This window comes from Crotalus tigris, unplaced genomic scaffold, assembly GCF_016545835.1.
Source record: "Crotalus tigris isolate CLP2741 ecotype Arizona unplaced genomic scaffold, ASM1654583v1 scf7180000024341.3516292, whole genome shotgun sequence".
Lineage (NCBI taxonomy): Eukaryota > Metazoa > Chordata > Lepidosauria > Squamata > Viperidae > Crotalus > Crotalus tigris.
This window is the reverse complement of record NW_024100511.1, coordinates 1-205,102: the sequence shown is the minus strand read 5'-3', so window position 1 is coordinate 205,102 and position 205,102 is coordinate 1. Positions and strand designations below refer to the sequence as shown.

Below are 205,102 nucleotides of genomic sequence, written 5' to 3'. Positions count from 1 at the left end.
CTAAGTCCGAGCACAGAGGCAGAGGTGGGGGGAGGCAGGGAATCTGGACACACTGTGCAGTCACCTGGCTCCTGGGAGGCAGAAGCAGAGGCACAGGGAAGAGGCAGACAATCCCGATGTACTGCCCACTGAGTCCCACCATCTTTCGGTTTGCCCGCAGCTGTGCTGGGGCAGATGATCCCAATGCACCGCCCACTCTATCCCACAGTCTCTCGGCTTGCCCGCAGCCACATGGCACATCAGAATCATCTGCCCAGGCATGGCTGTGGGCAAGTTGAGAGACAGTGGCATGAAGTGGGCAGCATATCGGGATTGCCTGCCTCCCCCCTGTGCCTCTGCTTCCACCTGCTGCCAGTGCCACCACATGAGCCTCCCGCGAGGAAGGCAGCCACACAGTATGTCTGGATTGCCTGCCTCTCCCAGCCTCTGCCTCTGTGCTTAGACTTATCTGTGCTGCACCAAGGCACCAGCGGGCTGTGGCTGCTGCTGTACAAGAGGTGGTGAACACCTGAGCGCTCACCACCTCTTGTGTGCATGCTGGTGGATGGGGCGCTCAGCTGTGCTAATCACCTCATACCATGTTTCCCCCAAAATAAGCCCTAATGCATCTTTTGGTGCAAAAAAATTTATAAGAACGGGTCTTATTTTTGGAGAAACACGATATTTGTCAGGACCCACCTCAACACCTCATCCCAAGAAAGCAGAACTCATGGAAGCAAGCTCTTCCAAAAGGAACTTTTACTAGGAGAAGCTGATGGCAGGCATACTAGACAGGATCTGAGGGATTCCTTTATAGATCGATAATTTAAAGTATCCCCAGGCAAACCCCACCCCATAGTTCATCTGGATAGTTCAAACTGGCCAATCCCCAGGTGTTAGGTCCTTGTGGGAAAGGGAAGATAACATTGGTCCAGCTCTCGCCATAGCAGCAATGTTTAAACAGCTCTTCGCACCTTCTCTTTGGGAGCAGAGAAATAAACCAGGCTCTGGAGGTTGTAATTCTTCCTTCTCCTCCCTTTGCTAGCTGACAGGATAGGGAGATGAAAGTTCAGAGAGAGACATAGTGCAGGAACGTGAAGTGTTACATTATAGCAATACAGGAAGCTAAGGTGAAATGTTACATTGTAGCGTGAGGGAAAGAAGGCGGGAAGCAAAGTGCTACATTATAGCAAAAAAGGAAGCTAAGTCAATAAACCCGTGCTCCATCCCCCCTCCCCTCTAGGAGTATGGCAGAACCCAGGGAGAGGAGAGAATGGAATCAGGAAGCAAGAGAAAGAGAGGCAGGGAAGTATGAATTATGATGATGGGGCGCCCAGCTGATACCGTGTTTTCCCCAAAATAAGCCCTAATGCATCTTTTGGTGCAAAAAAAGTATAAGACCATGTCTTATTTTTGGAGAAACATGAAATTTCTATAATAACAAAATCATTCTAATCACCAAAACCTAAAATCATAGTTTCATATTTTTCAGTTTATAGCAAAAAGTCCAGAAGCAGTTCCTAAGAAGAAACAAAACTAAACAATTTTTTCTCTTCAATTAAAATAGTCAATTTTGCCATCCCTGCTAAGTCCATGACCTTTATTATCCATTCTTCCATTATGTTTTCCATCTTTGTGCATACAAGTTTCTCAGTGATGTCATGATATATAATAATAAAGTTCCATTTTTCAAGTTCTTTTGTCCAGCAAACCTAAAAGAAAAGCATCTGATTTCAATTTTATGTGTATTTTAAGAATCTTCTCAATTAAAGTAAAGTTTCAATAACAATTTATAAGACTTAGCAATAATGTGTTTATCACTGGTGCACAATGCAATTTCATACTTAAAATCATAGTTTTTCTAAATCCTTATTTTCTCAAGCAGTTGATCCTTAGGACAAAACATTTCTCAAGACATCAAGGAAGCTCTCCAAAGAAAGATATATCTCAAAGCTAAACATGCAATATATTTATATTCTCTAGAGAGCTGCTTGCACTGTGTCTCTTGTATTGGCAGGTCCCAATCCAGAACAATCCATCTTCTATAAGGTTTATTTTTTTCTTGCTTTTCCTCTAAACACTGAAAGTCTTTCCCACAACAGCAATCTTATGAAGTAGATAGGGCCAAGAGAAAGGGCGCTGGCCCAGTGACTCTCATGGCTAAGGGTAGACTTGAACTGCGCAGGGTGCAATTTGTTTTCATAATTTCCTAAGAACATATAACTGAGAGACTTGGTCACCACCAAATGTTGAGAAAACAAGATGGGGAGAAGATATTCTAGAAGACTCCTCCAAGTCTTTGTCTTGAGATGATTTCCTGGATGAAAAAAGGATTGGGAAGTTCACTGTGATTTCATTTCTTTTCCCAGTAGTTTCATACTTCATATTTCTCAATAATTTATTAAGTTGTGACATCTTCACTCATAAGTCAGGGCAGGTTTTCTAGAAGCTATAAGACATAGACCGAATGGAAATCCTATCATTACATGTACAGTATGATTGTTCTTGCCTCCAGTTTTTTTTTCTTAGCTTGCTGTTCCCTTCACTACAGGAAGAATGATATAAAAAGGGCTGTGGAAGGCAATATCAAGAAGGAAAATACAGTATGTGGATATAGGAATATTACAAATTCTTACTAAACATGATAATATTCTTACATGAACTTTAGCATGATACAATAGCATATTTGTAATGGTGTGAGAGAAAAGACTGAACCAAGAGATAATGCCAAGGGAATGGTCAGATAAGAAGCAGCATAGCTGACAGCTAAATAATGGGTGGGGCAAGAGACTCACCACTATCAGCACAAGACACATTTATTATGGAATTAGCTGGAGCCTCAAAGATTTTGGCCAGTGGAGAACTTGGAGCAGAAGCCATAGGTGCCATAGGGAAGCTGTTGCTTGTTTGCAAAATGGCTGCCAAGATGGCTTAGCCAGACAAGACCAGCAGTGGGCACATCACCAGTGTGCCCATAGACATGACACAGAAACAGACAAAAGATTTTGTGAGTTGTGGTCTACTAAAGTTCATGGTAAGCCAGTTAATGTATTCACCAAAGCCTTTAAGCTTTTTCCTTTGGACTGGTGCGTAGCTTTTTTGTGGCAATTTACCCAGATTAAAGACCACATTACTGAAGGCAAAATCTATTTCTGTGTCCAATAAGTGTTGCTAGAAGGTGAATGGCAGCAGAAAGCAAACTCCGGTGCAATGAATGGGACTTCTGTTCATTATACTTAGGTAATACATAGAAAAGCTGCACTCCGTGGCACTTCATGCCATCACTTTTTCCTTCTATCCATTGACAAACACTTCCCTGGTCAGATCTTGCCATGATCCATCGGAAGTTTCTACTCTCAGCCTCAAGCAGGACATGTGAGAGCTTATTGTACATCTTCCCTTTCTCAAATCTACACCTTTCACTGCATTGTACTCACCTTTTTTTTTCTACTGTTGCAAATTTAATTTGGCCTATTCCAGAAGGTGTGTCTTGATAAGTGAGTAAACCATACAAATCTGCTATCATGAAGCTATAGGATTCTGGAGGCCTGTAGGTGTGTCTCTGAGTATATAAATAAGCAGAAATGTGCCATATTTCAGAGGTGTGCCAGCGTGATTTTTATAAGACAGCAAAAGGTATGTATTCTTGCTCTTTTTAATCAGCAATGGAAATCTGCTCAGAACTGCAAGATAGATTTCCTGCTTGCCTTCTGAAGACCAAACTACATATTACATGTAGTTGTTTATTTCTGTACTATTCTGACAGTTATTCCCAACCAGAGGTTGCTTCAACCATTACTCACCACCTATCTGTAAAACTTACTAAATCAATTTCCCCCTGCCCCCCCCAAACAAAAAAGTATAGTATCTTTTCCCCAACAAGTAGGAAACTGTAGGAATTTCTATGGGTGGATAATTAGCAGGAAAGTATTAAAAGTATTGAATCTCCATCATGCCAGCTCCTGATTGCAACTTCCAAGACTTCTTATCAGTAATTAGTGGTAACCAACACAAGTATATCAAGATGAACTTTGGCTCTTCATAATAAATCTGTGGGACTGTACCATAGCATAAAATACCTGAATTCCAATGCCTTTGCGCATTGCATGTCTCTTGAGAATTCATTGTGCTATTTAATCTGAGGTCTGTGTAAGATTGCAGTCTTAATATAACTGCAGATTCAACTCTTTGAAGTCTGTGGGCCGAGGATTATGGTATTAGATTTCCATCTTCAGCAAGGCAGGGAAGTTGAGGTGCAGAAAGTCAATCTGCTATCTCCCTTTGGAGAGAAAAGTCAGACTTTGGATGACCGATCTTCTGATGAAATAGTTTTCTCATTAAGTAGACTTTGCTTTTTGTGATGTGAATGAATTGGTTTATTGTATTCAGTAAAAAGTAGCTTGAAATTGACTGAGTTCACTTAACATGTGAATAGTTCTAATGAAGAAAACATGGAACAGATTTGTAAAGGAAATAGAATTGCTTTTCATGTATATCAACAAAATGGCAGGTGAACCACAGAAGATTTTGTTCCATGATCTGAATTGTCAGAACCAGAAAGGAGTAAGGAGATGTGACTCGTGATTGAGATGGTTACTTTAAAATAAGAAAAGTTCAGGATTATAGGGTTTTTTTTAATAGACCTTTTCCACTGCTATGGCATCATAACTCTATTTAAATGTTCAATATTGCTGTTTTATCAGTTTTTCCTCTCTGGAACTCAGAATAACCCAGCAATGTGAGGTTTATTCTGCAATGAGAGTTTCACATTAGTTGACACCAATTATACTTCAAATTCTACAGCAAAACTGGTTTCTCTAGTTGTTGGTTATATTTTTTGTCACAGTCTCTTTCTTACATTGTTAATATTTTTCCATTTCTCTAGGGGATATCAGACTCAAATGTCATCCACCTTTTGCAGCAGTTTAATAGTAGAGGTCACCAAATTCATATAAATTAATCATTCAGATTGCGCCTTGTATTTCTACTTAGGAACATTGAGATCATGCTGTGACTTCCTTGCAAGGAGGAAAAGGAATAGTTTCTCCATTTATCTTACGCAGTCTTAAAAGTTCATGCTCAAAATATCATTAGGAGAAGCATTGATGTTGTCCTATTTTACAATATTTGCTGATAATGGATAATTGATTATATTAGGGCATGTCTAGCATACATAAAAATAGATAATATTTTTTTACAAAGGACTTTTGTTTTCAAAACAGGTTTTAAAAAGCACCAGGAAACATGAAGACCAAACATTTTGCTCTGCTGTGTATCCTTATGATGTTCTGTCAGCTGTTGCAAGTTGACAGTGAAATAGTGAAAGAGAGAAAAAGAGAGAGACCAAATAATGGCAGAGAGGGAAGAGTCCAAGCTGGACATAATAAAAATGCCAAGGGCCAGAGAAACAGAGGACAAAAAGGTTTTCCCACAAAAGGGAAGTTTACAACTAAAGAGAAGGCTGAATGTTCCTGGACTATAAATGAGAAAGAGACCACTCTGCTAAAGGTAGACTGCAAAAAAGGGGAAGATGCCCTCTCCTGTGCTTTTTCAGGCAGTCCATCTACCTGCCCGCAGTATACAGAAAACCAGAAGGTCTTCTGGAAGGAAATCACTCGATCTCTAAAGAAGCAGAAGAATCTCTGTAAGGACCCCAAGGCTGTTTTAAAATCTAAAGTCTGTAAGATTGGGCCACCTACTGCCCATCTTAGACTGGTTATGGATACCAAGCCAGAGATCCCAACACCCAAGCAGCCAGAGAAAGAATCCAGTGATTGTGTGGAAGATATTGATTACGTGGATCAGAGAAAGGTGGCTGAAGAGAACTGCTCTGAAATGTGGCAAAATCTTTGTTACTTCATCATTTCAATGATACAAAATAAAAAGTGCAGTTAGAAAGGCAAGGGAGGTAGGCCAAAGGTCTCGAGTTACTACGGGCACAACTGTCTTGCAAATAGTATCAAGAGCAAACAATCTGAATTGTTCTCTAGTGCATCCAGTCAACCTCCACTTGTGGAAGTAAATGCAATGTATTTTGTTCTTTTGCTAAAAAAAATGACTGTAACTATTAATCTTCTCCACCAGTCATCCATCCCTTTCTTCCTCTGTGTAACTTGGGAGAAAAGTGTCAGATGAAAGAGATAAATCTGATGGAAGGATTGCCAGCAATTGTCTTCTATGTCATAATATCCAATATGAATACAAAGGGACATTTTTATTAGGCCAATTTGATTTTACATGTCAGTGCATAAGATGTCTAAGACAGTGGTGGGATTCAGATGGTTTGCACCACTTCGACAGAACCGGTAACTAATTTTTTGTGCCCAGGTGCAGAATGGACTTCCAGAAGCAGCATCCACACAGAGAACTGGTTGTTCACATATCTGAATCCCACCACTGGTCTAAAAACACTATATCAAGCAAGATCAGGCAAAAAGGAAGTCTGGGTGGTGAGTGTGATATATTGTATTTAGGAAAGGAAGAGTCAAAATGAGCCTTTTCATTAAAGATACAATAAAACTATTTCTCAATGGATCTCAGGGGTGTCTGGTGCAGATAAAATATCAAAAAAGTCAAGATGGAGGCCACAGCTATGCAATCAAAGTCTCATTCCCATTGTGGTGCATGTAAAAGAGGGTGAGGCTAAAAATGGATTTATATAGTGAGTTATGCAAATGTTATAAAGATGTGAAAAGTTCCAAGTATTGCTTCATTCTTTCCTGTATATTTCTAACCAAAGTGATTATTTCAATGCTATGCACTTTTTAATTATTTTTGAATGTACACTGCTAAAAATAAAGCCTTTTAAAATTGTTCTCTGTGGTTCTGTCTCCTGCTTGTCCCAATTGTCTTTCTATATGTGCATAATTTGCATGCAGTCCTAAATACACTAACTCAGAAGTGAGTCTGATGGCCACCATCTACTCACTAGCATTTCAGTCTAGCACAGTGGTGGTGAACCTATGGCATGCATGCCAGAGGTGGCACTCAGAGCCCTCTCTGTTGGCACGTGTGCCACCGCCAGCAGCAGGTCCATCAGGCTGCCACCACCGCCCGGAACAGGAGCCCCGCCCAGCACAAAGGAGGTGAAGCGGCCGACTAGCAAGCTCGAGTAGAGGTGGTAGAGCAGAGGTCATCAACCATTGTCGATTGGCGGACTGGAAGAAAAGGGAGGGGGAAGTATTTTACATGTGCGTGTGCATGCACAGGGCCGCGAGTATGCACGTGCTGCAAATGAGGTGGGGCTGGTGCCTGCATGATACTCACTAGCCCTGTCCCATTCTTGCTTGATGCAGCACCTTGTATCTGCACCCCATGGCACAGCAGTGGCTGTTTTTGCACCTTGCAGCACAGTGGCCCATTTTTGTGCCCCTGGTTTTTGCATGCCCCCTCGAGGGCACCACAATGCTGATGGGTCCCTGGCACTTTGTGAGTTTCGGGTTGCGGTTTGGGCACTTGGTCTCTAAAAGGTTCACCATCACTGGTCTAGCAAACGGAATTGAATGGCACAGAGAATTGGGGGACAGAATTGGCAATATTCATGTAGAAATGAACTGCTTTAACTGCTGTGCAAAATTTATCCTTCATCCAAATGAGGCAAGGGATATCCTTGTGTTAAATTGGACCACTATTTTAATGGGGAGGGCAGAATGGAGATTCAGAGAGGCCCCATAATCTTGGATATATCCAAGACTGGGGGTGGAGGAAACAGAACAGAACAAAATAACAGAGTTGGAAAGACCTTGGAGCTTTTCTAGTCCAACCCCGTCCTCAAGCAGGAGACTGCATACCAAGCCTTCAGAAAAAAGTTACTTTTATATTTTCTTTTTAAATACATATTTGACAACAAAGACATCATTACAAATAGCAGACTTTGTTTATTTAAGTAACAGGATTTGCTTTTGATCTGAGTACTCTAAATTTATCTCATTTAATCATTTGTTTTTTTAATGTCATTTTTAAAGTCAACATTTAGCACCCACAAGCAGTCAGAAGTTTAAGCTCTTTTGAGGATTTAAAACTCTATAGTCATTCTTTTACTCCAACAATCAAGAGCCATGTAGATTTGATACAACAGCATGTGGTCCCAAATAAAGTGCAGTAAAATTAATTTTAGAACACCTTTAGCTACCGATTCAGATTTCCAGTCTCTGCAAGGTGGAGCTTTTATATCAGCCTGTTTCCCCAAACTCAAAGACCCATAGCTTTTAATGCATGAATATCATTTCTTTGGCCCTGTTACAGGTATAGAGATAAGAGGAAAAGGCTCCATAAATATATGGGGGAGTTATAATCCTGGTCCTATAACATTTTGTCATGGGTTATCATTTCTTGGGACACAGAGCATTTCCACAAAATGACTGGCCTCATCTCTCTTCCCTTGTCCTCCATTTTGCATTCAAGACATCTTCAGGGAAGTTCAAAATAGTCCATATGGCAACTTCCACCTGTGGTCAAGGCAGCACTCTAGACATTTTTCATCCTTTCTGGCTGGGCAGCAAGTAGAAAACCCATCCAATACTTGTCCATCCAATGGCTGAGCAGCTGGCTGCTCAGACTGACACCAAATGCTAATTGCATATATAGAACATATTAAGGGATAAATTAGATGTAACTCAGACATCATGTTTTGGATTTCTTCTAATCATAAACCCAGCAGCAGGTATTATAGATGACTGGTATACACTTCAGTGCTATCCTTTGCATTGATAACATCAAGCAAATGGAGCAAATAATGTTTGTTGTAACTGAAGTAGATGATATAGGTTTGTTTTTTGGTTGCAACCATAATAAATAAAATTCTTATAAGCTATCACATCTTTTGCACAATGACAGCATGACACACAGGCTATTTTAATATTATGACTTGAAATGGATGCCAATATCCCCACCTCTCAGCATCATCTCAATTGCATGCCACACAGGTTCTTTCCCCCTCTGTCTCTGGCACTTGTAGACACTTATTGCCTGTTGAGAGTCCTGGTCTTCCAGGTTCAATTGCAGACCACCCTACCTTGTTTTCACCCAAGGTTTCTCATCAAGACCCAACTCTCCTCCAGGCATGAAGCTTTAGATCCTAGCACAGACCTTGTTTTTTCTTTTCCTTTAGCTCATGCTGAGCAACAGGTTCTCTGCCTCCTCCTGCAGGGTTGTGTGGGTATGTGTGTATGCATGTATGGGTGGATGGATAAGTATATATGCCTTTGACCCCTTGTTGAATCATGGTAACTTCCTGAGCATGTCACTGCATTTTTCTTGGCAAGATTTTGAAAATGGTTTGCCTTTGCCTTCTTCTTAGGGCTGAAACAGAGTGACTGGCCCCAGGTCACCCAGTTGGCTTCATGCCCAAGATCAGTTTTTAGCCTGCTGTCTTAATCACTGCACCAAACTGCCTTCCTCCATTTCTCTCTCTCTCTCTCTCTCTCTCTCTCTCTCCTTCCCTCCCTCCTTCCTTCCTTCCTTCCTTCCTTCCTTCCTTCCTTCAACAACTCAAAGAAAGAACCGCTGTCTACCCATACTGTCGACATGAAATCAGACATGCAGAGGAATAAAGATCACCAATATTAGAAGACAAAACTTCATCCTACAGTATCCTCAGCTGTCCAACATTTAATTCCAACTTTATTAGAATGATTTTATTTTTAGTATCATAGGGCAAAGCTCTTTGGGGAACAGGAGGTTATGTTTGTGGGCACCATAATGCAGTTCCTTCTAATATTTGCTTCCTTGAAGCTTTATTTTGTCCCATTTTCTACACATCTATGTGGTTGCTGGGAAAGGCCATTCTGGGACTGAATCACGTCAAAATGCTAACAATAGAAAGGTTCTTCTCTCTGTTTCAATCTTGTAAATGAACCAACTAAAGCTCAGTCCTGAGAAGATGAGGACCTCTAGGCAACCTAACCTGAACTAATTTGAAATATTCTGGGCTCAGGAGTTGTTTTCAGTTGATAGTAGTGGTTTCAAATGCCTTTGAGAGGTGCACTGTGTCTTTGTGGTGAAGAACATCTTGCTGCTGATTCAAGACTTTATCACCTCTCATTGAGAAGTGCTGGTGACCTTGTGTTTGGAAACAGCTTCTGCCAAATGTAGCAACTAGTTTTGTAATGCATATTAAATCTCTTGTACTAACTTCCCTGCCTCCCCACTTCTCACTGGAATTCAAGATTTTAGATTCCATTTTGATATAGAAGCTGCAGGACATCTGAGAAGCTATGTCCTTCTCTTCAAGCATTCCAATGTATCACTGGGTACATCAGGAGTGTCTACAGGAGATGATAAAAATGTCAAGATGGTGGCTGCAATAGAGTGAGACTCAATACATATCAAACAGGCGTACTTTTGATTGCATAGCCACAACCACTTTTTTATATAACCCAAGGACACCCTTGAATATGCAGAGGATCTGCCCCATAGGTCTCTGAAACAGACTATGTTGATTTGCAATACTGCCTTCCTTTCTTTTCATGGTAGGAAAGACTCTTCTACACTACTGGACTATTCACTCTATGGCTATGTTTAATGCCAATGAAAGAGAATATGTATAGTTGAAATAAGGGGTCCTTGGTGCTCTCTGAGCTTGCTTTTTTTTTTTGCAGACATTTCATTACCCTAACTAGGTAACATCATCAGTGATAGTAAGGAGTGTTGTTTGCTATCAGTTTATATTCTGGTGTCTTGCCTGTCTAGGTGGGTGGGGGAAGTCTTAGGGATTCTTTGGTTGGGCTGTTTACTAATGGCTCTTTGGCAGTTTCTTGATTGATTTTGCTTACTTGATTGTTGGTCTGAAGTTGACCTTGGAGTTAATCTATGTTGATCTGAGTGCCGATTGCTGGTGGAGAGGTGCTGGAGTCCTTTTCTCTTTTGGGCTGGTTGATTGCCTCTTTTGCATAGTCTATAGATGTTAACATCTATGTGTCTATTGATGTCTGATTTGTCAGAGTGCCAGGCTTCTAGAAATTCCCTGGCATTTTTGGATTTGGTCTGGTCTAGGATTGTCACATTTCCCCAATTGAAACTATGGTTAAATCTATCTATATGTTGTGAAATTAAAGAATTTTTGACATGTCTTTTGACTGCCAGTTGGCGTTCATGGATGCATTTTGCCAGTCTTCTGCCTGTTTGTCCTGTTTATTGCAGTTCTTATATTGTATGTTACAGATGACTCCTGTTTTTTCTTCTGGGATTTCTGGGTCTTTTGGTTTGCTTAGGACTCTACTTGGCTTGTGTGCTATGCTTATTCCATGTGGTTGTAATAGTCTATTTGTTGTTTCTGAGATATTCTTGATGTATGGCAGTGTAATTCTTTTTAGGGTTTGTGTTGGTTGTGTTGTATTGGGTTGAGTGGTCAAGGACTTTTTGATGAAGTGTTGTATAGATGCTCCATTTCCTTTTTTCTGCTGTTCTAGGTTGCTGCTGTGTGTTTGGGCTCATTTAAATAAAGTCCTTACACAACTTCTCTGTGGGAGGTTGGGTTGTTGCTTTGGTAGTGAAGCACCTGGTTAGTATGGGTGATTTTTCTGTTTTTCTGTTCTGTTTTGTTTTTTGTATGTTTAATGCTAACATTTTAGGGGTTGATTCCTCAATTGATTCTTTAGAATTCTTTGCTGGCTTTAGACTTATTCCACAGCAGCCATTAAGTAGAGGCTGTAAGTTAGGGAGCTGGATAGACTTTGTTTTCTTCAACAAAGCCCCACAATTATTTAATGCACTTCCTTTGTTTTCCAAAAAGGGGCCTTATTCATGATATGTAATACGTAGCAGTTTGCATAATGCCAAATGACATATTACTTACACTTTGGGCTCCTAGTTTCCAAGATGAGGTTGCTGCTGCCTTGATTCTCTGTGAGTGTTTATGGCAGCCAAACTGCAAGCCTTGTGGTCCTTGGCAAGCTGTGACAAATCCACATAAAGTACACCTTTTCCTCTTCTTCTTCTCCCATGGAAACTCAGTGTGTACATTTCCATGGCTTTCCTGCTCAACTTTACTCACTTACCTGCTTGGCTCCAGTTCAAACTCCACACCTATCTGATTGCATAAGAGCCTCCTGGGGATACAGGGTGAGTCAACTCCTCTTTCTCAGGCAGGGCCAATGAACAGCAACCATCCGATATCTCCTCACAGTTTTTGGCCAACCACAGGGCTCGTGAGTGATGAGTTGCTGCATATGTTTTACGCATTCTGTTCATTCATAGGGATGATGAATGTGTTCAGATCACAAGCTCCACACCCACAACTGGATTCAGGGTTGGCTGTTGCTGCCAAAGGCATAACAGCTCTGTACTTTCTGTTCTCTTTCAGTTTGGCTTTGTGTGGGTAACAGAGTTGTTGGCTTCCTCCAGGCTTCCTTCAAGTGTGGTTCTTGATTTTGCAATAATAAGGAAGTCTTGGCTTACTCTGCACTGGGGAAGCTCTTAAAATGACAGGAAATACATTCATTTCTCCAGACACATTAATGATGCACGATTCAACTATGTTTTCACTATGACTTCTGCACTGTACAGGAGAATGGGAAGGCCTCCATGACCCAACAGCATTTCCAAATGTCTTTGCTTGACTGATGATGGCCAAATCTGGCTCTAGGTTCTGCCTCAGCTTTACATTTTCCAATAAGCAACTGAGTTGGAAGATTGTTTAAAAGCAATTTATTAGAGCAATGTGATAAAGTGCAATCTTCCTATGAAAAGGGGGAACCAAGATAAATGGCTTACAATTACTTTTATAGCTAGCATAAGAAATAATAACTTCAAAGAAAAACTTGATTGTTTTAGAAATAGCCATCTGTCCAGTTACCATATTTTCCGGCGTATAAGACGACTTTCTAAAGCATGCAAATTGGCTCCGAAGTCGGGGGTCGTCTTATACGCCGAGTCGTCTTATACATTGGAAATTATGGTAGTTTCTGGCATATAAGACGACTTTCTAGGCATGCAAATCAGCTCCAAAGTCGGGGGTCGTCTTATACGTCGAGTCGTCTTATACGCCAGAAATTATGGAACATCACATGAATTAAAGCATCCAATAATATGTGAGCATAGCTATAGAAAAAAGAATTGTATTCTAAGTAAATGTAAAAGAAACATTTGCAAAGAAAAACATCAAAATGGATATGGGTAAGATATATTCTCAGTGCTTTTCAAGGTTGAGTTTGAATATTTGCTTTGTTCATGGAGTCTTGAGAATAGAATAGAATAGAATAGAATAGAATAGAATAGAATAGAATAGAATAGAATAGAACTTGGAGGTCTTCTAGTCCAGCCCCCTGCTCAAGCAGGAGAACCTATACTATTTCAGAAAAGTGACTGTCAAGTCTCTTCTTAAAAACCTCCAATGATGGAGCACTCATGATTTCTGAAAGCAAGTTGTTCCACTGGTTAATTGTTTTCACTGTTAAGAAGTTTCTCCTTAGTTCCAGGTTGCTTCTCTCTTTGGTCGGTTTCCAACCATTGTTTCTTGTCCTGCCCTCTGGTGCTTTGGAGAATAGTTTGATGCCCTCTTCTTTGTGGCAGCCCCTCAAATACTGGAATACTGCTATCATGTCACCTGTGTTTCTTCTTTTCTTTAGACTAGCCAAACTCAAGTCCTGCAGCTGTTCTTCATATGTTTTAGTCTCCAGGCCTTTGATCATTTTAGTTGCTCTTCTCTGAACATCTTTTTTATAGTATGGTGACCAAAATTGTTTGCAGTATTCCAGGTATGGTCTTATTAGGGTTTTATAAAGCGGTACTAATACTTTGTGTGATCTTGATTCTATGCCTCTGTTTAGACAACCCAGGATTGTATTAGTTTTTTTGGCTGCTGCTGCACACTGCTGGCTCATAGTCAAGTGATCGTCCACTAGGACTCCAAGGTCCATTTCACAGTTGCTGTTTTTGAGCCAGGTCTCACCTAATCTGTACTTGAACCTTTGATTTTTCCTGCCTAAATGTAAAACTTTGCTTTTCTCCACATCAAAACTCATTTTGTTGGATAGGGCCCATTGTTCAAGTTTGTCAAAATCTTTTTGGATCCTGAGCTTGTCTTCTGGGGTGTTGGCTTTCCTGCCAGTTTAGTGTCATCTGCAAATTTGATGAGTTCCTCTTCTATTCCCTCATCTAAGTCATTAATGAAGATATTGAAGAGTACTGGGCCTAAGATGGAGCCTTGTGGTACCCCACTGCTTACTTGTCTCCATGTGGATGTAGTGCCATTGTGGACTAATCGCTGAGTATGATTTGTCAGCCAGCTACAGATACATCTGATGGTGATTGTCAGAACCCTCATTTTTATTTATTTTTTTATTAATAAAATTTATATGCCGCCCAATCCCTAGGGACTCAGGGCAGCGTACAAAATTAAAACAATAAATATAACAATAAAAATGAGTGCATTCATACAGCATGTCCCAATCGTATCCCGGCCCCCCCGGGGACATCAACCCCAGGCCTACCGGAACAGGAGAGTTTTAACAGCTTTCTTGAAGGCCGGCAAGGTGGGAGTAATTCGAATCTCGGGGGGAAGTTGATTCCACCACGTCGGAGCCATCACAGAAAAGGCCCTTCCCCGAGGACCCGCCAGCCGACATTGTCTGGCCGATGGGACCTGAAGGAGGCCCAATCTGTGGGACCTCACCAGTCTCTTGGAACTATGCGGCAGTATGCGGTCCTGTAAGTAACCTGGTCCTAAGCCATGAAGGGCTTTAAAGGTTTTTCATTCCCTCAATTCTATTATTCTCTATATTCTCTGTGCTTAAATTGTTTGGTTCTGCCATTCTCCAAGGGGGGAGGAGGGGGGAAAGGGACTTGTAGTATTTGTATGGGGCCATCTGCTCTATCTCGGTGTGGAGGGAGGAACCTGTGAAAACCTCAGAACCTTGAGAGAGGCGCCTTATTGGTTTGTTTCCCATGGCTCATTGTCACCTATGGATTGGCCTGTTTGAACCGACTGGATGGACAGTTGGGGTAGGGTTACAATTATGTGGTTTTGCCTATTGATTTCGGTGGGAAGCCCTTAGATCCTGCCTAGATTTCCTGCTGTCTGTACCTGCCAACAAAAGTTCCTTTTGAAATGATGCAAGTTTCAAGAGTTCTGCTTTCTTGGTAGGGAAACGGAGGCAGAGCCTTACATTAGGCAGGGTCTGCAAAGTGGTCAACCCAAGGACAATTCCTATCATGGGGACCATGCAAGATATCACAATGGTGAGAAGAGGGAAAGCAACCACTTCAAGGAGGAGGCCCCCTGAAGGCTTGCCTGAGCAGCAGCAGCTCGGACTCCACGAGTTCATCCGATGAGGCAGACACCCATGAGAAACTGAAATGGTCGATTAGAGTGGGGAAGAAAGACGATTGGGACATGAAAGCCAGAAAACTAACCCTCAAACGTGGCAGCCATCAACCCGGATGGAAGTGGGAGTTGGAGAGATCGCTCAATATCAGTGAGGAAGGTGAGAGGCCAGCGCGCTCTGACCGCTTTCTTACACAAGCTATCAGCATGCTGGTGGAAGTGTTCAAAAACCTCCAGAAGGAAAAAGCCAATCCCTGACGTGGTTTGGTAACCATGAGATGGGACGAGGAAGAAGAGATTGGGGAGACCAAGCTTGTGAACCCTCGCCCTTCTACTAGCACTTCAGAAACCACTGGAGCAGCAACTGAGGCCACCACCCCAGCTTGTGTCACCCCAGCCAGAAAAGACAGATGCCAGGCCAGAAGGAAGTGAACTCATCAACCTGACTGCAAAGTCCCAGCCCTGGGGGTAAAGTACAATGGATTGCTTCAGCAGTTGGACTTCTTCCTAGCCCACATCCTGAGCTATATGCACGAATACACGTGGGACATCAGGATCATAACCATGGCCCTGGAAGGTGCAGCGGCTATGTCAGTGTTTCTCAACCTTGGCAACTTTATGATGTGTGGACTTCAATTCCCAGAATTCTCCAGCTAGTGTTGCTAGCTGGAGAATTCTGGGAGTTGAAGTCCACACATCGTAAAGTTGCCAAGGTTGAGAAACACTGGGCTAGGTGAATGGTGACCCTGCATAACACTGATGCACCTGAACTCCAGAATTTTAACCTATTCATGGCAGCCCTAAGATGGAGGTTCAAGGACCCCCTAGCAGACCAGAAAGCTAGGGAATGCATCAAGATGATAAAGCAGGGCATGCGACCAGTGGCCGAGTACACCAAGGAATTCCAAGACCTGGCAAGCCGCCTCAACTGGCCAGAAGAAATTCTGGTTGGCCTTTTTAAAGACGGGCCTCTACCAGGCCAGTATTGTCCAGGGGGATCCATCACGCTTTCATGGTTGGTACATCATGGTGGAAGAGGCAGAAATTGACCTGGCACTTAGTCAACGATAACTGGGTCGAAATTGGAGGCACTCCTCCCAGAAGAGAAGAGAGAGACGGCTAAGACCCTGACTGTGAACATATGCTCGACCGCCTGTTTGAGATATACTAAAGAGGGCCATTGAGCAGCTGAATGCAATTCGAAGGCACCAATCCTGACCGAGTTGGAGGGGGAAAACCCAGGAAAACCCCATTTTATCCCCAGGAGACTGCTATGAAAGTTGCTGAGGTCGTAGAAGTCCAACCCTCCAAAACCCAGGGAGGGGGAACTCTGACCCCACTGGAGAAACCACTGGAAACCTCCGACAACGACTTAGATGATGACCCCTTGGTAAGCATGTTAGGCAGCTGTATTACCTTTTGAGCCACAGGTTCTCCCTTGCTCTTGTCAGCAGAAACCAGAGAGGATATATATCTTATCTGTTGGGTGAAGCACCCTGTATACTAAATATAAATCAGTCTGTTCTGCGTTTCGCTCCAATCTAGGAGCATGTTTTGCAAGCAGACCTCACATACTGCGAACACTATAAATTCAAAATTTTGTGGCTGACAAAGAGTTAGTGGGAGACTAGTATAGCTATTCCAGGCTCATTTGCCCTCATCAGCTAGTCACACCCTTCAGGGATTTGAACCTGGGCAGTCCCATTCATCATCTTCAGGCTGGTGTTTTCAGCTTCGTGCTTTGAGCAGCAATGTGTGGTCTTAGTTGCTTCTTCCTTTTAACTGCTAGTGGGGGTATGAACTGATTGGGTGGGAGCTTGGCTGTATTTTGATTGGGTGGAGGTGTGTTCTGAATGGTTAGGGGCTTGGCTGTGCTCTGATTGGCTGGGGGAGTGTTCTGTTTGGTTGTGCTCAGGTTAGTCTGAGTTGCAGAGGGGTTTAAGATTTTGAGCTGCCTTGCTATTTTTTGGCTTCGCGTTCGTGGTTGTGCCTCCTCTTCATGGAGGGTGTCAGTTTACTTCATGTATGGACTGGAGGGGTTTAAAGTGGCTAATGATGCAGCTGTGGTCTGGCTTCTGGTTTCTGGTCGTGCCTCGTCATCGGTGTGGCTTTGGGTTTGTTTTTTGCATGGATGTGTGGTGGTGACATCCTGTGTGGTTTTTGTGAGTGTGGGTCTGGTATCATTTGTTGTGTTAGGGAGTCATTTGTCAATAAGGGTGGGTTTCCAAATGGCTGGTAAGCGGGAGGTATCATCTCGCTTGTTCATGCTGTGTGGGCGTTTTTCTATCTCAATGGCTTCTCTGATTATTCTGTTATTAAAATGTTCACTTTTGGCAATGGTTCTGGTATTTTTAAAGTCAATTTCATGTCCTGTGGCTTTAAGATGTTGGACCAGGGAAGATGTTGGTTCCTCTTTTTTGACTGAGTTCTTATGTTCTTCAATGCGTGCACTTATTCTTCTGTTGGTTTGTCCGATGTATGTGGTGGGACAAGTGGTGCATTTCAATTTTACGCAGGAGAAAACCCGAACAACCAAAGACCTACATATATATATATATATATATATATATATATATATATATATATATATATATATATATAAATGGAATGAATAAAGCGCGTTCACCAGGAGAGTTTAAAGTTAAAATACTTTAATTAAAGTATTTTACTATATTAAAAGGTTGCCAAGCTTTCGTTGGGAAAACTCCCCAACATCTTCAGGGCTGAGAGACCGTTTCTAACAAGGTGGTTCAAACGGGTTCCATAGACGTCTGCGCTTGGTTCCTAGACTGTGCCAGCATTCCCTGCTGAACAGCTGATAGGTGGGAGGGGGAATCGGAGTAAAGATTTCTTCTGTCGTTCTCTCGAGCACTTGTGTTCACATCTCCGTCGATCTCAGGGGGTATTGTTAGAGCTATGTTCCGCCCTCTCTCGGCAGCACTGGCTCTCGTTGCAGCGGGGGGATTTAGTTCGATGTCATTGTGTATCCTACCATGGAGGCGGGGCTTCATGGGCTGCAATTTAACATCTTTCCTCTGCTGCATGTTCCCGTATTTATTTTCGCTCTACACCTACTACACCTCCTCCCTACCAGAAACAATCTGATATAGACTACCCAGAAACCTCCCAACAACATCAAGGGGAAACCACACCCCCTTTAATTGGAGAAAACAACAATAATGACATTGGAGCGCTTAAGAAATTTGAGGATAGAACCACTAAATTTAGCACTACCCATAATAATAATAAAAGTGAATATCCCATACAGAGAGGGGAGAAAAAACATGTGATGACGACCCGTTCGCTTGATAAAAGGGAAAGTAACATGAGCGGGGAATCTGCCCAAATACCAACAGACTTTTGCTCACAGAAATGGGGGGGATTTAACTTGAATATTGACCTACGAGGGAAGATGAGCATGGGGGACACCATGATGGAGGAGGATGATTCAAACATTGAAAAATACCACATCCAGTTGATGCTTGTACATGCGAGCGAAGATAAATATATTCTCCCATTCAAGGTTTTAAGGGGTTCCCCAGTAGCCCCATCCAATCACCCCCCTCTTCCAGCGACAGTCTCAGGTGTTACACTCCCACCCCCTTTTCCTTACTGCCAGCTGGATGGAGACTTCAAAGAAAACTACATGAAAGGCAATAGCCCCATTCTTATGGTTAGCTCTTTTAGCAATACACACATCCAGTTCCTTTGAAGTGTACCGAAGGAAGTGAGGGCCATAAAACTCCTTTGTTCACCCCCTTCCCTTCATCGTATGGCAGAATCCATAGAAGGCAGAAATGGGGTTTTTATAATTGATAACTAGAGATGAAATATAATTGGATTCTGACACGTGTCCTAAATACACCATCTACGTCAATGTGCAGTTCTTTCCCATCCCTTCTCCGTACTCTACTATAAGTATTTTCTTCGTTGGCCCTGGGGCTAAGTGGGGTTCTTTTCGCTTCACTAACAGATGGTGATTGTCTTCCTCCCCCCCTTTCTGCGTACAGTGTCCTTCGTTAGGGGGGGTGCAGTTCTCTCCTAATCTCACCATATGCCTCAACCTTCGCCCTTTGTGATCGTAACTGGGATACTCTGCCCCCTTCCCTACAATCCGCTCTCCTATCTTCCTCCACGGGTGCCACCCCCATCTGATTGACATCTAACTCAACGGCTCCCTCCTCATGTCTATCTAAATCTTTCTTCACTGCACGGGTGGTAACATGTTGCTGCTCAATCTGCCGCTGATCAACCTCCTGTCCATTTCCACTCGCCGAGGAATCTCCTCGTTTCCATTGGCCAAGCACCGACTGGGAATCTGCAACTCGCCAGAGGCTGTTAGAGATTGTACCAACACCACTACGTGGGGGAGCAGCTGTCACACCTTTCTGTTGATCCTGTCGCTCATGCTCCAATTCGCTCAGGCAGTCGGGGGGCCGATTTGGGTGCCATATTCCTGATACTGGGTATACCGGGCGCGTGTTCGTATAGCAGTCTGCAAAATCCTTGTCGCCCTCCTGTCTCTTATTGTAGGAATCCTCGTTCGTTTATCAACTATGGCCTCTCTCTCCATCTGAGCACGGGGGATGTCCCCATTCGTCCTGCAAGCGTTGGCCACTCGCTGTTTAAATCGCTGTTGGTCGCCACCCTGTCCATCCCCCATAGGAGGGTTCCTCCATAGCGGTGATGGGCGCTCACCGCTCCTAGTCTCATGTTCTCCCATTGAGCGAGTCAACCGGGAATCCCTCTCCCCCTTCCGGCGTGATTGGGTCATCATAGCATGTCCGCTCGTTCTGCCCTCTGGGGGGGTTTCTCGTGGTCGCCGATCTGACATTAGACAAATCGATGTAGTCCGTGGGCAGGTGTTTGGGATCGCGCTGGCCTGTTCGTATGGTAAAGTAGGCACAGTGCTCCCCTCCCGACCTGGGTGCGACTCATGCCCCAATTTTCTCCAGCAGTTGAGGGACTGATTCATGTGCCATGTCCTTAATGACTGTTGTGCTGGGCACATATCTATATGTCAGTTAACGGAATCCTTTCCCGAGAACCAGGCTTCTTTTAATAGGCGGCCCCCTTTTGTGGCATGACTCGCTAAAATTTGAGCATGGTCAAAATCAAAGCGGTGTCCATTTTCGGCCATGTGTGACCAGACTTGTGAATATTGTTCACCCCTCCTAATTGCCAATTTGTGCTCGTGTAAGCAAGTCTTCAATCTTTTTGATGTTTCACCCACATAGTTGCCCCGGCAGTCCATGCAATTAATTCTGTACACCACTGGGAAGTGGGTCTTTGGGGTGCATGATCTTTGATCGCAAAGTTTGGTCAGGCCTATGAGCCACCTTTATGTTGTAGGGGACCAACAGTCTAGCTGTGGCCTCGGAAACGTTGCTAATGTATGGTAAGGTGATGCATGTGGCTTGTGCTTTGAGCCTTCTCAATGTGTAATGAGACTATCAGTTAAAAAAAAGTTCCATGAGATTTTCTAACTCAAGAGATCTCGCAAGAAGTTAGAAAGTCTCATGGAACTTTTTTTTGTCCTACAAATATGGCGAAGGCTGAGAAGCAAATGGAGAAATGGAAATGCAGCTGCCCGCGCCCAGTCCAGCCCAATCCCACCCCAGCATGGAAAGTGATCTGCTGATTCCCTGCCCAGCAGGTGCCAAGGGCAGGGAAACCATTGTCCCCGGCTTCGGCTCCACTTTCTTTTGCTTCTTGTAGCATTTTCAGTCTAATTCTAGCTTTTTTTCCTTGCCAGATAAATTTCAGTTTTGTTGTATTCAGTTCATCAAAAAAGGCTTTTCCTAGTCTTATAGGAATCAGAAATAGAAAGAGTATTTTTGGTAAAATATTAGTTTTCACTGTTGCTATTCTCCCCAGCATTAAAAGTTGTAAATTTTTCCACTTTTCCAGATCCAATTTTATTTGTTTTAGCAATCTTAGATAATTATCTTTTTATTGTTATGCATCTTGCTGTTAGATAAATTCCCAAGTATTTAACTTTTTTAACTATTTGAAGATTTGTTTTTTTGCTAGTTGTTTTTTTTTGTTTTTCTGTTAGATTTTTTGTTAGCACTTCCGTCTTTTCTCTGTTTATTTTCAACCCTGACAGTTCTCCACATTTTTCTATTTTCTCCATAAGTTTAGTGCTTGTTTCAAGTGGATCTTCCAATATAAAAACCAAGTCATTTGCAAATGCTTATAGTTTGTATTTTTAATCTTTTATTTCCAGTCCTTTAATTTCTATATCTTGTTTAATGTTTCTATTCAATACTTCCAGTGTTAGTATAAATCATAATGGAGATAGTTGGCATCCCTATCTTGTGTCTTTTTTAATGTTAAAGTTTTCTGTAAAATCTCCATTTACAATTATTTTGGCTGTTTGTTTACAATAAATTGTTTTAATTGTATTTATAAAGTTTTCTCCAAAATCCATTTCTGTTAGTTGCTGAAACATAAATTGCCAGTTTACACTGTCCAATGCTTTCTGTGCATCAAGAAATATTAAAGCCATCTGTTTCCCTAGATGAATTTCATAGTACTCTAACACATCAATAATCATTCTTAAATTATTTTTTATCTGTCTTTTAGGTAAAAAACCTCATTTTGATCTGTATGTATCAATCCAGTCAAAAATTTCTTTACTCTTTCTGCTATTATTGAGGTGAACTATTGGTCTATAGTTTTTTTATTTGCATTAAATTAAAGTCTTCTTTGGGTTTTAAGATAATATTGGTTTCAATCCATGAATTTGGTATTTTAGCTTCCAAAGTATTTCATTACACAATTCTTTCAAAATAGGACTTACTGTAGTATGTCTTGTAATTATTTATAAAGCTCTGCAGGTAATCTATCTGGACCTTATCAATTTTTTGCCTTTTTATAGCCTCTATAATCTCCATCACTGATATTTTTCATTTAATATATTGTTAATATTCTCTGGAATTTTTAATAAATCTGCTTTTTTTAAGTACTGCTGTATTTTTTTTCTTTTGGAATTTCCTCTGCATTGTAAAGTATCTCGTAATAGTCTTTGATATTTTTTTTAATTGTATCATTTTGAAACTGTAATTTGCCTTTTGAATCTTGCAGCTTGTTTATCAGTTTTTTCTCTTTTTCTTTTTTCAATCTATGTGCTAACCATCTCCCCGGTTTGTTGGCATTTTCAAAAAAGTTCTGTTTAGCCCTTTTAATCTGTCTCATTTAGATTTAATTTGTGTTTTATTATCTCCATTTGTTTCTTAAGTATTTTCTTCTGTGGGTCTATTTGTAATTCTGATTCTAACTTTCTGAATTCTTTCTTCAACTTTAAATGTTGTTGTTTCTTTTCTTTATTCTTTTTAGCAGTATAGGTTATAGCCAACCTTCTGAAATATGCTTTGGAAAAATATTGGAAAAATATTGTATGGTCTACTGGGGACATCTTGTGGCTAAGCCTGGTATAGCAATTGAATTTCTTTGACTTTGTGGCCTGCTGACTCTCTTGATTTGTCCTTCATATTATCTAAGGAAAAATAAGAAGTGGAAACAGCTGGGTGGTGAAAATAGCTTTTAGAAATTGTGGAGGTGGACATTGGCTGACTCTTACTAAACATAGCCTCCACTAAAAGACTATCTCTAATCACTATGGAAATGGAGGAATCTTACCCACAACTCAACTATAAACTCTTACTTGAAAAAATTCTTGAAGCCACTGAGCTAATGAATGCCAGAGTGAAAGCCAAAGATGCTACCCAGAAACTACAAACTGAACCCTAGACTTCAACTGATCAACTTATAAACCTAAAAACAACAGAAGAAGAACAAGTTAACAGCAAAGAGGATGCTGCACAACAATATCTACAACCTACTGAGAATTTTGAGAATCAAACACTGACTTTAACCAAAATACCTGTAACTTTAACACCAGCAGGAACTGATCAACAAACACAATGTATTGAGAACCTAGACAACTCAGACAAGCTAACAATAATCACAACACCGGACATGATCTTTTATTCTAGTCAGATGGAACTGGAACAAGAAGAAGGCCAGAATGAACTGATGATTAAATCCCAAATCAAACATGGAGAATTGAATTATTAGGGCAACAACCTAATAACTACAAAGGGGCCAGTTCCTTTGAAAAATTGACATCTGGATGTTCTCCCTTGACTCAAACAACATGTGTAGGAATGAAGGGAGATGCATCTGAGGATTTAAAGGTTCCGGCAGGGAAGCCTACTTGACACACAAAAAAAAGCCAGAGTTAGATTTAAAAATGGGACTTAAAAAATTTACTTGATGGGCTAAGGAGAGTTTTAGAGACATTGATTGATGTAATATTTAGGATTTAGATTTATAATGGAAAAGAAAATTAATTGTTAGATTATAGTTTGGGACGGTAATATGGAAATGGGTTGGTGACAATGAAAGATATTTTACTAGTAAAAAAGGAGCAATCAGGTTGAAAAATAGAATATATTTGTGAAATAAAGTAAGAATAATTACAGGATATGATAATTATTTTGTATTGAAATGAGGGAAATTACGGTTACTCGAAGTCTAAATATTACAGTTATTAAAAGCTAAATTGGAACATGATAATTGGAATTAAGTAAAACTTAAAAACAGGATTTGGATATGTATAAGTAAAATGTTATTGACAAATGTAATGATTGATTGAGCTTTACGTAGAAATGTATTAATTTGAATATGATATAATAATTAAGGGAAATAGAGAGGGAATTTTAACGATGTAACCTGACAGATATATGAATGATTTTGTTATTGGATTATTGATTACCCTATCACCATGCTGCTTCCTAATTACCTGGATGTAAAAACTGAAAAAATTAATAAAACTTGTTTTTTAAAAAAGATGTCCATATCAATTCTAGACTATGATTTATGTCTATTTGAGTAAAATGTGTATTGTAATTTCTTTGGATTTTTTCCCTCCATAGATCTTGGATACAGAGTCCTGTCATTTTTAAAAATGCTTTAGGTAATATATTTCCTCATTTCCTCCCTTGTTTAGCACTTTTATAGTCCAAAATTCCATCTGTTATTGCATTAAAATCTCCCATTATACAGAGATTTTGATAGTTCAATTCTAATATTTTTTATATAATTTTTGGTAAAATTGTTCTTGTTTATCACTTAGTGCATACATTGCTACCATCAGTATCTGTTTTTGATCCATCATTATTTCCACCATTAATATTCTCCCCTCTTCATCCACATAAATTTGTTTAGGGTTCATCGTTTCTTTAATGTATAGAACTATTCCTCTTTTCTTTTGAAGTGCTAATGCAAAGTGAAGTTAGCCAATTTTTGGTTGTTCTAACAACTTATAATGTTGTCTCTTGATATGTGTTGCTTGGAGGCAAATTATATCCATTTTTAATTTTTGTAGTTGTGTAAAGAATTTTTTCCTTTTTGAGGGAGAATTTAGTCCACTTATGTTCATTAACAAAATCCCACTCTCCTTCTCCATCTCTTTCAATTATATCTAGGTCTTCATCTTCTAATTGATCTTATCTGTCTCTGATCTCTCGGTCTTGCTCCTTCTTCTCTGTATGTGTTTTTAACTTCTTCCTCCTCTCTTGGTTTAACTGCTCCTTCTACTGCCATTTCTTCCTGTTTCTTTGTTTCTCTGTTTGTACCAGCTTCAAAATCACCTCCTTCGAGAAATGCTCTATGGTTGTCGAAGAATTCCATTGCTTTAAGTGGCGTATCCAATCTATATCTTTTTTTATCCCAATAGTTTAAAATCCCTTCTGGAATCAGCCATCCGAAATTCACTCCTTTTTCTATTAATTTCCTAGTTAAAAACTGGTATTCTCTTCAAGATTCTCTTATCTCCTAGGGATTTGTTTGAAAACTACAATTTTTTTTCTTTGTATTTCAAAGGTTCATCTCTTACTCTTCTCAGAATCTCATCTCTTATAGATCTTTTGAGAAATCTAACATGTACTTTCCTGGGGACTTTATTTCTCCTGGCATAGTTTGAGTTGACTCGATAGATCTGATCTAATTCTCCTTCCATTTCCTGTTTCCTAATTCCTAATGCATCTGCCAATAATTCTGTTATCAGGTCTAGAAGATCCTCTTTCTTATCTTCCATTATATTTTGAAATCTTAAAAAGTATGAGGCTCTTTCCATCTCCATCACAACTATCGAATCTTCTAGTTCTCCATTTATTTACATCAATTTCTGGTTTTCATCTTTTAAGACTTCTAATTTCTGATCAACCTCAGTTGATTTATCTTCTATTTTTTTTTATTCTTTGTTGGTTATCTGTAACCATCTGTTTAAAATTTTCAGATTGAGAATCCATGTTATTAATTTTTTGATTCATTTTATCAAGATCACTTTTCATCTCCTCATGGTTTCTCATTGTAGCCGCCATGTGGATAGTGATTGCCTCTTGAATTGCTTGTAATGTCACTTGAGTTTCCTTCTGGAACTTATTAGCCTTTTCTTGTTGGAGCATTATATCAATTGATCTCTGATAAACTGGACTTGCAGAGACAGAAGAGGGAGGTTTCCTGAGGTTTTCTGAGGTTTTCGCGGGTGTTTGTATGTAGGTCTTTGGTTATTCGGGTTTTCTCCCGTGTAAAATTGGAAGTGTCTTGGCGGCGTTTCGACGAAGTCCCATTCGTCATCTTCAGGCTGGTATTTTCAGCTTCGTGCTTTGAGGAACAATGTGTGGTCTTAGCTGTTTCTTCCTTTTAACTGCCAGTGGGGGTAGGAACTGATTGGGTGGGAGCTTGGCTGTATTCTGATTGGGTGGAGGTGTGTTCTGATTGGTTAGGGGCTTGGCTGTGCTCTGATTGGCTGGGGGGTTGGCTGTGCTCTGATTGGCTGGGGGGTTGGCCATGCTCTGATTGGCTGGGGGAGTGTTCTGTTTGGGTGGGGGGCGTTTTGTTCATCAGCTAAGCATTTTGTTCTCCAGAACAAAACGCTTAGCTGACGAACAACACCTAAAAACTGAACTACACACTCTCACCAATGTACTAACATCCAATGGATTCCAAAGAAATAAGATTACAAACCTAATCCAAAAAGAAACCCCCACTAAAATCCAAGACAGAGAGCAAGAAAACAGCAAAGCCCTCCTCCCATATATAAAAGGCACCACAGACAGAATCAGTAAGATCCTGCATAAACACAACATCAAAACAGCATTCTGCACAAACAGAAAAATATCCACTATCCTAAGAAACCCCAAAGATAAAATTGAGTTAGAAAATCAAGGAGTATATGAAATCCTATGCACTGCTTGTCCCAACACATACATCGGACAAACCAACAGAAGAATAAGTGCACGCATTGAAGAACATAAGAACTCAGTCAAAAAAGAGGAACCAACTTCTTCCCTGGTCCAACACCTTAAAATCACAGGACATGAAATTGACTTTAAAAAGACCAGAACCATTGCCAAAAGTGAACACTTTAATAACAGAATAATCAGAGAAGCCATCGAGATAGAAAAACGCCCACACAGCATGAACAAGCGAGATGATACCTCCCGCCTACCAGCCATTTGGAAACCCGCCCTTATTGACAAACGACTCCCTAACACAAAAAATGATACCAGACCCACACTCACAAAAACACACAGGATGTCACCACCACACATCCACGCAAAAAGCAAACCCAAAGCCACACCGATGATGAGGCACGACCACAAACCAGAAGCCAGACCACAGCTGCATCATTAGCCACTTTAAACCTCTCCAATCCATACATGAAGCAAACTGACACCCTCCATGAAGATGAGGCACGACCACGACCACGAACGCGAAACCAAAAAATAGCAATACAGTTCACCATTTTAAACCTCCCTGCAACTCAGACTAACCTGAGCACAACAAAGCCCCCACCCAAACAGAACATTCCCCCATCCAATCAGAGCACAGCCAACCCCCATCCAATCAGAGCACAGCCAACCCCCCATCCAATCAGAGCACAGCCAAGCTCCTAACCAATCAGAACACACCTCCATCCAATCAGAACACAACCAAGCTCTCATCCAATCAGTTCATACCCCCACTGGCAGTTAAAAGGAGGAAACAGCTACAATCACACATTGCTCCTAGAAACACAAAGCCGAAAGCACCAGCCTGAAGATGACGAATGAGACTTCGTCGAAACGTCGCCAAGACACTTCCAATTTTACGTGGGAGAAAACCCGAATAACCAAAGATCTACATACAAACACCCACGAAAACCTCAGAATATATATATATCCAAATTTGTAATCCAAAGTATTCTGTTAGAAGAAATTTCTTGTTATTCACTCTATCAAAACAGCTTGTAAAAATTCCAGATCAAGATGTTTTTGTAATCCAGGGAAGTTAGATGACTTCAAAAACAATTTTTAATTGTAATTGTAATCCATCCTGTAGAAAAGGGCAATCCAAAAAGAGTATTCACTTTTCCACCCACAATCTTCAGGACTATAAATTCCAAGGACACCAAAGAGTTTAAAGTATAAGCTGTGTCTGGGCATCTGGCCAAGTTTTAGAACTCCAGTCAAAACAATTTAGTAAGATAAAAAAAAGCAAGGTTGAATGTAGTTCTCGGTTTTGCCACTAGATGTCATTAGATGTCCAAGTTAAAAAGTTAAAATCTGATAGTTTCCAAACAAGGATTTATAAATGCAAAAGTTTCCCAAATTTTTCTTCTTTTATCCCTCAATTATCTTCACAATATTGTTATAAGTCAGTTTTAATTTCCCAAAAGCTTAAACCGCCACTTATAGTTCAGGAGGGAGGGGTGAAGGAAAAAAATCCCCCCTCCCTAAAGCTTGGGGATTTCTTGCTTTTGAGTGCTTTTTTTCCAAAACCAGTATTTTCTGCTTGTAGAGAGATAAGGAAAGTAGTCTCACCCGGATCAGCTGTTTTGCTTTCCGCTTGTTAGTATTTGTTGTCTCCAATGATCAGCTGCTTTCTTCCTGATGGTCCCGAGGGCTACTTTGGATCAAGCGAGTCAGGTACTGCTGGCCTGCGATCTACAAAGTTTTACCCTTTGGCCAGTTGCCTCTATGGAATGACTTTCAATCCTATTGGACCCCCCCCCCAGCTGGTAGAAATTGGGCTTGGGGAACAGAGCTTCATTCTCCAGTGCCCATGTTGCAGCAATGCCCTACCCCTTGCCATTAATGAAGGATATGCTAGCCCATCTTTTCAAGGGGAAAATATTCTCCAAATTGGATCTAAGAGAGGCGTATTATCAAGTTAGGATAAAAAAAGGAGTTGAGTGGAAAACAGCGTTCAATTGCTCCTTGGGGCATTTCCAGTTCTGAGTGCTGCATTTTGGGCTGCAAGGGGTGCCCACAGTGTTCATGCAGCTGATAAATGAGGTCCTCCAGAAGCACCTGTATAAGGGAGTTTTGGTGTACTTGGATACATCCTAATATTCACAAGAATGAAAGAGGAGCATGTCAAACTGGTCAGGGGGGGGGGTCCTAAACAAGATTCATGCAGCCAACATCTATGCCAAACTTTCAAAGTGCAAATTCCACAAAGAAAAAAATTGATTACGTGGGCTATAGGATTTCCTACCAGGGAATAGAGATGGACCTGGAGAAGGTACAGGCGATGTTAGAATGGGCACCACCCCACATGAGGAAGCAGTTGCTAAGCTTCCTTGGACTTGCAAACTTCTACAGACAGTTTATTCCCTCTTTCACCCAGATCACCCTCCCCATCACTAATCTACTAAAAGCGAAGGGGGTGAGCAAGGCAAAAATCTAGTCAACCATTGAAATGGACTATGAAGTGCCAAGCAGCTTTTGAGAAACTAAAGAGGCTTTTCTCTGCCAAGCCGGTGTTAAAACACCTGGATCTGGAGAAGCCATTTGTCATTCAGGCTGATGCTAGTGATGTGGCAGTGGGGGGGGGATACTGCTCCAAGAGACTCAGGAAGGGCAATTGCAACCTTGTGCATACACCTCAAAAAGGTTCACTGAAACTGAACAAAATTGGAGAAGGAAGCATACGCAGTGCTCTGGGCCCATCTCACTTGGAGGCATTTTCTGGAAGAGAGCAAAATCTCCTTTCAGATGTGGATTGATCACAAAAACCTCAAGGAACTAATGATCCCAAGGAAGTTATCCCCAAAACAAGCTTGGTGGTCCCAACATTTCCACTGATTTGATTTTTCTGTTAAGTACACGCCCTATCAAGAATGCCGCAGTACAATAGCATAAAATCCGAGGTGATCAAACTCTTGATGAGTCTGAAACAATTAGCAGCTCCAGTCACCATGAGAGCTCAGACAAAGAAACCAAGCCAGCGGACAGTAAAATGGAGGCCCCGACCAACACAAAGGAAAAACCCAAAGAGAAGTCCTCTTTGGACAGCAAAGCAAAGACTGAGTTTAGACAAGTGTTAGAGAAGGATGAATGGTTCCTTAGCCATAAATACCTTTGATCTATGAGAGATGAGTTGCCCTGGATAGGAGAAAAATTATACGTGCCAAAAAACCAGAGAGTAAAATTCATGCAACTTTGCCATGACTCGAAAGTGGCTGGGCACTTTTGGTTCGTGAAAACCCTCCATCTGACCAAGAGAGAATTCTTCTATAAAAAGGATATTGAAAGCTATGTGGCTAGCTATTCCGTCTGTGCAGCAGCCAATGGAGACAGGGAAAAACGCTGGGATTATTACAAGCAGTTGCTAGCCCTTCAGCACTCTGGAGAGTGATCTTTATGAATTTTATAGTAGAGTTGCCACAAAGCACGGGAAACACTGTCATTTGGGTAGTAATGGACTTATTCTCCAAACAGGTCCATTTCATATCCTTCTAGAAAATTCCTACCACCAAAGCCTTGACCAAATTGTTCATGCAGCATATTTACCAACTGCATGGGCCCCCTCAATGCATTGTTTCAGATAGAGGGGTCCAATTCACTTCAAAGTTCTGGAGAGCTTTTTTGGATCTACTTGGTACCAGTCAGGGCCTGTCATCTAGTCATCATCTGCAAATGAATGGTGGGACAGAACATTCAAACTACATACCTGAGGTACTTCATAAATTACCAACAAGATAATTAGACTGAGCTATTACCCTTCGGGGAAGTAGCTTACAACAACACAGTGCATTTGAGTGCTGGTTACACCCTGTTTCAGGTGGTGACAGGAAAAAGCTTCAACCTGATGCCTGAGTTAACTATCACCGAACCCACCATCCCCTCCCTGAAGGAGTGGATTAAACAACTATAAAACATGTGGCCTGTGGTTAGAAAAGCTTTGGATGAGGTGAGAGAGGCTTATAAGGCACAGACAGATAAAAAAACGAATGGAACCAAAACCATTCAAAGTGGGGGGGAAAGTATATCTCTCAGCCAAGTTCTTAAAGTCTTTGCAGCCCTTGAAAAAGCTGGGGCCAAAATTCGTAGGACCATTCCCCATAAAATGCATAATTAACCCAATAACAATGGAATTGGAACTCCCAAAAACATTAAGACAAGTTCACCCCGTATTTCCTTGGAGCCTGCTTAAACAAGAGCTGACATCTCCCTTAAGGCCAGCAGAAGCCCCTCTCCTACAACCCATTATGGTAGAAGGGGAACAACATTTTGAAATTAAAGAGATATTAGACTCCATGAAACATCATGGGTCAACCCAGTACTTGGGAGGGTCGAAAGATCTCTCACTGTCCCAAAATGAGTGGGTACACAAGAACCATATCAGAGCCCCTAGATTGCTAAAGAGGCTCCACACCTGTTATTCAGATAAGCCTGATTAATATTGTTGTTTCAACTCTCTCCCCTTTACTATTTTCTCTATCTCCAGGTGGATCTCTCATTTTTCTAGAGGGGCAACACGTCAGAGCCCTCATTTTTTAAATTCCCTCAATTATATTATTCTCTATATTCTCTGTGCTTAAGTTGTTGGGTTCTGCCATTCTCCCAGGGGAGAGGAGGGGGGAAAGGGGGCTTGTAGTGTTTGTATCTGCTTTGATGTATCCACTCCAGGGTGTGAATGGAATGTCCCGGTAAGGTGGAATAATGAACAATTAATGAACAATCACTAAAATGATGTGTTTGCATAATTACTGGAATAATGTGGTGTTAGTAATATGTGACTAACCTAATGTGCATTGCACTTGGATACAATGTATGTAGCAAACTGTCTCCATTGTATACCCATGAGAAATGGACCTAATGTATCACAATGTGTATTAGAATGTGTAGTCTTTTGTTCCTGAGAAAAAGAAAGTATAAAACTGAAGACTGAACCTGCCCTCGGGGTTCAGAATTGCTGGTTGCTTCTGCTTCTGAACCTGCACAATAAATCTCTCTGCTAAAACCTCTGGAATTCGTAAGAGTCCTTGCGTTTTCCACAAGATTTATGGCGACTCCGCCGGGACTTTTAAGAAGAGGCCGTTGACCTTCCAGATGGACTGCCCTGGTTGGTAGCCCCTCTCCTAACGATGACTCCTCCAAGCCAGCTCCATGGCATTTGTCTAAGGGGAGACCTTGACGGGAAGGGAGAGGAACTCACCCACCAATGAAGCACTCCAGTCAAGGATCCACTGAGGGTAGCAGACGGGTCTTTAATCTGCGGAAGGGTCTGGAATGCCTGCAGGCAAGGATTGTAAAAGGGGATACCTGATCCCGTTTGGATCGGAAGAGGGGACTGGTCACCCCCTAGAAGACAAGGCAGCGTCCTTAAATCTTCAATAGGTAGGACTGTGTGGTTAAACCATCACATTTCCTGAAGAGTGACCATTGGAATGTCCAGCACTCCAGATCGGTGGTAGTGTGTTAGGGAGAAATGGGAGGGAACCAGACTAAGAAGGGCGTTGGTCAGACGCCGCTTCAGTGTATGTTAGGAAATTTCAAAAAGGGTTTTTCTAGAGATTATGGGGACCCAAGACCAAATCCAGCCATGTTAAAAAGATTCTGTGAATCTGAATGGACCACCTTTGGCGTAGGGTGGCCCAAAGAGGGATCAGCGAATCCCAAACTCGTGGCATGGGTTCATCAAATTGTGACTGGAAGTGGTCATTGGGACCAATATCCCTATATAGACCAATGGCAGATCAATATTGAAGAAAAGCCTTGATGGTTAGCAAAGTGTCAGATAGAATGTGCTAAAATATATTTGGCAAACCAAAAAGCCAAACCTCAGACAAAAGCTAAGATTTTGAGCCAGGAAGAAAGGGAGGAAGTTGCCAGGCCCCCACCCTATGTTCCTGTGTTCTTTCCCTCCGGTTGAAAGAAATGAAGTCCACCTTCAACCAGAAGCCAGTGTGAAAAGAAAGATAAAAAAAGATAAAACTGTACAGAAGAAAGATCAGGACTTGGATAGTGATGACAGCAAAACATCAGTTTCTAGTTGAATTAGAAGTAAAACGAGGGTCAAAACAGAAGAAATGATAGCCCCTCTAAGAGAAGTTTTGGTCCCTGGACCAAACAACACCAATATTCCGATGCTCCAGTATGTTTCCTTTACAACCACTGATCTACTCAATTGGCATCAGCAATATGGACCATTTTCAGAAAAACCTCAAGAAATAATAGACCTATTTTCCACCCTTATTCAGATGCATAACCCCACATGGGATGATATGCAACAGCTTATTTCTACTTTACTGGATATGGAGGGGAGAGAGAAATATAGGTTAGGGAAATTAAAAGTACTTGCCCGCCGACACCCCGAGGTGGGAGCGAATTATCAGGCAAGCAGAAATACCGAAGCAGTAGAAGAAAGACCAGACTGGAATGCTAACGATGCACAACACCAAACTTTGTTGCAGAATTATCAGCTTTTGTGTTTAGAAGCCCTGAGAGAAGCCGCAATTTGTCCAGTTAATTATGCGGCAGTAACTGGTATTTGGCAAGATAAAAATGAGTCACCAACCGCTTTTCTCAGCCAACTGATAGAAGCTTATAAAGTAAACACAGGTCTTGATATGGAGGTGGAACAAAATCGCCCACTCCTAATTGAAAGATTTATCACCCAAAGTGCCCCAGACATAAAGAAAAAAATTACAACGCACAGAAGGGGCATTAGGTAAAAATGTAGCAGAGATTATGGAAATAGCTCAGAAGGTGTTCCGTAACCATGAAAAGGAAGAAGAACGTAAGTCAGATCAGAAAGAGAAAAGGGTTGAAATATTAGCAGTGGCCTTGGGGGAGATGCGTATTGGACCCAACCAATATGCCATCTGTAGACAGGAAGGACACTGGCAAGGGAGTGCCCACAGAGGAATGGCCAACCTAGAGGACAATCTCGCCAGCATGGAAGAGGATTTAGAGGGACTTTCCAGAAAAGTTGCAAGGGAAGCTTCAGGGGAAGAGGGCGTCCAGCCTATCCCAGTCAGACGGAAGAAAGAGAAGAAAACATGATCAGCTTAGCCGACATGGAATGGGGAGACTGAAGAGGACAGGGTTCTATGGTCCCACCCCCAGAGCCCATTGTTAAAATACGGGTGGGAGGACAGATCGTCCCAATGTTAGTTGACACGGGAGCTACCAGATCAGTCCTAAATAAATCTATTGGCAAGCCATCAAACCAGACCATCCAAATTCAGGGAGTATCCAGAGAAACTCAATTTTGACCACTCCTGGAACCCCTAACATGCCAAGTGGGACAAGGAATCATTAAACATCAATTTTTATATGTCCCAGACTGTCCGGTCCCATTATTGGGAAGAGATTTGCCTAATAAGTTAAAAGCAACCATTTCCTTTGACAATGGGAAGCAATTAATGCAAGTGCACCACCCAGTGGAAGAAATATGGCATGATGATAGTGACAGAAAAAGAAGTAGGAGGTACTAAGTGGCAGCAATTTAATGTCCCACTCCTGTGGGCAGAGGTTAACCACCCCTGGATTTGCAAAATATGCCATGCCCATTATGGTGGAACTAAAACCACAAGTATATCCTGTTAGAGTGCCTCAATGATATTGTACTCCAGGGGCCGCTACTGCCATTCAAGAATTAATCCAAAAATACTTGATAGCAAAAATCATTAGAAAAATTCAGTCACCCTGGAATACTGCAATTCTACCTGTTCATAAGCCCGATGGACAGTGGAGACCAGTGCAAGATCTCCGCCCTGTTAATAAATTGACCTTAACCCTACATGCAACTGTTCCTAATCCATATATTCTTTTAAGTACATTACCTGCATCCGCTAAATGGTTTTCAGTTGTGGACTTAAAGGATGCATTTTTCACCATACCTTTAACTGAGAATTGTCAGCCGATCTTTGCATTTGAATGCGCTAATCCAAAGACACAAGTTAAGACTCAATATACCTGGACTAGACTACCACAAGGCTTTAAGAATTCACCTACATGTTTTGGTCAAGCTTTAGCCCAAGATCTTGCATATTTGAAGTTAGTCAGACAAGAGGATTGTTGTCTTCAATATGTGGATGATGTTCTGATAACTGGACAAAACAAGGAGGATTGCTTTGAAAACACATCCAGACTGCTCCGAATGTTACAAGACTGTGGCTACAGAGTGTCCAAAAGGAAAGCACAATTAGTTCAAATGACTATAATGTATTTAGGCTATGAGCTATCACAAGGACAAAGAACTCTGGGCCCCCAGAGAAAGCAAGCTGTTTTACAGATTCCCATCCCCCAAACAAAACAGGAAGTTAGAGCCTTTTTGGGAATTACAGGCTTCTGTAGAATTTGGATTCCTAACTGCGCTCTCACAGCTAAACCATTGTACCAAGTTTTAAGAGGACCAGAAAAGGAACCCCTTTTGTGGCAACAAGAACAGACCCAAGCAATGAAACACCTTCAACAGGCTCTTACTACAGCACCGGCTCTAGGACTACCTGATATATCTAGGTCGTTTTCACTTTATGTCACTGTGAGACAGAATGTGGCTTTAGGAGTCCTTATCCAAAAGCAGGGAAATTGGAATCGCCCAGTCGCTTATCTGTCAAAACAGTTGGATATGACAGCGCAAGGTTGGCCACAATGTTTAAAAATTCTAGCAGCAGTTATGCTGTTACTACAGGAGGCAAATAAGTTAACCTTTTCTGCTCCAGTGGCTGTTTGTACTAGTCATGCCCTGCAGACAATTATTGACAATAAGGGACATTTATGAATTAGCAATCAAAGGATGCATAAGATATAGGCCCTTTTATTAGAAAATCCACAAGTTACACTGCAACAGTGCTCTACTCTCAATCCGGCCACTCTTATGCCAATACCAGATTCAACTATGCCCGTGCATAACTGCATGCAAACAATAGAACTACAATATTCTTGCAGACCTGACCTTACAGACCAACCATTGCATAATCCAGACTTTCAGTGGTTTACTGATGGATCCAGCTTTATGGATCAAGGAATTAGATACTCTGGTTATGCAATTGTTTCTCAAACTGCAACTGTAGAATCAGCACAATTACCTAGCCAAGCAAGTGCACAATTTGCAGAATTATATGCCCTAACCCGAGCATTAGAAATAGCTGCAGGAATGATTTTAAATGTATATACGGACAGTAAGTATGCATTTTTGACAATTCATGCACATGCAGCAATCTACAAAGAAAGAGGATATTTGGACTCCACAGGCAAGATCATCCAATATGCAACTTTGATTAAAAGACTTATTAAGGCACTTCCGGTGGATCTGCGCGTGCAATGGCGGCTACTTTTTAGCCGTCCTCCTGGGTAAGTGTAAGAATCGCTATGAACAGCGGACATCAGCTGTTCAGCGGTTCAAAACCCCCTCCCGGGCAAAGGGGGGGGTAGAGAGTTGTCTGAATAGTGGTAGAGCCTCTTATGCACCCCCCAAGTTTTTTTGGGGGGGGGGTGAAAAGAGTGCTCCCACGGAGTTCAGACTGTCTCCGCTTCCCAGCTGCTTTTGTCCTTAGGGACAAAACGAGCCGCTACAACCACCTCCGTGATTAAAGCGAACTGGTGAGTTTTTTTTATAAACGGACAGAGCTGAGTAGAGGATTTAGTTTTTGCTTTCTTTGATTTATTTGGATTTTAAGTTTCAAGACTTGTTTTTACTTTTATACTCCCTCTTTTTATTTTTTTTCCTTTGTTGAAAGGAAAAGTAAAATGGCGATCGACAAGCCTCTCGGTGTTTTTTTTTTTTTTTTTTCAGAAGCTAGAATGCTGACCGGCAGACCTTTTGGTGTCTCTTTTTTCCCCTTTCCTTTTTTCTTTTTTGTTTTTTTTTATGATTGGAATGGAGTGTTAGTATTATTATTTTTGTTTAATTTTCGTGTTTTGTTTTTTGTACTTTTTGGCACGTTTAAAAAATGGAACGGATTTTTTCTATCTAATTATTTTTTTTCTTCTCCTCCTTTTTCTTTTTTTGAACTCCTTTCTTTTTATTATAATGATCCCCTCTTGAAGGATTTTTTTTTTTTGAATTTATGGAGTTAATTTCTTTTTTTTTTTTTTTTTTGCTTAATTCTTGCAATTTTTAAGAAGGAGTAAAGTTTTTTTAAGATGGCTCCAAAGCGTTCAGTAATCTCTACAGCTTCCAAGGTGGCTTCTTCTTCGGTGTTATCATCAGGGCAACAACCTAAATTAATAGCTTCACCTTCTTCCTTGCCACAGTCAACAATGGTGAAGGACTTGCAAGATATGATGGGAGATGTTATACTTCAAATTAGGGGAGAAATGAAAGAGATTTTAGAGGAAAATAATAAGACTTTGAGGCAAGAGATAGTTTTGACTTTAAAAGGAGTTGCCTTTGTTCTTGAAAAGTTGAATTCTCGTGTAGAAGAGGTAATAGAAAAAGTGGAATTGATGGAGGAAAAATTTGAAAGTATGGAAAAAGAGATGAAAAATTTTCAAGATGAGATTCTTATGCTTCAATATAAACAAATGGAATATGCCTTAAGAATCAGAGGTTTACATGAGTCTGTGCAAGGAGATTTGAGAGAGATGGTGGCAAAGGACTTTGCTGTGATTCTGAATAGAGAAGAAGAGGAAATACTTAGTGGAATTGATCAGACATTTAGAGTTAACTCTGTGGTGGCAGAGCAAAAGAATTTGCCAAGAGATGTGGTAATTTACTTTGGGAAAAGATCCCTGCGCAATGAAATTATACAAGCCTTTTATAAGAAGAGGTTTCAAATTGCTTCACAAGATGTTATAATTTTAAAGGAGATCCCACCCAAAATTTTAAGAAGAAGAAAGGAGTTTGCTTTTTTAGCAGATGAACTTAAAAAGAGACAAATTTTATTTAGATGGGATGTTCCGACTGAAATGGTGGTGAGCTACCTGGGGATACGTTATAGTCTTAATACTGTTTCTAAAGCAAAAGATTTTTATACTTCGGTCCTGGGGGTATGCTCATCGTCACCTATTATGTTTAAAGCTTTGGAAGAAAAAAAGGCAGAACTGCAGTCTGAAGTGCTTAGAATTATGAAAATTGGGAAACTTCAGTTTGAGGGGCCTCAACAAGTAGAGATGGAGGAGCAGAAGACAACCTGTGCAACATATAATTGTAAAGAAAAGGATCAACAGAAGAAGTTTAAGGAAGTTCCACAAGTATTGGTTCCTGAACCTGCGGGAGAAGTAGGATTTATAAATTCTTTGGAGCAACCTTTAAGGCCAGAACTGCAGTCTGAAAAGTCTATATTAATTAAAAATGGGAGGCCTCAACAAGTAGAGATGGAGGAGCAGAAGATAACCTGTGCAACATATAATTGTAAAGAAAATGATCAACAGAAGAAGTTCAAGGAGGTTCCACAAGTATTGGCTTCTGAATTTGTGGGAGAAGTAGGATTTATAAACTCTTTGGAGCAAACTTTAAGGGCAGAATTGCAGTCTGAAGAGCTTATATTAATTAAAAATGGGAAATTTCAGTTTGAGGGGCCTCAACAAGTCGAGATGAAAGACCGGAGGACAACTTGTGCAACATATAAACGTAAAGAAAAAGTAACATATAAACGTAAAGAGAAAGACCAACAGAAGAAGGAGGTTGAGGAAGCTTCACAGGTATTGGTTCCTGAGTTTGTGGGAGAACCAGGACTCACAAATTTTTTGGAGCGACCTTCAAGGGCAGATTTTAATGCATTTTTTTCGATGTTTATGGACAAGAGAGACTGATAAGGATTGTGTTTATAGTGGATGCAACTGGCTATTGGACAGAAGATTATGGAGACTGAATGAAAATTTTAGAATGGAAATACCTTTAAGAGGTGTATGGATAAGAGAAGGAATGTGTTTACTGTGGAGGAATTTGTTATTGATAAAGATTTAAACAGGTATAAGGGAATTTTAATGTCTTAAGTAATGTTTAAATATGTTTTTTGGGATAATAATATAAGTATCATATGAAAAGGTTTAGAGTATATTATAAAATGATGGGTAATAATATAAATGATATGAAAAGGTTCTAGAGTATACTATAGTTTGTTTAAAGATTGGTTTCTTTTCTTTTTTTCTATTATTATTATTATTTTTAAGAGAAGTTAATTTGTTTAATTAAATTTTAGATAAGAAGTTTAAATATAAGTATTTAGTTTAACTAATTAAATGAGTATCCAGTCTTAATGGTATAATGAATGTTTATATGCTTATTTTTGTGTTCTAGAGTAAAGAAAGAGGGAGATTAGATTAGATTTTATATTGTATGTATAGATATTTAAAGAAAGTAATGTTTAAATTTGTGTTTTGGCGATTCTTTATAGAATGGTGGATAATAATATAAGTACAATATTAGAAAAGGTTTAGAGTATATTATAATATGTGTTTAAATTTAAGGTATTTAGATTTGTTTAGGATTTATATGTGTTTTAAGTTTCTTTTAATTTCTTATTTCTTTTGAAAAATTTTAATTAAGCCTGTACTCAGCTCTGGGAAGGTTGAGGGAGGGTATGGGAGGTTTGGGGAGAGGGGGGAGGGTATGGGAGGGTGGGGGGTTTGGGGAAGGGATTTGTTTTGTAAAATTCAAAAATTTTCAATTAAAAAAAAAAGACTTATTAAGGCAGCTCAATTGCCGTCCAAAGTTGCAATTATCCATTATCCATTGTCCTGGACATCAAAAAGACTCAAGCCTTATTACCCAGAGCAATAGGAAGGCAGACAAAGAAGCCAAAAGAGCTGCGCCAGAAGGCCCCCCTCCAGTTGGATGTCACCAGGTTCATGTATTTAAACACTTACTTAGAACAACTTGATCCTACATATACGAAAGAGGAAAGCCAAAAGTTGAAGCAGGATGTACAAGCCGAACTGGTTAAAGGCTGGTACACCTTTCCTGATGGACACATTGCTGTTCCTCTTGCGCTTGCCCTCCCCCTTATTTTTCAGGCCCATAAGCAACATCATTTGGGAAAAACTGCATTATTACAGCAGCTTGAACGATTTTTCTCTCTTCCCTTTGCTTCTTCGCTAACGGCACAAGTATATTCTCAATGTTCCATTTGTGCCCAAACCAATGCATGCCAAGGAACAGTAGTACCACCTGGTCGACAACCAATCGCTTATTTTCCAATGGACTATGTCGTTATTTATTTTACTGATATGCCTAGGAGTAAGAAATATGTAGCCCTGTTAGTTATAATCGATACCTATTCAGAGTGGATTGAGGCTTTCCGACTGTAAATAAGAAAGCTATACAGGTTGCCAGAATCTTTCTTAAAGAAATTATTCCTAGATTTGGTTGCCCTTCTAGGATTTCATCAGATAATGGCCCTGAGTTTGTACACCAAATTAATAAGGCTTTAGCCCAGGCATTAGGAATTAAGTGGAGATTTCATTGTGCTTTCCACCCCCAATCGGCTGGTAGGGTGGAATGTGCTCATCGCACGATTAAAACCCTTATTACCAAATTTTGTTTGGAAACTCATCTCCATTGGCCAGACGTTTTGCCTATGGTTTTGTATGCAATCAGACTGGCCCCCGCACTAAATTACAACTTAGCCCTTATAAGCTCATGTTTGGCCATCCCCCTTGTCTATTTAAACCTGACAGTCAGGGCTGGCCAGACTTGGCTCATAAGGAGGGAATAGACCAACAGAAATTGTTACATCAGTTACAGCTTCATAATTTAGCTGTTTCAAATTTACGCCATTATATGATGGAACAACAACCCCCTCCAGTGGTCACGGCAACACATGGGTTCAAACCAGGAGATAGAGTATGGGTAAAACACTGGAAATCAGATCCCTTGAGCCCAAGATGGAAAGGACCATATACTGCTGTCATGTGTTCTCCTTTGGCAGTGAAAACCTTGGAGGGAAAGTCCTGGATCCACTGGAGTAGATTGAAAGCAGCTGCACCTGCTGATCCAGTAACTTACAAGGTGGATAAAACTGACAAACCTTTAGTGTTAAAATTTACAAGAAATACACCCTGTTGAACCCTACCGGCAACGGGTTCTCAACACATGGTGTGAACAACAAACCTTGCTGAGACACTCTGGAAGCTGTCTCTCTATGCACGGTGGAAGATATGAGGATTCTACAGCTCATAATATCTGTTAGTTATTTAATATAGGGAATACACACACACATTCCTACACAAATCAGTGCAATGGCTACACGAGAGGTCATAACGTAGAAACCTTCTAATAGAAAACTATTGAGTAGTACACACAAAGAAAGAACAAAAATACAGGGAAACCAGGATTGTCAAAACTGCATTAAAATTACAAAATAAGGAAGCCAGATAACTAAGACTTTGGTTTATCATACAACAAAACCAGAAGGATGCCAAGATAGCTCCCCTAGCTCCTGCACATACAATAGAACTACATACAAAGTTTGTAGAAAAGGGGTCCAAGATCAGTGTTATAACCCAAAATCTGATCCTGATAGTTGGGCCTTACAAATCCGAACACATAGAACAGCCAGGAGCTCTAGGGACCAGGCACTATTAGGAATCTCCCAATGGAAATCCAACCCACACTCCAGTTTTAGCGTCACCTTTGATGTTTGCAAAGCAGCTAATTATTGGGCTGCAATAGATGGTTGCGGAGGGATCAGTCAAATCCAGAGCTACATACCAAACCATAAGTCAGTGGTTCTCAACCTTTTTAATGCCACGACCCCAACCAGTCGTAAGTCGAGGACTACCCAACTGGTCGAAAGTCGAGGACTATCCAACCAGTTGTAAGTTGAGGACTACCCAACTGGTCGTAAGTCAAGGACTTTCCCTGCCCGGGAGTGCCGCACATGCGTGGTGCCGCCCACTGTGCCAGCCGAGGCATAGCTGACAAGGGGCAGTGATGGTGCAGGGTGACCACCAGCTGGGCCACCAGGTGGCCCAGCCCAAGGGAGGTAAGGCACCCGCCGGGCCCCACACGCGCCAGCAACCCTCCCTGCACCCGCCGGCCCCACACCTCCCACCCCTGGCCCTCTTTTACTTACATTTTTAGTAGTTGCTCAGCAGGGTGGGGTGGAAGCTTCCAGACAGCTCGCCTTCGCTGCAGACAACTTGCAGCACCGTTTGCAGAATAGGATTTTTGGCAGGCTCAGCAGGGCAGAGACAGCCTGGACAATTCCTATTGGCTTTTGAAAGCCAATAGAATTAGACGCTATTCAAGAGAGTCTATTCTATTGGCTTTCAAAAGCCAATAGAATAAAAGAGAGTAGCACAGCTAAGAAAAAGGGGGAAAAAATGGCGGACTGCATTGTTTGGCGACCCCCATGAAATGGTCGTTCGACCCCAAATGGGGTCGCGACCCATAGGTTGAGAACCACTGCCATAAATACTTGTGCCCATCGGATGGATGTGCAGTCTCCACGGTCAGATGTAAGTGGTGGTCATGTATTAAGTGGCATACCCAAGACCCAAAGGAGATGGAGCACATCTTGTTTGAAAAGAATAATACCAAAGCAGACTCCTGTGGAACGGATAACTGTAATTTGGTGACTCTCACAGTCATGAATGGCAGTTGGTTCCTGGAACAAAATAGATGGGAAAGACGAAATTGGATGTTTGGGATAGGAATAGATGCCAACGGCTACGACCCAATATCAGAGGTAGAAATCAAAATTATAGCTGCAACCAAAAGATGAGAACAAAAATCATTATTTTGGTCATATTATGAGGAAATGGAGAAACTAAATATTCCTGAAATACCTAGACATGTAACCAATACCTTTGTTAAGTTAGCTGAAGATATTGCCCATACTTTAGACGTGTCCAACTGTTTTGTGTGTGGTGGAACAAATATGGGAGAAAAATGGCCATGGGAGGCACAAGAGTTAAATTATACCAAGGTACTAGAAATGTCTGAGAATAGTAGTTTAACTTATACAAGTGAGAAAGATGGTGATTGGACTATTACTTCCAACCTGGTAGGACATATATGTTACTCAAGGAACAAAACAGAATCTTGCATAGCACCTCCTATGCATAGGGACTTGGGAAAACGGTAAATGGTGGTCTGGAAACAATGAAACCACTACTATGGATCATTATGCCCTTACTAACATATCTGGGATGCCATATCTAAAAGACCCCACAAATACCAGTCTCCTTTGGCTAGCCCCAGATGGAATGTACTGGATTTGCGGAAAAATGGCATACTGACAACTACCTAAGAACTGGTGTGGATCTTATGTATTGGGAGTAATTTGACCAGGATTTTTCCTGTTACCATTAAAAACTAAGCAAATCCTTGGAGTTCCCATCTATAATGAAGTTGGCAACATAAGACAAAGAAGGGAACTAAGTACACACACCCAATGCACAAGAGTCACTTGGCAAGAACATGAATGGCCACCTTGCTGCATCATCCTAGTTTATGGTCCGGCTACTTGGGCTGAGGATGGAATATATGGATACTGTACCCCTATTTATATGCTCAACAGGCTCATTAGGTTACAAGCAGTGGTAGAGTTAATCACTAATGAGACTGTGAGGGGATTAACTGAATTGGCCAAAGAAAATGTGAAATCCAGGACATATATTATGCAAAATAAGTTAGTCCTGGACTATCTGTTGGCCAAAGAAGGAGGGGTATGTGGAAAATTCAACCTAACAAACTGTTGCATCAAAATAGATGAAAGTGGGAAAGTGTTGAAGGACATAACAAACAAAATGGTCAAACTAGCTCATGTTCCAGTGCAAACCTGGAAAGGATTTAATTTGGAAGACATATTTTCAGGATGGTGGCCAAAGTTACCAGGCCTACAAACCATCATAGTTATAGCAGTCTTGTTAATTCTAGGATGTATTTTGATTCCCTGCTTACTCCCCTGTGTTGTAGCAATGATTCGAAGGATCTCAGAAAGTACAGCCCAATTAACTGCAAAACATGAAACAATGTTAGCTTTATGGGAATATAAAATTTTGCCCTCTAAAGATCCTGAATTGGAGGTAGAATGATGGAAGTTTAAGCAGGAAAACTTCCAAAGGGGGGAATAAGGTGAAATAATGAACAATTAATAAGCAATCACTAAAATGATGTGTCTGCATAATTACTGGAATAATGCTGTGTTAGTAATATGTGACTAACCTAATGTGCATTGCACTTGAATACAATGTATGTAGCAAACTCTCTCCATTGTATACCCGTGAGAAACGGACCTAATGTATCACAATGTGTATTAGAATGTATAGTCTTTTGTTCCTGAGAAAAAGAAAGTATAAAACTGAAGCCTGAACCTGCCCTCGGGGTTCAAAATTGCTGGTTGCTTTTGCTGCTGAACCTGCGCAATAAATCTCTCTGCTAAACCCTCTGGAATTCATAAGAGTCCTTGCGTTTGCCACAAGATCGGGGCTATCTACCTTATCTCGGTGTGGAGGGAGGAACCTGTGAAGACCTCAGAACCTTGAGAGAGGCGCCTTATCGGTTTGTTTCCCACAGCTCATTGTCATCTTGGATTGGCCTGTTTGAACTAACTGGAAGGACAATTGGGGTGGGGTTACAATTACACAGTTTTACCTATTGATTTGGGTGGGAAGCCCTCAGATCCTGCCTAGATTTCCTGCTGTCTGCACCTGCCAATAAATGTTCCTTTTGAAATGATGCATGTTTCAAGAGTTCTATTTTCTTGGTAGGGAAACAGAGGCAGGTCTGTGCAGTGATGTTGTCTATCCCATCTTTTTCTAGCTTACTAAGCAGCAGGTTGTGGTCTACTTTATCAAATGCCTTACTGAAATATAAGTAAAATTTCAGTAATGTCCACAGTGCTAATTTAGTCACTTTATCAAATAATGAAATAAGATTGGTTTGGCATGATCTGTTTTTAACAAACCTGTGCTGGCTACTAGTTATAACTTTGTTTGCTTCTAGTTGTGCGCAGATTTGTTTTTTGATTATCTTTTCCAGGATCTTCCCAGATATTGATGTTAGACTGATTGATTTGTAGTTTCCTGGGTCTGTTTTTTTCCCCCCTTTCTTGAAGATGAGAACCACATCAGCCCTTTTCCAATCCTCAGGTACTTCCCCGGTGCTCCTGTATTTTTGAAAGATATGGTGCAATGGTTCTGAGATAACATCTGCCAGCTCCTTCAGAACTCTGGGATATAATCTGTTGGGGCCCAGTGATTTATATTTGTCAAGGTCGGATAGGTGTTCTCTTACCATTTTCTTGCTTATTTTGATTTTTGTTTCTAATTTGTCCTTTGCAGTAGTTTTTTTTTGTGTGCTGGATTATAATTTCTTTTTGTGTGAAGACTGATGCAAAGAATAAGCAGCTCTGCTTTCTCCCTACTGCCTGTTACCTTCTTGGCATCTTCTCTCTTTAGTGGACCTACAATTTCCTTGACTTTTTTCTTATTATTAATATGTTGAAAAAAACTTTTTTTATTGTCCTTGATTTCTATTGCAAGTCTTTGTTCAGTCTGAGCCTTTGCTTTCCTGACTTCGTCTTTGCATGTTCTGACTGGCTATTATGTTATGATATGTTATATTATGTTATGTTATGTCTCCCTCTTTCCATTTTTTTGTACTTGTCCTTTTAGTCTTGCAGTTTATCAGAGAGAGCTTTGTGTAGCCATGCTGGTTTCTTCTTGAATTTCTTGTTTTTCTTTTTCAGTGGTATTGTGGTGGACTGGGCTTTTATGATCATATTTTTCAGTTTCCCAAGCTTCTTGAGTTGTTTTCCCCTTTAGGATTTTCATCCATGGAGTCTTTCCTAAATTCTCTCTGAGCTTATTAAAATCAGCTATTTTGAAGTTTAAGAACTCGTTGGATTATTTTCTATTGTTTATGTTTGCATTTTATTGAATTTCAGTATGATGTAGTCACTTTCACCCAAGGTTCAACTCCCTCTGTCACTTCTTTATTAGTAAGAATTAGGTCCAGTATAGGTTTACTTCTAGTTCCCTCCTCTACCTTTTATAATAATAATAAAATTGTAAGGGGCCTTGGAGGTCATCTAGTCCAACCCACTGCTCAGGCAAGAAACCCTATACCATTTCAGACAAATGGCTGTCCAGTATCTTCTTAAAAACTTCCAGTGTTGGACCATTCACAACTTCTGGAGGCAGGTTGTTCCACTGATTAATTGTTCTAAATGTCAGGAAATTTCTCCTAGGTTGCTTCTCTCTTTGGTTAGTTTCCATCCATTGCTTCTTGTCCTGCCTTCAGGTGCTTTGGAGAATAGCTTGACTCCCTCTTCTTTGTAGCAGCCTCTGAGATATTGAAACACTGCTATCATGTCAACCCTCATCCTTCTCTTCATTAAACTAGACATTCCCAATTCCAGCAACCGTTCCTTATTATATTTTATCCTCCAATCCCCTGATCATCTTTGTTGCTCTTCTCTGTACTCTTTCTAGACTCTCAACATCTTTTTTACATCGTGGTGATCAAAACTGGATGCAGTATTCCAAATGTGGCCTTACCAAGGCATTGTAAAGTGGTATTAACACTTCAGGTGATCTTGATTCTATCCCTCTGTTAATGCAGCCTAGCACTGTGTTGGCTTTTTTTGGCAGCTGCAGCACACTGCTGGCTCATATTTAAGTGATTGTCCACTAGGACTCCAAAATCCCTCTCACAGTTGCTACTATTGAGCAAGGTACCACTTATACTATACCTGTGCATTTGGTTTTTCTTGCCTAAATGTAGAACCTTTTTTCACCACTGAATTTCATTTTATTAGATAGCACCCAATATTCAAGCCTATCTTCTGGAGTGTTAGCTATTCCTGCCAGCTTAGTGTTGTCTGCAAATTTGATGAGTTCCCCATCTATCCCTTCATCCAAATTGTTGATGAAGATGTTGAAGAGCACTGGGCCCTGAATAGAGCCCTGGGGCACCCCACTACACACTTCCCTCCATGTAGATATAGTTCCATTGAGGACCACATGCTGAGTACAGCTGGTCAGCCAGCTACCAATCCATCTGGTGTCAAGATTCCGACTAATGAAACACTTCAAAGAACTTCCAGGCATTTTTTATCCTAAAAAGTCTTTTATTCATATAACAAAATGTCGGCACGGCATGAAGAGGGATGCTAAGATCTAATTTCTCCTTCCCTGAACACATATTTTGCCAGCATGTTCCCTCCCTTGATTTGCTGTCATAAATCATGTTCTCCTATCAGGTTGAAGGGCAAAGGTTCTCTTCCATTTGCAACTCATACATTCTTTCTCCTCCCCTCCCAGTGTCTTCTGAGTTAACTCTAAAAATACCACACAGCTCTGCATATTTTGTCAGAGCAAGAACATCCAATGTTAGCAGCTTTGACATCTGGTGGTGATATTGTCTAACCCACAGTTTTCTATCTTATCAAGTAGTAGGTTGTGGTCTACTTTATCAAATGCCTTACTGAAATCCAAGTAAATTATATCCACAGCATTCCTCTGTTCCACACTTTTGTCACTTGGGCAAAGAATGCAATAAGATTTGTCTGGCATGATCTGTTTTAGATATAACCATGTTGGCTTTTGGTAATGACTTTGCCTCTAGGTGTTCGCTGATTCATTGCTTGATTATCTTTTCCAAGATCTTCCCAGGTATTGAGGTCAGGCTGATAGGTCTGTAGTTTCCTGGATCCATTTTTCCCCGTTTTTTGAAGATGGGAACTACATCAGCTCTTTTCCAGTCTTCTGGTAGTTCCCCAGTGCTCCAGGATCTTTGAAAGATATAGACCAGTGGTTCTGAGATCACATTTGCCAGTTCCTTCAGAACCTTGGGGTGTAGCCCATCTGGTCCCAGTGATTTGAACTCATCTAGGGTGGACAGGTGCTCACCATTTTCTTGCCTATCTTAACTTGTGTTTCTAATCTGTTTTACAGTACTGTTTTTGATAGGTTGGACTGTTTTTTCCCTTTGTGTAAATATGGATGCAAAACACGAGTTGAGTAGTTCTGCTTTCTCCCTGTTGCTTGTCAATTTCTTGCCACTTTCTCCCATTAGTGGACCAATCATTTCCTTAAGTTTTTATTGTTTTTTACATGTTGAAAGAAGCTTTTTTTCTAATTTTTGACTTTTGTTGCAAGCCTTTTCAATGATTAAGTTGTCAGCTAGATTGGTTAAGAATCTGTTTGATCTCCCACTTGCTGCAGAGTTTGTCTCTGAGTTAATATCTGGATAAATGAAGTCTCCCATTATTACTGTGATATGCTTCCTGCATACATTTGTTAACTGGTTGGGAAAGAGTTTATCTACTTCTTCGGATTGCTTGGGTGGCCTGTAGTATACACCTATGGCAATGTCACTTTTCCCCCCTTTTATATTGACTCATATACATTCTAGAGGGATTTTATCTTTGGTCATGTGCATTTCTGTAGATATGTAGTGTTCTCTTACATATAGGGCCATTCCCCCACCTCTTTTTGTAGATCTATTTCTTTTGAACAATTTGTGTCCATTCATCAGTATATTCCAGTCATGGATTTCATCCCACCAGGTTTCTGTAATGCCAACTATGTCATACCCACCCTCGTGTACTATTGCTTCTAGTTTGCCCTGTTTGTTCCCCAAGCTTTGAGCATTTGTATATAGGCATTTAAGACTTTTATGCCTGTCTGTGGGTGTGTTTCCTGCATCTCCTGATTGTTGTTTGAGTTTTTCTTTTTTTCATCACTGCCTACCTCATTGTTGGTTTTCTTGGGATTTGTGATTGGTTTGGGGTTCTAGAGGTTCTAGAGATTGGTCACCCTCCCCCCTCAGTTTTCATTTAAAGCCCTCCTGATGAGTTGGGCCAGTCTTTTTCCACGTACATTTTTCCTTGTTTTTGTGAGGTGCAGTGCATTGCTTGTCAAGAGTCCTTCATGTAGGAAATGTAGCCCATGGTCCAGGAAACCAAAGTTTTCTTAGCAACACCAACCCTTTAGCCAGTGATTTATTTCTAGAATTCTTTTTTCCTTTAATGGGTGTTGGCCTTTCATTGGGAGTACTGATGAGAACACTACTTGTGCTCCTAGCTCCTTAACTTTATTGCCTAGTTGCTTATAATATTTCAATATTGTACTTGGGTTCTTTGTTGTGTCATTTGTCCCAATGTGAAGGAGGAGGAAAGGGTAGTAATCTGTGGGCCTAATTATTCTGGTTAGGTTCTCGACCACATCTTTGATTTTTGCTCCAGGGAGACAACATACCTCCCTAGAATGTATGTCCAGTCTGCAGATGCTGATTCTGTTCCTTTGAGGGTAGAATTTCCTATTACTAACACTCACCTTCCTTTTCTGGGGGGTGCAATCTGAGGTGCTTTTCTGTGTGTTTGTTGATGTGACTTTTTAAGGGATATTTGGTGTTATTTCTTTGCTAGGTTTCATGTTTTTTTTTTGAGGGGGAGGTTGTGGGTCTGTGTATTTCCATGTAGGGAGAGAAATCGATTGCTCAGTTTTAATGGGGCTGCTTCTGGTTGGGTTATATTGGGCAGTAGTGCTTTGTTAGATGTATGCTGCTTCTTCCTTTGATTGTTGTGTTTCCTTCTATGTGTGACATACCTCCATTGTCTTCCTTCAGTAGCGTCAAATCCTCTGGGACTAATTTGTCCATTGTTTCATTCAGTTTGGGTATAGCTTTCAGTTTGGGTATAGGTTGGAGTATGGCTAGAGTTGCCTCTAGATCCCTTACTTTTTCCTCCAGTAGTTCACATAGTTTACATTTAATGAATGTATAATTTGGATGTTCTTTGGGCATAAGCTCATACAAGGAACATATTGCATACCACGATTGTATCAGTCACTTGTTCCATAAGTTTGTTGTTTGAAAATCCCTCTTTTTGATTGGTGGATGTGCTTTGCTGTTAGTCTTGTTTCTACCTTCTCTGTTCGGTGCTCTAGGTAAGAGATTCAGAGAGACCTGGACTCCGACTGGGCAGTGCCAGCCGAGTTGCTGGGGGCTGGTCTTAGTCATGTTATCTGGAGCGAGTTTGAGCCTGTGACCCCTGATGAAGTGGACAAGGCCGTGAGGGCAATGAATGCCGCCACCTGTTTATTGGACCCGTGCCCCTCCTTGGCTGGTTTCTGCCAGTAGGGAGGTGACACGAGGCTGGCTCCAGGCGATAATCAACACCTCCTTGATGGAGGGGTCTTTCCCGCAACCTGTAAAGGAAGCGGTGGTGAGGCCCCTCCTCCAGAAGCCTTCCCTGGACCCAGCTGTTTTGAAGAACTTTCGTCCCTTCTCCAACCTCCCCTTTGTAGGGAAGGTTGTAGAGAAGGTGGTGGCGTCCCAACTCTTGCAATCCTTGGATGAAACTAATTATCTGGACCCTTTTCAATCTGGTTTCAAGTCTGGCTACAGCACTGAGACTGCTTTGGTCGCACTGACCGATGACCTCTGGAGAGCCCGGGATAGGGATCATTCCTCTATCCTGGTGCTTCTTGACCTCTCAGCGGCTTTTGATACCATCGACCATGGTATCCTTCTGTGTCGTCTCGGAGAGGTGGGGGTGGGCGGCACCATATTGCGGTGGTTCTCCTCCTACCTCCCTGACAGGTCGCAGTCGGTGTTTGCGGGCGGACAGAGATCGACCCCTAGGCGCCTCGATCATGGGGTGCCTCAGGGCTCGGTCCTGTCCCCCCTCCTTTTTAACATCTACATGAAACCGCTGGGTGAGATCATTCGGTGACACGGAGTGAGGTATCATCAGTACGCGGATGATACCCAATTATATATCTCCACCCCGTGTCCTTTCAGTGAAGCAGTCGACGTGATGTGCCGGTGCCTGGAAGATGTGAGGGTCTGGATGGGGGTGAACAGGCTTAGACTCAACCCTGACAAGACCGAGTGGCTCTGGGTCTTGCCTCCCAAAGGTCAACTGGATGGTCCATCATTAGTCTTGGGGGGGGGCAAATTTACCTCCCTCAGTGCAGGCATGCAACTTGGGTGTTCTCCTGGACTCACAGCTAAATTTGGAACAACATCTATCGGCTGTGGCCAGGGGGACCTTTGTCCAGGTTCGTCTGGTGCACCAGTTGCAGCCTTATTTGGACCGGGAGGCTTCACTCACGGTCACTCATGCCCTTGTCACCTCAAGACTGGATTACTACCCTTGAAGAGCGTTCGGAGGCTGCAGTTGGTTCAGAATGCAGCTGCGAGAGCGATTGTGGGCACGCCAAGGTACGCCCACGTGTCACCTATCCTCCATGAGCTGCACTGGCTTCCTGTGGGTCTCCGGACGCAATTCAAGGTGTTGGTTATCACCTTTAAAGCCCTTCATGGCATAGGACCAGGTTACTTACAGGACCACATACTGCCGCACAGCTCCCAGAGACCGGTGAGATCCCATAGATTGGGCCTCCTTCAGGTCCCGTCGGCCAGACAATGTTGGCTGGCGGGCCCTCGGGGAAGGGCCTTTTCTGTGGTGGCTCCGACATGGTGGAATCAACTTCCCCCCGAGGTTCGAACTACTCCCACCCTGCCGGCCTTTAAGAAAGCCATTAAAACTCTCCTGTTCCGGCAGGCCTGGGGCTGATGTCCCCGGGGGGGGGCGCGGGGGGGCGGGATACGATCGGACATGCTGTATGATTGTATTATTTTATTGTTTTATTGTTGATGATTGTTTTAATTTTGTACGCCACCCTGAGTCCTTTGGGATTGGGCGGCATATAAATAAAATTAAATAAATAAATAAATTATGCCTATTTTTTCTCTGTCCTTTTCTCTGCCTCTTTGTGCTTGTTTTTCTACTTTGTTATTTATATAACCTTCTTATTATTATGTTAGTTTTATTTATCCTTATCTTCCCTCTATATTTTTAAAGTTTTTGAGCTCCAATTCCTCCCTACCTTATTATTTAAGATTTGTCTTGTTAAGATTTGCCTCTTTATTAGTCCTCTTCTTCCTTGATTTCTAATGTTCCACTCTTGTCCTTATTATTTGCCTATTTATCTTTTATTTTCTGTCCTGTATTTATTTTTATTCTTTACTGGAGTCTTTCCTCCCTTCCTATTGGGATCTCAAATTTGATTGTTGCCTTCACTTCTCTTGTTTGCTGCTCCAGCCTCTTGTTGTTTTCTCTGCCAGCTCCATTCTGACTTTCAGTGCTTGGGTCTTTTTGGCCTCTTTTCTGCTCTGCCATTCAGCTTTCCAGTCGGCTCAGCTCCACTGTCTGGTCTGGTCTTCTCAGTTGACCATTCAGCGAGCTAAAAATGAAACTGTTATCTACCATTGTATTTAATGCTCTATTGCCAATCCTGTTTTTTTGAAAGAGAAGCTTTTCTGAAGGTTAAGGGTTATGACAAATTATTAGGAATACATTTGAAAAAGTAAATTTAAAGTACAAGAAAACCCATGTTAGTTAGCTTGTGAACTAGTACTAAAAAAATTACTTCAAGTATTACAAAGTCAATCCTGTGTGGCCCTCACTGAGCCAATTAACACCAGAATTAATCAGCTCAGCTGCTGTCTCAGGGGACACCGCATGAGGCTAATCTGCCACATTGGCAATGTGGCTCTGGAATAGGAGGCTCTTAATGGAACAAACTGCCATAACCAAGAGGGAGTGGAAGACTGCTGGAGGTATGAAAGAATTTGGGAGAATGTGGACACTATCAGGAACCAGAGATGTCAAACCGAGCCAGCTTCCTGCTTTTGTGGATGCTGGCCCTGGGAAAAAATTTACAGCAGCACCAGGTTCCCAAAACATCAAAACAGAGCCCGATTGGACTACTCTCATGGGGGGGAAGGGTTTTGGACATTGGGGATTGCTTTTAATATATGCTTTTCACAAGGTTTTTCTTTAGACCTTGCCTAGCTCGTGCTGCACTCAGCATCTCTAGTAAAAGTACCTTTTGTCTAACAAGTATGGAGTCAAGGGTCATTCTTTGGAGGGAGCAGGCTGTGGCCAATCTGACAGTTATACTCTTTAGTAACTGAATGTGGCTGACACTTGTCAGAATATTTTGCTTAGAAACTCAAGACCAACAACCAGATTCTGTGGATTTCAGCAGAGTGTGCTCTCCACAACTATTCTGTAGTGGGTTTCAGTAGGCAAGAAACAAACCAGCATAGTTACAACATCATTTATTGACTCAAACTAGAACTAGAGAACTGCAGGCAATTGCCTTTATAGTCTGAGCCCACAGGGCTTTAACCAATCACAATACTTGAAAAAGCCCACCCAAATATAAATATTCAAAATGTCCCTCCAAAACAGTTGGAGTTAACAGTCAGGGTCATCTAAAGGTTAGTTTCATTTTAGCTTTACAAGCAGTTGGAATTAAGTTAGTTTCACTTTAGCAGGGATTAACACAACTTTATATATTTCCAGAGAGAAATCATCCAGATGATGTGGGAACAGCATGTAGGACAGCAGGTCAGAGGAGGAGAAATGTTAGAAAAGAGAGGATGGACAGAAATGGATGAACAACAGGTAAGTCAGCAGATCATGGGGAGGACATTGGAGAGGGGAAGATGGACAGTGGGGGAGGAGGGTAAACAGGAACAGCAGGTAGAGCAGCGGATCAGGAAGGAAAAGACATTGAGGAAGAGAACATCAATAGGAATGGTTGATGAAAGGCAGGAGCAATATGTTAATCAACAGGTGGGAGGGTTGAAGGAAGGGGGGGAAGGATGACAGGAATGGACAACAAAGGGTGTATGAATCGGCAGGCTAGGGAGTTGGAGGAGGGAGATGAGATAAGAACTGGCAATGGAATGCAAAAACGGCAGGCGGACCAGCAGCCCAACAGGACTCGTGTATTGCTGAATCGGAGGAGGCACATTGCATTGGGCAGAGAGGAGGGATTGAGGAGTGTGTTAATGATAACAGTGCAGGGAGGGGGAGACAGCACAAGGATGATGGAGCAGAAAAATACAATGTTAGAGTGGAAAAAAGAGAGGGCGGAACAGTTAAGACAGTCACAGGCAATCAGGAAGAGTGGCCCTGTCACGAGGGCAATGAGTAGGCAATTGGATCAGCAAGGGAATAAAAAGAACTTCCCACCCCCTAAGCCCCACTCTGAGGACGCTGGCAGAGGACCAGCGAACCATTTTCTAAGACTTATCAGCCCAGGGTAAGATTAAGGTCAACTGATGACCAAAGCTCAATCCAACACTGATGTCCCTCAACAAAAGCAAAATTCTCATGTCATAAAACATAAATAAATGTGAAATCTAATGACATCTTCAAATAAAACTTTTTATACTTTAGTCAATCATCATTCCACAAAACAACAATAACACATTTTAACAATCAGAGTAAAGTCAAACATGATTGATACAGACAATTATTAAAAAATCAATAAAGTCAGGTGTGGTAGTGAAAGAATCAAGAGCATGACAATTAGGAGAGAAAGCATATGGGCACCCCTTCTCTTGGTGCCCTAACCACAGGCTTATTTTCAGTGGTAGGATTCAAATAATTTAACAACCGTAATGATCGCTTTAAGTATAAAAAAATGATATACCAAAAGGTAGTTTATTATTTATTATTTCATACTTAAATAAAAACAATAAAAGAGGTACACAAAAGTAGATTATGTTATAAGAAAGAGTTTTAAAATATTAATACAAATATTAAATAATACCGTCCTAACCACCAAAGTCCCGCCACAATGAGACAGGTGGTACTAAGCTTCTCTGCCCACAGAGAGGCTTCTGCAGGCTCCACTTCTCCACAGGGAGAAATTTGCAGGTGCAGGGGGCACTTTAGAAGGCTACCACATCCCTCACCATTATGCTCTACACATTGTCACCTTGCCTGCAGTTCATTTTGGGCTCCTCAGCACCTTTGGCCAGTGGAGGCTGGAGGATGAAGCTAGAGACCGGTCCTGCAGGATTCAGGCCAAGCTTGGAAAGGGCCCTTCTTGCCACTGGAACTGCCACTCAGCTTCTTCCTCTGCCAACTTCGCCTTCTTGCTAGGCACCAAGCCAGCTTTGGCAGTGCCAATCTTGCCTAGGCTGCCCTGCTGACTGGCAGAGGCCATGAGGTGTCCTGGCTCCAAGCCGTCTGGGTCAAGGAATGTGTGGGCAAACTGCTGCCAGGGTCCTCCTGGGTTTCTGTCATGATTCCGTGCCAGCCTGTGTTCCCAACAGCTGAGTCCGAGGAATCTGAGGAGGAGGTGGAGGAGGCATTTGGAGAGCCATCAGAGTCAGAGGGAGGCTCTGATGAATTACAAGACTCACAATCTGATGAAGAGCCTGGCCCCTCCAATCATGTTCCGGATGAAACTCAGCTGTGTGGGGAGGATGAGTCAGACTTGGAGGATTCACAGCTGATAGATATGATCGATGCTCATAGACGCAAGCAATTATCTAGAGCAGGTCAGCAGCAGTCAATACAACAACTCCAGGGGAGGAGGAGAAGGCATTGAGAAGCCACACTTTAGAACTGCTTTATAAAAAGGGAAGGTGTGGGCAGTACTGGTTGCTGAAGGCAACTGTTTGTAGAGAACTTCCAGGGATCATGATCTGTTTGTTTTACCAGGGAATTTCTTGTTTAACTCTTGCTCTGTTTGCTTTTGTAACCAATTATCTCTTGGAAAAGTATTCTGTTATCTTTGTTTTGGAGAACATCTTATCAGGACTGTTTTGGAAATAAAAAGAGGTTGTTTTCCCAGCCTACTATTAAAGAGGGGTTTGTTCTTGTGACACAACAAGGACGGACGTAGGCTGGGACAGAACAGTTTCCATAGGTTCTGGATCCAGGCTGCTGTGGCGTGAGTGGAGATGCCTCTTGCTGGGCTGGAGGGAAAAGGATTGCCAGAGGACCCTCCAGATGCTGCAGGCTGGGCACCATTACTTGTAGCTGTGGCCCAGGAACATTTCCCACACTTCCTCCATCCACCTCATCCTCTTCCTCCAGCAGCAGGCCTCGAGGCTCATCACATTGATTGCACCACTGCTGCCACTTAGGGATGCAGGCATCAAGGCTCATCGCACTGATTCGTGCTGCTACCACTGCTCATGGCAAGACACCACATGCCTCTTGTGCTACGCAACAAGCCTCATGGCCTCCTGCAGCAAGCGGTGGCACCAGCATAAGTGGTGCAAATAGCCATGCAGCTTCTTGCCCCAAGCAGTTGCAGCAGTGCGATCAGTGCAATGAGCCTTGAGGCCTGCAGTGGAGGAAGAGGATGAGATGGGTGGAGGAAATGTGGAAAATTTTCCTGGGCCACAGCCGCACCTAGATCTACAAGGAACGGCGCCCAGCCCACAGCCCACAGTATGAACTGGCTGAATCCCATCACTGCTTATTTTGCTTCATGGTTAATCTAAGTTGAATGACATATCCTATCAGGAGTGAAACAGAAGTATTAAGTCTATACTTTGACAGCTATTTACAGCTCTCTGATTATGGCAAAGAACACCCATTAAGACTGCTTGATTTAAGATCCGGCAAACCAGACCTCCTCTATCTTTAGAATCTTGTAGCAGCTTATATTTAATTCTTATTTTTTATTTTGACAAATAAATTTAGATATATCTTTCTGCCATTGTTTGAAAGTGGCATCTCTAATCAATATTGGTTTCTGAAATAAAAATAACATTCTAGGTAGTACATTCATTTTAATTACTGAAATTTTTCCCATTAATGACAAATCTAATTTTTGCCATCCATTTAAATCCAATTTTATGTCCTTCCATATTTTACTGTAATTATTTTTGTAAAGCTTAGAATTTTCCTCAATGAGAGTCACCCACAAATACTGTATCTTTTTCACAACTTTACAACCAGTTTTAAATTCTAATTTCCTTTGTTCTTCCTTCTTTATATCCTTAGTATTATCATCTTTCTTTATTTTTAAACCCGTCATTTCTCCAAACATTTTAATCTTCCTCATAACATGTTCAATATTCTCTAGTGTTGGTACTCCTTTTGCTCTGTTAACCTGTCTAATATCTCTGTTTAACAGGTCCAACACTAGAATAAATAATAAAGGGGATAAGGGACACCCCTGTCTTGTTCCCTTCTAGATTTCACTATGATTTGATCTTTCTGGAGTATATAGCGTGTATAAAGCCCAATCTAAAATCCATCTTTTCCATGACTTTAAACATAAAGGCCCAGTTCAAGTTGTCAAAAGCTTTTTTCTGCATCCAGAAAGACTTACAACCTGTTTCTCACTGTTTGTCACAATTATATTCAAAATTACTCTTACATTATTGTTTAGTAGTCTTTTAGGTAAAAAACCACACTGGATTTCATGTATATAATTCTGTAAAACTTTTTTGAGTCTTTCAGCTAAAATAACTATAAAGAATTTGTAGTCATTATTAAGTCGAGAAATTGGCCTGTAGTTCTTCACAGAAGTTAAATCCAGTCTATCTTTGGGTATTAAAGAAATGTAGGCATCCTTCCAAGAGTCTGGTATAGGGTTCCCCTGTAAATAGAATTCATTAAGTCCTTCATTGGAAGAAGTAGTTGATCTTCAAAAATTTTATAGAATCTGCTCAGTAGGAACTTTGCCTGTTTTAGCTCTTTTAATTGCTTCCAATATTTCAAAAGTTATTATTGGATTATTCAAAATTTGCTTGTAGTTTTGTGATAGTTCAGAAAGATTTCTAGTTGTTATATACTCCTCCATAGAGTCAAAAGATATTTCTTGTTCTTTATATAAATTGGTATAATAATTCCAAAAATGTCTTTGAATGTTTTTGTTATCCATAATTCCCCTCTTGAACCTTGGTTATCATCTTCTTTTCTGTCTGTTTTCTTGGTTTGTAAGCCAACCATCTCCCTGGTTTATTTGCATGTTCAAAAAAATGTTATTCTGTATATTTAAGTTTATTTTCAATATCTGAAACAATCAATGAAGAAATTTGTTGTTGCAATAATTTTAGTTGATTAAGTATGTTAAGATTGTCTGGTGAATTCTGGAGTTCCCTTTCTTTCAATTTAATTTCTTGTAGCACATTTTGGATTTTTTCATCCATCTTCCTCTTAATTGCTGTATTGTATTGTATAAAATATCCTCCTATTACAGCCTTACAAGAAAGAAAAATTTTCAGTCCAGCTCCAAACTGGGAGTAAATAAAATGGAGGCTGCTTGGGAAAGAAAGTTCTTGTTTATTTAGTTGCCAGAAACTTCAGTGACACAGCATGTTTCTAAGGTGGTTGACAAAATGGAGTGGGAGTGGGTGGATTTTTATACCTTCTTGGGCTTTGTATTTGAGGTTGTTCCTGTGCAATGTACTTTAATCTAAGCTTGAGTCTTCCCTTTTGGTGGTGGGTTAATCCTATTATGTCCTAAAGGTCATGTTCCTGTCCTTGGAGTCTTGTTTTTCTAATCCCTTCAGCTCCAGCCTTCTCTGGGGCTGGGGCTGAAGGCATTTTGCTTATGAATAGGTGGCCCAGTCTTTCTGAATAGGATTATCAAATCTGCATTTCTACAGAGCTGGTCTGCTGAGTTTCTGCTTGGGGGAGACTGGGCCTAGGTTTCTGCCTCCCCTAAGATTTTTCTATTATTCCTTTGGGGAAAATATAATATTCTGTCTTTATTTTTAATATCCCCCAAAATATTTCCTTCTGTGTGTGTGTGTGTGTGTGTGTGTGCTGACTTCCAATACATGTGGGACAATTGAAGGCAATTGAAAACAAGGGTATTGTATACTTCGTTCGCGTGCAAATGATGAAGACACATGGTGATGCTGAACAAACACTTTATTTCCTCTTCTCTACAACTGAGCAAAAACAAAAGGCACGCAGGCCTCTTTATATGGCCAGGAACTCGGACAATGTCAGCCAATGCGAACAGAGCGTTTTCATGCCTTGCACATGCACACAAGGCTGGCGCCGCTCTGTCTGGTCCCAGGCAGCTTTTGGAATGCCTGGGACAATGCAACGTCCCGAGCCTGCTTTTGCAGGCTCAAGACACAACACCTCTCCCCCCTAGATGGAACATACTTGTGCTCACACATGTACGTCATACAGTGGGAAGAGTGTCATTAATCAGATGCAAGGATGTGGAATACTTGAGTCTGCCCTCAGGCAAAATCCCTTCAATGTTCTTAATGTAATAAATGTATCCGAAATCAAAATTAATACAGAATAATCTACCACGGGTTACTCCCGTTATTCAGGAGCCTCATGAACAGGACCCTCATGATTTGACAGCAACTTCACAAAGTCTCTCAGATATTTGGGTGGGCACTTGGCCCACTGCAACCTCCTAAGGGCCGGAGAGATTGCCTGGCCCACCTGCTCACCTACCAGGCTAGGCAGGCCAAGACTTTGTTGGCCCACATACCTGGTTGACCTGCCCCGCTGCTGGCTGGCTGGACCCTCTAAGTCCAAGCCCACATACCATGGAGGGTGGAATTCCCTGAGTCCACAATGGACCCCTCTTGGGAACACTGTCCCTTGAGCCCAAGGCCAGCGGATGGAGAGGACTGGGTAGCGGAAGTGCCCCAATACTTGGTTGCCCCCAAGCACGTGCCCGAGGTGCCAGAGTCAGGAGTCGCCTCCATGGCAACCCCCTTTGCTGGTGACCTCCTTTTAGGAGCAATTGCAGAATTTGGCAAGCACCCCTGATGGAATTCTTTTTCTCTTGCTGCTTGTGATTTGTGTGGATACCCCCAGTCAGTCTCCCTGTCTGGAGCACTATCTGACATAGGTGAATACTGTGGATACCCCCAGTGTGACTCCCTGTCTGGAGTGATTATGGATGTGTGGGATGACCCCCTATCCCATGAATTCCTGTTAGGAGCACTTGTGGAATCTTGGGATGAATCCCAAATAGCCTCAGTAGCAGCTAGTGATGGCCTGTTAGACCTGGGAAACTGTGACCCCGAATGCATGTTATGGTCCTCCTCCCTCCCAAGAGCAGAGCCAGGAGCGGAAGTGTGAGAGTCCAGTCTCCAACGCAGTTGGTCTATGTGTCTGCGAAGAACGCAGCCGTCTCCCAAGGCAACTTCATATGACAACAGCCCAGAGACCTTGCAGACCTCAGCTGTGACCCAGAGATGACCAGGCCCATAGTTTCTTCTCCAGACAGGATCGCCCACCTGGAGTCTCCTAGGTGCCCGCAGTTGTGACACCTGTGAAGCCACCTGGTCGGGATGCAGCCTGTCCAGTTTAGTGATGAGGCAGCGACCCCATCAGAGTAAAGCAGGACTCTTCCCTGTGGCTGTGCATGGTGTGGTGTGGTGTGCAAGAAGGAAATCTGCTAAGCTGTGATGCCAGTTACCGTAAGTCAGTTTCTTGAGGGCATCTTTGGTGGTGCGCACCATTCTCTCTGCCAACCCATTGGAGGATGGATGGAAGGGAGCCGAAGTTGCATGGTGGATCAGGTTGGCCTGAAGAAAAGCCTGGAACTCAGAAGAGGTAAATTGAGGACCATTATCTGAAACCAGAATATCTGGAAGGCCATATGATGCAAAAATTCCTCTCAACACCTGGATGGTCCTGGCAGTAGTAGTGGAGGAAATAGGAACAACCTCTAGCCACTTGGAATGGCTATCAACAACAACCAGGAAGAATTGCCCCTGAAAGGGCCCAGCATAATCTGTATGTACTCTAGACCATGGGGTTTGAGTTTTCTCCCACCTATGTACTGGGGCCTGAGGCATCTCAGGCCGGGACTGTTGGCACAATTGGCATACCAGGATGTCCCTCATGCGGAGAGATCAAGATTCTAGACCTCAATGAGGCTGGGATCACTACCCTGCTTCCCCATAACAGGCAACCCTTGAAAATGGAAAACTTGTGCTTCTTGTGCCAGAAGCTTTGGAACTCAGTATCTGGGCACTTGTCAGGCCATCCTGACAACACCTATGTCAGCACGCATGTAAGCATGTGATCAGTGGCAGTTTCTGCAGCCACGTCTCTAGTATTGAGGGGAGACTCAGGTAACTCCTGAATGGACAGAATATTAATGGCTGGAGCTGGATCTGGCTCTAATTGGTTCAAAGGTAATCTGCTCAGGCCATCTGCATGACCCATTTCTTTTCCTGGTTTGTGGACTAATGTATAGTCATATGCTGATACGAAAATGGACCATCTCAGCATACAAGGAGAAATGATATGTGGGGTCTGTTTGTTAGTGGTAAACAAACCCAGCAGAGGCTTATGGTCATTATAGACCATGAAATGGTGGCCATATAAGAAATCATGAAATTTCTTAATGCCAGCCACTATGGCCAAGGCTGGAAGCTGGATTTGCTTAACAGCCACATTACTCATTAACAACTACAGTGGTTCACTTAGCAACCGTGGCAAAAAGGGTCATAAAATCAAGCAGGGCTCACTTAACAACTGCATTGCTTATTGACAGAAATTCTGGTCCCAATTGTGGTCATAGGTTGAGGACTACCTGAACCTCATCCAAGTGTCACCCGGGCCTCAGCTCAAGCCTTTAAGTAATAATGATCCCTGACCTCATGTAGAAAGGTATAATTTACTAAAGGTCAAGCAGAATAGAGTAAAGCAAAGACAAAACTGAGGTTCGTGCACCGAAATCCCTAAGTTTAACTTCTCTCTATGGCCAAGGCTTCTCTGTCAATTTGAGTGTAATTTCGCTCTGCAGAAGACAGAGTCCTTGAATAATAGGCCACAGGGACCTGTGTCTCATCAGCCTTCAGATGGCTAAGTACGGCTCCCACCCCATAAGGAGATGCAAACAGGCAGTAGCTCATTGAAATGCGCTAAAACAGCATTAGAAGTGAGCAAGGCTTTAACCTCATTGAAGCTCTTGTCATGGACTTTAGTCCATTGCCAAGGAGCTTGCTTGTCTAAGAGCCTGTGTAATGGCTCAGCTACTGCAGCTTTATGTGGGAGAAATGCATGGTAAAAATTTAATAGCCCCAAGAAGGCTTGCAGCTTACTCTTAGACTTAGGGCTTGGGGCCTGCTGGATAGCTTGCAATTTAGTTTCAGCAGGGTGAATACCTTGAGCATCAATCCTGAATCCTAAGAAGTTAGTAGAAATGACTCCTATCTTACATTTCTCCTTCTTTAGTTTAAGGCCTGCTTTTTGAAAATGAAGCAAGACAGCCCTTAGTCTTTCTGCTAAATTTTGAGATGACTCCCCAGCAATGAGGACATCATCAAAATAGGGACAGACCCCCGGAATATCTCGAAGTGTGCTCTCCATGACACTCTGAAATATGCCAGGGGCTACATTTACCCCAAATTGCAGTCTCTTGACCTTGAAGGCCCCCCTGTGAGTTACAATAGTCTGGGCCTCTGCAGCTGCCTCATCAACAGGTAGCTGTTGATAGGCCTGTGCCAGGTCACGCTTCGCAAAAATGCCCCCCCCCCTTGAGGGAAGCCAGAATGTGACTTACCACAGGCACTGGATAAGCATGCTGTTGCAATGCCTTATTCAGTATGCACTTGTAGTCTGCACAAATACGTATGTCCCCATTAGCCTTTAGAGGCGTTACTATGCGGGTTTCCCATGGACTTGAATCCACAGATTCTAGAATGCCCTGCTGGAGCAATTTGTCCAGCTCAGCATCAATCTTACCTTTGAGGGCAAAAGGTACCCTCCTGGGTTTAACCCTGATGGGCCTGATGGTTGGGTCTAACCATAGCGAAATGGGAGGCCCCTTGTAGGATTCTAGCTCTGAACTAAACACATCTGCAAACTCCTTGCAGACTTCTGCAAGGCTCAACGTTTGCAAATGGTGCAGCCCAGTTACCTGGATTCCCAGAGCCTCGAACTAATCAAGTCCAATAAGACTCGTACGTTCACCCCCAACAACCTCCACATCTAGGGGATCTTCAAAATCCTTATGCTGTACTCTACGGGTGGCCTCCCCCTTAACACACACCATGGAATTCTGAAAATCTGTAAGTATTAGATTCGATGGCCTGAGCTTAACTCGAAGGGCACTGCTGCTGCATATCCTTTTGAATGTGTTAATAGAAATAATGGATAGAGCGGACCCAGTGTCCAACTCCATTGATAAGGGTACCCTTTGCAGCCTTACGTTAAGGGAAAGCTTCTTTTTAAGGGGCTTATGTGTCCCTGTCCTCAAAATACTCCTGCGCAATGCGTAGAAACCCACCCTATGTTGACTGGGGACCCTGGTACCTTTCAGATGCAATTCTTCACAAGGTTGGACCTTCTGGCGATCCAAACAGACAGATGCGATGTGGCCTTGCCTGCCACACGCTCAGTAAATGGCGGAGCGGAACCTGCATTCAGCTCGCTTGTGGCGTCCTCCGCACCCGAAGCATTGAAGAGATGCTGGGGCCTTGTCTGGACGTTCCTTCTGCCTCCTTTCAGCTGGCTGGTGAAGTCTATCCACCTCTTCTTCAAGATCCGCTTCCGATCCTTCTCGAGTGTCCTCTTGATGGACGGTAGCTGTCTCTGGAGGGCTCCTGGTGGGCCGTAAGGCCTTCACAGCCCCGCCAGCTGCTTCCTCAGCTGTCACCTCTCATAGTGCATCTTGGAAAGAGACATCTTCTTTAGCAAAAATCTTCTGCTGTAAGTCTCTTCCAGCAGCCTCTCTTCCAGATCCTTGAACTCACAAGGTCTGGCTGCTCGCCTTAAGGCTGCAATAAAATCCGTAGCAGATTCACCCGGCCTCTGGTCTCTCTGCTCAAACGCGTGCCTGCAAGCAATAACATAACTTTGGCTGGAAATGTTCCTTCAGCAGTTTCTTCAAGTCAGTATATGTTACTGACTCCAGAGATGCAGGGACCACCAGATTCTCTGCGATTTCAAAAGCTTCCTGTCCACAGACACACAAAAGAGTTGCAGCCTTCTCTGACCTGATTTATTCTGAAGTAATTCTCAACCCTTGCTACGTAAGAATTCCATCTCTCTGGGTGTGAGACATCAAAATCAGACAAATGGCCAATCTTCACCATCATACTATTACGACCTTCACCACTCGCTCCTCTGCAACTGCTGTTGGGGAAAGGGTCCTTTAGCCGAGCTGACCCTCCAGCGATGCTATATTGGCAGGCTGGGACTCTGATTCAGACGCCGTCTTCCCTCTTCAGGACTTCCTGGGTCAGTCTTTAAAACTTTCTCTTCAGCTTGCAAAGGATCCCACCTTCGTCGCCAGTGTTGTATACTTCATTCACATGCGAATGATGAAGACACATGGCGATGCTGAACAAACATTTTATTTCCTTTTCTCTACAACCGATCAAAAACAAAAGGCACGCAGGCCTTTTTATATGGCCAGAAACCCGGACAATGTCAGCCAATGTAAACAGAACATTTTCATGCCTTGCGCATGTGCGCAAGGCTGGTGCCACTCTGTCTGGTCCCGGGCAGCTTTTGGAATGCCCAGGGCAATGCAACATCCCGAGCCTTCTTTTGCAAGCTCAGGACACAACAAAGGGTTCATGAACATCAACTAGCAGTTAAACGGCACGACCAAAAATCCCTGATCATAAACCACATTGATTCATGTTATTAGGCAATTGATTGCACGTTTATGGTGGAAGTATAAAAGAAGAATAGCTGATAAAGTGCCACTTTGGTTATTACCTCATAAAGCACTATATAGAACAGAGATGATTTCAGAATGTAAATGGATGACATATCAAGACCTATTGATATTTGAAAAAGAGGGATTTAACTGAAAGGTGCTTTTTCAAGAGGCAGTTGAACTTGTTTTTCTTTGAAGATGTTTCATTTCTCATCCAAGAACTTCTTGGTTCTGAATTACTGGATTACTGAGAATCTCCATAGACAAGAAGGATTTAAGATAAAGGCAAGAGAACAACTAGTAAGTGAAGGATTTGCTCGTAATTGGTTTAATTATTATAGAATTTTTGAAAGATTTAAATTTGATAAAAAAAGTTTTGTTTTCACAGGAACTAAATATGAATTGGACTTTAATTTATGTTCTGGAGATGACCACTTGATTTTGAAAGTATATAAAATGCTACTTAAGTTGAACCTAGAAGATGAATACATTAAAGAGTGTATGGTAAAATGGACAAAAAATATAATATAATGCTAGATAAATGGGAGAATGTATGGACAAATAAACTAAAATGCACATTAAATTATAGTTTGAAAGAAAACTTTTACAAAATGATGTATCATTGGTACTTGACCACAGATAGACTAGGAAAAATGTATAAAGGGATATCTAATAAGTGCTGGAAATATAGTCAAAATCCAGGTTCATTTTATCATATGTGGTGGTCTTGCAAATATGTGAAAACATTCTGGATAAACATAACAATGAAAATACAAAAAAAAATAAGATACAAATATTAATGAAACCTGAAGCTTTTCTTTTAGGCATGATGGACAAGCCAATTGAAAAACAATTTGGGGTGCTATTCCTTCACATGGTGATGGCCACAAGGACTGTACTTTCCAAGCACTGGAAAGAAAAAGAGTTGTTGACTGTTGAACAATGGATTTTGAAATTGACTGAATTAGCAGAGATGGCAAAATTAAGTGCTTTGATTAAAGATAGATAATTGACTGGACAGCTTTATAAGAGACAGAAAACTGTAGATTTTCTACATGCTAAATACTGTATAATAACATATAGTTAACAAAAAGATTTGAAGATTAGTGCAATGTTTAGCTCAACACACACGCACACACACAAACACACACACACACACATACATATATATATATAAATAAAATATAGAAAAAACAAACACCAGGATAAAAGTAAAACAAACCTATTTAATACAAACAAGTTTGTAAATAAAAGAGTTACCAAGCTTTCATTGGCCTGACTGCCGACATCATCAGGGTTGATTAGGGAGCTTGCCTATATAGCTACCTGTCTCTGTGCCTGGCTTCTTGAACGCGTAATCGGCCCATTAGTTGTATTAATCTGCAACGTGCTAAGTTGATTCACATGCGGCAGCCTACTGGTGGACCTGGTAGTTATGCCCAGATCCTCCATTACTTTTCTAGTGCACATGCGAGAGCCTGGGGGATGGCTGTCAAGCTTTCTCTGCCCCCTATCTCTCCCCCCCTCTCATTTTGGAGTGATCTCTCAATCTGCATTTCAAATGCCCTGTAGGGCTGTCATCTTCCCCTACGGCCGCCGTTGTCTCGCCTGTAGCTCTCTCTCCCCAACCCTGCAAGGAGCAGCTGTTAAGATCTTCCTGCTCACTATTCTCCCCCCTTTTTTTGTCTCTCCTTCCGAGCTGCTTCCGTGCGTCCGTTTTCCATACCCGATCTTGACACATTGTTAGTTTCTTGTCCCCTCCCATAGCAGCTGTTACTGCCTCCACCATAGCCCTGTCACTCCAGTCCTGCCTGTTGCTATCTTGTTGTAATGCTCCCTGCCCCCCCTCTCCTATTTCCGGTTCGCTGTCTTCCCTAGAGATCGCAGTTTCCCCATTTGTAAAATCATGATCTTGCTTTTGCACCGTGAGGGGTGGCCATCTACTCTGTGGATTGCAACATTGACTCTCCCACTTTCTAAGGATCTGGTATGCCAGTAGGAGATCTATGTGCCGGTTGATGGAGTTTGATGGAAAATGGACACATGGAAGCAGCTTGGAAAGAGAGACAAAAAAGGGGGGGAAGAATAGTGAGCACTTGTTCAGAATGATTTAGAGCAGTGGTGGAGAACCTATGGCATGGGTGCCAGAGGCGGCACTCAGAGCCCTCTCTGTGGGCACAAATGCCATTGCCCCAGCCTCGCCTCCCTCCTTGACCCCCTTCTCTCCAGCAGACCCCTGAAGGAGAGTCACCCCTGAGTATGGCCAATATGGAGCAGCGCAGCCAAGGATATGGCAGCTAGGCAGCGTAAACAAGACTCTGCCCTCACACCCCATCATGCACAGTTGATGCTGTAGGGCATGGGCAGAAGGCGTGACCACCATAGTGCTGCTCGGCTGCCTGGGTGATCTGCACAGGCCCTGAAGGCCATGAGTGGTCCTGCAGGCAGGCAGGGTGGGGATGGGGGTGGGGCAGGGGCGGGGCAGGGGGTGGAGTGGGGGCGAAGCCAGTTTTTGGGCACTCGGTCTCTAAAAAATTCGCCATCACTGGTTTAGAGCTTTCTGCTCAAGAAGGGGTTGGAATAGAAGATCTCCAAGGTCCCTTCCAACTCTGTTATTCTGTTAATGTGTAGAAAACCAATAAAACATCTTGGAGAGCTTCTTCTAAAAACACCCAGAGATGGAGAATGCACAACTTTCGCAGGTCAGCTATTCCATTGATGTACAGATGTTACTGTCAGGTAATTTTCTAAATGACTTCAGTGTAGATCCATTGTTTCTGCTCCTCATTTCTATGACAATGGAAAATACTTCTCTGGCACCTGAACCCTGATATCTCATTTACTCCATTGGCCTTCTTTTCTCCAGGCTGAAATCTGAAATTCCTTCAGCCTTCCATCATAGAGATTTCCACACATCCCTGTATCTTCTTTGTTGCCTTCCTCTGAAGTTTTCTAAGCTGCCAAAACTGTATTACTTCCATCTCATATTATGTCTGAGGTCCAGAAAGGAACAGGTAAAAGCAGACCAAGATAATTGCACCAAGAATCTCTATCATTGGGTCCAGAAGAGCTGCTAGACAACCAGTGAAGCAACCAGGCCTACAGAGAACTTGAAATAAATGCTTTGGATGTTATGAAAACTGGCATTTTTCTGCTAATCATTAAAAAGACTTCTATTGGAAAAGTAGTAGCTTTAAGGCAGGGATCCCCATCCCCCGGTCCATGGCATGCCAGAAACCAGGTGAAGCCCCATCTACGGGATGCAGGCAGCACATGAAACCACATCCCCTCCAGTCTGTGGAAAAACCTTTCTCCATAGAACCAGTTTCTGGTGCCCAAAAGGTTGGGGGCCACTGCTTTAAGGAATCCACTCATTAAATTTAAAACAGCAATGGTTTTTCTTTTCAGGCTAATGCTGAAGCTTGTCCAAAGAAGGCCTGATTTAATAAATAGTAGCAGGGGCATCTGTAACAGGGATCAAAAAGGTCAAGATGGTAGTTAGAACCACATAAACTGCTGCAGGTTAAACAGGGTGAGACTTAAGTGACATGGGCATGGATGCTTGACATTTTTAATCCTTCTTGATGATCCCTGTGAACAGCAGAAATATGCTGTTCTTATGCGAAATCCAAATCAATTTTGAGGATGAACAATTTTAATCACTACTGATATGAAAGCTGGAGAGACAGAACCAGGATGATCTTTTATTTTTAATATATATACATATTCTATTAATTTTCTAATTTTACACTCATGAGTACTTAATAAACAATGTGTTGTCTTGGTCCATTGGTAATTTAGTGGTAGATATTTTTTTTAATTGAAAAGTTTTGTACAAGTTTTTAACAATATCCCCCCCTAAAATAACCCCCTCCCTCCCTCCCCCCTCACTTCCCAGAGCTGGTTACAGGGTTACAAATAAACAAACAAATTCTAAATAAACTTATCCAACTATACAAATAATAAAATCAATGATGTACTTTAACTCGAATACAAACCAAATTTAAGCAAATAAAATATATATATATAAAAAAACAAAAAAAAAACAAAAATAACAATATAAGCAATTCCAAATTAAAAAACTAAAAATTATTCATAATCTAAATAATACATTTTAATCCCATATCAACTCTATTTACTCTACATGTAATTTATCCATCTTCTCCACGCTGAGGTGTATATTTCTTTTAAGTAACCATTTATCCATAATAAACACAAAATTTTCCTTCCAATATAACCCAACCAACAAACTTACATTCGATAAACTTAGCTATTTGCTTTTTTTCCCCACCCCTAAGTAAATCTATTAATACCCTCCTGCTTAAGAAGTTTCAACAAACCATTCATCTTAATCACTAAAATTCTCATCAACAGAGATCATTACAATTTCTTTTACACATTTACCCATAATATCTCATAATTATTTTTATACACTTTAAATTAAAAATTTTATAACATATATACTCCCAAATATTTAAACTTTTCCACTAAATCGTCACCTTCTATTATTCTTTTTCTTTACATCTACATACTACACAAATCATTCACTATTCCTTTAAAACATACTATTTATTGTTCTTTTTCTTTACTTCTACATATTACACAAATCATTCAGTATTCCTTTAAAACATCTTCTATCTCAAAAAACTACTATAAAAGTTCATCATTTCCTTTTCTTTATTCCAACATCCGCCTTCTGCTGTTCTTTTACTTTACGTCTATAGGCTGCACAAGTCATTCTCGGTTTCTATAAAAAATCTTCTGTAACAAGAGACTGCTGCAGAGGTTCAGCCTGTATGTCTCCTACATCCAATAACATAGCACCTTCAACCGGCTGCCCTTCCGATTTTTCTTCTGTAATCTCAGGTCGTAAAGATGATGGAGAGCCTGCCTTCAAAACAGAAGTGTAAAAATCTTTCGCCTTTGAAATTGTGTTAAGTCTATGATATATCCCCGCATAATTCACCGCTATTCCAGCCGGTATCTCCCATCTGAACCAGACCTGTCGTTTTTTGAGCTCATCAGCCAAAAAAGCAAAATCGTTTCTTTTTCTAAGAATTTTTGAAGGTATTTCTTTTAAAATTATAACATCTCGAGTTGCAATTTGAAATCTCTGCTTATAAAAAGCCTATAAAATTTCATTACGAAGTGATCTCCTAGAAAAATAAATAACCACGTCTCGTGACAAATTCCTCTGCCTCGCAACCCTTGAATTAACCCTAAAAACTTTTTCCATCTCTCTCAGTATTTTTTCAGGCTCAGTCCCCAAAATGAAAGCTATATCTTTTACCACCACTTGTCTCAAATCCTCTTGCGTATTTTCCTTCATTCCCCTTATTCTTAAAGCAAATTCCATGTCTCTCTATTGTAACATTGTAATTTCATCCAGTATTATTTCCGCCTTATTTTCTACTTTACCAATTCGATCTTCCAGTTTTTCAGAATTTTCCACAACATCATCAATACGATCATCCAGTTGATCTATATCAGTGGTTCTTAACCTGGGCAATATCACCCCCCAGGGGGCGATTTCATTTTCCAGGGGGGCGATGGAATGAAAAGGGGTGACATGGGGGTGAAGGAACGAAAAGGGGCGATATGGGGGCGATGGAGCAAGAAGTTTTGGGGACATTTTTGAGCCTGCCCCTGCGGCTCCGAGCCTCCTCCACCATTTGGAGAGAGAAATAGAGAGAGGGGCACTTGTGCTTCTCTCTCTCTCTCTCTCTCTCTCTGATGCGGATTTGCCCCCTCACAGGGCTCCTGGTTGGCCCTGAGCCCAGGTGCCCCACCTCCTGGGACAAGCGCAGCCAGGAAGTCCATGTCCCTGGCTGGCCCTGTACCAAGTGCACATGGCCGGGGAACTGCGCAGGGGATCCCCAGGATCCCTGCTGGGAGCAGCCCACCAGAGCCTCAGCCTAGCAGGCCAGCCTTCCTGCAAGCCGCGGCCCTGAGAGAGAGCTGCCCCTGCGATCCCCAGCCATGGGACTGTTGGCCCAGCTGTCCGGGAAGGTCCTGGCTGCTTTGAGAGATGAGTAGAAGATGGGGGGAGAGAAAGGGAGGGGGAGGCATTTTCCAACCAGACCCGCGGGAGCGCCTCCTCCTGGGGTCCGGCACTGGCTTCCTTGCCCTCCTCCTCCTCCCCTTCTTCCTCCTGTTGCCCCCCGGGTGGCAGTCCTGGCTGGGGTGGTGGGCGGCGGGGACATCGCTCCCTGGGTGATGCTGGTGGGTCGCGGATGGCCAGGAGCGTCGTGCGTTGCGGAGCGGCCCCAGTTCCTCCAGCAGTTGATGGGGGTGTTCTGCAGATGCCCTGTGAGTTAACCCGGGGATGCTGGTGGCGCGAGGGGAGGCTTGACGATGCAGCCGACGGGCGGGGCATTCTGCAGATGCCCCGTGGCCCCGACTTGAGCTCAGGAATGCCAGCAGCACATGGGACTGCCTGCCAACGTGACCGTGAGCCGGGGCGTCCCTGCAGGCCCGGCGGGCAGCGAAGCTGGGTGCCTACAGCAGCAACAGGGTCTTCTGCTGCCTCCTGCCCCCCCTCCCCGCCCCTTCGGTGCCCTCTGCCTTTCATTTTCTCTCTCTCTCTCTCTCTCTCTTTTTCTCCTCACCTGGAGAAAAAAGGGGGAGGGAGGGAGAAAGAGAGAAAGAGAGAGGGAGAGGGGAAAGAGAAAAAGAGAGAAAGAGAGGAAAGAGAGATAGTAAGCGCAAGTGCCTCTCTCTCCCCCCCCTCTCCTCACCTGAAGGGGGGAGGGAGGGAGAGGAAAGAGAGAAAGGGAGAGGGAAGAGATTCAAGCCACAGGACAGCTGATTGTAAAAGTCCTGCTGCTTTTACACAACCCAGGAATGGACTGCTTTGTGAAAAGCAGCCATCGTAGCTGCTTAATCACACTGGAAGAGCCTCAGTTATCTATTTTCTTAACCATATTTAAACATTTGTTTAATAGTATAATATCCCATCTAATAAGTCAAACCCTCTATTTTTTGCAGTCTTACTCTAGCTTTCTTCCTTTGCCAAATAATTTTCCAAGTCAGTGCATTTGAATCATCAAGTAATTCTTCCTCTGTTTTTGTATATATTATTTGGAATGAGGAAGAAAATTTGATTGAAGAACGCTCAACCCATTTACATTCATCCTTCTCCTTCAGTTTTTCTTTTCTTTTCTTGTTTGTCAATATTCAGCATTTCTCCTAACAGCTTTACCATCTGTTCGATCAGCTCTTCTTCCTTATTTTCAAATGTGTTCTGAAATCTTGATAAGTACTATGTCTTTTCCATTTCTGGTGTTATCACTGCATCTTCTAATTTTTCATTTGTCTGTATCTGTCTGATAATTCCTTCCTTTAGGTCCTCCATCTTTGGATCTCTTTCTTCTAATTTTCCTTCTGTTTTCCTATTTACTAGTTCCCTCTTTGTAGTCATTGTCTGAATTTGTAAGTTTATGTTAGGAAATTGTTCTTTTATCTCATTTGCATTATTTTTAGTCTCATCATGAATTAAAATAATTCATTGTCTCTTGGATCGATGTCAACACAGAAGGAATTTCTTTCTAAGATTCATTAATATTTTCTTGTTGGTATATCAAGTTGGGGGCTTCGGAAACATGTTTTAAAGATGTTTTTTACCATTTGAGGCTAAGTATGAAACACTCATTTTGTTTTTGTTTGTAGTCTTTATAGTCCAATAGAGTTCCCAACATAGATAAGCAGCCCAAAAGTTTTTTTCCCTTTTCCCAGTCTGCAGTCTGCAAAAGTGAAAGTTTCCAAGAACAACAAAGAATCTTATCTAAGTCCAGGCTTCAAACCAAGTTTCCTTTAAGCATAATAAATTGTAGTGCCATGATTCACCACTATATGTCATTGACATAGTCTTCCAGCTTTCCAAATCGAAGCCTATTTTACAGACTTTCAAATATCTTTTCTTAAAAAAAGTCTCAAAGGTACTTTTAGTCCCCAAATTTCAAAGCTATATATCTGTATTAATTCCAAATTGATCTTGTAGTTTTCTCTATTTTCCCCCAAAGCAATTAATTCATCACTTTTCTTTTCCTGAGGGAGTGGGGCAAAAACTTCCCTTCCCTTTCTCATTGTGGAGGATTCTTTACTTTAGGCATTCTTTTTTCCAGGAGAGTAGTATTAAGATCATAAAAAGAGGATAATGTCTCCATCCACACCTCAAAAATTTGGAGTCTTTGAAAGCCCCCTAGAGGTTATTCCCCAAACAGGTCCGTTGCGGTCAATATTTCAACCAATTCAATTTCACATTAATATACCTCCCAAGTGGAAAAAAAATGAGCTAATGCCTTTTCCAGACTGCCACAGTATAATAGCTCTAAACCTGAAATCATTAAACCACTCATCCCATCTTAACAACTGGCAGCCCCTGTCACCTCTTCACCTTGTGAAATGCCAGTTCTGGTGCCCCTTACTAAACTAAAGAAGGACAAAGAGAGCTATGTAGCCAGCTGCCCCATTTGTACCTCCACAAATAGGCATCAAAGGAAAACCATGGGATTCCTCCAATCAGTGGCAGAGTCTAAAGCACCATGGAAAGAAATTTCAATGGATTTTATAGTGGAGCTATCAGAATGTGCAAGAAACATTATAATTTGGGTGATAACCGACCTCTTCTCTAAATAGGTACACTTTGTACCATGCCCCAAAAAATCCCTTCAGCCTATACAATAGACATGTCAAACACAAGTACCACGGGCCAAAAATGGCCCACCATATGATTGGATGTGGCCTGGACACCTGTCCTGGAAATGACAATGGTCTGGCCCCCGCCACCTTGGCACCAGCCCAACCCAGGCGAGCAGTCACCCTGGGCGCATGAACAGGAGGAGGCAAGCGCATGTGGGCTGGTGGAGTCCAGCAACAGTTGCAGCTCATTGGCCCCTCGACCACTGATTGGCCTGCAGTGATGGCCAGGGACATCCAATAAGCTGCGCTTGACCCTTGCAGTGCATTCTCACACCTCGGGACCCAGCAGTTGGGCTACTCTGCCGCTTAGCAGCAGCAGCAGCAACAACAACAGGAGCTTCACCGCCCTCCGCCAACCCCGGAAGGTCATGAGTCCAGAAGTGAAGTTGCCATCACAGCCCGCCAGGCATATGGTAAGCCTGTCCCACCTGTAGTGCATTTGCACATGGGGGGCCTGCAGCCAAGCCACCCCTGCCACGTGCCACCTCTGGCAACAATCCTGTTGCCCCTATGCTCTCCTCTAGCCCAGGAAGGCCGCCAAACCGGAGGAAGCTGCCATCGCAGCCTGCCGGGCATCCCATTAGCTGTGCTTAGCCCACCCCACCTGCAGCGCATTTGTGCACAGGAGACCTGCAGCCCCATGGCAGCACTGGCAGCAGCCTCAAGGAAGAGGTAAGCATGGCCATGCACCTCTTTGGTTGGGGAAGCGGAGCTGGGTTGGGCTGGATGGGGCAGGATTCCAGGCAGACGCACTGCTGTCTGAGGGTCCTTCGCATGGCCTGAGAGGGATAGCAAGGATCCCTCTGGTAGTTAAGGCTTTGGCATTCACCGCTGGGAAGGGAAAGTCTCAGCTGTTCCCTGCTGGCTCCAAAAGGACATGAGTCGATGAGTTCATAGGTGGTTGGATTTAATCAAGGAACTTCTGGCATGCGTTTAGTTACATAAACAACAAACAAAGTAAGTGCTGGGAGCAATCGCCTCCCAGCACCTTACATATACATTCCCTAGCTGGACCCCCCCCCCACCTAACCAGCATCTGGTACACAAGGTGATAAGAGCAGCTAGGCAGGATGTGCTGCAGTCTCCCAGCTCCATGACCTTCCCTTCTTCAATCGGGCCAAGCTGCAAGCAGCCAGTGTCCTCCTGCTTCCCTGCACTGAACAGCTGTTTGGCTGCCTGGCCCCACAACCGGTCAGCTGTTTGGTGGAGCTCTGCCCGTCGACAAGCCAGGTATAAAGAGGGAAAGGCTGTCGGCGCAGGTCTCCTCCACCACCCCAGATGCTGTTCTCACCCCCTCCCCCCTGCTCGTTAGTGTTGACTCCACAGAGGCTTCACACCATGCTCTGGAGACAGTGAGCCTCACCAAATGGCCAGTCTGGCACAGTCTTCTGGCCCCTTAACCCCTTGCGTGTTGTCAGCTAGGAAGGGAGGGAAGGATATGCAGGCAGGAGAGACTGAGGAACTCCTGTTCCTCTGGTGCTCCAAGACCATCTCATTCTGGGGAAGCATCCCCACAAACTGAAAACCCAGCAAACATACAACAATTGAGCCCCATCTCTCTCAATCTTTGTAACTTTAAGACAGCTGGACTTCAACTCCCAGAATTCCCCACTAGCAAAAATCTGGACTAAAAGTACAAAGGGGAAGTCATTGCTCCATGATCCAGTACCACAAAGCCCAAAACCCTTCATTGGCACACCACACATGTTAAACAACTGGCACTCAACACCTGATAGGCATCCTCCTCTGTGAGCCCCATCCCCTTGTCCCCTGGGTTCCCAAACCTCATTATGCTCTGAGACTTTGTGGAAAATGTGTGGAAGTCAATGGAGGGGTGCTTTGGGTCTCCTCCAAAGGACAGACTGACAGACCCTGAGAGATCTAACCAGCATTGCTTGCGAAAGCTAAATTTTGGGTGGATATTTCAGGGATTTTGAGCTCTATTTCTGGGCTTCATGGATATAGGAGAGTTGTTGGAAAAAGATGGAGCAAGTGGTTCCTTGTTTCCTATTTGGGAAAGCTGGATGTGTCTTGATTCCCCCCCCCCCCCACAATCAGAGACTGGAAGGCAGCTCTAAAAATATCAGAATCTGATGAGAAATGGAGGTAGCTTAACTAGAGAGGCTGAGAAGTCCTTGTGGCTGCTAGAACAGCTTTGGAGTGATGGTGGATTGCTGATTTTTTCCTCCATCCATACAGGATCTCTCTTGTATATAATATATAATTTCAATTGTATCAAAGAGGGCTGCAGTCACTTGCTTTCTCTCCATAGATGCTGTGATATTGCTAAACCTGCTCAAAACATCTGGGCTTGCAGCATCCTACTGAACCACCAGAGTGGATGCCTAGCGTGCTCACAACTGCTTGCTTCACACAGCACCTGGGATTTTGAGCTTTCTGTCCAGTCTCATCCATATATACATATGCAGGAAAGAAGACCTGCGTGCCAATATTTAAACCCCCCAAAATGGCCAAACAGAAAGTGGACTCTGAAAAAAGATGCTTTCAAAAGAGGTGGGAGGCAGAGTACCTGTTTGTTGACATTGAAGATAAGGTTGTGTGCCTTGTTTGTGAAGCTACTGTGCTGTATTTAAAGAATATAACTTGAGACGGCACTATGAGATGAAACATCAGGACCAGTACAAAAACTTGAACATGGAGCAGAAGGTAGACTTGAAAAAGAGCCTGATGTCACAGCAGCATATGTTCACAAAAGCAAAATCACAAAGTGAAGCTGCTGGGAAAGTTAGTTTTATAATGGCAGAAGAGAAAGTTAAATCAGCCTGGCCATTTATAGAGGGGGAGTTTTTGAAGCGCTGCATGATTAAAGTGTGTGAAGTCTTGTGTCCAGACCAAAAGCAAGCTTTTTTGAATGTAAGCGTAAGCAGAAATACTGTTGCTGATCGGATATGTGAGCTTGCCACTGATTTACAAGGACAATTAGTTGAAAAGGGAAAAGAATTTATTGCTTATTCCCTTGCTGTGGATGAGAGCACTGATGTCTCTGACACAACACAGCTGACAATCTTCATCCATGGAGTGGACTCATGTTTATGCATTACAGAGGAACTTCTGGCTGTAAAATCAATGTATGGCACTACCACCGGAAAGGACATATTTGAAGCAGTATCCAAAAGTATAAATGATATGAAACTGCCCTGGGACAAACGTATAGGACTCACAACAGATGGAGCACCTTCAATGTGCGGAGAAAAGAGTGGATTAGTAGGAAGGATGTGGGGAAAAATGAAGAGCGAGAATTACACAGGTGAGCTGACACCATATCACTGCATCATACATCAAGAAACACTATGCGGCAAAGCCCTGAAAATGGAACATGTAATACACACTGTAACACAGTTAACTTTATAAGAGCCAGAGGTTTAAATCACCATCAATTTAAGTCTTTTCTTGAAGACATAAATTCTGAACTTGGTGATCTCCCTTATCACATAGAGGTGCGATGGCTAAGTCGAGGGAAAGTGCTCAATAGATTTTTGTATTGCGTATGGAAATCTGTCAGTTTATTGAAAGAAAAGGAAAAGACTCCACAGCATTGTGGTATGAAAAGTGGCTGTGTGAATTAGCTTTTCTATGTGACATTACTAATTATTTCAGTGCACTAAACCTTCAGCTTCAGGGATGGGACCGTGTGATCACAGACATGTGCGATACTGTGAAAGCTTTTCAAGTAAAGCTGCGGCTGTGGGAGACTCAGAGGCAGCAAGGAAACTTGAATCACTTTCCCAGTTGCCAAACAATAAAAAACCAAGTCTCCACCACTGTGTTCTCAAGTGCTCAGTTTGCTGATAAACTGAGCACACTTCAGATGGAGTTTACACGTTGCTTTGTTGATTTTGAATACAGAAATTCAGTTTTGAACTGCTCAGCAATCCATTTTCAGTCAAAATGGAGAGCGCAGCTGTAAATATCCAGATGGAGCTGATAGAACTCCAATGTAACAGCACACTTAAGGCAAAGTATGATTCTGTAGGACCCGCACAGTTCACCAGGTTCATCCCTGAAACAATGCCCCAACTCCGCCTACAAGCTGCTCGAATGCTCTGCATGTTTGGGTGTACACACCTCTGTGAGCAACTTTTCTCTGTCACAAGGATGAACAAAAGTGCACACAGAAGTCTACTCATGGATGCATATTGTTGAGTCCTCGAGTCAACGGCGAATGAATACAGCACATTCTGTAATTCCAACAGCCCTTTATTTGAAGTAGTTCTCTCTCCATCACAGCTCTGAGGCTCACAGGCCTCTCTGACTCCTTTAATAGCATCCCCGGGCAAAAAGATAACATTTAGGCGCGCTCCACGCCTCGCGCATGCATGCGAAGCTGGCGCCACTCAGTCTGGTCCCGGGCAGCTTGCAACTGCCCAGGACCATTGCAATGTCCCAAGCCTGCCTTTGCAGGCTCAGGACACAACACCCCTTCCCCCCCCCCAGATGAGACTTATTAACTATATAGGTAGTTATATGCGACCTCAACACAAACGTGGTGTGCCAACCCCAAACCTGCACATCTATTGCAGCTGTGCAATAGCCACACCACAAATGGTACTGGCTATTGTTTTGGAATTAACTACCCAATGCTCACACTCCCATTTTCCACAACAGCAGGCACCCTCTCACTTTCCCTGCTTTGACAGCAGGGTTACAAGTCCTCAAGATACTTGGAAGATCTTTTTACTCTCTGTGACCTCCTTAGGTTCTGAGAACCCCCTACTTCCTCTTGTGCAGAGGATGAAGTGGAGTTGCCCCCTCTTTCAAACCCTGGTGGTCCCCATGAACTGTGTCCCGTTGCCTGGTCTGCTTGCTTGCCCACCGAGCTCGTCAGACCAGGACTTTGCTCCCCCATGAACCTGGTTGACTTGCCTAACTGTAGGCTCTCAGGCCCCTCTGTATGCCTGCCAATGTTTGGCATTTCTGTAGAGTCCTCCAAGTCCACAATGGACCTATCAAGGGAACGCATCCCTTCACTCCCAAGCCCCGTAACGGGATTGTCTGGGGTTTTTGCAGTGCCCCAAATCTATGCTGGAGGTGCCAGAATTGGGATTTGCCTCTCTGACCACCTCCCTGTGTGAAGACTTCCTTTTGGAAGCAGTAGCAGTACTGGGCCAACTTGACTGTTTGTGTGCCAGTTCTCTTGCAATGTTTGGGTTATTAGGATGCTCCCGGTTATTCTCCCTGACTTGAGTACTGAATGGTAGTTGTGAATGATGAGTATGCCCCCTGGGTGACTCCCTGGCTGGAGTAGGCACTGGTGCCTGTATGATTTCTTGTTCCCTTGAATTCCTGTTTGGAACACTTGCGGAACCTTGGAACAAGCCGTCTTCAGCCTCTCCGTTTGGCCCCGGCTGCTGCCAACACCCTTCCTTTGCCCATAGTGGTCCCCCTCCCCCCCTGGACAAAGCCCAGGAGTTGCAGAGGGTAAGTCCAGTCTCGTACGCAGCTGATCGATATGCCGCCGAAGGACATGACCGTCGTCCAAGGAGACCTTCTATGACAATGGACCAGTAACCTTGCATACTATGGCAGGAACCCACAAGTGACCGGGCCCATAGTTCTGGGTCCATACTGGGGCACCCACTTGCAGACACCACGGTGCCCTGGATTGAGTGACCTTAGGAGGCAGTCTGTCCAGATGCAACCTGTCAAGTTTGGTGATCAGTTTGCGCCCCCAACGGAGATCAGCTGGGCTCTTTCCGGTGGAAGTTGAAGGTGTGGTACGATAAGCAAGAAGAAAGTCTGCCAACCTGTGATGCCAGTCCCCGCAGGTCAGTTTCTTTAAAGCATCCTTGGTGATGCGGACAATCCATTCAGCCATACCGTTGGTGGAAGGGTGGAATGGTGCAGAGGTGGCATGACGAATCATGTTGGCCTATAAGAAAGCTTGAAACTCGGGGAGCTTCCGGTACGGGCGACGGCGATGGCGGCTACTTATTAGCCGTCCAGCTGGGAAGGTGTCAGAACCGCGGAACGCAGTGCGTATCAGCTGGCCCGCGGTTCGGAATCCCCTTCCCGGGCAAAGGGAAGGGGTAGAGAACGCAGGAGTAGAGGTAGAACCCCTGAACCCCCTCTGGATTTATTCCTAGAGGGGGGGGAAGGAGTGTTCCCTCGGAGCTCCTGCTGATCTCCGCTTCCCAGCTGTTTTTGCTTCCTTGGAAGCAAAAGAAACCGCCGCCTCTATCTCCGCGATTACAGTGTCTTGGTGAGTAACTTTTGAAGCGGACAGAGTGGTTTAAAGGATTTTTTTTTTAGTTTAGTGCTTTATTTCCTTTTTTAGTTAGTTTTGGCTATCTTTCCTTTGTTCTTTTTTGCTGGCTTGGAGAGAGAAAATAAGATGGCGTTTTGAAAGTGTCGGAGTTTTTTTTTTTTTTTCCTTTGTCTCTTTGCTCTTAAAGTACTGGATTTAAATGACTGTTGCTGATCTCTTTGTTCCTGGTTTTGGATTTGTCTTTTGATTTTTTCCTTTTTCCTTTTTGGACTTTTAAGGACTATAGTATTTTTGCCTTTTTTAAAATTTTGTTCCCTTCCTCCCCTTTTTTTAGGGGGGGGGGAAGGGAAGAGAGAACTGTATTTTATAAAATGGCTTCAAAGAGACAGCCGCCTTTTACAACATCTAAGGTGGTTTCCTCTCCTATAACTCTAACTGCACAACAACCACAACAACAACCTAAACATGTACCACCGACCCAGTCACCACCCTCTCCTCCTTTGCCAGGCCTGTCAGCACAAGAGATTAAAGGTATAGTGGTAGATGCTGTATCCCAAATTAGAGATGAAATGAAGCAACTTGTTACACAGATTAAATCTGAAATCAAAGAAGAGTTAAGTGGGATGAAGGTCTCATTAGAAGATAATAATACCATTTTGCGGCAAGATATAGTTGCAGCTGTATCAGGCTTGGCTACGGTGGTGGTGAAGCTGGATTCGAGAGTGGAAGAAGTGGCAGATAAAGTTGACTCCTTTGAGGATAAATTTCAAGATATGGAAAGGAAGATGGAGATTTCACAAGAAGATATCCTTATGTCTCAGTACAGAGAAATGGAATATGCCCTGAGGATCAGGGGTCTTAAGGAAGACATGAATCAAGACCTGATGGAGATGGTGCTTACTGATCTAGCTGTTGCTATGAATATGGATAAAGGAGAATTACGCAGAGAAGTCGAAAAAATTTATAGAGTTAATTCTTGGATCGCGAAGCAGAAGAATTTGCCTAGAGATGTTGTGATTTATTTTACAAAGAAGTCTCTGCGCAATGAAATTATACAAGCTTTTTATAATAAGAGGTTCCAGATTGCTGCCCAAGATATCATCATTTTAAAGGAAATCCCATCCAAAATTTTAAGAAATAGGAAAGATTTTGCTTTCCTAGCCAATGAGCTTAAAGCTAGATTGATGCCATTTAGATGGGAGATCCCGACGGGTATTGTTCTGAGCCATGCGGGGATGCGTTACAGGTTGAACACGGTTGATAAAGCTAAAGAGTTCTACAATACGGTCCTGGGTGCAGGCTCAGCTTCATCTATTCAGAAACCTTTGAGTGGCAAAGAGCTGGAACAGCAATCTGAGGCATTAGGTCTGGTCTCTGCTGGGATGTTGCAAGCTGAATGGCAACGTCAAACAGAGGTTAAAGAGCAGAGGATGACCCGTGCAGCATATAGACGTAAGGAGAAGGAGCAACGCAAGAGAGAGACTAAAGAATCTTCTTCCGAAAGTGTTTCATTGCCGGTGGGAGGAGCAAGACCCAAGAGTTCTGTAACAGATGCAGCAATGGCAGATCTCCAGGGAGTCTTCTCCAGGCTCCTGGCCAAGGGAGATGGCAAAGTTCCTGACCTGGAATGCAGGTAAAGCATTTATGCGTGGGATCTTGATAAAAATGAATAACCTTCATAAGCAAAAGCAGATTCAGAAACGTAAAGAATTGGAAGATGAAATTAAATTAAAAGAAAACTCTTTGATTTTAAATCCTTCAGATGAAGGTATTAAAGAATCTATAAAGTTGTTAAGAACACAATTTAATATGTTGCTGGTGGATCAAGCTGCAACTAACTTATTGTTTATGAAACAAAATACATTTTGTAATGCCAATAAACCAGGGAGATGGTTGGCTTATCAATTAAGAAAGAAACAGAGACAGAGAATAATAGATAAAATAAATTATAAGGGTAAATTAGTTTTTCAGAAGGAATTGATCAAGAAATCTTTTTTAGATTATTATCAAAAATTATATAAATCTACTAATGTGCAAATCTTAGATATAAACAAATACTTAAGTGAGGCTAGTTTCCCTAAATTGACAGAGGATCAGAAACATGAAATTAATGGCTTAATTACTAAAGAAGAAATTGCGACAGCAATTAAACAATTGAAGTCAGGGAAAGCACCGGGTACGGATGGGCTGACAGCTGTTTACTATAAAGTTTTAATGGAGGAGATGATTCAACCATTAGGTGATCTTTTCAATGATATCTTACAGGGCTCAGAGATTCCTCCCTCATGGCGTAGTGCTTTTATATCTCTGATTCCAAAAGAGGATCAAGATCTTACCTTACCAAAGAATTATAGACCTATATCTCTTTTAAATGTTGATTATAAGATATTTGTTAAAATTCTAGTAAATAGGCTTATGAGGGTTGTGCCTCATCTTGTGCATAAAGACCAATCTGGGTTTATAATTGGCAGGTATATGAAAAATAATGTCAGACAAATTACCATTCAGGAGAAGCAGACTCTGGCTAACTTGACGGGTTTTGAAATTGTCAATAAGGTAAAATATCTGGGGGTGATGTTATCTGTTTCCAATGCAAAATTATTTAAAAATAACTATGAAAGGTTGTGGGTTAGTGTACAGAAGGACTTGAAGAATTGGGAGAAGCTGCAATTATCTCTCATGGGAAGAATTGCAGTGATAAAAATGAATATTCTACTCAAGTTTCTTTTTTTGTTCCAAATGTTACCGATTTTGAAGAATGAAATTAATTTAAGTGAATGGCAGAAAGGTGTTAATAAATTCATCTGGGCAGGGAAAAAGCCAAGGGTTAAGTTTAAAATCATGCAAGACTTCCGTGAGAGAGGTGGATTAAAGGTACCGAATTTGAAATTATATTATGATTTTTATAAAATGTTTTATAGATGGCACTTGATCCACAAAAAATGTCTTTCATGTACCCTGACCTACAGCCTAAATGTTGGAGATGTGGTTGTTTGGATGCCACCTATTATCATATTTGGTGGTCGTGTAGAGAGATAAAAGCCTTCTGGATTAAGGTATGGTGGAATATTCAGAGAATTTTTAGAAGGAGGGTAAAATTTACTCCACAACTATTCTTGTTAGGTATAGTTACTGATTGTGACACAAAGGAAGTTACATTGATGTTAAATTTGATTACAGCCGCAAGGCTGTTAGTAGGACAATACTGGAAGAAGGAATCTTTGCCTACAATGCAGGAATGGTTTCTTAAAGTGTCTTATTTGGCGGAAATGGCAAAGATTTCGGCTTTTTTAAAGGAACAAACGCAAGAGAATTTTCTTGCTGTTTGGGATAAATGGATAAAATTTATACAATTTAGATTGGATATTAAAAAATACTACATAGCTTTTCTATAACTTTTATTTTATATATATATATACATATATCTCAGTGTTATATTTTTCTTTTTTATATATATATAATTTTTTTAAAATTCTTTCTTAATAAAGCCTATATTCTGCTCTGGGAAGCTCAGGGGGGGAAGGGGGTGGGTTTTTTGGGGGGGGTTGGGGAAGGGGAGTTTTGTTATGTCATGTTTAGTTTTTTTTGTATATGTTGTTTTTTGTATTGTTATCTTGTTTTTCTGTAAAAATTTATAAAAATTTTCAATAAAAAAAAAAAAAAGAAAGCTTGAAACTCGAAAGAAGTGAATTGAGGACCATTGTCAGACACCAGGACATCTGGGAGCCCATGTGCAGCAAAAATCCCTCTCAGTTCTTGAATGGTCTTGGCAGCAGTGTTGGAAGAGACAGGTACAACCTCAAGCCACTTTGAATAGCTGTCAACAAGGACCAAGAAGAATTGACCCTGAAAGGGCCCAGCATAATCTACGTGCACCCTAGACCAAGGTGACTGTGTTTCCTCCCATCTATGTACAGGAGCCTGAGGCATTTCTGGGCATGAGTGCTGACACAAATGGCATCCGTGCACTTGAGCCTCTATCTCCCTGTCTAACCCTGGCCACCATAAATGACTGCGCGCAAGCGCCTTCATCCTGACAATGCCAGGATGGCCCTCATGAAGGGAAGCCAAGACCCTAGGTCTCATTGAGGTAGGAATAACAACTCTGCTGCCTCGCCACAGACAACCCTGAAAAGTGGATAACTCATGCTTCTTAAGCCAGAAACTCTGAAACTCAGTACCTGGACAATTCTCTGGCCATCCAGACAAAACCCAGGACAACCAGCCACATCCCTGGCATTTAAGGGTGACTCAGGCAATGCCTGAATAGAAAGAATGTTGATGGTAGGGGCAGGGTCAGCCTCTACCATTTGTAAGGGCAATCTACTAAGGCCATCAGCGTGGCCCATTTCCTTGCCAGGTTTGTGAACCAAAGAAAAGTCATAGGCTGACAGAAAGATGGACCATCTCAGCATTCTGGAGGAGATGATATGGGGAGTTTGTTTGTTTGTACTAAACAACCCCAACAGAGGCTTATGGTCAGTGTAGACCGTGAAGTGTCTGCCATATAGAAAATCATGGAATTTTTTAATTCCAGCAACAATGGCCAAGGCTTCTCTATCTATATGAGCGTAGTTTCGCTCAGCAGAAGACAAGGTTCTGGAGTAATATGCAACAGGAACCTGAATTCCATCAGGTCTTAAATGGCTGAGTACAGCTCCCACCCCATAAGGGGAAGCATCACAAGCGATGCACACAGGAAGAGTTTCATTAAAATGTGCAAGCACATCATTTGATGTAAGTAAGGCCTTGACCTCATTGAAGCTTTCTTCATGTGCTTGTGACCACTGCCACACTGCCTGTTTGTCTAAGAGTTGATGAAGTGGCTCAACTACATTAGCTTTGTTAGGTATGAATGCATTGTAAAAGTTCAAGAGTCCCAGAAAAGCTTGCAATTCAGCTTTAGATTTAGGCCTAGGAGACTGCAGGATAGCCTTTAATTTAGACTCAGCAGGGTGAATGCCCTTGGCATCTATTCTGAATCCCAGGAAATCTGTAGAAGACACTCCAATTTTGCATTTGTCTTTTTTAAGCTTGAGGCCTGTTTTCCTGAAACGCAGCAGAACAGCCCTCAATCCCTTAGCTAAATTTTGAGTGGATTCTCCTGCTATTAGGACATCATCAAAATAGGGGCAGACCCCTGGTATACCTCTCAGGGTGTTTTCCATTACACTTTGGAAAATTCCAGGAGCTACATTTACTCCAAATTGTAGTCTTTTGACTTTGAATGCCCCCCCTATGAATTACAATAATCTGTGCTTCAGCAGCAGCTTCATCAACAGATAACTGTTGATAAGCCTGTGCTAAATCCAGCTTTGCAAAAAAACACACCCCTTTGAGGGAGGCCAAAATGTGGCTGACTACAGGTACAGGATATGCATGCTGTTGCAATGCCTTGTTTAGAGTGCATTTGTAATCTGCACAGATGCGAATGTCCCCATTAGCCTTGAGAGAACTGACTATGGGAGTTTCCCATGGACTTGAGTCAACAGGTTCTAAGACACCTTGCTGAGTCAATTTGTCCAATTCAGCATCAATTTTCCCTTTCAAAGCAAAGGGTACTCTCCTTGCTTTTACTCTGATAGGAGTGACAGTGGGGTCCAGTTTCAAGGAAACTGGGGGGCCTTTGTATGCTCCCAGCTGGGGGCTGAAGACATCTGCAAATTCTTTGCAGACTTCCTGTAGACCTAATGTTTGCAAATTGTGAAGCCCTGTAACTTGTATTCCTAAGGCCTCAAACCAATCGAGTCCAATGAGACTCGTGGGTTCACCCCCAACTACCAATACATCTAATGGACCTTCAAAATCCTTGTTTTGTACATTAAGGGTGGCCTCCCCCTTAACACACACCTTGGAATTTTGGAAGTCCATTAAGACTATATTGGATGGCCTAAGCTTGGCCTGGAACCCACTGCTAGAGCAAATCTTTCTGAAAGTGTGAATGGAAATAATTGAAAGAGCAGACCCAGTGTCCAGTTCCATAACCAATGGAACTCCTTGCAACTTCACCTTAAGTGGCAGTTTCTTTTTAAGTGGCTTGTGTGTGCCTATCCTATAAATGCTTCTACGTGATGCACAGAAACCAACCCTATTTTGGCTGGGGACCCTGGTACCTTTCAGGCGCAATTCTTCTCGGGGTTGTACTTTCTGACAGCCCAGACACACAGCTACTATGTGGCCTTGCTTTCCACATGCTCTACAGATTGCAGAATGGAATCTGCAGTCGGTCCTCTTGTGGCGACCTCCACACCTGAAGCACTTGAGTACAGTTGAAGACTTTTCTTTGCCTTCCTTCTGTTTTCTTTCTTTGGCTGGGTAAAGATGATCCACCTCATCTTCAGGATCTTCTTCCGAGCTCTCCTGGACTCTCTCATGGTGCATGGAGATGGCTTCTGGGTTGTTCCTGATAGGCCTCATGTTCTTGACTGCCCCACCTGCTGCCTCTTCTGCAATGACCTCTCTCAAGGCATCTTGGAATGAAATGTCCTCCTTTGCAAAGAGTCTCTGTTGCAAGTCTCTGTTCCTAAGCCCACATACAAATCGGTCTCTCAAACTTTCTTCTAAGTCTTTAAAATCACAAGGCTTAGCTGCTCTTCTTAAGGCTGCAATGTATTCTTTAGCTGATTCACCAGCTCTTTGATCCCTCAGTTCAAAAGTATGTCTCCATGCAATAACAGACAACTTGGGCTGAAAATGTTCCTTCAATATTTTTTTTAAATCTGTATAAGTGACAGATTCAAGAGGAGCAGGGGCTGCCAAATTTTCAGCAATTTCAAATGCATCTTGACCACAGACACACAGCAAAGTAGCGGCCTTCAAGCCATCTTCTCTTACTTGATTTACTCTAAGGTAATTTTCTACCCTGGCAACATAAGACTCCCATCTTTCTGGGTGCGTGACATCGAATTCAGACAGTCTCCCTATCTTTGCCATTCTTGCTTCTCTGTTAGGAAGGGGTCTATCAGCCAGCTTACCTCCAGCGACGCTGTACTGGCAGGCCAGGTGCTGAGTTTAACGCCGTCTTCCTCTCTTCAGGACTCTTGGGTAAGTTTACAATTCTTCTTTTTGTTTTTTGTAAACCATCCCACCTTCGTCGCCAGTGTTGAGTCCTCGAGTCAACGGCAAATGAATACAGCACATTCTGTAATTCCAACAGCCCTTTATTTGAAGTAGTTCTCTCTCCATCACAGCTCTGAGGCTCGCAAGCTTCTCTGACTCCTTTAATAGCATCCCCGGGCAAAAAGGTAACATTTAGGCGCGCTCCGTGCCTCGCACATGCGCGCGAAGCTGGCGTCACTCAGTCTGGTCCCAGGCAGCTTGCAACTGCACGGGACCATTGCAACGTCCCGAGCCTGCCTTTGCAGGCTCAGGACACAACACATACCTCCACTGTATCCTGAGAGTATCCACAGCTCAAAACCTAATGTCAAGCAGAAGAATTTGCCTAGAGATGTGGTGATTTATTTTACAAAGAAGTCCCTGCGGAATGAGATTATACAAGCCTTTTACAATAAAAGATTTCAGATTGCTGCCCAAGATGTTATCATTCTAAAGGAAATCCCATCCAAAATTTTAAGAAGCAGGAAAGACTTCGCTTTTTTAACCAATGAGCTCAAAGCTAGATTGATGCCATTTAGATGGGAAATTCCGATGGGTATTGTTTTGAGCCATGCGGGGACACGCTACAGATTGAATACAGTTGACAAAGCTAGAGAGTTTTATACTTCGGTCCTGGGTGCAGGCTCAACTCCATCTGGTCAGAAATCTCCGAGTGGCAAGGAAGTCGAGCAGCAATCTGAGGCATTAGGTTTGGTTTCCGCTGGGATGATACAAGCTGAAAGGCAACGCCAGATGGAGGTTAAAGAGCAGAGGATGACTCGTGCAGCTTATAAGCGTAAAGAGAAGGAGCAACGTAAAAAAGAGCCTAAAGAGAATTCTTCTGGAAGTGCATCATCGCCGGTGGGAGGAGCAAGACCCAAGAGTTATGCAACACATGCAGCTCTTTCAGATCTTGATGGTGTCTTCTCCAGGCTGCGTGCCAAGGGAGATGGCAAAGTTTTTGACCTGGAATGTTAATGGATTGAATTCTCCTCAGAAACGGAAAAAAATCTTTTATTATTTGAAGCAACATACCAATGATGTTATTTGCTTACAGGAAACTCATATTTTACTTAAAGATCAGAAATATTTAGTTAATGCTCGTTTGGGATCTCATTTTATATCTTCTGCTCCTGGGAAGAAAGGGGGAGTTGTTATATATGTTAAACAAAACCTACCAGCTTGTCTGGTAGAATCAGATCCCCAGGGGAGATATGTGATGATTGAACTTGGTATATATGGTAAGAAAGTACTTATAGTGGGACTTTATGCTCCAAATCAACAACAGGAACAATTTTATAAGCAGTTACATCAAAAAATAACATTGCTTGACTATAGATCAGTGGTATTAATGGGTGATTGGAATGGTGTCTTAGATATACAAAGGGACAAGAAAGGTTCCTCTCCTTTTCTTAAACAAGCAAGGTTACCTAAAGCTTTTTTTGATATGAAGGAAGACTGGGAATTAAGGGATTATTGGCGGGAATGTAATCAAGAGGAGAGAGATTTCACTTTTTTTTCTGATAGACACCAATCTTTTTCAAGAATTGACTTTTTTTTGATTACTACGGATTTGTATAATAAAGTAAAGAATGTAAAGATTTTTCCTAGATCACTGACGGATCATAGCCCAGTTTGGATGGAGCTGACTCAAGAGAAAGAGGAAAGGAGATCCTGGAGAGTTAATGAAAATTTGTTCAGACAAGAGAAGAATGTTCAAAAGTTAAAGGAGTGTTTAAAGGACTATTTTGCTTTGAACATGTATAAGGGGACTTCAATGTCAATGGTATGGGATGCAGGTAAAGCATTTATGCGTGGTGTTTTGATAAAAATGAATAATTGTCATAAGCGGAAGCAGATGCAGAAACGTAGAGAACTTGAAGATGAAATTAAATCAAAAGAAATGGCCTTGAGTTTAAATCCTTCTGATGAAAGTATTAAAGAATCTGTAAAGTTACTAAGGTCACAATTTAATATGTTGATAGCAGATCAAGCGGCAACCAATTTATTGTTTATGAAACAAAATACATTTTGTAATGCTAATAAGCCTGGGAGATGGTTGGCTTATCAATTAAGAAAGAAACAGAGACAGAGAATAATAGAGAAAATAAATTACAAGGGTAAATTAGTTTCTCAGAAGGAATTGATTAAAAAATCTTTTTTGGATTATTATCAAAAGTTATACAAATCTACTAATGTGCAACTGCTAGATATAAATAAATATCTAGCTGAGGCAAGTTTTCCTAAACTGACTGAGGATCAGAAACATGAAATTAATGGCTTAATTACTAAGGAGGAAATTGCCTCAGCAATTCAACAATTGAAACTAGGGAAAGCACCGGGTACGGATGGGTTAACAGCTGTTTATTATAAAGCTTTAATGGAGGAGATGATCCAACCATTAAATGATCTTTTTAATGGTATCTTACAGGGTTTAGAGATTCCTCCTTCATGGCGTAGTGCTTTTATATCATTGATTCCAAAGGAGGATCAAGATCTTACTTTACCAAAAAATTATAGGCCTATATCTCTTTTAAATGTGGATTATAAGATATTTGTAAAAATTTTGGTAAATAGGCTTATGAGGGTGGCGCATCATCTTGTGCATAAAGATCAATCAGGGTTTATAACAGGAAGGTATATGAAAAATAATGTTAGACAAATTATTAATCTATTAGAATATTTAGACAAGAACAACCAAGTTCCTGCAGGGCTCATATTTTTAGATGCTGAAAAAGCATTTGATCAATTGAATTGGCATTTTATGCTAAGAGTAATGGAAGAAATGAATTTTGGCGAAAAGATATTACAAGCTCTTACGGTAATATATCAAAAACAAATGGCACAACTTATTGTTAATGGAGGTTTGTCGGAGGTTTTTACAATAGAGAAAGGTACTAGACAGGGGTGTCCTTTATCGCCATTGTTGTTTGTTTTAACACTGGAAATATTATTGATCAAAATTCGAGAGTCTCAGGAAATTAAAGGAATAGAAGTTAACAAAAAAGAATATAAGTTGAGAGCTTTTGCGGATGACTTGGTTGTTACTTTGTCGCAACCTGATTATTCTGCAGTAAACTTATTACAGTTGATTCATCATTATGGTTTGGTTTCGGGTTTCAAGATTAATGTAAATAAGACTAAAATCTTACCTAAAAATATGTCTAGTCAGGAGAAGCAGATTTTGGCTAACTTGACGGGTTTTGAGATTGTTAATAAGGTAAAATATTTGGGGGTGATGTTGTCTGTTTCTAATGTAAAATTATTTAAAAATAATTATGAAAGGTTGTGGGTCAGGGTACAGAAGGACTTGAAGAATTGGGAGAAGTTGCAATTATCCCTCATGGGAAGAATTGCAGTGATAAAAATGAATATTCTACCCAAGTTTCTTTTTTTGTTTCAAATGTTACCGATTTTGAAAAATGAGATTAATTTAAGTGAGTGGCAGAAGGGTCTTAATAAATTTATTTGGGCAGGGAAAAAGCCAAGGGTTAAGTTTAAAATTATGCAAGACTTCCGTGAGAGGGGTGGACTTAAGGTACCAAATTTGAAATTATATTACGATGCGGTGGTTTTAACACTAATCAGTGATTGGGTAAATTTGACAAATCCTGAGATACTTCATTTAGAGGGATGGGATTTACTTTATGGGTGGCATGCCTATTTAATATTTAATAAAAAAATGGACTGGGTCTTTAAATCTCATATTTTAAGAATTTCTTTACTTAGGATTTGGAGAAAATATTATAAAAGTGATTTTAAAGTTCCATTATGGGCTATACCTTGGCATGCGATAGAAGGAATAAAAAGAGGAGTAAAAATGGACATGGTGTCTTATAGTCAGTTACTTAGATGGGATGGGCAAAACTGGCAGTTAAGAATACGGGAAGATTTAGCGCAAGAAAATATTATTTATTCCTGGTTTCAATATAGGCAACTAGTAGATAAATGGAAGGTGGATTGTAAATTGGGTTTTCTTAGAGAAGATGGAAATCTTATTAAGCAAGTTAAGGATCAAAGACAAACCCATATCAAGAGAATTTATGGGGTATTAGTTGAAATGGACTCAGAAACGGAATTAATTAAAGATTGTATGATTAGATGGGCGCAGAATTTTGGTGTCCCAGTCTCATTGGACATTTGGGAAACCATTTGGGTGAGAAATGTCAAATTTACACAAGCACAGAACCTTAGGGAGAATTTTTATAAAATGTTTTATAGATGGCACCTTGATCCACAAAAAATGTCTCTTATGTACCCTGACGTGCAACCCAAATGTTGGAGATGTGGTTATAAGGATGCTTCCTATTATCATATTTGGTGGTCATGCAGAGAGATAAAAGCATTTTGGATCAAAATATGGTGGAATATCCAGAGAATTTTTAGAAGGAGGGTAAAATTTACTCCGCAATTATTTTTGTTAGGCATTGTTACAGATTGTGATACAAAGGAGGTTGTATTGATGTTAAATTTGATTACAGCCGCTAGGCTGTTAGTAGGACAATATTGGAAGAAGGAATCTTTGCCTACATTGCAGGAATGGTTTCTTAAAGTAGCTTATCTGGCGGAAATGGCAAAGATTTCGGCTTTCTTAAAGCAACAAACGCAAGAGAAGTTCCTTGCTGTTTGGGACAAATGGATAAAATTTATACAATTTAGATTGGGTATACAAAAATATCACATAGCTTTTTTATAAGTTTTATTTTTATATATATATATAGATATTTTTTATATATATATATATAAATATAAATTTTTTAATTTAACTTTTTATTTTTATTTCTTAATTTTTAATTAAGCCTATATTCTGCTCTGGGAAGCTCAGGGGGGGGAAGGGAGGGTTTTTGTGAGGGGTGGGGGATGGGGTTTTTTTTTTTCCTATATATGTAATGTTTAGTTTCTTTTTTGTATATGTTGTCTTTTGTTTTGTATTGTTTTTGTTTTTTTGTAAAATTTATAAAACTTTCAATTAAAAAAAAAAAAAAAAACCTAATGTCAAACATGGATGAACTTACAGCCAAGAAAAGATGCCAAACATCCAGTTCGGATAAAATGGCATGAGAACTAAAAAGCTTGTGTTTTTCTTTGTTTAAAATTTGTTTTTGCATATTTATTTGAAATAAATAATTTATTTGTTCATATTTGAAATTTTAATCCTTTTTGCCCCACTTCTTAGATATAATACACTTTTTTTATTGAAAGTTTTTAAAATTTTACAATAAAATACTCCCCCCTCCCACCCCCCCGTCACCCTGCCCCCTACTTCCCAGAGCTGAATACAGGGTTAAAAACAACAAAAAACATACAACTTAAATGAACATCAAACAATTATACATACATCCAAAAAACAAAATTTTAAATACTTTAACCCCAATACATTAAAAGCAAAGATTCTAACCATTACCCTTAAACATAGATTATTCAAAAGCTAAATAATACTTTCTAATCTCATATTTATTCTGTATAAAATTCACCCATCTTTTCCACACCAAAATATATTTCTCTTCCGATTGATCTTTCAGATAAGCCGAAATTTTTGCCATTTCGGATAAATAAGAAACTTTAAGAAACCATTCTTCTAAAGTAGGCAAAGAGTCCTTCTTCCAATATTGCCCAATCAGCAACCTTGCCACTGTAATTAAATTCAACATTAGAATAATTTCTTTATCATCACAATCAACAATAATACCTAACAAAAACAATTGCGGTGTAAATTTTATCTTTCTATTAAAAATCTTCTGAATGTTCCACCAAATCTTAATCCAAAAAGCCTTTATATTTCTACATGACCACCAAATATGATAATATGTTGCGTCCAAACAACCGCATCTCCAACATTTAGGCTGCACATTTGAATACATACGAGACATCTTTTGTGGATCAAGGTGCCACCTATAAAACATTTTATAAAAATTTTCTTGTAGATTTTGAGCTTGAGTAAATTTGACATTCCTCACCCAGATTATCTCCCATGTATCTAATAAAATCGGCTCATCAAAATTTTGAGCCCATTTAACCATACAATCTTTAACTAATTCTGTTTCTGAATCAAGTTCCACTAAAACACTATAAACTCTTTTTATATGAGTTCGACTTTGATCTTTAATTTGTTTCATCAAATTCACATCCTCCCTAATAAAACCCACTTTTTGATCTATTCTCCACCTTTCTAATAATTGCCTATACTGAAACCAAGAATAATTAATATTTTCTTGCGCTAATTCGTCCATAGATTTTAATTGCCAATTATTCCCATCCCAATTAAGCAATTGTTTATAAGAAATATTCTCCATTTTCACTCCTTTCCTTATCCCTTCTATTGCATGCCCTGGAATTCCCCACAACGGTATTCTAAAATCTGATCTATAATATTTCTTCCAAACTCGCAATAAAGAAATTCTTAAGATATGGGACTTAAAAACCCTATCCACCTTTTTATTATAAATTAAATATGCATGCCATCCATATAATAAATCCCATCCCTCCAAAAAAAGTATATTTAAATTTGTTAAATTAATCCAATCACTAATCAATGTTAAAACCACCGCATCATAATACAATTTCAAATTCGGCACCTTGAGTCCACCTCTCTCTCGAACATCTTGTATAATTTTAAGCTTTACTCTTGGTTTTTTCCCCGCCCAAATGAATTTATTGATGCCCTTCTGCCATTCTTCTAAATTTGCCTCTTTCTTTAAAATAAGTATCATTTGAAACAAAAAAAGAAATTTTGGCAGAACATCCATTTTAACTGCAGCAATTCTCCCTAACAAAGATAGTTGCAATTTTTTCCAATCATTCAAATCCTTCTGTATTTTAGACCATAACATTTCATAATTATTTTTATACAATTTTACATTAGAAGCAGTTATATAAACCCCCAGATATTTGACCTTTTTTACAACTTCAAAGCCCGTCAATTTAACCAATGTCTCCTTATCCAAATTAGTCATATTTTTAGGTAGTATTTTAGTTTTATTATTATTGACTTTAAAACCAGAAACTTGTCCAAATTGATTTATCAACTGTAACAACTCCAATACAGAATAAGTTGGTTGAGACAAAGTAACAACCAAATCATCTGCAAAAGCTCTTAATTTATAATCATTCTTATCAATCATTATTCCCTTTATTTTAGATGATTCACGAATTTTAATCAACAAAATTTCCAACGTTAAAACAAACAACAAAGGAGACAGTGGACAACCCTGTCTTGTACCCTTTCCAATTTGAAAAAACTCAGATAAACCTCCATTAATTATAAGTTGTGCCGATTGTCTTTGGTAAATACCTCAAAGAGCTTGCAAAATTTTATCTCCAAAATTCATCTCTTCAACCAACCTTAACATAAATTGCCAATTTAGCTGGTCAAAGGCTTTCTCAGCATCTAAAAAAATCAATCCTGCAGAAATCTGATTATTTTTATCCAAATATTCTATTAAATTAATAATTTGTCTAACATTATTCTTCATATATCTCCCAGTTATAAAACCTGTTTGATCAGTATATATCACTTGATTCAATACAGTCATAAGTCTATTAGCTAAAATTTTTGAAAAAATTTTATAATCTACATTCAAAAGAGATATGGGTCTGTAATTTTTTGGTAAAGTAAGATCTTGATCCTCTTTTGGAATCAGAGATATAAAAGCCCTTCCCCAAGACGGGGGAGTCTCTAAACCCAATAATATATTATTAAAAAGTTCCTTTAAGGGCTCTATCATCTCATCACTTAAAATCTTATAATAAATTGATGTCAATCCATCGGTACCAGGTGCTTTACCAGCTTTTAATTGTTTAATTGCCATAATAATTTCCTGTGAAGTAATAAATCCATTAATCTCATCTCTTTGATCATCTGATAACTTAGGAAAATGAGCATCTTGTAAATATTTATCTATATCTGAACTCTGTACCTTCTTACCCATATATAATTTTGTATAAAAATCTAAAAAAGATTTTTTAATCAATTCTTTCTGAAAAACCACTTTTCCATTATAATTTATTTTATCTATAATTCTCGACTTCTGTTTCTTCTTTAATTGATAAGCCAACCACCTCCCTGGCTTATTTGCATTACAAAATGTATTATGTTTCATATAAAGTAGATTAGTTGCAGCCTGATCAGCCATTAACATATTAAACTGTGTTTTAAGCAAATTTGTAGAAGCCTTTACATTCTTATGCAAAGGATTCAAAATTAATGCTTTTTCTTTTATTTTAATCTCATCTTCCAATTCCTTATGCTTTTGCGTCTGTTTTTGCCTATAAGCCTTGTTCATTTGAATCAGAACCCCATGCATATAAGCCTTACTAGCATCCCAAACCATTGCCATTGAGGTTCCCTTATACATATTTAAAATAAAATATTCTTTTAAATACTCTTTAAGTTTCTGAACATTCACCTCTTGTCTAAATAAATTTTCATTCAATCTCCAAGATCTTCTCTCCTCTTTCTCAGTAACCAATTCCATCCATACAGGACTATGATCTGTCAATGTCCTTGGAAAAATCTTTACATTTTTTTACCCTGAAATATAAATCCGTTGTAATAAAAAAAAAGTCAATTCTTGAAAACGATTGATGTCTGTGAGAAAAAAAAGTGAAGTCTCTCTCTTCCATATTACGTTCCTGCCAGAAATCTCTCAGTTCCAAATCCTCTTTCAAGTCAAAAAAAGCCTTAGGTAGTTTGGCTTGCTTAAAAGAAGTAGAAAGTCCTTTCTTATCTCTATGTGTATCCAAAACTCCATTCCAATCCCCCATCAGAATAACAGATCTATAATCCAATGAAATCAATTTTTGGTGTAAAAACCTATAGAACTGTTCTTGTTGTTGATTAGGAGCATACAAACCCACTATAAGCAATTTCTTACCATACATTCCCACTTCAATCATAACATATCTCCCTTGAGGATCAGAATCTATTAATGCAGCTGATAAATTTTTCTTAACATAAATAACAACACCCCCTTTTTTCCCAGGAGCAGATGATACAAAATGAGAACCCAATCGAGCATTAATCAAATATTTTTGATCCTTTGAAATAATATGGGTTTCCTGCAAACAAACAATGTCATTATTATATTGCTTCAAATATTGAAATATTTTCTTCCTTTTCTGTGGAGAATTAAGGCCATTAAAATTCCAGATCAGGAGCTTTGCCATCTCCTCCATCTATTAGCCTAGAGAAGACTGCTTGAAGATCTACCATCGAAGATTGAACCAACGAAGATCTCTTAGGTCTTGCTCCTCCCACAGGCTCAGAAGCAAATTCTTGTGTAACTTGTTTAGTTTCCTTCTTCTGTTGCTCCTTTTCTTTTCGTCTATGCACTGCTCGGGTCATTCTCTGTTCTTTCATCTCAGACTGCTGTAACAACTCAGCCTGTAATTTTTCAACTTTCATTGATACAGCATCTTCAGCCAACTGCTCTCCCTCCTTCACTTCCAAAGCTTTAAACATTATAGATGGTGATGAGCGCGCTCCCAGGACCGAGATATAAAACTCTCTTGCCTTAGAAACAGTATTAAGTCTATAACATGTCCCTGCATGACTCACCACAATTCCAATTGGAATATCCCATCTGAATGGCAGCTGTCACTTTTTAAGTTCATCTGATAAAAAAGCAAAATCCTTTCTTCTTCTTAAAATTTTAGATGGAATCTCCTTTAAAATTATAACATCCTGAGCAGCAATCTAGAATCTCTTATCGTAAAATGCTTGTATAATTTCATTGCGTAAAGATCTTTTTCCAAAATAAATCACCACATCTCTTGGCAAGCTTCTCTGCTTTGCAATCCAGGAATTGACTCTAAATATTTTTTCAATTTCTCTGAGTATCTCCTCTGGATCCCTCTCCAAAATCACAGCAATATCATTTGCCACCACCTCTCTCAGATTTTCTTGCATATTTTCCCTCAAACCCCTGATTCTTAAAGCGAACTCCATCTCTCTGTACTGAGACATAACAATTTCATCCTTTGAAGTTTCCACCGTTTTTTCCACATTTTCAACCCTATCCTCCAATGAATCCACTTTGTCTGCAACATCCTCAATACGAGAGTCCAGCTTTTCAACAACAGAAGCAAGTCCTTTTAAAGCCAAAACTATATCCTCCCTCAAGATGTTATTTCTCTCTACTAAAAGCTCCTTCATTTCTCCTCTAATTTGACGTACAACATTTCCCATAACATCTTGAAGGTCTTTTACTGTAAGTGGTGGTACAGGTGGAGAGGGTGCTGGTGATCTGGATTTAGGTTGTTGCGCTGGTAATATTGCCAGAGAAGAAGCCACCTTAGGCACAGCAGAGGTCGCTTGACGCTTAGAAGCCATTTTAAAAAGTTTTCCTCCTTCTTAAAAAAAATCCAAAAGACCAAAAAAAGGAAACAAAAAGAAAAAAGAAACCCCTTTTCTGTCTGTAAGAAGAAGAAATATTCCTCCTCTTACAAACACCCAAAGTCCCCAAAAAATTCTGAAACTATTATAACAAAAAAAGGAATAAAAAAGTAATAAAGTAAGAAAATTCCTTTCACTTTCCTTCCGTGCGCTTAAAAAAAAGAGAAAAGCCTCTCGTCGCCATTTTACTTTCCCTCACTATAGAAAAAATATATATAATTCTTTAGAGTTAAAGTCCAAATAAAACATAAAAATACAATCCACTGATCAGCTCTGTCCGCTTCTAAATCACCTCACCAGTTTACTTTAATTGCGGATGTGGGAGCGGCATCTTGCTTTGTCCCAAAAACAACAAGGGACAAAGGCATCTGAAAAGCGGAGATGCCCTGAACTCCGTGGGAGCTCACCCTTCGCCCCCCAAAAAACACTTTAGGGTTTCAGAGGCTCTACCACTATTCAGGGTAAAAAAAAACCCACCTCTTTCCTTTTGCCCAGGAAAGAAGTTTCAAACCGTGGAACAGCTGATGTCTGCTGTCCTCGGCGATTTTAACGCTGTCTCAGACGGACGGCTACAAAGTAGCCGCCATCGGCAATGCAGCACCACTGGAAGCCCAGACATAATACACTTTTGAACTAATACGATACAATAGTCTTACAAGCAACTGGCCCTTTGAAGACAACCATGATGCTGATGTGGCAAAAGTTTCCAGGAAGCAGTTTCCTCCAAGTCCAACTTCTTCTGCCTTGAAAGATCTCTGGAGAGGAGCAAGAGGTGGCAGGGAAGCTACATGAGGGAAGGCTGTTCCAACAAGCCAGCATCCTTACCATGCATGATTGGAAATGGGGATTCCCTTTCAAGAAGGGCCAGCCTCCCTCATGCAAGACTGGGAAGTGCTGCTCCCCTGCCTCCTCCTCTTGCTTTGCAGAGATCTGTCAAGACAGAAGAAGGAAACTACATACACACACACATATACACACACAAACACACACATTCCAAGCTTGGAGACTAGGAGGCTATCCACAACTGAGCTAGCAACCTACCAATCATGCCTGGGCTTGGGAAGAAGGCCCTTTCCATCTTCTGTGGATAAAAGTCCCCAAACTTGGAATGCAGTGTGTGTGCACGTACATGCAGACATGCTTGGCTGCCAGAAGTTTGGGGAGGTGACGAGTTGTCCCTACATCAAGTTAGCCAGTGCAACTTGTTCTCAGGTATCCTGAGTCAGCTGCGCTGAGTGAGCAGCATTGACCTGGCCGCACCCACCCACCCCTTTGAGGGCAACCATAATACTGATGCAGCCCTCAATGAAATTGAGTTTGACACCCCTGCCCTAGTGACTTCAAGCTCTCTCAATGAAGCAGCACATCCCACCTTCATCGCCACTGTTATATCTTCAGTTCTTTAGGCATTGAATGAGGCAGTGTTGAAACAGCAAACAAGTTTATTAACTCAGAACAGAAGCAGCCCTAAAGGCTGCTGCACAGCTGTTTATACAGTTAGCGTCTGGGTGGCAACCAATAGGTTGAAAGTAACAGTTTCCCGCCCCAAACTTCATTATCAGCTTGGAGACAGCCAGTCTGGCTTTCAGTAACAGCAACTGTTAAATAATACAGCAATGTACGTCAGACATTAAGCAAGTGATTTAAAACAGTTGTGGCCAATACATTACAGTACTAATACTTCACATGATCTTGATATTATGCCTCTGTTTATATATTAGGACTGTATTAGCTTTTTTGGCTGTTGCTGCACACTACGGGCTCATATTCAAGTGATCATCCACTAAGACTCCAAGGTCCTTCTCACAGTTACTGTTTTTGAGCCAGGTCTTGCCTAATCTGTACTTATACCTTTGGTTTTTCCTGTCTAAATGTAAAACTTTACTTTTCTCCACATTAAAATTCATTTTAATGACTTGTTCAAGTCTGTCAAGATTTTTTGGGATTCTGAGCTTGTCTTCTGGGGTGTCGGCTATTCCTGCCTGGTTAATGTTGTCTGCAATTTGATGAGCTCCCCTTCTATTCCCTCATCTAAGTCATTTATGAAGATATTGAAGAGTACTGGGCCTAAGATGGAACCTTGTGGTACCCCACTGCTTACTTCTCTCCATGTGGATGTAGTGCTGTTGAGGATTACTCGTTGAGTGCAGTTTGTCAGCCAGTTACAGATCCATCTGGTGGTGATGTTGTCTATTCCACCTTTTTCTAGCTTATCAAGGAGTAGGTTGTGGTCTACTTTGTCAAATGTCCCACTGGTTTATTGTTCTCACTGTTAGGAAGTTTCTCTTTAATTCCAGGTTGCTTCTCTCCTTGATTAGTTTCCATCCATTGTTTCTTGTTCTGCCTTCTAGTGCTTTAAAGAATAGAATAGAATAGAATAGAATAGAATAGAATAGAATAGAATAGAATAGAATAGAATAGAATATGGTTTGTCAGCCAGCTACAAATCCATCTGGGGGTGATGTTGTCTATTCTACCTTTTTATAGCTTATGAAGAAGTGCTCTACTTTATCAAATGCCTTTCTGAAAAACTAAGTATACTATGTCCACAACATTTCACTGGTCTACTTAGTCACCTTATCAAAGAATTAAATAAAATTGGTTTGGCTTGATCTATTTTTAACAAATCCATGCTGATTAGTTATAATTTTATTTGTCTCTAGATGTTTGCACATTTGTTTTTTGATTATCTTTTCCAGGATCTTCCCAGGTATTGATGTTAAGCTGATTGGTCTGTAATTTCCTGGATCTGTTATTTTTCCTTTCTTGAAGATGAGAACCAAATCAGCCCTTTTTCAATCCTCAGGTAATTCCTTGGTACGACAGATTTTTTAAAGATATGATACAATGGTTCTGAGATAGCATCTGCCAGCTCTTTCAGAACTATGTAATGTAATCTGTCAAGTCCCGGTGATTTATATTCAACAAGATTAGATACCATTTTCTTGTTTATTTGAATTTTTATTTCTAATCTGTCTTTTACAGTAGTTTTTTGGTAGGTTGGGCTATAGTTGCTTTTTCCATGCAGACTGATGCAAAGAATGAGTTAAGCAGCTCTGCTTTCTCCCTATAGCCTGCTACTTCCTTGCATCTTCTCTCTTTAGTGGACCAACTGTTTCCTTAACTTTTTTCTAGTTATTCATATGTTGAAAAAACTTTTTTTTTTTTTACTTTTGTTGCAAGTCTTTGTTCATTCTGAGCCTTTGTTTCCTGACTTCATCTTTGCAGATTTGGGGTGTCTGCTGATATTCTGCCTTAGTTATGTGTCCCTCTTTCCATTTTTTTTTACTTATCATTTTTGTCTTTCAGTTTATCAAAGAGATCTTTGTGCAGCCATGCTGATTTCTTCTTGAATTTCTTGTTTTTCTTTTTCAATGGTATTGTGTTGGACTGGGCTTTTATGATCACATTTTTCAGAGTTTCCCACACTTCTTGAGTTGTTTTCCCCTTTAGGATTTTCATGCATGGAATCTTTCCTAGGATCTCTCTGAGTTTGTTAAAATCAGCTTTTAAAAAATCTAAGACCCTGGTTGGATCATGTTCTATTGCTTGTGTTTGCATTATATTAAATTCTAGTATGACGTGGTCACTTTCACCCAAGTTCCAGCAACTTCAACTCCCTGTATCACTTCTTCTCTCTTAGTAAGAATTAGGTCCAATATGGTTTTACTTCTAGTTCCTTCCTCTACTTTTTGGATGACCAAGTTGTTGGCTAGGTTGGTTAGGAAACTGTTTGATCTCCCACTTGCTGCAGAGGTTGTCTTCCAGTGATATCTGGGTAGTTAAAGTCTCCCATTAGTACCGTGATATACTTCCTACATACATTTGTTAACTGATTGGCAAAAAGTTCATCTATTTGTTCTGATTGGTTGGGTGGCCTGTAATATACACCTGCGACAATGTCACTCTTTTTTCCCCTTTTATATCAACCCATACACATTCTAGATATAATAGTAGTAAAGTTGGAAGGGACCTTGGAGGTCATCTAGTCCAACCCCCAGCTCAGGCAGGAAACCCTACACCATTTCGGACAAATGGCTGTCCAGTCTCTTCTTAAAAACTTCCAGTGTTGGAGCATTTACTGCTTCTGGAGGCAGGCTGTTCCACTGATTAATTGTTCTCACTGTCAGGAAGTTTCTCCTTAGTTCTAGGTTGCTTCTCTCCTTGATTAGTTTCCACCCGTTGCTTCTTGTCCTGCCTTCAGGTGCTTTGGAAAATAGCTTAATTCCCTCTTCTTTATGGCAGCCCCTGAGATATTGGAATACTGCTATCATGTCCCCCCTTGTCCTTCTCTTCGTTAAACTAGACATACCCAATTCTAGCAACCGTTCCTTATATGTTTTAGCCTCCAGTCCCCTAATCATCTTTGTTGCTCTTCTCTGTACTCTTTCTAGAGTCTCAACATCTTTTTTTACATCTTGGTGACCAAAACTGGATGCAGTATTCCAAGTGTGGACTTACCAAGGCATTGAAGAGTGGTATTAATATTTCACGTGATCTTGATTCTATCCCTCTGTTAATGCAGCCTAGCACTGTGTTGGCCTTTTTGGCAGCTGCAGCACACTGCTGGCTCATATTTAGGTGATTGTCTACTAGGACTCCGAGGTCCCTCTCACAGTTACTACTATTGAGCATGGTGCCACCTATGCTGTACTTGTGCATTTGGTTTTTCTTGCCTAAATGTAGAATTTTGCTTTTTTTCACCACTGAATTTCATTTTGTTAGTTAGTGCCCAGTGTTCAAGTCTGTCCAGATCCTTCTGTATCTTAAGCCTGCTTCTGGAGTGTTAGCTATTCCTGCCAGCTTGGTGTTGTCTGTAAATTTGATGAGTTCCCCATCTATCCCTTCATCCAAATCTTTGATGAAGTTGTTGAAGAGTACTGGGCCCAGAACAGAGCCCTGGGGCACCCCACTACACACTTACCTCCATATAGATGCAGTTCCATTGAGGACCACTCGCTGAGTACGGCCGGCCAGCCAGCTACGGATCCATCTGGTGGTGATTCTGTCTACCCCACGTTTTTCTATCTTATCAAGTAGTAGGTTGTGATCTACTTTATCAAATGTCTTACTGAAGTCCAAGTAAATTATGTCCACAGCATTCCTCTGATCCACTAATTTTGTCACTTGGTCAAAGAATGAAATAAGATTTGTCTGGCATGATCTATTTTTGACAAACCCATGTTGGCTTTTAGTAATGACTTTGTTTGCCTCTAGAGATGTTTTATCTTTGATCATGTGCATTTCTGTAAATATGTAGTAATCTCTTACATATAATACAACTCCCCCTCCTCTTTTTGTAGATCTGTAGATCTACTTGTTGTTTGAGTTTTTCTTTTTTTTCCTCATCACTCCCTACCTCATTGTTTGATTTGTTTTCTTGGGATTTATGATTGGCTTTGTGTTCTAGAGATTCTAAAGATTGATCACCCTTGTTTTCGTGAGGTTCAGCCCATCCTTTGCCAAGAGTCCTTCGTCTAGATAATGCAGAGTTGCCTCTAGCTCCTTTACTTTTTCTTCTAGTAGTTTATATAGTTTATATTTAATACATATATGATTTGGGTGTTCTATGGGCATAAGCATATACATGGAACATATATTGCATACCACAATAGTATTAGTCACCTGTTCCATTTATTTTTTTCTGCTGGTTCTTTGAAAGATTAAAAAAATACGTAAAAATAGGAGATCTTATCTCAATATATATTTGAAGAAAGAGAAAAAATAGTTTAAAAATATTTCATTCTAGTAGTTCATTTAAGGATGTGGAAGATTTTGCCACAGTTTTTCAGAAGACAAATTTAAATTAAAAATTTAAAAATGTACTAGTTCATTTAAAGTTTTCAACATTTAAAAGTTTTAAAGTTTAAAAATTTAAAATTTGAAAATCCCTCTTTTTTGTTGATGGAGGTATAGTGTTTTGCTCTGAGTCTTGTTTCTATCTTCTCTGTTCTAGATAATTATCTCTAATTTTTATCCTTTTTTCTGCCTTTTTGTGCTTGTTTTTCTACCTTGTTATTTATTTAATGTGCTTACCATCAACATACTGTATATAACATCAAAGTCTTTTTCCATTAAATCCAGAAGAAATGTTTCTGGTTTTATCATTATATTCATTTTGAGAATCTTCTTTGTTAAGATGTGAATCCTACTCCAATATTTCTTTGCTTTATTTCATGTCCACCATAAATGACAAAAGATCCCTTCTTTACATTTGCATTTCCAACATTCATTTGAAATACCCTTATACATTCTTGACAACTTATCTGTTAAATACGAATGATACATCATCTTATAAAAATATCTTTTAAATTATAATTTAGTATAAATTTTAGACCTTTTGTCCACCTATTCTCCCATTGTTCAAGCTTTATATTATATCCAAAATTTCTTGCCCACTGAGCCATGCAATGCTTTACATATTCATTCTCCAAATTCAAATTCAATAACAAATTATAGATCATAGCAATAATATATTCATCACTACCATGCAGTAGGATTTCCAATTCATTTTTCATGAACTCAAAACCATAACTTTTATCTTATTTAAATCTTTCTTTCAATTGTAAGTATGTAAACCAATGGCAGACATGTCCTCTGATTCTAACTCCTCTTTAGATTTGAGGATAGGATCACCAAAATTAAAAGATATTATTTGACTGTAAGTCCTCCAGTCTGGCTTCACCACTATTTCTTTTCTAAAAAATCTTCCTGGGGGGATACCCAGAGAGGCATCTTCATAGAAAACCTTGATTTATACTTATTCCAAACTTTTAGATGGTTATTGAAATCAACATTTACTTTAACCCTGTGATGCCATTGTTGGAGGTTAAATCTGGTCTGTGTTTTATTCCAAGCTGAAAGAGAAATGCAGGCAATGGAAAAACAAGTTTGAGGCAGGTTGCAATTGGAAAGGAGGTTTATTGGTCCAGTAACAGCAGTGACAACAGCAATCCTTCCTGGGGGCAGCTAGCAAATTGGTCTGGTGAGTAGATGAGTTTTTATATTTTGGGGGGACTTTGTAATTGAGATGTCTGGGTCAGTGCATCCTTTATTATTTAATTGTGTTAGAGTTCTATTATGGTCTGTCTGGCCCTAAAGGTAAAGAGGAAATGCAAATTCTAGGATTAGTCTAAAGAAAAGAAGAAGCAGGGGGCACATAATAGCAGTATTTCAGTATTTGAGGGGCTGCCACAAAGAAGAAGCTATCAAACTATTCTCCAAAGCACCAGAGGGCAGGACAAGAAACAATGGTTGGAAACTGACCAAAGAGAGAAGCAACCTGGAATTAAGGAGAAACTTCCTAACAGTGATTAACCAGTGGAACAGCTTGCCTTCATGAACCGTGGGCGCTCCATCACTGGAGGTTTTTAAGAAGAGACTAGACAATCACTTCTCTGAAATGGTATAGGTTTTCCTGCTTGAGCAGAGGGCTGGACTAGAAGACCTCTAAGGTCCCTTCCAGCTCTATTTTATTCTATTCTATCACTAAGAAAGGCAAGGGCTTTTTCAGACCTTCAGTTTTAATTTAGAGTTGAAACAGAGATGACAATGGCTTGCCAAGAGCTAGAAAGACCTATGTTCAAATTCCCACTTAGCCTGTCACACATACTTAACCATTCTTGATTGTCTTGCTTGGCACTTAATGGGAGTCAGAGAAAATGAAGAAAATATAAATGGATATTTTATTAAACTATTTTGTTACCTTTATTAGCAGGAGCAAACAAGGACACACACAATGAAATAGAACAAAAATTGACACTTAGAAAAGCAGAAATGTTTAACTTATTGAGTGATATAAAATTATGTGATAGAAAGAAGCTCTCTAAATTAAACAATGATATTATCTGTTGAATTTCTCTGAATCTGATGACATTCACTCTTCTGTCGTCCCCTGTCGGAAAACCAAAAAAAAAAAAAAAAAAAAATAGAAAGGGGAAAAAAAAGAAAGATTGTGATTAAATGGTAGAAAATGTGCATTCCAATCTCTGGTTTGCCATCACGGCCACCGCGGATGCTGGAAGGTGAGCTCCGTCTTTTGTGTTCAGTTTTGGTCCACTGGGGGACCCTGGAAAGGGTCAAGAGTCGCCCTGTAGGGGCGACAAGCAAGGAAAGAACCCCCACTTGATTGCGGAAGGGTGGTAGCCCTTATGCTCGATCCGGGGCAGCCCTCCAAACTGGCAGCCAAAACACTGGTCATAGAAATATGGCTCGTCACTAGGCTGTAGACAGCCAAAGTCAAACTTACCACCAGGCACTTCTAAAGCAGCACGGATGAGACTGGGTGAGATCTGAACCTCTCTTCAATCCCAAGTATTTTCTTTTCATGTAAAACCTGCCCAAAGCAACTTTCCCCCTGTGAGGAGAAAGGGAAGGGAACTTCTATCCCACCCTCTAAGAATAGAGGCAACTGACTATCCAGGGGAGTTAAAACACTGAAAGAGTAACCTTAATCTAACTGGATTTATATGCTTCTAAAATTTGGGAACCAAAAGATTTCTTATCTTTACAGAAGACTTTGGTTTTTATTTACAAAAAAGAAATAAAATTGAAAAAAGGATTATAAAAATTTTGGACTTAAAAAACCTTAAATGGCATTGGTGACATCTTGTGGCCATGTTTGATATTACAACTTGTTATTGTCTAAAGGAGACTTGGCTTGAATCCCAGACTACAGATAAGACTTTTTTCCCATAAATATTTTATTAGGTTTTACAAGGGTCAGGAAAGGATGGGATCAGTATGGGTATTGGGTAGGGTTCAGGGGTGGGGTTGGGGTAAGGGTTGGTACAAAAATGGGGTTGCCCTCAATGATAATTCCATGCTTTGGCAAGCAGACTGTCGTCCGGATACAAATATTAAGTAACTGTAATTAATATAATGGTAACTAACTATAATTAATAACAATAGCAATAATCCTAAAAATAATAACTAGTCAGTAGATATCATTCATCCTATTAATTTTCATAATCCTTTCTCACTAGATCGTGTTGCTAACCATTGATAAAATTTTTCCCATGTTTTAAAATAAACTGAGTCTTCTTTCTCTTTGATCTCTAAAGATAATCTATCCATTTCTGCACATTCTAAAATTTTTGTAATTATAATCTGGTCAGATAGTAAATTTTCATTTTTCCAAAATTGGGCGAATGCTATTCTCACTGCTGTCAATACATGTAATATTAAATATTCATTCTCTTTTCCATAGTTAAGTCCTAGTATTCCCAACAAAAACAATTCTGGCTTAAATTCTATCTGTATTTTAGTCATCTTTTCCAGCTATATATGAATCTTAAACCAAAACTTCTTAGCGCTAGGACATACCCATCAGATATGATAGTAGGTACCTGGTTTTTGTTTACATTTCCAACAGTTATTCGATACATTTTTAAACATTTACGCTAATCTAACTGGTGTCAGATGCTATCTATAAAACATTTTATATAAATTTTCTTTATATGAGGCTGCTTTGGTAAGTTTGATATTTCTATCCCAAAGCTTTTGCCAGTCTTCTAAATCTATAGAATATCCAAAAGTTTTGCACAAACTATCATTGTTTCTTTTACTTCTTCTTCTTCAATCTTCCACTTTAAGAGGAATTTGTAGAGTTTCTTAATCAAATTTTCATCTGTTTTCAGAAGTATTTTATCAAGCTGTATCTGTTCTTTATAAAATCCCATTGACTTTGCATCTTTTTCATATCTTGTTTGAATTTGCAAATAAGGCCACTATGTTACTGTAAATCAATATCTTGTTGTTGAAGGTCTTGCCTGTCTTTGTTTTCCATCCTTATCCAAAATGTTTTTATAGATAATAAGTTTATCATAATTAATTAGATTTGGGTAAGCGAACGCTTCCATAGTTGAAAGCCACTCAGGTATTTTAGTATAATTTTTTTGTTTAATTCTCTCCCATTCTAGCAAAAGTACATTTCTTATAGCGTGGTTTTGAAAATATTTGTGTACTTTATTTTCCCCGTACCACAGAAAAGCATGCCAACCCAATTGTAGGTCATGTCCCTCTAGGTCAGTGGTTCTCAACCTTCCCAATTCCGTGACCCCAACCATGTGGTCGTAAGTCGAGGACTACCTGTATTTCCCTGCGGGCGGGGCAGGAGGAGGCGTGCACGCTCTGCCTCCTCTCCTGCAGCTGCATGTGGGCCGTCACCCAGCAACCGCCTCGGCCCGGGAGCGCCATGCATGCATGGTGCTGCCCCCTGCACCAGCCGAGGCGTTGCTGGCAAGCAGCAGCGACGGCGCAGGCTGACCACCGGCTGGGCCACCAGCTGGCCCAGCCCAAGGGAGGTAAGCCACCCGCTGGGCCCCACACGTGCCAGCAACCCTCCCTGCGCCCGCCGCTGCCCTGGTAGCCTTACCTTGGCCACCGCACATTCGGTGCGGCAGCAGGCAGGCCCAGGCGCTCCTGGGTGGCCATGCCCCCTGGCAGCGAGGGCACAGGCCGACCACTGGCTGGGCCACCAGCTGGCCCAGCCCAAGGGAGGTAAGCCACCCGCCGGGCCCCACGTGCGCCAGCAACCCTCCCTGCTCCCACCAGCCTTCCACCTCCTACCCCTGTCCCTCTTTTACTTACTTTTAGTGGTTGCTCAGCAGAGAGGGAAGCTTTCCAGAAAGTTTGCCTTGCAGCACCATTTGCAAACTGGGGCTTTTGGCGGGCTCAGCAGGGCAGAGACAGCCTGGACAATTCCTATTGGCTTTTGAAAGCCAATAGAATTAGATTCTATTCAAGAGAGTCTATTCTATTGGCTTTCGAAAGCCAATAGATTCTATTGGCTTTCGAACACCAATAGAATAGAGTCTCTTGAATAGAGTCTATTCTATTGGCTTTTAAAAGCCAATAGAATAAGAGGGAGTAGCATAGCTAAAGAAAAGGGGGAAAATGGTGGACAGCCTTGTTTGGCGAAATGGTCGTTCAACCCCAAATGGGGTCATGACCCGTAGGTTGAGAACCACTGCTCTAGGTAGAGAAGTATTTTATTTCTCAACGTTATCCATTCTTTAAGCCAAAGCAAAATGGCTGCTTGGTAATAGAGTTTCCAGTCCGGGAGTCCAAATCCTCCAATGTCTTTATCTTCTTGTAACATTTTAGTTTTAATTCGTGCTTTTTTCCCTTGCCATATAAATCTCAATATTGTTGCATTTAAATCATCCAAAAAATTATTTCCTGGTTTTACAGGAACTGTTTGAAATAGAAAGAGTAGCTTCAGTAGAATACTCATCTTCACTGTCGCTATTCTTCCTAACAATGACAATTGAAGATTTTTCCACTTTTCCAAGTCTATTTTGATTTGTTTCAATAATCTTTCATAATTATCTTCTTTTAATGTTGTGCATTTTGATATTAAGTGGATACCTAGATATTTGCCCTTTTTAACTATTTGGAGATTTATCTTTTTTACAAATTGAGTTTTCTGTTTGTCTTTTAGGTTTTTTGTTAATACCTTAGTCTTTCCCCTATTTATTTTCAAACCAGCCACTTCTCCAAATTTTTCTATTTTCTGGAGAAGTTTAGTAGATGTTTCTAGTGGCTCCTCCAAAATGAAAACCAGGTCATCTGCAAAAGCTTGTAATTTGTATTTCTGATCTTTTATCTCCAGCCCTTTGATTTCCATATCCTGCCTGATATTTCTAGTCAGGACTTCCGATGTGAGGATAAATAACAGGGGAGATAGTGGGCATCCCTGTCTTGTGCCTTTTTTAATATCAAAACTTTCTGTATAGTCTCCATTCAAAAGTATCCTTGCTGTTTGTTTATTATAGATTGCTTGGATAAGACTTTTTCAACCTTGACAAATACTAGCTGTGAGAAGCTCAGCTGTGTCCTATACCCAGTTATAAAATTATTTTCATTCTCTGACTTTAAAGCTTATCAACTTAACACACCATCAAGAGAATATGGATGAAGACCAGGAACAGATTTTTTTTTATGTTGAAAGCAATATATGAAACCATTCTTTCAGCTTGTGATGAAATAAGATGCTACAGAAAAGAACAAGATGTCAGCCTAGATATACGAACCCAAATTTTGACCACAATTAAAGAACCAACTATGCAGAAGATAACAGAAGAAGTGGAACAATTAAATACTGTGAAAGAGGATACAACTGACCAACAAATACAGTCAATGGAAAATCCAGAAAAGGGACTGACAACACTGAAAATAGAAAAGACTTTCGATATAAATCAGAAGAAATTTGAGAGCAAGAAGAGGAACAGACTAAAAGGAAGACAAACATATCAGGACAACTATGAGATTTGGAATAATAGAGAGACGATCCATTAGCCCTTCCAAAAATGGCGACTGGATGGTCTCTCTTATTTCAAATAATCTATATAACAGCAGAGAGAGATCTATTTGATGACTTAAAAGCACTGACATGGAAGGCGAGCTGGCAAAGGAAGAAAGCTAGAATAAGGCTGAAGAAAATTTGATTTATTAGAGAGGATTTTATATTACTAATTAAAATAGAATATAGATGAGCCGAGGTGGTGCAGCAGTTAGAGTGCAGTACTGCAGGCCACTTTAGCTGACTGTTCAGCAGGTCAGCGGTTCAAATCTCACCGGCTCAAGGTTGACTCAGCCTTCCATCCTTCCGGGGTAGGTAAAATGAGGACCCAGATTGTTGGGGGCAATGTAAATATATATATATATACATTGCTTACTGGTGTACACCGCTTAGAGAGTGCTTGCACTTAAAGCGGTATATAAGTCTCAGAAATAAATAAATAAATAAATATACTCAAATAGCAAGATGTGTATTTTGAATACTAGATTTTGTTATGAATTGAGATAAAGAAAACTTTGGTCACATAAAACTTGGAAGTATAAATATTAAAAGTTAAATTTGAATATTGCTGGGAAATTAAAAATTTGGGAAAACAAATAGGATATTGATTGTCTATAAAGATTGAATGTAAAAGTAATTAAGATATGTATAAGCTAAAAATTTATCGATAAATGTAATAAGCATGTTTTTACTTAGTTGATACAATAAGAACTGTATTAGCTTAAATATGAGACAGTAGATATTAAGGGAAAAAGAAAGGAAGTATTTGATGTTGAAATAAGGGAAATTTTAGTTATTAAATTTAAGACATTTGGAAATTAGTTGAAAATAAGGATGTTATATTGCAGTGATGGTGAACCTTTTAGAGACCAAGTGCCCAAACTGCAACCCAAAACCCACTTATTTATCACCAGGTGCCAGGTGGGCATGGCTCACTGGGTGGGCATGATCACCTTGATGTTGTTCATGGGGAGGGATGCCTGTGGGGGCCAGGAAGGGTTGGGGGAGATCCAGGGGGTCTCTGGCAGGTGGGGTGGTGGGCAGGAGGCTTGTCCAGTGGGGCAAGGCAAGGCAGGGGCCGGGGCAGCTGCTGCCTAACACTGTCAGCCCCTGCACACAGAGGCCGAGGGCATGGGGGCTGACAGTGTCCGTCAGCAGCCACAGCCTGTCAGGCCATCTACTGGTGCACTCTGGGGCTCTGCAGCCCACCGCCATTAGTTCAGAGAAGCTGCCTCTGAGCTGGACGGCCAGCTGACAGCTGAGGAGGTGATGTAGTGGGTCATGCCTGGGAAAAGGAGAGCATGCGAAGCCAGGAGGGATGGGACGGAGGGGAGGGAAACCAGCTGTGCTGGGATGTATCCGGCCACATGAGTTAGTGGGCAGCTGGTTGAAGAGGGATGGTTGCCATCTCAGGGGCATGGCACGCATGCCCACAGAGAGGGCTCTGAGTGCCGCCTCTGGCACGCGTGCCATAGGTTCGCCACCACTGTTATATTGTATTATTAACTAGATGATGCAAGATGGTGGGAAATAGAATATACTTAAATAGATAAGATGGATATCTTATCTCTAATTTCATTAAAAATTCGAATCCTGGGTAAAGCCATACAGTAAAACAAATAAATGCGAACACCAGGATAAAATTAAACTAAAAATCGTTTAATAAAATGCTGAGCGTTCATCAGTCAGCACTACCGACATCATCAGAGTTTAAGAATAGATCAATGGGAGTCTCTATTTATAACACTGGCTGGTTTTGCGCATGGCTCCTGGACCTAGTCATCGGACCATCCAATAATCCTAATTGTTTAATACTTAGGTGACGCGCATTGGCTGTTTTCTTGATGTTTTTTAAGGTCGCAATTCTGTTATTCACCTCTCTTCCTCCAGTCTCCCCCTTCATACGTACACCGTTTATTTATTTATTTATTTATGAGACTTATATATCGCTTTAAGTGCAAGCACTCTCTAAGCGGTGTACACCAGTAAGCAATGTATATATATTATATTTACATTGCCCCCAACAATCTGGGTCCTCATTTTACCTACCCCGGAAGGATGGAAGGCTGAGTCAACCTTGAGCCGATGAGATTTGAACCGCTGACCTGCTGAACACAATCAGCTAAAGTGGCCTGCAGTACTGCACTCTAACTGCTGCGCCACCTCGGCTCACCGTTGTCTATTATCCCACCACTGGTTCCCAAAGTTGCTGTTTTCCTTTCCCCCCTTCTTTGGCCATTCGCTTCCTTCGTATGTGTCCAGTTGTTTACTTCCACTCTATTGAGTCTCGGGCTTGCTGTTTTTTTCCTCTTCCTTTTTTCTTTCGATCATCCTTCTCATGTTTCCGTAACCATCTGCCATGTCATCAATGCTTTTTGGAGTCGCTGTTCTCTGCTCCCCCCCTTTTTTGGTGTTCGCTTTGTTCGTATCGCTCCAACTTGAGCATCTCTTTAATGGGATCACCCATCTCCCCCCTCCTATTTAACATTTACATGAAGCCACTGGGTGAGATCATCAGACAGCACGGGGTGAGGTTTCATCAGTATGCTGATGATACCCAGCTATATATCTCTTCCCCGAGCTATCTCAGTGAAGCGTCTGATGTGATGGGCCGTTGCCTTGAAGCCGTGAGGGTCTGGATGGGGGTTAACAGACTCAGGCTCAATCCTGTCAAGACCGAGTGGCTTTGGATCATGGATCATGATCCAAAGCCCAAGGATCATGTTAACTGTCCAGTGTTGACTCTAGCAGGGGAAAATATATCCCCTTCGGAGCGGGTTTGCAACTTGGGTGTCCTCCTTGATCCACAGCTGAAATTGGAACATCATTTGACGGCTGTGGCTGGGAGGACCTTTGCACAAGTTTGTCTGTTGCACCAGTTGCGACCCTACCTGGACCGGGAGGCTCTCCTTACAGTCACTCACGTCTGGACTACTGCAACGCACTCTACATGGGGCTACCCTTGAAAAGTATTCGGAGACTACAGTTGGTCCAGAATGCAGCCACGCAAGTGATAGTGGGTGCTCCTCAGTACACCCACGTTACACCTATCCTCCGTGAGCTGCACTGGTTGCCTATTGGTCTCTGGGTCCAATTCAAGGTGTTGGTTATTACCTTTAAAGCTCTATATGGCTCAGGGCCAGGCTATTTGCGAGACCGCCTACTACTTCATAGTTCCCTTCGTCTGGTTAGATCCCACAGTCTGGGCCTCCTTCAGGTCCCGTCGGCCAAGCAGTGCCATTTGGCGGGGCCATGGGGGAGGGCTTTCTCTGTGATGGCGCCCACGTCTTGGAATCAGCTCCCCCTGGAAATTAGGACCGCTCCTACCCTGTTGGTTTTCTGCAAGCTGCTTAAGACCTGGTTTTTCCGGCAGGCCTGGGGTTTATAAAATCTGACCCCAGGACAAATGTTATTGTATTGTTTGTTTGTCAAGTTATATTGTGTTTTTATTGTAAACCGCCCGGAGTCCTGCGGGAGTTGGGCGGTCTATAAATTTTAATAAATAAAATAAAATAAATCTCAAGTATAATAGCAGAGGCAGTCCTACAACTGCTGGAATCTATAGCAATGACTAAGCATCAACCTAACTTTTGGGTCCATTATGTTGATGACACATTTGTAGTCATCAAAAGACGTGATAAAACAAGCTTCATGGACACACTGAATTTGGTATACCCAGACATCGGTTTCACAGCAGAAGAGAAGAGTCAGGGGTCCCTGGCTTTCTTAGATGTGCTAATCAGCCGCCAGCCAGATGGGACCCTACATACAAGGGTATTCCGGAAATCAACGCACACCAACAGAACTCTCCATTATAAGAGCAATCCCCCAGTGGCCCAAAAAGCAAACTGTGTCAGGACGCTGTTTAAACGTATAGACTCGCATTGCAACACAGCCAAGGCAAGAGCTGAGGAAAGAAACCATCTTTTCTGTGTATGTAAATACAATAGCTACCCAGTGGAATTCATCAAATGCCACAGTGGACCATCCAAACCCCGGGAGGAACCACAAACCAACAGGACATTAACACAAACCATACATGCCCCCCCTCCCATACATCAACAACGTATCGGAGGCAACAGCCAGGTTACTAGCCCCCTATAACATAAAAGTGGCCCACAAACCAGACCAGACGTTACACTCCAGAGGCATGCACCCCAAAGATTTGCTCCCCAATGAGGAAAAATCATCAGTAATATACAGGATTAAATGCAAGGATTGTCCCTGCAATTATGTTGGGGAGACCAACATGAGCATGAACTGGCGGTCAAAAGATGCGAACAACACTCGCAAGTATGGACCCACATGACCAATTTTGGTCATACGTTTGACCTCACCAACGTACAAACCTTATCCAGAGATGACACCAAAGGAGGCCGCCTACTGAAAGAGGCTTGGCTCTCCTATGAGAACTCTATAAACTGGCATGTAGAACTCTGCCCGGCACACCAGACACTGAGAACGTGGGACAAACAACATCATGAATCCCAATGAAAACAACCAACTCACTTGTCACAAGGCCAGGGAAATGAGACAATAAAGAGAGCAACCGGCCAAAACAGTAATAGACCGACAGTACTCACTGAGAGGACAATACAGAAAGGGGGACAAAGAATGCACCCCAATAATGCTATATGCATATGTAATTTAATTCACCCCACAGAGTTAGGAGAGGATGGGGTGAAAGTAACATCACAACCCATTGACAAACAGACAGTGAGTATCTGTGAACGATCGGCAGAAGATCCTTCCCTGGGAATTTGCACATGAGCAAAGAAAGCACGGGAGTTGTTAAGTAGGGGAGCGGAGCCCAATGGACAAACTACAGATGGTTCGGTGATACAGAGGCTAGGGCTACGAACAATGGATAAGAGGAAGAGAGATTGGAGTGAACAGCAAGAAGGAGGTCCCCTGGATGCCCTGGAGCACCCCTGGAGTGGAGCAATACTCCCCAATAGAAGAGCAGATGTAAGAACACATCAGCCAAAAGCCCCCATGCCAGACATTCGAACACGCTCAGCAGATGGCACTGAAAAGGCCCGCACATGCGCGGAAACAGCAGGGCGAAAGAACAGGAGGGCAGAATTAAACATATAGCATTTTGGTAGCCCCATAGAGAGAGAATGGATGCGATCCAGAGTGAGGAGAGGGAACGAACCAGAACGTTTGATGCAATGCGAGTGTTGTGGTTCCGGCTAATGAAACATTCCAAAGAACTTCCAGGCATTTATTTTCCTAAAAGTCTTTTATTGTTACAAAATGTCAGCACAGTCACAACGGAGGGATGCTAGGATCTAAGTTCTCTTCCTCTGAGCAGTTAAATTATCAGCATGTTCCCTCCCTAAATTAGCCGTCATATCTTACATTATCCAATTAGTGTGAAGGTCAAATGTTTTCTTCCTCTTTCTTTCCTGGGTTTTACCCACAACCCCTCTTCTGCTCTGTATTAACCCCATAATTACCAGACAATTCTACATATTGTCAAAAGCAAGAATATACAATATTTTCAGTGTTGACATCCGGCCCCCTTACAAGAAGGACAGATCCTGTAAAGTAAACAAAAGCATATGTTAAGGATTATCTTTCGGTTTGTTGGGATGTTTCATATAAACCTTTTGACCAATCTGTCAGCTTTCACTTCACTGGATTTCACCCAGGTGGCTTCAGACAACGAGTATCCCTTCCATTGGATTAGGTACTGCAATTTCCCTTTAAAAATTCTAGAATCAAGAATACGTTTTCCTTCATAGTGGGTCTGTCCCGTGACTACGAGGGGCCCAGGTTCCTTCTTTGGAGGAGGTCATAAAGTGGAGCCCCGATAAGGCTTCAATAAGCTACAATGGAAAACTGGGTGAATTTTCCCTAAAAGTCTAGGGAGTTTTAGTTCTACTGTGACCAGGTTGATGATCCTTACTATGGGGGAAGGCCCCAAAAATTTTGGTCCCAATTTCTTGCTGGGCAATTTGAGGCGTAGATATTTAATTGACAGATATACCTTTTCCCCAACTTGGAATGTTCTTTGGGGAGCCCTCTTTTTATCAGCCTGCTTTTTATAGGTTTCAAAAGTCTTTTTTAAAGCAGTTTTTGTGTTTTTCCAAACTTCTTCCCACCCTCTCACCCACTGATCAAGTGTCTAGGAAGCGGAGGGAAACTGAGGATATTCAGGTATTGGGTTGAACTGTTTTCCTGTGGCCACTCTGAAAGGCATATAGCTGGTGCTGCTGTGCACAGAATTATTGTATGCCACCTCCGCAAAAGGGAGGAGATCAGTCCAGTTCATCTGTTGGTAAGAAATGTAGCACCTAAGATATTGCTCCATCATTTTGTTAGCAGCTTCTGCGGCCCCATTGGTGGCCGAATGAAAAGCAGATGATAAACCTTGAGATGATCCAATTAATTTAAGAAAACTTCTCCAAAACTTTGCTGTGAACTGCACCCCCCTGTCCGAAATTATTTGCTTAGGGGCGCCATGCAGCCGGTAAATATGTTTCAGGAACAGTTTGGTCAGTCATTGGGCAGATGGGAGTCCTTTGCAGGTGATGAAATGAGCCTGCTTCGAGAACAAGTCTATTACAGTCCAGATGACAGTATTTCTCCTACTTTCAGGTAGGTCTACTATAAAGTCCATAGCTATTTCTTCCCAGGGATGAGAAGGGTCTGCCACGGGTTGCAGTAACCCAGGAGTTTTCCCCAGGATTCTTTTCATTGTGGCACATACAGTACAACTTTTTACATAGTTTTCCACATCCTTTTTCAGCCCCAGTCACCAGAATTGCTGGTGGGTGAGGTATAGGGTTTTCAAATATCCAAAGTGTCCAGCCTGTTTTACATCGTGGCTGGGTTTGAGAGGATTAAGACGGAGCACTTCTGGCAAATATAGCTTCCCCCCTTTGTAAGCCAAGCCATCTCTGCATGTTAGGGACGCTTGATTATCTTTGAACCACTGGTCAGTGAGGAGCTCTCATTGTATTTTCTTCGCTTCAGGGTCATCAGGATTGGGGACCCTGCAAGGTGTAAGTTGAGTGACAGTTTGTGGATTGGGAATAATTGCCTCGTTAACCTGCTCTCATTCACTTTTGTACTGGGGTAACCGGGATAGCGCGTCAGCTAGGAAGTTCTTTCCTCCTGGTATGTACTTTAGAGTGAAGTTGAAGTGGTTAAAGTACTGTGCCCACCATACTTGCTTTGGTGACAATTTGCGGGGAGTTTTCAGTGCTTCTAGATTTTTGTGATCTGTCCATACCTCAAATGGCACTTTGCTCCCTTCCAGATAGTGTTGCCAGTTTAATAGCGCCTATCTAATCACGAAGGCCTCTTTCTCCCAGATTGCCCATCTCCGCTCGCTATCAGTAAATTTCTTAGAGGTGTAGGCGCAGGGTTGCAGGATCCCATTTTTGTTCTTTTGCAGTAACACAGCTCCAACTGCCACATCGCTGGCATCGGCTTGAATCACAAAGGGTTCCCCTGGGCAGGGGTGCTTTAGAACCGGTTCAGCAGCAAATAGTCTCTTTAAATTCTCAAAAGCTGTTTGACAGCTCATTGTCCATGCTAGTGGTTGGCCCGGTCATGGCTTCCCTCCTCCTTTGCCTGTTTTGAGTAGTTCTGTAAGAGGTAGGGCAATCTCAGCAAAGGAGGGGATGAATTGATGATAAAAGTTGGCAACACCCAGAAAGCTCTGGAGCTGTTTGCAAGTACTTGGGAGCTGCCATTCAATTATAGTTCTCACCTTGGCTGGATCCATTTCAATACCCTCGTTGGAAATTCGGTAGCCAAGATAGTCTAATTGGGTTTGGTGAAATTCACATTTCGACAATTTGACATAAAGCTTGGCGTTCAATAGTTTCTTTAACACTTCTCTCACTAGCTTTATGTGATCAGTCATATTCGTGCTGTATATCAGGATATCATCAAGATACACCAAAACCCCTTTGTACAAGTGATCATGTAGAATCTCATTACTCAACTGCATAATTACCGCTCCCCATAGGACAGTTGAAGGCAGTTTTCCCCTCGTCTCCCTCTTTTATTCTCACTCAGTAGTATGCCTCTCTTAAGACTAACTTAGTGAAGACACTCCCCTTAGCCCAGTGATTCTCAACCTTTTTAATGCCGCGACCCCAACCGGTCGTAAGTCGAGGACTACCCAACCGGTCATAGGTCAAGGACTACCCAACCGGTCATAAGTCGAGGACTTTCCCTGCCCGGGAGCACTGAGGATGCGTGGTGCTGCCCCCTGCGCCGGCCGATGCATAGCTGGCAAGCGGCAGAGACAGAGCAGGCCGACCACCGGCTGGGCCACCAGCCGGCCCACCCCAAGGGAGGTAAGGCACCCGCCAGGCCCCACGCACACCAGCAACCCTCCCTGCGCCCACCGGCCTCCCACCTCCCACCCCTGGCCTTCTTTTACTTCAATTTTTAGTACTTGCTCAGCAGGGAGGGATGGAAACTTCCAGACAGCTCGCCTTCGCTGTAGACAACTTGCAGCACTGTTTGCAGAATGGGACTTTTGGCAGGCTCAGCAGGGCAGAGACAGCCTGGACAATTCCTATTGGCTTTTGAAAGCCAATAGAATTAGACTCTATTCAAGAGAGTCTATTTTATTGGCTTTCAAAAGCCAATAGAATAAAAGGGAGTAGCACAGCTAAGGAAAAGGGGAAAAAATGGCAGACTGTGTTGTTTGGCGACCCCGTGAAATGGTCGTTCGACCCCAAATGGGGTCCCGACCCACAGGTTGAGAACTGCTGCCTAAGCCAGATGGGTCAATAAATCCTTTAGGAGGGGGAGGGGGTATTTATTTTCCAAACTCACAGCGTTGTGTCCCTTATAGTCTATGCAGAGACAAAGAGACCCATCTTTTTTCTCTTTGAACAACACAGGGGCTCCCATGGAATATTTGGCCCATTCGATAAACCCCCTCGCTAGGTTTTTGTTCATGTATCGCTGCATCTCCTCCATTTCAAGGGGGAACGTAGCATACATCCTCGGTCGTGGAAGTTTGGCTCCAGGCACCAGTTCGATGGAGCAGTCATTAGGTCTGTGAGGGGGTAGGGCATCACATTCTTTTTCACTGAACGCCTCCGCCAGGTCCAAGTATTCCTTGGGGATAACTGGTTTGCCTGGAGGCAGTGAGGCGGCCATGTGCACTCGCTCATTGGGTGGCCTAAGATTCCCAGTAACATCTGTTGAATCAATGGGGGGATCAGGGCCTATAGGTAGTCTCACAGTTCTCATTCCTTTCTCCCACCAGATAAACGACTTCCATTTGTCTAACCAGGCTAGTCCTAGGATCACTGCCTCAGTCATTTTTGGAGCCACCAGGAAGCGAATAAACTCCCAGTGTGCACCTATTTCTAGGCATAAAGGCTCGGTTAAATGTGTGATAAAAGTCCCTCCCATCAGGGAGCCATCAGCTTGCTCAAATCTCATCGGTTTGGAAAGCTGTTTTGCCCTTATGCCCATTTTCATGGCAAACGCCAGACTAATAATGCAGCGGATGCATCTCGAATCAATTAGTACGTTCAAGTCTATTTGTACCCCAGACTTAGGGATTATAAGTTTGGCAGCCAGTGAAAAAGGCAGGATTTGTCGACTCACCATTGGGTTGTTTTCTCCTTCATCGTCATTGTCAAAGAAGGGAAGAGCAGGGGTGGGTCCATCTGAAGTCTCGGCGTCCTCCTGTGTGTGGGGTGTAACCTGGGCGACAGGTTCCTGCGTGAGTCGGTTGGATTTTTCTCTCATTTATTTATTTATTTATTTATTTATTTATTTATTTATGAGACTTATATACCGCTTTTGAGTGCAGGTTTCTTTTGCATTGCTGGTTCTGGCCTGCTCTGCAGTCAGGGGTAGGGGACTGGACAGGTGGCCGCTCAATGTCCTCCTTGTCCACACCGGAAACACTTGAAGGAAGGGCATGTAGGTGGCCTGGATCTCTCAGCTCTTGCAGTAGTCAAAGGCTTTTGTGTGGGTGATTGCTGTCCGGGTAGCTCTGGTTGCTGTTCGGGTTCATGTGGAGGAGGCTTCTTATAGCAAGAGATCTTAACATCTAGCTTCACGGCCGTCTGGTACCACTCCTGCAGCTGATCAGGTACTTCTTGATAGATGCAGGCCTGAGAGAGGTGATCGTCTAATCCCTCAATGAAGTAATGGATGAGGAACTGCTCAGGCCACTCCTCTATTCGACCTGCTCTCTTGTGGAATTCTCACACGTACCCCAGGGCAGGCCTCCCGGCTTGTTTTATTTTATGAATTTGTCCTGCTGCTTTGAGGCCAATGGATGGGTCTTCAAATCGTTCCGTCAGACTTAAGAGAAAGCGGTGGGGATCTTCCAATTTGGGGGCTTGCTCGCTATATAAATTGTTTAGCCATTCAGATGCTTCTCCCTCTAGGTTGGACGCAATGACATCGACCATGGCCCCTGGTTCCGGGTACAGATAGGCCCAGCGTTTCAAGTGAGAACACACTTGGTTGAGGAAAAAAATCCTCATCAAAGGTTGTCCCCATCAAAGGTTACATTGAAAGGTGGTGCGAACACAGGCTGCTGTGGCCCCCACTGGGGCTGGTTCCACGACTGCTGGGCTCTCTGCTGCTGGCCAGAGGGATCTGATGGTGCCCCCTGCTGCTGTAGGCCTCCCAATGGTGGCTGCGCAAGTGGGGGTTGTAGTAATCTTCTCTGTTGTTGGACTGCAGGGGGTGGTGACGCCCTCTGCTGCTGATCATTCATCTGCTGGGGAAGCCCATCTACCCATTTCTGCAGATGCCTCAGACTGGAACTCCACCCTCTCTTCAGGGTTGGGGTCTCTGGCCGGTGAAGGCAGGGTCTGACAGGCTTCCTGCTGGGCTCCCCACTGCTCTTGTGGCCCCCCCAGTTGCTGTAGGCCCCAACCTGGCTGCAGATTTATGCCTAGGGGTTGCATGTTTGGGGGCTGTAGCCAACCTCCTTGCTGTGGCTGTTCTCCCAACAGCTGCTGATCTCCTGGCTTCTGTACCACCCCAAGGCATTGCAAGGTCTCTATTAGCTGTGGTAAGTTCAGAGGACATGGATCAGCCACCTGCTGGGAAACCCAATCTCCTCATTGCTGCAGAGGATTCAGACTGGGATTCTCTCTCTCCTGGCTGGAGTCCCTGCCAGGAACATATGCAATGGAAGAGCTGTAGGTTTCACTTTGTAGGAACTGATTTCTGGTTTTCATTTCTGAGTTTTGAAATCTTTCCAATGACTCACCCATAACTGTGTTATCTGTCCATTCTGCTTTTGAAGTCTTCGCTCTCAGCTGGGAAATCTGCCAAATTCCTCTCCCCCCCGGCTTGCTGGCTGTCACTTCCCCCCCCCCCAGGGGGAACGGGGCTGGCCTCAGACAATCTTTCTTTCTCCATAATGAGATCTTCCCCAAATCTTTACCAGCTCCTCTCAAGCATAGAGATAGCAGATGGGGCTTGGGACCCCAGGTCGTTTGAAAAGAATGTGTGATCCTAGCATGATGTTGTGGTTTCGGCTAATGAAACATTCCAAAGAACTTCCAGGCATTTATTTTCCTAAAAGTTTTTTATTGTTACAAAATGTCAGCACAGTCACAATGGAGGGATGCTAGGATCTAAGTTCTCTTCCTCTGAGCAGTTAAATTATCAACATGTTCCCTCCCTAAATTAGCCGTCATATCTCACATTATCCAATTAGTGTGAAGGTCAAATGTTTTCTTCCTCTCTCTTTCCCGGGCTTTACCCCCAACCCCCCTTCTGCTCTGTATTAACCCCATAATTACCAGACAATTCTACATATTGTCAAAAGAATATACAATATTTGCAGCGTTGACATCGAGGGTTGGAGTAATACGAACAAAATGAACATTAAAAAAGGGGGTGAGGAGAGAATAGCTACTCCAGAAATCAATGAAGATGTGGCAGATGATTACAGAGGCATGAGAAGGACGATTGAAAGAGAAAGGGGGGAGGAAAGAACAGCAAGCCCAAGACTCAATAGGGTGGAAGTAAACAACAAGAGTAGGAGGGCGGAATTAAACATACAGTGCATCGGCAGCCCCACAGAGAGAGAACAGATGCGATTTTGGGTGAGGAGAGGGAATGAACTGGAATGTTTGATGCAATGTGAGGGTTGGAGCTATACAAACAAAGCGAACACCAAAAAAGGGGGGGGAGAGAACAGCGACTCCAAAAAGCATTGATGACGCGGCGGATGGTTACGGAAGCATGAGAAGGATGATCAAAAGAAAAAAGGGAGAGGAAAGAACAGCAAGCCCGAGACTCAATAGAGTGGAAGTAAACAACTGGACACATACGAAGGAAGCGAATAGCCAAAAAAGGGGGGGAAAGGAAAACAGCAACTTTGGGAACCAGTGGTGGGATAATAGACAATGGTGTACGTATGAAGGGGGAAATTGGAGGAAGAGAGGTGAATAACAGAATTGCAACCTTAAAAAACATCAAGAAAACAGCCAATGCGTGTGACCTAGGTATTAAACAATTAGGATTATTGGATGGTCCGATGACTAGGTCCAGGAGCCGTGCGCAAAACCGGCCACTGTTATAAATAGAGACTCCCATTGACCTATTCTTAAGCTCTGATGATGTTGGTAGTGCTGACCAATGAAAGCTCAGCATTTTATTAAATGATTTTTAGTTTAATTTTATCCTGGTGTTCGCATTTATTTGTTTTACTGGATGGGTATCTTGAATATTAGACTTTGTTATGAATTGAAATAAAGAAAACTTTGGTTACCTAAAACTTGAAAATTATAAATATCAAATGTTAAATTTAAATATTGATGGGAAACTAAAAATTGGGAAAAACTAATAACAGGACATTGCTTATCTGTAAAGATTGAATGTAAAAGCAACTAGGATATGTATAAGCTAAACATTTATTGATAAATGTAATAATGCTATTTTAATTGATATAATAATAACTGTATTAGTTCAAATATGAGACAGTAGATATTAAAGGAAATATTTGATGTGGTACCTTGAGATTTGTACTAAAGATTTTTGTGTGCTATTGAATTATCGATTAACCCAGCCACCACATTGCTTTTTAAATACTTAAATATAAAATTAGAAAATTAATAAAATACTACAAAAAAATAAAAAGAAAATGTGCATTCCATGGAGATGTAAGTTGTAGCTTGTATTAGAAGTCAGGCTGAGACTTTTGGTTTGTCGATGCGGTTGCCGCGGACATTAGAAGGTGAGCTCCATCTGTCACGACCGATTTTTCTTTACTGGGGGACCCTAGAAAGGGTCGAAAGTCACCCTGTAGGGGCAACAAGCAAGGAGGGCGGCAACCATTCTGCTCGATTTGGGGCAGCTCTCCAAACTGGTGGAGGAAAGACCAGCCATAGCAATATGGCCCGTCATTAGGCTGCAGATAGCCGAAGTCAAACTCACTATCAAGCACTTCGAAGGTAACAAGCATGAAACTGGATGAGATATGATCTTCTCTTTACCCTAAGTACTTCTCTTCCTGTAAAAGCTATTCAGAGTATCTATCCCCCTGGGAGCAGAGAGGGAAGAGCATTTCTATCCCACCCTTTAGGAATAGTGGCATCTGACTACCCAGGGGAATCAAAGCATTAAAGGAACAATTTTAATCTAATTGGATTTATATGTTCCTGAAACTTGGGGACCAAAAATTTTCTTATTTTTACTGGAGACACTTGTTTTTATCTACAAAAAAGAAATAAAATTGGACAAAGGATTAGAATAATTTTGGACTTAAAATCCTTAAATGGCATCAGTGACATCTTGTGGCAAAGTGTGGTATTACAATTTGTTATTTCTTAAAAGAGATTTGGCTTGGAGCCCAGACCTTAGATAAGACTTTTTTGACCTTGGCACCACCTGTGAGAGACTTAGCTGTAAGAGAACAGCTGGGCAGCATAATTGGCCTACTGGAACTGTGAATGTAAACCTTTACTGACTTTCAGAGTCATATGTGGGAAATTGCTTTCCTATCTCTTTACTTGAGGAATATTGGTCACTATCTGAGATGTTGAAATACCTTGGACTATAAAATTTTGCTCGACAAACAACTTTTACTAGAAAGCCTATTTATAAACATGTGAAAAAGATGGATGAAGGCCAGGAAAATATTCTTTCCATGTTGAAAGCAATACATGAAACCATTCTCTTAGCTTGTGGTAGAATGAGATCATAAAACATAAAAGATCAAGATGCCAGCTTAGATACACAAATCCAGATTTTGACTACAACCAAAGAATCAACAAGGCAGAAGATAACAGAAGAAGTGGGACAATCAAATACTAAGACAGAGGACTCAATTGACCAACAAATTCAGCTGATGGAAAATCCAGAAAAGGAAGTGACAACACTGAAAATGGAAATGACTTTCTATATAAATCAGAAGAAATTTGAGAAAGAAGAACAGATTGAATGGAAGACAAATATATCAGAGCAAACATGGGGAACTGGAATAACAGGGAGACAATTTAATGAATACAAATGGGCTAGTCCTTCCAGAAAACTGGCAATTAAATGGTCTCTTTCATTTCAAATTACATATACAATAATAGAGGGAGATCTATTTGATGTACTAAAAGCACTGATGTGGAAGCCTAGTTGGCAAAGGAAGAAAGTCAGAATAAGATTGAAGAAAATTGGGGTTTTGACTTACTAGAGGGGATTTCATATTATTAATTAGAGGGTTAAAGGGAGATGTTGAGATAAGGGAAATTTTGGTTATTAGATTTAAAATACTTGCAAATTAGTTGAAAATAAGGATTTTATCTGTTTAATATTTAAAAATTAGACCTAAAAGGTAAAAGAAAATGAATGATCATGAATATGTTTGATTTATTGATTAACCTAAGTAATATACATAATGGTTTTGATTTATTAAAGGGGACATTGTATTATTAAATAGATGATTTAATACGATGGCAAATAGACAACTTTTAGGAAATAGAACAAGATTATATTCAAATATATAAAATGTGTATTTTGGATATTATATTTTGTTATGAATTGTGACAAGGGAAATCTTGGTTACCCAAAGCCTGAAAATTATAAATATCAAAGGTTAAATCGGAATATTGATGAGAAACTAAAAATTGGACAAAAATTAATAAAAGGATATGGGTTGTTTATGAAGATTGAATGTAATTAAAATATGTATAAGCTAAAAATTTATTAATAAATATAATAATGGTGTTTTTATTGAGTTGACATAACTAGAATTGTACTAGCTTGAATACAAGACAGTAAATGTTAAGGGAAAAAGAAAAGAATATCTGATGTTGTAATTTGAGATTTGCACTAAAGATTTTGTTATTGAATTATTGATTAACCCAGTTACCACATTGCTTTTTAAATACTTAAATGTAAAACTGGAAAATTAATAAAATGTTATAAAAAAAATAGACTTCTTGCATGATCTGTCTCAACAACACCAAGGCGAGAGATCAAACAAATGTTGCTTTGATTAAAGAGTAAGGTGGTACAGTCACATTTCCTGCCAGAGTGCCAGGAGGGAGGTCCCTTCTATCAAATGAGGAAAGCAGCCACCTACTATAGCAGCGGTTCTCAACCTATGGGTCGTGAACTGGCTGAATCCCACCACTGCATCTGGCCAGTAAATGGTCAGCTCCATTCAGTCACCTCAACTCTAACCTAAATTAAGGGATTATAGCAGTGGTTCTCAACTTGTGGGTCGGGACCCCATTTGGGGTCAAACGACCATTTCACGGGGGTCGCCAAACAACACAGTCCGCTATTTTTCCCCCTTTTCTTTAGCTGTGCTACTCCCTTTTATTCTATTGGCTTTTGAAAGCCAATAGAATAGACCAGTGGTTCTCAACCTTTTTATAGCTGTGATCCCGGTCGTAAGTCGAGGACTACTGGCCTGGGAGCACCGCACATGCGTGGTGCCGCCCCCTGCACCAGCTGAGGCATAGCCAGCAAGGGGCGGCAGCAGGTAGGCCCAGGCGCTCCTGGGCGGCCGCGGCAGGCAGGGCGACCACCGGCTGGGCCGCCACTGCCCCGCTGACTTACCTTGGCCGCCGCCCGTTCGGGGCAGGCAGGCCCAGGCGCTCCTGGGCAGCCGCAGCAGTGGCGGCACAGGGCAACCACCAGCTGGGCCACCAGCTGGCCCAGCCCAAGGCAGGTAAGGCACCTGCCAGGCCCCACGCATGCCAGCAACCCTCCCTGCACCCGCCGCTGCCCCGCTAGGCTTACTTTGGCCACCGCCCATTTGGGGCGGTGGCAGGCAGGCCCAGGCGCTCCCGGGCAGCCGCGGCAGTGGTGGCGCAGGGCGACCACCGGCTGGGCCACCAGCTGGCCCAGCCCAAGGCAGGTAAGGCACCTGCCGGGCCCCATGCATGCCAGCAACCCTCCCTGCGCCCACCGGCCTTCCACCTCCCACCCCTGGCCCTCTTTTACTTACTTTTACTTACTTACTTACTTACTCTCTCTCAGCAGGGAGAGAAGCTCTGCAGACTGTTCCCCTTGCAGCAGCATTTGCAGACTAGGGCTTTTGGCGAGCTCAGCAGGGCAGAGACAGCCCTGGACAATTCCTATTGGCTTTTGAAAGCCAATAGAATTAGACTCTGTTCAAGAGAGTCTATTGTATTTATTTATTATTTATTTATTAATAAAATTTATATGCCCCCCAATCCCTAGGGACTCAGGGCGGCGTACAAAATTAAAACAATAAATATAACAATAAAAATAAGTACATTCACTCATTCATGAGTCCCAATTGTATCCCGCCCCCCCCCCCGGGGACCTCAACCCCAGGCCTGCCGGAACAGGAGAGTTTTAATAGCTTTCTTGAAGGCCGGCAAGGTGAGAGTAGTTCGAATCTCGGGGGGAAGTTGATTCCACCACGTCGTAGCCACCACAGAAAAGGCCCTTCCCTGAGAGCCCACCAGCCGACATTGTCTGGCCAACGGGACCTGAAGGAGGCCCAATCTGTGGGACCTCACCGGTCTCTGGGAACTATGCGGCAGTATGAGGTCCTGTAAGTAACCTGGTCCTAAGCCATGAAGGGCTTTAAAGGTGACAACCAACACCTTGAATTGCGTCCGGAGACCCACAGGAAGCCAGTGCAACTCGCGGAGGATAGGTGACACGTGGGTGTATCTTGGTGCACCCACAATCGCTCTCGTGGCTGCATTCTGAACCAACTGCAGCCTCCGAACGCTCTTCAAGGGTAGCCCCATGTAGAGCGCATTACAGTAATCCAGTCTTGAGGTGACAAGGGCATGAGTAACCATGAGTAGAGCCTCCCGGTCCAAATAAGGCCGCAACTGGTGCACCAGGCAGACCTGGGCAAAGGTGCCCGTGGCCACAGCCAATAGATGTTGTTCCAAATTTAGCTGTGAGTCCAGGAGGACACCCAAGTTGTGTGCCTGCACTGAGGGAGGTAAATTTAGCCCCCCCCCCCCAGGACTAATGATGGACCATCAGAATAACCCTTGAGAGGCAAGACCCAGAGCCACTCGGTCTTGTCAGGGTTGAGTCTAAGCCTGTTCACCCCCATCCAGACCCTCACATCTTCCAGGAACCGGCACATCACATCGACTGCTTCACTGAAAGGACACGGGGTGGAGATATATAATTGGGTATCATCCGCATACTGATGATACCTCACTCCGTGTTGCCGAATGATCTCACCCAGCGGTTTCATGTAGATGTTAAAAGGGGGGGGACAGGACCGAGCCCTGAGGCACCCCATAATCCAGGCGCCTAGGGGTCAATCTCTGTCCGCCCGCCAACACCGACTGCGACCTGTCAGAGAGGTAGGAGGAGAACCACCGCAATATGGTGCTGCCCACCCCCACCTCTCCGAGACAACACAGAAGGATACCATTGTCGATGGTATTGAAAGGCGCTGAGAGATCAAGAAGCACCAAGATAGAGGAATGACCCCTATCCTGGGCTTGCCAGAGGTCATCGGTCAGTGCGACCAAAGCAGTCTCAGTGCTGTAGCCGGGCCTGAAACCAGATTGAAAAGGGTCAAAAGCCAATAGAATAAGAGGGAGTAGCAGAGCTAAGGAAAAGGGGGAAAAATGGCAGAAACAAAGGCAGATCGCTTTGTTCGGCGACCCCCGTGAAGTCGTCATTCGACCCCAAATGGGGTCGCAACCCACAGGTTGAGAACCGCTGGAATAGACTCTCTTGAATAGAGTCTAATTCTATTGGCTTTCAAAAGCCAATAGGAATTGTCCAGGCTGCCTCTGCCCTGCTGAGCCCACCAAAGGTCCCATTCTGCAAACGGTGCTGCACCAGTTGAGTAGTCCTCGACTTATGACCAGTTGGGGGTCGTGGCATTAAAAAGGTTGAGAACCACTGATCTATTGCTTCTCGTCTTGCCTTCTAGTGCTTTTGAAAATAGGTTGACCCTCTCTTCTTTGTGGCACCCTTTCAAATATTGGAACATTGCTATCATGTCACCCCTAGTCCTTTTTTTCACTAGACTAGACACACCAATTCCTGCAAACATTCTTCATATGGTTTAGCCTCTAGCCCCCTAATCATCTTTGTGGCTCTGATCTGCACTCTTTCCAGAGTCTCAATATCCTTTTTGTATTGTGGTGACCAGAACTGGATGCAGTATTCCAAGGGTGGTCTTACCAAGGCCTTATAAAGCAGTACCTAACACTTCATGTGATTTTGATTCTATCCCTCTGTTAATGCAGTCTAGGACTGCTTTAGCTTTTTTGGCAGCTGCACACACTATTGGCTCATATTTAAGTGATTGTCCACTAGGGCTACAAGATTCCTATCACAGTTACTGCTATTGAACTAGGTTCCACCTATTCTATATCTATACATTTGGTTGTTTTCTGGTCTAAAAGTAAAATCTAACTTTTTTCCCACTTAATTTCATTTTGTTAGATAGGGCCCAGTGTTCAACTCTGTTGAGATCCTTCCAGATCTTTGGGGGTGTTGGCTATTCCTGCCAGCTTGGTGTCATCTGCAAATCTGATGAGTTTCCTTTCTATTCCCTCTTCTAAAATGTTTATGAAGATATTGAAGAGTATTAGGCCTAAGACAGAACCTTGGGGGTTGGATTAGAACAGTGGTTCTCAACCTTTTTAATGCCACGACCCCCAAGCGGTCATAAGTCGAGGACTACCCAACCGATCGTAAGTTGGTGACTTTCCCTGCCCGGGAGCGCCATGCACGCGTGGTGCCGCCCCCTGCACTGGCCGAGGCGTAACTGGCAAAGGGCAGCGACGGCACAGGGCGACCACTGGCTGGGCCACCAGCTGGCCCAGCCCAAAGAAGGTAAGGCACCCGCCAGGCCTCACGCATGCCAGCAACCCTCCCTACACCCGCCGGCCTCCCACCTCCCACCCCTGGCCCTCTTTTACTTACATTTTTAGTAGTTGCTCAGCAGGGAGGGGTGGAAACTTCCAGAAGCTCGCCTTCGCTGCAGACAACTTGCAGCACCGTTTGCAGAATGGGACTTTTGGCAGGCTCAGCAGGGCAGAGACAGCCTGGACAATTCCTATTGGCTTTTGAAAGCCAATAGAATTAGACTCTATTCAAGAGAGTCTATTCTATTGGCTTTCAAAAGCCAATAGAATAAAAGGGAGTAGCACAGCTAAGGAAAAGGGGAAAAAATGGCGGACTGCATTGTTTGGCGACCCCTGTGAAATGGTCGTTCGACCCCAAATGGGGTCCCGACCCACTGGATTAGAATAACCTATGGTGACTGTCAGACCCATAATACTGCAATTTGATGGAACGTTCTTTTTTTCACTGCTACTTGATAATTTATGTTATTTCCAAAAATATGGCCCCCACCATTGGCCACTGTCTTTTCCTTTTTCAGAAAGTCTTTGTGGTTACTGGTTGTATTAGGGGGAAGAGCAATTTTGGATGGGCAACTTTTGACTTTTTTACATCCAGGGGCAGAAAGTCAGGAGTTCCTATCCCCTAAGATCCAACTACTGATGGCCACAGATGAAAGGAAGCCTACTTATCTTCACCATGGTCCCTCAGGATCAAAAGCTAGGCTGATAAAAGATGTAAATTGATTTAGATGGCAAAGATTTTCTGAAGGTTCATATCATCAAGTGGAAGACTTGTGGTAGCTTTGATCTCTGACAGACATAGTGGCCTCTAATAAGAATATTTTGATTGTTTTTTGAAAGATATTCTATCTATTCTATTTTGAAAAATATTCTTCTAATCATTTCCTTCTTATTTTGCAAATGCACACAGCGTATGCAATATCCCTAAACCAATGCTAATCAAAGGTCATCTAAGACTTTGTATATTACCATCTTCTATTTCTCTAGTTCCTTCTTTATAAATTATATGCTACTTACCATGATTTCAGAAACAAACTTTGCAGGCAGTGTGGTTGGGGTTTCTAGTACACTGAAGTAACTGTGCTGGCCTGTTGTAAAATAGTAACAAAATATACATATTAATCCACATAAAGTGGTGAGATGGGTGGCAAATTTAATAAATAAAATAAAATAAATATGGTGAGTCAACTCCAGTTTTTAAAATTATACAGTACAACCATCCAGAAGATGTATAGATTTAACTTATCAATGTCTATGTAATATTAGAAGAGTATCTAGTGATGGGAGGAACTCCCTCCGTTTGGTTCTTCCAGCCGGGATTCTCCTTGACGCCGCAGTGTGGAAGAAATAGATCTTGAAGCCAGCTACCAGAAAGAGAGGTTTAATCACGAGGATCAAAGCTGAGTGACAATTCAGCTCGAGTTCCCGGCTAGCTAGACAGAATGATCTTTAAACAGGGTTTTTTATACCTTTTTGTGGTTTCCAAATTTGTCATATCTGATTGGTGAGTTTGAATCTGCTTTTCCTGATTTGCTGGTCAGTGATTATTGTTGGTTAAATTTCTTTGCTAATCCTGCCTAAAAGGTGTTAATTACTTTTATTGTTGTGTATTTGTTAATTCTGATTGTTGCTAGCTGGTTCCTCATTGTGTGTGTCAAGTGTTTGCCATTTAGCCTCAGGCTGCTGTTGACCCAGATTAGTTTGTCTTGGGATTTTCCCAGATTATTCCTTCATTGGGGTGGGGTGTCCAGCTCTCATCAATTCCCCCATTTTGGGCTATTACTGATGTATCAGTGATTAGCCCAACTGGTTCATATATTCGGTAGTGATGATCAATTTGGCACATCGTGAGAGATGTCTTTTTGTCCTGTTCTTTGCCCTTAATGGGAGTTGTACAGACCTTTAGGCATTTTAACCCTAAAGGAATTAATTGGCATAGGCAACAAAGGAGGGCTCCACCTATTATGACTGTGATTATACTAACGATGAGAATTTTCAACCAATGGAAGTCTGGTAACCATGAAAAGGGCCAGGAAAGGTCCCAGGATGACTGGTTGTGTCCAATGTTTTGTGCTAGTTCCTTTAAATGTTTGATATTTTGTTCAATTAGCCCAGATTGGTCAGATAGGTTGAAACAGCAGAGCCCCCGGAATTCTTCACAGCCATGATTGTGCCTTAATAATAGGTAGTCAATAGCTGCTCTATTCTCGAGGGTTGCTTCTCTGACTTGCCTTAATTCTCTGTTTAAGGCATCTAGGGCATGGGAAGTGGTGTTTAAACTTTTAGCTAGGGTACATGCCAGACTGTTTATATTCCTTGAGTTTCATGCTGCGAGCCCTGGCACTCCCACTAGAGAGACAGCCAATGCAATATTTTCAGTTTTTGTGAGAAGGGAGGTTTTGGAATCGCAGTCAGGAGGTAATGTGTGGAAGCTCCTTCTTTGCTGCCTTTGTAGGGAGGGCATTAAGCATGGATAGTTGTCCTAACGTGCAAGGGCCCCCAGTGGAGTTTGCAGGCAGGTAGGAATAAGCTCTCAGGCCACATAATAGAAACCATCCCATAGGAAGTTTCACATAGCCGTACGAGAAGGTGATGGCCTTGGTGTTGTTGCAGGCCAGTTCAGTGTTAGTGAGGTTGTAGCAGCTGGAAACTTTAGGCTGGTGGCATCCAGTCAGTGTGAAACAAATAGCTGCTTGGGTTACTGCTGCTACTTGTAATGTGTACATGCTGTTGTCTTTTATGTTTGTACTGATTCCCCAGTCAAAAATGTTGTAGTATGAGGCTATCAATGAGTGTTCCCTTAATTTAGTGGTTAGAGCATGTGGTTAGAATGTCTTTCTCTGACCTACCTCCAAGCAAGGCAAAAGTCTGTAGTGTTCAATACTTCCTTTACTAAATACTTCCACATGTTTCCCTTTTCCAGAAATAGTTTTGGTTCTATGAACCCAGAGATACATTTCAAATATAAAGATGTAATACAAATAACATATAAGATTCTAACAAAGGTAAACTTAATCTCCTCCCCCATTTGTTTCAATTTCAAAAAATGTTTTTAATGTCCACTCTTCAGTTTCTGGGTTTTTCTTGAGCTTCAGAGGTGGAACCTTGGGTATTGTCTCAGGTATAACGCTGTGGTCTACAACTGCTGGTTTAACGTGTGTCCAGTGGATCCAAGCGTTCCTTTCAGCTACCTTGATTGCTGTCTGGGTGGTTAGTAGAACTTGAAAGGGTCCACTCCACTTTGATTGCAGCGGTGACTTGCGGCTGTATGATTTTATCCAAATCCAGTCCCCTGGTTCAAAACGGTGTAGGTTTTCTTCTAACGGTAAAGTCAGTGTCAAGGCACTTTGCTTCCACAGTTCTCTGAGTCTCTGGTGCAGAGCTGTAAGATAGGATGATAAGACTACCTCCCCTTTCTCCAAGCAGAGGGACTGGGGGTCCAGACCTTTGAATGTGTCAGGTGGTCGACCAAACAGCAGTTCGAAGGGGGAGATGCCTATGTCTCGCCTTGGTCAGGTTCTCAGATGGAACAATGCTATGGGTAATGCTTGGGGCCAGGGCAGGTGGGTCTCCTGACAGAGTTTGCAACTTTAAGAGTATTGCAAACACATCATGGGGGACTCTCAGAGTGAGGGGATACTCTAAAACCAGGTCCTTTGATCGCTTAACTAGCTCTACCATAGCAGCCACGGCTCTCAGGCATGGAACGGTTCCTCTGGCTACTGGGTCTAGTTGGATTGAATAATAGGCTACTGGTCTAAGGTTTGGACCGAATCTCTGCGCCAGCACCCCTGAACCTACACCTTTGGATTCGTAGATGAAAAGGAAAAAAGGTTTTGTATAATTAGGGAGACCCAGAGCTGGGGCTGAGGCTAGGGTTTGTTTTATTTTCTCTAGGGTAATGGCCAGTTCCTTCATCCATTCAATAGGATCAGGTTGATCCTTTTTCGTTAGTTGGATCAAAGGCTTTGCCAATTCCCCAAAGGCTGGTATCCACAGTCGGCAAAATCCCAAGACCCCTATTAGGGCGCGGACCTGACGTTTTGTCTGTGGGTGCTGCATTCTTAAGATGGTTTCGATCTCTCGGGTGCTAATTTTCTGACCCCAGGGGCAATAATATACCCTAAGTAGACCACCTCCCTCCTCAAGTACTGTAATTTAAAAGGGGACGCTTTGTGCCTTCTTTCCCCTAAACACTTCAGTAGGTGGTAGGTATCTGTCCTACAGCTTTCCTCACTTTCGGAGGCTAACAGTAGGTCATCCACGTACTGGATAAGGGTGGATTTGTATGGTAGGAAGATGGAAGCTAGATCCTCCTTTAAAATTTGTGAGAACAAAGTGGGGGACTCCGTATAGCCCTGCAGCAATCGAGTCCAGGCGTATTATTGCTTATCCCATGTGAAAGTGAAGAGGTATTGTGAGGCAGGGTCCACAGGGATGCTGAAAAAAGCTGCACAGATATCAATTACTGTGAAATGGGTGGCTGACGCCGGTACTTTGGTAATTATAGTAGCTGGATTTGACACTACCGGTGCTCTGGTATTACATGATTGTTCACGGCTCTCATATCATGTACAAAGTAGTAAATGGGGTTCCCTTCGCTGTCTACTTTTGGTTTTCAAATGGGAAAGATTGGGGTGTTGCAAGAAGAGGTGCATTTACACAGTACCCCCTGCTTCAAATATGCTGTTATTAATTTTTGAATCGGTTCTACCGCTTCCGGTTGTATCTTGTACTGGGGAATGCATGATGGTGGTCCTGGCTTAACTTGGATCGTAACTGGGGTAGCTGCTTTTAGTAGCCCTACCTCAGCAGGGCCCCACCCCCACAGAGAGGCCGGCAAGCTTCTGAGATCCATGGGCACCTGGGTCTCCCTGCCGGTTGAACATACCATAGAAAAATGTGCCTGTTTGACTGGGATGTCTTCTGTGGTACATTTAATGGTCGCTCCAAGTTTGCAAAGTAAATCCCTGCCCAGGAGAGATAAGGGTGATTGAGGACAAACAGTAAATGGGTATTCTAAGGAGAAGGGGACCACTTCTACCTTCAAGTTCTGTAAATTTGACTGGGATAAGTTTTCCTCCAACCCCCATTACATTATCCTTGGCTCCAGGTACTATTGATTCCTTAAAGGGGGCCGTTGTGAGAAGGGAGGAGGTGCCCCCGGTATCAACGAGGCATTCATATGCCTTTCCTCCTACTGTGATTGTCAACAAGGGTTCTCCTTTGGGAATAGCCAGCCCCTGAAATGTGGCCTTATAATCAATTTCTAGTCAGGCTAGATCATGTTCTGGCTGTCCCCATCGGGGCATACTCCAGTCCCCTTCCTCATTCTGATGATGAGGGGTCGTCCTTGGAAAGGGGGGCCTTGGTTTGTAATGTTGGTTCCAGGTCTCCCTCTCCAGTTCCTCCCTACAGTGTCTCCTACCACAATGGAAACAATGCCAGCAAAAGGGTTGTCTCTCAATCTCGCACCACTGGCACGTTGCTTCCCTTGAGGTAGGTTTACGATATCTTCTCCCACTTTCCCTATTTATTATAGCAAAACTTGTAAGTCCTCTCTCCTTTCCATTCTGCGTCTTTTCTCTTTTTCTCTTTCTCATTCCACTTCCTTCCTTTCTCTCTCTTCTTCTGCTAACCTTTCCCTCTGGTCAAATACGAAGTTCGCAATCCTGCGCAACTCCGAAATATCTAAAGTGGACCAGTTGGAGACTATCTTGTGGAAATGTCTCCGGATATCGTTTGCAGATTGGTTAACGAAAGCGGCTGCAAGAATGTTCTTATCCTTTAAGCAGCCTATGTCTAAGTGTGCGTATGTGGTTCCGGCCTCTAAGAGGCGGACCCAGAAGGCATCAGGGGTCTCTTTGTCCCTCTGTGTGGTCTTTTGGAACTCAGCCCAATTGAGGGGCTTTTTCCCTATTTCCTATAGGGCTTCCATTAAATTGATTTTCGCCCTAGTATAGTTGTCCCAGTGGTTCTGATTATTATAATCCCAATCTGGGCGCTTGAGAGGCCAGGCAACCCTGGCAGAGGCTATTTGCCCAGGCATGGGTATTACGGGACGCCGGGCTATCTCTTCTGTTTTTTTGAAAAGTTTTATCAATTCGTCTTTGGTCAGAAACACATGTAGCAGCTGGGTCATGTCTGCCCAAGATGGATTGTGAGTGTCTACAATAGATTTTATAGTTTCTATTACGGTCTGGGGGTCTGCTCGGAAGGTGGGAATATCCTTTTTCCAAATGACCAAATCAGATGGGGAGAAAGGGGTGTGGGTTAGAACGTGTTCAGTCTGGCCCCTCAGTCGCCTGGGAATGGGCCTGTTTAACAGGGGAGCCATGAAGGTTGTTTCAGAGTTATCTAAGGGAGACTGGGGTTTCAAGTCAACTTGAATTGGGTTTCTTTGTCTGAATAGTTCAGCCCAGCAATACCAGTAGGGTAGTTGGGTTGGTTCTATCCTGGACCTAAGTGCTTTTAGTGTTCTGATTTCTAAGGTGTCACCTTTGGGCCAAATTTGTCTCCCGCGGTCATCTTTAAGCAAAGCCCATTTCCTACATAATTCCTTTAATCGTTTCTTTTTCATTCCTGCCTGGACAGGAAGCTGATTCCTGTCCTAGGCTTCGAGCAAGCTTTCAACTGGGAAACCTACTTCAGCCCTTGAATTGGAGCCTCCCATTCTTATATGATGGGATTTTCCCTTGACGCTAAAGGGCACTACACAGTCAAAGCCTCCTTTTGAGACTTCTTTCCTCCACCACGATTTTTTGTGAGTCTGGTAAAAATGGGACTCACGGAGCACTCTGGATCACTCACAGAGTTCATGGGACAGCTCCTCTGAGGGATCCTGCCGCGTTTTCAGACCAAAAAGGGGTCTGCGGAGACACTTCCAGTTTCCTTGTTAGAAGGTACAGGCTACTCTTCGACCAGCCAGTTTCATACCACTGTTTATGGACATCTCTAATGTCCGTGGGCACCTCCACTTGCTCTCGGAGATAAGTGGCCGCTCCCTTCTCGGGGCTACTGTTTAAATATTTACTGATGGAAGGGGTCCTGACTTGCCCAGACTAGAGTTCTCTCTCTCTCTCTTTCTCTTCCCGCTCGATCCTCCTCTCTCCTCAGAAGGTCTCACGCTCCGATGCCCCCCCTTGCTTTCCCGAATCCTGCCGGTCACGGCTCCAGTAGAGCTAGCAGCAGGTCGGGGTGCGGCTAGAGGGCACACGGAGGGAGTGAGCTCCAGCTGATTCTAAGAGGAGGATGCCTCAGACACACACTCATGCATTCTTCCTTTCGTTCCCCCAGACCCTTTAATTAATAGATTTAAATTTGGTGGCACTTACTCTCTTTCCTGGTAGCTGTTCGAGCGTAAGACTCAAAAACTCCCTTTACTACCCGATGCCGACCGGCCAGGGTCCGATGAGGCTTCCCCGCGGATCAAAGCGTCCGCTGCCGAGGCTGCTGTTGACCCAGATTAGTTTGTCTTGGGGTTTTCCCAGATTATTCTTCATTGGGGTGGGGAGAGGAGGTCCAGCTCTCATCACTAGTTATTGATATAAGTAGTATGGGAAGTCACCCCACCCCAGAGAAGGAAATATTAAAAGGGCAGAAAAAAATATATATTTCCTCAGGATCTTGAAGAGGCAGGAAAGCATGCCCAGTTTTCTTAATAGCCCCAAGTCTGCCTCCCTCAAGCAGAAACCAGCTCTATAGAAATGCAGATGCAGACCATTCAGGAAAGTTGGTGCTAGAAGATTAAGAAGACAAAGACCTAAAATCTGCATACCTCACCGAAACTCTAAGAGTCATTAACCCAGCCCCAGGGAAGCAGGATATGATCTTTGGGACATAATAGGATTAAACCACAGATACCAAGGAAAGCACACTCAGACTCAGTTCAAAGTTCATGCCACAGGAAGAGGAAACAACTCAAAACAAAAGGCTTCAGAGGGTATAAAAAACCCCATTCCCTGCATGTGTTCTCTCTCTTTTCTGCCAGAGCCATCTTCCTGTCTGGCTCTCCTCTCCAATAAACTACAACCTTCTTCCCAAATCAATTGCCATGTTTATTCCCAGCTTGGATGAACCAGGATGGAGACTTTTCTTCCAACAATTGTATAGGATACTTTAGGCACACTTATTGAACACAGTTTATGAAAGTTTAATTTTGTCAAAATTTTCACTTTAATAGACAAAGAGCAAACAAGAAATGAAAAAAAAATACAGAACAATCAGGAAAACTTACTACTTTGCATGAGAGAAATAATCCAAACTACTTTTGAATGCAGCACTAAACCTTCACCAGAGATATAAAATTAATTATGTCTTTTCAGCACATCAGTAGAGAGCTTGCTACACCCAAGGTTAAGTTTGGGGTCACACTATCTTTGATTGATTTGTGCAAATAGTGGCTTGTTTGGCTGCCCTTTCCTCCCAGATCATCCCATAATTTTTTATGAGATTGGAAGCCTCACATTTGGGATGCATTGTTCAAAAATACGTTTGAATCCGTAATTTTGATCTTGATGTCACCACATTAATAAACTGATGGAAAAGCTGTTTATGAAAGCTTTGATTCCCTCACCCATTTACATTTTGCTTATCTGACTCTGCATATGTTTACATTATAACTGTTGCGTCCTTGGCGGGAAAGCAGACACGAGAAGCAGCTGGAGTTCTCAGTTTCTTTTATTCAGCGTTCAGCTTACAGGAAGATGGCTTCAGCCTCGCCCAAACGCCTCGCAGCCTCTTATATAGGCAACTCCCGGGTAAAAGGGTTAATTTTCCCGCGCCAGCACCCGCGCATGCGCACGGCGCTGGCGACAGCCTGTCTGGTCCCGGGCAGCTTTGCACCTGCCCGGGACTGCCTGCAAACGCCCGAGCCGTTTGCAAAGGCTCGGGACATAACACCCCTTTCCCCCGGGCTAAAACTACTACCAACATACAACATTTATTTTTTACGACATTTTGCTCCCCAATGTTCCCACTGTTTACTGGCTTTTGCTTTGCCAGCAATGTTATGTAGTCTTCTAGGTACTTGGGAGATTTCTTTGATCTCTGTGACCTTCTTAGCTCTGGATTACTGGCATAATTCCCCTGACTGGAGGGAGGCGTGAGCCTGTTCTCTCTATTGTGCCCTGTTGTCTTCCAAGGACTGTGCCCCGATGCCTGGCCTGCTTGCTTGCCCACCGGGCTCGTCAGGCCAGGGCTTCTGTTACTTTGTGACCTGGTTGACCTACCTAGCTTAGACCCTCGGGGCCCCTTGAAGGGATAGCCGCTGTGGGCGTCTTGTAGGACCCTAGGTCAGCCAAGATTTTTCTTTTTTTTTTTTTTTGGACTGTCAGGAGGCTGTCCAGTCCCTGAACCCCATTCTGTGCTCGGGCTCGTGTGGGTTTCTGGACTTTCCCAAAACTCAGGTGTTCCCTGATTTGTGCTAGGGTTGTTGTAGTCGGGACTTGGTTCCTCGACTAGCTCTGTGTATGTTTGACCACCTGTAGGATTTGGGGTAAGGTCAGGCCAACCTTGGGAATTGTGTGCCAGCTCTCTTGCGGGGAATGATTTGTTGGGATGCCCCCGGGTATCCTCCGTTACTGGAGTGCTGTGTGATGTGTGTGGAAAGTGAGGATGCCCCCGGGGTGACTCCCTGGCTGGAGTAGGCGTGAGTGCCTGTTGTGTGGGTAAGCTCCATGACTTCCTTTTCGGAGCAATTGCGGAATCTTGGGATGGGCCGTTTGTGGCTCCCTCAGTGGAGATGGGCAGTAGCTATTGCCCTTCCCTGCCTCAAAGGTCCCCTCCCCCCCTGGAAGACCCAGGAGTCTCAGCAGAAAAAGTTCGCTAGAGCGAGTTGGTCGATGTGCCGACGGTAAGGACACAACCGTTGTCAGGGCAACCATCGTAGGAGAGGGACTGGAATCCTGGACACAGAAGCGGGGACCATGTAAACCAGGCCCGTAATTGCGAGCCCAAACCGGGCACCCACAAGTAGTTGTCTAGGTGCCCTAGGATGTGAGGTAGATGAAGGCAGTCTGTCCGGATGCAACCGGTCAAGTCTCGTAGTAAGTTGGCGCCACCAACGAAGTTCAGCTGGACTTCTCCCTGTAGAAGTGGACGGTGTGGTGCGATAAGAAAGGAGAAAGTCAGCCAACCTGTGATGCCAGTCCCCGTAGGTGAGTCTCTTCAAGGCGTCCTTTGCGATGCGAACCATGCGTTCAGCCATACCGTTGGTGGATGGGTGAAAAGGCGCAGATGTGGCATGACGAATCAGGTTTGCCTGTAAGAAAGCTTGGTGAATTGAGGGCCGTTGTCGGACACCATGACATCTGGCAGCCCGTGTGCAGCAAAAATCCCCCTCAGTACCTGAATAGTCTTTGCAGTGGTGGTGGATGAGACAGGCACAACCTCAAGCCATTTTGAATGGCTGTCAACAAGGACCAAGAAGAACTGGCCCTGAAAGGGCCCAGCGCAGTCAATGTGCACCTAGACCATGGGGACTGTGTTTCCTCCCATCTATGCACAGGAGCTTGGGGCATCTCTGGGCGAGATCGTTGGCACAGGTGGCATGCGTGCACCTTAGCCTCAATATCTTTATCTAAAGCAGGCCACCACAAGTGGCTGCGTGCAAGAGCCTTCATACGAACAATGCCAGGATGACCCTCGTGGAGGGATTCTAAGACCATAGTCCTCATTGAGGTGGGAATGACAACTCTGTTTCCCCAAAGCAGACAACCCTGAGAAAGGGACAGTTCGTTTCTTTTGGACCAGAAACTCTGAAACTCAGGACTAGGGCAGTGCTCAGGCCACACGGACAGGACCCAGGAGCGGACACGTGAAAGTGTGTGATCTGTACCCGTTTCAGCGGTAACATCCCTGGCACTAAGAGGGAGCTCGGGCAAGGCTTGGATTGATAGAATGTTGACAGCTGGAGCGGGGTCAGCTTCTACTACTGGCAGAGGCAATCTACTGAGGCCATCAGCATGGCCCATTTCTTTCCCAGGCTTGTGGAGTAATGAAAAATCATATGCAGACAAGAAAATAGACCACCTAAGCATTCTAGGGGAAATGATGTGGGGATGTTTCTCTTATGCTTACGTGTGGTAAACAGTCCCAGAAACAGAGGCTAGGTCAGTGAAGACCGTGAAATGCCGCCCATATATAAAAATCGGGAATTTTTAATTCCAGCAACAACAGCAGAGCCTCCCTGTCTATCTGAGCGTAGTTGAGCTCGGCAGAAGACAGTGTTCTGGGAGTAGTATGCAATAGGAACCTGGTTCACAGACCTGAGGTGGACTCAGGACAGCTCAACCCCGTAGGGGGATTGCATCACAAGCGATTGCCACACAGAAGAGACTCGTTGAAAAGTGCAAGGAACACTGTTAGAAGTGAGCAAGGCTTGACTTCATTTAAAGCAAGCCTCATGTGCTTGTGACCACAGCCACACAAAGCCTTGTTTGTCTAGTAGCCTGTGAAGAGGCTCAGCTACACTAGCTTTATGTGGAAGAAAAGAATTTTAGAAATTCAGGAGGCCCAGGAAGGCCTGAAGTTCGGCCTTGGACTTTGGCCTAGGTGCTTCTAAAATAGCTGTCAGTTTGGATTCAGCAGGGTGAATCCCAGCAGCATCATTTTTGAACCCCAGAAATTCAGTAGAAGGCACCCCAATCTTGCATTTGTCTTTTTTGAGCTTGAGGCCTGATTCCTGAATCTTAACAAGGACAGCCCTAAGTCTTTCAGCTAGAATGTGTGTGAGTCTCCTGCAATCAAGACATGTCAAAGTAGGGGGCGACCCCTGGATACCTCGTAGTGATGTTTTCATTTACGCTTTGGAAAATCCCAGGAGCGACATTCACTCCAAACTGTAGTCTTTTTACTTTAAAGGCACCCCTGTGGGTCACAATGGTCTGAGCTATGGCAGCATCATCATCAACAGGCAGCTGTTGATATGCTTGAGCTAGGTCAAGCTTTGCAAAAAACACGCCCCCCCTTGAGAGAGGCCAGGATGTGACTGACCACAGGAACAGGATAGGCATGTTGCTGCAATGCCTTATTGAGTGTGCATTTGTAATCAGCACAAATGCGAATGTCCCCATTTGCCTTTAGAGGCGTGACAATGGGGGTCTCCCACGGGCTGGAATCAACAGGTTCTAGGATTCCCTGTTGGATTAGTTTGTCTAGTTCAGTGTCAATCTTACTTTTTAAAGCAAAAGGGACCCTTCTTGCTTTAATCCTAATGGGAGTGACAGTGGGGTCTAGCTTTAAGGACACAGGTGGTCCTTTGAATGTGCCCAGCTGGGGGCTGAAAACATCTGCAAATTCTTTGCAGACTTCCTGTAGGTCGAGTGTTTGTAAGCTATTGAGTCCTGTGACGTGTATCCCCAGGGCCTCAAACCAATCGAGTCCTATGAGACTCGTTCGTTCACCCCCTACTACTAATAAGTCTAGTGGACCTTCAAAACTCTTGTATTGCACGTTAAGGGTGGCCTCCCCCTTAACACACACTCTTGAGTTCTGAAAATCTGTTAATACAATATCAGAAGGCCTTAACTTGGCCTTAGACCCACTTCTGGAACAAATCTTCCTAAATGTATGCAATGAAATGATGGACAGGGCAGACCCTGTGTCTAGTTCCATAGATAATGGAACCCCTTGTAGCTTCACGTTGAGTGACAGCTTTTTCTTCATGGGCTTGTGTGTGCCTGTTCTACAGATGCTTCTTCGCGAAGCGCAAAAAACTACCCTATTCTGGCTGGGGAATCTGGTACCTTTCAGGCGTTCTTCTTGGGGTTGTGCCTTTCGTCGGCTCAGACACACAGCTGCAATGTGCCCTTGTTTGCCGCATGCCCGGCAGGTAGCGGAGCGGAACTTGCAGTCGGTTCTTCTGTGGCGACCTCCACAGCCGATGCACTTGAGCGGAGCCGAAGAGCTTCCCTTCTGGTTCTCTTCCTTTGCGGGGTGTAGACGGTCGACTTCCTCGTCCGGATCCTCCTCGGAGTTTCGTCGGACGTCTTCCTGGTGCACGGACGCACCCTCTGCACTGTTTCTGATCGGCCGCATGTTTTTGATGGCGCCGCCTGCTGCTTCTTCTGCGGTGACTTCCCTTAAGGCGTCTTGGAAGGATAATTCTTCCTTGCGAAAAGTCTCTGTTGTAGCTCTCGATGCCTTAGCCCGCACACGAATCGGTCCCTCAGTCGTTCCTCGAGGTCCTTGAACTCGCAGGGCTTGGCGGCCTTCCGTAGCGCGGCGATGTATTCCTTGGCTGTTTCACCGGACCGTTGATCCCTCTGCTCGAAGGTGTGGCGCCATGAGATAACGGACACCTTGGGGTGGAAGTGCTCTTTCATCAGCTTCTTCAGGTCTGCGTAGCTTACAGACTCTACTGGAACAGGTGCTGCAAGGTTTTCTGCGATTTCGAAGGCGTCTTGGCCGCAAACGCAAAGCAGGGTGGCGGCCTTCAAGCTATCTTCCCTCACTTGGTTTGCCTTGAAGTAGTTCTCCATTCTGGATACGTAGGACTCCCACCGCTCTGGATGTGAGACGTCGAATTCCGAAAGCCTTCCGATTTTCGCCATCTTCGGATCTTCAGGAGACGGGTCTATCAGCCAGCCTACCCCCGAATGCGCACCGGATTGGCGGGCAGCTGCCGAGTCGACGCCGTTCCTCTCCCGCCGCTCAGGACTCCTTGGGTAAGCTTACACTTCTTCCTTTCCAGGTAGTGCAAGGCATCCCATCCTCGTCGCCAGTGTTGCGTCCTTGGCGGGAAAGCAGACACGAGAAGCAGCTGGAGTTCTCAGTTTCTTTTATTCAGCGTTCAGCTTACAGGAAGATGGCTTCAGCCTCGCCCAAACGCCTCGCAGCCTCTTATATAGGCAACTCCCGGGTAAAGGGTTACTTTTCCCGCGCCAGCACCCGCGCATGCGCACGGCGCTGGCGACAGCCTGTCTGGTCCCGGGCAGCTTTGCACCTGCCCGGGACTGCCTGCAAACGCCCGAGCCGTTTGCAAAGGCTCGGGACATAACAATAACCATATAATGGAATCATTTTTATAAGATTTATTGTAACCTCTGGGAAGGATGATTTGTGAGGGGGGAGCTATGGATATAACCTTTATCATTTTATTCCTTTTCTGTGAAGGGAGGAGGAACCTTTGGAGCTCTCCTGTACTGTGCTTAGCTTTGCTTTGTTTACTCAGTTCCTCTTCACTTTGATGTATCTTTCTGAAGAATATAAGGGGGGGATTGCCCAAGGCCATCTGCTCCGCTTCACCACAGAGGAGAGGAAGAGAGGCCTGGGAAACATCTTATCACTGTGTCCGGGAGTTCTCACAACATTTTAACACCTCTGGATTGGCACCTATGGATGGGTAGTTGGGGGGAAGGGTTTAAACTTTAGTGTGTAACCTAGCCAATTCACATGGGCTTTTCAGATCCTGCCTGCCTTCTCTTGCTTTCACTAACTCTCAAAGTTCCTGTTGAAATGATGCGAGTTTCAAGAGTTCTGCTTTCTTGAGAGATTCAGCTGAGGCAGGGCCTTACATTTTCTTTTATTGTATTAACTCTAGTTTGAACAATATCCTTAAAAATTACAATGATTCATATATTGATTAAAATAATAATATCTACCAAATGATAAGGCAGAAACTGTTTTTGTTGACATTTTTGTGGATGATAATCTTGCATTATTTTTGTAATTTTTATTATTCTGCTGCACAGAAATTACCTGTAATTGTCTTCGCAGGAGACACTTATATTTCTGTTTTCCAAGATCTCTTTCAACTGTGCAATGGAATGTCCTGTGCAAAATTCCCTGGCAATAGAAGCCCATCACACATTAGTTCCAAGTGCTTATTGTCTCTGTAAGTCACAAAAATTTGCATACAGAAAACTGCAAAAACCTTCCAGAAAATAAAAAACTTGGTGCCTGATTCCTGAATAAATATTTTTCCAATAGTTTAAAAATCTCTCTAGTGCTTTCAAGATAACCTCATTCCTAAATTCCTGAATCAGCATAATCAGTCTTCCCCAAGCACCCATCTTTTAAGCAAACCAAAAAAGGTATCAATACACAGAACATTTTTTAATTGCATTTTTTCCTCTTATACTGCATTGTACACATAGATAACACATTTGCAATATTTGTCATAGTATTATTATAATTAAATAAAATGTAAAATCAGGCTCAGTTGGGAGGAGGACGAGATCTAAAACAAGAAACAGAAAAAACCAAAGAACAATGCATGAAAAAGCTATAGATCGTAATGCTTAGATTAATAATAAAGGGGGCCCTCAGAAGTTTTATATAATTTCAGAATACAAAAGAGGTTACTGTAAATATATTTTAGATCCTTCCTCTGTGTCTTTTTTTAAAAAGTTCTCATTTTCTTCATGACTCTACTGTTGTTTTTTCCATGCTGCCCTCTTTTCTAAGCTGCCTCTCTTTCTCTTGCATTTTACAAACCCACCTTGGGGCTGTTGGAGAGTAATTCTTATTACACAATATGGGAAAAGATTATTAGAATCTTAAACTCTTTTCTCACCCATCCGTTTTTTTTCTTCCTGGATTTGTTCCCCCCCCTTTAATGTCTCAAGAGTTACTTTGCTCTTGAAATAATAATAAGAAGAAGAAACTGAAGATTTTATTTTAGCAGATGAAAAAGCTTTGCCAACTAATTGCACAAAGACAAAGATTCGACATGTAACAAACAACCAGCAAATATCTTTGCAGAAAAAATGATGAAACAATTGACCATTTGATCAGTAGCTGCAGCAATATTTCACAAATGAAGATAGTATTGCAGGATCCAATCTGAGTCAGTCACCTGTACCAGAGGTTTAGTCTTCCGAGCTTTTGGACTCGTGCTGGAGCCCATCCTCAGGGAACATCTCTGCAGCAGAGTGTGTGCTCTCTAGAGAGAAATTCCCTGAGGATGGGCTCCAGCATGAGTCCAAAAGCTGGAAAAATTAAACCTGTGGTATAGGTGACTGACTCAGATTGGATCCTGCAATATTTCACAAACTGACTACAAGCAGCATGTCATGACTTGAGTTGCCAGAATTATTCATTGGATACTTTGGTAGAGATTTGGATTTGAATGTGGTAAAGCTGCTGGAACCATCAAGCTGAGCAAGTTTTGGAAAACTAAAGAGCCAAGATCTTATGGGATTTTAAGATCCAAACAGACAGGCATCTTGTTCAAGCCTGATATAAGTGACTGAAAGGAAGAAAGTTTGGTTCATTGATGGTTGATGATTGAGAAAAACCAATTGGAAAAAATTATAAAATATTGGGACTTGCAAATCGAAGCTGAATACTGATGCAAAAGAAATCTGTTGTTATATCAATAATGATTGATGCCCTCAAACCAATGCCTAAGATACTTCCTCGATATCTGGAAATATTGAATTTATCAGACATGAACACCCTACTTTTACAGCAACCATCCTGCTTTGAACTACCTATATTCTTAGGCAATATCTTAATATTTTTTAAGTCCTTGCTTGTACCTGAATTGTTAAATTTCCACCAGTTTTAGACTATGAATTTAATTGTAGATTATCTACACATAGTAATATACCTGTATATGTTATTAATTATATATAGAACATAGAATAAGAGCTGGATGAGACTTGGAGGTCATCTAGTCCAATACCCTGCTTGAGCAGGAGAGTCTATACCATTTCAGACAAATGGCTATCCAGTCTCTTCTTGAAAGCCTCCAGTGATGAAACACCCACAACTTCTGAAGGCAAGCCAGTCCACTAGTTGATTGCTTTCACTGTTAGGAAACTTCTTCTAAGTTCTAAGTTGCTTCTCTCCTAGTTTAGTTTCAATCCATTGGTTCTTGTCTTGCTTTTTGGCGCTTTGGAAAATAGTTTGTCCCCCTATTTTATATTAACTAAATAGGAAGGACTCACTGGAGAAGAGCCTAATGCTAGGAAAGATTGAGGGTAATAGAAGAAGGGGATGACAGAGATTGAGGTGGCTGGAGGGAGTCACTGAAGCAGTAGGCGTGAGCTTAAATGGACCAGAAGATGGTAGAGGACAGGAAGGCCTGGAGGAACCTGTCCATGGGGTCTGATGGGTCAGATACAACTTCGCAACTAACAACAACAACTATATACTCTTTATAAATAAAACCTCTGCCGATCCTAGGTCCTTGAGATGGACTAGATAGGTGAAGGAAAATGCTAAATCCAAGCTAAACATATGGCTAACTGTGCTATCAACTTACCCTGTAAATCATTGCTGCATTTTAAGATGAGCAAGATCTAACGTATTCATGGGGGACAGTGTCCTCTAGTGGTAGAAGCAAAGAATGCAATAAAAATCAATCTAGATTTTCTACGAAGTGGATATTGCACTGGAAAATGAAGTTCAAAGTAAACAATAGTTTTCTGGAGAATTTAATTTGAGGTGGCATAGACATTGCTACAAGGCTACCTGCATAAAAAGTGCTTGTTAAATAATAAATCTTATGAGTGTGTGTGTGTGCTCATACACAAATGCTGACAATAACTCCTTTTTATGACCCTATAATCCAGTGGTTTTCAACCTTTTTAATGCCGCGACCCCCAACTGGTCGTAAGTCGAGGACTACTCAACCGGTCGTAAGTCGAGGACTACTCAACTGGTGCAGTACCGTTTGCAGAATGGGACTTTTGCCGGGCTCAGCAGGGCAGAGACAGCCTGGACAATTCCTATTGGCTTTTGAAAGCCAATAGAATTAGACTCTATTCAAGAGAGTCTATTCTATTGGCTTTCAAAAGCCAATAGAATAAAAGGGAGTAGCACAGCTAAGGAAAAGGGGGAAAAAATGGAGGACTGCGTTGTTTGGCGACCCCTGTGAAATGGTCGTTCGACCCCAAATGGGGTCCCGACCCACAAGTTGAGAACCACTGCTATAATCCCTTAATTTAGGTTAGAGTTGAGGTGACTGAATGGAGCTGACCATTTACTGGCCAGATGCAGTGGTGGGATTCAGCCAGTTCACACCAGTTTGGCAGAACCGGTAACTAATTTTTTGTTGCCCAGGCTAGAATGGACTTCCAGAAGTGACATCCACACAGAGAACTGGTTGTTGACAGATTTGAATCCCACCACTGGTCAGATGCCCTTCCTGGTGCCATGCAGAGTTTGCAGGAGATATTTTTTCTTTGTGCCCTAGAAGAGAAACATCTGCCACTATCTAGGATTCAACTCTCAACCTTTCGAGTGGGAGACAAGCATCTTCACCACTAGACCATCATGTTGCTCATGCAAATACTGATAATAGTTGGGTGAAATAAAGGAAATCCAGAGAAGGAGGGAGGTGAGAAGTTTCAGAAAATAATCCCATTGTTGTGATGGAAGTGAGGGTCTTTTGTGAGGAAGATACAGAGTGGTCTGTTGGTGGTATTGGGTTCAGCTAGATGCAGTTCTATTTCCTTTTTTTTTTTCTTATCTCTTGCTTTTAATTGGGGGGGGCTTATTCCTCATCCCCTATTTTTTATTTTAATGATGTTGCTTATGCTAAAAGGAAATTGTAATTGGTAGCTATGAATGTATAATCAATAATCTGTGGTAAAATGGGCAGTCAATAAATTTAATAAATAAATAAGTAAAATAAAAATTCTTTTTAAATGGTGTTTCAACTATATTTCTAAAGACAGTTCATTACATCTAAGGATGAAGAATTCAATTTTAGGGAAAGACATCCAAGAGACACAAGAAGTCATTTTGATATATGCTGTTTTATTTATTAAATTTATATAGCTGCTCATCTCACATGTGTTATCCAGAATGGTGGCAATAAAGCAGTGCTACTGTATATTCTGCATGGGCTAACCATACATACCTCTGAGGTCCATCAATGTCATGCATTAACCAAATCTGCATCTTGGAAACATCCTTTGGGTTTAAGTTAACTATTTCAACACTGCCAAAAATGCTGAAAGAACAGAAGCAGAGAAACACATTCAAAACCTTTTCTTGCTTAAACAAATATATCAGGCCAAAGTGTTAAAATATAACTCCTTTGCTACTGGATGTATATTTCTATTTTCAGAAGAGAAAAAAGACCCTAATTTGGTCTTTCTGGGTTCTTATACATTCTGATGGATCTGTATACTTGCCATACGCAATGAATGGTGGATGAGCCTTGTCTGCTACTCATCATAAAATTCTCAGCCATGGGGAGAAGCTCACAAAGAAAGCCAAGAAGAAAAAAAAGGAACCAAAGATGGCATAGCCAAAAAGGACTTTGCTCAATTTTGGCATTAGCAAAATGAACAGAGCATGGCCCCAAATCTTAAGGGATATCCCCTACCTTGTTCTCACCTAAGGTTATCTATCCTCTTAATCATGCTGTATGAGTTTTCGTGCAAATATTATTATGATTGTAAGCCTCCTAGAATTACTTTATGGAAAGATGGGCGGCCAATGAATTTTATAAATAAATAAATATTAATACTAATTTATTTATTATGAAGGCCCTGCATTTGTTTTGACACTTTAGGTCAATGGTGGCGAACCTATGGCATGGGTGCCAGAGGCAGCACTCGGAGCCCTCTCTGTGGGCAGATGTGCCATTGCCCCAGCCTTGCCTCCCCCCATGATCCCCTCCTCACCAGCAGCTCCCCTGGAGGAGAATCACCCCCGACGTGGCCCATGCGAAGCAGCACAGCCAAGGACATGGCAGCCAGGCAGCATAGACAAGACTCTGCTCTCATACCCTATAGCCCACAGTTGATGCTTCGGGGTGCGGGCAGAGGGTGTGGCTTCCATGGTGCTGCTGGGTGATCTGCGATGGGCCCTGGAGGTGGTGAGTGGCCCTGTGGGCAGGCGGGGTGGGGGTGGAGCGGAGGTGGGACCAGGTTTTAGGCACTCGGTCTCTAAAAGGTTCACCATCATTGCCTTAGGTCAAAAGGAGGGGCTTTATTTTCAAGGGGAATATTTCAGCAGAAGGAACATACTAATGTTCAGAAAACAAACTTGCAGCACTGTATTGGATGCTGGTGGACTGGGCAGGGGGTGGGTGGGTTTCAAAGTGGGAAGAATAGCTTGGTGCTTTGCATGGGAATGTTAGATTCTGGCTGACTGAAATCACTCTTTCTCAGTAAATGTTCTTTTGATTAACCACATGGTGTCAAGAGTTATACTTTCCTGAGAGGGCCAGGTCCTTACATTAAGTGGAATCTACAATAGTGGTCAAACCCAAGAGGAACCCACCTCTATTATGGGGACCATGCAAGGAATATCTGCACAAGACAGTGACCAGGAGGAAGCAGAGTACTGTGGAGAAGCCTATACCAAGGCTTTCCCTGGGGTGGATCTCTCCAGGTGAACAGAGGAGGTTACTGGCCTGGGAAATTCATTGAAACCCAGGTGGTCCATTGGCATTGGGAAGAAAGATTAATGGAAAGGGAGGGCTAAAGGAGTAACTTGATCATGCTGACATTCTCATGAAGCAAGCCATACATACCATGATGGAAGGATTCCAGACCCTCAAAGCACACAAGACCCTAGGCAGAATGATCTCTGGGGATGCTTGTCAAGCCCTAGAGGAGGATGACTGCAGGAGAGCCTCACCATTAGACACTATTAGGCAGGAGTCTCAGCAATCCCAGCTGGGGCAGCTGCAACCATGGGAGCAGCGCAGAGGGATCCTACCAGAACCATCACACCAGGGGGTGCTGCAGCCACAGGCCCACAAAGAAGGAAAGCCCCACTGCTGGTGTGAAATTTGATGGGGACTCCCAGCAACTGGGATTTTTTTCTGGCCCACATCTTAACCTACATATAGGAGTATGGGCCAGACATCCCTACCAAAGGTGCCAAGGTGAGGTGTGTTGCATTGGCACTGGAAGGAGCAGCCACTTGCTGCATGATGATAGCACTCCATCGTTGGTTTGAGGACCCTCTCTGACTGAAAAGTCAGAGACCACATTAAAACTGTGAGACAAGGGTGCAGAGCTGTGGTGGAATACACCAAAGAGTTCCACAACCTGGCATACTGACTCGACTGGTCAGAAGACATCCTCATCAGTTGTTTTAAAGATGAGCTGAACAACAACCTATACCAGTGGTGGCAAACCTTTTAGAGACCAAGTGCCCAAACTGCAACCCAAAACCCACTTATTTATCACAAAGTGCCAGGGCTGCATCAGCATTGTGGTGCCCTCATGGGGGGCGGGGGGCATGGCCCACTGGGTGGGCATGGCTGCAGTGGTCACGGCAGACTGGGTGAGCATGGCTGGGGTCAGGGCAGCAGGGTCCAGTCCCCTGCCATCTCTGGGGCATCCCTGGGGGGCCCAATGCCACTTGCTCGCTCATGTCCTGCCCTGTCACTTCCAAATGCCACATGCTTGCTACTCTGGTGAACTCTGGTGGGGCAATGGCATGCAGACCCACAGAGAGAGCTCTGAGTGCCACCTCTGGCACACGTGCCATAGGTTCGCCACCACTGACCTATACAATGCTTGTGTGGCAAAAGAGGTGTCTGCAATCCTGCACAACTGCTGCATGTTTGCTGAGGAAGTAGAGATTGACCAAGCCTGAAACAAGTACCGCACAGCGAGATCCTGGAAGAAATACCCTCCAGAGAAGAGAGAAACAGCTAAACCCCAAACTTTGCAAGCCAAATCTACACGTGCTTCAAATGTGGCCAAGAGGAACATCAAAGTGCAGAATGCAAAACTGGCTGTCCAGGAAAGAAGATCAACCCAAATCCCAAGAGGAGGCCCACTAAAGTGCAACCACAGACCAAAGAGACAGTGCTGAAAGGAGTGGAGATTGTGGAGTTCATTCCATCACCAAAAAGAGCCAAGGGAACTCCGACTCCACCAGACAACAGCCAGGGGTTAATGGACATTGACTCTGACAACAACCCACTGGTAAATAACTCAGTCATGCCATCCCAGAACTGAGTTTCCCTGGGTCTTGGTTGAAAGCTCTATTAGACTTGGGCTCCACCAGATGCTTGGTAAATCCAGCACTGTCAAGAAACTGGGAATTCGACTGAGATGGGTAAAAGTCTTGGTGGCATTTTGTTAGCTGGATGCCTCTATCATGGGGGGCATTCCAGCAACTTTTGCTACTGAATCCATAAGAATGCAGATGGGGGCACATTCAGAAGTCATGAGTTTCATAATCGCACCTGGAATGGAAAGATTCCTAGTCCTGGGGCTAGTCTGACTAAAAAAGTGGAATACTTATGTGAACTAGAGGAAAGAGCTGCTAAAGTTTCAAATAAACTGCTCCTCCTAAACCCGAGGCAAAACTAGTAGGGCGACTATCCTGAAGCATGAACTAGGGGCTGTCATGCAGGGGAAAAACCTTCCTGTCATCCCCAAAGAGTATTGAGATCTCCAAGAGGTGTTTAGTGAAAGGGGCTTGGATGAATTCCCCCCTCATAGACCTACTGACTGTGCTATAGAAATCCTGCCCAGTGCCAAATTGCCAAAACTGAAACTCTGCTCAATGACTCCCAGAGAGCTGAAAGAACTCTGGTTGTTCATTGATAAGTACCTGATTCAAGGTTTGATTCAGCCAGCTCAATCCCAGTTGTGCCCCCAGTGCTATTCCAGGAAAAGAAGGATGGGACCCTTCATCTATGCGTGGACTGTAGAGGTTTAAACATAGTACCCCCTACCTCTGATGAAAGATATACTAGCCCACCTCACCAAGGACAAAAACTTTACTAAACTGGACTGACTTGCGGGAGGCATATTAGCATGTGATCATCAAAGAGGGGGATAAATTAAACTACTTTCAATTGCCCACTGGGTTGCATCCAATTCAAAGTATCCCTTTCAGACTGCAGGGAGCCCCAGCTATGTTTATACAATTGATTTATGAGGTTCTGCATGATGGGCACAGTACTTTAGCCACTTTGACTTCTCCTTGCACTATCCCCCTAGGGAGAAGAATTTTCTGGCAGATGTATTGTCACGTATGCCGCAATACAATTGCTCCAAAGCAGAAATAATCAAACCAGTGTTCCTGTCTCATCAGTTGGCTGCTCAAGTGATCACCCAAGCCCAGGAGAGAGAAAAAGTTCCTATACCCAAGGATGTGACCTCTGCCCTAAAAGCTGCCCCAAAGGATGATAAATGGCTCCAGAGTCACAGCAATGTTTGCTCAATCCAAGATTGGCTAGCCTTGGAGGGGGTGAAGCTCTATGTTCCAGAAATTCAGAAACTCGTGGTTTTGAGGAGTTGTCATGACTCAAAAATGGTGGGATATTTTAGTTTTGTGAAAACATTACACCTAATCAAGAGACAGTTTTGGTGGCCGTCGCTCAAAAAAGACATTGAAGGCTAGTAGAAGTAGTGTATACCTTTTTTTAATGAAAATTATCAGCACTTTTGATCAGTGACGTCATCAAAGTAAACAAGCCCACGTGCTGATTACGTCAACAGGGCACAGCCCTAAAAGGAAGTGACGTGCTCAGCCCCCACCCTCCGGATGTGACGTTTTGGCCTAATCCCATCAAGATTGGCAGGCAATCCTCTGGGTACATGATTAGGTTAACCCTAGACTAATTCTATGGACGTTCAAAACCAAAAAGAGCTAAGTAAAGTGAATAATTAGCAGAGGCCTGTGTTTTTGGGGAACAAGCCCTACTTTGGGGAGCTGTTAACCCTAGACTATTTCTATGGACATTCAAAACCAAAAAGAGCTAAGTGAATAATTAGCAGAGGCCTGTGTTTTTGGGAACCAAGCCCTACTTTGGGGAGCTGTTTGTGTTTTTGGGAAACAAGCCCTACTTTGGGGAGCTGTGAAATAAAAAAATAAAAAAAGGCTTTTTATTAGCCTAACGATGCTTTGAATTTTTGTGGAGTTTTAAAAATCAGTGCCTCAAAAGCTGGGGGAAAAGAATCCCCTGAAAGGCAGCCAGAGCCTGCATTTAACCCCCTTTTTCTAAAAGATATTTTTTCTGAAAGGTATTTATTTCTAGGTGGCTTTAAAAGCATTTCCTCGAACGCAGGGGAAAAAACAAACAAACACAGCCCCTTTTAAAACCCACAGCTGGTTTTTACTTTTGTAAAAAATCTAAAGACACATATTTTGCCATTTGCACCCTGAATAAAATTTATTCTGCCCCCCTCCCCACTATAGCAAAAGACAAGGAATATTAACAGGAATTAAAATGCTCACAAGAGGCAAGCAGCCAACCAGGCTCACAAGAGGCAAGCAGCAAGCAGCCATGCCTCTCTGTCTGCTAGTAAAAAAAAGTGGGGGTTAGGCCTTGTTTGGGACGTGCCCGGGCATGTCATGCTCCCCGTGATCTGGGCATGCGCAATGCTCAAGGGCGTGTCATTGCAAGGGGCAGGGGAGTTTGTGTGGGCAGGCCTGAACAGCTAGCGATTTAACCCCAGCAGTCTTTGAAGATGGCAGCCTCTGATGGAGATTTGTTTGATGTAAATTTGACCCCCAAACCACCCAAGCGTGGGCGCAGAATAAGAAAAGGACCTGAGTTATACAGTTTCATTGAAGAGAACAAACTTATAAAACCTTGTTATTGCAGATTCTGCAAAACATCAAATGGTAAGTAAATATGTTTTTATTTATGATAATGTAAATGGTGCTGGAGCGGATACACCGCTAACAGGATGTGCTTTATATTTTGCAGACTCTGAATTAGTAATACCTAGACAGCAAACACTTCAAGACACCCCGCTTTTAGATTCCTGTGGTAATCGCCGTGGTCAGAAAGCTTCTGCAGATTTCTCTGATCTAGACTGTAACAGGGATTATGAGCTACCCCAGAGACCACGCTATCTACCTTGTGAGTTAAAGAGCTGCAATTTGTGTAAAGACTGGTTTGCTTGTGACTGCGGACGTGATTTGTGGGGCACAGACTATTATAAAATAGTATTATCTTCTGATTCTGATAGTGGTGATGAGGGATATTTTTCTGATGGCAGAGCCGTGCACCCTCTGAATTCTGTATAACCAATAAAAGACTGTGTTAATGTCAACACTTGAACATTTGTCAGTGGTCTTTCAGTATAACGATGCATGAAAAGCTTTTAAGTCGTATTTATTATACTCCGGGGTGTGTAGGGAGTTATGGAGGTGTGAATGCCCTTTTTCAGGAAGCTAGAAAACATGATAAAAACCTGACCATGAAGCAAGTCAAGACGTGGCTGTCAAGGGAAGACGCTTATACGCTTCATAAGCCTGCAAGAATTAATTTTCCTAGAAATAAAACAGTAGTGTCTGGCTTAGATCATCAATGGCAGGCTGACCTCATAGATGTCTCCAAATTTTCTAAAGAGAATCATGGAAAAAAGTACATCTTAGCAGTTATCGATGTGTTATCTAAATATGCCTGGGCCTCCCCTTTATCTGATAAAACAGGGAGGGAAGTTACATCCGCTTTCCAGAATATCTTTCAAACAGGACGTGCACCCCGAAAATTACAGACAGATGCAGGTAAAGAGTTCTTGAATATTCCACTGAAGAAACTTTTAGCACGTTACGGCATTCATCATTTTGTCACTCATAGCGAAACTAAAGCAGCCGTTATAGAGAGGTTTAATAGAACCCTAAAAAACAAACTCTGGAGATATTTCACAGCTAGAAATACCCACCGGTATGTGGACATTTTAGCAGATACTATTCAGGGGTACAATAGCTCTTACCATCGTAGCATCGGTACTGCTCCTAACACCGTAAATTTGTCTAACGAAAGGGGTGTGTGGATGAGGCTTTATGGGGCAACTTTAAAAAGAAAAAGAAAGGAAAAATGTCTTAAGATGGGGGATCATGTCAGGGTATCCAGACTGAAGGGTAAGTTTGAAAAGGGCTATCAGCAAACCTATACGGATGAGATATTCATCGTCAAAGAACTGCAGACAAGGGGGGAAAGAGCGGTGTATAGATTAAATGATTACACTGGTGACCCTGTAAAGGGGGCTTTTTACTTTGAGGAGCTCCAAAAGGTTCCTGCTGACCAACAGCGCATATACAGAATAGAGAAAATTATCCAAAAAAGAGGGCGGGGGAGACACAGAGAATTTCTAGTCAAATGGACTGGATGGCCAGAGAAGTTCAACAGTTGGGTTAAGGAGACTGAAGTACAACATCTTTGATATGGCAGAGTTTTACATCACCCTTCCCAGCAATGCGTCAGCAGCAATTTTCCCCCAAAACAGAAATTCTAATTTTACTATACAATTAGCAAGATCATTGGATCTTCCAGGGTCATGGGAAGTAGGGCTAGCAGAGATACAGTATCCGCATAGTTGGCACACATTAACTTCTCCTGGATATTTTGAAATTGCTAATGAGAGAAAGAGATGGCATTTTTCTTTGAGAAGCGGATACTATACTAGCATCCGACAACTGTTAGAAAATATGAACAAGCTTATATCAAGTGCCAAGGACGGCCCTAAGACAACCCTACAGTATGATGCAGTGGGTCGAAAAATTAACCTTAAAGGTGATGAACCGCATACCATTCTAGTTAGCGGAGAACTTGGACATCTGTTAAGTACGTTCCCTGGATTCAACACCTTATATGTTTACACAGACATTGTAGAGCTCCAGATAGTGGGTGACTACTATGTGCCATTACTGCGCTGTGTGCCTGTGCAAGGGCAAGACAATGATTTCATCACAATAACCTATGACCGTCCACATTATGTACCAGTCAGCAAACATCACATCGATACCGTTACTATAGAAATCAAAACCGACCAGGACAAAAACGTGCGTTTTTATAACGGGAAGGTGATTGTCAAGCTTCATTTTAGGCCTCGGAAAAGTGAAGGATGGTTGTAATCAAGGAGCACGGGAACCCTCAAGACTACGTGGCTTACTACAGGGCACAAGCCGGTGGAGGCCTTCCAGGCTTCCGAGGAGCCCCCATTATGTACGGGACAGGGTTAGGGGGTCTGTTCCGTGGGCTTTTTCGAAAAGCAATGCCTTTTTTGAGGCGTGGGTTAGAAATCATTAAGCCGCATGTGAAATCTGCTGCCAAAAACATTGTCAGAGATGTTGCGGGGAATCTTGTATCCCAAGTTGTTGATAGGGGGCAGGCTGGATCAGGGTTGTTCATAGCCAGGAAGAATTATGCATCGGGCCCGCCTATTCCGCTTAAAAAGAGAAGACTTGTGAAAAAGGCCCGTCATACCAAGAGGAGACGTGCGCAGAAGAGGAAGCTCTGTGACAAGGAAGACATATTCTAATACAATATGTCATTTATTCATTCTGCTTCAGAGGAATGTGTTAAATCAGAACTGGATCTTTTTCAACTGGCGCCTACACAGACCAGTATTGAAAACAGTACCTATGTCGAGATCCCTCCTTTATCAGCACTAACACCCAACGCACCCCTGGAATTTTTTATCACAGGGCATGGTGAACATTACACGGATTTAAACAACACTCTGCTGTATGTGAGTTGCAAGATTGTAAAGGCGGATGGGACGGATATTGATGATGGGGCAAGGGTGGGCCTGACCAACTACCCTATAGCATCACTATTTAACCAGCTGGATGTTACTTTGGGAGATCGGCTCATTACACAGAGCCATCATTGCTATTCTTATCGGGCCATGATTGAACTGATTCTGAACTTTGGTAGTGATGCACTGGGTACCCAATTTACAGCTGGGGGTTTTTACAAAGATGACTCAGAACTCATGGAGAGTACTCTACTGACAGCTGCTGGGAACTCCGGTTTCAAAGCGAGAGCAAGACACACGGCCGGTAGTCGTAAATGGGATTTGCTAGGGCCTCTGCATAGCGATCTGTTTTTTCAAGACAGACTGCTGATTAATGGCGTTGATGTGAAAGTCAAACTCACAAGAAGCAGAAATGAATTTTGTGTGATGAAGGACGGCAATGAGAATTATAAAGTGCAACTCCTGGCAGCTTCTCTCTTTGTAAAACGTGTAAAAATAGCCCCGGGAGTGCGCCTTGGGCATGCAGAAGCTTTGCTCACCTCCAATGCCAAATACCCCATTGATCGAGTGGGGATGAAGGTTTACAGCATTCCTGCAGGGAGCCTTGTGTGTAATCAGGAAAATCTATTTCTGGGGCAGCTACCTAAACAATTAGTGATTGGGTTTGTGGACAATGCATCTTTTAGTGGGGATTATGAAAGAAACCCGTTCAATTTTCAACACTGCAATGTCAATTTTTGCGCCCTGTATTGTGATGGCGAGCAGATCCCTGCAAAGCCTCTCCAGCCTGATTATGAACACGGTCTTTTTGTGAGAGAGTACATGCAGATGGTGCAAGCCACGGGCAAAGGCATGAAAGACAGGCCACTGATAATCAGCCGGGAAGAGTTTAACCGAGGGTATACTTTGTATTGTTTTGACTTGAGTCCTGATCAGGGGTGTTCTGAGCACTATTCTTTGATCAAGAATGGTAACCTCAGAGCCGAAATTAGATTTGCACAACCCCTCCCCAACACCGTCAACATGATTCTCTATGCAATTTTTGAAAACCTTATTGAAATAAGTCACACAAGGAATGTGCTTTTTGATTATATGTGAGTATGGACACACTGCAGCTCCTCCAATTGTTCTCTGGAAATACTGCCTTTCTAGGGGTCTACCCTTGTGATCTGCTACCCCAGAGACATATCTCCAAAAGACCTTTTGGATTAATTGTAAATACTCACCCTCACACTCTGCCTGGTGAACACTGGCTGGCCCTCTACTTCCCATCTCCTGGATATGGGGAATTTTTTGATTCTTATGGAAGACCGCCGGATAGCCCTGACTTTCCTGGCTCTATAGTGATGTTTTTAGAGCAGCAAGCTGAGAAGTACACATTTCACCAACGTCAACTGCAACACCCCAGCGCTGTGACCTGCGGGCAACACTGTGCGTTTTTTCTACTGAACCGGACTAAAAGGACTATGAAAATATTTTAAAGATGACTATGAAAATATTTTAAAAAGATGTACTCCAAAGCCGATATTAAAAATGATCAAATGGTAAAGCTGTTTGTAAAAACTATAAAGGTGGGAAGGGGGCTTGGAACCTGTAACCGTCACCAATGCATGCAGACATGCATGCCTTATTGTAAAATAAAGAAGAAGACTTAAATGTTTTTACTTGTTTCACTGTGTTTTTATTCATTTTACAAATTGAGCCAGTCACCAAACTTGAACCTACTTCTAGGATTTAATGTCCAAGGGCTAGAGGGGGTACCGGTAATCAGAGGCTTCTGAGTTCCAAAAGGGGGTGTCATAACAGAGACGGGGTTAGTAGCAGCTTCATCCTTAACAACCAGAGAATCTTTCAACTTTTCTATTTGCTCTTTAACAGTTGTAGATCCCAACACAGAGGTTGGAACATTCACCTCGGCCATAGCATTCATAAAGTCATCCCAGCCTTTAGGTTTCCGCTTCTCAGTAGGAGCTCGGTGTTGTGAGGCTCCTTTTACCAAGTCTAAAATATTAGTACCAGGAATAGGGACCCCTTTGTATAAAAAGGTACCACGATCATCCCAGGTTGAGACGTCCTGATGCTGCTTCATTTTGTTCAGTAAAAGTTCTGCATTTTTCCTGTAACGGGTGCTCACACCCCTTAGGATCTCATCCATCGCTGTGTCCTGCGGAGATGGCTGTGGCGACTGTTCTGGTAAAGTTGGAAGTGGTCGAGGCTCTTCCGGTGGATAAATGAGATTCAGTCTGTCCTTTTCAGATTCATTTTGCCTGGTCAGTCTTAGATACCTCTGCAGTGTAGAATTGTAGAGCTTAATCTTGTCATCCTCAGACAAATCAGCTCTCTGAAGAATGGTACGCATCTCATCATCCAACCGGTTAGTGGCTATAGCCCCCATAGTAGGGGGCCTACCCTGTAGTTGCTCCATCTGATGACGCGACACCAGGTACATTTTTTCAGCATGATCCATGGTTTATCCAGCTAACAGGCTAGTCAATAGCAGAATAGCTATCCCTAGTAAGGGCCCGATAAAACCGCCCGACTGAAGTATGATCTTCTTCTTCTTTTTGAGTGAGACCTTTCTATCACTCAACTTTTTAATGACCCCTTTCTTTCTCTTTAGAGACCGGAATTGTGAAGGTTTCAGAGGAAGGTTTCCTTTTAGGGTGTTCAGAGCTATTTCTGCTATTGCCCCCACCAGGTCATTGTTAGCATTGCATAAGATGGCTTTTCTCTGTCTTGGTCCAGCCTTTACTAAGATTTTTAAAAGCCCCCAATTTCTACGTACCCTCTCTGACATCTTAAATGAACTAGCGCTAGGGTAACTGAGCTACTGCTTTTTACACTTCTTTTTCATTGTGTAAACAGTAGGCCAATCAGGCGGGAAGAGGCCTGTTCTCAACCTGTAGGATTCTGGAGTGGTGGCTGCCAAATCTACCAAAAGGTACCCATGTGGTTTGCGAGTGGCATCTTGGAATACTTCTAAAAAATACTTTGTGTTAGTGGGATACATTTGTCTGGCCAGTGTGACAATTTGCATCTGATCACGGGGGCTGCTGAACAAAACCAAATATTTGGAATTCAGAGCTATTGTTCTCATTTTCTTACCTTGAAAGAACAGGTTTTGTAGTATGAGAATAATGCTCAGGTTTCTGTGATGGACGTACTGTGTAAAAGCCTTCTCTATTTGATCGCTGTCACCGGCCGATGCCATGAGATCATCTATCACAGCTAGAGTGATTTGTTTTGGCGGAAACAAATCATCATCTTCAAAAGAAGACGGAAGCCCCTCCATAAACTTAATATAAGGAATTTTATTAAGCAGTTCTTTGTACAGAGGTTGCCAACAACTATAAAACCATACAATATTTTGAGGCATTTGAGACAACACAACATAACCATGTTCTAACATTTGTTTGATAAAAAAAGATTTGCCAGAATTGGACGGGCCGCTTATAATACAGGAGAAAGGGTGTACAAATTGTGCAATGTTTTCCGCCATCCTTAATAACCGTAAGGCAGCGTACAGTAATCCTCACTCTTTAATAACCTTTTATTATACACTACTTTTAGAGTTTTTCGGAGGACCCGCGTTTCTAGGGTCCAATTTTTCTTAACCCTAACAATCCCCAACTGCTCTACCCCAATCTCCTTTTTTCTCTCTGCACCAGACACACAATAATCATCTACCAAATCTTTCAAGCTGTCAAAATTAACCTTGTTGCTATTACCACAGTTTAGCGTGATCCCCTTCACTTTTAGCACCGTTTCCCCGTTGGACAAAGCATAAGCATACGTTTTGGGACCAGCCGCAACAAACTCTGTTATCGTAGTGTTTGGTGGAATCTCACTTGTCAGCTGTCCTAAATAATCACCCAAAGGAGGTGTCCACGCCCCCTCTCTACTTACAAAAATGACTGAATCGGTGTCATGGTACAGGCACCTATCGCCCAGCCCATCCAGTAGTCTGTATAATTCCAGCCGGGCATAAGCAGTAGTAAAGCTGGCGATAAATACATTAGTGCATGTCGATTTGGTGGGGTGGTTCTTGGCTGTTTTCCATGTCACAACAGCTGTCTCTGTATCCACAAACTCACATGAGGAAACATCATAATAGGGCACAAAAAGGTATTTGAATAAATCCTCAGGGTTTGTCACCACGGATGTGGTCAGGTGATTGGTGCTCTGACCAAACTTGCCCCACAGCGAATTTAAAAACAGCTTGGCAATCTGTCTTTTAGCAGGATTTACTTCAATGTGGTCACGTCGTAAGCGGACACCTTCCATCTTTTCATAATCCTGAATATATTGCTCTTCATCCTGTTCTGTTTTGCACCAGTCAGGGTAACCACTGGCCTCCTGTTTCTGTCTGAGATGCGTGTTCATATAACCTGAAAATAGCTCATTTGATGTTCTTTCAAAATGCCAGATCTCATAGATTTCAACAATTCTGTAACCTTTTTCTAAAGCTACATTCAATTCAATGGTACACCATGTCCCAGTCAGAGCTCTTTCCTCATCACTGTGTTTACAGGGGGTGGTTTGCAGTTTTTCTGTGCAGGTTGCACACAAACTAAACATTAATTTGCCCCCTGATTTGTGGGGTAGGATTGGGAAATAGAGATTCCTTGGTGGGTACACTTTGACTTTGGCCAACCCAAAATATTGCTTTATGTCCCCAAAGTTTTGGTAGATGATTTGCGGATGGCCAATTGGGTACTCCTTGGTCTTATTCACAAACGGGTACAAACTGGTGAAATCATAGTATAAGATTTGTTCACCGGGTTTTGGTTTGTAGTACAGGCATGTAGCATTTGTTCTACCACCAAAAAAAGCATCTCGAGGATTCAAAGGAGTTGGGAGCTTATTCTCAACTAGAAACTGCTTCAAAGAGGTGTCATCCTCCACCATGGCCCTCCATTCATGTTCCCAGATGCAGTGCACAGCATACCCCTGGCCCCTGAGGTACTCTTCTTTAATCCTAGTACGATTGTGCAGGCCTCCATATATTGAATCAAGTAATTTGTTGAAGTCTTTTTCAGAGTAGCAGACAGGGCACCCATGAAAAAAACACCCGCGAAATTCAAAAGCTGTGGGAGTTCCATTTATGACAGCAAAACCATCCAAAAAATATTTGCCTACTTGCTTTTCACCCCCCTTCAGAGCATGCTGGATATTGAGATTCTCAGTGTGCTCTATATGCAACAACCATTGAATCGCTGGAGCTGAATACCTTTTCTGTGTCTTGTGATAATTGTCCAAAGGAGCTAATGCAATGGTATAGCTCTTCAAATACATGAACCGGTACTGGGCCATACAGACAGATGCCAGTGTGATATGTTGGAAGGGGTCAATGCCTCGAATCGCTATCTCCTCAACAATATCCCCCCCGACCCCCCTGAAACACTCTCGCTCAGTCATTTCCATCACCTGTTCCCTAAATCGAATACAGGCCTCTCTTAATATATCTACATCTTGTCTGCAATAGTAAGCCAGAGCCTTCTTTAGTTTAAACACAGTACCTGTATTAGCAGAGTGCCATTTCATGAATTCTTCTCTCTCCCCGGGCATCATGGTTTCAGGGCTGTAATACTTGATTTCAGGGAGTGGCCCCACGTAGTCTTGATTGGCCATTGTATTGAACAAGTGGGGGAAATATCCTTTGCTGCCTTGAAACCCCATAGCTTTGGGTAATTTGCTTAATTTAAGGGGCAAAAATGAGAGGCTATCAATAAACCGGATCTTATAATCTGGCAGGGTGATACACAAAAGTTTCCCCCCTTGATTTATAAGCTGAACCCTAACCTTTTCACGGATCAGCTGCTTCAGTACTAGGTACCCGTCATAACCTTTGGAGTTGTGAGCGATAAAAGTACATCCTTTAAACTTATGATTTATAAAATTCTTTACAAACTGCTCCAGGCATCTAACACCATAACAATCCCACCTCACAACATCTTTATCATCCTCATCATTCAACATATCCCTGGCGCAGGCATAATTAGGTATATGGATGCCTGTCTCTTGACAGCATTCAAAATCATAAATGATGTATCTTTTGCCAATTTGCGGCCGGTCCAATGAATTTAGAAAGCATAAATGCCCTTCCAAGCTTTCAACCTTCTCAGAGCACTGTCCACACTTGGTTTCCTTGCACTTTTTGTGGGGGCTAAAGACGTAAGCCCCACACGTTTCACAATATTCTTTATTCTTACAGTCAACTTTTCCCTCCATAGCAAGCTGTGTGTGTCTTTCAAGACACGCCTTAGACCGGCAAAACTCTTTGCACCTACAGCAGCGCACCTTCTCCTCCACCACCTGCTGGCATTCTTGGTTGAGACAGGCTCTGCAGATATATTGACAGCCATGACTAAATTTGTGGTGGTAGGGTGTGTGGCAGAATTTACAGAAATAGCGTTCACCCAGGAAGCCCTTGATATTTTTGATGCCATAATAATGCTTGTCGTGTAACAATATAAACACTATTTTTTCTTGCTGGGGGCTACCTGTGACAAAAAACCGCCAACCGTCCTGCATATAAAACAAGATCTTTATAGTGACCCTTAAAGCTTCTTCAAAGAGGTGTATCTGAGAAAAGTCAATTCTGTTTTCTGTGGAAACACCCAGTCTATTGTGAAGTTCCCTGGCCCTGGTAATAATTTCTTGATTTCTAACATCCCCGCCAATCAGCCAGAGCAAACAGCTAGCAAAACATAGAAATTCACCTCCCACATTGAAATCTACTAGGTGCTGTCTTTTTTTCTCCAGCACTCTGGTGAGCAGCACAGTGCTTAACTTCCTAAGACCTCCCCCCTCCTTGTTCTTCACGACAGTAACCACTAATTGCAAATTACCCCCCCACAGTATCTCGGCCTTACTTTGCAGCAGATTTTCAATACCGGTCAGAAAATCCTCAGCATTTAAATCATTGATATTCCTCCTGAGAGAAAAGAGAGGATGATTTAACCCCTCTGCATCCAGCCGGAGTTGAACAAAATCATTTGGACCTATGTCCCTAGCAACATTATTCAAAAGAGGCTGTATCACATTATGAACAGCCTCTATAGCATCTACAAAAGACCGGATTTGGTCAAGATTAATAAATCTATAGCGTTGATAATATTCCACAGCCCTGAAATTCCTGATAGGCTTCTCCCATTCCTGTACCATATCCAAATAAACATTGTTCATATTCTGAGAGTTTGCAGAGTTAGGGGCTTGTAGCTGTGGTGTAGAATGACATATCTCCCCTTCTGGTTGAGATGCTGGCGTGGAATCACATTTATGACTGTCTGCTGGGGATGCGGGAAGTCCACCTCCATGCATTTTTGCTTTTTTGCAGGCCGGCTCTGGTTAAACAAACAAACAAAAGGCTATCACCAACATTCCTAATAATGTAATAACGCTCCCCTCCCTTTAGTTTCTAAAAAAATAATACTAATGATTTTGTAGTTGGATAAAATGCTAGATATTATACCTCCTAACAGCATTCGTGTTGTGTAGCTTGTGCATGGCTGGGCCTCTTGGGGCTCCTGGGGTAATGTAAGGTCTACATATGGCTGTTCATCCACCCATTCTGAAGGAAAAAAAAAGCCCCCAATGTTCAGAATTGTTGCAGAAATGTTTACCAGAATCTAAAATGTTATGAAAATATGAAAGACAAATACCTTCATACGCCCTCAAACATTCTGAGTCTGTCAATTGGTTCTCTACAGTAATAGCAACATCAGTGAATAACTGGTCATCCTCCCATTCTGAAGGAAAAGAGAAATCCTATGGTCAGATTTGTTGCAGAAATGTTTACCAGAATCTAAATGTGTGAAAGTATGAAAGACAAATACCTTCATAAGCCCTCAAGCATTCTGAGTCTGTCAATTCATTCTAGTGAAATAAAACAATCAATCAGTCAAACAAGCAAGCAGACAAGAATATTCTAAAACTCCATTTTGCATCTAAGTGTTTTAAAAATTAGCCATAAAACTACTTACAATAGTGGCTTCCATTCTGAAAAGGGTCTTCTTAGCAGATCAAATGGCTCCAGAGGTACAGATATGCCAGAAACCAGCAAATGTGACTAGACCAGTATGGACCCTGCTTTTGTATACGCTGGTGATGTCACAACTTAATCACATCAGAGGAGGTGTGTTTTTCACAACTTTTGCAAATCTGACCAGCCCCGCCTCATCAGGGAAACCGAATTGAATAATACCCCTTGAGTTTTGATTAAATTGTGTTTAACATCTGCCAAAGTTAAACAGGGGTCAGCAAAAGAAAAACATAATACATATTTCATGTGATTTGTAAAACCCATTTTATTATAAATTTCATAGCATTAAGAGATTCTTGTAATTAATTTCTGTTACATTTTGGCATATGAGCCTCTTCAGAGACAATGGCAATTCAGATTCAATCTTTGACATTAATGACAGTGGTTTACGGCTCTTTTCGATACGCTGTATGAATGTCTTGACCTCATCAAGGGAACCCTGGGTGAAATATAAGTTATTCATTTTGTCAGAAATACTGATGATGATCCAGAGAACATGAGGCATAGAAAGTCTAAAGCATAAGCTTTTAATATGTTCTGTTTCACTGGTACCATCCACGTGGTCTTCATCTGATTGTAGACACCCCATTAAACAGTGGTGTAATATTTTAATAATACACGCTTTCAGAATCTGAGACATGCTGACATTTTGAGACTCCGCCGTTTCTAAAGCAGGAAATAAGGTAGATTTAGGCTAGCTGTTTCAACCAATCAAAATACTGTTTTCTTAATTATATATATATATATTTACTTACCATTTGATGTTTTGCAGAATCTGCAATAACAAGGTTTTATAAGTTTGTTCTCTTCAATGAAACTGTATAACTCAGGTCCTTTTCTTATTCTGCGCCCACGCTTGGGTGGTTTGGGGGTCAAATTTACATCAAACAAATCTCCATCAGAGGCTGCCATCTTCAAAAGACTGCTGGGGTTAAATCGCTAGCTGTTCAGGCCTGCCCACACAAACTCCCCTGCCCCTTGCAATGACACGCCCTTGAGCATTGCGCATGCCCAGATCACAGGGAGCATGACATGCCCGGGCATGTCCCTGCCCGCGCAAACTCCCCTGCCCCTTGCAATGACACGCCCTTGAGCATTGCGCATGCCCAGATCACGGGGAGCATGACATGCCCGGGCACGTCCCAAACAAGGCCTAACCCCCACTTTTTTTTTACTAGCAGACAGAGAGGCATGGCTGCTTGCTGCTTGCCTCTTGTGAGCCTGGTTGGCTGCTTGCCTCTTGTGAGCATTTTAATTCCTGTTAATATTCCTTGTCTTTTGCTATAGTGGGAGGGGGGCAGAATAAATTTTATTCAGGGTGCAAATGGCAAAATATGTGTCTTTAGATTTTTTACAAAGGTAAAAACCAGCTGTGGGTTTTAAAAGGGGCTGTGTTTGTTTGTTTTTTCCCCTGCGTTCGAGGAAATGCTTTTAAAGCCACCTAGAAATAAATACCTTTCAGAAAAAATATCTTTTAGAAAAAGGGGGTTAAATGCAGGCTCTGGCTGCCTTTCAGGGGATTCTTTTCCCCCAGCTTTTGAGGCACTGATTTTTAAAACTCCACAAAAATTCAAAGCATCGTTAGGCTAATAAAAAGCCTTTTTTTATTTTTTATTTCACAGCTCCCCAAAGTAGGGCTTGTTTCCCAAAAACACAAACAGCTCCCCAAAGTAGGGCTTGGTTCCCAAAAACACAGGCCTCTGCTAATTATTCACTTAGCTCTTTTTGGTTTTGAATGTCCATAGAAATAGTCTAGGGTTAACAGCTCCCCAAAGTAGGGCTTGTTCCCCAAAAACACAGGCCTCTGCTAATTATTCACTTTACTTAGCTCTTTTTGGTTTTGAACGTCCATAGAATTAGTCTAGGGTTAACCTAATCATGTACCCAGAGGATTGCCTGCCAATCTTGATGGGATTAGGCCAAAACGTCACATCCGGAGGGTGGGGGCTGAGCACGTCACTTCCTTTTAGGGCTGTGCCCTGTTGACGTAATCAGCACGTGGGCTTGTTTACTTTGATGACGTCACTGATCAAAAGTGCTGATAATTTTCATTAAAAAAAGGTATACACTACTTCTACTAAGGCTACATTGCCAGCTGTCCAGTATGTGCCTCATCTAAACAGCAGCAAGGTAAAACTCTGGCACTTCTTCAAACAGTAGCTGAGCCATCAGCACCTTGAAGAGAGATTTCTATGAACTTTATTGTGGAACTCCCCGAAAGCATGGGAAATACAGTAATTTGGGTGGTGACTAATTTATTCTCCAAGCAAGTGCATTTTATCCCTTGCCAAAAGATCCCTTCTGCCTGAGCTCTTGCAAAACTATTCCTGCATCATATTTATAGACTACATGGAGCACCTCAGCAAATCATTTCAGATATGGGGATGCAATTCACATCCAAGTTTTGGGTGCCCTGCCATTCTGGTGGAAGGGGGAGGAGGATGCTCCAGGGGAGTATTCTTTGTATACTTTTGCTTTTGCCATAACCACATGGGAATTAAGGAGGGGGATTATCTTCAGAGATAGAATGGATTCCCTCCCAGAAGATTCCAGCCTGACTCCAAGGCTGCTCTCCCATGAGGATGACCTGTTATTTATCCTGTACCTCAGCATTCTCAAAACAACCTTCGGCAGTGCATTAGCTGCCAGTGGACTAGGCAGGGGGTTGGGCTTCAAAGTGGGAATAATAGCTTGGTGCTTTGTGCGGAAATGTTAGATTCTGGTTGACCTTACTGCAACCACTGTTTCTCAGTAAAAGTTCTTTTGATTAACCACATGGTGTCAAGAGTTGTACTTTCCTGAGAGAGCCAGTTGGGGCAGGTCCTTACATTAAGCGGAATCTGCAATAGTGGTCAAGCCCAAGAGGAACCCACCTCTACTGTGGGGACCATGCAAGGAATATCTGCACAAGACAGTGCCCAGGAGGAAGCAGAGTACTGGGGAGAAGCCTATACCAAGGCTCACCCTGTGGTGAACCTCTCCAGGTGGACAGAGGAGGTTACTGGCATGGGAGATTCATTATTTACTATCAATCAGGCTGAAAACTGGAAGCTGCAGGCTAATTGCTAGTCCATCTCTAGAGAAGCCACAACTGTACTCTGCAGGGGTACAGTTGAAAAAAATCAAGATAGCAGTACAATGGTTCAATTGAACCTCTGCCTTCTTTAATGTCTGTCATGTGTGTCATGCACATAAAAATGGATAGTCAAGCGCCAGAGAAATCAGGAGATCCAGGCAGTTCAAATGGTTATAAAGATTTATTGCAAGCTTAAGCTCTCTACAAGAATCGGAATTACTAATAGTCAAGCAATTTGGTGGTAGATAAGGAATTCAAGGTAGGCTGGACTTAGTTCAGATGCATTTCAAGATACATCTTGTGGGTGTGAAAGGTGCCTTTGACCCCTTCCTCAGGCTCAGCCTGATCATCTCCTACAGTAGTACTTCAATCACATCATTGTGACTACCTTCTTTACTCCATATCTTGCAGATACCCATGACTGACATAGAGATGCTTGGTCAGAAATATTGACAAATAAATGGTGAAGAAAACTTTCCTCGTTTACTTTAGAAGCATTTTAAGCACATGAATGGAAAGAGAATACCTGCTTTTTCTAAATGCTCCAGACATTGTTGAACCATTGAGCATCACTTGAACTGTTCCACAGGATGTTTCTGCAAACTAAAACAAGGAGGAACATTATTTCTTATTACCAGCAAATGATCTATCTTATATTTGGTTAATAATCTGTGTTTCCAAAAATACAACAAATGTTTATTTCTGCAGGATTTATTTCCCTGCCATAATTTCAAAAGTATGTACTCATAACAAGACATGCCCACCTAGATCAATGCTGTCTGAAAATGGTTTCAGTCTTTCACAAAAGTCATGGAAGAGGAAAAACGTTAATGATAATTGTGATAATAAAACAAAGAAATACAGGTAATGCGCGACTTATGATTGGTTGCTTAGCAAATGTTCAAAGTTACAATGGATCCCTCAAAAGCTACTTAAATCAATTTGAAGTTCTGTTGTCTGTCTCCCCCCCCCCCCCCGTCACATGATGACGTTTTGGGCACTTGGCAATTGGCTGCATTTATATAGTTCCAGTCTCTGGCAAAAACCACCCCATAGCAAACAATGGGCTTTCTTAATGATCGGGATTCACGTAATGAGATTGTAAAATCGGGTCTGGTCACATAGTGACCTATTTTATGACTGTCACAACTTATGATAAAAATTATGTGCTCACTTATGGGAGTAAGTTGAAGGTTACTTTTACATAATGAAGAGTTAAAAAGTCAAAATGGGGGGAGAGAGAGGACAATTCAGTACAGTAAATATTTTTTTTTGCAAAGCTGCCCCATTTATTATTTTTATGGATGAAAAAATAATACCTCTCCCTCTGCATGATTGCTGGGTTCCATTTTAGTTCTGTTCTTTATATATTTATTTATCACTAATATTTTTATGCCGCCCTACGCCTATTGGCTCTGTAACTCAGCTTCAACAGCTTTGGAGTCCCACAATGTCAGCATGCAGTAGCATCGAGGGAAGGTTAAAAAATACCAACATGATTGAAAATATCAGAATGATACCAAAGTGATTGAAAATATCAAGGTTTGATTTAAAGCTCTGCACACTTGAAGCTCTGCCTCTTTTTACATATCTTGATGCATGGTAAAGAGGAGCAGAGCTTCAATTGCATGGTTGTGGCTGCTTTCCTGATATTTTTGACCCTCTGGGGGATGCCTATCATCACATCAGTACAGGTAGTCTTTGACTTGCAATCACAATTGGGGCCAGAATTTCCGTTACTAAGCCAAGTGATTGTTGCATGAGCTGCACCCTATTTTACAACCATTTTTGCCATGGTTATTCAAATCACTGTTGTTAAATAAATCATGTGGTTGCTAAACAAATCCAGTTTCCCTCACTGATTTTGCTTCTCAGAGGCTGCTGAAAAGGTCTAAATGGCGATCACATGATCCTGGAATACTACAGCTTTCAGTATCAGCACCTTGAGTCCGCTAAGAAATTTTCATTTCTTTCAATGAAAAAATGAAACTATTAAGATTTAATGATCAATAGGACTTATCTTTAAGACTAGTGATTTGGGTTCATTGCATTAAAGTATATATCACTGATACATTATGCACATTTAGCATCAGGGGCTGAGAAGAGATCAGCAAAACATACCATCTTAGATGCCAATTTCCAATATACCGAACTGGGATTATTTTCACACTCAGTCCATTTTGGACAAGATTCATAATTGACTCCTAAAAGAAAGATGTTTTGACATAAATATAATGTGGAAAAGTTATATTAATGTGGAAAAGGCAGGATGGGAAGTATTAATATTTAATGTTACCATCTTTCTATAAGTGGTCCTGGGATCCATCAGGGTTCTCTTTTATCCCTAAACTGGAAAAAATGCTTTGTTTAAAAAGCATTTATAGAATAAATAAAAGCTGTATTTTCACTGCCATTTTCAGTGACATAACTCTTTTAGTTTCAATGGGGTCAATTCTCTTTCCGGTCATTTTTTAAGGGCCGAACAGTGTACAATTTCTGCCTCCCACCATCCTTCCAAGCTACTATTAAGTAAGAATTCTGCTTTTCCTACCTGAATTAGAGGGATTTCCACACCAGGAAATCCCATCTGCTATGTAGCCTAGCAAAGTATCTTCCAAGGTGAGGAAATCATTATTGGTTTTCGTGTAATGATGTGCCAGGTCATATGTTTTGCTCCAGAATAAGGACTGCAAGTAAGAGGAACAGATATTTGTCATTTTTCAGCATTAACCAAATGATTTTATATGCTCACACTCCTTTTAAAAATGTTGTGCATTGATTTTCCAAAATTTGTTTCTGCTGTTTGTTTTTCATCTTGAAAAAATTTAGAAATTTTCTTCTAAAGTTGTCATGGGAAAAAAAGTTCATTTAAAGAGCAGCATGACCATGTCTAAGATAAATAAATAGATGTAACATTAAATATACTGGATCCATAGCTCTTGGTATTTTCCCCTACATTTCTTCCTAACAATTGCATATATACAATACTACATTTGACCAGAGATTACACATAAATCTTTATTTATATTCCTGTAAATACTTCTTAGGGGTATATTCAGGATATTTTGCTGCCTGAACTGAAAATCACTGGTCTTCTATAGAAGCTGATGAACTAATGCTAGGACACATATTTCAACAATGACAGAGGAATCCATGGGATATGGGCAAGATGATGACTGCAGTGGGAAGATCAAAGTTTCACTTGGATATAAAAACTAGGTTGAACTTCGACTGCACATCACAATCACTCTGATCAAGTACTTTCACATTTATCAAACACTTGAATATTGGATAGTTCCTCCTTTTAATTAGTCTCAAAAATCAAAACATCTAATGTATTTTTCTGAAGAAGCTAAAGCAAACTGGGAACCCTAGATGTAACCCTTTCTCAGAAAATCCACTGGTACAACACACCTTGTTGCATGGTATGGAATATCTTGCCAGGTCCATTAAAGGCTGGTAATCTTCTTCGGTCACTCTGCACGGATCCTTGTACAGAAAAGCCTGTTCAAATAGTTTCCATACTTTGAGACAATCTTTATTTCTGCAGAAAGAGACAAAAAATGGCTGCAATATAGCTTCATTGTTGTTACTTTTTAAATTATCTTTGACTTTTATTGTTCATTCTGAGCCTTTGTTTTCCTGACTTTATCTTTGCAGATTTGGGTTACAGTATTGGTTATCTGTAAACAATATAATGACCATCTTAGATTCTGTAAGGAAATATGCCACTACCATCAGTAATCATTAGGTTCCATGTCAACCCATTAACAATCTCATTATATACTGCATCTATTACTTATTGCAGAGAAAAGGAGTTATTCCACCTGTCTGGGGAATTCTGGGAGTTGAAATCCTCTCATCTGAATGCAACCAAGACTGAGAAATACTTCTCTAAAGTAATCTTCAAGTCATTGTAAAAGAAATAACTTGCTTTCAATCACATATTTTTCACATGTTACTAAAGAAGTTTTGGAACTTGCATCAGCATAGTCCAAAATGATAAAAAAGAAAAGTGCAAAAAGAAAACAAAAAAATCCTACATGTGACTATTTATAAGCAGATATAGTTGTGTACATGCAGTTTATAAGAAATTTGACTATTATGCAATATGTGCATATCCACCAGCCTGACACTTGTACATTGTCTTTCACAACAGCCTGTCCTTTCCATATCCTTGAATAAAATATTCAATATGCGAGAAGCATGCCAAGCACATGGAAATCTGAATAATCAATGCCATGGCAGACTTGGCATGCCATGGACCAGGTTTCTAGCTGTCACTATTCAATTCAGTCCATTGATGAAAAGTTAGTTAATATCATTTTGTACAAAGGACTTCATTACACAAAGGATATATATTGCCTCCAGGACATGTGTTGTTTTTAATTGAAATTTGTGAATCCCTGTCTGCCTGATGAGTCTGTTAAAATGAAGTTCTACTGAATTCTACAATTCCCAGCTTGGCCTGTGATGGAGTTTCAAAACTTTGTCTTTCAGTTGTTGGACTATAAAACCGATCAATCTGAGCCAGAATTTATCATTATTATTACATTTCACAATGTGAAATCACATATGCCAGTTCTTTAGCTGGTGTGGGCCTTCATAGGCATTGAGTTCTTTCAAAGAACCAGGATGTTGTAATGTATCAGCATAGTTTATATGTGAATCCAAATAGTGTGACCTTTTGCAGTTCACAGGTGGGAAGTGTCTCAATGGGCAGATTTTCTGAGTGTCATGCAAAACTTTTTGGTATTGCACAGTGTGCTTGTTAAGTCCTCAGCGAATGGCAAATGACGCAAGAAGCAATTGCAGTTCTCAGGAGCCTCTTTATTAGTGTACAGCATGCTGGTTACAAGACGCCGACAATGCCCAAGTTCCTCTGCTCCTTTTAAAGGCAATTCCCGGGCCAAACGGCAACATTTGGCGCACTTGCACTTCGCGCATGCGCGCGAGTGCTGGCAACAGCCAGTCTGGTCCCGGGCAGCTTGCAACTGCCCGGGACCATTGCAACGTCCCGAGCCTGCCTTCACAGGCTCAGGACACAACATCCCTAACTACAACCACAAAAATAGTGACATGCGACCTCAACACGAGCGTAGGAGCTACACTAGCTCCATGTACCAAGTTATCAATTTTGGCTTCCATCCCCCAGTGTTCATTATTCCCAACTTGTACAGGAATACCCTCTTATTAATTCTGCTTTGCTAGCAGAGTTACAAAATCTTCTAGATATTTAGGAGATCTTCTAGCTCTCTGTGACCTCCGAATTTCCTGGTACTCTCCAAGTACCTCTTGCCCAGGGGGTGCTATATGTTTGCCCCCTTTGTTTGACCCTGGTGGTCCCCATAGACTGTGCTCCAATGCCTGGCCTGCTTGCTTGCCCACTGGGCTCGTCAGGCCAGGACTTCGTTCTCTACCTAACCTGGTTGACCTGCCTAGATGCAGGCTCTCTGGCCCCTCAAAAGGGCTGCAACTGATGGGCAACTTTGTAGAGCCTCCCAGGTCTGCCCTAGACCTATCATGAGGCTGTCTTTCCCCGCTTCCCAGTTCCATAGTTGGGCTCTCTGGGTTCTCAGTACTGTCCCAAAACTCAGTTGCCCCTTGAGTGATGCCAGAGGTGTTGTAATCGGGATTCAGTTCCTTGACCACCTCCCTGTGTGCTTGCCCCTTCCTGGGAACAGTGGCAGCGTTGGGCCAACTAGACGGAATGTGTGCCAGCTCTCTTGCAGGGTGTGAGTTGTTTGGATGCTCCCAGTTATTCTCCCTGACTGGAGTACTGAATGGTTCTGGTGTGTAGTGATTATGCCCCCGGGTAACTCCCTTGCTGGAGTAGGCACTGGTGCCTGTGCTCTAGTTAGTCCCCACGAATTCCTGTTTGGAGCACTCGCGGAATCTTGGGATGGGTCGACTGTGACTTCCCTGTTGGATACAGGCTGCAGCCCACACCCTTCCCCTTGCCCATAGAGGTCCCCCTCCCCCCCAGAAAAGATCCAGGAGTCTCAGTAGGCGAGTCCCGTCTTGTGCGTAGTTGGTCGATGTGTCGTCGCAGGACACGACCGTCATCCAGGGAAACCTCGTAGGACAAAGGGCCTGTGACCTTGGATACTTTGGCAGGGACCCATAAGTGGCCAGGCCCATAATTACGAGTCCAAACCGGGGCACCCACTAGCAGTTGCCTAGGTGCCCTGGGTTGTGTGATTTTAGAAGGCAGTCTGTCCAGGTGCAACCGGTCAAGCTTAGTAGTCAGTTTGCGCCCCCAACGAAGTTCAGCTGGGCTCCTCCCGGTAGAAGTGGAAGGTGTAGTGCGGTAAGAAAGGAGGAAGTCAGCCAACCTGTGATGCCAGTCTCCATAGGTCAGTCTCTTTAAAGCCATCCTTGGTGATGCGTACCATGCGTTCAGCCATACCGTTGGTGGAAGGGTGGAAAGGTGCAGAGGTGGCATGACGAATCATGTTGGCCTGTAAGAAAGCTTGGAATTCGGAGGAAGTGAATTGAGGGCCATTGTCAGACACTAAAACATCAGGAAGCCCATGTGCAGCAAAAATCCCCCTCAGTACTTGAATAATCTTTGCAGTGGTGGTGGAAGAGACAGGTACAACCTCAAGCCATTTTGAATGGCTATCAACCAGGACCAAGAAGAATTGACCCTGAAAGGGCCCGGCGTAATCAATGTGCACCCTAGACCATGGAGACTGTGTTTCCTCCCATCTATGCACAGGAGCCTGGGGCATTTCTGGGCGTGAGCGTTGACAAAGGTGGCATGCGTGCACCTTAGCTTCAATGTCTTTGTCTAACCCAGGCCACCACAAATGGCTGCGCGCAAGCGCCTTCATACATACAATGCCAGGATGACCCTCGTGGAGGGAACCTAAGACCCTAGTCCTCATTGAAGTAGGAATGACAACTCTGCTGCCCCACAGCAGACAACCCTGGAAGGTGGATAACTCGTTCCTTTTAGACCAGAAACTCTGAAACTCAGTACCTGGACAACTCTCTGGCCATCCAGATAAAACCCAAGATAGGACACGAGAGAGTGTGAGATCTGTGGCTGATTCAGCAGCCACATCCCTGGCATCTAAAGGAGACTCAGGCAAAGCCTGAATTGAAAGGATGTTGATTGTTGGTGCAGGGTCAGCCTCTACTACTGGCAGGGGTAATCTACTGAGGCCATCAGCGTGGCCCATTTCTTTCCCAGGTTTGTGAATTAAAGAAAAATCATAGGCTGACAGAAAGATAGACCATCTCAGCATTCTGGGGGAGATGATTTGGGGGGTTTGTTTATGTGTGGTAAACAGCCCCAACAAAGGCTTATGGTCAGTGAAGACCGTGAATTGTCTGCCATATAAGAAATCATGGAACTTTTTGATTCCAGCAACAACAGCTAAAGCCTCCCTGTCTATTTGAGCATAATTTCGCTCAGCAGAAGACAAGGTTCTGGAGTAATATGCAACAGGAACCTGAGTTCCATCAGGTCTGAGGTGGCTTAGTACTGCTCCCACCCCATAAGGAGAAGCATCACAAGCGATGCACACAGGAAGGGACTCATTGAAATGTGCGAGCACACTGTTAGAAGTGAGTAAGGCCTTAACCTCATTGAAGCTTGCTTCATGTTTTTGTGACCACTGCCACACTGCCTGTTTGTCCAGGAGCCTATGAAGTGGTTCGGCTACATTAGCCTTGTTTGGAAGGAAGGAGTTGTAGAAGTTCAAAAGGCCCAGAAAGGCCTGTAGTTCGGCCTTGGACTTTGGCCTAGGAGCATGCATTATAGCTTTTAATTTGGACTCAGCAGGGTGAATCCCAGTAGCATCAATTTTGAATCCCAGAAAATCTGTAGAAGGCACCCCAATTTTACATTTGTCCTTCTTGAGTTTGAGGCCCGTTTCCCTGAACCTCAGCAGAACAGCCCTTAATCTCTCAGCTAAGCTGTGTGTAGAGTCTCCAGCAATTAAGACATCATCAAAATAGGGGCAAACCCCTGGTATACCCCGTAGTGTGTTTTCCATTATGCTTTGGAAAATTCCAGGAGCCACATTTACTCCAAATTGTAGCCTCTTCACCTTGAATGCCCCCTGTGGGTTACAATGGTTTGAGCTACAGCAGCAGCATCGTCAACAGGCAACTGTTGATACGCCTGAGCTTGGTCAAGCTTTGCAAAAACACGCCCCCCCTTGAGGGAGGCCAGAATATGACTGACCACAGGGACAGGATAGGCATGTTGCTGCAATGCCTTATTCAGAGTGCATTTGTAATCTGCACAGATGTGAATGTCCCCATTAGCCTTAAGAGGCGTAACAATGGGGGTCTCCCAAGGGCTGGAGTCAACAGGTTCTAAGACTCCTTGCTGAATCAATTTGTCCAATTCAGTGTCAATTTTACCTTTTAAGGCAAAAGGAACTCTTCTTGCTTTAATTCTAATAGGGGTGACAGTGGGGTCTAGTTTTAAAGACACAGGGGGTCCTTTGTATGTGCCCAGCTGTGGGCTGAAAACATCTGCAAATTCTTTGCAGACTTCCTGTAAGTCTACCGTTTGCAAGCTATTGAGCCCTGTGACATGTATTCCCAAGGCCTCAAACCAATCGAGTCCTATGAGACTCGTTTGCTCACCACCTACTACCAATACATCTAATGGACCTTCAAAATCCTTATACTGTACGTTAAGGGTGGCCTCCCCCTTAACACACACTCTGGAGTTTTGAAAGTGTTAACACAATGTCAGAAGGCCTCAGCTTGGCCTGAAATCCACTGCCAGAACAAATCTTCCTGAAAGTATGTATAGAAATGATTGAAAGTGCAGACCCAATATCTAGTTACATGACCAGTGGAACCCCTTGTAACTTCACTCTAAGTGACAGTTTTTTCTTAATGGGCTTGTGTGTGCCTGTCCTATAAATGCTTCTTCGCGAAGCACAGAAACCCACCCTGTTTTGGCTGGGGACCCTGGTACCTTTCAAGCGCAATTCTTCTCGGGTTTGTACCTTCTGATGGCCCAGACACACAGCTGCAATATGGCCCTGCTTTCCGCATGCTCTACAGATAGCAGAGTGAAATCTGCAGTCGGTCCTCTTATGACGACCTCCACATCCGAAGCACTTGGGGACAGCTGAAGAGCTTTCCTTCTGCTTCCCTTCTTTTGTTGGGTAGAGACAGTCTACTTCATCATCAGGATCCTCTTCTGAGTTCCCTTGGACTCCTTCCTGGTGTACGGACACAGCTTTTGGAGTACTTCTGATCAGCCTCATGTTCTTGATTGCGCCACCTGCTGCCTCTCCTGCAGTAACCTCTCTCAAGGCATCTTGGAATGATAAGTCTTCTTTAGCAAAAAGTCTCTGCTGCAATTCTCTATGTCTCAGTCCGCACACAAATCTGTCTCTCAGCCTTTCTTCTAAATCTTTAAACTCGCAGTGTTTAGCGGCTTTTCTCAGTGCGGCAATGTACTCTTTAGCTGATTCGCTGGGCCATTGGTCCCTCTGTTCAAAAGTGTGGCGCCAAGCGATGACAGACAACTTGGGCTGGAAGTGTTCCTTTAGCAATTTCTTTAGATCTGTGTAGGTAACAGATTCTAGAGGTGCAGGTGCTGCTATGTTTTTAGCGATCTCAAATGTGTCTTGACCGCAAACGCACAGCAGGGTGACGGCTTTTAAACTATCTTCTCTCACTTGATTGATCTTAAGATAGTTTTCTACTCTGGCCACGTAAGACTCCCATCTTTTCGGATGCGTGACATCGAATTCAGAAAGTCTACCTATTTTTGCCATCTATTAGTACAGGAAGGATCTATCAGCCTGACGCTTGCTGAATTGGCAGGCAGCTGCTGAGTTTAACGCCGTTTCCTGCTGCTCAGGACTCCAGGGTAAGCTTACAACTTGTCTGCAATCGTTGTAAGGCATCCCACCTTCGTCGCCAGTGTTAAGTCCTCAGCGAATGGCAAATGACACAAGAAGCAATTGCAGTTCTCAGGAGCCTCTTTATTAGTGTATAGCATGCTGGTTACAAGACGCCGACAACGCCCAAGTTCCTCTGCTCCTTTTAAAGGCAATTCCCGGGCCAAACGGCAACATTTGGCATGCTTGCGCTTTGCGCATGCGCGCGAGTGCTGGCAACAGCCAGTCTGGTCCCGGGCAGCTTGCAACTGCCTGGGACCATTGCAACATCCCGAGCCTGCCTTCACAGGCTCAGGACACAACAGTGCTGATAACCACTGGAACAACCATTGCTGGTTTGTGCTATAATCTTTATTTTTATCATATAATAAATAACCTAAGTATTGTTTTATAATTATTCTTATTTTTCTAATAATTTTATTTTATTATTATTATCAATTTCGTCATATTTATATAGCTTTATCATGCTAACGGGGATGGGATTTGTAGCATCATTCATTTAGACTGCAACAAATGGCCTTTGTGCAACTTAATTCCCCATAAAATAATTGTCATCACAATTTTGGCTAATACATTGCTCAGCATTAAGCTATATCTGAATGATTTACTAACACTTTAACATTTCTTCTTTCTAGATTATGTTGTATTCCCTTAGGCATGGGGACAAACATGTATTACTATCTGCCTTTTTTGCTATGACTTCAAGACATAGCTTTCATTTCACATTTCACTCCCCCCCACACACACAAGGCAACTTAAAATTATCTCTGGGTTAAAAGTGGTACTCTGCCATTTTTCCAACATCCATCTTGGCATGGATGCATCTCGAATACATTTCATCAACTGGCCTCTTTAGGCTCCTCCATAGGCAGCCTCTTCTATGGCTTCTGCACACAGATTCTTTGTTTGCAAGAGAGACCAGACACCTGGGTTCCATAATATTTGAAAGTGCTTGGCAAGTTTTAAGTGGGTTCTTTCAAAACATGGGTTTAAGTGCTCTGTTGAAAGATTCTAGCTGTATTTAAAAGGGTGAGTTCCTCCTTTGAAAAACACTTCATTTCAGAAAGTAATGACAGGGGTGAGGTTGGGATTTACTTATCTCTATGACATTTATGGCAGAGGACTCCCTCTAGTTTAGCACCTGTCTGAAAAAGTAGCATTCAAGAAGTTTGATCATTCAATGATGATAGTGATGATTGATTGAGTGGTGCCACAGTGGTTCAAATGCAATATTACAGGCTAGTTCTGCTCATGCACCAGGAGTTCAATCCTGACCAACTCAAGATTGATTCAGCCTTCCATCCTTCTGAGGTCAGTAAAATGAGGATCCAGATAGTTGTGGTCAATATGCTGATGTTGTAAACTGCCCAGAGACTGCTCTAAAGCACTATGGAACAGTTTATAAGTCTATTGCTATTGCTATCATTCAATTAGCTCTATCTCCTGGTTAATGAACCTACTATCTAGATGAATGTCTGATGGGTTCCCAGGACCAGTCATAGTTTAAGGGAGGCCATAGTTAGACTTCCAAGACTGGAAGTATTGTGGATAATAATAGAAAACTATTTTGTCCTCTGCCTAAAAAGAAGATAAGTAGGACTTTTGTGATCAAAATATTCAGTTTAAAGTAGATGCCCAGACTTGTCCAAACATGCAATCTTGGGACAAATGTGGCTTTCGAGGTGGTGGTGGTATGAAAGAAGAAGTCATGGACATTGATGGCAGCATTTAGTGGTGGCTGTGAAGAAAAAGGTTGTCCAAACTTTAATAAAAACAGCTAAAATTTTGTTCTCTGCCTAAAAAGAAGATAAGTAGAATTTTTATGATCAAAATACTGGTGGTCAGTTTAAAGTGGTGGATGCCAGCCTTGTCCAAACATGCAATCTTGGGACACATGTGGCTTTTGGGGTAGAGGGGTATGTAAGAAGTAGTTATGGACATTGATGGCAGCATTTAGTGGTAGCTATGAAGAAAAGGGTTATCAAAACTTTAATTAAACCAGCCAGAATTTTTATAGCCTACTTATTTTAAAACTATATTGGCAATAATTTGCTATTTTACAAGAATGCTGGTTGATTTATACAGGCAAATAAGTCTCCCATAAAATCATCATTTTAGCTCCCTTTTATTGGGCTGCTGTATCAAGTTGCTTTTTTAAAAAAACCAAAAAACCCCAACATCTGATAAACTTAGGCATAGCTCCAGGACCATGAAGGAATTAATGCTGGTTTGAAAATAAGTTTTGGACAATTTTTCATTGTGCTGGACTGTCATTATTTGCAAGTACCTATCTACCTATCAACTTTTTTTTTCTTTTTAAGACTCTGTAATCCCTTTTCATCAGGATAGAGTTGGGATGACTGAATGGAGCTGAGCATTTATTGGCTGGATGCCTTTCCTGATGCCTACATGGAGTTCCTAGCAGATATTTTCTCTTTGCACCCTGATAGAGAAACATCTGTCACTGCCTAGGATTGAACTGTCAACCTTCTGAGTGGGAGGTGAGTGTCTTCATCTCTAGGCCACCATGCCACTCCCCCTACCCATCAACTAACATTGCAAAATATTAATACAATTTTTGTATTAATTCTAGATTCCCACACCACTTTTAAGTCATGATATATATAACTGTGATTTGCTGATTGAGTTCACATGTTACATGAAATCAAAACAAAAAGGAACCAGAAGTACTAGTAGCTCTATATCAAAGAGGAGGTGCCTGTTGGAAATCATGAAGTCAACTATATTATGATGTTATTGTGTAAATGCATTCTTTGTGTAATGATGACACACATGACATCATGTGCCAATCAAATGCAAGCAAATGTTATTTTTAAAAGAAGTAATACATATTCATGGAAAAAATCTAAATGGTTGCTATGAGTCAACACTGAATTGATGGCACATAAACTATGATCCAGACTATGCTGGCTCTTGTCTCACACCTCTCCTTGGAATGTGCCCCCTCCTTCTTGGTAACCTGCTGCCTGACTGTAGTCCAGGGGCGTCAAACTCACAATGTCACATGACATGTTGCAATGTAACGCGACTTTTTTTCCATTGCCAGCAATGGGATGGGTGCGATTTTGGCATGACGCATCCAGCCTGCGGGCTGGTAGTTTGACAGCACTGCTGTAGGCCATCACACCACCTCCCCCTTCGTAAACACAATCAATCACAGATTCATCATTTGTGGATCAGTATTGCAGTGGTTCAAAGACATTAATCAAGGAGATTACCAAATGGAACTAAAAGTCAGTGCTAGAAGACATTTCCCATTTTCAGAATGAGATGGGTGGCATATAAATTTAATTAATTAATTAATTAATTGGGATAGCCATCAATCTGGCAGGTCAAAAGAGGAATAAGCATGCTTAATATGTTTGCATAATCCTGTATTTTGCTCTGGGAAGTCGGGGGAGAGGGGCTCGGGGGAGGGGGGTGGATGTGGATGGGTTGAAGTTTAAGTAGTTCAGATAAAGTAGAAATAGTCTTATTGTATATAATATTAATGTTTTAATTTTGAGAGAGGAACTGCTTGGGTATTTCCCCTGGACCACATCAAGAGGGAGGAGAAGAAGGTGAGAAGTAAGTAGGAAGGTTGGGGTGAAGGAGGAGAGGGGATGAGTGAAGAAAAAGAGGGAAAGAAGTAAGTTGGTTTGAGGTGGGATGCGGTTTGCGGGGAAATGGGCGGGCAAGACCGAATGTGGTGTGTATCAATTTGTTTTATTTTTTCTCTGAAGTATTTGTAAGATTGTTATGTATTGTAAAGTTGAAAATAAAATTTTTTACAAAAAACAAAAGAGGAATAAGCACAATCATATTGGGTAAGGGCATGGTACTAGTGATTATATTGCTAGTTCTCATTGACTTTTTTGTCTGATTCAGCAAGGTTTTCTTTTCTTTTTAAGCAGAGCTAGAGAGGCAATGATCTTAGTATCTTTAGACAGAGGAATGTGTTTTCTGTAACTTTTACAGGTGCAGTTTCAAATAATTTAATAAACCCATTCTTAGCCCCAAACACACCATGACCTCACAAAAGCATTGAACTAACTTATCTCATTTTTTATAGATGAATGCATATGAAATTAAAGACTTATATGGCTGCTTAATGCTCCTTAGAGTTATGGATTACCAATAGACTTGTAGCTCTGCTTATGAGGTTAAAAGTTGAAAAGGACAAGATCTTTGTTTTTCAAACAGGTGAAATGATATGAAGGGGTTGTTCTGCCACTATTGCATCTTTATGGGTGCTTTAAGCTATTTTTTTCTAGCACTGACTGCCCCATGTATAAAATATTTGTAACCAATACACATCCCAGGGACATATCTTCTGGCAATTAGTCAAACCTTGGGAGATCTCAGAATGCCCCAACTGGTACTAGATATCCAGAGGATCCTCTATTACTGGGATGTGATCATTAGAACCCACAGATTTCTATGCCAGCTAAGTCATAAGATGATTTTACTTTCTCATTCTATACATTTTCTTGAGATCTGCCCATCATTTCATTATCTGCTCCTTTTTATAACCAGGTTCAGCTTAAATTGACAAGATCTTTCATCTGCTTTTCAAGTCTTCAGCTTGAACTTGCTATAAACAATAAATTTATTTTGAACTTTTAGCAAATATTTATCAAAATTTCTTCAGCCATCATCTATTCAGTGAAAATTGGGGTAGAAACAGAACAAAACCACAACCAATCCATAACCACCTCGCCCCCCCCCCAAAAAAAACCCAATTTGCATCCCCATTCCTCCCAAATTTTGGATCCTACACAGTGTACTATTATCCAAACCAGAGTCTCACTAACTAACATCCTGGCCAAAAGTATGGAGACTAGACCTTCTGAAAGGTCACTAGGGTTAGAGTACAGTATTTCTGTGGTTAGTCTGTTCCATGGTTTGCTAGTCTAAAAGCAGTGCAGAGCAGGGAGTTATATCAGCCTGTCTTCCAAACACAGACAGCCCAAAAGGGAGAGACTGAAGAGGAGCTTCAAAACATAAATGTGGTAAAATTCAGAATCTAGAAGTCTTGCTACTTGGTTCTGTTTGACTACAGAAACTGGCTTTCAGAAATGAAGGTAGTTCAACATGGGTGTGGTATGCTAAAGTCTGTAAGCATACTTCTTATGCTGAATTTAAATACAAACAATTAGAACAATGAAAAACATATTTGTGTAACTTAAAAAGCAAGTGACTCAGAGGTATTTTTTGGTGCAACAAAATATTTTGAAGAATCTAGACATATTTGAAATGCTGAGTGTCACACAGAGAAAAATAAGATGGAGAGAAGGTCAGAAAGCTAGAGGAACTTGGCTAAGAATGTATGGAACAAGTCAGGAAATAGAACAAAGGAGACTTTTTCTCTACACAAGCACTGCCTTTGAATTATTCCAGAGTGTGTGGTATTGACCTCCTGGACCTGAAAAATCAAGGAAAAATAATGAAAGGAGAATGGAGATTGGTGGATGAATCATGAGACATTCTTCCTATAATACTGGTACATGAAGAAATTACCACTGCTAGAGCTAAAAAATATTTAAGTATTAAAAATTGAACATCCTGATCATGCTGAAGTTTAGCAAGATTATGTTTTATGACCAAAAAGCTTCAGAAATCATGGTGGTCTTGTATTGTCTTCATCTAGTTTCCTTAGAATTACTTGTACTCATTTTAAAAAATATTTAAAAACAGTTTTCAGAATATTAATTGTACAAAACATGCAATGATATGCAATGTTTATATAGTCTTTTCAGCAGTTCAAAATACTCTAAACATTTTACATTTCTTATAACAATCCTAACAAATTAGTCAATATTTATTGCATTACAATGCTAATGGTGAGAAATTGATGAATTCATACTACAAGTGAGATTCAAGTTGGAAGCAGCAGATGATTGTTTGGTCTACAGCAGTATTTCTCAACCCTGACACTTTAAGATGTGTGGTCTTCAGTTCCCAGAATCTGGCTAGGGAATTCTGAGAGTTGAAGTCCATACATCTTAAAGTTGCCCAGGTTGAGAAACATGAATTTACAGTATCTACTCCAACTTTTAGAATATTATAGGATAAAAATTGAAGTACAACCTATTTAGTTGCAATCAAACCAATGGTTAAAAAATAATAGTCATAAATGCTGGTAGAAAAGAACTTTTAAGTTATTATTAAAAATGTCTATAACTGACTAAGTCAGCAATAGATAGTTTTTTCCTGCAGCAGAAATGTGAATGCTATCAAAATTAAGGACAGAATTGAATTAAAAGACTTCCCAGGTCTCCTCCCATCTATGCTCCTATGAATTCCTCTTTGTAGGATTATGGGAGAAATGTATTTTATGTGGATCTCTTTTAAGAATAGACATAGCTGCCAACAGCTGGAAGTTACTGGTTAAAGATAAGGAAAGTAACATACTATATATGTTGTCAAAACGTTAAGGCTTAGAAGAGAGTTGTGCAGAGGCAAGCAATGAAAACGTGAAGATTGTAAAAAAAATGCCATTCATACAAAGATATATTACAAATACTCGGTCTTCCATTCTCTACCTCATTAACTGCCCAATTTAATACAATGGAGAATGAGATAATTGCAGAAATTCAAATTTTAGTTAGCTGTAGATGTAATCCCATCTGCAGCCTCTCATTATTTGACCTTGACTTCCAGATTAAAGGTGTGTCATGCTGATTACCTTCCAAAACTATAAGAAAATAATGTGATGATCACTTGAATTCATCATATCCCATTCACAGAAGTCAATAACACATTATTTTTTGAATTTATGGCATGTACCAAAAATGTATTAATCTTAGGGATGAGCCAAGAATAGTTTATTTTAGCACTTAGCTATATACTTGTCAGTACCCATATTGATAGATCCCCAAATCCTTTTATTCTCCCCTCCCGCATTTACTATTTCTTCCTCTTTCATCCTGACCCGAATCTCACTCTCCTCTCATTCTGGGTTCTGCCATACTCCTAGGGGGGAGGGATGTTTGCTTGATGATTATTGCCTTGACTTCCTCTATCGCTACAAAGTAACACTTTGCTTTCCTGCAATATTTCTTCTGAACTTTCCCATCCTTTACTGTTAGCTAGCAAAGGAAGGGGAAAAATGGAATGCAACCTCCAGCAACTGCATTATCTCCGCACTTCCAGCTAAAATCAGAGACGGACCGATGTTATCTCCCTGTTCCCATAGGGAACCTAACATCTGGAGATTGGACCATTTGAACTGACTGGATGAACTATGGGTGGGGTTTTGCTTGGGACACTTTTACCTATTGATCTGAGTGGGAAACCCTCAGATCCTGTCTAGTATGCTTGCTATCAGCTTCTCCTAATAAAAGTTCCTTTTGGAAGAAACCGCTTCCATGAGTTCTGCTTTCTTGGGATGAGGTATTGAAGTGGGCCCTGACAATCCTGCTTCATAGTGCTTTACATCCCTCTGTAAATTTTGCCTGGATCTTTATATCTACTATCACCAGACAACAGGCTTAACTAATGCATGTTTATTCAGTCCTTATTCCAAGATGACAAGAAGACTGCAGCACAGGTTTCAGTGAAATGCAAAAGAAAAAAATTAATTATTTTACATGCCTAGGCAACTCTTCTATTTTGTAAATATGGGTTTTGAATAAACCAGTAAATTTGAATCAAATAATATTAAATGTACTTCATTTTTAAGACTTCCTTAAGTTAGGGGTATCATATGCAGTGAGAGATTTAGTTTCCAGATTTTTTTTCTCAATTTAAAAATAAACCTGCTTAGTGCAATGTTATAAGTATATTCAGTGCTTTTTTTGTAAAAAAAAAGAAAAAGAAAAAAGAAAAGGTGCTGGAACTCATACACATCATACAACCTGCCTTGCCTATCCTACAAGGTTCCATCCAAAAAAGGTGCCGGAACTCCATTCTGGACATTCTATGAGGAAAAAAAGCCCTGAGTATATTAATGTATCAGTGCTAATTTTTGTTCTGATATATGGTTTAACTGAAAAAGATCAAAATCTAAAAATACTCCCATTTTTTTCTCATGAGAATTCAGGCAGTCCTCAATTTATGACAACTGAGCACAAAATTTCTTAGCACAAAAGTTGCTAAGTGAATTTTGTCCCATCTTATGACTTTTTTGCCACAGTTGTTAGCAAATCACTACAGTTTTAAATGAATCATGTAGTCATTAAATGAATCTGGTTTCCCCCGTTTACTTTACTGGTCAGATGTAAGCTAGAAAGGTTACAAATGGTGATCATGTTTAGTCACTTTGATCAATAGTAGAACTACATTTCCCAAGTTAAAACTATAACATTCCAAGTCAGAGGACTGACAAATCTAATTTTTTGGATGAGCGGGCAACACAACTGCCAAAATCAGTAAAATAATTTCCCTTCAGTCTGAGGTAGAAATCTGAATATAATCTAGGCTTAAACCTATTTTCAGAAACAAAGAGAAATTTCAGTATCTCAGAATCAGAACATATATTCCTGGTAACTTTTTAGTAGTAATCTTTTTAATTTCAAAAAGATTACACGCAATGGTTACACCTTCAATGGTTGGGCTTGTTGTTCACATGCCCATCACCCATCACACTTTCCTTTTGAAGTTCTCTGGACCTTATGTTGGGGAAGGAGGGCAAACCATATGTTCCTGGGCTGCACAGAGATGATCTGAACGTGGCTGCCACTCACTGCTTCATTTTGTTGCTTTAAAGAGATCTGCACAGTGCTGCAGATGCTTTCTGCAGTATTCAGAATCATTGTGTAGATCCTATTAAGGCAGCAAAATATTCGGGACACTGGGCCACACAACAGTGACCCACATGCTCAACAACGTAGGTATTTAATGATTCATTAGGGAGAACAGGGGTGAGGGGATATTAGGTGAGATGCTTCACTACTGACCACTGTGACATGCCACTGTAATGGGCAGGTTCCACAACGGTCATATTTTGAGGATTATCTGTATTTTATAACCAGATATATGTAGCATTTGTCATCCATCTTATACTTTTACTATACGCAAATGGGATTAAACCATCTATTTATAAACACTATAAAAATAGGCATATAACATTAACAAATATAATAACTGATATAATCAACCTATAACTTTTGGAAGTCTGGATGTGAGACTACCAACCACTCCACCATTTAACGACTTACAAAATTTAAATATTACAGAACCAGAAATGATGCCTAAGAGATGAAGAAATGGAGGCTGAATAATATACAGTTCCCAGCCTAGCCTACCTGCCTGCTTAACATAGAAAATGCTGATTTGCATAATGTAGATTTAAAAAGAAACTTCATCCCTGTAATGTATTGTGTTAAACTTATGGAACAGTTGCAGAGATCTGTGCAAGGACCATTAGCAGACCACATGGCCTGCTAGCCAGACTGGCTGTCTGCAAGGTTGATTAGTAAGCATTTGAGCGGGAAAATATGGTGCATTCATTGGCTGACGCCGTCCCAAAGCTGAATGTATAAATAGGGACGGAGCCATGCTTGTTAGTTTCTTTTTTGACCTTCAATAAAGAAGTACTTGTTTCTATTGCTGCCTCTTCAATGCTGAGCCAAACAGAAAACAGAATATTGGTGACAAAGGTGGGATCGTGCTGCCACAATTCGACAAGCTGAGTCACTATGGGGAAAGGGCCTAGCAAGCGCTTGGTCGGAACGGTGTTCCAAACCCCACTCACTCTATCCTGCCAATATGAAAATGTTGGAGGAGAGTGTTTCCAAGGATCCACCCTGGAAGTCCCATGGAAGACAGCGCAGCATGAGGCATTAAAAAGGCCGCCAAAGACTCACCATGGCAAAGATACGTCGACTCTCAGAATTCGACATCGCTCATCCAGAGAGGTGGAGCTCCTACGTTATGAGGGTTGAAAACTACCTGCGAGTTAACCAAGTTTGGGAAGATGGGTTGAAGGCCATGATGCTGCTGTGTGTTTGTGGTCAAGCAACATTCGACATCGCAGAGACCTTGGTTGCACCAGCGCCACTTGAGTCCATTGCATACGCAGAACTGAAAAAAATGCTCAAGGAGCACTTTGAGCCCACACTTTCAGTCATCGCTTGGTGACACGCCTTTGAACGGCGAGACCAGCATCCTGGTGAGTCTGCCACCGATTTCATAGCTGCTCTTCGCCAAGCTGCAAGGCCATGCGAATTCAAGGACCTTGAAAAAAGGCTGCGGGACCGTTTAGTTTGTGGTCTTAGGAGCTGAGAACTTCAACAGAAGATCTTTGTTATAGAGACCATCTCTTTTCAAGATATGTTGAGAGAGATAACGGCAGTAGAAGCAGCAGGCGGAGTTGTTAAGGACTTGCAGCTCTCCAAGAACCTTCCTTGCTTGGAAACCATCCACTAAGAGGTCGCCGAGAGAGTTGAAGACTTCGAATCGGACCACGAAGTCAGTCGGTTGCAGCAACCTCCAGAGAGAAGGCATCAACGACAACCTGACAAGGCAGTTCCCTTCTCTCATTGCATCGGGTGTGGAGGCCATCACAAACGGGTCGACTGCCGATTCCACACAGCAACTTGTCGGGTGTGTGGCAAGCAAGGCCACATCGTCACCTTTTGTTTGGGTCACAGAAAAGAATATTCATCAGAAGAGTTGCCTCGGAAAAGTACCGGGATCCCCAGTCAAAACAGGGTGGGTTTTTGCGTGAGTAGAAGGAGCGTGTGTAGGACAGGCATCCATCGCCCACTCAAGGAAAAGTTACACCTCAAAGTCAAGTTGCACAGGGCTCCTTCTGACATGGAGTTGGACACAGGTTCAGCTCTATCAATAATCTCCCAAAGGACACTCCAGCAGATTTGCAGTAGAAGCGGTTCAGGCCATCGAACCTCATCTTAACTGACTTCCAAAATTCCCGGATAAATGTAAAGGGGGAGGCCACACTCAGAGTGCAGTTCAGGAACTTCAAGAGTCCCTTGGACATCATAGTTGTTGAAGATAACCGCACTAGCCTAATTGGGCTCGATTGGTTTGATGCTTTGGGAATTCGAGTGACTGAGTTAAGCAGTTTGCAAACGTCGACTCTCTCGGCGGTGTGTAAAGAGTTTGCTGATGTTTTCAGCCCAGAGTTAGGGGCATACAAAGGGCCCCCAATTTCCCTTCGGCTTGACCCTCAGATAGCACCGATAAGAATTAAGCCTCATTGGTGCATTTTGTCCTGAAGCAGAGAATCAATGCAGAGCTCGACAAACTGTTGCAGCAAGGCATTTTGGAGCCAGTGGACAGTAGTCCATGGGAAACTCCTATTGTCATGCCACTTAAGGCCAATGGAAAAGTCTGCATTTATGCCAAATATAAATGCACGCTAAACAAAGCTCTCCAGCAGCAGTCCTATCCGATACCTGTAGTCAGCCATATCTTGGCTTTACTACAGGGAGGTCGCATTTTTGCCAAATTAGATTTGGCACAGGCCTACCAGCAGCTTCTGGTGGATGCCATGGCGGAGGCCCAAACCATTGTAACCCACCGGGGGGGCTTTCAAGGTGCGACAGTTACAGTTTGGGGTTAATGTCGCCCCTGGCATTTTTCAGAGCATGATGCTCCGCAGCATTCCAGGTGTATGCCCATATTTCGATGATGTCCTCATAGCTGGGGAATCAGTCGAAAACCTCGCTGACAGGCTCTGGGCTGTCTTGTGGCATTTCCGCAAAGCGGGGCTGAAGCTCAAACAGGAGAAATGCAAAGTTGGAGTCACTTCCACAGAATTCCTGGGGTTTCGTCTAGATGCTGAAGCATTCATCCTGTTGAATCCAAACTCAAAGCAATTCAGCAGGCATCCAGTCCCAAGACAAAGGGAGGGCTTCAGGCCTTCCTGGGACTCCTTAATTTCTACCATGCTTTCCTCCCCCACAAGGCCGCAGTGACAGAGCCGTTATACCAGCTCTTGGACAAACAAGCCCCTTGGAAGTGGACAAGTGTCCACGAGAGGAGTTTTGCTGCAGTTAAAGCATTGTTGTCTTCAAATGCGGTGTTGGCTCATTTTAATGAGCAGTTGCCAGTCAGCATCGCATGCGACGCATCCCCGTATGAGATCGGAGCTGTGTTGAGTCATCTCAGTGCTGATGGGACACAAGTCCCTATAGCCTATTACTCCAGGACTCTTTCTGCTGGGGAACGCAATTACACACAAATAGATAGGGAGGCATTGGCCATTGTGGCTGGCATTAAAAAGTTTCAGGACTTTTTGTATCTCTACCATTTCACGGTCTTCACTGACCACAAACTGCTTTAGGGGTTGTTAACTACGAACAAGCAGACACCCCAGATTATCTCTCCTAGAATGTTGAGGTGGTCAATATTTCTATCTGCTTATGACTATTGCCTGATTCACAAACCGGGTAGAGAAATGGACCACACAGACAGTCTTAGTAGGTTGCCTCTATAGCTGTTAGAGTCAGATCCTGCTCCAGCCAACCACATCCTGGCTATTCAGGATTTGACGGAGTCTCCCCTCAATGCAGGGGATGTTGCTGCAGAAACAGCTACTGATAACACGTTGAGCTGCGTGTTGAATTGGATGCTCACAGGATGGCCTGAAACGTGTCCTGGCTCTAACTTCCAGAGTTTCTGGAAAAGGAAGCATGAATTATCCACCTTTAAGAGTTGTGTCCTGTGGCGTAGCAGGGTAGTTATCCTGACCTCACTGAGGACTAGAGTCCTTGATTCTCTGCATGAGGGACATCCGGGCATAGTCTGGATGAAGGCGCTCACGCGTAGCTACCTCTGATGGCCCTGACTCGATAAAGACATTGAGGCCCAGGTCCACAGGTGTCACATTTGCCAGCAGTCAAGGCCAGAAATGCCACGTGCTCCTGTACATAGATGGGAGACCACACAAGCCCCTTGGTCGAGGATTCATATCGACTTTGCTGGCCTCTTTCAGGGGCAACTCTTCCTCATTGTTGTGGACAGTCACTTCAAGTGGCTAGAGGTCGTTCCAGTGTCCACTATGACTATTGCTAGAACCATCCAGGTGCTGAGGGGCATCTTTGCAATGCATGGGCTCCCACATGTCATAGTCTCAGACAATAGGGCTTAATTTACATCCTCAGAGTTTCAGTCCTTTTTGAGGGCAAATATGATTAGGCATGCCACTTTGGCTCCTTTTCACCCGGCCTCTAACGGTCAAGCGGAATGCATGGTTTGCACAACAAAAGAATCCTTGAAGAGGATCACCCATGACAATTGGCATCACAGGCTGGCAAACTTCCTACTCTGCCAACGCACAATGCCCTGCACTTCTATGGGCAAGAGCCCAGCTGAGCTAAGAGGTGGGCACCAATTGATCATGAAGCTGGATTGCTTACATCCAGATAGGGTTGCTTCACAAGTGCTGCAGCCTAAGGCACCAAGGCACTTGCAAGTGGGTGATCCGGTTTGGGCACACAATTATGGAGCAGGGGCACTGTGGGTAGTAGCTGTGGTTTGCAAGATGTCAGGGCCTCTCTCATACGAAGTGGCCCTGGAAGATGGTAATATGCTCCACAGGCAAATTGACCAGCTGCGTTGGAGGTTACTAATGCAGCTGGAGGTTCTGCTCCTGATTCTGCTCTCGGGGGAGAGGAGGAACATGATCGCGATTGTGATCATGAATCTGAGGCTCTCAGCGAAAGCAGGACCTTGTGATCACCAAATGGGGGTTTTGCTAACGAGGCTGCTCCTAACTCAGGCACTGCGTCCATGGGACATTGCTCTCAATCAGCTTTTTATGCCGCTCCTGCCTCAGGCATTGCACCAATGGGACATTGCTCCCAATCGGTGGCAACAGGACATTGCTCTCAATCGGCTTTTCACGCCGATCCAGTGGATTCTTCTCCACCATGGAACTCTGGCTCGGGCCTACCGGAACAGGCCAGCCATAGGGAAATGGACAAAGGCTTGGGTCTACCAGAACAGGCCAGCCTTCACGAACCAGCTTTACCTGTGTCAGACGGGTCACACAGCCCCAGTCTGCAGAGCCTGGCAGGCGAGCTTACAGATTGGGAGCTAGCAGCAGTTCCGAGATGCTTGGAATGGGCGAAAGGCCCACCAAAGTTTTTAAAGGACTACATGAGGTTTTTGTCATTGCAAACTTAAAATGCTTATGTATTTTTATTGCAAATGGAAATGCTTATGTATGTTCTTTCAACTTGAATGCCTATGTACTTAAATGTATGTGCCTTCTTACAACCTGCAATGTTAACTATTCTTAATACTGACAATGTATTGTAAGGACTTTTGTACCACTGAGTGCCATTATGCCTTTTTGCATGTATGTGATCTTTGAACAACCAACAATGCTTGTAAGTGTCAAAGAACTAGGGGGGAGGGGTGTAATGTATTGTGTTAAACTTATGGAACAGTTGCAGAGATCTGTGCAAGAACCATTAGCAGACCACATGGCCTGCTAGCCAGACTTGCTGTCTGCAAGGTTGATTAGTATGCATTTGAGCGGGAAAATACGGTGCATTCATTAGCTGACGCCACCCCAAAGCTGAATGTATAAATAGGGGTGCAGCCAAGCTTGTTAGTTTCTGTTTTGACCTTCAATAAAGAAGTACTTGTTTCTATTGCTGCCTCTTCAATGCTGAACCAAGCAGAAAACAGAACAACCCCATAAATACAGGATGAGTACACTTCACAAAAAATGTTGAAGAAAAACTTTGGAATGAGAGTAAACATGTGTATGGCATCTCTCTGTTTAAAGTAGTGTGATCAAACTTTGATGTGTTTGTCTTTATGGAAAAGAACAGTTATCATTTAAAATCATTAGCAACCCATAAAGAAAAGGATGTAGATTAATATTATATATCTCCTCAAATCCTCTAAGAGTATGATTCTCTAAAGCAGTGTTTCTCAACGCTGGCTGTGGAATTCTGGGAGTTGAAGTCCATATGCCTTAAAATTGTCAAGGTTGAGAAACACTGCTCTAAAGAATTCAGCAATTTCAACAAAAATTAAATGTAATTTTAAAATGATATGCATTTAGAAGTTGTTTTCAGGCAACACTATTTAACTAGCCTGGAAAGAAACAGTGCTACTGTCTTAAGAGTTATATTTATTTCAACGAATTGTCTCCTTTTAAAGCAATAACATTTCTCTTTCAGGTTCACACTGATGTACTAAAATTGCAATGCCTTGATAAAATTCTGGAAGCATCTTGCTAACACAAAGATAACAATACATTCCTTTACTATTGAGTTTTTGCAGATTACCACCCCCATTGCATAAATAATTACAAACAAGTTTTAAAAAACAGTGTTTAATTCAATCAGCCATGCATTTGGGAATTTAATCACATTTCTCCATTTCCTAATTTAAAATCCTGATTTCCTTGGGAACATAAATTAACAGGACTTTTTTGTAACCCTGGGATACTTACTTAACAATGAGGCACATGAGGTTTACTCATGAATTGATATTCCTACTAGAACTACAATTTTGTTTGCATTAGTGGGCAGGAGACCCAACTGAATATATTTAGATTTATTTCTGAGTAAACTTTATAGAGAGAGCCCTGAAATGCAAGGCCATGATTCAAGACAAAGCAAAATTATGAAGACCCAGAATTTTTCTCCCCAAATTCATGCTGAAATACAGAGATAATCTACAGATAGTCCTCCACTTACAACAGTACATTTAGTGACTTTTCAAAGTTACAATACTGAAAAAAGTGACCTATGATCATTTTTCATACAACTGTTAAAGCATCCCCATAGTCACGTGATCAAAATTTAAATGCTTGGCAACTGATTTATATTTATGATGGTTGCAGTGTCCTGAGATCATGTGATCATATTTTGTGACTTTATGACAAACAAAATCAATGGGGAAGCTGAATTCACTTAACAGCTGTGTTAGTCATTTAAAACTGCAATGATTCACTTAATAACTGTGGCAAGAAAGGTAAAATGGGGCAAAATTCACTTAACAACTGTCTCACTTAGCAACAGAAATTTTTGGCTCAATTATAGTTGTAAGTCAAGGATTACCTGTACTTTGAACAAATAATGCCATTTTATTGTTGAAAAACACTTCTCAGATCCATTTGTCCTCATATTTCTCATATATTACACCCCTTCATTAGCCATTTTACATGTTATACCTTCCACTCCCCAAAAGGTCACTGAAATGTCTTGTTTCCGGTCTGAAATGCCACATCATGCTAAAAAAAAGTCCTTCATTTATAACATCAGAACCATGAGCCCCAGTGAATCTCTCTTAGCAGAGAAAAGTTGTGCTCTTTGGAATATGCCACATTCAGAGGACTGTGAAAAAAACAACCAAAAGGTCAAGTTGCTGAAGCAAAGCTGCAACACTTTGGCTTTGTAGTTCTGGAGAAGGGAAGGTTAAGTGGAAATATGATAAAGATATCACTCACTCATACTCTAAACTCTCCTTTCCCCTTCAGATTTTGCTCTAGTGATGGGTAATTTTAAACAGAATAACAGAATTGTAAGGGTTCTTAGAGGTCTTCTATTCAATCCCCTGCTCAAGCAGGAGATCCTATACCATTTCAGACAAGTGGCTGGAATTTTCAGAAAAAAATGGATTTTCAGAGAGGATTAAGCAAATTCATGGCAGAGAAGGCAATCAATTGTCATTCTAACTTAGATATTATTTCTAATATTAGAGACAACAGACCTATCTATACTACTTGCTGTAGAAGAAGTGTAGAAGTGTCTCTGTATATTGATTTCCCATTGGTTGAAATAGTTTGCTGGGATAAGTGAAATTTTAATATGATCAGCCCTGAAGGATACAGATGCATTAGAAAGCAGAACATACATTTTTATATAATTTTATTAAATAGGTTTCTTTAATAAAATAGAGCTCTCCTCAGAAGAAAATGGCAAACCTATTTGCTATATACTGTCCTATTCTTGCAAGTATGAAACCTTTCAGAATAAAATTGTTTTCAACAGCTAGAAAATACTTTTTTTTCTGGAAAAGAAGCTCCAGACCTTTCCCTTTCCTATTTATTTCCTTCTTGCATACCCTCTGAATCAATTCTACTTTCAGTCTTTGCAAGAATACCCTACTACTCACCTAAGTTCAGGATTTATTGTATTAATGAAGTTGTAACATCTTCCCAGGACAATTTCCAGCAGGTGTTCAGTGGTTCCTCTTCCTTTCCACTCCTGTTCTTCTGCAATGGGGATCTTTTTCCTTTCAAGCCTGAGCAATCCAAAAACCACAAAAACAGTCAAGGTGCCAAAAAGCACCACTATCACCCCTGTCAAAATCAGTTTCTGTTTCTTTGTCCAGGAAGAACTGTTTTGAAAGGGCATCTTAGTAGAAGTTTTTGAAGAGCAGCAGCAGCTGCACTTTCTGCCTCCTTCGCTCCTGGCAGCAATGTAGCTTTTATGTGGTCCCTACTCCTCCTCCTCCTCTTCCTATTTTTCTGGGCTGGCTCACTGGCTCACACTTGTAAAGAAACACTTGCAGAGAAGCCTGAGAAAGCACTTCTGTTGGCTCAAGGGAAAAGCTTCACCTGAAATTGGACAGCACCAGCTTGACTCAGATTGTCTCACTGTATAGTCACTGGGGGAGAGTTGTCACTCCCATTTTAATTCTCCTTGTGTCTTGTAATTTGTTTCATCTGGGGGAGGATACCAATATCCATTATCAAAAAGTTACGAACATTTTAAAATGCAGAAGGGTCATAACGTGGGGGAAAATAAAGGACTATTTCTAGGATTATTGCTTTTAAAGTATTTCTATTTTCATCTTTCTCTAATGTATTCCTGCCAAGCCAAAAAGGGCCCTTAAGAAGCTCAATTTACATAAACCCAGAGAGATAGCTGTTTCTTTGACTAAGGCTGGTTCAAAAGTGCTCAAAGGAGCTTTTGTGCAAACACAGCCAAAACAGGAATACATAACCCTGTTGTCCATATTTATCACTTTGAATCACTGCTAGTTCAGTATACCCTTTGCAGTAGCTATATTTTATTTATCCTTTGTATAAGCAAGCTGTAGTGGCCAGATGGCTGATGCTAAACTTGAACCATACTTTATAAATCAAAATGACTGAGTTCACATATCACATATTGTCTAGGCTGCCTCAGATTCCTACACTAATTGTTTCCAGAATTTGGCACACTTACAAGAAATGCAGGATACTGCTTGAATAGAAAACCTTCTCTTATCATAGTCATAGCAACCAAAACAAAATGAAGAACTGCTTCTAATCAAATGGAAAATTTGAGCCAGTATTCAGACATAATGTTGTTAAGATTTAATCCATGGTTTCTTTCCCCCAGTTTCACATTTCAAAGGCCTGCTGCTGCCCTTTTCTGAGGCTTATCTGTGATGGCCACCTTTCAGCATGGACCTTCTCTTCACATCTCCCCAACCTCAATCCTAAATGTCCCCTCAGTCAGGGTTTCTCAAATGCTGTGCTTCTATAGCTCCTAAGATGATAAATCAGTGTGACTTCCATGAATCAAATTAGTAATCAAATTAATCATTAACAACTAAGTTTCCTTTAAACATTGTCACATACTTTTAGGCTTGGCTAAGAGCGATATATTTGGAACATATTAATAGCAATGGGGTGGGGAGAGAACAGTTTTGGTGGTAGCAGGAGAAGGATAAAATGCTTTCTGAAGGTCTGTTGCTATCTGCGGTCCTTGTGTTTTGCTTATGTATCAGAAATAAAACAAATGCATTTCTAAATCATTTTAAAACCAATAAGCTATCTTGCTTTAATACTTCCCAGGAGAAGAACATTCTTCAATTGGTCTCCTCTAACCATGTTTTCCAACTTCTATTTATATCAGGGAAAGTAATGGCTAAGAACTTCCTTAGCCCCTTAGGATTCTCCAACTACAGAAAGTTTTCAGCATTTAAAATCATATTCAAGAGGAGCTCTATTAGAAGTAGCACTGATCAAAATCCACCTGCTTTATCCTACAGGTAGATCAACATTATTACTAAGGTGAAAGGGTCACCCTTAATGAGGGCTGATTTAAAACGGGAAAAGAAAATATTAAACAAGAAAAACCAGTAATGCCTTATGACCACCCAGGAAGTTGAATTATTGACACAGTAGTTACTCTAAATCCTGTGCTTTGACAATATCTTTGACAAACATCCTAAAAATCTGGAACAAGTTCTTTCTTGGATTGCTTTTTTAAAAACTCCCAGTGAAAAAGAAAATGTAATGTGACATTGTTTCCTATACTGCTGAAGAATCAAAGCACTTCCATGCAGCCACCATCTTACCCCCAAACCCTCTGGGGCTACCTGATGAATATCCTTACATTATAATGCTTGTCATACAAAGAGCTCTCCAGGTTTTTGAGCAAATCAGTCACCCTTCCAGTAAATATCAGAGATCTGGAATAATTAGCAGTCCCTATTCTTAGGTTGCCACACCTGCAGATAAAAATGGCCACTGTAATGGACTTCCAGTTTTGTGCAGTAATGATCAGTTGTGGGCTTGCAAATTCTCTGCACCCCTGCAGGTAATTTTGCCCTGCCAGGGGACCCTAAATGGGTCTAAGTCACCTCAGAGAGGCGACGAAGAAAGAAGGGTGCTCCAGCGATTCTGGAATGGCAGCGGCCATTCCATTTGACTTGGGGAAAGCCTTCTAACCTGACAGGAGAAAGGCTGGCCATGTTGCATCGACCAGCCCAAGCTACTAGCAACTGAAGTCCAAAAGCACTAACCAACGGAACTGTGAACAGCATGCTTGAAACTGGGTGAGGAATTCGATCTTTTCTTTTCTATTTTACATTTAATTTCCTGGAAAAGATCCCCAAGAAGCAAAATACCTCTGAAAAGGAAGGAGAGGGATTTCCGCCCCACCCTTATACTAAGCAGCAAATTAGTCTTTTTATGGAGGATCAAAATATATGGAAGTGAAATAAATATAAAACCTGAAACTTAAAACTCAAATCTGGATAAATCTAAAATTGTTTGAATGGTTAAAACTCTCATTTTAAAGCTAATTGTTTATTTTGGAAATTAAAAAACAAATAGTTGCTGACACCTAGTGGCAGATGAAGACTATGACAGCTATGACTTTAATATAAGACTTGGCAAAATCTGGGTAAAGCTAATCTGTGTCTGTGATCTTCAAAGCTTTAACAACAAAGAACAGCTATGACAAAAAAGACAATAATCTGGGCTGTAGACAGAGAGAATTATAAATTTCAGGGAAAAAAATCTTTTTTGAACTATTTGGATTACAAATATCTATCTAATTGGGACTCTAAAGCTATTTGCAGAGAAAAGAAAGGAAGAGGAAAACTCAAATTCTTGGCCATCATGGATTAGAGACATGTAGAAAGACCATATCAAGAAAACAAATACTTCACAAGAGAAGATATATAATATACTGCAACTTATTCAAACAACAATGACTTTAAACCACAAAGAAATCCAAAACAACTTTGAAAATATAAACCAATCTATTTCCAAGTTAACTCTACAACAAAAATCCCAGAAAACAACAACAGAGAAGGAGCAGATAAAACAGATAAATGGATATAGAATTGAGAATAAAGACTTAAAGATGGAACTTAACAAAACAAGGAAACATGATTTAATCCTAGTGGGAAAAAATTCACAAAAATTGGAAAAAACAACTTATCCCTTAAGATTACAAAATAAATCTGAGGACAAGAAAACAGATTGGATAAAATGTCAGGAACATCAGAGAGAAAGGAAATGATAAGAGAAGTGGAGAGAAAGAAAAATAAAAAGATTTTCAACAAACACGGAAAGGCAGAGGTCCTGTACAAAGACACTTCTCTTGATTTACTTTTTATATCTACAGCATCAGGACTTGGATTTTTATAACTGAAATGTGATTGATAACTGATTTGATTGATTGAACTTTATTTAGAAATGTATTAATCTGAATATGTAATATTATATGAGGGAAATAGAGAGGGAACTTTTAATGAACTAACCTGAGTTATATATGTATGATTTGCTTTTGGATAATTGATACACCCATCACCACATTGTTTCTTAAGCACTCTGATGTAAAAATTAAAAGACCAATAATTTTTTTATAAAAAAACAAAACAATAAGAATTGTATTAACTCAATGTTTGCAAAAGAGGATATTTTGGGAAAAGAGGAAATCAACTAAAACTATTGTGTGGGTTGTGGATTATAGAAATCAATTGTTAGTGATTGTTTTACAAATGTAACCCAGACAACACACTGTTCACCAATTATTAAGTGATTTATGTTTTTTTAAAAATCAATAAAATATATTACAAAAAAAATGGCCACTGTATGGATAGAGTGGAATAGCCATTCTTCTACTTCAGGGCTTTTCAACTGGTGGTAAGCATACCACTGGTGGTACTTTGGCACCTGGTAAGTGATACATGACCTAGACAAGTGTAGCGGGGGGATGAGCTAAAGTGGCAGCAGTGCCGATGAGCTGAAGCAGTGGCAGCACTGCACAGGTCTGGGGGAGAGTCAGTTGGAGCTGCAATGTTGCCAAGGCTCTGCTGAGGGCCCAGGATGATCGGTACTTCTGGTAGCCTCTGCTATCACTGGGAAAAGCAGACAGGCCTTGTGGTGAGAGAGTCAGCTGGAGCTACAGGGCTGCCGGAGCTCAGCAGAGGCCCCAAGATCAGAGCATACAGTTGATCAGTGCAGTGTGCAATGGCCAGCTGGGGAGTGAGTGACCACCTGGGGGAGTGAGATTAGGGTACCAACCAAAATTGGACCTATCCCTGAACCCCAGAGGGTGGTGCACCCGGAAGAGAAAAGGAAGAGGGGGGGAGAGGATATAAAAGGAGAAAGTTGTGACGGGAGAGGAAAAAAAGATGTTATGGAAAGAGAAGGGGACGGAAAGAGAGAGCAAGCAAGCTTAGCAACCAGAGTGGGGGTCCCCCCCAAAACAAATGTGCTTTGTGGGTAACCTTGCAGCACAAGAGAAGAGACCAAAACCTGCTGCAACCACCCAGCAGATGTGGGGGGAAATAAAAACCAAACAGCCCCCCCTGCCAATCCTCAACAGAAATGCTCACGACAGCAAAAGCCTCGGACAGGGGGAAGAGGGAAGGCAGGCAGGTGTCTTGCTAGGCTGATGGCTTGAGGGGGAAGGGGCAGCTACACCCCCTCCCAAATGCTGCCCTCTCACGAAAGCAGGAGAAAAATTCCAAAAAGTGACAAGGAAAAAAGTTAAAACAGAAGAGTGTCTCAGAATACCTGTATTAGCAGATGCAACTGATATAAAACCTGGATGAAGAATGGTCAATAATGCATTCTTGGTTGCCTATTTTATCTTTCCTAATAAGCTGTAACCAACTTCCTTTCTTCATTTTGCAAAACCTGTGGGTCCCACGCCATTCCACGTACCTGTAAGAAAGCAGCTGCAATCGGAGTACTTTAACTGTAACTTTGAAATGTGGCACCATTGATTTAACTGCTGTTACACTGCAAGTACACTTCAGTATGTGTTATTTATTTTATCTTTCTTCTTCTTATACAAAACTACACCTTCTATATACAGAATGGAGAGTTATTGTCAGTTTCTTGTCCAGTTTTAGTTTCCCTTTGCATCTGATTGGCCACTAGAGTAAAATAACACCAAAATTTGCTTTTATCAAGTATTCTTATCCCAGTTTTAGCAGGGGAGAGATAGAAATGCTTTCTGCTATCCGAGGGTGTGTATTTCAATACTATTTCCAAAGACAAATTCCTCGACATATAGATTATTCCTTTACACTGGTTAAACCTCCCTTTTCCCCTAATTTAGAGACCTTCACTCACAAAAGAATAAAAGAATAGCCCACCCTTTTCCAACCCGCACTCCAGATATTGCACGTTTCCACGTGATTCTGGAACTGAAGTTGTTCGCTCACTTCTTAGCAACGTCCACCAAACTTTCCACACTGCCTTCCCCCCTCCACTGCCCCCCCCTAAAATCTTAAGAAGGGCTTTCTATCATCTTGCATGTTTTACTCACCATCTAAACTCCGTGATTCCTGCCTCCTGCAGAGTTTTGCTGCAGGAGGCAGGAATCGCTCCATGCAGAAGGGAAGGAGCTCATCTCCCAAGCTGGAGGGCTAACTTTGGCTGCCCCCAACTCAGAGGTTCCCCTTTCAATGTGCGCTTAATTCAGCCCCCTGAGTGAAGACGGGCCTCCCCTTCCCCCAGCTGCCCATGCCAAAGCGCCCTGTAGCTAACGGGAGATGGGAAGGCGGAGGGGAGCAGCCATTCTTGTGAAGGCACCGCAAATCTACGCAAAGAAAACTCAGCAATTTGGCGAGTTTCATCCCACTGCCTCACTAAAACCTGGGGAGTGCCGAAACTCACTTGCAACTCTAGGCGCTGGAGTTTCCCAGTGTAGCTGCACCAAGCTGTGCCACCAGACTTCCCATGGCCAGCAGAAGGGAGATCATGGCAAGAGCGATCTTTTTCCCCATTCCCTCCCCGGCCCTTGAGCTCGTCTCAACACCTCTTTCTCTGCACCGCTTCTGGCTTCTCCCCTCTCCCCGCCTGCCTCTTGCAGCTGCTCCCTGACTCCTGGTGCAGAGAGAGAAAGAGAGTGAGAGCACTGGCACATGTGGAGAGGGGGGGAGCAGCCCGGCCTTGTGTCCCTCTGGGGCAATAGCACACATGCCCACAGAGAGGGCTCTGCATGCCGCCTCTGGCACACGTGTCATAGGTTCACCACCACAAAACGATAGTAATCAAGAGGTCATCTCCAGAACATAAGCTGACATCCAATTCAGATTTGACTCCTGAGAAAAGAAAACTTTTTTTTATCATTTAAATCTTTCAAAAATTTTATAATGATTAAACTAATCACATATAAATCCTTCTCTTACTATTTGTTCTCTTGTCTTCAGCTTGAATCTCTCTTTTTCAAATATCAGTAAGTCTTGATATGTCATCCATTTGCATTCCAATACCATCTCTGTTCTTCATGAGGTGATAACCAAAGTAGCATTTTATCAACCACTCTTGTTTTGATTGTCTAATAATATGATTCTTAAAATCAAGGTTAAGTTTTACTTTGTCATACCACAAATAAGCAGGCCACTCAAATCTCAAATCAGAACCTTCAAGGTCTAACAACCTTGAATTTTTTAAAGTTATCCAATCTTTTAACCATACCAAACAACAAGCATCATAATGTGAGGAATAAAATTCAACTCCAAGGCTGTTGGAAAACAAAACAAGTTTTACTGAAGCATTTGCAAAGGCTGGTGGACCTTTCTACCTACAAGTAAAGGGCCACACCTAGATTAGTTCAGCATAAACCTTTATACCCTGTCCCGTAGAATACTCCACATCCTTCTTTTCCAGACCCAGTTGATAGATCAGTCTGGTCACATGCTTTCGGACTGCTTAGTAAAATTATTAGACACTGCAGCTGTACAATTAATAATTCTCCTTTGTTTTACCTTTATTTTTCCCTTTTCATGTTGGTGACATTCAACAAACTCAGCTCACAATAGGAGCCTGTTTGTCTAAGCTGAATGATACAAATGTTTCAACCTTATTCCCTTGCCTATCTCTACAATGTAACTAATGCCTACTTCAAACAAAAAGTTTTGTATGTCTTCACTTTAGCAAGGTTAAATATGGCTGCACTTTGGCTATATGATTATACCTTAAAATAGTTTTAATAAAATATAAACTAATCTATATTATGAAAAATTTTAACATATAAATGTATTATGTACCTCACAATAATATAATCTAAGATCTGGCAAACCTAGACCTCATCTCTTTTTAAAATTCTGTAACAACTTGTATTTAATTCTTGTTTTTTTTTATTTTGCCAAATAAATTTAGATATATCTTTGTGCCACTATTTAAAAGTATCAGTACAGTCTGGTATAGAAATGGCAAATCTCCATTCACCATAATCCAAACTTTCTGGAGTGTATAAATGGACTCCAGAACCTGTATAAAACCCAATTCAAAATCCATCTTTTCCACTACTTTAAACATAAAGGTCCAGTTCAAGTTATGAAATGCTTTTTTTGCATCTAGAAAGATTAGTGCAACCTATTTGTCACTTGTTGTTGTTAATTGAGAAGTTGTGTCTGACCCATCGCGACCCCATGGACAACGTTCCTCCAGGTCTTCCTGTCCTCTACCATCTTCTGGAGTCCATTTAAGTTCACACCTACTGCTTCAGTGACTCCATCCAGCCATCTCATTCTCTGTCGTCCCCTTCTTCTATTGCCAGCATTAGGCCCTTCTCCAGTGAGTCCTTCCTTCTCATTATATGGCCAAAGTATTTGAGTTTCAACTTCAGGATCTGGCCTTCTAAAGAGCAGTCGGAACGCTTTGCAGTCCAAGGGACTTGCAGGAGTCTTCTCCAGCACCGTAGTTCAAAGGCCTCAATTCTTTGGCGCTCAGCCTTTCTTATGGTCCAACTTTCACAGCCATACATTGCAACTTGGAAAACCATGGCCTGGACTATATGCACTTTTGTTGGCAGGGTGATGTCTCTGCTTTTTTGTATGGTGTCTAGATTTGCCATAGCTTTCCTCCCTAGGAGCAAGCATCTTTTAATTTCTTGGCTGCAGTCCCCATCTGAGGTGATCTTTGAGCCCAGAAAAATAAAATCTGTCACTACCTCCATTTCTTCCCCATCTATTTGCCAGGAATTAAGAGGGCCGGATGCCATGATTTTGGTTTCAAGCCAACTTTTGCATTCTCCTTCTTCACCCGCATCAAGAAGCTCTTTACTTCTCCTTCACTTTCTGCCATTAGAGTGGTATCATCTGCATATCTTAGGTTGTTGATATTTCTCCCAGCAATCTTAATTCCAATTTTTGATTCATCTAGCCCTGCCTTTCTCGTGATGTGCTCTGCATATAAGTTAAATAGGCAGGGCAACAATATACAGCCTTGCCGGACTCCTTTTCCAATTTTGAACCAATCAGTGGTTCCGTGTCCAGTTCTCACTGTTGCTTCTTGACCCGCATATAGGTTTCTCAAGAGACAAATGAGATGGTCTGGTATTCCCATCTCTTTAAGAACATGCCACAATTTGTTGTGATCCAATCAAAGGCTTTTGCATAGTCAATGAAGCAGAAGTAGATGTTTTTCTGGAACTCCCTAGCTTTCTCCATGATCCAGCGTATGTTGGCAATTTGATCTCTAGTTCCTCTGCCTCTTCAAAATCCTGCCTGTACTTCTGGTATTTCTCGATCCACATACTGCTGGAATCTAGCTTGTAGAATTTTAAGCATAACTTTACTAGCATGTGAAATGAGTGCAATGGTGCGATAGTTTGAACATTCTTTGGCATTGCCTTTCTTTGGAATTGGAATGTAAACTGACCTTTTCCAATCCTGTGGCCACTGTTGAGTTTTCCAAATTTGCTGGCAAATTGAGTGTAGCACTTTTACTGCATCGTCTTTTAAGATTTTGAATAGCTCAGCTGGAATACTGTCACCTCCACTAGCTTTGTTGTTGCTCAGATTTTCTAAGGCCCATTTCACTTCACATTCTGTAAGGACCCACCCCCCTTTGCATCTTAAGAAGACAGAACTCTTGGAATAATTCTTCCAACAGGAATCCTTTATTAAGAAGAAGTGGTTGCAGGCGTGCTAGACAGGACTTGGGGTCCAAGCTCTCCCATTCAAGGTTTTAAGGGGTTCCCCAGTAGTCCCACCCAATCACCCCCCCTTCCAGTGATAGTTTCAGGCATCACAATTCCACCCCTTTATTCCTTTCTTCCGTCTGGATGGAGACTTCAGATAAACTACATGAAAGGTAAATAGCCCCCTTTGTTATGGTAAGGTTCTTTGGTGCTAACTACATTCAAACTCTTTGAGGTTGCAATAAACACATTCAGTTCCTTAGAAGTATACTGAAGGAAGTGAGGGCCATAAAGCCCCTTTGTTCTCCCCCTTCTCTCCCTCTTATGGCAGAATCCAGAGAAGGCAGAATTGGGAGTTTCTATATTTGATAATTAAAGATGAAATATAATTGGATTCTGACATCCGGCCCCTCTTAAAAATAAAAGAGATCCATCTGAAAGAAAACACAAGTATAAAATTTAGTCAGGCTTGTTAGGATACTCTGTGTGAAACTTCTTCAATAGCTTCGGGGCTCTGACATGACGTTTATGGACCCACTCGTTTTGTGAGGGAGGGAGGTGTTTCCAGGCAACTAGGTACTGAGTTGCTCCATGATATCTCCTAGAGTCAAGGAACTCTTTTATTTCGAAGTGTTGTTCGCCCTCCACCATGATTGGAGGTGTGGGGGGGGGATTTTTGGCCGTAGAGGTGACTGATGCTCTCTTTTCAGCAAGCTGCAATGAAAAATTGGATGTATTTGCCTGAGATTTTTGGGTAATTCTAATTCTACTGTTACTGGATTTATGATTCTTTTAATTGGAAAAGGTCCTATGTATTTTGGTCCAAGTTTTTTACAGGGCTGTAGGGACTTTAGGTATTTTGTAGATAAGTACACCATTTCTCCTATAATGAATGGTGTAGGCTCAACCCTTTTTTTATCGTCTTGTGCTTTGTATGCCCGCCTAGCTTCATCTAGTGATTTTCTGACTATTGGCCAGGTGTTTTGTAGGCTTTCCATCCATTCTTTCAGTGAAGGGCAAGCTGCAATGAAAAATTGGGTGTATTTGCCTGAGATTTTGGGGTAATTCTAATTCTACTGTTACTGGATTTATGATTCTTTTAATTGGAAAAGGTCCTATGTATTTTGGTCCAAGTTTTTTACAGGGCTGTAGGGACTGTAGGTATTTTGTAGATAAGTACACCATCTCTCCTATAATGAATGGTGTAGGCTCAACCCTTTTTTTATCGGCTTGTGCTTTGTATGCCTGCCTAGCTTCATCTAGTGCTTTTCTAACTATTGGCCAGGTGTTTTGTAGATTTTCCATCCATTCTTTCAGTGAAGGGATCGTTGGTTCGTTTGGGGTTAATTCTGGCATGGGGTAGAAACTTTGACCATTGGCTATTTGAAAAGGAAGGAGTGTAGCCTGTGCTGGAGTGGACTGCATTATTGTAGGCAACTTCTGCAAAAGGAAGTAAGTCCGTCCAATCACTCTGTTGAAAATTTAAAAAACATCTCAAATATTGCTCAAGTACTGAATGGCACCGTTCCGTTTGTCCATCTGTCTGAGGGTGATGGCTAGATGTCAGTCCCTGAGTGGTCCCTAAGAGGGATAAAAATTCCTTCCAAAATGCAGACGTAAATTGCACTCCCCTATCAGAGATGATGCGTTGGGGTGCCCCGTGCAATCTGTAAATGTGCTGGTTGAAAAGTCTTGCTAAGGCCTTTGCAGTGGGAATCTTTTGGCAAGGGATAAAGTGCACCTGTTTGGAAAACAAGTCCGTGACTGTCCAGATAACAGTATTCCCATTGCTTTCTGGCAATTCCACTATAGAATCCATGGCTATTTCCCTCCAGGGGGCTGAGGGACTTGCCACTGGTTGTAATAGCCCTGGCGATTTCCCTTGCAACCTCTTTGCTGATGCACAGGTTGGGCAGCTGGCAACATAACTTTCTATGTCCTTTTTTTATTGATGGCCACCAAAATTGCCGTTTAATTAAGTGTAAAGTTTTTACAAATCCAAAATGCCCTGCTGATTTTGTGTCATGGCAAAGGTGCATGAAAGTTACTCTTTGAGTTGTTGGTATATATAACTTTTCCCCTACCCAAGGCAACCCTTCTCTCATTGTGCACACATTTTTGTTTTTCTGGAACCATTCATCTGTTTCCAAACTTTTTCTGAATTCAATTCCAGTTTGGCTATCCAGTTGTGGTTTTAATTTGGCTTGGGTTCTTGTGGTTACTGGTGCTGCCAGTTGTGACTCTGCCATTATTGGTCTAGAGTCTGTGGTTCGTGCACTGTTATATTGAGGCATG

The 205,102-nt window shown here is 42.1% G+C and overlaps 2 protein-coding genes and 1 pseudogene across 7 annotated transcripts; 2 read left to right on the top strand and 1 right to left on the bottom strand.

Annotated features, from left to right (window-relative positions):
* The first annotated feature begins 3,576 nt into the window (after positions 1 to 3,576).
* On the top strand, positions 3,577 to 6,794 carry FGFBP1 (fibroblast growth factor binding protein 1). Its single transcript, XM_039326539.1, has 2 exons — positions 3,577 to 3,615; positions 5,202 to 6,794. Exon 2 carries the CDS (start codon positions 5,224 to 5,226, stop codon positions 5,872 to 5,874), a length of 651 nt encoding a protein of 216 aa, XP_039182473.1. The 5' UTR covers positions 3,577 to 3,615; positions 5,202 to 5,223; the 3' UTR covers positions 5,875 to 6,794.
* A 68,240-nt stretch (positions 6,795 to 75,034) lies between these two features.
* LOC120300458 lies at positions 75,035 to 112,897 on the top strand (annotated as a pseudogene).
* Positions 103,720 to 193,644, bottom strand: LOC120300466 (ADP-ribosyl cyclase/cyclic ADP-ribose hydrolase 1-like). 6 transcript variants are annotated; one of them, XM_039326519.1, is made up of 9 exons: positions 193,311 to 193,643; positions 169,792 to 169,921; positions 168,929 to 169,064; positions 168,499 to 168,581; positions 166,904 to 166,980; positions 146,698 to 146,790; positions 142,584 to 142,670; positions 128,901 to 128,971; positions 103,721 to 104,178 (listed from the first exon to the last, which is right to left on the bottom strand). In XM_039326519.1, exons 1-8 carry the CDS (start codon positions 193,550 to 193,552, stop codon positions 128,908 to 128,910), a joined length of 912 nt encoding a protein of 303 aa, XP_039182453.1. In that variant the 5' UTR covers positions 193,553 to 193,643; the 3' UTR covers positions 103,721 to 104,178; positions 128,901 to 128,907. The 6 variants fall into 6 exon arrangements, with proteins under 6 accessions (XP_039182455.1, XP_039182458.1, XP_039182453.1 ...); XM_039326520.1 differs by lacking the exon at positions 103,721 to 104,178 and adding an exon at positions 114,094 to 114,134 and having other exon boundaries at positions 193,311 to 193,644; XM_039326521.1 differs by lacking the exon at positions 146,698 to 146,790 and having other exon boundaries at positions 103,720 to 104,178.
* Positions 193,645 to 205,102: the final 11,458 nt, after the last annotated feature.

Excerpts from the sequence above, each read along its gene's own strand:
- FGFBP1 (XM_039326539.1), top strand. The coding sequence starts at position 5,224 with ATGAAGACCAAACATTTTGCTCTGCTGTGTATCCTTATGATGTTCTGT.
- LOC120300466 (XM_039326520.1), bottom strand. The coding sequence starts at position 193,552 with ATGCCCTTTCAAAACAGTTCTTCCTGGACAAAGAAACAGAAACTGATT. Across the intron at positions 169,922-193,310 it reads ACAATAAATCCTGAACTTAG|AAATAAAGATTGTCTCAAAG; the intron begins GTGAGTAGTAGG and ends CTCTTTCTGCAG. Across the intron at positions 146,791-166,903 it reads GGAGCATTTAGAAAAAGCAG|CATTTTTGGCAGTGTTGAAA; the intron begins GTATTCTCTTTC and ends CTGTTCTTTCAG.